Source organism: Schistocerca gregaria, unplaced genomic scaffold, assembly GCF_023897955.1.
Source record: "Schistocerca gregaria isolate iqSchGreg1 unplaced genomic scaffold, iqSchGreg1.2 ptg000632l, whole genome shotgun sequence".
In the NCBI taxonomy this organism is placed as follows: domain Eukaryota; kingdom Metazoa; phylum Arthropoda; class Insecta; order Orthoptera; family Acrididae; genus Schistocerca; species Schistocerca gregaria.
In genome coordinates, this window is record NW_026062018.1 from 1 (window position 1) to 242,317 (window position 242,317).

At 44.0% G+C, this 242,317-nt stretch overlaps 66 protein-coding genes, 3 long non-coding RNA genes and 1 pseudogene across 96 annotated transcripts; 35 read left to right on the forward strand and 35 right to left on the reverse strand.

Moving 5' to 3' along the window:
- Nucleotides 1–153: 153 nt before the first annotated feature.
- Nucleotides 154–2,024, reverse strand: LOC126317460 (ammonium transporter 1-like). The gene is given in 5 exon segments (XM_049993125.1): nucleotides 154–683; nucleotides 686–1,100; nucleotides 1,259–1,350; nucleotides 1,448–1,711; nucleotides 1,884–2,024. Coding segments are annotated over 5 exon segments (1,320 nt in total). The 5' UTR covers nucleotides 1,999–2,024; the 3' UTR covers nucleotides 154–249.
- Nucleotides 2,025–6,056: 4,032 nt separating this feature from the next.
- Nucleotides 6,057–8,067, reverse strand: LOC126317455 (antizyme inhibitor 2-like). Of its 2 annotated transcripts, none has more exons than XM_049993121.1 (4): nucleotides 7,961–8,067; nucleotides 7,823–7,854; nucleotides 7,530–7,682; nucleotides 6,057–7,454 (listed from the first exon to the last, which is right to left on the reverse strand). In XM_049993121.1, the coding sequence occupies exons 1-4, from the start codon at nucleotides 7,970–7,972 to the stop codon at nucleotides 6,116–6,118; spliced, it is 1,536 nt and encodes a 511-aa protein (XP_049849078.1). In that variant the 5' UTR covers nucleotides 7,973–8,067; the 3' UTR covers nucleotides 6,057–6,115. The 2 variants fall into 2 exon arrangements, with proteins under 2 accessions (XP_049849078.1, XP_049849077.1); XM_049993120.1 differs by having other exon boundaries at nucleotides 7,823–7,857.
- A 182-nt stretch (nucleotides 8,068–8,249) lies between these two features.
- On the forward strand, nucleotides 8,250–11,497 carry LOC126317496 (tRNA N6-adenosine threonylcarbamoyltransferase-like). Its single transcript, XM_049993165.1, has 3 exons — nucleotides 8,250–8,559; nucleotides 8,635–8,714; nucleotides 8,786–11,497. The coding sequence occupies exons 1-3, from the start codon at nucleotides 8,250–8,252 to the stop codon at nucleotides 9,980–9,982; spliced, it is 1,587 nt and encodes a 528-aa protein (XP_049849122.1). The 3' UTR covers nucleotides 9,983–11,497.
- Nucleotides 10,040–12,080, reverse strand: LOC126317495 (uncharacterized). Its single transcript, XM_049993164.1, has 5 exons — nucleotides 11,978–12,080; nucleotides 11,774–11,869; nucleotides 11,592–11,711; nucleotides 10,970–11,514; nucleotides 10,040–10,913 (listed from the first exon to the last, which is right to left on the reverse strand). Exons 1-5 carry the CDS (start codon nucleotides 12,047–12,049, stop codon nucleotides 10,130–10,132), a joined length of 1,617 nt encoding a protein of 538 aa, XP_049849121.1. The 5' UTR covers nucleotides 12,050–12,080; the 3' UTR covers nucleotides 10,040–10,129.
- Nucleotides 12,081–12,092: 12 nt separating this feature from the next.
- Nucleotides 12,093–13,717, reverse strand: LOC126317497 (proteasome subunit alpha type-6-like). The gene is made up of 4 exons (XM_049993166.1): nucleotides 13,097–13,717; nucleotides 12,859–12,953; nucleotides 12,696–12,777; nucleotides 12,093–12,634 (listed from the first exon to the last, which is right to left on the reverse strand). Exons 1-4 carry the CDS (start codon nucleotides 13,170–13,172, stop codon nucleotides 12,144–12,146), a joined length of 744 nt encoding a protein of 247 aa, XP_049849123.1. The 5' UTR covers nucleotides 13,173–13,717; the 3' UTR covers nucleotides 12,093–12,143.
- A 699-nt stretch (nucleotides 13,718–14,416) lies between these two features.
- Nucleotides 14,417–17,915, forward strand: LOC126317498 (retinol dehydrogenase 14-like). Of its 3 annotated transcripts, XR_007556688.1 has the most exons (7): nucleotides 14,419–14,626; nucleotides 14,688–14,763; nucleotides 14,825–15,133; nucleotides 15,193–15,297; nucleotides 15,359–15,654; nucleotides 15,737–16,182; nucleotides 16,341–17,909. XR_007556688.1 is itself a non-coding variant. In XM_049993168.1 (6 exons), exons 1-6 carry the CDS (start codon nucleotides 14,567–14,569, stop codon nucleotides 15,878–15,880), a joined length of 990 nt encoding a protein of 329 aa, XP_049849125.1. In that variant the 5' UTR covers nucleotides 14,417–14,566; the 3' UTR covers nucleotides 15,881–16,293. The 3 variants fall into 3 exon arrangements, 2 of the variants coding, with proteins under 2 accessions (XP_049849125.1, XP_049849124.1); XM_049993168.1 differs by lacking the exon at nucleotides 16,341–17,909 and having other exon boundaries at nucleotides 14,417–14,626; nucleotides 15,737–16,293; XM_049993167.1 differs by lacking the exons at nucleotides 14,419–14,626; nucleotides 14,688–14,763; nucleotides 14,825–15,133; nucleotides 15,193–15,297; nucleotides 15,359–15,654 and having other exon boundaries at nucleotides 15,886–16,182; nucleotides 16,341–17,915.
- A 64-nt stretch (nucleotides 17,916–17,979) lies between these two features.
- Nucleotides 17,980–19,324, forward strand: LOC126317506 (uncharacterized). The gene is made up of 3 exons (XM_049993179.1): nucleotides 17,980–18,038; nucleotides 18,176–18,423; nucleotides 18,495–19,324. Exons 1-3 carry the CDS (start codon nucleotides 17,980–17,982, stop codon nucleotides 19,322–19,324), a joined length of 1,137 nt encoding a protein of 378 aa, XP_049849136.1.
- Nucleotides 19,325–19,481: 157 nt separating this feature from the next.
- LOC126317507 (dTDP-4-dehydrorhamnose 3,5-epimerase-like) lies at nucleotides 19,482–20,042 on the reverse strand. Its single transcript, XM_049993180.1, has one exon. The coding sequence runs from the start codon at nucleotides 20,040–20,042 to the stop codon at nucleotides 19,482–19,484; it is 561 nt and encodes a 186-aa protein (XP_049849137.1).
- Nucleotides 20,043–20,130: 88 nt separating this feature from the next.
- On the reverse strand, nucleotides 20,131–21,367 carry LOC126317482 (uncharacterized). The gene is made up of 5 exons (XM_049993149.1): nucleotides 21,110–21,367; nucleotides 20,857–21,024; nucleotides 20,695–20,792; nucleotides 20,505–20,622; nucleotides 20,131–20,421 (listed from the first exon to the last, which is right to left on the reverse strand). Exons 1-5 carry the CDS (start codon nucleotides 21,323–21,325, stop codon nucleotides 20,131–20,133), a joined length of 891 nt encoding a protein of 296 aa, XP_049849106.1. The 5' UTR covers nucleotides 21,326–21,367.
- A 52-nt stretch (nucleotides 21,368–21,419) lies between these two features.
- On the forward strand, nucleotides 21,420–23,641 carry LOC126317483 (cytosolic purine 5'-nucleotidase-like). Its single transcript, XM_049993150.1, has 3 exons — nucleotides 21,420–21,653; nucleotides 21,751–21,803; nucleotides 21,914–23,641. Exons 1-3 carry the CDS (start codon nucleotides 21,515–21,517, stop codon nucleotides 23,414–23,416), a joined length of 1,695 nt encoding a protein of 564 aa, XP_049849107.1. The 5' UTR covers nucleotides 21,420–21,514; the 3' UTR covers nucleotides 23,417–23,641.
- Nucleotides 23,625–25,936, reverse strand: LOC126317486 (ribosome maturation protein SBDS-like). 2 transcript variants are annotated; one of them, XM_049993154.1, is made up of 4 exons: nucleotides 25,743–25,936; nucleotides 24,471–25,592; nucleotides 24,304–24,366; nucleotides 23,625–24,241 (listed from the first exon to the last, which is right to left on the reverse strand). In XM_049993154.1, the coding sequence occupies exons 2-4, from the start codon at nucleotides 24,498–24,500 to the stop codon at nucleotides 23,834–23,836; spliced, it is 501 nt and encodes a 166-aa protein (XP_049849111.1). In that variant the 5' UTR covers nucleotides 24,501–25,592; nucleotides 25,743–25,936; the 3' UTR covers nucleotides 23,625–23,833. The 2 variants fall into 2 exon arrangements, with proteins under 2 accessions (XP_049849111.1, XP_049849110.1); XM_049993153.1 differs by lacking the exons at nucleotides 23,625–24,241; nucleotides 24,304–24,366 and having other exon boundaries at nucleotides 24,896–25,592; nucleotides 25,743–25,934.
- A 153-nt stretch (nucleotides 25,937–26,089) lies between these two features.
- LOC126317484 (protein MEMO1 homolog) lies at nucleotides 26,090–27,276 on the forward strand. The gene is made up of 3 exons (XM_049993151.1): nucleotides 26,090–26,179; nucleotides 26,238–26,352; nucleotides 26,499–27,276. Exons 1-3 carry the CDS (start codon nucleotides 26,116–26,118, stop codon nucleotides 27,274–27,276), a joined length of 957 nt encoding a protein of 318 aa, XP_049849108.1. The 5' UTR covers nucleotides 26,090–26,115.
- On the reverse strand, nucleotides 26,464–28,704 carry LOC126317485 (YEATS domain-containing protein 4-like). Its single transcript, XM_049993152.1, has 2 exons — nucleotides 27,886–28,704; nucleotides 26,464–27,747 (listed from the first exon to the last, which is right to left on the reverse strand). Exons 1-2 carry the CDS (start codon nucleotides 28,667–28,669, stop codon nucleotides 27,506–27,508), a joined length of 1,026 nt encoding a protein of 341 aa, XP_049849109.1. The 5' UTR covers nucleotides 28,670–28,704; the 3' UTR covers nucleotides 26,464–27,505.
- Nucleotides 28,705–29,184: 480 nt separating this feature from the next.
- On the reverse strand, nucleotides 29,185–30,352 carry LOC126317479 (uncharacterized). Its single transcript, XR_007556687.1, has 3 exons — nucleotides 30,275–30,352; nucleotides 29,843–30,132; nucleotides 29,185–29,580 (listed from the first exon to the last, which is right to left on the reverse strand). It is a non-coding gene; the product is annotated as an uncharacterized LOC126317479 (long non-coding RNA).
- Nucleotides 30,353–32,435: 2,083 nt separating this feature from the next.
- On the forward strand, nucleotides 32,436–37,763 carry LOC126317508 (uncharacterized). Its single transcript, XM_049993181.1, has one exon. The coding sequence runs from the start codon at nucleotides 32,436–32,438 to the stop codon at nucleotides 37,761–37,763; it is 5,328 nt and encodes a 1,775-aa protein (XP_049849138.1).
- A 428-nt stretch (nucleotides 37,764–38,191) lies between these two features.
- On the forward strand, nucleotides 38,192–40,790 carry LOC126317471 (uncharacterized). The gene is made up of 4 exons (XM_049993135.1): nucleotides 38,192–38,374; nucleotides 38,755–39,520; nucleotides 39,586–39,705; nucleotides 39,775–40,790. The coding sequence occupies exons 1-4, from the start codon at nucleotides 38,277–38,279 to the stop codon at nucleotides 40,777–40,779; spliced, it is 1,989 nt and encodes a 662-aa protein (XP_049849092.1). The 5' UTR covers nucleotides 38,192–38,276; the 3' UTR covers nucleotides 40,780–40,790.
- A 233-nt stretch (nucleotides 40,791–41,023) lies between these two features.
- On the forward strand, nucleotides 41,024–45,949 carry LOC126317499 (uncharacterized). 3 transcript variants are annotated; one of them, XM_049993170.1, is made up of 6 exons: nucleotides 42,108–42,217; nucleotides 42,416–42,476; nucleotides 42,581–42,676; nucleotides 42,740–43,911; nucleotides 44,161–44,379; nucleotides 44,551–45,949. In XM_049993170.1, the coding sequence occupies exons 4-6, from the start codon at nucleotides 43,737–43,739 to the stop codon at nucleotides 45,792–45,794; spliced, it is 1,638 nt and encodes a 545-aa protein (XP_049849127.1). In that variant the 5' UTR covers nucleotides 42,108–42,217; nucleotides 42,416–42,476; nucleotides 42,581–42,676; nucleotides 42,740–43,736; the 3' UTR covers nucleotides 45,795–45,949. The 3 variants fall into 3 exon arrangements, with proteins under 3 accessions (XP_049849128.1, XP_049849127.1, XP_049849126.1); XM_049993171.1 differs by having other exon boundaries at nucleotides 41,024–42,217; nucleotides 42,416–42,676; XM_049993169.1 differs by having other exon boundaries at nucleotides 42,108–42,476; nucleotides 44,551–45,904.
- LOC126317509 (uncharacterized) lies at nucleotides 45,866–47,590 on the forward strand. Its single transcript, XM_049993182.1, has 6 exons — nucleotides 45,866–45,890; nucleotides 45,984–46,076; nucleotides 46,155–46,257; nucleotides 46,687–46,708; nucleotides 46,813–46,920; nucleotides 47,177–47,590. Exons 1-6 carry the CDS (start codon nucleotides 45,866–45,868, stop codon nucleotides 47,588–47,590), a joined length of 765 nt encoding a protein of 254 aa, XP_049849139.1.
- On the reverse strand, nucleotides 47,417–51,219 carry LOC126317457 (elongation factor-like GTPase 1). The gene is made up of 2 exons (XM_049993122.1): nucleotides 51,122–51,219; nucleotides 47,417–51,026 (listed from the first exon to the last, which is right to left on the reverse strand). The coding sequence occupies exons 1-2, from the start codon at nucleotides 51,210–51,212 to the stop codon at nucleotides 47,614–47,616; spliced, it is 3,504 nt and encodes a 1,167-aa protein (XP_049849079.1). The 5' UTR covers nucleotides 51,213–51,219; the 3' UTR covers nucleotides 47,417–47,613.
- A 285-nt stretch (nucleotides 51,220–51,504) lies between these two features.
- LOC126317477 (transmembrane protein 144 homolog) lies at nucleotides 51,505–53,291 on the reverse strand. Its single transcript, XM_049993147.1, has 6 exons — nucleotides 53,236–53,291; nucleotides 52,737–52,812; nucleotides 52,507–52,597; nucleotides 52,170–52,389; nucleotides 52,003–52,098; nucleotides 51,505–51,922 (listed from the first exon to the last, which is right to left on the reverse strand). Exons 2-6 carry the CDS (start codon nucleotides 52,768–52,770, stop codon nucleotides 51,527–51,529), a joined length of 837 nt encoding a protein of 278 aa, XP_049849104.1. The 5' UTR covers nucleotides 52,771–52,812; nucleotides 53,236–53,291; the 3' UTR covers nucleotides 51,505–51,526.
- A 101-nt stretch (nucleotides 53,292–53,392) lies between these two features.
- On the reverse strand, nucleotides 53,393–56,527 carry LOC126317472 (inositol polyphosphate 5-phosphatase OCRL-like). The gene is made up of 3 exons (XM_049993136.1): nucleotides 56,022–56,527; nucleotides 55,806–55,915; nucleotides 53,393–55,622 (listed from the first exon to the last, which is right to left on the reverse strand). The coding sequence occupies exons 1-3, from the start codon at nucleotides 56,111–56,113 to the stop codon at nucleotides 53,653–53,655; spliced, it is 2,172 nt and encodes a 723-aa protein (XP_049849093.1). The 5' UTR covers nucleotides 56,114–56,527; the 3' UTR covers nucleotides 53,393–53,652.
- Nucleotides 56,528–56,619: 92 nt separating this feature from the next.
- On the forward strand, nucleotides 56,620–60,186 carry LOC126317476 (uncharacterized). Of its 4 annotated transcripts, XR_007556686.1 has the most exons (4): nucleotides 56,750–56,841; nucleotides 57,275–57,369; nucleotides 57,585–59,342; nucleotides 59,846–60,186. XR_007556686.1 is itself a non-coding variant. In XM_049993145.1 (3 exons), exons 2-3 carry the CDS (start codon nucleotides 57,336–57,338, stop codon nucleotides 58,925–58,927), a joined length of 1,377 nt encoding a protein of 458 aa, XP_049849102.1. In that variant the 5' UTR covers nucleotides 56,750–56,841; nucleotides 57,275–57,335; the 3' UTR covers nucleotides 58,928–59,347. The 4 variants fall into 4 exon arrangements, 3 of the variants coding, with proteins under 3 accessions (XP_049849101.1, XP_049849102.1, XP_049849103.1); XM_049993145.1 differs by lacking the exon at nucleotides 59,846–60,186 and having other exon boundaries at nucleotides 57,585–59,347; XM_049993146.1 differs by lacking the exon at nucleotides 59,846–60,186 and having other exon boundaries at nucleotides 57,279–57,369; nucleotides 57,585–59,347.
- Nucleotides 60,187–60,196: 10 nt separating this feature from the next.
- On the reverse strand, nucleotides 60,197–63,146 carry LOC126317474 (tRNA (guanine(26)-N(2))-dimethyltransferase-like). 5 transcript variants are annotated; one of them, XM_049993139.1, is made up of 4 exons: nucleotides 62,986–63,146; nucleotides 62,518–62,789; nucleotides 62,375–62,419; nucleotides 60,197–62,308 (listed from the first exon to the last, which is right to left on the reverse strand). In XM_049993139.1, the coding sequence occupies exons 2-4, from the start codon at nucleotides 62,705–62,707 to the stop codon at nucleotides 60,945–60,947; spliced, it is 1,599 nt and encodes a 532-aa protein (XP_049849096.1). In that variant the 5' UTR covers nucleotides 62,708–62,789; nucleotides 62,986–63,146; the 3' UTR covers nucleotides 60,197–60,944. The 5 variants fall into 5 exon arrangements, with proteins under 5 accessions (XP_049849096.1, XP_049849098.1, XP_049849097.1 ...); XM_049993141.1 differs by having other exon boundaries at nucleotides 62,518–62,784; nucleotides 62,986–63,095; XM_049993140.1 differs by having other exon boundaries at nucleotides 62,982–63,095.
- Nucleotides 63,144–66,514, forward strand: LOC126317473 (DDB1- and CUL4-associated factor 5-like). 2 transcript variants are annotated; one of them, XM_049993137.1, is made up of 5 exons: nucleotides 63,199–63,418; nucleotides 63,509–63,583; nucleotides 63,946–65,890; nucleotides 65,966–66,129; nucleotides 66,203–66,514. In XM_049993137.1, exons 1-3 carry the CDS (start codon nucleotides 63,267–63,269, stop codon nucleotides 65,537–65,539), a joined length of 1,821 nt encoding a protein of 606 aa, XP_049849094.1. In that variant the 5' UTR covers nucleotides 63,199–63,266; the 3' UTR covers nucleotides 65,540–65,890; nucleotides 65,966–66,129; nucleotides 66,203–66,514. The 2 variants fall into 2 exon arrangements, with proteins under 2 accessions (XP_049849095.1, XP_049849094.1); XM_049993138.1 differs by having other exon boundaries at nucleotides 63,144–63,418; nucleotides 65,966–66,514.
- A 1,415-nt stretch (nucleotides 66,515–67,929) lies between these two features.
- On the forward strand, nucleotides 67,930–73,124 carry LOC126317478 (uncharacterized). Its single transcript, XM_049993148.1, has 4 exons — nucleotides 67,930–69,122; nucleotides 69,185–69,387; nucleotides 69,465–69,549; nucleotides 69,614–73,124. Exons 1-4 carry the CDS (start codon nucleotides 69,089–69,091, stop codon nucleotides 73,033–73,035), a joined length of 3,744 nt encoding a protein of 1,247 aa, XP_049849105.1. The 5' UTR covers nucleotides 67,930–69,088; the 3' UTR covers nucleotides 73,036–73,124.
- Nucleotides 73,125–75,711: 2,587 nt separating this feature from the next.
- On the reverse strand, nucleotides 75,712–76,528 carry LOC126317510 (pre-mRNA-splicing factor syf-2-like). Its single transcript, XM_049993183.1, has 2 exons — nucleotides 76,153–76,528; nucleotides 75,712–76,073 (listed from the first exon to the last, which is right to left on the reverse strand). The coding sequence occupies exons 1-2, from the start codon at nucleotides 76,526–76,528 to the stop codon at nucleotides 75,712–75,714; spliced, it is 738 nt and encodes a 245-aa protein (XP_049849140.1).
- A 60-nt stretch (nucleotides 76,529–76,588) lies between these two features.
- Nucleotides 76,589–79,836, reverse strand: LOC126317453 (exportin-2-like). Its single transcript, XM_049993118.1, has 3 exons — nucleotides 79,667–79,836; nucleotides 79,437–79,585; nucleotides 76,589–79,330 (listed from the first exon to the last, which is right to left on the reverse strand). The coding sequence occupies exons 1-3, from the start codon at nucleotides 79,749–79,751 to the stop codon at nucleotides 76,640–76,642; spliced, it is 2,925 nt and encodes a 974-aa protein (XP_049849075.1). The 5' UTR covers nucleotides 79,752–79,836; the 3' UTR covers nucleotides 76,589–76,639.
- A 23-nt stretch (nucleotides 79,837–79,859) lies between these two features.
- Nucleotides 79,860–80,395, reverse strand: LOC126317511 (ubiquitin-like domain-containing CTD phosphatase 1). The gene is made up of 3 exons (XM_049993184.1): nucleotides 80,314–80,395; nucleotides 80,075–80,241; nucleotides 79,860–80,015 (listed from the first exon to the last, which is right to left on the reverse strand). The coding sequence occupies exons 1-3, from the start codon at nucleotides 80,354–80,356 to the stop codon at nucleotides 79,860–79,862; spliced, it is 366 nt and encodes a 121-aa protein (XP_049849141.1). The 5' UTR covers nucleotides 80,357–80,395.
- A 22-nt stretch (nucleotides 80,396–80,417) lies between these two features.
- Nucleotides 80,418–81,005, reverse strand: LOC126317513 (ubiquitin-like domain-containing CTD phosphatase 1; the record flags this gene model as incomplete). The annotated part of the gene is made up of 1 exon (XM_049993187.1): nucleotides 80,418–81,005. A coding segment is annotated over exon 1 (588 nt), but the record flags the coding sequence as incomplete, so codon positions are not given.
- Nucleotides 81,006–83,826: 2,821 nt separating this feature from the next.
- On the forward strand, nucleotides 83,827–85,447 carry LOC126317442 (glutathione synthetase-like). The gene is made up of 3 exons (XM_049993105.1): nucleotides 83,827–83,936; nucleotides 84,074–84,210; nucleotides 84,283–85,447. The coding sequence occupies exons 1-3, from the start codon at nucleotides 83,832–83,834 to the stop codon at nucleotides 85,445–85,447; spliced, it is 1,407 nt and encodes a 468-aa protein (XP_049849062.1). The 5' UTR covers nucleotides 83,827–83,831.
- Nucleotides 85,448–85,519: 72 nt separating this feature from the next.
- Nucleotides 85,520–88,683, reverse strand: LOC126317441 (leucine--tRNA ligase-like). Its single transcript, XM_049993104.1, has 2 exons — nucleotides 88,599–88,683; nucleotides 85,520–88,412 (listed from the first exon to the last, which is right to left on the reverse strand). Exon 2 carries the CDS (start codon nucleotides 88,260–88,262, stop codon nucleotides 85,623–85,625), a length of 2,640 nt encoding a protein of 879 aa, XP_049849061.1. The 5' UTR covers nucleotides 88,263–88,412; nucleotides 88,599–88,683; the 3' UTR covers nucleotides 85,520–85,622.
- A 54-nt stretch (nucleotides 88,684–88,737) lies between these two features.
- On the reverse strand, nucleotides 88,738–89,972 carry LOC126317446 (survival of motor neuron-related-splicing factor 30-like). 2 transcript variants are annotated; one of them, XM_049993110.1, is made up of 2 exons: nucleotides 89,595–89,972; nucleotides 89,448–89,529 (listed from the first exon to the last, which is right to left on the reverse strand). In XM_049993110.1, exons 1-2 carry the CDS (start codon nucleotides 89,970–89,972, stop codon nucleotides 89,527–89,529), a joined length of 381 nt encoding a protein of 126 aa, XP_049849067.1. In that variant the 3' UTR covers nucleotides 89,448–89,526. The 2 variants fall into 2 exon arrangements, with proteins under 2 accessions (XP_049849066.1, XP_049849067.1); XM_049993109.1 differs by having other exon boundaries at nucleotides 88,738–89,972.
- On the forward strand, nucleotides 89,521–93,655 carry LOC126317445 (serine/threonine-protein phosphatase 6 catalytic subunit-like). Of its 2 annotated transcripts, XM_049993108.1 has the most exons (6): nucleotides 89,521–90,652; nucleotides 90,732–92,331; nucleotides 92,496–92,642; nucleotides 92,732–92,799; nucleotides 92,898–93,051; nucleotides 93,139–93,655. In XM_049993108.1, the coding sequence occupies exons 2-6, from the start codon at nucleotides 92,221–92,223 to the stop codon at nucleotides 93,592–93,594; spliced, it is 936 nt and encodes a 311-aa protein (XP_049849065.1). In that variant the 5' UTR covers nucleotides 89,521–90,652; nucleotides 90,732–92,220; the 3' UTR covers nucleotides 93,595–93,655. The 2 variants fall into 2 exon arrangements, with proteins under 2 accessions (XP_049849065.1, XP_049849064.1); XM_049993107.1 differs by lacking the exons at nucleotides 92,496–92,642; nucleotides 92,732–92,799; nucleotides 92,898–93,051; nucleotides 93,139–93,655 and having other exon boundaries at nucleotides 90,069–90,652; nucleotides 90,732–92,134.
- Nucleotides 93,656–93,742: 87 nt separating this feature from the next.
- On the reverse strand, nucleotides 93,743–97,622 carry LOC126317444 (RAB11-binding protein RELCH-like). Its single transcript, XM_049993106.1, has 3 exons — nucleotides 97,063–97,622; nucleotides 94,085–96,861; nucleotides 93,743–94,023 (listed from the first exon to the last, which is right to left on the reverse strand). Exons 1-2 carry the CDS (start codon nucleotides 97,582–97,584, stop codon nucleotides 94,330–94,332), a joined length of 3,054 nt encoding a protein of 1,017 aa, XP_049849063.1. The 5' UTR covers nucleotides 97,585–97,622; the 3' UTR covers nucleotides 93,743–94,023; nucleotides 94,085–94,329.
- Nucleotides 97,623–98,132: 510 nt separating this feature from the next.
- On the forward strand, nucleotides 98,133–103,488 carry LOC126317447 (nascent polypeptide-associated complex subunit alpha, muscle-specific form-like). Its single transcript, XM_049993111.1, has 2 exons — nucleotides 98,133–103,115; nucleotides 103,220–103,488. The coding sequence occupies exons 1-2, from the start codon at nucleotides 98,246–98,248 to the stop codon at nucleotides 103,264–103,266; spliced, it is 4,917 nt and encodes a 1,638-aa protein (XP_049849068.1). The 5' UTR covers nucleotides 98,133–98,245; the 3' UTR covers nucleotides 103,267–103,488.
- A 2,126-nt stretch (nucleotides 103,489–105,614) lies between these two features.
- Nucleotides 105,615–106,857, forward strand: LOC126317452 (proteasomal ubiquitin receptor ADRM1 homolog). Its single transcript, XM_049993117.1, has 2 exons — nucleotides 105,615–105,692; nucleotides 105,778–106,857. The coding sequence occupies exons 1-2, from the start codon at nucleotides 105,657–105,659 to the stop codon at nucleotides 106,699–106,701; spliced, it is 960 nt and encodes a 319-aa protein (XP_049849074.1). The 5' UTR covers nucleotides 105,615–105,656; the 3' UTR covers nucleotides 106,702–106,857.
- A 1,811-nt stretch (nucleotides 106,858–108,668) lies between these two features.
- On the forward strand, nucleotides 108,669–111,096 carry LOC126317450 (heat shock 70 kDa protein-like). The gene is made up of 4 exons (XM_049993115.1): nucleotides 108,669–108,838; nucleotides 108,927–108,963; nucleotides 109,052–109,148; nucleotides 109,237–111,096. The coding sequence occupies exons 1-4, from the start codon at nucleotides 108,802–108,804 to the stop codon at nucleotides 111,040–111,042; spliced, it is 1,977 nt and encodes a 658-aa protein (XP_049849072.1). The 5' UTR covers nucleotides 108,669–108,801; the 3' UTR covers nucleotides 111,043–111,096.
- A 21-nt stretch (nucleotides 111,097–111,117) lies between these two features.
- On the forward strand, nucleotides 111,118–114,791 carry LOC126317448 (ubiquitin carboxyl-terminal hydrolase 5-like). 3 transcript variants are annotated; one of them, XM_049993112.1, is made up of 4 exons: nucleotides 111,118–111,226; nucleotides 111,288–111,425; nucleotides 111,502–111,544; nucleotides 111,611–114,791. In XM_049993112.1, exons 1-4 carry the CDS (start codon nucleotides 111,134–111,136, stop codon nucleotides 113,704–113,706), a joined length of 2,370 nt encoding a protein of 789 aa, XP_049849069.1. In that variant the 5' UTR covers nucleotides 111,118–111,133; the 3' UTR covers nucleotides 113,707–114,791. The 3 variants fall into 3 exon arrangements, with proteins under 3 accessions (XP_049849069.1, XP_049849071.1, XP_049849070.1); XM_049993114.1 differs by having other exon boundaries at nucleotides 111,505–111,544; nucleotides 111,611–113,777; XM_049993113.1 differs by having other exon boundaries at nucleotides 111,118–111,425; nucleotides 111,611–113,787.
- A 464-nt stretch (nucleotides 114,792–115,255) lies between these two features.
- LOC126317451 (uncharacterized) lies at nucleotides 115,256–117,146 on the reverse strand. The gene is made up of 3 exons (XM_049993116.1): nucleotides 117,010–117,146; nucleotides 116,916–116,951; nucleotides 115,256–116,851 (listed from the first exon to the last, which is right to left on the reverse strand). Exons 1-3 carry the CDS (start codon nucleotides 117,118–117,120, stop codon nucleotides 115,256–115,258), a joined length of 1,743 nt encoding a protein of 580 aa, XP_049849073.1. The 5' UTR covers nucleotides 117,121–117,146.
- Nucleotides 117,147–121,766: 4,620 nt separating this feature from the next.
- On the reverse strand, nucleotides 121,767–124,942 carry LOC126317503 (40-kDa huntingtin-associated protein-like). Of its 3 annotated transcripts, XM_049993176.1 has the most exons (5): nucleotides 124,848–124,942; nucleotides 123,426–124,783; nucleotides 123,206–123,310; nucleotides 122,961–123,118; nucleotides 122,518–122,827 (listed from the first exon to the last, which is right to left on the reverse strand). In XM_049993176.1, exons 1-2 carry the CDS (start codon nucleotides 124,907–124,909, stop codon nucleotides 123,835–123,837), a joined length of 1,011 nt encoding a protein of 336 aa, XP_049849133.1. In that variant the 5' UTR covers nucleotides 124,910–124,942; the 3' UTR covers nucleotides 122,518–122,827; nucleotides 122,961–123,118; nucleotides 123,206–123,310; nucleotides 123,426–123,834. The 3 variants fall into 3 exon arrangements, with proteins under 3 accessions (XP_049849135.1, XP_049849133.1, XP_049849134.1); XM_049993178.1 differs by having other exon boundaries at nucleotides 121,767–123,118; nucleotides 123,206–123,319; XM_049993177.1 differs by having other exon boundaries at nucleotides 122,806–123,118.
- A 191-nt stretch (nucleotides 124,943–125,133) lies between these two features.
- On the reverse strand, nucleotides 125,134–126,565 carry LOC126317502 (5'-AMP-activated protein kinase subunit gamma-1-like). Of its 2 annotated transcripts, none has more exons than XM_049993175.1 (4): nucleotides 126,277–126,565; nucleotides 125,722–126,071; nucleotides 125,465–125,665; nucleotides 125,134–125,364 (listed from the first exon to the last, which is right to left on the reverse strand). In XM_049993175.1, the coding sequence occupies exons 1-4, from the start codon at nucleotides 126,563–126,565 to the stop codon at nucleotides 125,134–125,136; spliced, it is 1,071 nt and encodes a 356-aa protein (XP_049849132.1). The 2 variants fall into 2 exon arrangements, with proteins under 2 accessions (XP_049849132.1, XP_049849131.1); XM_049993174.1 differs by having other exon boundaries at nucleotides 126,151–126,565.
- Nucleotides 125,284–126,948, forward strand: LOC126317505 (uncharacterized). Its single transcript, XR_007556689.1, has 3 exons — nucleotides 125,284–125,357; nucleotides 125,552–126,796; nucleotides 126,865–126,948. It is a non-coding gene; the product is annotated as an uncharacterized LOC126317505 (long non-coding RNA).
- An 871-nt stretch (nucleotides 126,949–127,819) lies between these two features.
- LOC126317501 (uncharacterized) lies at nucleotides 127,820–131,510 on the forward strand. Of its 2 annotated transcripts, XM_049993173.1 has the most exons (5): nucleotides 127,820–127,986; nucleotides 128,206–128,315; nucleotides 128,447–129,223; nucleotides 129,315–129,458; nucleotides 129,536–131,510. In XM_049993173.1, the coding sequence occupies exons 3-5, from the start codon at nucleotides 128,451–128,453 to the stop codon at nucleotides 131,439–131,441; spliced, it is 2,823 nt and encodes a 940-aa protein (XP_049849130.1). In that variant the 5' UTR covers nucleotides 127,820–127,986; nucleotides 128,206–128,315; nucleotides 128,447–128,450; the 3' UTR covers nucleotides 131,442–131,510. The 2 variants fall into 2 exon arrangements, with proteins under 2 accessions (XP_049849130.1, XP_049849129.1); XM_049993172.1 differs by lacking the exon at nucleotides 127,820–127,986 and having other exon boundaries at nucleotides 128,046–128,315.
- Nucleotides 131,511–131,661: 151 nt separating this feature from the next.
- LOC126317462 (uncharacterized) lies at nucleotides 131,662–132,715 on the forward strand. The gene is made up of 2 exons (XM_049993127.1): nucleotides 131,662–131,829; nucleotides 131,966–132,715. Exons 1-2 carry the CDS (start codon nucleotides 131,708–131,710, stop codon nucleotides 132,711–132,713), a joined length of 870 nt encoding a protein of 289 aa, XP_049849084.1. The 5' UTR covers nucleotides 131,662–131,707; the 3' UTR covers nucleotides 132,714–132,715.
- A 240-nt stretch (nucleotides 132,716–132,955) lies between these two features.
- Nucleotides 132,956–133,597, reverse strand: LOC126317464 (uncharacterized). Its single transcript, XM_049993128.1, has 4 exons — nucleotides 133,515–133,597; nucleotides 133,415–133,450; nucleotides 133,190–133,346; nucleotides 132,956–133,128 (listed from the first exon to the last, which is right to left on the reverse strand). The coding sequence occupies exons 1-4, from the start codon at nucleotides 133,566–133,568 to the stop codon at nucleotides 132,956–132,958; spliced, it is 420 nt and encodes a 139-aa protein (XP_049849085.1). The 5' UTR covers nucleotides 133,569–133,597.
- A 70-nt stretch (nucleotides 133,598–133,667) lies between these two features.
- Nucleotides 133,668–135,259, forward strand: LOC126317458 (uncharacterized). Its single transcript, XM_049993123.1, has 3 exons — nucleotides 133,668–133,836; nucleotides 133,910–134,002; nucleotides 134,079–135,259. Exons 1-3 carry the CDS (start codon nucleotides 133,690–133,692, stop codon nucleotides 135,111–135,113), a joined length of 1,275 nt encoding a protein of 424 aa, XP_049849080.1. The 5' UTR covers nucleotides 133,668–133,689; the 3' UTR covers nucleotides 135,114–135,259.
- A 312-nt stretch (nucleotides 135,260–135,571) lies between these two features.
- LOC126317514 (uncharacterized) lies at nucleotides 135,572–136,930 on the forward strand. The gene is given in 3 exon segments (XM_049993188.1): nucleotides 135,572–136,360; nucleotides 136,362–136,538; nucleotides 136,658–136,930. Coding segments are annotated over 3 exon segments (1,239 nt in total).
- On the reverse strand, nucleotides 135,945–137,999 carry LOC126317489 (dual specificity protein phosphatase 5-like). The gene is made up of 2 exons (XM_049993156.1): nucleotides 137,358–137,999; nucleotides 135,945–137,265 (listed from the first exon to the last, which is right to left on the reverse strand). Exons 1-2 carry the CDS (start codon nucleotides 137,822–137,824, stop codon nucleotides 136,947–136,949), a joined length of 786 nt encoding a protein of 261 aa, XP_049849113.1. The 5' UTR covers nucleotides 137,825–137,999; the 3' UTR covers nucleotides 135,945–136,946.
- Nucleotides 138,000–138,227: 228 nt separating this feature from the next.
- Nucleotides 138,228–139,028, forward strand: LOC126317515 (probable transcriptional regulatory protein Ddes_0536; the record flags this gene model as incomplete). Its single annotated transcript, XM_049993189.1, has 1 exon — nucleotides 138,228–139,028. A coding segment is annotated over one exon (801 nt), but the record flags the coding sequence as incomplete, so codon positions are not given.
- Nucleotides 139,029–139,098: 70 nt separating this feature from the next.
- Nucleotides 139,099–142,608, reverse strand: LOC126317490 (uncharacterized). The gene is made up of 3 exons (XM_049993157.1): nucleotides 142,162–142,608; nucleotides 141,742–141,820; nucleotides 139,099–141,672 (listed from the first exon to the last, which is right to left on the reverse strand). The coding sequence occupies exons 1-3, from the start codon at nucleotides 142,522–142,524 to the stop codon at nucleotides 139,316–139,318; spliced, it is 2,799 nt and encodes a 932-aa protein (XP_049849114.1). The 5' UTR covers nucleotides 142,525–142,608; the 3' UTR covers nucleotides 139,099–139,315.
- Nucleotides 142,609–142,866: 258 nt separating this feature from the next.
- On the forward strand, nucleotides 142,867–144,402 carry LOC126317461 (actin-related protein 2/3 complex subunit 2-like). Its single transcript, XM_049993126.1, has 4 exons — nucleotides 142,867–142,969; nucleotides 143,254–143,492; nucleotides 143,560–143,783; nucleotides 143,846–144,402. Exons 1-4 carry the CDS (start codon nucleotides 142,896–142,898, stop codon nucleotides 144,185–144,187), a joined length of 879 nt encoding a protein of 292 aa, XP_049849083.1. The 5' UTR covers nucleotides 142,867–142,895; the 3' UTR covers nucleotides 144,188–144,402.
- A 684-nt stretch (nucleotides 144,403–145,086) lies between these two features.
- On the forward strand, nucleotides 145,087–149,233 carry LOC126317491 (T-complex protein 1 subunit gamma-like). Of its 3 annotated transcripts, XM_049993160.1 has the most exons (5): nucleotides 145,087–145,352; nucleotides 145,431–147,201; nucleotides 147,310–147,353; nucleotides 147,444–147,505; nucleotides 147,593–149,233. In XM_049993160.1, exons 2-5 carry the CDS (start codon nucleotides 147,182–147,184, stop codon nucleotides 149,150–149,152), a joined length of 1,686 nt encoding a protein of 561 aa, XP_049849117.1. In that variant the 5' UTR covers nucleotides 145,087–145,352; nucleotides 145,431–147,181; the 3' UTR covers nucleotides 149,153–149,233. The 3 variants fall into 3 exon arrangements, with proteins under 3 accessions (XP_049849117.1, XP_049849116.1, XP_049849115.1); XM_049993159.1 differs by lacking the exons at nucleotides 147,444–147,505; nucleotides 147,593–149,233 and having other exon boundaries at nucleotides 145,094–145,352; XM_049993158.1 differs by lacking the exons at nucleotides 147,444–147,505; nucleotides 147,593–149,233 and having other exon boundaries at nucleotides 145,094–145,352; nucleotides 147,284–147,324.
- Nucleotides 149,196–150,807, reverse strand: LOC126317492 (uncharacterized). 2 transcript variants are annotated; one of them, XM_049993161.1, is made up of 5 exons: nucleotides 150,694–150,801; nucleotides 150,515–150,636; nucleotides 150,181–150,461; nucleotides 150,004–150,050; nucleotides 149,196–149,906 (listed from the first exon to the last, which is right to left on the reverse strand). In XM_049993161.1, the coding sequence occupies exons 1-5, from the start codon at nucleotides 150,781–150,783 to the stop codon at nucleotides 149,214–149,216; spliced, it is 1,233 nt and encodes a 410-aa protein (XP_049849118.1). In that variant the 5' UTR covers nucleotides 150,784–150,801; the 3' UTR covers nucleotides 149,196–149,213. The 2 variants fall into 2 exon arrangements, with proteins under 2 accessions (XP_049849118.1, XP_049849119.1); XM_049993162.1 differs by having other exon boundaries at nucleotides 150,181–150,572; nucleotides 150,694–150,807.
- An 809-nt stretch (nucleotides 150,808–151,616) lies between these two features.
- LOC126317493 (uncharacterized) lies at nucleotides 151,617–152,891 on the forward strand. The gene has a single exon (XM_049993163.1). It carries the CDS (start codon nucleotides 151,709–151,711, stop codon nucleotides 152,591–152,593), a length of 885 nt encoding a protein of 294 aa, XP_049849120.1. The 5' UTR covers nucleotides 151,617–151,708; the 3' UTR covers nucleotides 152,594–152,891.
- Nucleotides 152,892–153,822: 931 nt separating this feature from the next.
- LOC126317454 (pre-mRNA-processing factor 17-like) lies at nucleotides 153,823–155,102 on the forward strand. The gene has a single exon (XM_049993119.1). The coding sequence runs from the start codon at nucleotides 153,906–153,908 to the stop codon at nucleotides 154,989–154,991; it is 1,086 nt and encodes a 361-aa protein (XP_049849076.1). The 5' UTR covers nucleotides 153,823–153,905; the 3' UTR covers nucleotides 154,992–155,102.
- On the reverse strand, nucleotides 155,101–157,799 carry LOC126317516 (uncharacterized protein DDB_G0271670-like). Its single transcript, XM_049993190.1, has 5 exons — nucleotides 157,785–157,799; nucleotides 157,626–157,684; nucleotides 157,320–157,524; nucleotides 155,942–156,557; nucleotides 155,101–155,813 (listed from the first exon to the last, which is right to left on the reverse strand). The coding sequence occupies exons 1-5, from the start codon at nucleotides 157,797–157,799 to the stop codon at nucleotides 155,176–155,178; spliced, it is 1,533 nt and encodes a 510-aa protein (XP_049849147.1). The 3' UTR covers nucleotides 155,101–155,175.
- A 387-nt stretch (nucleotides 157,800–158,186) lies between these two features.
- On the reverse strand, nucleotides 158,187–158,705 carry LOC126317517 (protein BUD31 homolog). The gene is made up of 2 exons (XM_049993191.1): nucleotides 158,612–158,705; nucleotides 158,187–158,533 (listed from the first exon to the last, which is right to left on the reverse strand). Exons 1-2 carry the CDS (start codon nucleotides 158,703–158,705, stop codon nucleotides 158,187–158,189), a joined length of 441 nt encoding a protein of 146 aa, XP_049849148.1.
- Nucleotides 158,706–158,999: 294 nt separating this feature from the next.
- Nucleotides 159,000–161,287, forward strand: LOC126317518 (non-structural maintenance of chromosomes element 1 homolog). The gene is made up of 3 exons (XM_049993192.1): nucleotides 159,000–159,188; nucleotides 159,284–160,708; nucleotides 160,769–161,287. The coding sequence occupies exons 1-2, from the start codon at nucleotides 159,000–159,002 to the stop codon at nucleotides 159,686–159,688; spliced, it is 594 nt and encodes a 197-aa protein (XP_049849149.1). The 3' UTR covers nucleotides 159,689–160,708; nucleotides 160,769–161,287.
- LOC126317519 (uncharacterized) lies at nucleotides 161,007–164,445 on the reverse strand. Its single transcript, XM_049993193.1, has 3 exons — nucleotides 164,113–164,445; nucleotides 162,683–164,040; nucleotides 161,007–161,168 (listed from the first exon to the last, which is right to left on the reverse strand). Exons 1-3 carry the CDS (start codon nucleotides 164,132–164,134, stop codon nucleotides 161,007–161,009), a joined length of 1,542 nt encoding a protein of 513 aa, XP_049849150.1. The 5' UTR covers nucleotides 164,135–164,445.
- Nucleotides 164,446–164,601: 156 nt separating this feature from the next.
- On the reverse strand, nucleotides 164,602–166,124 carry LOC126317521 (dihydroorotate dehydrogenase (quinone), mitochondrial-like). The gene is made up of 3 exons (XM_049993194.1): nucleotides 165,910–166,124; nucleotides 165,595–165,779; nucleotides 164,602–165,461 (listed from the first exon to the last, which is right to left on the reverse strand). Exons 1-3 carry the CDS (start codon nucleotides 166,053–166,055, stop codon nucleotides 164,602–164,604), a joined length of 1,191 nt encoding a protein of 396 aa, XP_049849151.1. The 5' UTR covers nucleotides 166,056–166,124.
- Nucleotides 166,125–166,314: 190 nt separating this feature from the next.
- Nucleotides 166,315–167,796, forward strand: LOC126317522 (uncharacterized). The gene has a single exon (XM_049993195.1). It carries the CDS (start codon nucleotides 166,315–166,317, stop codon nucleotides 167,794–167,796), a length of 1,482 nt encoding a protein of 493 aa, XP_049849152.1.
- A 1,890-nt stretch (nucleotides 167,797–169,686) lies between these two features.
- On the reverse strand, nucleotides 169,687–172,506 carry LOC126317465 (uncharacterized). Its single transcript, XM_049993129.1, has 4 exons — nucleotides 172,278–172,506; nucleotides 171,881–171,936; nucleotides 171,614–171,712; nucleotides 169,687–171,540 (listed from the first exon to the last, which is right to left on the reverse strand). The coding sequence occupies exons 1-4, from the start codon at nucleotides 172,387–172,389 to the stop codon at nucleotides 170,278–170,280; spliced, it is 1,530 nt and encodes a 509-aa protein (XP_049849086.1). The 5' UTR covers nucleotides 172,390–172,506; the 3' UTR covers nucleotides 169,687–170,277.
- Nucleotides 172,507–174,076: 1,570 nt separating this feature from the next.
- Nucleotides 174,077–175,686, forward strand: LOC126317468 (uncharacterized). The gene is made up of 2 exons (XR_007556685.1): nucleotides 174,077–174,284; nucleotides 174,686–175,686. It is a non-coding gene; the product is annotated as an uncharacterized LOC126317468 (long non-coding RNA).
- Nucleotides 175,687–176,597: 911 nt separating this feature from the next.
- Nucleotides 176,598–178,160, forward strand: LOC126317467 (small nuclear ribonucleoprotein-associated protein B-like). The gene is made up of 3 exons (XM_049993132.1): nucleotides 176,598–176,887; nucleotides 177,054–177,329; nucleotides 177,401–178,160. Exons 1-3 carry the CDS (start codon nucleotides 176,885–176,887, stop codon nucleotides 177,839–177,841), a joined length of 720 nt encoding a protein of 239 aa, XP_049849089.1. The 5' UTR covers nucleotides 176,598–176,884; the 3' UTR covers nucleotides 177,842–178,160.
- Nucleotides 178,161–178,244: 84 nt separating this feature from the next.
- Nucleotides 178,245–179,997, reverse strand: LOC126317466 (uncharacterized). 2 transcript variants are annotated; one of them, XM_049993130.1, is made up of 3 exons: nucleotides 179,920–179,997; nucleotides 179,644–179,816; nucleotides 178,245–179,491 (listed from the first exon to the last, which is right to left on the reverse strand). In XM_049993130.1, exons 1-3 carry the CDS (start codon nucleotides 179,978–179,980, stop codon nucleotides 178,409–178,411), a joined length of 1,317 nt encoding a protein of 438 aa, XP_049849087.1. In that variant the 5' UTR covers nucleotides 179,981–179,997; the 3' UTR covers nucleotides 178,245–178,408. The 2 variants fall into 2 exon arrangements, with proteins under 2 accessions (XP_049849087.1, XP_049849088.1); XM_049993131.1 differs by lacking the exon at nucleotides 179,920–179,997 and having other exon boundaries at nucleotides 178,309–179,491; nucleotides 179,644–179,872.
- A 1,109-nt stretch (nucleotides 179,998–181,106) lies between these two features.
- LOC126317469 (GTPase-activating Rap/Ran-GAP domain-like protein 3) lies at nucleotides 181,107–184,171 on the forward strand. 2 transcript variants are annotated; one of them, XM_049993134.1, is made up of 5 exons: nucleotides 181,109–181,254; nucleotides 181,457–181,518; nucleotides 181,615–182,048; nucleotides 182,455–182,867; nucleotides 182,946–184,171. In XM_049993134.1, the coding sequence occupies exons 1-5, from the start codon at nucleotides 181,218–181,220 to the stop codon at nucleotides 184,061–184,063; spliced, it is 2,064 nt and encodes a 687-aa protein (XP_049849091.1). In that variant the 5' UTR covers nucleotides 181,109–181,217; the 3' UTR covers nucleotides 184,064–184,171. The 2 variants fall into 2 exon arrangements, with proteins under 2 accessions (XP_049849090.1, XP_049849091.1); XM_049993133.1 differs by having other exon boundaries at nucleotides 181,107–181,254; nucleotides 182,455–184,171.
- A 1,617-nt stretch (nucleotides 184,172–185,788) lies between these two features.
- Nucleotides 185,789–189,261, forward strand: LOC126317459 (uncharacterized). The gene is made up of 3 exons (XM_049993124.1): nucleotides 185,789–186,454; nucleotides 186,548–186,785; nucleotides 186,852–189,261. Exons 1-3 carry the CDS (start codon nucleotides 186,397–186,399, stop codon nucleotides 189,139–189,141), a joined length of 2,586 nt encoding a protein of 861 aa, XP_049849081.1. The 5' UTR covers nucleotides 185,789–186,396; the 3' UTR covers nucleotides 189,142–189,261.
- Nucleotides 189,262–202,385: 13,124 nt separating this feature from the next.
- Nucleotides 202,386–205,913, forward strand: LOC126317523 (uncharacterized). Its single transcript, XM_049993196.1, has 23 exons — nucleotides 202,386–202,533; nucleotides 202,598–202,621; nucleotides 202,722–202,796; nucleotides 202,866–202,934; nucleotides 203,008–203,076; nucleotides 203,136–203,372; nucleotides 203,444–203,512; nucleotides 203,588–203,683; nucleotides 203,781–203,852; nucleotides 203,922–203,990; nucleotides 204,059–204,124; nucleotides 204,190–204,258; nucleotides 204,354–204,419; nucleotides 204,489–204,551; nucleotides 204,610–204,678; nucleotides 204,752–204,820; nucleotides 204,884–204,952; nucleotides 205,026–205,094; nucleotides 205,157–205,225; nucleotides 205,298–205,366; nucleotides 205,449–205,517; nucleotides 205,578–205,667; nucleotides 205,743–205,913. Exons 3-23 carry the CDS (start codon nucleotides 202,768–202,770, stop codon nucleotides 205,897–205,899), a joined length of 1,704 nt encoding a protein of 567 aa, XP_049849153.1. The 5' UTR covers nucleotides 202,386–202,533; nucleotides 202,598–202,621; nucleotides 202,722–202,767; the 3' UTR covers nucleotides 205,900–205,913.
- A 9,363-nt stretch (nucleotides 205,914–215,276) lies between these two features.
- Nucleotides 215,277–217,929, reverse strand: LOC126317487 (uncharacterized). Its single transcript, XM_049993155.1, has one exon. The coding sequence runs from the start codon at nucleotides 217,878–217,880 to the stop codon at nucleotides 215,346–215,348; it is 2,535 nt and encodes an 844-aa protein (XP_049849112.1). The 5' UTR covers nucleotides 217,881–217,929; the 3' UTR covers nucleotides 215,277–215,345.
- Nucleotides 217,930–225,061: 7,132 nt separating this feature from the next.
- On the reverse strand, nucleotides 225,062–225,180 carry LOC126317524 (5S ribosomal RNA; annotated as a pseudogene).
- Between the last annotated feature and the right edge of the window lie 17,137 nt (nucleotides 225,181–242,317).

Genomic DNA, 242,317 nt, shown 5'->3' on the forward strand with positions numbered 1-242,317 from the left:
ACACACGCGAGACAGATTCGATTCTCTCGCCTTCGCGACGCAGGAGAGAAAAAAAAAGAAAGCAAAAATAAAAAAAATACATGCACATCCCAACTTTGTACAACATAGAGAAGAGGAGACGGGATGCGTCGCCAACAGGCGACAAGGACCGCGCACGTTAAGACTTCGGTTTTCTTCTATTCACAAAAGGGCGTGTGCCGAACGAGTCGGAAACTGACAGAGACGAAATTGTTCGAGTATTAAAAAAAATTATGGGAGAAGTTGTGAATTCTCAGAGAGATCTTCTTGAGGCGTGCCGGATTTCATGTCGGAGCACAAAACATAGGCACATTCGCCATGCAAAGACATATCCAGTCCTAACTCTTCCTCCTCCGGAGATACTTTGAGCCCTATGGTTTTCCTCAGAAGTAAAGCGATCAACAGTGTGACGAAGGCGGCGTATGCAATGACGACCGCAACGCCAACCATCTGTTTCTCCAACAATCGAGTGCCACCACCGGCTATCAACCCGTCTGCTCCATTGGGATTGAGGTTCTTCCTCGAGCATATTCCTATGGCCAACGAGCCAAGTATACCCGGTATGCCGTGCACGCTGGCCACGTCTAGTGCATCGTCAATGTGGAGCTTTTCTTTAATAACCCACACCGAAAAATAAGAAACGGCACCTCCTACAATCGAAAAATAATAGAGGATAAGTTGCCAATATACCCGCTAGCCGGAGTAATGCCAGCGAGACCTGCTATGATTCCAGACATGACGGCAACCAGCGTAGGCTTGTTTCGAATGCAAGAAATAATCAGCCAGACAAAACCCGACCACATGGCCGCAAGCTGAGTAGAAGCAAGCGCACTCGTCGCAAGCGCTCCACCTGTCAACGCACTTCCAGAGTTGAAGCCGAACCAACCTCCCCAAAGCATACAAGTCCCAATCATTGACAGCGGGATGTTGGACGGAGGAAATTCCCCTCTGTATTTGAAAAACTTATCCCTACGACCCAAAAACACCGCCATGATCAAAGCGCTCACCCCCGCACTCGCATGAATCACCAATCCCCCGGCAAAATCCAATACGCCGTATTGGTGCAACCACCCTTTTCCCCACTTCAAAAAAAATGTCAGTCATCAAAGAAAAAGGTTTTTTTTTTCATTGAGAAAGCGAGGCTTTTTTTGACACGAATCATGTTCAGCATCATATACGCATTGCGAGGGGCTCTTTGTCTGTCTCCCCGTCCAAATCCAGCTATGTTTTTTTGACGTACAATCCAGTGAGCAATGGGGTAGTACACAAAAGCCTCCCACAATATGATAAACACCATGTATGACTTCCAAATCATTCTCTCAGCAATCGACCCTGTTTCGTGTGTAGACCCGTCAGCACGGAAGACAACGGCCGCCCTTCAAACGCTTTCAGGCGTACAAAAGTGGCGCCGGATTTTTTTTGTACGAACCTGTTATAAGGAGCGGTGCTATCACCGCGAACATCATCATGAACAGGGCGAACAGTGCAGACGGAATTTTAGGCGCATGTTGTGAACAATTATTATAATCCACTCCGAGGAGAAATATGTGAGAGAGATCTCCAATGACGCCACCCAGGCTTTTTCCAAATACCAGACTATAGCCAAATGCATCCCACATGACACCAATCACGATCGATCCAGATAATATCTGCATAAGCATTGATTGGGCATTCTTGGCTCTTAAGAGACCAGCTTTTCGACGTCAAAAAAATATGTGTAACAAACGCGTAAGTGTACTTCAGTAGAGCTTTTCGAACAAAGGAGAACCCTCTTGCTATCATAACGAGGGTGTAATTGAACTTCCGAGGAGGGGCGAGGACACTCGCGCCATGTCTCGGACGCTGCGCCATTTCTCTGACCATACCTTGAAAGAAACCCAGACCACCAAACATTGTCAACACGAATGCTGTGCTAATGAGGATCCATGTTGTGTCTCCTGTGTCGATGCACGGATTATCAAAGCGCGCGGGACCAGACATGGAAGGGACGTTGGTCACTCTTTTCAGTTCTCTATGTACGAATATTGACGGATTCAAAAAAAAATCGAACAGTAAAATGCATATTTTCGAAAATGGGGGATATATATTATTCCGCTTTTTTTGTTATTTCCCGTTCGTTTGTGCACATTTAAAATACCAGATGATGCACTCTTCCCAGTCTTAGAAAGTCCCGTATTTCCGATCGTAATGCGCCTCTTTTTCTTTTTGCCCGTCGATGAAAAATGGGTTTTTTTTTGCTCATTAGCTGAAACAATTTTTTTTGCCTGCTGCTCAAAAAAAAAGACGGAAAGCGTTTGTTCCTTTTCAAATGGGCATCTTGAGCTGAGAAAGACATGCTTTTTTCCAACGGCACGCTGCGGTGTTCTGAAATCAGCTTTGTATTGATCTCATCCATAGTGCCGAGCGACTGTATTTTTCTTCCCTTGATAAACCGCCCCTTTTGTCGTCTACTGCGTCTGTTTATTCCTTTTTCAGAGCTTTGATGTTTGATCAGGAATCCTTGCCCCCCTTCTCCAAAAAGGAATCTGACCATGAAAAACCCAACGTGGTATGGAATATACGCCCGTCGTGCATCCAATGGCGACAATATTCCAGGTTTGACAAGTCACGTAATATGCTATACAGCATAGATCAACAGCTGTTCCCTTCTCGATCTCTTCTGTGCGTAGAGACGTTTCTGTCACGTTCCCCAGACGCGCTCGTCGCTGGAGCCCACGCCGTCCACTTCAAAAAAAGTTGTACCCATCTCTATTCTAACCTCTCTCTCTACATATACATGTTCCGCTGATCTTTCCCTACATTTACGCATATGCGCCGCGCACATACTGCATGTCCGACGTCCCTCTACTTTTTTCTCTGCCCGCTCCAGCCTTGTCGACTGGTCCAACGCCAACATGGTGGTGTTCGCATCGCCCGAACCCATTTTTCGTGGACAAAGGTACTCTCTTGTTTTCCTCTTCTCCCCGTCCCCGATAGGCCCTCATGCGTCTTTCGCTCTTTGCTCGCGTTTTGCCCGCGTTTTGCTCACTTTTTGTCACGTGTCTTGACGCGTGTCTTGGCAATTTTGTAAAAAAAAAAGCGACACGAAAAATTGCGAGTGGAACATGTCATGGCCGGTTTACATGGTCTGCCCGGACCGACCCCAAGAAATTATTCTAAGTTCGTTTCTGTGTGCATCCGCTCCGCTTTGAGCCGTCAAGCCCTGCCTTTGTCCTGTGCGTTCGTAAGTGCTAACGTCCAATCGCCTTCTTTCTAGTTCTAGAGAGCGACTGTCCCGTCACCCGAGTTCAGTGGTCCCCCGCCAAAGCGCACCCGCAGTTGTTGATTTGTACCGTCAATGAAATTTTCCTGCTGGGGTCCACGCAAATTCCCACCGTCAACACCATGGACATGGCTTACACCGAGCGCTTCTATTGCTCCACCCCCCTCACCTGCCAGTGGGCGGACATACCCCTCAACTACCATTTGGACGACCCCACCTGCACCTTCACCTCTTTTGGCCAGAAGTTTCTTGCGCCGATCGACTCTCATGTGTGGTCGGCTTCGAGGCCGCCCTCTGTACAGAACCCCTTTGTCGTCGTCGATTCCTTGGGACAGGTTTCCTGGATCTATTCCTCTTCCGCTGACCGACACAGCGGCTGGCACAGATGCGTCTGCGGCTTGAAAGCTGGCCTCCATTTGGTTCGTGCTTGTTTGTGTTTCACCTCTTTTTCAAGTGTCAAAATTGCCACCATCGACGCCTCCTCCCCCAACATCGTCCTCATCTACCACCTCGCCATCATCTATTCCACCAACACCTTGTCTCACTGTGCTTCCGCTTCGCGCATAGAGCTGCCGCTCTACTCTCTGGGCTCGTTGCCGATTCGACTCTCATACTTCGCCCTCTTTCGCTCTTGGCGTTCGCAAGTCTACAGCTTTCCCCCCAACAAGCCCACCCTGCGCCAGGCCCCCGCTTCCGTCTCCTTCGTCTCCTTCGACCACTACTCCCCGGGCGTTGTCTTCACCTGCGTCAAGTTCAACCTGCCCAAGCGCGTCGACGCCACTTACCTCATACAAAGGTGGGTCTCCTCGCCCCAGTCGGAACAGCTCTCCATCGCCAGGCGACAGGCCGCCCCGGCCGCGCAGCTCGACGACATCAAGGACGACGTCTTTGACCAGCTCGACGACTCCGTCGAAAAGCTCATCGACATAGCTGACTCCAATCCTCTCGAGATATTCCAGTTTTCCGACCCCAAAACCACCGACGAGCCTCCTTCTTACTCCGACCCTCCTCACGAGCAGGCCCAGTTCGGATACGCCACTCAGGACAAGCCCATACGCCTCCACCAGTGGTATTGCTCTGCCAAAAAGTGGCTCTTTCACCACCCGGACATCATCAACCTCTCCGCCTCTCAATCCTATTTCATCGTCACCAGGTCCGACGGATTCATCCAGTTCTACCATTCCGAAACTCTTCAACTACAAGGCGAGCTCTTTCTGCACTCCGACAGCAGCCGCCCCTCTCCAGACCCCCCCAAATCCTTTCCCGTGTTTTCCGCCCTGTCGCCCAATCGATGCTGTCTCGCCACGCTCCGGGCCGACCTCACGCTCACCCTCCTTCACCTCGTGCCCCTCTTCGTCAACTCGCGCCCAAAGCACGCCCTGCCCTCCCTAGTCGCCGACCGCTACGAGCTCTCCATGCTCACCACCCGCACCTGGTGGGACGTCCTCACCCTCCTCCTCGCCCTCCACCACCTGGAGCCCTCCCCCTGCCATCTCTTCCGAGAAGTGCTCCTCCGGCTCATGCGAGACCTCCGCTCCCTCGACCATTCGCTCCAACCCTTCTATCGCGCCAGACTCGAACCCATCAAAAGCGCCATCTACCGCTGCGCCCCGGACATGAACAACAACTTCATCGCCTCCCAAGCGAGACTGTGGATCACCTATATCCGCGACTCGCTCAAATCCAGCTTCAAGTGCTCCCAAGCCCTCGACAACCTCAAGTCAGCCGACCGCACGCACCTCACCGAGTCGTCTCACCCCCTAGACGTCCTGTGGACTCTCCACTCCGCCTCCCCGCACCCCCTCCAAGCCTTCGAGTCCCTCGTCGAAGACGTCCAACCCCTCCTCCCCCTCGTCGCCTGGATCTGCCAATTCCTGCTTCACTGGTGTCGAAACGTCCATTCCGGCCTCCGATCCGTGCTTTCCGACTCCAGGGCGGCCTCGTCCGGCCAGACCCTCCTCCAGCTCGGCCCAAGGTCCCCCCTGCCCCTGCCCGCGTGGATGAGGGAACTGGCCGTCCCCCCGCTCACCATCGACGAGCACTACGCCGTCTGCCAAGACCAACTGGTCGACTACGGACTCATCATGCTCACGGACGGCACCTCCCTGTCTCAGCTCAAGGAGTGCCTGGAATACTCCGCTCTCGTCTATCAGCGCGCGGCCTCGACTCGCAACAACACGCAGGCTTCCGCCAGGGGATACCAAGTCTACCTCTCCCAACTCAGACACTATTGGCACACTCTGTACCAAATCGAATTCTGGTGCGCCAGATCGCAGATTTTCCAGCCCATTTCGTCCTCGGGACTCCCGCTCGTCCAGCAAAAGATACACGCCCTCTTCCAGCAGATCTACTCTCAGTGCCACCTCAACCCCGCGGACAGACCCGGGTCCTTCAGCAACCGCGAAACCGCGCTCGCCCTGTGCGACCTCATGCCCCCCAGACTCCGGCTCCTGGAAACCAACCAGTTCAACCTCGACGGGGCCCTGTCCAAGGACAACCGACACTTCGTGCACGTCGTCAGCTGGAAGAACACGCTCTTCTGTCCGGGACACGATACCAGGGACTGCGTCACCAGACACCCCCTCAGCCTCTCCTCGAACAAAGCGTACCGCATGTGCATGCAATGCAACCGCGTGAGCGGGTTCACCGGCCTGTCCGAACCCGGCGTCTACAGGGTCTCGTCGCTGGCGTGTCCGCTCTGCGGCGGCAACTGGTACTACGTGTCCACCAAGGACCTCATCTCCTCCGCGTCGAAATAACAAAAAAAAAAAAAAAATCGAGAACAAAAATAAAACTCTATTCAGAGGGCTTCCAAGGGTCGCCATCGCGAGGCAGTCACGACGGGAGCGGATTGGCAATGTAGACGGGAGTCGGCCTCTGGAACCCGTTGAAGGTGGATCCAGCAGAAGTTGTGTAGGCACCCATGTCTTTGAAATAGATCCACTCGCCGACATGGGCCTCTGGAAACAAAATCCCTTTGAGAAGAACGTCGATTGAGTCGCAGGTGGGTCCCCACAGCGTCGTGCGGCGAGGCGGCCTGTTGTAGATGTCGGCGGCAAGAAGCTGCGGAACAAGTTTCGCGTGGTCGAAGACGACGCAGTTCATCGACCCGTAAATGCCGTCTGTAAGGTAATACTGATGCTCGACTTCCGGCGTTTGGGACTCGTCGTCGCCCAGCACCAGTCTCTGTCGCTTCGATATGATGCGACAAACAAGGACCACCGCCTCCGTGCAGAAGAACCTCCCCGGCTCGGCTATGATGCGCACACACGGCTCGAACCACTGATTGATGGCAGCGTTCACCGCCGGCCCGATGGTGCTCAGCTTGAGCTCGCCTTCCTCGCTTCCGGGAAACCCGCCGCCTATGTCCAGCAGGCGGAAGCAGTACAGGTGGTTTTGGGCCTCGTCGAACACCCTCCTGGCCAGCCTCAGCGCCTCCACCCACGCCGCCGCCGAATAACAGCCGCTTCCAACGTGGAAGCTCACTCCTATGATGTTGGCGCGCAGTTGCCTCCCGCGCTCCAGCAACCTGCGACACTCCGCGAACGACGCGCCGAACTTCGCGCCGAACGGCATCAGAGAGTGAGAATCGTCCGGCAACAGCCTCAACACCAACTGCGCCCTAGGATAACACGACACGATTTTCTCTAGCTCGTATTCGTTGTCGAACGTCATCATCGCCACGCCGCACTCCTTCGCACACAAAATGTGTTCCAGCTGCTTGCACGGATTGGCGAAAATCACGTTCTCCGGCACGACCCCCGGCAGGCTCAGAGCCTGTTTCAGCTCCGCCTGACTCGCACAATCGAACCCCACATTCAAAAAGCTCAACGCTGAAGCTATCGCCATGTCCGGATTCGCCTTCAGCGCATAAAAAGGCTCCACCCTCGGCATCGTTCTTCTCCATAATAAGTATTTATCCACCACCTTACATATATTCACCACCGCAAACGACGCCACACACCTCTCGCTCAACGCCTCTAGCCCAACCATTCTGCACTCCTTCTCGCTCTTCACGTACTCCACGGAGCAACCCATCCACCTCTCCACCTTCTCAGCCACTCTAAGCCTCAAATAGTACTCCATCTCCTCGCATCTGTCGTCCACTCGGTCGGCCTCTCCTCCCCACGCGTCTAACCCGCAGGGCGAGCCCCTCTCTACACACCCCTTCTCACTTTGGAACGGTATCGCAAAACGCCCGGTCAGCCCTCTCTCTCCGCACCCACTCCGCGCTCCAGCCCACACGCACCATATGCCTCCCAGCGAACTCTCCTCCCACGCGTCCAGCGCGCTCGGCACGAACCTCCCCCTCCTCCTGGCAGTGCTCACGAACGGCTCAATCCTCAGCCACTTCTTCAGCTCAGCCAAACTCGCCCCCTCCAGCACCGACTCCGCCCCTATCCTAAACCCCCCCGGTCAGCCCCGTCAAGCTCGCGCTGCACACACATACCCCGTACATGCGGGCGCACACACACATTCGTACGCGAGGACCCGACGTGTGTGAGCGGGGCCCCCGCGGCCCGGCGTCTTCGCCGCACGTACCTACAGCAACCGCCACCACACGAATTCAAGGCCTGCTTCGTAACCCGAGAATTAGCACTCGGCCCCGCGCGGGCAAGGCGACGCTCCCCCGGTCCCGTGCCCTGTGTGTGGATGGGAAGCCCCGAACGAAACACGCACCACTGAACTCATCTATCCCGGTCCAATCGCTTGCTATTCTTCCCTCGGCAGCTCAAAAATAGCCGCGACAAACAAAGAGCGAACTGTTGAATTGTTTAGTGATCTATGAAAAAAGCCATGGTGGACAAACAAATTTAGAAAAAAAAACCTGTCGTGAGACACCTCTCTCCGTCGCGAACACTTTCAGTTCCGAACTCGTACAGCCAACCTCTCTCTGTAAAATACTGGACTCTAGCCCAGCGAGCGCAAAAAGAAGGGCGTCTGGCGCGTTCTTGAATTTGACGTCTGAATGGAAGGAAAATTTTTTAGCGCTCATGACAAAAAAACTTCTAGCCAACTTGCCCTCCGCCAAGCCGGACTGCCAATCTCTCACTCCCGCGCACCCCGCCAACAGCGCCTCGCCCCGATTCTGGCTTCGAGCTCGCATCGCCGAAGACCTCTCTCTCGCACCCTCTTCCGGAAGGCCCCGTCCAGCACCCCCCCCATGTTCCTCGTCCCTTCGGTGGGACGAAGGCGCGGCGCGCTGGCAGCGTGCAAGAGGCCGTACTGGTCGAGCAGACGCCTGATCCTGGGCATCGAGAGCAGCTGCGATGACACAGGTACGCGTCGCTCCGCAGCGAATGTCCTTGCTATCCCCACGACGGCGGTTCTCTGAAGAGTGCATCCCCCCAAAGCGGCTGCCGTGGTCTCGTCCGACCGAGAAGTACTAGCGAAGAGCGTGGCGAAGCAAGACGACATCCACCTTCCATGGCGTGTATGTGTGCGTGTATACGTTTTTTATTGTACAAAAAAGGCGCGTGTATTAAGAGAGTCTTCTGCGAAAAGGGGGTCGTGCCGAGACTGGCGGCGGAGGCTCACCGAAGCGCCATAGACAGGGTAGTCGACGAAGTGATGGCCGAGTCGGGCGTCTCCTATTCTGATTTAGAGGCGGTGGCGGTTACGAGGGGTCCCGGGCTGGCGTTTTGCCTGGAAGTAGGCGTGTCCAAGGCAAAGAGCCTGGCTACGGACAGAGGCCTGCCGCTGCTGGGGATCAACCACATGGAGGGTCATGCACTGGCCATCCGTCTGGTGAGCAATGTGGACTTCCCCTACTTGGCTTTGTTGATAAGCGGAGGGCATACACAAATTTTGGCAGTACGAGGAGCAGGCGACTATTCATTGCTGGGCGAGACGCTGGATGTGGCTATTGGCGACGCCTTTGACAAGGTAGCGAGGATGCTGGGTTTGAGGGCGATGAACGGCGGACAAGAACTAGAAGAAACGGCTGAACTTGGAAATCCAGACCGATTTTCTTTTACTTTACCTATGCAAAAGACCAAAAATTGTGATTTTTCGTTTTCTGGCCTTCAAACCGCCGTCCTTGAAAAGCTCAACGAACTAGGTGGTCTCTCCCATATCGACCGACCCTCGGTTACTGATCTCGCCGCGTCCTTCCAACAAGTCGCCATTGATCATCTGAAACAGCGTCTGAGACACGCGTTCCACTGGGCATCCAAAAATGAGCCTTCGATACGCCAGCTTGTTCTTTCCGGCGGCGTCGCTTGCAACAGACGCATATGTCGTGAACTGGGCCTCTTTGCTAGGGACTTCGGTATCGACCTGGCCTCTCCCCCGCCTGAGCTATGTCGGGACAACGGAGTTATGATCGCGTGGGCCGGACACGAAAACCTAGCGTCGGGAAAGCCATTCGACAACCCAATAGGACTCCGGTATTTGCCAAAATGGCCCCTCGACTCATCCGGCATCGACTACTTTCCCGGGACGCATTTCAGCCACCGTCTCGCCCGAGAAGAAAAAAAAAAACAAACCATCTCGACCCACGAAACTCGCATCGCCCAACACCCGCCGAACCCTCTCATCTTCTATAAAGCCAGCAAAGCCGCCTTCAAACTCCAACAATGGGATGCCGCCAAAAATTTTGCCCTCCGAGGTCTCGCTCACTTCCCCGACAACGCCTACCTTCATTCCATCCTCCGACGCATAGACCAGGCCGAACTCTCCCTCAGGAGCAGATACCCCTAGGTCGTTCAAGCCCTGTACGCCCCGACGAAAAAAGCACAAAACTTGACAGGCGAAATTGTGTGATAGGATAGCGGTTAAAAAACAAAACCCTTTGACAGGTTGGGGAGAGGTGCGGTCAGTTTGTCTCTTACTCCCGAGGGAGGGCATTCAGAGCGCGTCGTTGTCCCGTCTGAAATACTCTTCCTGCGGATACGAATCCAGCGATCCGCGCAGCAGCGCCTGCACCTCGCTGAACAGAGTCGATGCCCTTTCGCTCAAAGGGTTTTGAAGCAGAACGAGTGAAAACTGGTTGAGCGCGTCGTACAGCTTGTCGTGTCTGAGATAGAGCTCTCCCAGTTCCATGTATAACGCCTCGCACGGCGCGACGGCGATGCCATCTTGGAGTACCTTTACGGCTAGGTCTATTGATTTGACTGCGTTGTTGGACGACGTGGCAGGCGCCTTGTTAAGCTGCAGGTTGGCCATGCCAATGTAAGCCGAGGCGCATTTTGGGTCAAGTTGAAGGGCCTTATTCAGATATTGAAGCGCTAGGTCATGGGTCGTCGGGTCTGTGGCGTATGCCCTGCCCATGAGTGCCAACGACCGGGCCGACCTGGTGCCGCCTGTGCGGTTGTACACTTCTGACGCGTGCGCCAAGGCGTTTCTTGGGTCACTTTTCAATGATGCAAGGACATACTGTTCTCCTGCACAGATAGACTTGGACAGATGCCATGCCTGCCTTATAGACCTTATAGCGTTGGTATGGTCTTTAGTACGTAGATAGAGTTCTCCTCGGAAGAGGTGAGCCAGCCAATTTCGTGGGTCAATCGAAATGACTCGATGGATGTGTTGAAGGGCCAAAGTCGTTTTTTTTTTTACGTCATACCAAGTGGCCACAACAAGCCATGTCGAGGCCTTTCTCGGTGCGAGGTTTAACATAGAGTAGGTCAAGCTAGCATAGGTTAGTGCAGGTCGTGCGTGCAATGCACTTACGTTAGAACAACATACGTGTGGAGGGCGTTGACGTTGGACCCTGTCTTTGCCAATGCATAGGCGTAGTAATGCATGTCTTCGCTGGCATATCTGTCGATGCTGAGTATGGTGTCGAATATGGAAATTGCTAGCTGGTAATCCGCATCCCGGATCGCTGCCACCGCCTTGACGCGGAGGTGGAGCAGGTCTCGTTTGGTGTCGGTGGTCATGAAGAGAGCGTTTGACCCTGGCGTTGACTCAAAAAGTTTGATTTTTGGCGGGACCGACATATTTTTAGACAGGCAATGGAGGTTGCTGACGACGGAGCGATACCAATTCCAAAGGGACGATCGGACGTTTTTACAATTGGGACCGGTCAGCGAAGAGGTTGCGGCGAAAAAGTTGTTTGGGAATGCGTCCAATTCAATCAGTTCTAGCACGGCTTCCAAACAAAATGGATTGATTTCTAGTGCCTGTTGAAAGAGGGAGATAGCGGTGCTCTCCTTGTCGAGAGCGAGTGCTACTTTTGCCATTGACGTGACTGAACAGATAGTGTGTGATGCTGGAGGGATTTTTTTGTACTTTTTTTTCCATTGGAGGTTGGTGCGGATTAGGGGCGCGTCTCCGGCTGCGGTGTGTGGCGTACATGTATGCGTACCAACTGGAATGCCACTTTATAATTTCTGATGGCTGTGTGACAGTCTGCGGCCAGGAGTATGACTGAGGTGTATTCTGGCGCCGACTCTGGCAGGGTTTCTATAACTCGGGCGCAGATTTTCTTCGGGCGAACGTCAGCATGGTTTGGTTTTCGGCGGGGTAACATTTAAAAAAAAAAACTACCGTTGCTTTTCTATATTCTCCCAGGCCATGGAGTGCGCGAGCGTACTGGAACAAGATGGGTGCTTTCACGACTCCTCGGTCTATGAACAGGCTGGCCTATTGGTCCCAGCGAGAAAGGAGGTGAGCATCTTTGCGCATCTACGAGACGGATTTTGAAAGGGTGCGTATGTGATAATGGACATTTCAGCGCAATTTTTTACGAACTAGAGCTTCTGCCGAGCGCTGTTGTTTTAGGTTGTTAAATTCGGTTAGCGTTGACAACAGAAATTCTTCCATTGTATAGTGGAGGAAGGCGGGTGGTCCAAGAGAGAATGGTTCGTTTTTTTCCATCAAAAAAAAAAAAATCGTTTTTTTTATATATAAGATCTATTTAGTCGCGTTCGGCGATGGCCGTTAGGTGGTCATCTATTTCTTGGGCGCTCAACGTTCTGAACATTGGGTTTTCCACGGAGACGACGCCTACTTCTAGCTCGGTTGGTTTGAAGTCAAAGCCGATGACTGTTTGCAGGGTTTTTATGGCTAGTCTGATAGAGTCGTTCATGTCTAGTTGCAGAGAGTCTTTTTTGAATTTTTTTTCTAGGAAGATTTGCGACTCGATTTCTTTGGGTCCTGATGCGGTTGCTTTGTAGGCGGCATAGTGGCCGGCGGGATCTATTTTGTACAGTTGGGGGCCTTTTTCCTCGTCTATGCCGATGAGGGATATGCTTACGCCGTAGAGGCGCATGTAGGCGTGTTGTGTTGACACTTGGTTGATGTCGGCGATGCGCAGTGCTAGGTATTCTGGGCTGATGTCGTATCCGTATTTGAACTTGAACTCTGCTGCTTCTAGCCTGGTTCTTTGAACGAGGGCTCGAGCGTCGGCTGAAGGTAAAGTGTGAGAGGAGGGTTTTTTTTGGGGGGAAGGTGGGCGTTTTTGTCGTACCTATGAGTCCATTGACGACGCAGCCGATTTTTGGCGTTAATTTGAACAGGTAAGTGACGGTGGACGGGTCCATGAGTTTATCCTGGACAATGCGGTGTCAATGAGAGAAATTGGGGAATGGATGGGTGTGTACGTGGACGATGTGTGTATGAAGAGCGCGTACAGGAACTTTTTTTTGTGTGACGACGGCGCAACTGTCCTTTCCTCTGACAGCTACGGACGTCAGAGTGCTGGTTTTGATGGCTTTGAACGCATATTCTGCTCGTTGGGGGAGAGGGAGTGAGGTGGTAAGTGGAGGAGCTCGCATGTGGATGGAGGTTCAGAGGGAGACGCGGTTTCCACCCCGTAGAGATGCTGCGACGGCAGTTGCTATTGAGGGTGGGGAGACCGAGGGGACCTACCTACTTGGTACAGGTGTCCGTCAGGGCTGAAGACGGTGAGGGATTTGTCGTATCCCAGAGTGCTGGAACGCGACATGTGGCGGGGTCTCTAGAGAAAGTGAGAGAGATGTGAAAAAAAAAAAGTGGAAAGAAAAAAAAAAAGTGTCAAAATATGACTGATCGGCGTCGACGAGGAGTTTTGACGACGGAGTTTTCTACGCGATGAAGACTTTCGCTTCTGGTTTGTCGGTGAATTTCATGAATTGTTCTAGGTCCAGTTGAGACGCCATTGAAGGTTCAACGATGTATCGCCTCGTGTTAGGTCGGAGTTTTTGAAGGAGAGAAGAGCGTTGGTTATTCGTTTCTTCTGAAACGTCGAGGTATCTGATTTCCAGCGCGCCCGTTGCCTGAGCGACCGGCAGATAGTGTTTTTTGAGCATGGAAATTGGCGAGACTTGTTTGGCGGGCGCTCTGGAGACGCCCGTGGTCAGACGGGAGACGGGGACGCGTCGACTAGTAGAGTTGGCCCAGAAAGTCATCGAGGTCAGCTCGACTTGGGTGTGTCCCTGTAGTAGCTTCAGAGAAAGTAGCGTGGAGTTGGTGAGTTTCCAATGCCAGAAGAGCCATATGAGGTTGAGTCCGAAGAGGGGCGCGACGAGGGACGGAGAGGGAATTGAGAAGAATCCCCAGACGTGCAACGGAAACTTTTTTTTTTTTTTTTAAAAAAAGGTGAGATTTGAAGGCACGTCGGTTTAGAAAGCTTTTGTTTTTTTTTTCCAGCATTTTACTTTGAGATTTGGTGGAGCGTACCATTCCGAGACAGCAGACAGAGTTGACGCGCGTGGAGAATTTGTTTTGCTTTCTTTCATAGATTAGTTTTTCGTGTAGGGTTTTGTTTGTTTCTTGCAATTTTTTGGTTTGTTGTTGAGTGAGTTTTTTCTGGACTTCGTAGATGTACTTGGCGACGTCGCCAGGGGTTTCTGGGGGTTTGCTGGATCCCTTTATTTGTTTCCTGCTGACGAAGAACCGCTGGCTGGGCTCTTTGGGCGAGGAGGTGGCGTTGAGCGGCGCCGAAGCGGCGTTTTCCGCCGTCAGTTTGCGGTCCTGTGAGGTCGCTTGTTGGGTCGTAAGATTTCGAGAGAGGGCGCGGGGCGAGGGCGGCGGGCGTCGCGGAGGCGGCGCCGCGAAGGCTGCGCGGGATCCGAGGCGCTTGGAAAGGCGGTGCCGCAGAGGGGTGGCCTGGGCGGCGGGAGACATGTATTGCTGCAGGTGCCGAAAAAAATATATATATATTTTTGAAATTTCAGAACAGGACGCAAATTTTGATTTTTCTCGGTCTTCATAGATTCCGATTGAGGCGTGTGGCGAAGAGCCGAAGCGGTCCGCAAGTAGCAGGGGCGACTTTTAGGAAGTTCTTCGCGCATTGGAGCGTCGCGTGAGGAGTTTGAAGACCGGACTCGGCGGGTCGTTTTTTTTTGGACAGCGGTTCTGATGGGCACACTGGCCCTCACCGCTGCGGCGGTCCTGATTGGATTTTGCTTCGTCAGAGACGTACGGGGCGTTTTCTTTCCTTGTTCTGTTTCGAAATGTGAGACTGACGCCTTTCTGCCAGCGCACGTCGGGCCGCGTCTACTCGGAGCGGACGAGTCTGGCGGGACAAACGATCATCGTGACGGGAGCCAACAGCGGTAGGTATCGGGGTTCGTCGGAACGCGCAGGGCCGAAGACGTTAACATTTTCGACATACAGGAATTGGATTCGAGGCCTCGAAGGAGCTCGCGCTGAGAGGGGCCACGGTCGTCCTCGCGTGCAGAAACCGAGACGCCGGCGCATCTGCGAAGAGGAGAATCGACTCCGCGCTGAACGCGCGAAAAAGGGGGGCCGAGCGTGGCAGAGTGCTGTTGGAAATGCTCGATTTGACGGACAAAAAAAGCATTGAAAAGTTCGCTGAAAATTTTAGAAACCTCAATTTTCCGTTGAACGCGCTGGTTCTGAACGCCTCCATAGGCATGCATCCGACGAGGGCACTGGTAAACTCCAAACTAGAGCTCTGCTTCAGTACGCGCGCGGGGGAAAGGGAAAGGGTGCGCCGGGCGCCAATACTCACCGACTTCCAGCTTCAAACGTATTAGGACATTATTACCTGGTCGAACTGCTATGGGACAAAATCGTCGAGGACCACACTCGAATCATCACCGTGACTTCCTCTCTTCACAAGTATGGTACGCGCAGGCCCCAGTCGCTTCCGATCGCTTCCACCGGGTTTTAACTTTGAATCTCCAGTCTCTCTCGAAGTGGACCCGGCGACACTCAAAAAAAGGCTTCCAGACTTGCAGTGCGAACTGTCTTACAGGCCGAAGGAAGCGTACGCCAAGTCGAAGCTGGCCAACATCTTGTTGGCGCACCACTGGGCAAGGCAGCTGTCCGGCATCTCCAACACCAGAGCCATGTCCGTCTCTATGCACCCGGGACTCGTCATGACTCCGCTGCTCACGAGGTACCTCCCGTTTTGGAAGAAGCACCTGTTCAACCTCATCCTCATCCTGCTGGGAAAGACAGCCTGGAAGGGCTGCCAAACGGTGCGTTATCGGCGAAACGACGCGACTTTTTTTTTTTTTTTGCGCCGCTTGGCTCTGACCCCGCGTGCCGTCTCGCCTGAAGGTTATCTACTGCTGCTCTCACCCGATCGAGAACGGGAAGTACTACGGGAACTGCGAGGAAGAGGAGCCCAGTCCCGAGTCGCGCGACGAAGACGCCATGCAGGCGCTGTCGGAGTCCTGTCGGGAGCTTTTGAACGCTTTCTAGCGCGCGGCGGGGAGGAGGATGCGCCTCGGAATGAGGCTCTGCCGGCGCTTTTCGGACTCCGACGGAGGCGAGTTTCGCAAAAAAAAAATTCATTGTTTCGCAGAGCTTGCCGGAATCCCCGCGACGCTCGCTGCTCGCCCGAAGGACGACGCGCCATGCCGAAGAGCGCCACCACCAACACCCGACAGAGGCACATCGAGCTGAAGCTGAGGGACGGGACCGTGAACGAGCAAGAGGCGGAGCAGTACCTCGACATCCCGCTCTCGCCGCCGGCCTCGGGGGGAGACTCCGTGGTCGAGAAGGTAGGTACAAAGCGCGGCTGTCTCTCGGGCCGGAAGCGGCAACGGGCGCGGGTCGCCGAGAGGCCGTTGAGGAAAAATAGCAGGGAATGTAAGGCGCGTTTAAGACGAAAAGCTGATTTTTTTTTTTCTTGCGTGTCTTCTCGACGGAAAAAAAAAAGCTTGCAAGTTTGTCAGACGGAGATCGAGAGTGGGCGTGCTGCAGCCTGGCGCACTTGGTGCAGAGTGAGCCGGAGGAAACGCTGAACGCCCTAGAGGGGTGCGGCGGACTGGTTCATTTGGTGAGAGCGTTGTGCGATAAGAATCGGTTTGTGGCGTTTTCCGCGCTGAATTTTTTGATGTCGATCTTAGAGACGCCCGAGGCGGTGAGTCGCGCGTTGCCCGAGCTGGTGTCGTTAGACGTGTACACTCCGCTGATGAATTTGATGGTGGAATTTCGCTTGCAGGAGTCGATGGAGGTTGAGGGACGAGATCAGCGCGCCGACGCGGATTCGTTCGAAGCGTCTTTCTACGTGGTGTTGACCAATGTGTTGACTCAGACGTCAGAGAGGCGTTCTGATTTTTGCAATTTGGTCCTGACCTCTAAAATGGAGTCATTGCTGAACTATTGTCTGCATCCGTTTGACTTGCCGCAGTGGGCTTCGTCGACTCAGGTGCAGGTCGCGTCCCTCACGCTTCTGATTGCGTTGTGCGATCCGTTCGAGGTGGATTCGAAGTCCTTGGGGGATTTTCCGAGACTTTTGGACTGTCATTCGCTCCACCAAAAAGTTTGGGACCAAACGCTGCCGCTGTTGCCGCGCGTCCTCATTGCGCAGCTGTTCATTTACCTCTCCATCGCGCGGAGCTCGGAATGCGCCGCGCAAGCCGTGGAGCGGTTCTCGCCCCTCATCGCTGATTCGATTCGCCAGACCGAATGCGCGCGCTCCCAAACTTTGGTCCTGCAACTCGTGGCGCGGCTTCTCGAGTCCGATGACTCCGCCGCGGACGACCCCGCGCTCGCGTCTGACGTCCCGAGGCCGGTTTACCCGTCCGTCGTCGACGCCCTGTTGAAAAACAACATTCACAGGTCGCTTCTCGACGCCATCCGCCAACTCGCTCCCAATCAGCCAGATTCCCTCTCCGCCGCGCTGGCCGCGCTCCAGAACCTCGTCCTATCGTCAGTCTTTCACGCCTTCTGCCGACAGGCGTTCATGGACATCTGGCAGACGCTCGCGCCGTTCGGCTTCTACCCCTTTCCTTCGTCTGCCGACCACGCGCAGTTGGCCACGTCCATCCTTCACACGCTCATCGTCGCCGCCCAGCCGCCGGCTTCCGTCCTCGCCCTCGTCCCACCGGATCACTGGACGTCTCTCTTCCTCGCGCTCGATTCCGACCACCTCTCTTCGCGCGACGCTCTTCTGTGTTCTAATTTGTACGGAATTCTGTCAAAGTCCATCGGAACGCTCTCCCCTCTCCCACCGCCCCTCCCGGGACCGCGCGCGCTCCTCTCTTGCTCGGCGTCACTCCTGTGCAGGTGGGTCGCCGACCTGTGCGCGTCTCCCCTCCCCACCGCCTCCGACGCCGCCAACGCCATCATGGACTCGTTCGCCGAGCCCTCCCACGACCACCTCCTCCGCTCCGTCCGCCGCGCGCCCGCCCTCTTGCGGTCGTTCTCGCGCCGCATCCCCGCGCAGCTCGACGAACTCGCGACCAACTGGCAACGCTTCCTTCAATACAAACACATATAAGCGCCCCTCGCCCCGTTATTTTTTTTCTCTCTCTCGAGCCGCGCTCAGATCATTCCTCACTCCCCACAACCCCATGCACTCCGCCCACTACAAGCCGAAAAACATCCTCATCACCGGCGGCGCAGGATTCGTGTATGTCCCCTATACACACACACGCATATACACGCCTTAACCCGCAGCCCAACCTCCCCGCAATCGCGCCTTTCACGCTAATCGAGACCTCTATAGCGCCTCCCACGTCATCCTGCACCTCCTCAAGAACTACCCAGACTACACCGTCGTCAACCTCGACAAGCTCGACTACTGCTCCAGCCTCCGCTACTTCGAACACGTCAACTCGCTCCCGACTTACCACTTTGTACACGTACGTCTCTCTCTTCCCGCGCGCCTTCGCGCCGCGTGCTCACCGGCCCCCTTTCGCCGCAGGGAAACATCCTGTCCACCGAGCTGGTCTCCAGCATCCTCGACCGCTACAACATAGACACCATCATGCACTTCGCTGCGCAAAGCCACGTCGGTACGCGCCGCTCGCTTCGGACCCGTCTCGCGCGCACGCGCCCCCTAACGCGCCCCCCCTTCCTCTCACAGATAGCTCCTTCGGCAACTCCCTCGAGTTCACCAAAAACAACGTGCTGGGCACGCACGTCCTGCTCGAGTGCTGTCGACTCAGGCGGATATCCCGGTTCATCCACGCCTCCACCGACGAAGTGTACGGAGAAAGCGCCTCCAACAACCTGACCTGCGAGTGCTCGCTCCTCGCCCCCACCAACCCCTACGCCGCCTCCAAGGCCGCCGCCGAGCAGCTGGTCCACGCCTACTTCAAGAGCTTCAAGCTCCCGCTCCTCATGACCAGGTCCAACAACATCTACGGCCCTCACCAATACCCCGAAAAGCTAATCCCAAAATTCATCTGTCGCCTGGAACGCAACCTCCAGTGCTGCATTCACGGCAACGGCTCCGCCCGACGCTGCTTCCTCTACATATCCGACGCCGTCAACGCGTTCGACCTCGTCCTGCACAAAGGCGTCGCCGGACACGTCTACAACATCGAGTCCAAAGACGAGCTCACGGTCTCCGACGTCGCCACGCGGCTCCTGTCTCTCTACGGACTCCAAGCCCGCGCCGACCGGTACATCCTCCACACCCCCGACCGACTCTACAACGACATGCGCTACCATATAGACGGGAAAAAACTGCAAAAACTCGGATTTGTCCAAAAAATATCTATCGACGAAGGATTGCGACTAACGATCCAATGGTACAAAAACACCAACTTAAACCTCGTCTGGCAAAACGTCGACTCCGCTCTACACCCCCACCCTATCGCCAACGACTCCAAAGACCAAGGCAACCCCCGACACCGCGCCCTCCCCTCCCCCCCCGTTTCCGCACACACGACTTCGACCATCAACACCTGAGACGCCCGCTCTTCTTCACGCACCTGGCGCCGCTCGCTGCCGCTCCAAAGGCGACCCCCGCGTCGCTCTGCCGCACGAGACCCCCCACCACTCCGCTCCTCCGCGAGGCGCAGTCGGGCGACCCCCGCAACCGATCCGCCTTCCCAAGCACCTGCGCCTACCACTCCCTGCCAACCCTCCGTCGGTAAGCCTCTCTCGCCTCCCGCAGGCTCGGCGCGAGACTGTCCTTCTCCGACATGACGTATTCGGCCTCCCTGACGGGCTTCGGGAAGGCCAGCCCGATTTGCTCGTCCCTCGCGTGAACCTCCATCTCCAACTCTCGGTCGTAACTCCCGCTCTGCGCGTAGCACAACAGCGAATCGTCCTCCAGCGACAACACCAAATGTCCGCACCTCTCGGGCACGTACACCTGCTCCGGACTCCTAGCGTCGAGCTCCACGCGCTGCCACCTCAAATACGTCGGCGACTCCGGTCGCAAATCCACGCAGTAATCCAACACCCTCCCCTGCACGCAGCTAACCAACTTGCCGTACGGAGACGCGTGAATGCCCCTCAGCACGTCCAGACGACTCCGCGACACGCTCACCTGCAGGCACCTTCGCAACTCGGGATCCTCGAAGCAACTCGCGTTGAACGCCTCCAAAAACGAGCCCCTGTGATCCACGTGCAACGCCAACCGACGCACAAACGAACCCTCTATCAGCGCAACGGACCCCATCGTCAACTGAGCTCGCCGAACGCCCCTCATTCGTCACCCCAAAAAAAAAAAAAAAAAAAAACTCGGACCTACAATAAAAACACGAACGTCAGTCCGACTCTAGAAACGGCCGGCGGATGCTTTTCATCACCTTCTTGACCCCCTCTTTCACTTGACTAATTCCCTCCCCCCCGACCTCTGAGAGCAGCTTTGAGACGTCCAACTCCGCAAACGGCCTCCTCGCAACGCCCCCGTTCGGTCCAGAACTCGCGCACCGCCATTCGATGCGGGGGTCCACGTGCTCCTTGTACAGCTCCAAAATCTCCCGGTTCTCGATGACGCCCGGGTTCGCGAAGTTGAAATTCCCGACCAGGTTCCGCCTGCACATGTCCAGCAAGATCTGACCGGCGGTTCGCCGCGGCCCGTCGTGTCAGTTCGCCGCGCGCGACGGCTTCGAAAAAAAAAAAAAGTCTTCGCTCGTACCGGCCAAAGCTCGTCGATCACCGTCACGGACGTCGGAACCGAGACAATTTCCTTGAACCGCAAAAGCTTCGAAAGCAGGTTTTTGGCGTGCGGCGCCGACGAAATGGGGTAGCATATCCTCCAATCAAACGAATTCACACGGTCAGCGCCCAAACGCCCGTCAGGTCCGCCCTTTTGCGAGTGCGCTTACCTCACATGCAAAACATTCGTGTACATTTCGAGCAACTGCTCCAAAAGAATACGCAATTTGATGTATGTACCGTCTTGAACGTTCGGGGGCTCCGTCTCCTGCGGTCGAAACACGTTAGGCAGAGCAGGTCGCGCAGCGTTCTCTCGACCTCTTGTTCTGTACCTTGAATCCAGCGCCGCTGCCCAGCGGGTGCCTCTCGTCGTACTGGTAAACCAGGCCGCTTCCCAAAATCGTGACGTGGACGTTTCTCATGTGGCACAGGTCGACCACGTTGAGAGTGGCCAGCACGTTGATCCTGACGCCCTCTTGTCGGTGCGTCTCGAACCAGTCCTTTTCGAACGAGGGTCAGAACTCGGCGCCCTCGCTCCGGTCGCGGCTCGCGACGCGCTCGACACAAAAAGACGCAACCACGCACTATGTTCGGATTGCCGGAGAGGCCTGCCGCGCAGAAGACCCACCTCGGTCGGTAGGCATCCAGATCCCTGGACACGGCGCTCCTGTCCAAGATATCAGAAGAGGGGGCGGCGAAGGTGGAGCGGCCGTCGGCGCTCAAAGTTCGAACGAAGTGACTTCCTAGGAAGCCGTTGGCCCCGTAGACCAGGAAATCGACGGGGTGCGGCGCGTCAGGCATTCTCCTTCTCGAGGCAAAGACCAGCACCGAAGAGACAGAAAGAGCTTTCTGCACGCCGACGAAAAAAAGTCGCGCTTGACAGAATTTTATTCGTCAATCGAGGCTTGTCTGTCTGATCACAGAAGAGCAACGTTCAATTCTTCGAGGAGAGAAGCACAGTTCCGGCGAAACAAGGGTGAGTCTTCTTCGATGAAAGATAGCATTGACGTCGTAGAGAGCATCGCCGAGATGCTCACAAGTCAGACAGCCCCCAGCGCGGAGGAGCTCGACTCTATGCAGTTTCCAGACGCGTACACTCTGCACCGAGGCATGCAGCGTCTGAAAAAACGTACGTCGAGCCTGCGGGGAAGCCCCAACGGGGGCGAGGGAGAGGTCATGGCACCGCGGGGCGACTCAAAGGAGACTGACGCCTATTGCGAGCGCAGCCGATCTGGAGCGCATATTCGTCAACAGAGCTTTGAGACTGGACCGCATTGAGGTGCGTCGGCGGAGGGGTAGAGACACGCGTGACGTGACATGTGACAACTAATATGACGTGTACGTTTGGGGGGCGTGTGTGGATAACGTACGAGGAGAGGAAACGGCCAGTATGTCGGGTTTGACATGGACTACACGATAGCAAACTACACGGAGGAGTACGAGAGACTGTGCTATGGGATGATCATAGACCGACTGGTGGAAAAAATGGGGTATCCGTCGGAGATCAGGGAGCTGCAATACGATTCCATGTTTTCTATTCGCGGGCTGTTCATCGATGTGGAATTTGGGAACTTGTTGAAGGTAGACGCCTATGGCATCATCATGAGGTGCGTGCACGGCAGGAGGGTGATTCCCAAGGACGAGGTGATGAACCGCTATGGCTCGATGAAGATCATGAACGAGCAAATCGGACGTCGATTTTACCTCTTGAACACCCTGTTCAGCATCCCGGAAGCGTGCGTGTTCGCGAATTTGGTGGAGCACTTCGAGATGCAAGGAAACCCAAACTCCGAAAAGGAAGGGTTGCCGTGCCTGATTTCGATGAAATGCTCCGGAGACTGGAGCGAAGACGACGTGTCCCGAATGAGCGAAGAAGGGACCTGCGAGGCGAAACACAAGAACGTGATGTCCAGAAACGGGGACGACAAGGCAGTCGATTTGTATTATAAAAACCTATGGACCGACGTTCATCAGGCCATGGACTCCATTCACTACGACAACAGCTGCAAGGAACAGACATTGAAGGACTTGCCGAAATACGTAAAGCGCTCCGACCAACTGTCCCGTCTCTTGAAACGACTCCACTCGGCCAACAAGAAGGTGTTCTTGCTGACAAACTCTCCCTGGGACTATGCCAATCGCATGATGACCTACCTTCTAGAAGGGTTCGACCCAAACTATCGCGTTTGGAGAGACTATTGGGACATCGTGATTGTCTCAGCCAGCAAGCCGGAATTTTTCGGCGCGGGATCGACTCTGCGGAAAATCGACCCCATCACCGGCAAGCTCAGTCTGGGCCGCACCAGCAGCTATTTCGAATCCGGCAGCGTCTATCACGGCGGAAACCTGAGTATCATGGAAGACATGGCCGGAATCAAAGTCGGAGATACGGTCCTCTACATAGGTGACCACGTTTTTTCCGACGTCCGAATGTCCAGAAAGCGTCGCGGATGGAGAACAATGCTGATCATTCCGGAGCTGGAACGCGAGTTAAAAATTTCCGCTTCACCTTCTGCTCAGAACCTCTTCAACAGACTCTACTCCCTTCAGTCTGCCAAAGCTCTGACCTATCTCAAGTCTGACGCTGAAAGCACGGAACCTCCCAACGTCGAACTACTTCAGTCCATGATCTCGAAAACAGTCGCCCTCAAAGACGCACAGTACAACCCCTTCTTCGGCTCAATGTTCACTTCAGGACTCAAACAAAGCTTCTTCACCCAACAAATGCTACGATACGCCTGCATCTACTCCACCCACTTCTCTAACCTCCTCAACTACCCCATGTTCTATTCATTCACCGCCGACATATCCCCTCTTCCCCACGAAACCTTCGACCTATCAAACTCGGAAGCTCCAACCTCTCACGATGCGCCGCGTGCCTCACGAGCGTAGCGGCTCGGACCCCACGCCAGCTCGCGCTCAGACCGCCGCCAACACCTTCGCAAGCGCTCTCGCCTCGTGTTGTCGGTCGCAGACCCAGAAAAGTCTCGCCCCTTGGGCGAGACGAAAAGCGGCCCGAAGAGCACACATAGCAAACACCGTGAGAAATGTGTATTGGACAGCATCTACCGCGCCATAAAAAAAAGAAAAACACGGAAAATAGAGCACAAGCTCACTTTTGACTGACACATTTTATAACCTTTATTTGTGGGCGACTATAGAAAGAGAGCTGGGCGCCTCGTGAGGAGGCTGACGCTAATGCACGCATGTCCCTCTCCCAGAGGCAATGCAATCAGCATCTCTCTTATCTTTCTCTCTCAGCAAGGAGAGTTGCAGCCCAAATGAACAGTACCACGCCCGATGGGCAGCCTATCCCTCTTCCTCGGCCGTTCCCTCGCTGTTAACGACATCCGCAGGAGAGTTGTTCGCCTCTAAGCTAGCGTCACCCTTGTGGTGAGCCAGATTCTCGGCCCTCGAATAACTCGCGACCTTTTGAGATTTGAGCGCGTGTTCGGTTTGCTGGTCAAGGCCAGAGCTAAACGAGTCTCCAGTGCCCTTCTGATGCCCGAGTTGTTCAGACTTCGAGTAGGAATTAAGTTTCTGTGCATTGGTAGTGTGTCTCGTCATCAGGTCATCAGCAACAACAGTCGCTTTCTCTCCTGTGCCCTTTTGTTGTGTGAGCTGCTGACTCTTGGAATAGCTGTTGAGCTTCTGCGCCTCCGACGCATGCTTGCTCAGCACGTCATCCGCTACTTGCGTTGGCTTCTCTCCTGTTCCCTTTATTTTCGCACGTTATTTACATACACAATTACGAGAAAACGCGTGCAAAAAGTATGTACCTTCTGTGTTTTGCCAACTTGGACACGCTTAGCATCCTCGTTCACTTTTTGTGCCCTCATGGCCTAATACAAACAGTTGGGCCCAGTTAGTACCACACTTTTGATCCGCGAGAAAAAAGCTTCCCTTCAAACACCCAACCCTCTGTATCCCGCGAACTAGAACGTACATTTGCCATCTTAAAGTCCATCCACGACATCTTTGCGTTTTTGGTGCTGAGATGTTAATCGTAAGTACGATAAAAACTGAATGCTAAAAACAACAAAGGAACTATAAGAATTTCATATTCAAAAAAAAAATAACGTGCAGTCTTTACGATGTTAAGTAAATTATTGCGCAGATCTACCAACGGTCACTATGAAAATGACTTTACCACCATATAGTGCAGCTGAGGCAACACTCCTGGAATTTGAACCATACACTAAGGCTATACATCAGCTTCTATGCTAATAACCACGGTTATGGCCAGAGATATCGCATTCTTCGCGATTGAAGACAGAGAACACATATTTCTAATACATATTGTGTGCACCGAACACATGTCAGGGTTCGATCTCGCAAAATATAAAGAGACACGCAATCCAGACAGATATCTATTCTACACAAATCCCTTACGGTATTTAATGTGTATTTTTTGGCCTACATATATACCGCGCGCTTTGCGCCAAATGCATTTTTCTTGATCTCTTAGCCACTATCGAAATCGTCTTGCATCTCTAGAACACTCACTCTCCCCCCATCCTCCTTCGCCATTTCCAATAATGTTGAATAGTGTGCAGGGTCTATCCACGCCTGTAATACTCCGTTCCCTTCACTTTCCAGCGTCCATTCCTTGGCTATGGTCGATTCGTTCAATCTCTGTTTCATCTCTTCACTCCTTAACTCTAGCGCAACTCTAATCTTCGACCTCTCGATTGGCAAACTCGTCTCTTCTTGCAATGCCTTGATCGCCTGGCTGACCTGTTGCCGCGCGCTTTTACTCGGGTTTATCTTGAATTTGATGTCCAACAAAGCCGACTCAATCATGCCAACCGTCAAGCCCTTTTTCGTCTGCTTGTTGATGCATTTCTCGGAAATAATCGTCGCGATATCGCGATATGTCTTTCGGAGTTGGTCCTCGCGCTCTTTTTGAGACACTTGGAGCTCTCCCACTTTCAAAATTTCTAGACAAACCTTGGCGTGGTCGGTCGTTCCGAACGCACGCACGAGATCCTTGTCCTTAGCAATTACACCCTTGCTCACATTTGAAAATACCTTAAAAGACTGCAACACCTCGTCTAAATCGGATTCTCTGAATGTAAAATCATCCATCATATGTGAGAAATACAAAAAAAACCCAGCGCCTTTTCATGTGCGCCCATACATAGAGAGGCAAATCTCTTTTGTACGCTCTTGTTGTATAGAGGTCACCCCAAATTATCAGATGCTTCAGGTGACGTACATTTTTTTCTTCCACTCTTGCACCTTATTTGGATAGCAAGCGACTTCGAACCTGACGCCGCACTTCTTGAGACGCACAACAGCGATATTTGTCAATCTCTTTTGATTGACTGGCGTATTGATACGACTCATGCTTCCCCTCCTAAAAGCGTGACTTTCTACTGCGTAGCTTTCGGTATAGCAAACTGCTGCCCAGATTGGCTTCTATTCGCCAACTTTTTTGACCAAATACACATTTTTTCTATACGCTATTGGTACGCTAATAATATTTTCTTTGAACACTTCTCACACATTGAAAAACACATAACAAATCACTCTTTTTTCTATATTTATCGTTCAGAAAACGACCATATAACTCCACCTAGGGAGTGTTCATGTCTCCTCTCAGGGAAGACACTCGAATTGCCTACTATGCTGGAAGCTGGTACTCAGGCGATCGTACGTATTCCCTCATGTTTCGTGTGTCAAGTTCTCAAAGACTTACCAACGAAAACAGCCGAAATTCTGAGGCAACAATTGTCGAAATGGATAGAGGATGCAGAGGCGCAAGAAAATACTCGAACCGAAGGGGCCAAAGAGCAGCAGGGTCCTATTAGAGCAATCATAGGACCGTACGTATCTCCCAACCTGCGTGTGTAACGAAAATCTATTACATGAAGTCGTTACACACATATGTGCCAGTTGCACGTCGTACGTGCAATGTGCTTCTGAAATTTATCTAATTTGAGCGATGAAATCCCTTTTTTAATCTGCATAGCCATGCTGGATATATGTATAGTGGGTCTACGGCGGCATTTGGGTACTGCAAACTATTGCAGATGCATTCTCAGATCAAACGGATCTTTTTGTTCGGTCCTAGTCATCGAAAATCATTTCGAGGTTGTATGCTACCTTCGGTGATGGTGAACGCCTATGATACACCTTTTGGCCCAATACCACTGGATTCTGAGCTGATCTCGCATCTTGAATCCTCTTTTCCTGAATATTTTAAACGCCTAAGTAAATCGTCGGAACTACATGAACATTCTTTAGAAATGCACCTGCCGTTCATCTACTACTGCACAAATCGCAAGGCACATCCGGTGATGCTCATCCCAATCATGGTCGGGTCGCTTCCAAGTTCTCTGAGCTTGAAATATGGCCAAATATTTGCGCCCTATTTTGATAACGCAGATAACTTTTTCGTGATTTCGTCTGACTTTTGCCATTGGGGCAAATCGTTCGACTACACATTCTACCGGAGCGAAGACGGACAGGAAATATACAAGTTCATCGAGAATCTGGATCGACGTAGCTTCGAGGCAATCGAAAATCAAAACGACACCGAATTTCGCAATTATCTGGATCAAACCAAAAATACCATCTGTGGACGGTATCCTATTTCTATCTTGCTCAATACGCTTAAATACGCCAAGAATAAATACAATGTCAAATTCATTCAGTATAAGCAATCGAAAAAATGCATGAGTAATGAAGATACGTCTGTCAGCTATGCTGTCTCGCTGGTTTCTGATTGCCAAAGCCGTCAAGTTTGACACTACTGTCAATACAAATATATCTCATCTCAGAACTCTTTCTAGCTGTTAGTTGATCGTTGCTGACAATTGTCTTAACGCAGCTTCTACTACTTCGAACCTGAAGTAGAGAAGTGATTCTTTCATATTGTATTGCGATTGTAATACATAACACCTCTCTCTCTTTCAGGCCCTCTGTTTTGGTTTTTTATATTTTCGTTTCGCGACAATTTTTGTACCCGTTTTTTTTCTACTGTGGCATTTGACCTTCCACATCTTTAGAAGTACCTCTAGGAACGTCTATTGTGGTCTTAGTTTGAAAAATCTCCCCTGTATCAGTGGTTCTCTCCTTAGATAACAACCTCTGGATTTCCTTCCTGATTTCCACTGAGCGACGTGAAGCCTGTTCGTATTCTCGTGCTAGCAGGTCGATTTGACTTCTGACTTTGTCTGAAGCCCTCAAAATTGTTTCCAATACCCTCTCTTCATTCTCTGAAACATAATGTATCAATTGTATAAATTCACAACAAGTTTGTGTCAGTCACATATTGCGAACCCTGCAATTCGGTCTTCGAATGGCTATTTAAAATTGCCCTAGTTTGTCTGCGTTATAATATATATAACACGTACGATTTTGATAAGTTGCCTTCTCTCTTTGTTTTTTTTTTGTCAACAATACTCTATAAATTGGCTCACTTGGATTTGTGAACGTGATTTGACTCGAGCGCTCTGAAATAACCGCTCCCCCTTCTTTGGGATAAGATCCATCCGGATTGAACAACTTGAGCATATGAAAGAGTTTAACAGGTTTTTCATTTGGATCGACGAAGCTGATGATGATGACTACTTCAAATTCTTCCCATCCGTCTGCTTCTACTTGATATGGTGGACTTGACAATATGTAGTATGGCTTGACGAAGCCAGGGTGCATAATGAAGACAACCTGCTTGATAAAGTGTGAAATGTCTTCGCCGTCGCGAGCAGGTCGAACATAAATGCGCCATCTATGCGTATTTTTATGTGTAGTTGATCTTTGTGCGCCACTGCTTGAATGATGATATGCCGCCATAGCACTTCCCAAGGCTTCCGTATGCGGGCTATTTGAAGATCCGAACGTTTGAGCTCCTTCATAGGGGGTGCGCATAGTGCCAAGAGATGATGGGGTTGGATAAGAACGAGCTGGTGCCAAACCGGTTTGTATTTGAGAAAAAGAAGAAGCAGGTTGTTCATTATTTGACATTTGATAAGAGGTTATATTAGGGGTATAGATAGTCTTGCAGTAGCTAGGTAAGCACCGAGCTTCGCTTCCATATACAATTTCCTTTTCGATGGTGATACCTATCCTATGTTTGGCATTTTTCCAAACTGACCGAGGTATGTTATGTGGTGTTGAGCAAGTGGTAACTTGATGCATTCATACGTTAAAAAGGATAGGCTGAACGCGTAACTGATTCAAAGTCGTCAAGGAATTGTGTAAATCTGGCAACTTATTTTTTGATTTTTAAAATAGGCACAATTTTGATCAATCCCAATCTATTTGAGCACGAAATCATCTTGGTACCGAGGGGGACATTCCGTTTGCTCCTTGAAACGCGCTACTCTCTCTTTTGCTTAACTCTGAAAATAATAGAAATACTAATTTCTGCGCCCTTCGGCGTTCCTCTCGGCCTACCTCTTTTTTACGTTCTCTGGCGACAATTTGCACATAGCATCATAAGAAACGTTTGATTTCAAGGAGAAAAATTTTAATACTATTTTCGTTCATTAAAGCTACATTGCATATGAACGTAGCTGGTATGACTCGCCGAGCACTATTGGCGATTTGATTTCCTTCTAGCTGAGAATGGCATCTGTAGATAATAAAATAGTGGAGAAAATTTTGTGAAATAAACATATTGGTATATGAGGGTATAGAAAGATGCTGGACACGCATCGCATTTTTATTTTTTTCTGTTGATATTTGAAGTAAAAAGAGCGATCTATTGAATAGTAATATTGGGATAGTACACACGTAAATTGAAGAGCATAGACTCTTCGAGCGAAGTGCTAAGGAATATCTCATTTTACAGTTTATACAAACTAGATTGTATTTTTCAGTTGTGCGAGTTTTTTACGAATGAGCTTGAGGTCTGCATTGGCTGGTTCTGGAGTTTTTTCGACAACATATTTCAGAGCACCTGTTTTATCTTTTGACAGCATCCAATTAAGATGAGCCTTTTGACGAGTAGAACCGTATAGGTCTGGGAAGTTGATATCTCGATGAGTGGGATTAAGTTTATAAACGAAGTGATCTTTTCCCAGTTGCGAGCCACTAGATAAGAAGGCCTAGAAGATTGAGAGGAGTGAGAAGTGTTGGCAGAATTGTCGAAATTCCATTAGTATAAAGATATAGCAAACGAAAAAGTCTAGGAAAGCAGGGAAAGCTTGATGAAAATGTGCAATCAATCGCCTCACTGATAAATATGTGGCATAAATTTCGTGAAAGCTCTGTGTCGATGCTGAATTTCAAACGGCGCAAAAAAGCCACAACGAAAAACTGTTGAATGTTTTTAGAGAAAGAAGGCGTTTAGATATATGTCAAAAGTACCTTGATTCTTTTTTTTTTTGCCATGATATTCAGGATGGTCGTTAGTTTAGACTTGCTTGGTATGATCTCTCTAGGTATGAGTTCGTATAGTTCAGGGCGAGTTAGATGCCCTCTTTCGCGTAGCAGGTTCGCGACCACCCTCGTCTTGAGACCAATAGGACATCCACTTGGGATGGACTTCAGGTCCGAGGCGAATTTTGCAAGACTCATATGATAGAAAGTTGGTCGGAGGACAGACTTTACGGAAATGTTTAGCAGATATTTTTTCTCCCTGCAGATTTAGGGCTTGGCTGGTTCAGATGTGCGGTAAGTTTCTGCATTGCGTCGCTGAGTCGGTTTGAGAGGAGAGGGGAGAAAGGGCGAGGGCTTTTTTCGAAATATTGCCTCGCTTGAGTAGGTGCATAGTAAATGGATACTTTCACGGGAGCGTACATTTCCGCCGAATCCAAAATGCTAAAGGAGGGTGCGGGGAGGTGATATAGAGTGTATCGCGGTAGTACGAAGGAGATGTCTTTGTATTTTGTGGTACAACTCGAATTTAAAAAAAAAAAAAAGCAGAGGGAAAGAAAGCTATCCTCGGGTGCAGTGCTTGTACAAGAGAGGCGTTAAAACGTGATGGACTTTTTGATGCCAGAGGTAGGTTGCGTGCTTTTGGCATGAGATATCCCCTTGTTTTGTCAACGAATGAGGACACCGTCTAGATGGGTGTGTGCAGAGAAGGACTGTATCGGGTGTTTTTTTGATTCTTATGCAATAATGACGGACTTACGGGTTTGAATGAGTTGTGTCGCGAATTAGGAGCCGAAGTTGACTAGGGTGCTCCGAGTCCACTTGACTGGGATGGACAATATGTACACCGACGAGGAACTGGAGTTTCACCGAGAGACGGTGGAATTGCCTCGACGAAGGGGGCGGAAGGAGTTATCGTTTAGAGATCCGTTGTATAGGTGTCGGTATACAGGTTTGGGCGACGGGAAGTCGACATGGGACAGAGTTGTGAGGGAGTCGAGAGGTCGAGAGTTGGGCCGTGCAGAGTCGATTTATAGAGATTTGGTGCGCATATGCTGCAATCTGCTACCTCCAAGTGCAGGGGATCATCAGAGTTTGTATGTGGCGGAATCTTTTTTGCGTTTATCACGTGACACACAAGTTAGCGAGGAAAAAAAGAGAAAGGAGTTAGAGGAGTACCTGGGGGTAGAATGTGAGGAGGAGCGATACAGAGAGGCGATGAGAGCGGCGGAATTGTTCAGACATTGGATTGCAGAAGCGCCTAGAGGGGAAGGTAATGCTAGACCGAAGAAGAAGGGGCAAATATGGAAGAAGGTAGCAGCGACAGAAGAGAGGTCAGGTTTAAAAGAATTTAGAGAAAACCAATTAGGTGGCACTGAGATTTTATCACATCGGATTCCGCTGTTTTGGCGCGAGTCTGAATTTCCCATGGGGAAGCTATTCACAAAGACTGGAATAGGGGATTTGTTGGCGTTTGAAGAGAAAGAGCCATACAGCGAAGAGAAAGAGCCCTGGATTCTGCTGTTAGATGAGTTAGAGAGCAGAGTGCCGAAGCAGGTGGACGGAGATAGACAGACAGATAGTCGGTACGTGTGCTTTTAGAAGACGGGTTCACTGGTCTGGTACAATGCAGTTTTTTGGCAACTGACACTTTTGTCATTTTTGAAGCGTTTGCTCATCGGATAGACGGCCCAAGGCGGGTAGTTCGGAGAGGTCTTCTAGGGTTAAATTTGGCTTGGCCGATTTGGAGAAGCTGGTGAAGGATTATTGCCGACAAAACGATTCGATGGGAGCGAGCTCGAGAGAGGTGATAGACCAGATCATGTCTTTGGTTGCTTCGCACGATCAGACGTCGCAGACATTGAGGGAGTCTCTTTTTGATTTTTTGGGTCCGAAGGGAATAGATTTGGTGGATTCCACGGTGCGGAACCGGTCAAAGTTATTGTTGGAGGAGGCGACAAGGCTAGGCAGTCTGTTAGGATCCGCCGGACGGGTACATCAATACAAAGAGAGTGCAGTGGTGGTGCATAACAAAGGGGAAGAGAGTGCTATGAGAAGGTTGGAATCTAGAGTACAGAAGCTGAGATCACTAGCGGCCAAGTGCCAGGTATGGGAGGCTGAGCAGACATCAGAAAGTGGAGACGCGGTTGATTCAGCGGAGTTTTGCTATAAAAATATTGACGTCATTGATGAGAAAGTGGTATTAGATGGGTTATTTTCAAATTTCCCTTTATGTTTACAGAAGCAAAAGCTTGTTCAGATAATTTGGCCGCATGGCCATGTAATTTCTCGCCCTATCTCAAGCATTTCCGTCGAGTCTACTGGAGAGAAAAAGAACAAGTCCGTTCCTGCGTCGAATCTGCCAGGTCTTCCAAAGTATCTCCAATTCCGTTCAGAGAGGCGTTGTGACATCATCCACATGCCGCTTTCGTCGGTTCCGCCGAGGCCGGCGAAGGACGAGGCGTCTCGCCTCTTGGTCTCTGAGGTGCTTCCGCCGCTCTTTAGACCCGTTTTTGCATCTCACGAGCGCTTGAACATCGTTCAGTCCCGTGTATTCGATATCGCGTACCATTCGAATGCCAATATGCTTGTGTGTGCGCCGACGGGTACAGGCAAGACCAACGTCGCCTTGCTCGCCATGCTTAGGGAAATCAGACAGTTGGTCCCCGATCAAGACTGCTTGAATTCCGAATCGCCCTCTGTTTCATTCGACCCGTCTGAATTCAAGCTTGTTTATCTCGCGCCGATGAAGGCACTCGCCACGGAAATCGCCACGTCTTTCGCCGAGCGCCTTTCCTCTCTTCGCCTTATCGTCCGCGAATTCACCGGAGACTCGCAACTCTCTCAGCGAGAAATCAGCAAGGTCCATGTTCTTGTCATGACGCCCGAAAAGTACGACATCTTGACTCGCAAGGCGTCTGAGCACTCTCACGCACTCCTCGTCAGACTTCTCGTCATCGACGAAGTCCACCTGCTCCACGAAGAGAGAGGATGCGTCCTCGAATCGATTGTCGCGCGCACCCTCCGACAAGTTGAACTCACCCAAAAAATGGTCCGCATCGTCGCCCTAAGCGCCACGCTCGCCAACTACCCTGACGTTGCCACGTTCCTCCGCGTACCGAGGCGAGCCTGCTTCCACTTCGGGCCGGAGTACCGCCCTGTTCCCATGTCTCAGACTTTTATCGGTGTCAAAAGCAGATCGAGCGCCGAAGAAAAAGAAATCATGAACGAAATCTGCTACCAAAGAGCCGTAGAAAGCTTGAAATTCGGGCATCAAGTCATGATTTTTGTCCAGTCCAGAAACGACACAGTTCAAACGGCCTATGCTATCCTAGACATGTTCGCCTCTCACTCTGCCTCGAACGACAACAACCCCCTAGACCCGCAACAACAGCCGGCCTCATCTCACGCCACCAGCCACCTTCTTGATCTCCAAGATAGCCACCCTTCCTTCACGCGACTCAGAAGGGCCCTCGCTTCTTCGAAGTTCCCTTGTCTCTCCGCGCTCTTTTCCAGAGGAGTCCTCTTTCACCACGCCGGTATGCCCCCGGCGGATCGCCACCTCGTCGAACGCGCCTTCCTTTCCGGATGCGTCCGGCTCCTCGTCTGCACCACCACCCTCGCCTGGGGAGTCAACCTCCCAGTTCACACCGTCATCATCAAGGGCACTCAAGTCTACAAGCCAGAAAAGGGCGCTCCAGACGATCTCGATACCATCGACGTCCTTCAAATTTTCGGCCGAGCCGGACGGCCTCAATTCGATACAAGCGCAGAAGGCATCCTCATCACCTCGCATTCGAAACTCCATAACTACGTTCGACTTGTGTGTCGCCTCCAGCCCGTCGAGTCCCGGCTGATCAGTCGACTCGCCGATCACCTCAACGCCGAAGTCGTTCTAGGCACCATCTCCAACCTTCAAGACGCCATTCAATGGCTCACTTACACCTACTTGGCCGTCCGCGTCGCCAAAAACCCCCTCGCGTATGGCGTCCCTTGGGTCCAACTCATAGAGGACCCCAGCTTCCTCAAGGCAAGACAAGAATTCGTCCTGCACGCCGCAAAAACGCTCGACCGGTGTCAAATGGTCCGCTTCGATCCGATCACGCAACAAATCCATCCTACCGAATTCGGGCGCATAGCTTCTCACTACTATATCGAACACGAAACCATGGACTTGTTCCGACAAGCCCTGCAGGCATCTTCTTCTCCAGACCCGTCGATCTCTCTAGACCCATCCGTCGCTCCGGGGGATCTAAAGACGTCCGCTTTACCCTTAAAAGACAACTTCATCCAACACTACAAGGCCACTCCTTCTTCCCTCGAAAAACTGCTCAACCTCGTGTCCTTCTCATCCGAATTCAAGAATATCCGCGTTCGCGACCAAGAAATCGACGAGCTCGAAGAAATATACGCACACTGTCCCCTGTCGCCATTCGGCGGCGTCGCACACAGCTCCTCCAAGGTCAATTTGCTCATCCAGGTGCACATATGCAGGATTTTCGTTCGCTCGCCCTCTCTGCACTCGGATCTGGCATACATCTCTCAAAGCGCCAATCGCATTCTCCGCGGCCTATTCGAGGTTGCGCTCAAGTCCCACATAGCCCAAAAGTCCGTCGATATCCTCGTCGATGCTCTCAATCTCTGCAAATCCTTCGAACAACAAGTGTGGATCACAAGACACCCACTCGCCCAACTAGCCAACCTAATCCCTGCATCTTCTCTTTCTGTCCTAGAGGGTAAACGATATCCTATCTCCGCACTCAGAGAAGACTCTCTTTCGCTCATCTCCAACCTTCTCCTAGCGCAAAAGCCCGTCTCCCTTCGCGTCCAAAAAGCCGCGCGCACTTTCCCGCTCATGAACCTAGACGCCAAATTGCAGCCTCTCACCCGCACCGTCTTCAGACTCATCGTCAATTTCTCCGTCGATTTCCACTGGGACAAATCCGTCCACGGAGCGGTCTTTCATGCCTGGCTTCTCGTCCACGACATATGCGAAACCACGCTCTATCACCAACAGCTGTTGTCCGTTCATGAACAGCAACGACACCATCTCCCACCCATCACCTGCACCATCCTCTTGGAAGACGCCATCAAACTTGAGCAACTCGTCGTCCGCATTCTCTCGGACCGCTGGCTTCACTCTGAAGCTCATATGTGCATCAATCTTTCCAACCTGAAACTTCCAGACGAACACTGTCCTTATACCCCTCTGCTTCCCTGCGAGCCCCTCCCGCTCCGCGCACTCTGTCGCCCAAAGCCGTGGCCGGTCGCGCAACTCTATCCGTCCCTCAGCTACCTCAATCCACTCCAGACTCAGTGCTTCTTCGTCGCCTACCACACCAATCGCAACCTTCTCGTCGGTGCCCCCACGGGGTCCGGCAAAACGCTCGTCGCGGAGCTCGCCACCTTGAGACTCTTCCGAGAGGCGCCGCACCTCAAGGTCGTCTACATCGCACCTCTAAAGGCACTCGTCAGAGAAAGACTCGTCGATTGGACCAACAAATTTGCTCGCATCCTCCAGCCGGCCAAGCGAGTCGTCGAGCTCACGGGCGACTACACGCCAGATTCCCAAGCTCTCACCCTCGCAGACGTCGTGGTCACCACCCCTGAAAAATGGGACGGCATCAGCAGGCGCTGGCGGCAAAGACCTTACGTCCAAAAAGTGGGACTTCTAATCATAGACGAAATCCACCTCCTCGGAGAAGAACGTGGCGCCGTCCTGGAGGCCATCGTGTCCAGGACCAGATTCGTCTCCACGCTCACTAATACACCCATCCGCTTCTTGGCTCTATCTACTGCCATATCGAACGCCTACGACCTCACCAGCTGGCTCGACATCGATCCCCTTCTTGGACTGTACAACTTCAAACCCTCCATTCGGCCCGTCCCGTGTCAGGTGCACCTCGCGGGATTCCCAGGCAGGCATTACTGCCCTCGCATGGCCAGCATGAACAGACCCACCTTCAAGGCCATAGAGACCTATTCACCCACCAAACCAGCGCTCATTTTCGTCTCTTCCAGACGACAAACCAGACTCACCGCTCTCGACCTCATCAGTCTGTGCGCCCAATCCGACCAGCCCCAACGATTCCTCCACCTGGACGACCACGCTCTCCGGCAATCTGTTCAGGCTGTCCAAGACGAACACCTCAAACACACTCTTTCCTATGGCATCGGACTCCACCACGCCGGACTCACGGACGACGATAAATCGCTCGTCGAACAGCTCTTCCGATCCGGCGCCATTCAGGTTCTCGTGTCCACGGCCACGCTCGCCTGGGGCATCAATCTCCCCGCCCACCTCGTCGTTATCAAAGGCACGGAATATTTCGACGCGAAAACCCACAGCTACATCGACTACCCCGTCACCGACATTCTGCAAATGATAGGTCGCGCCGGTAGACCGCAGTTCGACACGCACGGCTGCGCCGTCGTCCTCGTTGAAGCCAGTAAAAAACCTTTCTACGCGAAATTCCTGTACGAAGCTTTTCCCGTCGAGTCTCAACTCAGATCCGCACTCCACGACCACCTTAACGCAGAAATAGTCGCCGGCACCGTCCGCACCAAGCAAGACGCTGTCGAATATCTCACCTGGACGTTCTGGTTCAGAAGACTTCTCAAAAACCCAAACTATTATGGACTCTCAGACACTTCTCCTGATTCACTCAATCGATATCTCTCAGACGTCGTCCACCAAGTCTGTGATGAACTCCAACGCTCTAGATGTATTTCCTGTAGTCACACGCCCACTTCAGATGACTCCCTCTCCGACGATCTCAACTCTTTCCCCCCTCTCCCCTCTTCCAACCTCGCCAAAGAAGATCTCTTATTCGACTCCCCTTCTTGTCAACATTCGCTATGGCCCCTCTTCCTTGGACAAATCGCCTCTCACTATTACCTCTCTCATTCCACCGTCCACTTGTTCTCCCTGCGCCTCACCTCTAACCTTTCCATCCGCTCCATCCTTTGTCTGGCATGCTGCGCCAAGGAGTATGACGAACTTCCCGTCAGACATAACGAAGACGTCGTCATCGCCTCTAATATGCTGCGTCGCTCCAGGTTCCGTCTGTCCCCCTCCGACTTCGATTCCAACCTCTCCTCCTTCCATTCCGACCCGCACCTCAAAGCGTGTCTGCTTGTCCAGTTCCATCTGTCCAGATTGCCGCTTCCTATCACCGATTTCATCACCGACACCAAACAAGTCTTTGATCAGTTCACCCGTATCTTACAAGCCATGATCGACGTCTCCGCGCATTCCGGATGGCTCCTCACCACACTCAAATGCATGTACATTTTGCAAATGTGTGTGCAGGCATGTTGGCTCGATCAACCTCCCTTGTCGCTTCTCCCCGGATTCCTTTCTCCACCCATCCAACAACTACTCCTCAAACACCACATACGCTCCCCCGCTCAACTCCTCCACGCAAAGCATATCGTTCAAACCATCAAGCAACACCTGTCTGCGTCCGATTCAAACTCGCTGGACGCCGCTCTCGGCTCTTGGCCTGTCATCCATCTCCGCTGGTCCTCCTCTTCTCTTTCTCCCTCGCCGCCGCTTCGCTACCAACTAATCGTCCAAATCCACCGCTCGCACCCGAAACACCCTTGCCACGTCTACGCCCCCCACTTCCCAAAAAAAAAAGAAGACGGCTGGTGGCTCGCCCTGTCCTCGTCCGACAAAACGCAACTTCTCGCACTCAAAAAAATCACCCATATTAACGCCTCTCCTACCTGCAGTCGGCGACGCGTGTACCTCGACTTCGAAACCCCGCAGCCCGTCAACCTCGTCCATCTCCTCCTCATCAGTGACACCTATGTTGGACTCGACCAAGAGTACGCCGTCCAACTCGACGCGCCCTCTAGCCAAGAAGCATCGCGTCACCACTCAACATGCCCAACTTCTACCGACTGAAAAGCCTTCTACGGCGAAAAACCTGTCAAGAGTTTCGAACTCGGCTTGTTCTTTCTTTGCCAGCCCACGAAAATCCAATCGACAAAGCGGATTCCACTGCGCAGACCAGCTTTTCCCCTCGACACGCGAAGGCCAGTAACCAAAGAGAAAAAGAGCCGAACCCCACTTCTGATTCCACTTTTGTATCAAAAAATTAGGGAAGGCACGCGAGGTTCGGGTTGTCTCTTGCCGTGTACAACCTATACATCGGTCCAAAACCGCACGCCTCACACACTCTTATTAAAGCTTATTTGAAAAAAACCCACTGTCCGTCGTCGAGCAACGTCCCAAGGTTCTGTTTGTATGACGTGACGCAACATCGGCTAGTGGACGAAATTATAAACATCACAACCGCAATTCAATTCAGCTGTTTTTTTGTGTCCTAAAGCTTATTATTTTTCGGCCACTATTGCACGTTGACCAAGTCGCGAAGCCAGACGAATCGCCTCTGTTTTGTTTGCGGCGTTCAAAAATATGGATCTCCTGATTCCAAGTATCAACAAGACCCATGATGTTCTGAGCAGTATTGGGGAGGAGATGGTAGAATTACCAAACATAGTGGTTATAGGAAGGTACGAATGCCATGGCAAGAGCTTCACCTGGCTTCTATTTTTGTCAAAATTTCTTTATTATAAGACGGGGTTTGTTCAGAGATGAAAGGTCGCGGGGGTCTCCCACACAAAATACGACCAAAAAATATTACGTCGCTAAAGGCACCCCACCTCTCTATACGTATGAATGTGCATAAAATAGATAAGACACATATGTATAAATCATCCATTTATATATGTTGCGCTGTTTGCGCGTGGTGAAATCGTGCTCACTTAGTATTTGTATTTAATCCGTGTGTGGGACGTATCCGTGTTACTGCTCTTACTGTGCTTCGAGATGTATTGCTGACTTAGCCTCGCCTTTCATTTTACGCACTTCTATTGTTTAATGACCTGTGTAGCCAGTCGAGCGGGAAGAGCAGTGTGTTAGAGAATTTAGTTGGACGGGATTTTCTCCCAAGAGGAACTGGTATTGTCACTCGCTGCCCATTGTCTATTCAGCTGCATAACATCCCGAACATTGCCCAGAAGCCCGGCAGCGACTCGCCAATCAACGAATGGGGAGAGTTTGCTCACATCCCACAGAAGACGTTCGATTTTGCCCAGATCAAACAGCAGATCTCTCAAGAAACGATGAGAATTGCCGGATCGAATAAAACTGTATCAAGTGAGGAGATTGTCCTTAAAATTTTTTCACCCAACGTGGTCAACTTACGATTGGTCGATCTTCCGGGAATCGCCAAAGTCCCCGTGGGCAATCAGCCTGCCAACATTGAAGAATGTATTCGAAACATGATCATGACATATATAAGTAGACCGAATTCCATTATTCTTGCAGTTTCCGCTGCCAACACCGATTTGGCTAATAGCGACGCTCTCAAACTCGCCTACACCGTCGATCCCCTAGGAGATCGAACCATCGGCGTTATCACAAAACTAGATCTAATGGATGCCGGGACCGATGCCCTAGAAATCCTCAAGGGTAATCTCTTCAGGCTCAAACTTGGATATTATGCAGTCCTTAATCGCAGCCAACGAGACAATATCAAAAATGTTTCTATTCAAGAATCCCTCAAGCACGAAGAAGAATACTTCAAAACTCATTCTGCGTACAAATCCGTTCAACATCAATGTGGCACTCGCAATCTTTCTATTGCACTCTCTAACGTATGGTCCTTTTTTTTTCTTCGAACCGTCCAATCAAACCCTTTCTCACCTTCCTTCATTCGCAGATTCTTAACAACTCTATCAAGACGCAACTCCCAAAAATACGCGCTACCATCCAACGGCAACTCATCGATACCAGGCAAGCACTCAGTTCATATTCATTCGAGACCAAATCTGTCAGCGATGTACGTCTCTCCTTTCGTGCACACGTTCATGTCGGTGCATAAACTCATTGACGCCTGTTTTCCTCCTAGAAACGCCAAATCGTCATCCTTCTTTCAAATGACTTCTACCGTCGTTACCAAAAAGTTATCTTCAAACCTAAAAATACCCAAGAAATCTACGGCGGTGGTCGTATCAACTATATCTTTCAAAACATCTTCGCCTCCAGCCTCGCGAACATGGCCGACTCCATCTGTGAAATCCCCAGAGAACAAGTCCTAGAAACCATCCGCAATGCCTCTGGCATATTTCCTATCCTATTTTTGCCAAAATCCGCCTTCGAAATCCTCATCAAAAGCCGTATTAACCTACTTCGTAAGCCCTGCATCGCCTGTGTCGACCTCGTCTACTCAGAGCTCATCTCCATTATCAATGGCCTCAAACCTAGCAAAATCGTCAAGTATGAACGCATTTATCAAGAAATGATCCGAATCTCTACCGATATTATCGAACAGTGCCGTACTCCCTGCTACGAACTCGTCAATAACTTAATCACTATAGAACATTCATACATTAATTTTGACCATCCAGACTTCATCGCCTCCAAACAAAACTTTGAACTGGCTCTGACCAACTCCTCAGATGACCTACTACCCACTAAACCTCAAGCTCCTCCAAGGACAAAAAAAGGCACTACTTACCTCGACAGCAATGACACCAGCTCCGCTGAAGAGGATGAAGACTACAAAAAAAATGCTAAGTCACCAGTTGTTGGTGACAGTAAACCTCTCTCAAATGCTGTAAAAAGAAAAGAACTTCTTAAATTTTACGCTGATAAACTAGTGAACCTGATATTTGCCTATTATAAAATAGTCATCAAAAGCATCACAGATATCATTCCAAAAACTATTAATCTATATCTAGTGGATAAATCTATAGAACTTATACAAGCATCTATGCCAATAAGGCTGTTAAGTAGTGAATATGAAGAAGTTCTGAATGAAAGTATATCAGGCGTAGAAGCTGAAAAAAATGTTCTTGAGGTAAAGATAAAGTCACTGACTAAAGCGATGCAAATCTTAAATGAAATAAAGTAGAGATGATAATACGTTGTGTACACTTTTTTTTTTTGATTCGAATACTACTGAATATTTTAATTTATGAGATTTGTAATCAATTACTGTGCTTATAGAAAATTTGAACGAACTAATAAGTTAATAAAAAACATTAATAAAAAGCATTATTATTATAAAAATATAATTAAAAAAATTAAATTTCAAAAATCATAATAGCGAAAATAATTGGTTTGAATATTTTAAAAATATTGTGAAAATTGTAGATAATGTTATTCGTTTGATACCTATGAACACCACTTACTACTTTGTGTATCATAATGCAAAATTATCTGGTTTATAGCTTTTAAAATAGGCTATTATAGTTTTTTTAAAAGGTGTTTACATCAAGGATAGACATAAGTAATAAGTGAATTGAAAGTTTCCATTTATTTATCGTAAAGTGGCCCTAACAAAGAAGGAATAACATAAATTACATCCTATGAGGAATCTTGTTGCATAGGACAACTTAGTTGTGGCATAAATTGCTTGTGAAAGATGAGCGAGTCATCTATAATTTTCCAATTTTTTTTTTGAAGGCCATGAATTTTTCGTTCTTCTCCGTAATGATATAATTTTCCCTTCCAAGTAAGTATGCCCCAAGCGACCGCGCGATTGTTAGCCAGTCCCTAAATATATGAAAATAGTAGTTGAAGTAGGTGTTGAAAAGGAGTACCAGAAAAAAGTAAGTAAGCGTGTCAGTGACAATTGGGAGTGAGTAAGGATTTTACCTGACTGAAAAGGAGGAATTGGGACTATAGCTTTTTGAGGGTGAGCGCTAGCGTGCAAGTGACGTACTCTTCTTTTTGGTTTGACACGTGTGATAAGCCAATAGCATTCTGGGCTAGAAGGATCGGAGCAGTGCTTCTGCCAGCTTTTTCGGGCGATGGATTTGCCGATTCCGTAATTTTTGTATTTGAATAGGAGGTCGACGCCTTTCAAGGGTCGTTTAATTTGTGTTTCGATCTTGAAGGGCGTTGCAAGTTTCTGAATGTGGTGTGGGACAGAATGCATGTCTAGAGAGAGAAGAAGAAGTAGATGGTGGTGGGCGGAGTAAGTGTAGAAGCGAGAATGTTGAACGGCATTGATGAGATGTTTTCGAGTTACAACGAAGAGAGGAAAAAAAGTGAATACAAGAAGTATGTGCGAGGGCTATGCGTATTTATGTGTACGAAAGGAGAAAGTACGGATGTATATCAAAATATGCATACTGCCTCATGCACGAGAGATAGGGGATAGTAGACATGCTAGAAGACATGATGTTTAGAAGTTTAGTCGAATAGTTGAAGAGGGGATAGAGTACTGGAGAAAGTGAAGATAGCGGATAAATTGTTTTTTTGCGAAAAATTGGAACATGGTTTATTTACATTTTTTGGCTTACAGATAAGAGTGTTAGATTAGTGTTTGAAACGACAAAATGATGGTATGTCAGATTTAGATGCGTAGAGACATATTCTGTGGATAAGTGATGTGTGTGGTGTGTTAGGTAGGATTATTAGTCAGGTTTGAGTTAAATTGTGTTTCTTGGGAGAAAATGCGTATGACTAGCGAAGCACTGACTAGCGGTTTTGGGTGGTACGCGGTGCTGCTATTTACCTTGGTTTATGTGTTAAACCGCAAGGATGCTGGACTAGAAGAGGCAAAAGAGTTTTATACAGGAGAATTCAACAGTTATGCTAAAGGTAACTCGAATAACCATTTTGGGGATGATGATAGAAGATAACCATGTGGTAGTGAAGAGAAGAATTGTTGCTGATAAGAGAGATATATATTGTTGTATTTTTAGGTGGCAAGATCACAAACACGAGCCAATTATCAAAATTGATGCGCGCTTTAGGACAGAATTACACAAGCGCAGAGTTAAATACAATTATGAAAAATGGTACGTTAAGAATTGAAAATGACGATAATGTGTGAAGGAAGAAGGATTGACACGAGATAAAAGGACCAATAACACTTCAAGGGTTCTTGGATATAATGACGAATAAGACGGTACACAAAGATACAACTGAAACAGTGATGGAGGCACTGAAGGTTTACGATCAGAATGGGAGTGGAAAGTTGGATACGTCGACACTGAGGTTCATATTTTTGTGTCAGGGCGACAGACTAGACAATGAACAGATGAACAGCGTTATGTCAATGCTGCCAATTCGAAATGGTATTTTCGACTATCAGGAATATCTTCGAACGCACCCTGCATAAATAGGTAAAAATGAGAGGGGAAGAGAGCCCGTTTGGAGAAGACGGAATGCACATGTATCTCATATGTCTATACCTATGCGTTGGTGGGTAAGGGCGTACTGGGTGTACGCGCGCGTTTTTTACATGTGAATGCATAGGGTGCCATAGAGGGTATTGTACAGAGTTAGGATGAAGAATGAGAATATGGGAAAATGCAAGAGAAAGGAAGTGTCTAGATCTAGATGAATGGGAGAAGGGTGTGCTTCTTGGCACAAAAATACATAAAATGAATTTCAATGAGGGTAGAGTTCGTCAACGGACATCTTAGAATACACAGCAGAAAAAAACTACCATTTGAGACAAGAGTTAGTACAGCTGTCTTGTTCTTGTATGTGCAAGGAGCCTTCATATCGACATTGTATCTTCAGATGGCATGAACGTGAGAATGGTTAACGGTCGCGAAGCAGGGGTATTGAGATTTTATATACACACATAAACTATGTATGCAGTGTTATATATGTCATCGGCCTACTATATATAGAATAGAGGATTTATCAAAACAATGTATTGGTTTCTCATATTTAAAGTCATCAACGCTTGGCGGAAGCATTTTTGTTGAGTGATACGAGGATTGGATGCTGGGGGAAAGTATCGAACATTTCCCTAACGGTTTGCGCATTTAGAACGAATTTTTTTTTAGAGAAAGATTGAAAAAAACGCCGATTTGAGATATTTTCTCTATAGTTTTTGCCCGGCCAATGGGAATCATGTCACAAAAAGGAATCAACTCCAAGAACGCAAAAAAGCTTCAGCTGCTGCAGAGTCAGAGAAAGCTACTTAGTCAAGGTGCCGAAGAGACGTCTAAGGGAGGAAATAAAATATCCGTGGGGCAAGAATCAGATATGCGTTCTGCACAAAAATGGCCACCTAAAGGTACGGGGGTAACGGCTTCTTGTGTCGGAGAAGAGGGACCTACAGATCATATAAAGCTTTTGACTCGGACCGAATAAAATGTGGAGCATTAGCAATCGGGCAAATTATTACGATTTAGATTGGTTTTGAAATAGGGTGATGATCGTAGTCGTATTTCTAGGAATCAATGAAACCGAGTTGGTAGTTCTTCGAGAGAAAACCAGATAAAAGCAGTATAACTGACCCAAATCTTTTTTTGATGGGATCAAGTGGGCCATGCTAGCTTGTTGAATGGAAAGTATTTCAATATGTTGATAAATGCATCAGGTGACCAGATATTCGCGCACACGTATGTTATAGAAGCTAGGTGCAAGGGCTTAATATCGAAAATTTTGACCAAGAAACACAAGAAGAATGGTGTTTATATTTACGAGTCAAAGCAATATGAAGCTAGCTTTTTGAAAGAGCTGGTAAAGTATTTGTATAGTGGTACGCATGCGAGGAGGTTGGTTTTTTGTCTTGACTGGAGACGTTCGATGTTTTAAGAGAGGGAGACATGTGATGTAGATTCTGGGAGTTAAAAAGGATTGGTATAGGCTCAACTCTGTGTGCTTAGTGTGTTATAGTGTTTTTGCATTCCTGACACAGATTTTTTTCTAGACGAGGCAAATTTCGCGAATCTGTCCTTGGTGGAAGTGGTTTTTATGATTCAAGTGTCAACAGATCATAATATTCCAAGATTGAAGCAGATGTCTAAGAAGCATCTAGGTCTATTGCTAACTTTAGATAATATTTATGACGCCTTATACTATTCGCACAGACTAAATGTGAAGGAGGCGGAGGACGTGTGCATGAATTTCGCAGTGAGAAATCACGAAGCATTTATTATGAACCCTATTCTAACAGAGAAGCTGAGGGATGTGGCTTTGCTACAAAAAGAGACCATCTTGTATTCTCAGATGTGCTCCAATGCGGCAGTGACGAAAGATACCGAAATACAGATTCCACCAAGCACAATTGTTTCAGATTTCAAAAACCTATTTGAATCTGGAATTGGAAGCGATATATCTATTGTCACGGTTGAGGGTGTGATCCCATGTCACCGTGCGATCATCGCAAATGCATCTCCTATTTTTGCGGACCTTGTCGATGTATGTCCCAAGGACCAGCCTTTGACCTTCCCCGACGTCATTCAGCCGGTACACTCTGATATCTGCTATATGCTTCTCCGATATATCTATTATGGGGGCGTCAACTTCGACTCTAAGGAAGCTACCCAGTTGATTGTCCTCGCCAAGAAATTACAAGTTCAGGGAATCGTCTCTCATTGTCAGACTTGCATCCTGGCGAACGTTAACAAAGACACTATCTCATATTCTCTTCAAGTGGCATTTGATCCCATATTCGATGACCAACCAGAGTTCCAAGCAGAACTCAAAGATATCTGTCAACGTGTCCTCTTCGACAACTTTGACTCCATCGACTTCAGCCTACTTCAAAACATGCATCCTGTCGTAAGTAGCTACCTACTTATTTCTCTTCAAAGGCACCTAGAATCTATCTCTTTCAAGCCTGGACTTCCTTCGCCCATCAAACTTCCTCCTTCTACCTATCCGTTCCCCAGTTTTTCCCCTCGTGTCTATAACAAAACCAGCCAACGACATATTACCCCGGTTAAACTCGCTGACAGTTCGGTATCCCAGGATGTCGCTATCGCCGGTGATGCCGCTCCACCTGAAAGTCCTTCTGCCAATAGCAAATCAAGCACTTCAGCATTTGAAAAGACCCCTCCCAGAGACAGAGGCGTCAGCCTTCAATTACCGCAGGAACAAGACGAACGAAAATCAGAACTCAACAACAGAAATAGCTCTGCCGGCGGCAAAAGGAAACCTAAGGCTACTTAAGTGTGTCGCATCTACCTCACCCTCCCTCCTACACTTGTATTCTCTCCGCAGATCATTCTATTTCCTTGTCAATGTACTTTTTTTCCCCTTCCGTGAGTGGCGGACATTGATCCCTCTCATTACATAATAAAATAAAAATAAATTTCTTTACCCGACCTTTTTTTACTTTTTACTCTCCATATGGCAAAGTTCCTCCCTTCCCTCGCTGGTCTCGTTTTATCCGTTCTCTGCGCATCCGCCATCATTGCCTACGTTCATCACCAGCAACGTGTTCAAAAGCTCGTATGAACTTCTCAAGAACGCCCGTGATCTAAATTCTCTGTCCCTAACCACTCTGTCTCCGACGCCTCCCGATCTCAGGAAATGAAAAAGGGACTGCGCGCAGATTATCTGCGACAACTCAAAAAAACACAACAGTGAATGCCGAACGCGGTACCCTCTCCTACATACGGGGTAGAAGAAGGTACAGCACGTCCCTAGTGAAAAGGCCAGATCTCCGCTTGTCAATGAGGCCCTAAACTTCTCAGTAAACGCTCTTTTGCGCAAACGAAAGCGTCGCGAAATAACCACCGCCTGCTGGGGGTTTCTTTATATAGAAATCGCCGCGCAAGGGAGAAAAACTACCGCTTTGGTCAAAGGGTCTCTTTGACTCCTCGTCGATGCTGAAGTTTGTTTGCGAAAGAGGGAGAGCCCTCTTTACCTCACCCTTGTATGACAGTTAAGCTTTCAAAAATTTTTTTCGTGTTGATGCCGTTTTTAGTAAGCCTTAATTATTTACCTGTTTCTACTAATCCTATGCACACCAAGATGCGGAAGCTCCTTCGCATCAGCCGTGAAGTCTGTGATATCCTCGCTATCTGATGACATTTCTTACGTCTCTGCTGTTGTGCAGTTTGGCCTTGGCCTGCGTATACGTACGAGCGCGGGTGGATTCCCGAACCTCGAATTTTTCGATTGCTGACGTTGCTTTTTCCGCTCGGGCCTTGCGAAACGCGCATGGGGTTTGTGACGCGCCAAGATTGTGTACGCCTTGATAAGTTGTATCAATTCCAGGCGGAAGACCAAGTTCTTGGACCAGCTGCCAAGGAAGTATCAGTCCGTCTTTGTCACCAAGTCTATTCCAAAAGTACGTATCGTGTGTGCGCGCCGCGAAGCGCGCGTGTTTAGGCCGCGAGCTCCGAGTGCACGACACGACGGCATTTTACGTGCACGCGGTGGACGTGGGGCGTGGAAGCCGCGGTCGGTGGCATCGCCTGTACCTGGGTGTCGTCGCGAGTGCACGGCGAGTTGGGTGGCGGCAGGGCGTTAGCGTTGTCGTGTGCATGCGTGTGTGATGAATTTACTGTCTCTGAACACGAGCTCACGAAAAACGCGCGCTTTAGGCGGTCAAGAAGTGGTTGAAGGCGAAGGTGGTAGAGAGCGCTGAATGTCACTTGTCGCTGGAAGCACCGCGGAGGTTCTGGGGTTGGTCTGACGTGCGCGAGAGCAAGTTTTGCATTAGCTACCGTTTGTCGATGATCAAGTCGATGGAGGTTATTGAGTGTTTGGCGAAGAGAGAATGCGAGGAGTGGGGGAGGCCGAGTTCTATGTCGGCTAGAGAGTATATTTGGAAGTTGGCGAAGGTGGTTCCGTTTGACGGTGTGGTGGCGGATCGGTACATTAAGTTATACAGTCAGGCGAGGTGGTGTCCGTTGCCGTGCAGCAAGAGGACGTATGAGCAGTTTTTGAGAGAGGAGGTGGGCGCGATCTTGATGGCGTTGAAGCGTCGAGGGTGCTCGAGTGAAGAGAGGAAATAAAGGGGTTTTTTTTTTGAAGTGTTTTACTTTTTGCGGCTTCTGGTGCGTTGCTTGTTGGCGTGGGCGACGAGTTTTTCTTTGACGAAGAGTCCTTTGCGCTTGCGCACGAGGTCGACGCAAATTTTGGCGAGGTTTTGGGAGAGGCCGCCGAGGTTTTCGCCGTGTTCTTCGAGTTCGTCGTCGGTGGTGGGGACGAAGTCGGGGTCCGAGTCGAGGATGCCCCAGTGAGAGAAGGTGAGTTGGGCGGTGGCGGCGCCGCCCGTTTTGGAGGTTAGTTCTTCGGCGAACCCGAAGGCCTCGGAGGCGGGGAGGTAGGCTTCGGCGATGGAGGTGGAGGTGCCTTCGCAGATGCGGTCGGAGGTGACGTGTCCGCGGCGCTTGCCGAGGACGGCGTGGAGTTTGTTGAGGCTGGAGACGGACACTTGGATGTGAGCGAGGTAGTAGGCCTCGCAGAGTCGGCGACACCGACAGGAGAAAGACGCCTTGAACAGGGTGCGGAGGAGGGAGAAGGTGGAGGAGAGGTGTTTAGAGTTTGGGAGAATGGATTGGGGAGGGAAGTGGGTGGGGTCGGACAGGAGGTGGGACGCGGGGGGTGCGGGTGGGCGGTCGTCGGAGGGGGCAGGAAAGGAGAAGTAGAATCGAAGGGGGTCGTCTGGGTGAGAGGGGGGTTGGGCGTTGGGGTCGTCTTCGGGTTGTGGTTCTTGGTCTAGGATTTCTAGGTTTAGGAGTTGGAAGGCGACGCCCATCATGGGTTCTTCGCAGAGAGTGCCCGATTTGGTGACGATTTGAAATACGGAGAGGACGGTTTCTTCTAGTTCGCTCAGGGTCAGGCAGAAGGTGTCGTTGGAGTTAGGTTTGGGAGTCGAGTCCTTGACGAAATGGGAGAGCAGGCCTTGCCAATGGGTGCTGGTGGAGTACCCGGGGATGTTGTTGAGCAGGATGTTGGAGCCGCGGTGGTGAGGGCCGAGGGCCCATATGTAGTTGGCTTGGTCTGCCCAGGACTGAGAGCAGGATTTGAGTTCGTTCAGGAGTTCGAGCGCCCACCGAGAGATGGTTTCCGACCCGTCTGAGACGGGCGCGTCGTGAGTGGTGTGGGTGCCGCGTCTTTGGCGGTGTCGAGCTCGGTTTTGTCCGTATATTTTTTGGGCGATTTTGGTTTCGTACTGGTGTTCTTCGAGCCAGCGCGTTAGGTTTTCTGGGATGGGGACGGCGCGAACCACGGCTCTGACGTGGCGGTCGCTGGACGCGCCGGGGAGGCAGAATCGGTGCTTGTCGGACTCCTTGGCGAGTTTTTCCTTTTCCAGGCCTTCCCAGAGCTTCACTGGCTCGAGGGCTTCCAGTCGCACGTCTTCCCTCGCGAGGTCCCAGACCACCGTTTCGCGGTAGGAGACGAGGGGGGGGGAGACCTTGATTTCGATGTTGGCGAATTCTTCGCGCAGCTGTTCGAGACAGCGTTCAAGGTGGAGTTCTCCCAGGGCGCCGACGATGTGTTCGCCGTTGGGCTGGACGTAGACTTCCGTGGAGGCGTCAGAGCGTTCGAGGAGGGCCAGGCCCTTCTCCAGCAGGGGGAGTTGGCTGGGGTACTTGGGTTCCACGGCTACGCGGACGATGGGGTTCGCGTGCCTCAGGAGGGGGCCGAAGGGGGCCAGAGACGGGTCGGAGCTGAGCGTGGCCGTCTTGACGATGTGCTCGACGAAAGTTGGAGAGCTGGAGTCGTCGACGTGAGCCTCGGTGGGGGTTTGGTCCGGGTGAGGGGAGGGGCGGACGACGCGGGGGTTTTCGTCGAGGGGGGAGTCGGTGGGGGGGTCGGCTCGCGCGGGTTGGTCGAGCTTGGGCCTGGCGGTTCTGGGCGCGGCCAGGAATTCCTTGCTTTTCCACGTGCCGGCGGCGACGTCCTTGGAGCCTATGCCGAAGATGCACCCGGCGTCGGCGAACTGTATGGGCTCGACGACGGGTCCCATGAGCATGTAGAGCTGGGGGACGACGGCCTCGACGCGGTGCGCGTCCGGGTTGGCCGGGTCGTACCTGGGGCCGAGGACGTGGACGCGGTCGCCGACGCGGAGTCGCCCGCTGAAGAGCCGAGCGACGGCGACGAGTTTCTGCCGGTTCGAGTCGGGTCGGCGGCGGTCGTCGGCGAGACTGAAGACCTTCGACACGTACGCGATGGTCGGCGCGTCCGGGAGGCGACTGCAGCCCAGGAGGGAGTCGCGAAAGCGCTTCTGCAGCGCGAGCCCCTCCGCCGTGAAGTCGTGGATGCTCGGGCGCCACAGGCACTCCAGCCTCCAGGACTGAGCTCTGGAGGGACTGGGGAGTCGGCGAACGGAGGCGGACAGCACCGTGCGAGACAGCGGCAGCCATTTGCTCATAACGGAAATCAACGTCTCTAAACGATCGTCGGGGCGAATTTCGTGAGGAGACAAACGAACGCCAAGGTGAGAACAGATAAATTCGACTCGGTCCTCGAAGGACGAATTGAGCGAGTTGTCGTCTTGGCGTTTATTTCTGTTCTGGTCGGCGTCGCCGCGCTGAGCCGGGGGAGCGCGGTCTTGCTTGCGAGGGCCGAGTTTGCCCGAGCTGGCGACGTGCGCGTCGTCCAGCGCGATTGAGTAGGCTTTGCGCAGGTTCGAAAGGACCAGCATCTCGAACATGGTCTGCGCATCGTCGCGGGGCCTTTTGGTGACGACCTTGCGCTTTTTCGGCACGAAGTAGTGCTCGCCCCAAAGCGTGCGGCGGAGCGCCTCTCGGTTGATCTGGAGCCTCTCGGCGTACAACTCCACGAAGTCATCGATCGAAAAGGCCCAGCGGTGCGCCGCGGACGCAAACAGAACGTTAGAACACAGGGGTGAAAAATAGGAGTTGACCTGACCTTTGAACGGGTCGGCGGAGTCCGGCCGCTCCTCCGACAAGGCCTCGTCCCTCGTCGAGCCGCCGGACCCGTCGCCTGACTCGCCGTGCACCTTGGCGTCTTCCTCTAGCAACTGCTCCATCCACAGCGCGCTCACGACCTCGTTGACTTGCTCGACCACCTTCACAATCCTCTGGTAAGCCTCCGCCACGGTCAAGTTCAAGCTCCACAACTTGTCCAGCTTGTTGATCACCAGGACGGGCTTCACCCTCTCCTTCCACGCCTGCCTCAGCACCACCCTCGTCTGAATACACACGCCCTCTATCACGTCCACCAGCAAAAAGCAGCCGTCCGTCACGCGAAGGGCGCTGGACACCTCTCCGCTAAAGTCCACGTGTCCAGGACTGTCCACCAAGTTGACCAGGTACCTCGCGCCCCCCTCCTCATGCAGCAAGGCGATGCTGCTGGACTTCATCGTGATCCCCCTCTGTTGCTCGCAAGGCATGTTGTCCATGTACCTCAGCTTGCCCGCGGACCGCTGAGATATGATCCCATTCGTGCTTATCAAGCAGTCCGTCAACGTCGTCTTCCCTGCAGTCCCCCGAGAACGACCGCGTCAGTACCTCCTCTTCCACGCCCCCTAACGTACACGCGCGCGCGCGGCCGCCCCTCGCCCGACGACCTACCGTGGTCCACGTGGGCCACAATGCAGACGTTCCGAATTCTCTCGACGTCCGACTGCACCTCCACCAGCTCTCGAACCGTGACGACCGGCATTCCGACGCTGGATGGCCCCTCTGCGCCGAGCAAACGGCTAAAAACCACGCGCGAAAAAAAAAAAAAAAACCAGAAAACCAAATCGCGACCACCCAACCCTCGTCTCGACGCGCCCCCCCCCCGCCCCCTGAACGCGGGGCAGCGCTCCCCCTCCCCCAACACGCCAGACCTCCGCCCCGACTCAAGACCGTCCCCCCCCCGGAGACCTCTCCCCCCTCGCGGACGCGCGCCAACCCGCGCCCCCGCCTCGCTCTAAAGCACCGGCAAAAAAAAAAAAAAAAAAAAAACCGTCTCGCGCGAATCCGCCCCCTATCCTATCCTGACATCGCCGTGCAAATAATTCCCACGGTCATCAGCGTAAACGCCGACCCCAAAATCACGTAGTTGCGCAACCCACTAATCTCCCTCAGCAAGAAAACCGACCAAGCCGTCGCCACCGCTCCAGGCAACGTCGAAATAATCGGATAGCTCACCGTCAACGTCAACTCCGCGTTCGCCACGAACCCCGCCAACTGCCCCACCGCCCACACCACTCCGCACCCCATCGGCACCAAAAACAACTGTCCGTTCACATACGGCCTGTTCCCCTTGGCCACCAAGTACAAAATCAAAATCAGCGCAGACGTAAACCACGCCCCGATGAAATGCGAGAAGGCAAACTCCAACAAGGAATCATCCGGGTATTCGGCCTGCATGCGCGTCACGGGCACCTTTTTTTTTTTTTTTTTAAAAAAAGGTCAGAACTTGCGTCGCGCTCCCAACGCCCCTCCCCCAAACCCATCCACCGTACCATGTTAAGTCCAAACAACACCCCCGAAATCGCCGCGAGCACGAACCCAATCCTCCTGTTCCATCTAGAACGGGCGTAGCCGCCAACCTGACTCGGCTTCCCGTGCAAACGCGTCACTCGTCAGATCACACAAACCACGGGGCAAATCACGTACGCGCGTCACCTACCTCCCTCTCCAGCATCGGGCTCCTCTCCGACAGCTGCTCGCCTCGGCGCGAATCCAAATCCGCCCCGTTCCCATTCTGCTCGACGAAACTCAGCAGCACTCCGGACAGCAGAATAACGGCAAGGCCAGAATAGTCCAACGCCGGCCGCGCGCTCGGCTCAGCCGGGACCAACAAACCGAAATGACCGCACGTCCACGCCGCAACCGTGTTGAACACGTTACTTTTCGATCCATCGCGTCGTTCAAAGTAAGCCTCATAAGTCCTCTCATCACTCACTTCGGAGACGCGCGCAAAAGCACTTTTTTTTTTTGCGCGTCCCCCCCCCCCCCAACGGTACCCTATCAACATCCCCATGCCTATGCCCACGGTTTTCACGACCCACACGAACGTAAGGTTCCCGAGGCACCAGAGCATTCCGCCGACTATCACTGGCGGGCGGAAGCCAACACAATTCGCGTTAGAGACGACGGATAACGGACCGCCGGCAGCGCCACCTCCTGTCTTTGTTCGTCCCTTCTCAAGAAGAGCGCGAAACTTCCCCGCAAGCCACCTCCGACCTGTTCATACCTTCCGGATATATCTTGTAAGTGCCGATCGCCATCTCCGTAATGAGGCCGACCACCAGAATAGCCGTGCACTCAGCCTGAATGACAGGGAAAGGGGGGGTTAGCGAAACGCGCGCAAGCTCCATCGCACCCGTCAACTCTCGCTCAACGTGGTGCCACTCGTCGGCGCGCGGAAATTTGAAACCCCCGAAATTCAATCCGAAGCTCTCTCCACTCTGTCCGTCTGCGCTCCCTCGAAATCCCCCCCTCATAGGCAGCTCGACGCGCGCGTTTGCTCCCCACCTCGCCGAAGTCTCCCGCTCCACGAGAGACGCCTCCCTAACCGCGCGTGCCCCTTTTTTTTTTTTTTTGACGTGTCACCCATTTTTTTCCGTCGCTCCCCCAACAGGGACGAGCGACGCGGGGCAGCACCTCCATAACCAAGCGAGACCGGCCACCAGGCAGGCCAAACTCGTTGCGGCTCGGAAGAAGTGCGAACGTCAATCGCGAGACGCACATACCCATTGGAAAATAAAACCGTCTCCATAGTCGAGGAACTTAATGGGTATGGCGTAGCTACCCCAGCAGGCGGACGCGCCCAGAGCGCTCAGATACCCCAAGATGGCATTCGGCATGCCGTGCTCGAAGAAAGGAAATAAAAATGATTTCGAAGGACTGCTCTGAAAAATTGTTGACAGGCCCTAAAAGCTGGGTACGCTTTTTTATCTTTGTCTCGTATGGCGCCGAAGAAGGAGGAAACGACCCTCGTTCGCGCTCCAATGGACCGGGGAAAGCCGCCAAACCAAGTGCGACGCGTGCCGCGTCGCCAAGGCGAAACTCGAAACTCTGTCGAAGAAGAAAGGGCGCAAAAAAACCACAAACCTGCCGAGCCAATACCCACAGAGTGCGGTCCGTAGGTCAGCAACCACCGCGAAACGTCACTTCCCGCGACTGGGCAACTGAAACACAAAAGTCCAAAACTTGGCCTGTTGACTCGCCGACTCCTTTTGACGGCTGAATAGCTCTGACAACAAGAAAGCCACCTCCCCGACGTCGAACGTCTCGTCGTTTTCTTTCAGATACCTGATCAAGCACACAATATAAAATAGTGTATTGCAATGTACGTAGGAGAGACTGTTGAACAGGCGCTGGACCTGTCCTAGAGTTGGCGCCTCCAGAAGGTATGGGTACACGTGCGGGTGAATCAGGGGTTCTCTCAGGCTGCCTAAGAAGCAAAGAAGGGTTTCGGCGGTGCTGTGTGGATCCATGTCCGATGGGATGGCCAGGTAGTTGTCGAGAAGCTCTCGAATCGTTTCCATTTCCTTTGTGATGCCGCCCTCTATGAACAGGTCCTTGACGCCCACGGCATGTTGGTACAGCCAATCGATCAGCATCCAGAGCTCTTTTGGCACCGGGAGGGGTGGATCGGACGAGAGCACATCCGAGGGAGAGCCGAGCATGCCGACTTCTGGCTGGGGAACGTCGGAGACAGAAAGTGGGATCGCCTCGGACATCAGCGCGTCTTGGTCGCCATCTTCCACCAAGAGAGACGTTCTGACCGACTCCTTCAGCCGGACCAACTGTTCCAGACTCCAGCCGAACGACGAAACCAAGTATTTGCCCTTCAAAGTGATGAAATGGTCTCTACTGTTGTCTAAATGCAGAATCAGGATGTCGTATATTTTCTCTTGTTTCATGTTGAACAGCGCAACTTGGCGTTCATTGATGTACACTGTACAGGTGATTTGAACTTTTTCCGACGGCATCAAGAGCCCACCCTTGGGATAGACCTTGCACCAAGGTCTACAAATGTCCTTTTCGTCCAGCTTCGGAACGAATTCCCAACTGCAAAGTATTTTCCCCGTGTTAGTCAGCTCCAATTTGTATTCAGACGCAACCATGAAGCGCACGTAGCCAAAATCGCATTCAGTTGTCGAAAGTGTCACCTCCGGGAGAAACTCATTCTCAGTTTGATCGATTTCCCTCAGCAGCTGATTGAGCACTTTTCTCTGCTTATTAGCATCTGCAATGCTTACCGGTACCATCAAAAGGCAAGACACCGGACGGTGGTCCGAAATCAACAACTCGTGGCGCGCGTAGTGCAGGCAGTCCACTCCCTTCCTAGAACGCCATAAAACTCTGTCGCACCAAGATGGTGTCCTCCTGCTCTCTTTAGAGTAAGAATCCGTATTGCAGATGTATTTGTAGGTCGGCGCAAAAGCAATCGGCGCCTCCTTCCAATCGCAAAACACCAGCCCAGACCTCATCTGCATCGTTAGCTGGTCAGTCGCCAACAGTTGGCCCCAGTCTTTTTCCTCAATCAACCGATATGCCTCGGCCGTGCTCGTTTCGACCCGGTAGTTCAGGTCCCCCTGCCATATCACAAAATCGTGGTCGTAAATCCCCGTCTCAACAGGCAAGCCCTCAAAACATATCGAACTCAGCTCACGATAATCTTGCGTCCGACGTGTCAAATTTGATTTGTGTGCATTGAAGTGTGAATTGATGAAACAAAACGTCGAATCGTAAAACCGAAACCTAATTGCCACACCGCCCTTATTCGCCAATATGTTCAAAACGCCAGTAGCCTTCTTCACTACCCGCAATTCAGATATGTAGGCTTTATGCTTCTTCAAAACCGCCACCAAATTCACCAAACCTGCCATTTGATTAAACTCGACCAATACGTACGCCTGATCCGTCCCAGAAAACACGCTAACCTTCTTGCGACTCATATACTCCACGTACTCATTCTGCAACTCAGACAGCCCTCTCTTCTGTTTCTGCTGTCTTAGCGGCTCAAAAATATATTCAGCCGCAAATTGCAGCTGACTCATCACCGTCTCCGCACACTGCTGCGCTCGAGGCGTCTCCATCTTCAACACGCTCTCCGCAGACATGTCTACCTCTAGAAGAAAGTCCCAGCCGTATCAGCTCACCTCGTCCTCCCGCGCCTCGCACATCGCGCACTACCCCGCGCTTCTACATACGCGTGTATGCGCGTATACTCTCTCCCTCAGCAAGCCTGCGTTCCGCAACCAGAACCGACCTCTGTTCCCCATGCCCCTCACACCTCCTCAACAGTACGTACCTTGAAATCCTATAAGTAGCACCTCCGGCACCACATTACACTCCAGAAAAATGGGCCATATTTCAATTTCTTCCTTCGTCGCATTGACGTTCCAGGTCACGCACAATAGCCTTCAAATCGCTCGGCCAATACCGTGCATTTGCCGCATTCGTGTCAGCAATCCCCAATCACCGGACATACAACACACATAAAATACATCCCGTGCACAAAACATACGGTACTTGAAATGTAGTGGTGTATTCTTCTTCCTGCAGTTTCATCTGTCTTTGCACCCACGATATCTGGTGGGCATGTCTCAGCTCTGTCATGTTACCGCTCGTACTCAAGCTGCTCCTTTTCCGCTCCTGGTCCGCCTTTCTCAGCTTTTTTTCTCTAAATCAGCATGTCTAATCCACTCAGAAACCTCGGTCGGATATAAACTGTTTCTTGCATGTCTGCAGAACTGTCTTTAAAAAAAATACTGCGACATTCTCCCGAGCATGATGCGACGAGAGGGCCAGTCAATTGCTCGTGCGCCATCCGCCGAGCCACCCGCCTGCAGGGGCACCTTGTCATCGCGAAGTACATGTGGGCGCAAAATGCGTACGCTCAGGCGTCTCCACAGTCCGTCGCCAAAAGGAACGTCTACGCACCCGGTACCACGGTGCTTGCGGACCGAGCGTACACTAAAAGTCCGCATGGTAGGGAACGGCGTGGGCCGAGGCCTCGGCGTCAAGAAAAGTGGTACAACATATCCGCGCTCATGGCACAAATTTTGTATCGGTCGTCTTCACACACGCACATCATCGCCCCCAAGCACGCTATTTCTCTCTGTCCGTAGCGCTGACTCACACCGTAAGTAAGCGAAGGAAGAGTCGGTCTTCTTGAGTGAGTAGAGACACATCACGCCGACACATCATCTCGCGGTATTTTATATGTCATGTTCTTGTTTTTACAGTTGTCGTTTCAATTAGCTGTATCTCCGAGAGTGCGTTACACGCTAGACTACCCAGTCAAATCGCACTCTCAAGGCGCCTACATGGGGCTTGTTGCAGAAGTGCGTACGAGAGGTGTTCGAGCTCTTCCCAGACGTCCTCGACGTTGGCCGCTTTCATCGATTCGCCAGCATTTGGAGGGGCAGCGCGCACCTGGAGACGAGCGCGAAACGTCTTGTGCGCGATGTCCGCACTCAGAGAGGATGTCTTCTCCTGTTTGGGGAGACAAGTGAGTCGAAAGCGCAGTTATGCTGCGCCGCCAGTCACCAGCAGAACCTGTCAAACTCGTCAACTGCGGCGGCGAGAAGAAGTTTGACAGGTTCTGTTGGAAACAGATCGTCTGTCTGTTTTAGTTGTGCAATGTCACCTCGTTTTCTCAGACACATCGAATTAGAGGGCGGAGTATGCGCGACCTAAGAGTCTGGGCTTCATTGAGGGGAGGACCAGTGCAGTATTGCTCGTGTTTCTTGTCACTCATAAGGTTTCGTTTCAAAGAAAGCAGATAACATCAATCGGCTACAGGTGAGCAAGTTGGCGAAGATATTGACAAGGCGAAATGGACATGCTAAATCGAAATGGCTGCGATACTTGTACGCAAGGAAAAGAGGCTTCGATACCATTTTCGATTTTCATTGACACTTTCTGCGCCTTCGTCTGTGTAAACGGAAATTAACTTCGTATTTACGCGAACCTGATGCGATGGGACGGGTGAATGCGTGCGCATGCGCTTGAAAATCTCGTTCCTTGCGGAAATGCGTCTCATACATACGATGCTGATGCGCTGGACAACGCGAACAAAAAAAAGCGCACACCAACCACCCACGTCTGACCTCGGGCATAGGTAAAAGGTGGCTGAAAGAGAATACAAATTTACTTTCGCCCAAGGTGCTGTTCCTGCTTGCATGTTCCTTCTTGTTGTTATGCTACATTGGAAGAATCAGCTTTGTCCCGGGAGACGTGATCCGCATCCCGCTTCTTGTTCTAGCGTCTCTGTGGACAAAAATGTTGCTGACGGGGAGGATTAATAGGTGCGCGCTATACGGAAGCGGCTTGATTCACGGGTACGTGCTAGGCATTTTGAGAGAGGACGTAGCGCACAGCGTATGCTTGGAGGGTCTGGTGATAGCGACGTGGAAGGTCAGCAGCATGGTAATAGGACGACCGTCGAAAGAAGAACCGCGACAAGTGGATCCTGAAGTCGTCGATGAGGACAAGTTGAAGAGAATGTGGCTGTCGCTAATTGCGCAGGCGGTAATGAACCATGTATCTCCTATCAGGATCTCTCTATTTGATGTGGGACGAGTATGGCCTGCGATTGAGATGAAGGGAGCCCCAAGATTGATTTCAGGGGGAAAAGGTGGCTTTGAAATGGACATGAAAGTAGATTATAAGACGGACGAGAGCACCAGCATCAAGGCTCAGATCCCAATGAGGGTTCCTGGATGCGGGAAAATAGAAGTGCCAATTTTGGTATCCAATCCACACATAGCGACCGATTTATTGATAGAATGCAAAATAGGGGAGAGGAAAGAAGAGGACAGCGAGGGGCAAAAATACTTGGCAGTTTCTGTTCAATTCGACCCAATACGAGAGTTTCGAGTAGGACAATTAGAAATTTCAATTGCATCAAATATTCATCTGCTTCAATATGTACCAGGTATCAAGAAAACATTGAAATCGTTGATTGATCGTGTGTCAGCCCCAAATATCAAAAGAGTCGTCATATTGAATCACTCTCTTCAATTGTTAGGCTATTTTGAATTAAAACGCAACCAAACTTGGGAAATAGATCAACTTTTAGAACAAAATAACTCATTTTTGAAACAAGACGATTTCCTGTATCTCGAACCCGAACACGCATTATCACTGGACCAAGTACCTCTAGATCCTACCACACCCGATCATATAGACTCTCAGCAGCTTGACCCTCTTGAAGAGGATCAAACCGTCCACCAGCTCGCTCCTCCAGATTCCAATGAAAGTGTCGCTGAACAGACCACGCCCTTGTCACCTCCTTTCACCTCTGACACGCCTTTTTCTCACTTAACGTCCGAGCGCACCACCGACCCGTGGGACTACAAGCCAACGTCTCCCGGTACCAAAAGAAACCAAGCTGGCGTTCCCTATCCATCCCTACACATACGTTGAGCGGCTCTGCGGACGACATTATACACAAATAACGGTTCAAAAAAAAAAAATACGCAAGAGCGTCCTTTCACACAGCACCACAGAGAGAATCTGTTCTCACAGCGCATTATCTTCATGCGACACTCCTCTTCCTTTGATGGCAGTCCTGCTCAACAAAGTTCGAATGACCGCGGCCCATCAGGCTTACCTGCTATATCGCGCAGCGCTGATCCAGACCAACAATCAGTCCCGACAAAAGATAATCCCTCGCGCACCGGCGACGGCTATATGGTCGACTGGTTGGCGCATTACCTGGATTTGACAGGCAGAGACGGGCCGCGGTCATGGAAGTCTGTCCCCGATTGGGGACAGCATTGTGATCAACACCTGCAAAACTATTTCACGTGTCTCAATGAGACTCAAAAACACGTTAGTCGTACGAAAGAATTGTCTGGTCACGTTTTTGTATTGTTGAAAAAATCCGTGTCCTATCCCAAAAACAGAGGGATAAAATCGCGATCATTCACACGCATGAAGGCGAGTAGTGTGTTTGGGGTCTGTCTAGGTAGCTCATGCAGCACAGAGAAGAGGAGGGGAGAGAATGTTTGCAACCTATGCATATGTGTGTATGTTCGTGCATTCGTCTATCTGCTTCTTTTTTTTTTCGTGAGGCGTCGATAGATGCATTTATAACTTTGCTGCTCTCAGATCTCTCTCCTGAGGTTCACTGTGCCTCATACGATGACATCACGACTGCCTGTATGTCCAAATATCTCTGCTCGAATGCACTGCAAGTCGTATCAGAGAGATGTCCAGACCACGAATTTGTCAATAAGGTACACTGGTATATCTCAAACAGTCTCGTTTTCTTTGAGGCTACGTGCGATCCTCTTGCGCCTTTCGACACCATATTCACGTATTCCCGTGTTACCACCTTAGTATCCCTACTCATGTTGGAAGTCTATTCGAAACGTACGAAACTGCTTCATGCTGTCGAAAAAGCTCCTAGAGAGACCGATATCCGTCGATCAGTCTATGGTCAGCAAGGCAGACCGATTCTTTATCTTAGCCGACGCACCACCACCGGGTATCGATCCGCACATTCGAAATCGATTCAAGAACCTTGTCTCTCAGAAAATAGCTCAACTTACCAAAGAACTCGAAAGACAACAAGAACTCGAAGCCGCCCGATTAGCCGCTGAATCCCTGCAAGAAAACTCGTGAGCGATCCATATATTATTATTATTCATATATTATTATGAAAAGTATAAAAAGGCGAGAGATCCTAACATTCGCTAATCTAACATTTCCTCCATCCTGAACTAATCCCCCATGATCGTTTTTTTTTCTGTGTCGCATATGTTTATTAAGCTCCTGTCCTGTCTCTAAAAAATTACGAGTCAGTCTGTTTGCACACACCTTTCGCCACTTAAGCCCGCTTGAACAGCTTCATCATATGGCCAGCTGTCCTCTTCACCCTAAACATCCAGGCGCTCTTCCCTCCATAAATCAGCCCTTCAGATCTCCTAGTCCTCATAAAGTTTCCATTTTTACGACTCAAAGAAGCCCGCTTGAGCTTCCAATTCCAAAAACACAACATATGTACAGGCCTTGACACTACATTTTTTGCGAGCTCGTCACCTACCGACACGCATGAGTTGGGCTCACTCGTCCCATGGGGCTCAGAATGCAGTTCGACGCCCTCTCCTCGACAGGAGTTTGGAGCAGTGCAGTGCAAGCTATGAGGGGTTAGTGATCTTTTCGAAACGCCAAGTGATGCACCAAGTGAAATACACTGCATCCTCGCCGGGCAACTGATCAAGGCAGAAGAGGAAAGGGAAGGAGGAACGCTTCAAATGCACAAAAGAGTGCAAATCAGGACAAACAGCAGGCGCTAAAATCCATTCCTACTTGATGCAAGGAGGACAGGCTGAAGAATGGAGAGGCTTTGCTTGCCAATAAGGAGGAAAAAGACATAATTCGACCTGTCATGCTCATCTGCTATTATTTTGACAGAATTTTGTGTGAACTTAAGTTGTCATTCTTCTAAAACCGTGTGAGACAAGGGTGACGTGTTTTGACTTTTGTCTTCTGTAGGGGAGTACCTTCTTTTCCGCGCCCTTGTAGCTGGTCCCCAGTAAGGTGGAGGGTGCATGTACCTGAGTATTTTTTCCTGCTTTGCGGTGTGCCTTGCCTTTTTGAGCTGTTCTACGATGTCGAAGTTTGCCACTTGCTTAGGTGGTACAGACAAAATTTTGTACGCGGGAGAATTAACAGACATATTCGCTAGTTTGGCAGGTGTCAAAAGATGCCATGATCGCATGACATCTAAAACGGCCGAATAGGGGGCGGTGGTTTTGAAGGCGCCCGGCTGACAATGCGTCCCGGATACCTCGTAGTTCTGTCGGATGAGGGCCGAGAGAACAGAGTCGAGTTTGGGTGTTTGAAGATGCAACATATTAGATAGCTGACTGAGAGAGTAGTAGAAAGGGATATTCAGCTCTTCTTGCATACAGGTGAACATTCCCCTCATTCTAGGGGCAGTATGATACATAGAGGAATTAGATTCCAGGTGTTCTAAAGCTCTGGCAATCCAATCTTTTTGGTGAATGGGATCGAGCCATATTTGGCCGCTCATCTTCCAACAACCGTCGCAGTGTTCGCATCGAGATGGCACAGTGGGTGCGTTGGCCTGATGAAAATGCAGATTGTTTGGAGGCTTGCGATCAGATGATACACAGTGACCTACAGGCTGGGTATTCCAAGCGTGGCAAGATGCACATTGATATACGTATCCGAGGCGACTTGGTACTCTTTGAAGTTCGCCACCACATCGGACGACTTGGACGAAGATACGAACATAAAAGTCAGCAAAGAACGATACCAACGGTACAATTGCACGGTGATGTCTGGCTGCGTGCATCGAAAGGCTACCCAAAACGATACGCAGGGCCAATTCGTGACAATACTGAGTGCGTTTCGGCGGCATAGAGCCATACTTGGCGAAGCAAGACTCTGCATAATTGCCGCACAAAACGGCCAGATCCGTGCAAGTAAGAGCAAGCAACCCATTATTTGCGATGCAACCCACCGCAGCATCCATAAACGGAGCCGAGCTTCCATACGGGTCGAGGTCTATAACGGCGATAGGGTTCAGATTCGTAGAGAAGCCCTGGAATTCTTCTAGCTCCTGCTTGGCAGTTGTTGAGTGGAGTCGTTCTTGGTGGCTAATCTTCTGCATTAAAAACGAAGCGTCCAATTGGCTTATGGGCAATTTACTGGGATCCAATTTATTATGAGCCCGATTCCTAGCAATCGCCTCTGTTGCCGTTACATCCAAATCGTTCGCCATGATCCAATCGTACTGGTCTAGTTCCTTGGCATAGCGAATCGCCCGAAGCCCTTTTTTCGAAAAAAATGTCAACGAGAAAAACACGAAACGCAACTATTTTTGTACAAATAGCATACCTGTAGCTGAAAATACTTCGAGCACTCGAAACGGTTTTTGAGGCGCTACGAAAGCCACACAAAACTCGGGTCAGCACACTGCAGAAGGAAAGTGAGACCGTAGTTCTCGTTCTCTCAGGGGCGCAGAGTAATCATACGCGTACCTTTTTCTCGCCAGTGCTCTTGGAACAAGCGAAGCATCATAACCGAGACATCACGATTGAATTCCTGGACTGGGTTATAAAAAACAGTGTTGCCTTTGGGATACAAAACTTCTGCCTGGCCTTCGGACAGGACGACGTATTCAGTGCCATCGACCACAACAGTCGAAGAGGGTGACGTGTCGAGTTCCATCACGTTGTATCGAGGTCGCTGATTCGTTCGTCAAGCTAAGCGCGCGGGCCAACAAAAAGTAGAAGCGACAACTTGAGCTTCACTGTGAGACGATGCAAGACAGAATCCCATAGACGGCAAATTAATTAAAAAATCTAACACAGAAAACACGAAGCGCCAAGAAAGGGTGCCTTCGACATATCCGCCACGCGGCCATATCGCATGCACTAGCAGTCTGTCTCAAAGAGATTGACCACGTGCCCCTTTCTTTTCGGCCGAGACCGTCAGGTAATACCTACACAACTTGACTACGAGGCAGCTCGGTGAAGTGAGGGCGCATACAAGCTCAGATGCCGGTGATGAGGCGTGAAAACGTGCTTGTGAGCCGCGTCGATTGTCGGGGTGTATTATTTTTTTTTGCAGACAGATTTCGTATAGAGCACGTACAGATTCAAATAATTTTTTGAGTTCTTGTCATACACACGTATTTGTGTGCAGTTGAATTTTGTAAGTTCACATTATCGGTTTCGGATCAATTATTCTCTATTATGTATGAGTCAGCCTTGATATTCCTTGGCAGATGAATCGCAGCGAATTTTTGAAAGCGAGAAAACAGAAGAATATATACCGCCTGGTCGGGGTGAACCAATATCAGAAAGAGAGCTGTATTGACCGTTGGCAGAGCGATTTGTTATATGACTACCATAAACAGCGCGGTTTTCCTTACCACAAGTACGTCGTAACACGCTGACCTGCTGCTGAGTTTGGACGGGGGGTCTACCTTGGCTCCAACATGAAACTGACAGCATCTGTTTGGTGCAGAATTCTGCGATATCACCTTTCATGCATTAATACGATAACGTTTTCCAGACACGATGGAGCGTTACTGGCGAGTGGGTATGAAAAAGTGGGTTGAAAAGTGTCAGTTTTTTTTTCGTCAAGTAGGGGAATGCGAGTACTCGGCGGGCGTGTACCAAGGGGGCAGTTCGAATGCGAGCGCTGGCTAAAAAAGCACCCTCTCCTTGCCTCTAAAACTGCGCACGGAGTGCACCTCGTTGGGGGGGGGTGATCTGCCGTGCATTCGCAGGACGGACGCCCACAACACGCAAGACGCCTGCTCAAGTCTGAGAGCGTGTGTGTGTACATGCGCGTGTATATGTGTGTTTGCAATCCGTTGTAGTAGGGAATCTAGAGAGATTATTTGTGTCCGTGGCAATTTTCTGGCGCGCGTGAGCTGACCTAAAAGTTGAACCACGCAGGTCGGATGATATGCGAATTCTGATTTGGGATCCGTTGGGGTCCCCGAAACAAGAAGACACTTGGCCGTTGCTGGAACTTCATGGACATACAAGCAATGTATTTTGCACGGCTTTCAGCCATGACAATCGCCAGGTTCTTAGTTCTGGAAATGATGACGCTGCTTTGCTTTTTGATTTGGAGCACACTTCGTCGCTGACAACGAGCGGCAATAAGTCGACGATCCCGATTTGTCGCCCCATTTCGTCATATCTCTCTCATTCTTCCTGTGTGTATAAAGTCGCGTGGTCCTGTGACAGTCCGTATCAATTCGCGAGTGCGAGCGAAGACGGACACGTGATGTTTTGGGATACCAGGACCAAGCCTGAGCCATTTGCCTATTTGTCCACCAGGAATCCGTTTCACACTGTCGAGTACCATCCAAATGGGACTCAAGTTTTAACGGCACAAACCGCCAACGGAATTACACTCCATGATCTTCGCATGCTTCGCGAACAAGACGCACGGCCCTCTTCTGAATCTTACCATTCCACTCGGTCCAACACCAATTATGTAGCGAGGTATTCGACTCTCCAATTCCGCATTGTGACTGGTATCAGCATCGCTCGCAGTGGTACTCATTTCATCGCCTCTGTGATTCATTTCTATCCTATGATGTACACTTTCGATGATCCCAACCCGCGCTGTATTTTCTACAGCAACACCTACAGACACTCCTGTACTATGAAAGGGATTTCCTTTGACGCTAACGAGACCCACGTTCTCAGCGGCTCGGATAACTTTGGTATCTATATCTGGCCTGTCCCCCGCGTGCAAGATCTCCCTTATTTGACCGAGTGCGCCAAATCAAACGCAAAAGAACAAGAGAAGCTGTTTCTCGGGCAAGACCAGTCTGATGGCAAAAAGCTCTCTTCAATCAAATTCTGTCTCAAAAACACTCCAGCTGATAACACCTCTCCTGCCTTCACTCCAGAAATCATCGCCAGCTCTGCCCTATGCAACTATACTAACAACGACGTGGACGACACTCTAAAACGTCTCTACACTCTGTCCCTTAACCAGGACCTCCTTGTCGTATCTGCACCAGAACGTGTTATTCAAGGCAGCCGATCCATCATCAATAACGTTGTCGCTCATCCAAAACTCCCTGTCTTCGCCTCCGCCGGCATCGAAAAAGTTGTTCGCCTCTGGTCCCCTCATCCCCTATCCGAACTAGACCCAGAATCTCCCCTTCCACTTAACCCGCGCAAACACTTCATCTTCAACCAGTCAGACAACGTCCAAGACGTCTCCAACATCTTCCTAGATCAGCTAGGTAACATGAACGACACCACCGTCCACACTTCAGAAGAGTCCCCGCAAACTCTAGGACTCTTTGACTTCTTTCTGTCCTGTGAGAGTCAAAACTACGCCTCCAGAGGAGAAATGGACGCTCGCACTCTCTCTATCAACCTTGACAGCGCTGTTAATCAAACTACCTATTGGTTCGAAAGCGAAGACTTACGACACCTTACCGAAACGGACCCTTCTTCTCCTTCTCAGCCACCCCATACCAACCACGACGCGACTGCCGAAAACACCACCCACCCTGATTAATTATATCTCGACTCTTATCATGCTCAATCACCCCCCCTCAGAGAAAACACACATTTCCAAAACCCCTGTCCCTGCCCCCATACACTAACGCATCAAACAAATCTTCACATGCAACTGTACTACTTTCGCGTTTTTTTTCCTAAGATTTCTTCTTGTCAATGAACACTTTCAACCTGTCAAACATTCTTGACACGCTAACTTTTCATTTCTGTCTCTACCCTCCCCATATATGCAATCGATTGAGGGTCGCATTGCCACCCAGCTCGGCAGGCTATTCGCCTCTGGCGATGTTCTTTCTTACTCGCAGCTCGTCGGCGCTTTACCCTCCCAATATCCCTCAGACGCTGTCAGGTATGTCCATGTCGTACCATTCTTTCTCTACAAACAAACCGCACACGCGCCGGCTCACACGGTCTCTCCGTCCAGAAACTGTCTGAACTCGCTATTGGAATGCAAGCTGGTCCGAAAAAAGGATTACCAAGGCCTAACTCTGTATTGGACTATCGCATCCGAGCCTTGGAATGCTGCCACCATCCAGGCGTTGGAAGATATCAGAGCCCTGCTTCTCCCACTCAAATCCCCATACGTTGGTATGTGAAACATTACTTTTTAGACGATGAGTGCGCAGAATCCTCTCCCTCTAATCTGTCTGTGCACTCCAAGCTTCGAGCGAAAATGACCAGAAGATGCTACAAAAGATCGAGGATGAGATACGAAATGTCAACTCACAGATCGAGCGACTTGAAGCAAGCGAATTGGCCAGCTCAGACCACCCTTCCACCTCAAGCGAGCAGTCTGTGGATGCTGTTAAGTACTCCACTGAAGAACTCCTAGTCATCAGGAAGCTTAGAGCAGAGATTGCCGTTATCGAAACTGAATGCTCAAAATGGGCGTGCTATGCAAAACAATACCTTGGAATTTTAGCTTCCAGTTATCAATGCACAATAGACGGATTAATCTCACGTATGAAAGTCACTCCCTCTGTTCGAGCTTTTCTGGGAAAGTGTTAAACATGTTTCTTTTTTTCTGAACCCCTGATATCCGAAACTTTCAACCTATTTTTAAACAGCTTTGTACCCTTTTCTGTACTGCTTATCAAATAAACGCAGCTGTTCTGTTGAGTCTGTCTATCAATTCTCTCTGTCGGTTTCTCCGTGCAGTCTTCACCCGTCTCCAAGAAACACCTCCTAGCCCCGCGCCTAAACGGGTCCCACTCTTCGATGCAATTTACCTCGAACGGCTCCTACTTGACCCAATTCGAAGTGTGCGCTCTCAAAAAAATGCCACTCCCATGTTTTCAAAAACGCTCTCCTTCTAATCATCGCGTCTCACAGAGCTGCGCTTCGCTCGTCTCGCATGGCTGAATTCCTATCAACCCTCAGTACTCTCTTCCAACACCTGCCAAAGCATCCCTACAACACATGTGTTCTTCAACACGCACCTCTAACACGCCTAAAACTCTCTCAACGGAAGACATTTCGTCTCTTTTACTGTATGCAGCACAAAAAGAAATACCGTGCACATGATGAGATAGATGTTTCCAGAAATACCCTGTGGCGTCTATTTTGGACAACAGACACCACTAGACATGAAATATAAAACTGGATGCGCTTCAACACCTCTTTATGCACCTCATTTTTGTATGTTGTACCAAAACTCATCATCATTTAAGGTCCTACTCGGAGCTCCCTCTCTCTCTCGGCCCGCCCTCAAAACACGTTATTTCGACTATGTCGCTACTTTTGCAAATGGGACTTCTTTATCCTCTCGCAGGCCTGTTGGGCTTGCCCTCTATGGATATGGCTGGTTCCTTCGCGCGTTGCCAGAACCTGGTACTGGAAAAAAAAAGGACCGATCGGTGCTACAACTTGATTCTGTTTTAATCTGTGCAAATGAGGCATATGTAATAGACAAACTTCCGGTAATTAACGCATTTTTTTCACCTGAAAATGTGCAATCAGTACGAGTCAAGAAACTATTAGTCCTCTGTTCAAGACAGGACGCCTCATGATACCGCCAAAACGGGCAGTGTTCGCCCTGAATGAAATTCATCTTGACGGGCTTCAGAGCCTAACATCCACTCAGTGCCTGCACGAGACGCGTGTTCATGCAACATCGAATCTTGACAACTCACGGCAACATCTCCAAACGCAAAATCGACGCGAGCAACTTGGCAACCCGCACGCCCGACAATTCTGCATATAGAATCATTATCATAGAGCGTGTACTCAATATTTTTGACTCATTGGTTCTCAAAAAAAAATCAAGGATTGCGTTTTTTCCATACAAAAACGGCCATTCCAAAAACAGAGCTGTGGAGATTATAGATTGATCCCTTCGCATAGAACTGTCAACATCATCTTTTATATTCATCGAATTTTATTTTGATTGGATGCTCTCACATTCCGATCAACTTGCTCGAACCCAATATGCTGGCCTTTAGAGGAAAACGTATCACAAAGCAAACTAAAACTTTTTTAAGGAACATTCAACTTCTTGATGATATATGCATCGAACAGCTATAATGCGTCATAGAACAAATACGTTTATTCCTGGTCAAATTAACTGAGATTTTAGAAATCCTCTTCAACTTTGACCAAATAATGACAACTTACCTAAGTAGTACATCCGTCGATCCTTTTGTTCTGCTTGTTTCTTTGAAACTTCTATTTCAGCGGGGCTAGGATCTCACCGGCTTTGGATCTAACAATCCTCTTGAAATGCGTATGCTTAAGAGCGTTCCTACCGGCTTTTGCTTCACTCGTTCGGCCCTTCCGAGAACCCCAGCATCTTTGACGAACCTCCCTAGCTACGAAATGCCTGAATATTTTTCTTGAACAGTTTACATTCCAACGCTTCTCAAAGCCCATTTTTTGCATTTCTTAGCCACCGGAGAACTGAACACGATAACTTCAGATATGTTGCGCGTCTTGATATTCGTTTCCACAGCCCCCGATTTCCACTGTGCCTCAAGACTGCTCCAAAAAATTCGGTACACTTTTTCTAGAAAAAGTTCCTACCCAAGGACATTGTGTGACGGATTTACCAACCTTTGGTCCTCGATAAGTTATAGCTCGTTTTCGCGCAAAAAAGAGTCAAGTCGCACTTGGTGGTGACTGCACCATGCCTGACCTACCGAGCCCGCAAAATGCCTGGTACGCAACGATTCCTATTTTTTTTACGCGTTACGATGATTTAAACGCTTTTACAACCTCTATGCAACGGAGTCGAATATTAGGAAGTGCATCTTTCAAATGAGAAGGAAGCCAAGACTTGGGCGAACCAATTCAGAATTGTGTTTCTGTAGTCAGAACTCCACTGGCATTCTTGTACTCACAGGGTACAAGGTCGAAATTTTGCCGCGTTCCAAAAGATAGTAAACAGCCAAAGCTATCACCCTCTATAGTAGGACTGACCTGTTGATTTCAAATACATCCCACCTATGACACGATGCATGAATTTCAATTTGGAATCAAACAATCATGTGCTTACACAGATGCGGTACAATTAAACTTTTTCTTGATTGACTTCTATCATTTTGTTGGTTAAATGCAGAGCATAGACCACTGCAGGTTTCAAATAGGTATGCCAAATTTCCACACGTAGTTGGTGTCTGAGCGTCCTGTATAATAATTCATTTTCCAGGTTATGTCCTAGATGCCATTCATTGGAGAGAGCGGCATTTTTTTATAGTGAATCCAAAACCGGTGAACTCTGTGACGGGCCTAGATGCGGCAGATTACCCTAAACAAAATGACGTGTTCTGTTTCGAGTGCGCGATCTATTCCTTGTCTAATTCAAATGAGCTGAACGTGAGCAAGAATAACTTGCTGCTTCAGGCGAACCAAGTACGTGTACCAAATTCTTGAATTCTTTGGTTTTTGTTCTGTACGCAGGCGCCTTTATGCTAATTTCGATCCCAAAGATATTGGCCCACAACTCCGAAGTACTGAAAATGTTTTTCATTGACACGGATGTGACCATATCTTTGCTACGCTACGCGATAGACGGTACGTGCTAAAGATTCGATTTCGGCAGTCCCTCCTGAGGCTCTTACTTATGTCTTTTTTTTAGGACTCTGCACTCTGACGGACCCAATTCAGATAGATCGCTTGTTCGAGTTGCTGCAGCACATAAAAGCTGTAATTTTAGATTCTTTCCTGATCAAGCCAGCACTGAATATTTTGACCTCGCAACTGCGAAGCAGACCTTGGCAAGCTTGTACCCACATTCTCGTACTTTTGGGAAAATGGCTCGAACCCTTAAACGCTGCTCAATGCAAAGTGATTCGCCAGGCGCCAGAATACATGCCTGGAGTTGAAATTATTTCATACCTGCAACAAGAACATCTTCCTTCTATCCTCTATTTGGTAAATGATGTGTATTATCTGTCAAATGAAGGTGTGCGGGCGTTGATCATGTATATTCTTTGTCAAATTAGATACGCGCCGCCAGAGCCGCAACTTATGACGTATTTTGCCTCTCTGGTCGAGCAGCTTTCGTCCAGTGAGCTGATAGACCTTCAGATCAACCTTCTGTCGCACATACTTAGTCTGGTGAAAACTTTTAGAATATGTACTCAGGATCTGATTCACGTGCTCAACATGAAGTTGCTCTCTGAGGACATCAACGTCAAGTTGTTGACATTGCAGATTGTGTTACAGGAAATCGACTTTGGGGAAGGTGAATGTCAGATGCTCATCGAAGATACCTGCGTCGAATTCCTGGTCGAATTGCTGGCGTCACTTAGATACGAGCCTATTTCGGACGTCACTCGCATGGTTACGCAGTGCATAATAGCCCTGAGCATGTTAGAATACAAATTCATCGAGCGCGCTTGCTTGATATCTGGCGACCTTTTTTCCTCCTTCTTGAATTTGCATATCCGCGAAGACATAGAAATGTGGAAGGTGGTGATTCCATTTTTGAAAAGCATTCTTCAAATTCCTGCATTTGCAGCGTCCCTGGACGTCGACGTGTTTTGTAACGCGGTAGATCAATTTTTCGGTCCAATTGTTCACGAAAACGAGATTAGAAATGTGGCAGCCGACTTAATCGCCTGCTACGTTTCAAACAACTCGGTGTTGAGAGACGACATTTCAAAGATCTTTGATCTATCTGCGTCTTTCAAATTGTTCGACAACATCGACTTGAACAGCAATGGCATTCTTGCTGTGATTATAGCGTTCCTTCCGTTTTCTATTGTTGAATACCAGTTCTTGATTACGTTCACGATTACACCTCTTTTCCTCGGCGGAGTTCCGAAACTAAGCTACGACGAAGTGGCTGCGGAGCAATTTGTTTTTTTGTTTATTAGCTATTTAAGAGAGCTTACCCGTTCCTCGAAGTTTGAGCTTCAGATAGAGTGGGTGGAGCAGAGTTTGAAAATGCACCTGTTGTCTAGTCTGCTGACGCTGCACAGTTGTTTTGGCGTTAGCAGCAAGGCGTCTGGGTTGATCCGAACATTGATAGTGGAAGTTTTATCGATATTGGACAGCAGTTACATGGTGGATCAGCATTGGGACGCTTGGGAGAGTGCGCTTTTGTCTAGAACCGACTCTGCCGCGTCGAGTTTTTCGATGGCGACGACCGCTACGCCCCTTGACTTCGACAAGTCGCTCAGCTTTTTGTGCGTTGGAGCAAAGAGCGCGCCGCCTGGGGTGCAGACGACGATCATTGACCTTTTGTATTGGGCGACCATGTACGAAGATTATCAAGTTTTGAGCATAACTAGCGGGGGGGACTCCAGAAAGGGGTTGAAGAGGGCGGTGCTTTCGTTGAACGTGCTTTCCTTGGACACGAAGTCGCTCCTGAGGTTGGCCTACATGTGGGCGGCGTCGTACGACCCGAGGTTAGAGAGTTTGGAGCAGGCCAATCAGTTTTTGGTGGATGCCATGTCTAGGGTGAGGGTTGGGGTGATTTTGACGCTTTCCCCGTCTTATCCTTGCGTGCAGAGATCTGTGATTCCTCAAGAGCTGCTGACATGGATATGGAATCATTCCAACGGCGGCCTTGAAGAGTTGAGTTTGATGGAGATGAGCATGTTCATTAATGGTATAAGGGCGGAGGACGTCAAGTATTTGAATTGGATTCACAACGTTGCGAGTTCTTCAGCGGCGATCCGGCTGTTGGTGACGGCGCTGAGGTCTACAGGCAGCCAGAAGGCGGCTTCAGTGGGGTTGACGACGACGCAGGTGTTGTACTGCATATCGAGGCTGATTGGCTATTCATCGTCGGTGGTGTTGCCCAGCTTGTTGACGCATCTTTTCCCCATCATTATGAGGTCATTGGACTTCGACGACATGCTTCTCCATGCGCAGATAGTCACCAAGTTGCTGTTGTACGAGTACCTCTATCAGAAGGAGTCGTCGAACAAGATATCGGCGCCCCGCATATACAAGAAGTATCTTCCTTGTTTGGAGTGTTGGTTGTACGCTCAGGAGGACGTGCAGAAGTCGGTGCGGGAGCCAGAGATGAGGTTGGCGCTAATCAATTTTCTCAACGCGTTGGTATACATTAACGGGAAGGAGGCGCGGCGCATACTGTCGAGGCCGGCGGTTTCGAAGTTGGTGTTGAATTGCTTGCATTCTTCAGTTGACAGGTCTGGTGGGTCTTGTTTGTCTGCTTCTCGAGGGGCGGCGATTTTGTTTATATACCAGCTTTTGCAGTACAGTTCGCCTTCTGAGGACAAGGCGGTGGACTCTGAGTCCAAGTTGCTGCAGGCGATATACATGATGCAGGAGCCGAATCCGATGGTTTCCTTGGTGGGCATACAGTTTGTGTCGGTGCTGCGGTTTCACCCTGGGGCGGCTTGGAAGTTGCATTTCAACTTGGTGTGCGGCGTGCTGCTTCAGTTTTTCAGAGAGGGGGACCGGATACTGAGTTACGAGAGCATGTGGCAGTTTTTGCAGCTGTGTTCGAGGGTGCAGCCGGAGTTGGCGCAGGAAATGCTTACCTTGCCGCACCACGTGTCGATTTTGGGTTCTTTGGGTTCGTCTCAGCGTTTTCCGGAAAACGAGCCATACACGCTTCCGCAGGTGTTGTACATGACGACGTTGTATGGAACATGTGCGAGGTTGAATCTCGGGCACATTCCCAAGCAGATGTTTGAGGTGCTGACGTCGGAGGCGCATTTGGAGAGGATGGCGTTGACGTTGGCGACGACGGACGACGCGAACATTTTCGCGTTGTTGACTATTTCGCTGCATCACGCGTCATCTTCTGGGATGTTGTCTCCGGCGCACAAGGGCGCGAACGCGAGTTCTTACCGGAGCGTGTTGGGGGCGTTGGAGAGGGTGTTGAAGAAGGCGCAGACGGAGCATCCGAAGGTGGCGCCAGCTCCGAACTACCGGGTGCCGATTGATGCGGGGGGGGTGTTGGTGTTTCCTGGGCACGTATATCCGAATTTTGATCGGATTCACGAGATTCCGATAGGAGAGAGGGTGCGCAGGTTGCTGCAGTGGTTGGAGGTTATAAACAGGCAGTTTGAGCAGTGAGTGGAGCGGGTTGGGGTGGGGGTGCGGAGAGTGTGGCGATGTGTGTATATAAAGGGGGTTGTGTTTTGGTGTGTAAAAAAAAAAAAAAAGGTTAATGTTGGCAGAAGGGGTGGGTGTGAGGGCAGATGTCTCGGTTCGAGCAGGGGGAGAAGTGGTCTTTCGAGTCGCCGTCGCCGATAACGGTTGGTTTTGGGGAGAGAGCGGAGGGGGGAGGGAGTGAGGGGTGGAAGAGGTGGTGCAGCGAGAGCGGGGTGGGGGAGAGCATTGAGGAGTGGAGCGTGAGAAGGTTGATGGAGTCGTTGGGCGTGCCGGAGGAAGTGGGGAGCGGGATGAAGGTAGGGGCGCGGGGTGTGTGTGTGTGTGTGTGTGTAAAGGGTTGAGTGGTGCTGACAGAGGGGTTTTTTGTACACGAAGTGGTGCAGGGAGAGTTTATTGGAGTTGGAGGGTGGAGGAGAGGTGGCGAGGGAGTTGGGGGGGGTGGTGAATGAGTTTATGAGAGGTGAGAGGTGTTGGGAGGTGATAAGAGTGGCGAGTTTTTTGTTTGGTGGGTGGTTGAGGGGAGTTGGGGGGGGGGAGGGGTGGGTGGTGGCAGGTGGGTTGAGAGAGTGGGGGGTGGGTGGGGAGAGGGTTGGAGAGTGCGTGTTGTTGGCGGCGTTATGCATGTTGTATCCGGAGGCGATGGTACGCGGGCTGATAGAGGTGGGGGGTGGGGGGGCGGCGTTGGTGCTGAGGTATGCGTGCGAGTATTTTGAGGAGTACATAGCGGAGTGTTATTGGAGTGCGATGAGGAGGAGGGTGGAGGGGGGGGAGTGGGAGGGGGTGGTGGGGATGTTGGGGTGGCTGGAGGAAGAGCGGTTGTGGAGGGCGTGCGTGGGGTACATGGTGAGGAGGAGAGTGGAGGGGGGCGAGGAGGAGGAGGAGGAGGAGGGGGAAGGGGGGGAGAGGGGGGGAGAGGGGGTGGAGTTGGTGAGTGCGATGTACGAGTTGTGTGTTTGCAAGGTGGAGAGGGGCGTTTTTGAGGAGTGCGGCAGGAGGTTTTGCAGGAGGTTGTGGTTGTTGAAGAAGGGGGTTGTGGACGCGTACTTGTTTGGGAAGGAGTTAGAGAAGAGGTTGGGGGAGGGGATGGCGCGGATAGTGAGGGAGGCGGAGATTTGCCTGGCGAGCGACGCGTTGGGGGAGGTGGTTGGAGGAGGGGGAGGGCCGCATTTGGAGATGTTGGGAGAGATGGTGAGTTCGAGGGAGGTGAGCAGGGCGATGTCGTCGGAGCGTTATGCTTGGTTGTTGACCTGCCACTGTGTGTGTATGCGTGTATGCAGATGGGTTGGGGGCGTGTGTGGTGGAGGAGAGAGTGAGTTGGAGGGTCGGTGTTGGTTGGCGTTTGAGGCGGGGGACGAGTTGGCGATGAGTCACGTGATGTGGGCGGGGTTTGAGGAGTTGTGGTTGAGGGAGGGGGAGGAGAGAGAGCCGGCGTGTGGGTTTTTTGGAGAGGTGAGTCGTCGTTTTTGCGAGGAGCGCGTGCGTTCGGAGTACGTGGCGAGGGTGTTGGGAGGGGTGCTGAGTTACTGGATGCACGGAGGAGGTGGGTTGTTGCGGTATTTGCCGCTGGGGTGGGTTGTGTCGGAGCTGGACAGGACGGGGAGTTACGAGGTGGTTTGGAGGTCGATGGAGGTGTTGAAGTGGGCGTTGGAACGAGTGGGGGCCGACAGACGCATGGAGCTTATGTTGGCGTTGGAGGAGCGTGTCGAGGCGCTGGCGGTTGACGCGTCGTCAGAGCGATGGGAGTGGACGGGGTTTGGAGAGAGCGCGGCGCCTTTTAGAGCGGAGAAGTTCTATTTGCTGCGGGAGGTGATATTAGAGATAGTGAGGAGCGATGAGTCGCTGCTGAGGCATTTTATCGCGGAGACGCTGCACCGAAGCGCAAGGTTGGAACGTTCGAATGCGCTACACCGGTGCGAGTCGAGCGGTTCGGGAGGCGAATCTCGCGACTGGTTCGCCAATTTGTTTTTGCTGCATTTAGCGTGCGAAGTGGCCGAGTGTCACGCCGAAGTCGGACGCGAGCAATTCACGAGTACGTTCTTGTCCGCGGTCCACTCGGCTTGGACGGTTCCTCGCTACGACCAGTACGCCGAGCATCTACCCAAAAAGACGACGTTCGAGTGCGATCGAGTTTTCGAACGAACGTTTTTGTCCAGTCCGGTCTGGATTAGGGCGCTGGAGTGGATATCCGGTTTTCCAGCCCAGCTGAATCGGTGTATGGACGTGGTGAGAAGTTTGCTGGCGGTCGTCATCGGGAACTGGAACATCGAGGCCAGCGGCATCCACGTCGTCGATGAGTCCGTGCGGGACCTGACCCACTCCGTGCTGGGGATTTTGCGAAGAGCGAAGTGGAGTCCCCCCATCATGGACTGCATATCCGACTGCCTCGTCTACCTCAGGGCGAAAGACGTGGTGTGTGTGTGTATGTGCATATGGGAATTCATTCATCGACGTGCTTCGTCCGGCTCTCCGGACTCGCTCGAGCAGGCGATGGCTGTGCGAACGCTGAGGTACGTGCTTAGGAAGAACGCGGCGAGGCTGCCGGCCTCTTCAAGGCACTGGGTCCTCGAGGCCATGAAGCCGCAGTAAACACGCGCGGACGATGTATGTTTTTTTTTTTTTTTTTTTTTTTTTTTTTTTTTACAAAGCGGTGCCTCTTTCCAGGCTGTCCTTGATTTCGCTGGTGAATTTGCCGTAGTGTTTTTCCAGTTGTTGGTTGAACCTTTTGTTTTCTTCGTTGATGTAGGTGATGTCCCTTTCTCCCTTGTAGGGTCTTCTCCGGTGGTACTTCTCCCTTCGTTTTTGCTGTTGTTGCAGTTCTTGGACCATTTCTTCGACGAGGGCGTCGTCTGGCTTGGTTTGGTGGACGTTCAGGGAGTCCGCGCCCGCGTAGAACTCCTCGTCTCCGAGAGCCAGGCGCTGCGCCTCGTACTGGGAGGGCGAGAACTGGACGGCCTCGCTCCGTTTTTTGAAGGAGGCGGCGAAGGTGGAGTCGTCGAGGACTTGGCGAGAGGGTGAGGGTTAGAGGGGGTGGGGGAGAGCGCGAGTTATTTGCGGGGTGGTGCCCGGGGGTGTACGAACAGAATCCGACGTCTTTTTTGCACTTTTTCTTTTTGACGGCTTGGTCTTTGTTCTCGCGAAGTCGGGCGTCTCGGTCGTTTTTTTTTTCTGCGTTTTGGTGTGTTGGTTTTTGCGGGGCGAGGGGCGAGAGCAGCTCCTCGGCTTCTTGAGCGGTTTTTTGCTTGACTCTGGCGCTCGCCTCGTTCTTCCTTCGCTGGAGCGAGAGGAGGAGCTGCCCCGCGCGGCTCGAGGAGGCGGTGGGGGGCGGTTCGGGGCCGGCCGAGGGGCGCTCGAGAGAGGCGAGGGCGGAGCGGTCGAAGTCTATGAAGTCCGTGGTGGGGGGGGCGTCCTTGGGCGAGTCGCGGCGCGCGCCGGCGTCCGAGAAGAGGTCTTCCATTGCGGAAGGCGTTGTACAGAGAAAATGGTTTTTCAAAAAAAAAAAAAAAAAAGCCGCGAGGCGAGGTGGTCCCGGGGGGGGGGGGCGTTTCCCGAGGTCGGGGGAGGAAGACTAGGCTCTATTCGTCATGATTTCCTGGAGTCCCGCGGACAGGTCTGTGGAGTAGATGCTTTGAATTTTCGAGGCGAGGAGTTGGTTCGAGGAGGCGAGTTGTTTCAGCTGGTTGGAGATGTAGACGCACTCGTCGAGTTCCGGGGGGATCGGACAGTGGATGGGGGAGTCGGAGGAGGAAAGTTTCGAGAATTCGCCGGTCCAGGCTTCTTGGAACCCGAGCTTCTCGTCTTCGAGTTTCGCGAGTTTGCAGGCCGTGAGCATGGATATGACCGAGCAGAGGAGCGGGAGCCACGACGGCTCGTAGTGGGACACAGAGATGGGGTCGGAGAGGAAGGCGACGGTGCCGATGGCCACGTCGTGGTAGTAGCGATAGGGCATGGTCGGGAGGGACTCGACGAAGAGGTTGATGACGAGTTGAGAGGAGTCCTTTCTGACGAGTTCGAGGGGCTCCAGCACGAAGGAGGCGCCCTTCGCGTAGAACAGACACGATACGAACGAGATGAACGGGTGCACGTACGAGATGCGGTGGTGGTTGTTGCCCAGGTTGTCGAGGAGCAGGTGGTATATTTTGAGTGCGTGATAGTTCCAGGACGCCTGGTCCATGTACACGAAGATGGCTTGGACGAGCTGGAAGCTGTACTGCTGGAAGCCGCGCCGTTTTTGCAGTCTGTTGAAGATGCCCAGCACGGCGCTGAGGCGGGTCGGTTCGGCGACGAAGGCGGGCACGAAGTGGATGTAGTCGACGAGGAGTCTGGTGAGGGCGGGAATGTTGCCGACGCGCTCCCAGAAGGTGGGCGAGGTGAATTGGGGGAAGTAGTTGCCGTACTGGGTGAGGAGGGCGTCCGGGGAGTTCCGCTTGGCCTCCATGAGTTGAGCGACGATTTGGAAGACGTAGGGCGTGAGGTCCATGATGTCCTCGCCCAGGATGACGAGGAAGGCTGGCAGGAGGTGCGTCTCGGCGGACTGGAAGACGGACGCGTTGCCCGTGACGACGAGGGTCTTGATGATGCTGGAGATGGCCTCGAAGAGGTAATGGATGTAGTCCGGGTAGATCGGGTTTCGGTAGATCCTGGAGAGCTTGTTGGTCAGGTGGGTGAGGCATTGGACGGCGTAGGGGACCACGTGCGACTTGGAGTAGGAGATGAGGTGGGCGATCGCGGAGCCGACGTAGGTGTTCTCGGTGAGAGCCGGCTTGGCGGATCCCTGGCCGACGGCGAAGAGGTTGCCGAAAATCGACTCAAGGTGCGGCAAGACGGCGTCGATGGGGACGCAGTGCATCCTGGATTGCGGGTCTCTAGAGGTGGCGATGGCGTCTAGAATTATGGACGCGTAGCTCACGACCGGCACGTGCTGGCTCTTGAGACAGTTCAGGATGAGCGGGATCATCGAGTCCCGCCAGTCTATAGATAAGTGTCTCCAAAAGACGACCACGAATCTCAGACAGTCGGCCTTGACGACGGGGGTCGCAAGACAGCGGTCCTGTTGGAGTTCGGGCAAAATGTACTGGTGAAAGAAAGGATTCAAGGGAACCAACGGATTGATGGTCAAAACACCTTTTATATAGTTTCTTGATATGGCGGAAATGGCCGTGATGAGGTATATCGCGCTGTCCTTGGAAATCCAGGACTTTTCTGGATTCTGCTCGTACTCCTTCAACATATCCTGTATCAGCGAAAGCGCGATTTCCGTCACTTGGGACTCATAGTGCTTCCTCAGCCCCAACACCAGGTCCATCGCGGCGTGCCTTCTCGTCAGCGTGTCGGCGCCCTTCATGTCCATCTCGATGTAGTGCAGCGGGTCGCCCTCGAAGTTTTCGTAAAGTTCGGCCGACATGGACACGTTCGGCACCACCACGCCGACGCACAGCCCCCTCAGCGTGGACATGTCCGCGAACATCGCGTGCTTGGACGACTGAGAAGCCCGCGTCAGGTACTCTATGGAGGCCATGACCAACGAATCCGCCCATTCCTTCTTCTTTCCCCCGCGCCCCTCCACCCACTCTAGCAGCTTCCACGCGTCCTGCGCGAACGCCTGTATGTACTCTTCGAAGTCGTCCTCGTACTTCCTCAGGTACATCGACATGTTCCTCACCGCCGCCCTCTTCACCCTAGTCAGCACGCCCGGGCTCTGGCCGTCGTCGCGCAGGACCAGCCTCTCGTACTGACAGTCCATGGATATGTAGCGGTGGTGTTCGCCCATCCAAAAGTCCATGTACTCGGAAAACTCCTTGGGCAAGTCGACGCCGTTCAAGGAGTAAAAGACCTCCAACAACAACTTCAGCTCGCCCAACTCTTCCTCCAGCGCCGCCTCGTCGTCGCCGACCCTCTCCAACCTCGATGCGCACGCGGCGAACATCTCCCTGACCCTGTCGGCAACGTTCTCCAACACCTTCAGCATCCTCATCACCACCTCGTTCCCGATGGACTGGCCGCGGTACAGCTTGCAGACCTGGTGCAGCACCCTCAGCGCCTTCCTCCTGACGACCTTGTCCTCCGCGCACAGCACGCCCCTCAACTTCGGCAACAACTCGGGCCACTTGTACACATAATCGTCGCGAGCGATCACCCCTATCGCGTCGCACAAGCACCGACTCATCCTGTCGTCCCCGCACGACAGGAACATCTCGAGTATGCTCGCCCTAACCGCTTCCTTGTCCTTCTCCACCAACTCGGGGTGCGGCGCTTCTTCCTGCGGGCAAAGCGGCGCGCGTCAGACCCACGCGGGTTCGCGTACATGCACACACACAAACAAATTATCCCGTCAAGGCGCGTCGCGACGCTTCGGTCCTTCGTACCTCCGGATTCCAGCTGTTCTTTATCAGGCTGTAGAACTGCACCACCGCCGCGCGCAGGGTGTGCTCGGGCAACTTTTCCGTGGCCAGCAGTCTCACGTAGAGCGCGGCTATCCCCGGCTGGTCCGCCGCGTTCGCCAGCCACTGCGACGCTTGAGAAAATCAAAAACGCGCGAACCGTCAGCAAAGACCAGTGGTGCCTCTGTCGCCGCCCCTCGCCGCCCGCTGCGTACCTTCCTTGCGCGAAGGCGCGTCGCCGTACGCCATTACCTCCAGCGCATTCGCCAATTGCTTCACGCTATTCTCATTGGGCTCCATTCTTAGAGGAAATACTACCCGCCGGAGCCAAAAGTGCGCGCGATTCACGGTCTAAACTGATCGCCGTTCGCGCAAAAAAATCTTTACGGGCAGGAACAAAAAAAAAATTTATTTGATATTCAAATATCTCTTCCAGTTTTTGTGCTTCAGGTGAGTGAAGTCGTCCAACTCCGCAATCGCCAGCACGTATCTCTCCAGCTCCGCCAGCTCCGCGTCCGCGTCGCGGCCCGCGGCCCCTCTTCTGAACGCCGATATCTTCAGCCCCTTTTTTTCGCACGTGTGTCAAGTTGCGTCCGCGCAAAAAAAAAAAAAATAAAACGTACATTTTGGGGAGACGTGACAAAATTCCTCTTCGCGTCATCGACCATGATCGTGTTGTGAGGGCCGTAGAAGTCGGCGTATCTGGACCATATCAGCTGCAGGGGCTTCGACCCGAAAACCCCGCCGTACTTCGGATCATACATCGTGATCATCGCCCTCTGGTCCATTACTTCAAAACAGACGCATCGTTATCAGACCGTCTCCCTTTCGTCGTGTGTGTATACGTGTGTATGTAACTTACGCGCACAAATTCTGTACTCCTCGTTGGAAAGCATATCCATCATCTCCACTTTGAGCCTGACCGTCTTCCTTCAAAAGCGTCAGTCCCTCGCCCCCCTCCGTCCCGCGCGCCCGGCCCCGCACGTACAGCGACGTCGCCGACCATATGAAGATGTCGTAGTGGCGGTAAACGGCGGCCAGAAACTCGTGCAAATGCGGCCTCGTGGACTCTGACGCATTCCCCACACACGACCTGCATTCGAACAGCGTGTAGTCGATGTCTAAGACCAGGAGTTTCTTTCCCTTTCTCGGCTCCGCCAGCTGCTCGAACCGGTAGGTTCTTATTCTCGACTCGATTTTTCGATAGTTCTCCTCGAGGGCGCCGGGCGCGTCTCTCTCCTTCGGCGACGCGCGTTCTTGAGTCGTCTGCCCGGCCGAAGCGCACTTTGGCATTTTGGCCGGCGGCTCGCTGGAGCCGATCATCATGATCGTGTCTCCGGACCCGATCCTCACCTCGGACAGCTTCGTCTCGTCGCCGATCGAAGACGGCGCAACGCCCAGCGGACCGAGCAGGCCGACGAGTCGCTGCCTGTGACATGGCACGCCCGTCTTGTCCGCGAGGAGCTTTTTGAGGTCCAGCACGGTCGAGCGCGTCGAGAGCGACAGCTCGTGTCGGTCCCCGCACCACCGCACGCAGACTCGGAACTCGCCCATCGCGTACACGCAAAGCGCCGGATTTGACGCGCGTCAAAAAAAAAATGCTAAAAAAACCGCAGCCGGGGGGACTTCTCTCCCCTCGCCGCGCGGGCGCGCCGAACAGGAGCGCGTCCTCCTGGCGCGCGCCCGTAGAGAGGCGCTCGGCGCGCACCCCTCCTTCGGCGCGACCCGCCCCGACGCTGCCGCCGCCCTCGCTCAGGCGCGACCCGCCTGTCAAACTTGAGCGAAAACGGGGCCGCCAACGCTTTTCTCGAAAACTCGAGAACTTCTGGCCCCCGTCGCCGCGAACGGAGAGGGACGCGGGCGCGATGCTGCCAAACGCGAGCAACGGCCTCCGTCGCGCTACCGGGGGCGGCCCGCCCCCGGAGCCGGAGTTCGTCGACCGCGCAGTGTGGCGCGTCGCGCCCGCGTCGCGCAAAGGGGGCGCGCGACGTGCGTCGTCGCCTATTAAATTGGTAAACGCACCCCACTTTTTTTTCTTCCCTATCTATGGTGAGGCGGACTGGAGCGTGGCGAGCGCAGAAATAGCGCTGCGCTACTCAAAAGAGACAGTTCAAGTTTCAGGTACAAGAATGCTGTCTCGTCTACACGCTCAGTTGCTCGCTGCGGCGAGCGAGAGGGCGCTCGCGAGGGCGCGCTATTCGACTGCTGGAGGTGGGTGGAAGTTTGGCGAGTCGCCGGCCGGCTCTAGGGGTGCGTTCATAGCGGCCTCCAGGTGCGAACGGGGCTGGGGATTGTCGGCCAGAAGGGGCGCCGTCGTGTGTTCTCCGCTTCTGGCGTCGCCGACGGCGGCGGAGCGCCGACTGCGCGAGCGGAGCTTCTCGTCGGTCAGGAGGAGGCGCCCGTACGATTGGTTGAGCTCTTGCGGGATCGTGTTCTCGTTCTTCGAGAGAGGAAAGCTCGGCCGATTTTTGGACTTGAAGGACCTCCAGACGCTGCTGTCGCACCCCAAGGAATGGGAGGAGCTGGACCTCGATCCCATCAAGAAGGCGAAGATTCGAGAGGCCATGTGCATTTACCCGGCGTCGGTGGACGCCCGACGGGCGGCGATGTTGGAAGTCGAGGATTGGAGGAGTTGGTTCGATTATTACCTTCAGATGATGTACATGGGGTATTTCTCTCCCATCGCGACCGACGGCGCGCCCGTGACGTCTTCCATGGACACCCTGTTCTATCCGTCGACGTTGTTGCAGCAGGAGCACTTTTCGAGGCTGAAGGGGGCGGTGGTATCCGGGAGCCGAGTGGTCACGCTCTACGGGCCGAACAAGTCTGGAAAGACGACGACGTTGCTGGAGTTGCGGGACCACCTGGTCGAAAACTGCGGCAACTTGGTTCCGCTGTACCTCGACTTTAGCTTGCTGATGGACGCCAAGAGGGAGTCGAGAGCCATATCCAACGACACCATCTTCGAGTCGCTGAGTAGAGAGAGGGAGTCCATCTACAACCTGCTGAGCAACTTCTTGGAGAGGAGTCTGGAGCGGTCCTTCGGACTCCGAGTGACGAACTACTTCGCGAAGGACCAGGCGGAGCAAAGCGGGCTGAACCCGTTCGAGAGGGCCCAGAGGATCATTTCGACCGTCTTGAACAGCTGCGAGTCCATCAACAAGTCGTTGGTGCTGTTGGTGGACCACGCCTACAAGCAGGAAACGGCCTCGTATCTGCCCTACTTCAAACAGCTGTTGGGAAGGTTCACGAACCTGGAGCGAGGGGGCATTCGCTCGGTGGTCTACACCGACTACGAGCCTCACTCCCAGCAGAGGAACGCGCTCGGCTCGGAGGACCGGAGCGACCCGAGCGGCGCACAAGAGGAGGCGGTGTCGGTGGAATGGAGGCCGATCCTCACCGAGGAGAAGATCAAGCAAGTGCTGCTGCTGCTGAAGGAATCCTACCCCGACAACAAGGCGCTGCGGCAGTGCGAGCAAAGCGCGAAAGAAGTCTACGAGATGACCGGCGGGATCGTGTGGATGGTGAACGGGATGCTGGCGAGAAGGCTAAATTCGGAGTCGGAACACTGCACTTGGAAGGATTTGGCACTTCAAATCTCAAAGTGCTGCTCTCGCCTGATCAGGGGGAACGCGTTCTTGCCCAACATGAACGAGGCGGAGTGTTGGAACGCGCTGAAGAAATGCTTTTTGTACCCCTCGAAATACCGATTCCTGGACCACGCCAACAGAGAGAAAATGGTACGATATCTCTGCAACGAACAAGGCCTCTTCCACACCGACCTCTCCGGATCGCTGGTTCCGAACTGCTATGTCGCCACGCAGGCCATGTTCCACCAAATAGCGCAACAGAACCCGACGCTGCTCGCGAAAACCCACTGCGAATACTACCAGGCCGCCGAGTGGTTCATCATCAAGGCGCGCGACTGCTCTCAGAGCGACATGGAGTACTACTGGGACGAAGACCGGATTTTGTGGGCTCGGTCGAACCGCTGCAACGAAGTGTACGCGCTGCTGCCGGCGCTGCGACTGTCGGAAAAGGACGCCGTGTTCAAGTACGTGACTCCCTGGATAGAGAGAAACGCGACTTCCAACCGGTTCCCGGAGCGCATCAAATTCTTCCTGGCCAACGGAAAGATGGACAGACAGACGATCCTCACAAGTCGCGGATACATCGAGCTGGACGCCCTATAGGGCGACCTCTTTTTTGTAATAGAGAGAGCAGAGTCGCTTGATTTTTTTTCCCGGCGGCGCGAGCCGGCCCGCGAGCGGCCGAATCGGGGAGGCGCGTCGCCGGGGTTTGAGTTTTTTTTGTTTTTTTGTCTTGACAGCAAAAAAAAAACCTCGGGCCACGGCCGTTCGTCGCGGCCATTCTTTTGACATGGTCGAGCTAGAGCAGGTGTACGGGGGCTTGTCTCAAAGGCATCTGTCGGAGGAAATAAGGAAATGGGCCCGGATCCACGGGTTCGTATTCGAAGACGGTACTGTACGCGACGCCTTTGTTTTTTCGCTACGACCGCGGCCCGCGCGGGCGCAAATTCGGCGGCCGCCGGGCCGGATCGGCCCCAAAAAGCAGTCTCCCCTAACCCGCTGCGTGCTCTCTCCGCGAGCGGACCACGCCAGGCGCTGCCGGTGAGCCTGGTGCCCCAAAGCATCAAGAAGGAACTGTTCGACCGGGCGGCGGAACTGGCGCCGCTGTTCAACAAGCTCATCCACCGAATGGCTCAGGACTCCGAATTCCTGTTCGGCGCTTTTGAAAAGTACGAGGAAGTGTGTGTGTGTGTGTGTGTGTGTGTGTGACGAGACGACGCGTTGCTGAGCGACGAGTGAAGTTTGGGCGATCCGTTGATAGAAAGGCTGCTGTGGGTGCTGAAGCACGTGATGGACGAGGGCGGGTACGCTCAGAAAGTGATGTTGGGAATTCACAGGTCGGACTACATGTTCGAGCGAGAGCGAATGCTGCAAGTCGAAATCAACACGATCAGCGCGGCGTTCGGGTACTTGTCAACGCTTGTGGGTCGCCTTCAGAGATACGTGTCCGAGAAGTGCGCGGGGCAGAAGATGCAGAAACCAGAGAGTCAGCAGAACGACACGTTGGGCGCGTACGCGGAGGCGTTTCAGAAGGCGATGGAACTATACAGGTGCAGCATGCGCGGGAAGTGCAAGGAGGATCTGGTGGTGCTGATGATAGTCGAAGAGACGGAGTTTAACACCATGGACCAATACGGACTCATATGCTCTTTATGGGACATGTGTCGCATTCGAATGATTCAGAGAGGATTCAGCTGGCTGTCCAAGAACGCCCGTTTGGACGCCAACACGCGCGCCCTGATATTGGAGGAGCGATACGAGGTAGGAGTGGTTTATTACAGGACGGGATACCGCTTAGAGGACTACGACGGAGGCTACCGGGATTGGGACACGAGGCTGTTGATCGAGCGCTCAATGGCTATCAAGTGTCCGAGCGTCGTCTATCAGCTTCTCGGGGCCAAGATAGTACAACAGATATGGTCGCAAGGACAAGTGCTGGAAAAGTACTTGGACAGCGCCGAAGAGTGCCAAAAACTTCGAGATTGCTTCGCGCAGTTCTTCCTGCTAGACGTTCCTCCAGACGAGTGGAACAGTCTGATGGACAAGATCAGAAGCAACCCGAACGGATACGTGCTGAAACCGCAGCGAGAGGGCGGCGGAAGTCTACTCTGGAGAGAGGAGATGGTCCGGTTTTTGGAAAATCTGCAACCCAAAGATAGAAGAGCGTACACTTTAATGCAACGCATTTTTCCCCAACTCCAGCGGTCGTTAGTCTACATGAAGGGCACCTGCATTCCGGGCGAAATCTCGTCGGAGCTAGGCATTTTTTGCTTCATGTTGGCCGACGACAAGCAAGTTTATATAAACCGATACGGCGGCTGGGTTCTCAGGTCGAAACAAGCCCACCAAGAAGACGGCGGCATCGTTTCCGGGCGCGCCTTTTTGAACGAAATTCTTCTGACTTAGAAGAAAAAAGAGGAAGCGCTTAGAAGAGAAAAAACCAACCAACAAAGGAAGAGAGAAAGGGAGAACCCCTTCTTCAAGAGACAGATCTCGACCTTCAGACGCCGCGGCACACGACGTGAAAGGCGTTTATTTTTACCGCGTGTGCTCCACGGCGGCTTGCACAGTTTTTTCTCCTCTATACGCACAAGTTAAGAGTGTGATTTTTGGAAATGTAAACAATCTTTTTGATAGTTTTTCCTCGAAGGATTTTTTGAAACTTGGGACTGTTTTTTACGTGTTGTACGGCAGTTTGCTCGGTGAGCGCCGTGTCGATCGGCAGCGCGAGCTTCCCCTTCAGCACGCCAGAAATGTGGACAGAAAGCGTGACGGGCCGTCCGTCGGACACGGACTGGTCGTGCTCCGGCTCCGCCTGGGGCCAGCTCTGCTCAAATATGTCTTCCGAGGGCCGAGGCGCGCGCAGGGTGCCGTCGGCGTCGAGCTCGCTGCGGAGAAGTTGCCAGGCTTCGGAGGCGAAGTGGGGGGCGATCGGGGCGAGCAAAACGAGCAACGGCTCTAAACAGGCCCTGGCGAACGCGGGATCAAGCAGCTCCGCCTCGTCTGAACGCGGCGCGGCGGCGAGAGAGACGTCAACGGGGAGCCTGGGAAGCGCGGCGGCGAGGAGACCAGTGAACCGCATGAGCCTAGAAATGGCAACGTTCAGAGAATAACTCTCAAAGTCCTTGGAGACGAGTCGAATTGTAGATTGCAGCTCCGAATGCAAGCGGCGCTTCTGGCTCCAATTGGACAGAGAGATACCACTTTTGACACGTTCAGTTGTGTCGTTACTATTTTTGGCATCAGATGTTGTACCGACGGAAACTCGATAACAGAGCCAATGGTACCGGAGAATGACATTCCATATTCGCTTGAGCCACCTCGAAGGGCCAGCGATTTGAGCCGCATCCCAGTTCAGAACGCGTTCTATAGGCGCTTTGAAAAGCAAGAAGACACGAACGGTATCCGCGCCGTACGCGGCGATGACAGTTTGTGGATCCACGCCGTTGTATTTGGACTTGCTCATTTTTTCCCAGCTCACCTTCAGAACTTCTCCGGTGCCTGCGAGCCGCGCCGTCCCATCAGGGGCTTCTTGGACTTGGTCCGGAGGAACCACGCGGCTTGAAGAGAGGAGGCGATAGGTTTTTCCGTGAACCATGCCCTGAGTGCGCAGAGTCGAAAAGGGCTCTGGTTCGGGAATCAGTCCTCTCTCATGGAGGAACCGAGTCACGAAGCGAGCGTACAGAAGGTGCAAGATTGCGTGTTCGATACCCCCAATATAAAGACTCACCGGAAACCACTTTCGAACGGAATCGGGAGAAAACGCTTTTGAGCTATTTTGAGAGTCCGGAAATCGAAGAAAGTACCAAGAGCTGTCTACAAATGTATCCATGGTATCGGTCTCGCGTTCAGAAGGGCACCCGCACGTCGGACAAGTGCACCGTACCCAACTTTGGTCTCGACTTAAGGGGGAGAAGCACCCAGCTCTTAGTTGCCCCTCAAACTTGGCCGGTAGAGTTACAGGAAGCTCATCTTCCGGTACCGTTACTGGACCGCATGAAGGACAATGGATAATGGGGATGGGCGTGCCCCAATACCTCTGACGAGATATGAGCCAGTCTCTTAGAGCATAGGCCAAATCCCGCTTTCCCCATCCCTCTAGAGTTGCTCTTTCTTCAATTGCCCTCCTTACCTCCGGAACCGTTCGTCCGCTGTATTCCTCGCTGTTCTTTAACAGCCATTTATCCATGTCCACGTTAGGTACCCCCAAGAACTCATATTCCTTCTCTCCGCCTGCGGGTGACTGCAATACCTGTATGGCCGGTAAGTGATGTTCGATAGAAAATGCCCGGTCTCGAGCATCGTGCGCTGGAACACCCATCACGGCGCCGGATGCATATTCGGCAAGAACGTATTCTGCCAGATATATAGGCAGCTTCTTACCACTTATCGGATGGATCACATAGGCGCCCGTAAAAAATCCACTCGGACGATCAGAAGAAAATTTCTCAACTTGACACACGAACGCCTTTCCTCTCTCTCTCCTCTCTTCCGCCATTAAACGCTCCGCCAATGGATGATGCGGAGACACCGCAATGTACGTGCATCCAAATAAGGTCTCTGGACTAGTCGTAAATACAGAAACAGAGTCTACAACGATTTCTGAACCGAACGACTCTCTATCAACCTTGAAATTTATAGTTAGACCCTCCGATCTACCTATCCACTCCCGCTGCATGTCGATTACTTCTGACGGCCACCTACCCCTTAAATTCTCCAATCCAGCGTGCAGAGACTCCGCATATTTTGTAATCTTCAAAAACCACTGCTTCATCCACTTTTTCTCGACTCTGGCCCCGGACCTCCAGCTGTTCCCCTGGGCATCGATCTGCTCGTTCGCCAGCACCGTTTGGTCAACGGGGTCCCAATTGACCAGCGCATTCTTCCGGTAAACCAATCCAGACTTGGCCATCTGCAAGAATATCCACTGCGTCCACCGATAATACTCTGGCGAACAGGTCGCTACCTCTCTGTCCCAATCGAACGAGTATCCCAGACGGTTCATCTGATCCTTCATTTGTGCAATGTTTTTTGTTGTCCAATCGCTCGGATGCAAGCGCCGATCAATCGCCGCGTTTTCCGCCGGGAGTCCGAACCCGTCCCATCCCATAGGATGTAATACCTCGTACCCCATCATCTGACGCGCCCTGGAAATTGCATCACTAATTGAATACACTCTAACGTGACCCATATGCAGGAGACCAGATGGGTAGGGAAACATGGACAAGCAATAGAACGGCCTCTTCAACTGGCCCCCTTGGCGGCCTTCTTTCGCCTTTTCTCTCCATATCTCTTGCCATTTACTCTCGACGCCTGTCGCATCGTATGAACCACCCAGCAAGTCAAGAAGACGACGGCGTCCTATGCAAAACTAGGCTCCAAAAAAAGAAGCGCGTCGACACAAAAACCTGTATATCAGTCTCCTCTGCTCCACGCACACACCCCCCCTCAGACGGCATCTCTCAGTCGATAAGGTAGACCAAAAAGAGAAGCGTGCACACCCCCTGACATACGCGTCAACGGCTCTCACGCATGTCCTTCCGTACTCCCTTCTTACCTGCCTTGTCGAAACCCTTTTCCCATAAAGATGGCCTCTAAACCCCTGACCAATAGCGGCGGTCTGTAGCCCGCGCGTCTGCAACAACATTGAATCACTTCTATTTTTTTTTTTGTTTTTTTAATGACATCTACACACGTTGATATAACTCTCCTTCTTGAGAACTACGAGCCAGCATCATCCGCAGGCGACAGAGAATCACAGACGCGTGAATGCACAAATGCTGCTCCAGTCCTGTGCTCCATTTTGATCGCCAATAGCATACACAATTCGTCTCGCTGACGACATCTCATGTACGCGCGCGTCTTGTGCTCTGTATACCCCTCTCCTCAGCGGATTCTTCTTATAGCCTCTGTGTAGGAGGGGTCATCGCTACTAGTGCAAAAACCGCGCATTTGACGCCAACCTCCGAACACACTATCACTTCGCTTGTGTATGGCGAACATGGTCATCTGACGCAATATTTTCTGTGTGACGGCTTTGTTTTTGTGTCAACGGCTCGCAAGCTGTCAAAGTATTTGTAGCAGCTACAGACGGTAAATATCCGGAGCTCTGTTTTTTAATGTGTTCGTACTGCGAGGCTTGTGTCATAACTTTTCCTGACCCAGTGACTCCGATTCTGCCACCTTCCGAACTCTTGAATATAGATTCCTTCTTCATACCCAGCTTCTTTTTACTGGTCATTTTCTTGTTGAAGAGCTGCCACGTCATTTTTGATTTGTGGTCTAGCAAATCTCGTTCTTCTTTTCTTCTTTCTTGCTTCCACAGTTTAATTTTCTTTCTTTTGACCTCGCGGGTGTGCTGGTCATCTGTTTCCAAAATATGTAAGTGACTCGGCAACGTCCGCTTGGTCATCGGTTGAATTCCTGAGACGTCTTGACCACCGGTCGAGCACGGGTTTCGCCTTTCGATGTACTCTACTATTTTTTCACTTGGACGAACATATTTAGGATCTACGGTAAGAACATCGCCATACCTAGCAAATTTAACACGTACACCCACATCTGAAATGCTTTCTATGATGGCAGGGTACCACTGCCCATCCCTTGGCCACACGGTGTCGCAAATGAGACCCACATACAGCCCGGAGTCGATGGCGACCTGCGCCAGCGAAACTGGCTGCTCAATAGTAGAACCCTCCGATTGCGAAGGATTCAAGCCGGCTGGAAGTGTCTGTGTTTCATGCACGTTCAAGAAAGTCGCGGGTTTAAGAACGTCGCGCAGTTCTAATACTAACTCCAAGGTTGATTGCTTGAGCGCGAGGTACTCCTCATTAGTGGGATCTCCTTCAATCAGTGCATCTATTTCTTGCAGTTGTTCTTCGTACTCTGCCAACTGAGATTTTAAGTCATCCTGGGAGATAGTCTCTGACATATTACGTTCGACGTATATAATTTTTTGTTAGTTTTTTCTAGAAAAGTTCTTTTACTTTGTTAAAAACTATTGCGCTTGAATAAAACTATTCTTACGTTTTGCACCACCCATTTACCCCATTTCCACCGTACTGGACTTTTTCAAATCGTCACGTACCATCCCACCTTCCTAGAGGTACAGAAAAACACAAGCACCACAAGCATCACATCCAGTCTAGACTTGCATGCGTACTCCATACGCATGTATCTCTCACCTCCGAACTCTCTCGCCATAATCTTAACGAAATGCCAGCATGATCAAAAATAAGTTGAACACAATCAAGACCTATGCACCTTTTCTCTTGTTTTGGAATGGATGCCTCTATGTGAAGGAATGTATATGGCCGGTTAGAAGACATCCAATATGGTTGCTCATTTTCCTCTTGCTCTTCATTTTTGCATGTTTTTTCCTTCCATTGGGAACTGTTACCCAAGCGATCATCGTCTGGATCAATTCGCTAGATCGAAGGACTAGCGTGTCAATTACTCTCACCCTGCAAATTCTTTTCAATCTTCTGTGTCTCCCTAGTGCTCCTTTAGTCATTTTCACCGGCTTCTCGTGGGGATTCGTTCTTGGTACTCTAATATCTTGGATCGGCTGCTCCACATCAATGTTATTATGCTACATCATCGGCAAGTTGTGTACGTCATGTGCCATAACGTTCGCTGTCATAACCGTTATCCATTAATCAATGCACACTTTTTTAATACCTCCTTCTAGGCATTAAAAAATACGTTCGCAATTGGGCGAACAACTCGACTTATCTTTACTTGCTATTGAATAAGATCGATAGCTCTGAAAAGGTTGGATGGATTATTTTTTTCTCTCGCCTCTCCCCGATGACTCCAATCTCTATCACGTCCTATGTCTTTTCTATAACTAATTGCCCGTTTCTGGTCTACCTGATTCCGTCCATTATAGGCATTTTGCCGCCTACCGCCCTCTGTGTCTATCTAGGCAAGACTGCCGATACATTGTACGAGCTATTTGGCAGTTCTGACACAGAAGATCAAATCTCGGTATCCAACAAGACGAATAGAATCATCACTGCGTGCATTGGACTTGCCCTCGTCATTTTCTCGACCGCCATCATCATCTATTACGTCTCAAATTTTCTGCGGCAGGCAACTTCATTGCACGGGTCAGAAGAAAACCTGCCATCCGATCAGTTCAGACCAACTGAATTGGCGCAAAAAAATGACTTGAATCTGCAGGACATCGTCTATGTAGAACTAGACATCCTCGTCGGCTCCCACGAAATTGAAGGCTGGTGCGATGCTCCAAACACTTCAATCCATCAACGTTAGGAACGTGTGTGTGCATATCTCTTGCAGACGCGGTGTATGCGCTTAACGGCAACAAAAAAAGATGTATTTTGATTGGAGCGTGACTGGTTTGAAAGTAAAGGCGCCGCAGTTAGAAATGAGCATGGGGCGTGGCGGGGTGTGTCTATCTCCCACGCCACATATTTCTGAGCACAATGGTGGTGTGGGTCGAATGCGGACCGTGACCGTCATTCCTATTCACATCTTTGCCTAGAACTGCGCACGAAATTTCAGACATAATGCTACCCTCTAAAAAGAAGCACAAGAGGAGACGCTGACAGGCACGCCATAGACAGCATGTGTTGCACGTGCAGTCAGTATTTTGGCTTAGAAGAAAGAGCATGTACTGGTTGGGAGAAACTTAACAGTCCTTGGTGGCGTCAAGTTGTGTTCCCTTCATGTGGATAATAGGACGCCTCATCGGGCTTGTTCCCCTCGACAGTGGCCTGAGGAAGAGTGGTATAATTTTGTTTCTCGTGCGTGCAGGGAGGGGCATAACTTTTTGTAGGGCGAGAAAGCGTCTTTCCGCGCGCGCAGCGTCGGAGGACAGTTTGAAGTGGGTACAAGGCACGTCCGCAGAAGGGACGAGCGCATGTGCTTAGAACAGAAAGGGGAGCTCGATAGTGCGCGAAAAAAGACTCGCGCTCTACACGGCAAGTGCGCAATTTATTGCTGCAGGCTTCGGAGCACGATTGCACGTATTCTGCTATATAAAGTTTAGATCGTGTTACCTTGTATACGCAGAAGAATGAAACTGTGCATGGAAAATAAAAATCAGCATATGGAAAACACAAATAAGATAGCATATTGAGAGAAGATGGCTCGTTTATTTTGTGTTTCATCCTATCACAGCGCACAAGCGCAACTTTCATCTAAACACGACCATGCCTGCGATATCGGACAGTATCACTTCAAAGGAATTGGATGAATGGATTGAAGCACTCAGCGAATGCAAAACCCTGCCAGAGAATCAAATCAAGTTGTTGTGTGAGCGAGTATGTGATATTGAGTGTGTGTGACGTATGTATGGTGGTGGGCAGATGTTTTTCTCGAGTACTGTGACGGCTTTTTTGCACGGATGTGTTACGAAATGTTACGAAGGGACTCGCGTCCCCCATCCGGGACGTCTAACTGACTGTGAACTGCGCTTTCGATTAAGGTGAAGGATTATTTGGTCGAGGAATCGAACATACAACCGGTCTCCTCGCCAGTTACGGTTTGCGGGGACATACATGGCCAATTTTACGATTTGTTGGCACTATTTAGGACTGGTGGAGCGCTGCCGGAAACACATTACATATTCATGGTAAGTCTGGAATGGAGGTGATTGCATGCGGTATACATGAAGGGGGATCTGTGGTGCCGATTTAGAGAAAATTAACTTTTTTTTTTTAGGGAGACTTCGTAGATAGAGGCTACTACAGTCTAGAAACATTCACCTATTTGATAGCACTGAAGGTCAGGTACGGTTACTGCTGCGCGTTGAAGGAGGGTATTATCTATATTTGCACTTGTGACCGACAGAATACATTTCTCTACCGCATTTATTGCGGGCGTGTAGGTATCCAGACAAGATTACGCTGTTGCGGGGGAACCACGAAACGAGGCAGATTACGCAGGTATATGGGTTCTATGACGAATGCCAACAGAAGTATGGAAACGCCAACACTTGGAGGTATTGTACTCAGGTGTTTGATTTGTTGACAATAGCTGCGGTACGTGTTCAGGGTTTCGAGGGTTGTAGCGAAAAAAATCTTGTTATGAGGTTTCTTTTTCAAGTCTTAATGACATTTTTATTCTAGTTGATCGATAACCGCATCTTGTGTGTGCATGGGGGCCTTTCGCCCGAGGTAAGTCTGTTAGATCAGATCAGCACAATCAATCGCAACATGGAGATTCCTCAAGAAGGAGCATTTTGCGATCTCGTCTGGAGCGACCCAGAGAATATAGAGAACTGGAAAGTCTCTCCGCGCGGTGCCGGATGGCTTTTCGGATTTAACGTCGCTCACGAGTTCATTCACCTCAATGATCTAACGCTGATCTGTCGCGCACATCAGCTCGTACAAGAGGGATACAAGTACCACTTCGATGACAAGCTAGTCACTGTGTGGTCGGCACCTAACTATTGCTACCGTTGCGGTAATATTGCAAGCATTTTGGCCTTTGACGAAAATCTGAACCGAGAATTCAAATTATTCAACGCTGTCTCGGACGAAGAGCGAGTTATTCCAGATACTAAACACTCCTATTTCTTTTGAGATATTCAGTCATCTTTCTACATAAATATCGGACATATGATCTTTCTACTTTGCGCAGTCATATCAGGCGTGTGTACATAATATTATTGTATCTGGTTTTTTTTGCTTTTTTTATGTCCAGTTAAGACGGGAGGCGTAGCATGTCCGGCGTGTTGCGAGGTACACCGTGTTCCACAAAGATACTCTGTAAGGGAAAGTCCTGACCTCCTGCCTCTACCGTGTAGATCTAGAGGATCTGATGACTCAGCTGGAAGCTGAACTAGACCACTACGAGAAAAACCAACTTCGAATCTCTTTGTGTCAGCGGAAACTGCTCGAGTTTGGCCGTAGGATGGTACGATCAAAATCTCAGAAGGAGCACAAACGATTCTTCTGGATATATAGGGCTAGACTGGCGTTTCGGCGATGATCTGTCATTTTTTTTTCTACCTGCCAAACACAGTTACGTTAGAAATGCCCTTTCTCACCAAGACCTTTTTGGCCTACGCACCTGCTCCAAGGACGAACTGATTTACCGTAGGGACGAGGAGAATCGAACGCCACCTAAATACGACAATGCGAAGGTTCAACTCTCTAACGAACCACGAAATTTTTTGTGAGAAAACTTCTTTGATGCGCTGTCTAATGATGTCAGCTCACACAATTACGATGAGTGTCCCACGTGAGCGACTTTTCTGTCTCTATATAAAAGAATAGAACGAAGTATTTTTTACTGTAAGTTAGAAAAGCTTTTTTTCACGACGCGATAGGACGCATCTTTGCTATCATGTCACTCATCGCTTTTCTCTTCTCGTTCGTCAGAACTTCGCTCGTTTTTTGTAGATATGTCAAACCAGGAAGGACGTGTTGCCTGATGACCTCCTTTGTTACCGAGAGGCGACTGAGGGTGTCGTATCCCTCGCAGAGCACGTCCGCTAGTTCCTTTTGTCTGTTCAGGTCGTCTTCTTCTGAGGCGCGCTTGGCCAATTTGATTATTTGTGGAAGAACAAATTTGTCTCTGAGCTCAGGCGTAACGAACGGAATTGTGTCCACTAAAGTTTTTGCACATTGTATCACAATTTTGAAATTAAGGTAACATTCATCTAGTAGAGAACTGAGATGGGTGGTGATTTTGTCCACCTTGATGATGTCTTCTGTCTTGAGCAAATCTCCAAATATGGATATCACGCCGCATCGAACCCTTATGTCTGAATCTGATGACATAGTCATCAACGCAGGGATAATCCGAGACGACAACTCCGACGGATTTGAATAAGGTATTGAATATCGCAAAACGCGCAATACTGAGTTTCGAACTCGTTCGTCTTCATAGATAATTAGTTCCCACAAACTGGACAAAAGCGTCTGGCGATGTTCCGGAAAATGTTTGATCAGAAAATCCAAACTCGACTCAAATGTGCCAAAATGGTCCATGTTCCACCCATTGCATCCAGTTGACATTTTGACTAATTTATCCCGTAAACAAGATTGCAATTGGGTGCCTTTCAACACGCTTAATACACCTCCAATATATATAGTCATCAGTTTTGCTCTTTTCTCTAGCCCATCCTCATTTCCTTGCTCTGCTTCCTCACTCAGACGGTTTATTTCGCTCTCGAAAAAAGGCTGGGTTACCTTCGATGTCAACGCCTCGCCAAACTCTTGTCCAAAGACTGCCAACAAACTGCAAATCGCGCCGATTACCGCTTGATCAGATTCTACTTCACACGCCACGCTCACCATCTTGGACACCAAATCGTGCACATACCATCTCAATATTCTCAAATCATCCTGGATCAGTGCTTCATCAGACCTCTCGTTAACCCAACAGTCGAACTTCTTCCTTAAACTTTTTTTTCTTTTTTCTGAGAATGCGGACACGAAAGACATGTACCGACGACTGCCTTCCGGTCTCCGTAGTCCCTCATTCTTATATTCTAGCGCATTTGGCTCGCCCACACCGGACTCCATTAAAGCAATCTCATATAGCAGCGGACAGAGACATATCAGTACGTCCGTTAACACTTGAACGCTCTCTGTCCGTCCGAAGTCCTCCGACTTATCTCTTCTTCTCTCTATCGCCTCCCTCAATTTTTCTACCGTATCCGGCAACAGCTTCTCGCGAAGCACTCCATATCTGTCTAAAAAGTCTCCCAAAATCGGAATCAACGTCACTCTCACCACTTGCAATGCTACAATGTCTTCAACATTGAGCAACTCTTTCACAAACTCGACAATCTGCTGATACTTAACATCATCTAAACACTCACATCTCTCTTCATCTAATTCACTTTCACCCACAATCAAAACCCGACCTAAATTGACCGCAACCGCCAATTGCACGCTCGGAGATCGATCTCCCAACAACTGCTGCAAAATCGATAACAATAAACTCAAACGCATCTTCGGCTCCACGCATACAGATAACCATCCACAAATTTCTGCACATAAAACACGCCTTTCTACGACATCCGACAAAACTGCCTCCGCTATCACTGGGAGTATCTCTAAACTTGTCCTTTCCTTTCCGATCTTTTGCGCTAAATGAATGAACCCATCCACAATTATCTTTCTCTGCCTCTCATCCGGCGTGCGGAACAGAGCAAACAATACGCTAGTCATTTCCATCCTCTTTCGCTCCTCCGGATGACAACATATCACCGATAAAATCACAGGCACCAACCTTTCGCGCTTCTCTAATACAAGTCCATACATAATTTCTGGAATAGTGTCCCCCAACATACTTACAATCACCGCCTCCTCGTTCTTCGAACTACGAAGCAAGTTTAATTGACTTTCCATCTTTCCATCTCTTCCTTTTTGTAGCTCGTTCTGGGCAAAAAAAAAACCGTAGTTCCTATTGCATCTCTTCACTATCTTCTCCACTTCCCCTCTAATAGGTATTCTAACCATTTCCCCAGTCACTGACTCTATTTTCCTTCGGCTCTCATCGACTTTGTCGCTCCATCCATCCTCCAAAGAAACATTTGCGACCTTTTTCTTTCCCTTCTTCTCCATCCCCATGCCATCCAAACTCTCCCTCCTCAGTCTAGATCTCTCCTCCCCATGCATTAGTATCCTTTCCACCTCCATAGTGCGTACTCTCAGCTTCTCTACTATATCACATAGCTCCTCTATAACCGAGTACAGATCCTCTCGATTATCCTCTCCTATTGCCCTTGATATGCCATAGTAACTCCGATACAACCAAACAATAGATACCGGCTCAGGCACCTTCACCCCCACACTATCACCTTCTCTTGCCCATTCTTCAAACTTCTGGCCCACCTACTCTCATCTCTTCGTCAACTTATCTAGATATGTAATATACACATATATTTCATTCTGCACATATATACTACATATATACTATACACACGTCCACATGCATACATGCGCATTCTAAACAACTTTTTTCCATCGTTCTATCAATTTTCGTCTTGATGATTCGCTTCTCAAAACTCAAAAAAAATTACACAGTTTACGTACTTCAGATGTAAACGCAATAGAAGACATTTTGTACCCCTGCGAGTTCATGTACTTTTCAATCAAATAATTTACAACTTCTACTTCTGTCTTTGATGTCGGACGCTCAATTCTCAAAGATTCGACTCCGTCTTCTTTGACGGTATGTAAAGTTAAGTAGTTGCTTACCAACAATTCAGAGAAGCTAATTCTCAAGTCCTGCAACGCCTTCCTCTCTTTTTTTAATTCCTGCTCTAAAATGAAATTCTTTCTGATTAAATCCGATGACGAAATAGGATCCGGCAACTTGTCTTTGGTTCCTTGAAAAGAAGCTATAGGAATCAAATCTGCCGCTGGTAAACCCGGATTTTTTTTGCATTGAATATTTTTTAACCCTGGCATTGTAAACAATTCCTTCATAGATGATACAATTTGACCTCTTTCTACACATTCCTGATACAATTCTAAACATGTAAGAAAGAATTCATTTCGAACCAAAAATTTGAATATCTGGCTAATTTCTTTTAACTCTTCATCCACATCCATAATAAGCTAATGCTTGCTTACGAAAGACCGTTTTTAGTAACAAAATTGTTCGTACCACCTAAAAAATATATTGTAATAAATTTTCACAGGTATACACAAATTGGGTCACTTCTGAATACTAACGGCTAAATGATTCATCCTGCTGGATTGTAACGTGCTTCATTTATCACGTCTAACTATATTTGGCCTAAATTTAGATATATGTGTTGGATTGTATTGAGGAATAGTAATTCATAGTTCTGTGCTAGAGCTATAGGCTTTCGATATCCTGTACCAACAATCTAAAAATAGCCGTTGTTTTCAAATCTGCCATTTTGTATCGTGCCAGTTGATCAACTCAAATAAAAGCATATACTAGTATTCGCGAAACATGATTTGTATAAGTTTCATCATATTATCTATGCGATTTACAAATTTTCAGGGCATTGAATTATCTCCAAGATATGTGCATGTCAAAACATCAATTATCATTCTAAAAATAGAATGAATTGACATTTTACAGCTGCCAAGCACACTGATATTTTACAGCTGCAGAATAAGCTGTAATTCATTTTGCAATACTCAGCTTAATAAGTCACTTTAAGCTAACTCTATAAGTTCTAAATTCAACGTACTGTCCTTCACGTGGTTCCAGCAGAATTCGTGATCTTCTGAATAAATCATGAAATCTGTGTTCGCGTGTGTATCTTTGATTCTACTGCTACTTTCTCTAAAGGCTGAGAGTACAACTATTGGTGGCTTGGACCTTGACACCTTCGTTAGTTCGATATCTACATCTCAATTAGTACACAGTATTTCTACTGCGTTAAATAATGTAGAAATTGACGACTTGGCGGATTCATTTAACGTGATGATAGAAGCAATTCCTCCGAGTTTTAATCGTGTAAAGATAGCTATAGAAGTATTAAATGGTCTATCTAAGGAACAAGTCGACGTTCTGATACCTGTTGTCGCTCCACTCCTGAGTCTGTCTGATATTCCAGCATTATCTCCATATGCTATGCAAGGCGTACTACCGTCTGTGGTCAGCAAATATAGTTTACCAGAGTTGAATCAAAACCTTCCAGACGTATTTGACGAACTCCCATCGACGACCGATGTAGGGAGTGTTGTAGCCCAAATATTAAACAGCATAGATCCTGTCTTAATTCCGGAGATATTACCGAGTACCATAGAAAAACTGAGTATACCGAGCATTTCGTTGATATCACCTGAACTCATTAATGAAGTAGTGCCTGCAATGGTTAATAACATGCAACCTGAGTCCATGGAATCTATTATCCCGGGTTTATTAGATAAAGCCTCGGACAACATAACCATATCTGATGTAGCAACTGTCTTGCTTGAATCTTTAAATGATGTTGAAAAGAATACTTTATCACCATTATTGGCCCCGTACATATCCGTGGACAAGATTTCAAATCTGCAATCTGCCACCATTAATTCGATAGTCCCAATTCTTGTCGAAGTGAGCCCCCCAATATCATCTAAAACATACATTCCAAATATAATAAAGTCACTGCCAGATGACTTTGATTCACTTGGCACATTATTACATACGCTCAACGTCGTCGATAAAAAATCACCAGCTGTTGGTCCAGCAATTGTTGAATCTTCAGTTGATGCAGCAAGTCCATCGTTTAGTCCATCTACTTTTACTGATCAAATACCGGCTAGTGTCCCGACCATGTCACCAAGTCTAATACAATCTATAGTTCCTGAGCTAATCAAATCAGCTCCTCCAGATCAAAACAAGGCGCATATAATATCAGGAGTCATTGATGGATCGAATCCCAATGCAACCCCAGAGATAGTATCTTTGCTTTCTCCAAATTTAGAAAACAAAGATATTCCAGAATTATCGCCTGATTCTATATTCAACGTATTGCCAACATACTTAAACAATGTTCAGCCTAATGACCTGGATTCTACAATTTCGAATATAGTCAATTCACTGCCAAACTCTGTTGATGTACAAAAACTGTTAACGAATCTGCTTAATACTTTAGACGCAAGTGATATTAGCCTTCTAATGCCAACTTTTGATAATATTCTAAATACAAACTCTTATGAAAACTTGACACCAGAAACTATTACTAAAATACTAAATAGCTACGTACCGAATGCAAATCCCAATGAGTTAAATACTAAAGTTCCAGTGTATATAAATGCTCTCGATGATTTAGTAGATGAGGGTGAAGTCGTAGCTAATTTACTGAACTCCTTAAACCATAGTCAAGCCGAATCTATAATAGATTCTGTTTCACGTAAACTAACGCCCAGCGGGATTTCTATGTTAAGTCCCGACATCATCCCCTTAGTTATGGGGTCCCATATAAGTGATGTAACTCCAGAAGAATTAGAATCAGAATCTCCATTAATACTTGATTCTCTCCCCCTTCAAACAGATAGACGACCCGGTGTTCAGTCGACAATATTAAAAAAGTTATCAAATACTGATCAACCTGAAGCAGAAGTTAGCATTCAAGCACAGAATACACCAGTGTCATTTAGTGTCTTTCAGGGAGCATATACTTCCATACCTACAGCAGGAGCAAGTAATGTTATATCTACGTTAGCATCGCCTGATACTGTACCTACAGTAGAACAAACTACTTTTCAAACTACAGCAATACCGACTAATCTTGTACCTACTCTTCTACCTACAGTAGTACCTACAGTAGCACCATCTAATCTTGTACCTACTCTTATACCTACTGTAGCACCATCTACTCCTGCACCTACTGTAGCACCATCTACTCCTGCACCTACTGTAGCACCATCTACTCCTGCACCTACAGCAGCACCATCTAATCTTGTACCCACTCTTATACCTACAGTAGCACCACCTACTCTTGTACCTACACTAGTACCTACAGTAGCACCACCTACTCTTGTGCCTACACTAGTACCTACAGTAGCACCACCTACTCTTGTGCCTACACTAGTACCTACAGTAGCACCACCTGATCTCGTACCTACTCTTGTGCCGACAATAGCACCACCTACTCTTGTGCCTACACTAGTACCTACAGTAGCACCACCTGATCTCGTACCTACTCTTGTGCCGACAGTAGCACCACCTACTCTTGTGCCTACACTAGTACCTACAGTAGCACCACCTGATCTCGTACCTACTCTTGTGCCGACAATAGCACCACCTACTCTTGTGCCTACACTAGTACCTGCAGTAGCACCACCTGATCTCGTACCTACTCTTGTGCCGACAATAGCACCACCTACTCTTGTGCCTACACTAGTACCTGCAGTAGCACCACCTGATCTCGTACCTACTCTTGTGCCGACAGTAGCACCACCTACTCTTGTGCCTACACTAGTACCTACAGTAGCACCACCTGATCTCGTACCTACACTAGTACCTACAGTAGCACCACCTGATCTCGTACCTACTCTTGTGCCTACACTAGTACCTACAGTAGCACCACCTGATCTCGTACCTACTCTTGTACCTACAGTAGCACCACCTACTCTTGTACCTACACTAGTACCTACTGTAGCACCACCTGATCTCGTACCTACTCTTGTACCAACAATAGCACCACCTGATCTCGTACCTACTCTTGTACCTACAGTAGCACCACCTGATCTCGTACCTACTCTTGTACCTACAGTAGCACCACCTACTCTTGTACCTACACTAGTACCTACTGTAGCACCACCTGATCTCGTACCTACTCTTGTACCAACAATAGCACCACCTGATCTCGTACCTACTCTTGTACCTACAGTAGCACCACCTGATCTCGTACCTACTCTTGTACCTACAGTAGCACCACCTGATCTCGTACCTACTCTTGTACCTACAGTAGCACCACCTGATCTCGTACCTACACTAGTACCTACAGTAGCACCACCTGATCTTGTACCTACTCTTGTACCTACAGTAGCACCACCTGATCTCGTACCTACTCTTGTACCTACAGTAGCACCACCTGATCTCGTACCTACACTAGTACCTACAGTAGCACCACCTGATCTTGTACCTAGTCTTTTACCTGCAATAGCACCACCTGATCTTGTACCTACTCTTGTACCTACAGTAGCACCACCTGATCTCGTACCTACACTAGTACCTGCAATAGCACCACCTACTCTTGTGCCTACACTAGTACCTACAGTAGCACCACCTGATCTTGTACCTAGTCTTTTACCTGCAATAGCACCACCTGATCTTGTACCTACTCTTGTACCTACAGTAGCACCACCTGATCTTGTACCTAGTCTTTTACCTGCAATAGCACCACCTGATCTCGTACCTGCTCTTGTACCGACAATAGCACCACCTACTCTTGTGCCTACACTAGTACCTGCAGTAGCACCACCTGATCTCGTACCTAGTCTTTTACCTGCAATAGCACCACCTACTCTTGTGCCTACACTAGTACCTACAGTAGCACCACCTGATCTTGTACCTAGTCTTTTACCTGCAATAGCACCACCTGATCTTGTACCTATGCTTGTACCTGCAGTAGCACCACCTATTCAAGTCCCAATTGACGTCTCTGTGCCGCAATCACCGAATTTCCCTCCAAGTCTCCCACCTGTTTGCCAGGTGATCCCCTCCCCGACTCCGAGCAGTGTTTATCCCCCCCCACGTGCTCCCGAGCCTCCCATTCTACCGGAGAACTGCCTTATATTACGAGAACCGAATCTGCCGGATGGTTGTACGATAATTGGACCGGTGTTCTTCCAAAGGACAAATAAGGATAGTAATATACACCAATCAAATTCCTTTTTTAACTTAAAGAAATATGGCTCCGGTTGGAAGTCGGTCGATAATCAGAGTAGAGTTCGAGAAGGGTATGATTTTACTGAGTTTGAAAAAGGTCTTGTTTATCAGGATGGTGCATGGGTATTCCCATATTTGTTAGATGTTGAGCCAGGATCTACAAAAAGAATTGACAAGAAGGTCAGGATTGAAAGGGGTTTGATTGTTAGGGAAGGCTCTGAGCTTATCGTAGCATCTCACGTTACAGTTAATAATAATATGAGTTTGCTAGCCAATTCTAGATTGATTTTTGAATGCGGCGGATTGAAAGATCTAGAAATGCACATGGATGAATGTTACCTAAAAGTGAATCGTATGGAACAGTTTGAGGGAGATGTCTATTTGGCGTTAGAGGAAAATCAAATAAAGCAGATCTATGCCAATGGTGGCAGACTCGACATTTCACTCATGCAATCAGCAGACGAAGCGAACTCAAAAAATATTAAATTGATGAGGGCAGAAAGCACTGATTCCTGTTTTAACCCTGTGTTATACACCAACACGTATAGGCGTTCGAACGGACATTACGAGACAACCGTCACCCTTATATCTTATAAATCAAGTGATTGTGAAGAGCACTTTGGAATAGTTTTGAAGGGTAAAACTTGGGCGGGCTTACTGGTAGTGGTATCCATCATAGTAGCTGTAGGGATTTCGGTGTTGGCTCTGATAGCCTTGCGTTCATCTTTGAGGAAACAGGCCGATCGATATGCTGCGAGCAACTATGATCACAGTTACAGTAGTGCGTTGCTTTAGTTGTAAGGGGATGGCGTCTTCATAAGCAGATTGACGCACAAAAAACAAGTTCTGCTTTTAGGTTTAAACTCATCGTTTTGATTCCTGTAGAATTTCTGTATCTTTCAGAGCATCTGAACAAAACAAGGAAAAGATAATGATATCTCTACTTAGCTTATTGTAAGGCATAGATTCAAGGTGAAATAGAAGTGTGTGTCAAGCAATTGGGGGATGTATCCGATGTGTTTTTTAGACTGTGTTGGAAAACGTGCATGTTGTCAGGAAGATAGGGGTTACATATAAATAAGGTGGATATGAGGCATTTTGGAGGCCTTCATGTCACTGTTTGCTCTGACAATAAACTATATAATCTTAGTCAATTTGTCGGCTCAGAAGGGCCTTAAGAAACTTTTAGTTTGGACACGATAGGAAAGTTTTTTAGTTTAGACACGATGATTGTATTTTGAATGCATAAGTTAGAATGAGGGGACATTTTCGGAGAAAATGGGAGATGAGATTGAAAATCGGCAGGCTGATGCCAGAAGGAAGTATCGAGAGGTACGATGGCCGGTTTAAAAAAATCATATTACTCGTTGAATTGGGGTGTCTGATAGAATTACTTGATTCTGAGAAGTGCAGACCGTTTTAAGCAGATGAGACGGTTTACACAATTCCAGCAGGTTTTGATATGTACATACTTAAGGTCTTTTTTTTCTTGGAACGACTTTTAATTTGTCTTCTTGAATCTCCGCCATCCGTCTGGTTGTCTTTACTTGAAGCCAGGGGTTGTTTTGTTTATTTGTCGTATCTCCTTCCAGAGACAATTTCACTTTTGACTTCCTAGGTTTTGGAATATTCAGAGATTTATCAAACCATTTATCCTCTCCCGTACAAGCGTTCCAATCATGTGTGTGCTCAAATTGCTTCAATTCCTCCTGATAGAAAGAGCCTGTTGAATAATGGCGCTGACCGGGCTTTTTCTTGGACTTGTTCTTGTTCAAATAAGATCCTGGATCATTCGCTTTTTCCTTTTCCATTTCACGAATGACTTCTTCGTCTGTCATCTTGCGACGACGCTCGAGCTCCTCTCTTTCCAAGCGGGACGCCTCCGATTCTTCGTAGTCGCGTTTGAGGCGTTTCAATTCTCGAATTTTCCATAACTTGTATTCTTCGTCTGGGTCGTCTTGTTCTTCCAGGTCGCTAACGGAGATGTTTTCTGGGTCTTCTTCGTCTTGGTCACGTTCTTCTATTTCCTGAAGGAGTTGTTCTCTTACCAGAGCGAGTGTACGTTCGCGACGAGCTGATTCGGCTTCGATTTCTAATTTTTCTTCTTTTTCAAATTCTGTCTCTTCTCGCTGCAAGGTTACTCGGTTTTCCTTGGAGATGAAACTTGGTCTAATTGCTTGGCCCTCCTCTTCTTCTTCTTCTTCCTCGCTTTCCTCCTCTTGATCTTCGTCGCTGGAGGAGTCCGCATCTTTGCCGTCGCTGCCGTTAAGCGCGACTTCGTCGCTCTCTTGATTCTGAAGCGTTTGACGTTCCTTGGCGAGGCTCAGAGCTTTGAGGCGTTCGTATCTGGCAGCCTGGTCTTCTTCGTCCAGTTCCATGTCCTCTTCTATGGGTTTTCTCGCGTCCGAGTGACTAAACGCATCGGTATCCTTCAACTCACTAATCAAAATTGTCGTCGTCGACCGAGATCTGGATGGTTCTTTGACCGTTTCTTCTTCTTCAACGATTACCTCGGCATGACGGTATCGACGTCTTCGCTCTCCGGGTTCGGGTGCAGCGCTATTTCTCAGGCGCGCAATCCGACTGTCTATCACTTGAGAAGGCTGACCTGAAGAGACATCCACCTCTTCCCTGATAGGCGCCGCTTCTCTGGCATAAGAGGGCACCTGACCAGGCCTGTACCTCTCCACATGCGCCTTCTTTCCGCTCAGTCCAGTTGCTATCGACGACATTTACGCTAAAGAGCACGGCGCTTGGTCACGCGCTCAAACCCAGATCGACCGAACGAAATAGAGAGAACACTAATGCAAGAAGGCTCCTTCCAAACATCAAGGCGAACGAGCCTTTCTGGAAACGAAAACAGAAATTGTCGTCTCATTGTTTGAATTTTTTCATGACTTTTCAAGAAACTCTTGCGCGCAGAACGGCTTAGCACGATAGAGCGCCGCCTTTTGTCCTGTACGAGTCTTGTCGCGTTTCAAACCCATGTGAGTTGACGTAGCATGTTTTCTGAAAGGGAGGGCGCGTGGCGATTGCCTCTCCGTGAGGGTGGGACCGCGGCCAAAGCGGACGCGTAGCTTTGTGTGCGGCCAAGCTGTCAAGCTTTTTTTGAAGACACTATGTCATCTATCGCGAGGCAGCGCGCGCTTTATTCGAGAGTGTCATTGGGCGTTTTTTCCCTTTCGCCGAAGTGTATTTCTAGAAACCCAGGTCCTCATCGGAGTGGTTTTAGACGCTTGTCTTGCTCAAAGGGGAAGAAAAAAAAAAAACTGTTATTTGCGTCTTTATTGTTCCTACGCACACAAGGCTTTTCAGTGTTGCCATGGATGCCGCTTCTTTTCAAAAAAATGACCTGGATGTACGTCGAGGTCGTCGAGTTCGGCCTGCCCGAGTGCTGCAGTCAAGCATGGAATGCGCTGACCTTTTTTCTTCTTCTTGTTTAGGACTGCTTAGTGTCATTTCGAGCAGGCATCATGGAAATGGACAAAAAATCGAAGTGGGTTCGAGCGGACAAGCGAAAGGGCCTCATCATGCTGAGGCGCTGTCCTGAAGACAGATTGATGCACTTTATGTGGCAAGATCGTGAACGTGGCGTCATCGAGACAGATTTGATTATTTTCCCTAACGAGGTCACCTTTCGCCGTGTCGAGAGTTGCAAAACTGCCCGCGTTTATTTATTAGAATTCAAAATGTCGAAGCAAAGACTTTTTTTTTGGCTTCAAGAGCCGAGCACCGAGCGCGACGACGAATATCAGCAAAAAATCAATAAATACCTCTCAGATCCAGACGATATGGAGATAGACATAGACATGGAACCGAGTCAAACTCCATCCGAGCCACATGTGAATCGCGAAATATCAAATACCCAAACGGCCGAAAAACCGTCTTACGGCGGACAAACCGACAATTCCCTCCTCTCCCAAGATGTCTCGGGCCAGTCTACCGTCACCGCTTCCGCGACCAGCTCCACTTCTTCTTCAGAGCACTTGAAGAAACAAATTGTGAACATCTTGCAGAACATCTCCGCAAATTCTCCTAGACAATCTCTTGCCGATCAGTTCGACCTCAGCGACATCGTCAACGCCGAATCAATAACTGCGTCGGGAATTCTTGATGACCCTGAATCGCTTTCTCAACTCCAACAATACCTCCCGAAAACGGAAACCGACAGTGTTATTTCTACCATCAAGTCCTATCACTTCACCTCAACTGTTGACAACCTAAACAGAGCGCTGAAACAAGGACAACTAACCGACCTGCTCAAATCGTTCGGACTGTCCATGCCGAAGCAGCCAGCTCCCACAAGCCAGTTGGAAACTTTTCTAATAGCCATTCAAGAACAATCCAACTTATCCCGTCAAAAATAGTTTTTTTTTCCTGGAAAAAAGCGCTTTTTTTTCCCTCTTTTTATTCTGTCGATGCATGCAGCTGCGCGTTTTTGCTCATCTGCTGAGCGGCGCGTCAAGCTGCCCGTCATCGAGAGATGGAAATAGCGCCGCATAAATCGCGAACACCTCGAAAAAGCAGACGATTTTCTGTGTGGTACTATTTTATGTCCGTGCCAAGTTGAGAAGAACCTAAAAAAATTTTTTTTTCTCTCTATCCCTGTCGCTGAAAAGTCCATACGTGGCGCGAGCGTTTTATGGACTCGCCTCCATTCGACCTTCAACCTTGTTGGCTGGCCCATCATTTCGATGACGACGACGTGCTTGCTAATATCGAACGCGGCCAAGACGTTTCGACTCAAGTCTGCGCGTTGATCACCAGGCCATTTGTCCCGGCCAACCGAAGGCACGCGCTACGTCTCCTGACTCGTCTGAGCGAAGACAGTCTGCTCATCGGTAGATCTATGTCCGTATCTTGAAATACCTTGCGTCACACAAAAAAAAAAACAGTACTTATATATTTTTATCTAGAGGGCCTCATTTTTTCGCGTTGCCCCTAAGACAACAATTGAGGCTTTTGCTCTGGATTCATACAAATTTGGGTCAGTTAAGAAGTCTTTCTGAAGCCCTCATTGCTTTTCTGAAGTCGATTTACCGTCATCCACAACTAAGTCCCGTTTATTCGCTTACAAAATGGATTCTCAACGATCTCGAACCTTTGACAGATTTCTTGGACGCGAGTTTCTCGTTTCCGGAAATCGGCTCTTTGATCGATTTGTTTCAGCGAGACGTACTCAGAACATCATCTTTTTCCGCTCTCCAAATTTCAAATCAAGACAGTATCGTTTTTACGGCCACGGATGAAATTCATCACTGCCGTTTGAATTGCAGTGACGGGTCTCCTCTACGTGCCGCGGACCAGGGTACCTCGAAAGATTCGGATGAGAGTCTGGAATGCTTTTCCGACGAAGGCTTCTTTCCTTCTATTGAAGAACGTATTGGCGAAGTCGAACATCCGCCATCTCCTGACGGATCGGCCCGTCAGACGACCCTGGACACAGATCGCACTGTCACAGCTCAAGAAGGCGCCGACGGCGAGATGGGGATCGCACCCCTCAAAAAGCCGTCGGACGACCTCTGCTCGTCATTTAATCGCGCATTAGACGAAGAAACAGCTTCGTTAGCCCGCGAAGCTGCAGAATATTTGCAGTCGCTCGAGCACCAAAATCCTCGGTCGTATTTCCCCGCGCTTGTCGATTTTGAATTCATCATCGATTCGCCTCACTCTGCCGAAATATGTCGCCTCATGAACCTGGAAGACCTCCAGGATGAGACGTTGACACACGTCCTGGACACCTTGCTCACGGACCGTACATCCTATACAAAAAGTTGTACGATTTTAGAGGCCGTATTGCTAAGCAAGCTGTGCAAACTGCAGTTTCAAGCGAGTCGGTCCTGTTTGAAAATGCTTCGCTTATGCGCGTCAAAGCAGCCGAAGGCACTCATTCAAGCGGTTCTCGTTCCCCTCGTTACACGAGATGATTTCAATTTGTACCAATCCGAACTAGTCGTATGTCTGGCAAAAGATGCCCTAGACAGCGAACACGTGTCGTCTTTGCTGTCGGAAATACTCAGCACCGACATCCGGTTTAAATGGAGTGAGGCCATGCCGAACCTGTTGACGAAGCTAATCCTCGGTAAGTTGCCGTGGAACGAAGGAACTCTCGGCCAGCTGATATTGCAAATACAATTTCACCTGGATGACATATTAGACAACAAAAGAGCACTTCAAAGAATGGGCGCGCTCATATGGAATCTTCTTTTTCAGTACGAAAAGGCTTTGTTGCCTCACGCAAACGTGCTGAAAAATACCGTAAAGAGGTTCAAAACGCCGCTTTCAGAGAAAACAATGCAAAAATTGGATGAATTGCGTTCACAAAATACGAGATATTTGGTAGATTACTGACAGGTAATTCATGGAAATTTTGTAGAAAACTCGTGTAGTATCATGGCTTGATCCATGCGTGTTAAGCGTGTTTCTTTACTGGTTCAATCATTAGAATCTGAATAATAGATAATATAATGTCATCATCTCAGAAAATAAGCGGACCTTGTGTCGGTATGTTGGCTTTTTTTTTGTTTTTTTTGCTTTGACACATTGGCTAGAGGGGGGAGAAGCTGACTGTGAACGTTGTGCGTTCATTTAGGTATCGACCTTGGAACAACGTATAGCTGCGTGGGCATGTACGTCCTATTTGGCGTTGGCACGGATGGGGAGCGTTGTCCCCAGTACGAGCGCTCTTTTTGAATGGACATTAACTTTTTTATATAGATATCAAAATGGCCGCGTAGAGATTATACCTAACGACCAGGGAAATCGTACGACGCCATCCTATGTAGCTTTTAATGAAACGGAGCGTTTTATTGGGGTACGGCATTAGGGATGATGATGCATGTATTCTCCGCGAGACAGAGAGAGGCCAGAATACTGACCGGGACTGGTGTGTGTGTTTATAGGATGCGGCTAAGAATCAATCGGCGATGAATCCCAACAACACCGTTTTTGACGCCAAGCGTTTAATCGGAAGGAAGTTCGACGATCCAGAAGTGCAACACGATATACCGCACTGGCCATTTAAGGTGGTGAAGGATTCGAGCGGGAAACCGTTGGTTGAAGTGATGTACAAAAATGAGGTAAAGCGTTTCACGCCTGAAGAGATCTCATCGATGGTCCTCACAAAGATGAAGGAGACGGCAGAGACGTTTTTGGGTACCACGGTCAACGACGCTGTGGTAACGGTGCCTGCCTATTTCAATGATTCACAGCGTCAGGCGACCAAGGACGCCGGGTTGATTGCTGGTTTGCATGTACACAGAATTATTAATGAACCGACGGCGGCGGCGTTGGCATATGGTCTACAGAACGAGAAGGACGCGGAAAGGAATGTATTGGTGTTTGATTTGGGAGGTGGAACTTTTGATGTGTCCCTGTTGACATTGGACGGTGGCGTGTTTGAAGTGAAGGCGACTAGCGGAAACACTCACTTGGGAGGCGAGGACTTTGACAACCGAATGGTACAACACTTTGTCAAAGAGTTCGAGAAGAAGTATCACCAGGACATTAGCAAAAATGCTCGATCTCTCCGTCGTCTAAGAACAGCATGTGAAAGGGCCAAGAGAACTTTGTCATCTAGCGCGCAGGCGACCATTGAAATTGACTCTTTGTATGAAGGGCGAGACTTCTACACGTCAATCACACGTGCCAAATTTGAGGATTTGTGCATTGACTTGTTCCGTGGATGCATACCTCCAGTTGAGAAGGTGCTCAGAGACGGGAAGGTTGACAAAGCCTCTGTACACGAGGTGGTGTTGGTAGGTGGATCGACGCGTATTCCAAAAGTTCAGCAACTGTTACAAGACTGCTTCAATGGAAAGGAGCTTTGCAAGTCGATCAACCCAGACGAGGCTGTCGCGTATGGTGCCGCCGTTCAAGCTGCCATTTTGTCCGGAAAGAAGGACAAGATGTTGGATTCTGTCATTCTACTTGATGTCACTTCGCTGTCACTTGGTATTGAGACTGAAGGTGGTGTGATGACTACCTTAATTCCTGCCAACACAACGATCCCTTGCAAGAAGCAGGAAACTTTCTCTACCGCCCAAGATAACCAGCCTGGTGTGTTGATTCAAGTGTATGAGGGTGAGCGTGCCATGACCTACCAGAACCACTTGTTGGGCAAGTTTGAGCTGTCCGGTATTCCTCCTGCGCCCCGCCGAGTACCACAGATTGTAGTCACTTTTGATGTGGACGTGAACGGTATTTTGAACGTAACGGCCACGGACCAAGCCACTGGAAACAAGAACAACATTGTTATCACCAACGACAAGGGTCGTCTGTCTAAGGCCGAAATTGAGCGCATGATTAAGGAGGCCGAGCAGTACAAGGAACAAGACGAAAAGATTCGCAAGACGGTTGAAGCTAAGAACAAGCTCCAGCACCTTGCTTACCAAGTCAAGTCAACCACCAATGAAAGCAAAGAAAACACGATCAGTGAGCAAGACAAGCAGAAGATTCTGTCGGCTGTCAATGACGTTGAGAAATGGATAGAGGACAACCCTACTGCAGATGCTGATCAATTTGAGGCCAAGCACAACGAGCTTCAATCCATTGCGCATCCCATATTTGGTAAGATGTACGGTGGTGCAGGTGGTGCGAACCCAGACCCTGGATCCTTCAATATGCCCAACTTCAAGAACGGCGCTCCTGGAGGAGATGCTGGTGCAGGTGGAAATTACTCCGGACCCACTGTTGAAGAAATTGACTAAGAGGAAATTTGATCATTTTATAAAAATTGCGTAAATCTCTCATATTGAAAAAAGTCTTTTTTTTGAAAAAGGATCACTCTAATCTTTTCCGATGAACCTTGAAGACTATCTTGATCACGTTCGCATTCCTGACTCATCCACATCTATATATGTAGATGAGTGTGCCTATACATTTCATACCCAGGTTTGTTTGAGTATTTTCTTTTTTCCTTTTAGCCTGTTCTCTGACGCATTTTGGAAAAAAGGAATATGCAAACGGCTTATTCGTCGACTTGCATTCTTATGTGGCGTTTTCCTTTGAATACGTGCAACTGAATTACCAGAGGACGAACCATGCGGTCTATCTCAATATATACAAGGAGCGCGTTGCGAAGATGAGAGAGGTAAGGTTCGATAAGTTGCACGCAGGTAAGAAAGTTGCGTTTAGTGAACTCAGAGGTGTAATATTTTCCTTTCTAGGAGGCCATTGAAGCGATAGTCAAGCCGGAGATGGTAGACAACGGTAAGTGTACGCATGTGCTGCTTTGTTGAATCGGTTGTTTTTGCTGACATTCGTGCGCGAGTCAAGAAGAAGGGGCCAAGCTTTTGAAGTCGTGGTTGAACGAGGGCGATTACGAGTATGAGGTATTGTATTCCTTGGTGGTGTTACCTGATTACGAGCGTTTCGAGGTGTCTGAGGACGCGTTACCGCCGAAGTTTTACCGGGCGGTTGAAGGCTTGCAATTAATGTTGGCAGCAGGTGGGGGCGCGCCGGAGGCGTCTTCTGGTTTGGTTGAGGTAGAGCCCCTGGAGTCGAAGTACGCTTATGGATTGTATCAGGAGGAGGTCGAGAAGAAGGTGCCGAGAACAGGATGGGCGTGTGCGATTTGTGGTTTGACACAAAATTTGTGGCTAAACTTGAGCGACGGTATAATTTTGTGTGGGAGGAAGTCGTACGATGGAACAGGTGGGAATGGTCATGCGTTGGATCACTACAACGAGACAGGGTATCCTTTGGTGGTTAAGTTGGGGACGATTTCTCCTTACGGTCGGATTGACGTGTATTCATATGCGCCCGACGAGAACGACACAGTGATAGATCCCCTGATAGAGAGGCATTTACTTCACTGGGGAATTGACATTCAAGAGATGAAAAAGACTGAACAGACGACGTCCGAGATGGAGAAGCGTCTTCAATATTCACACGAGTGGTCTCAGATTTCCGAGGAGGACAAAGGTCTAGAGCCAGTGTACGGGCCTGGATATACAGGAATGATTAACTTGGGGAACACGTGCTACATGGCGTCTATTATGCAGGTGTTCTTTTCGATTCCCGCGATTCAGTTGTGGTTTTATCATCAGGCAGGTTATATCTTTGATGTGTCTCGCACCGACGTGCCTCCAACGGATTTTTATGTACAGTTGGCGAAGCTTGCAAACGGGCTGATGTCTGGAGAGTATTCTACGAAGCCCGACGACGAGGAGAAGTCCGAGCTGGAGGCGTTGGCAGCCAAAAGCGCTTTCAAGGTACAACTTGCTCAAGTTTTGTCCGAGGAAAAAGGAACTCGTTCTGATTGGCCGTCCTGTCCGCCGGGTTGTCTGAGCGCTTTCCCGAAGTATCGAGAGCGCGGAATTCGTCCGACGATGTTTCGAAACCTCATCAAGAACATTCATGCCGACTATGCGTCGAGTCACCAGCAAGACGCGATGGAGTTTTTCCCTCGTTTACTGGAGTACTTGGCCAAGACAGAGAAGCAATATTTTTCCGAGGACGCGTTTGGCGAGTCGATTCCGAGCATGTCGTCGCTCTTTGATTTTTTGCTGGAAGAGCGCACGTTGTACCGCGATACTTCTCGAGTTCGGTACACGACTACGCGGAGCCAGGTATTGACTCTGTCAATTCCGTTCGATCGTCTCGAGAACAAAGAGCAGTATGAGCGATATTTGGAGCAGCGAATGGCGGCCGAGAATGACGAAGATGTGGCGTTGGTCGTGCCGGTCGTTAGTTTAACGGATTGCCTCGACTATCTGACCGAGGAGAAACCGCTGGATGACTCCGGAATGTCCGTCCAGTCCCTGCGACTGGCGAGCATGCCGGCTTACCTTGTACTCGAAATTCACCGGTTCTACACAGAGAACTGGGTATCCAAGAAGCTGGATGTCAACGTGGTGTTACCCGACGAGTTGGACATGGAAAAGTACAGGGGACGTGGCTTGCAGACCGGAGAAATGGCGGTGTCTCCTCCACCTGAGTCCAAAAGCGCGCGTACGAGTCCTCCTAGCGACAAAATAGAAAAGACGGGGGAATGGGGTGAAAGCGTGCTTTTATTGATGGAAATGGGGTTCAGCTACGAACGTGTCATCCGTGCGCTCGACTGCTGTCAGGGAGACACTCAACGTGCCATTGAATGGTTGGTATCTGGCCAATCGATGGACGAGGCTAATACGGCACCGCCCCCGTCCTCTTCGGAAGAGACCCCGGAGCTGCCGGTGGAAGACGGGCCAGGGAAGTACGAGCTTTTCGCGACCGTCTCGCACATAGGACAGTCAATGGTGTGTGGGCATTATGTGTGTCATATCAAAAAAGAAGGGAAGTGGATACTCTACAACGACGAAAAGGTCATGCAGTCTCATCAGCCTCCACTGGGCTTGGCATACGGTTGTTTTTACCGGCGCAAGTCATAACGCGATATATAGAATTCAGCAGCTTCTGAAGGTTCAAATGCATCTAATAGTTTTCTAAATACAATTCAAAAGAGCGGAACAGTTAGCGGGTTTTCTGGCCGTGCACGGACGCATTTTTCGTACCTTCTTGCGTGGACGAGTGAAGCACTTGAGCGAACTCTTCCATGTACGATATTGACTCGATCTGTTCGGAAAGCGAGTCTATGACCGAAAACCCCGGATTGAGGTGAATCGACAGCGCGTCGTCTACCGTCGTATGATCACCACTCACACAATAATAGTCGCCAAAATGGTTTAGATGGCCGAATTTTTCGGCGGGCATTCTTTGCTCGATGTGGTTAATGGTCCACAGAGGGTCGTTTTCGATATTTTTTGACTCAAGCATAGCCGAATTTAGATGATTGTTCGTCGTTTTTACGACGCATCCATTCATGTCGTAGGCGCTGGGTGAATCCGTGATCCACAGGCGGTCCAAGTAATAACTGACGAGTTTCGATCTCTCGTCCTCTACGGGCGGGGCCAATTGGTCTCGACGACACGGGATTATCAAGTCATCGTTCTGAATTAGCTGGTCGATGTTGTCTGGAAGGCTTTTTTTTCCGAAAACTGCGTTTTCTTCTGTCATTGACGAATAATAGGCGCTTTTGCACACGGATTCATCGCTGCATTTTCCAGAAGGCGACTCCACACCAAATTCATAGTTTTTCGGTCTATAGTTTTGCTGAGATCTAGACCAGTTTGACTGCTCTTCGCCATATCCTTGCTCGAACAAGTCCTCGGGAACCGCGTCATCCATCGACAGTTCGTCGACCTCCTGCGCCAGTGACTGCTTTTCTTTCTCTCCCTTCGCGAGCACGTTGCTCGAGAAGTCGCCTACCCCATCCTGGGGGTCTGGCGCAGGGTCGATACCCCTTCCGAGCGCACTCGAGCCTGCAATCCAGCCGACGAACGAACGTTTATCTTCCGCATTGGACAGCTCTTGCAATAGCACCAAAATGTGCCGGCACACCTGTCGAAATCGGCTAACGTTGTCGTCCTAGAAAAAACGCACGTCAATGAGCCAAATGCCTAAAAAAAACACAAAATCAACCGCTATTTTCGGTCGTTTGGCATTTTTTCCACAGCACGAGTTCTACGTGCCCATTTATTCAGTGCCGGCTCTCTGCCTTGCTTTGATCTCTGCGTCCTTCTCTTTGGTTCACCCTTCATGGACGAGCTCGCCCTTTTTTTGACCTGTGTGCCTTGTTCCGGGGTTTTCCTGGTCGTTCTCCTCATTTCTACGATCGAGGTTTGTTATGGCGCGGTCATTGGCGTTTAACGGGACAAGGTGTAGGGTGGACTTCTCCGAGTTCTCTGGAAAAAAAAAGAGGGTCGGTGGGTGCGCGTACCTACTTCGAGAGCCTAGTGATTGATCGTCGCACCTTTCAGTTCTTTACCTGTTGACTTGGAGCGTCGGGATGGCTGAGCGATTATAAAAATCTTCGCCTTGGCAGAAAAAATATACCTGCCAACTTTGTCACTTCAGTCGTCAGTTCACACCTTTCGAACGTCAATCATCTCTCTTGATGTGGGCGCCTATCATCGATCTTTTGAGGGTAGACAGGGTTCGGTCGATGCTGGGATCCAGCGCAAGTGGTCCCCAGGGCTTGTTGGGCGCGGGCTTGGTGGGGCTGAGCTGTTCGGACCAAGCGAGAATTTTTTCGATTTTTTCTCTTGTTTTTTGGTGGTCGATGGGAGAGTCGTGGTCGGGCGAAGAGCGAGGGTGGACAGGTCTTTGGTCGGCGCTCGCTTGATTGTTGTCTTTGAGCTGTATGTATTTTGCGAGCATTTCATTGTATTTGTTGGTGGAAAATTCTAGAATTTGACCGACAACGTTTCTCTTGCGAACAGATTCCAGGTTTCTGATCACATGTTGGAGTCTCGCGCGCAGAGCGGGTCCGTTTCCTTCCTCGCTGAACTTGGACCTGAGCACGTAGCCGCCTGAAAGCCGCGCCTGATGCCAATCCGATTGGTTGCAGTAGATGCGAGACGTCTGCAACGCAATGGATTCTGGATCGTCGGCGACGGCGCCTCCAAACTCGACTCGTTCTCCGTCTCTCAGATACATACCTTCTGCGCCTATAGATGTGGTTATGACTGGCGTGCCGGACTTCCAGGCGTCGACGATTTTGCCCTTGACGCCCGCGCCGAACCTCAGAGGAGCCAGCAACGCTCTGTACAGCTGCAGTCTTTGGAACAGCGCGGACGGCTTGACCGGTCCCGACACGCGGAAGCCGTTCTCCGGGTCTGACAAAAGGATGTCCTCTCTTTGCGGGTTGGCTCCAAACACGTCTATGAATGCGTCTTTGGGAAGACTCTGTCTCAACCTCGGCCATATATCTCTCTTCAGCCAGGAAATGGCATCTCTGTTCGGAGGGTGTCTGAAGTTTCCCAGGAAGCAGAGTCCTCGACGGTGCTGGAATGACTTGGTCTCGCCAGACGGAACTTCCACATAAAACGGCGCACAAAATAATTTGTCTGCAGATATTTGAAATTTTTTTATCAAATATTCTTTCTCAAAATTTGAAGAAACCAGCACCAAGTCAGACCGATGAAAGCTCGCCACCTCGCGCAAGAAGTGTTCCCGAACCAGGGCGTATCTCGCGCCCACTTGGATAATGTCCGCGTGTTTTGATTTTTCGACCAGGCGACTCGGTTCGAACGTGCCGGACTGGCGTTCTGCTTGATATCGGCCTTCTTTCTGTATGGCGTTCAAATAGTACTCCGTTCCTCTGGACGGGGCGTATCCTCTCGCGGCCTCGATCTCTTCGATTACGTGCTGTCTCGCTAGCCTAAGACAATGCAAGTCTTGACTATCTAACACAATTGCGCAGTCCGGACAGTTCGAGCGAACCCTCCAGCCTACCATTTCCTCGGTCAAAAACCTATCCAATATGACCAGTTTCGGGCACAGAGTCTTCAGCACCACATCCGTCTCATCGCTGTTGACGGAGGACAATCGATGCGCCTCCACGCCCAGTCTCTCAAACAGCTCGCTCGGTATCAGTCTCGACCGAGCTGGGCTGCAGTAGTGAACTTTGAACCCCATTTTCGTCACTTGACTCAGCAGGGACTCCGTCCTCACTCCGGCAGCGCTCGCGTTGGGCTTGGCGCATCGCTAGTCAGGCTTCTTCTCTCAGCGAAAAAAAAAAAAAGAAAGACCGTCGTACATCTGGCCATATTGTGCCGAAATAGAGAGCCGTTTTCTAAAAAAAAAAAGGTGAGTTTTTTTGTGCGACGCTCGGGATCAAAAAAAAAATCTACCTTGCCGTATGTACACGGAGCTGTACCGAATGCACGCCAACGGAACGAGTCGGGTCGAATCGACTTTCCTGCCGGTCGAATGCCTTTAAAAAAAACCAACGTATTCAGCATACGTATTCCGCGCTCCACCTAAAACTGATTTTACCTCTTTTTTTTTTTTAGGTCGACGTCGCTCTGTACACACACTCTGTACGTGGATTGAAAATGCGGGTTTATTTATTTGAGGCGAACGTATTACGAGCGCTCTTGCGCAAGCGGCTCCGCAACCTTTGCACCCATGATGTCTATAATTTTGAGCAAGGTGTATCCCTGTCGATGTCCCGTCTTTCTCTGGTAGTTTTTTCTCCTTTTTTTTTTGAATATGATAACTTTTTGGGTCTTTTCGTGCTCTTCGACCTCGGCTAGAACCTTGACGTTGGTCAGCATGGGCTGCCCGATGACGGTGTACTCTTTGCTCCCAAGCAGCAGAACCTTGTCGAGCAAGATGCGCGTTTGGACGGGTATATGAATTGTGTCGATCATGATTTGGTCGTCCTTGGTGATTTTGTACTGAGCGCCGGTCGAGAAGGGTCAGTCGACGTTTCCGACGTTTCGACGCGAAACACCGCGCGTCAAAAAAAAAAAAAAAAAAGAAGCGAACCTGATGTCCCCCGATGTGGACCACGGCAAAGGTGCCAGGAAGAGACACGAGTTCGTCTAACTTGAGCAGGAGTTTGCCTTGGGTGATTTGCTCTTGGGGAAGAGAGCGCGCGATGCTGTCCAAGATGGGAATAGGCGTGTTAGATGAGGCCTTTTCCGGAGTGAGGTGCGGCACGGCGGAGACTCCTTTTCCGCTGCAGAAGGTCCTGGTTTGTCGAAGGCCAGAGTAGATCGGCCGGCCGGCCAGGGCGCACTTAGCAGGACCTTCGATCGGAGACGGGTGCCGGCGAGACCATGGACTTCGAAGATACAGACATAGCTTTGAAGGGAGCATCCAATAATTGTGAAAGCGCAAGAGGCCTCGAGGCGACAAAAAGTGTTTTTTTTTTTTTTTCCCCCTCCCCGGTGCCTGATCAGTCGCAGACGATCAATCGATTCTAAAAATAGAATATTGTGTTTGGCTATTCACCGAATTTCACCGAATGTGCCAGCAGGCGATCCAAAGCGTCGGGACCTTTTTTATTTTTTTTTTTTTTCTATCGCCAAGTGCCACACGCCAAGAAGGTCTAAGGTATTGCCGAAGTCGACTCTGTCTGATGAACTCCCTCGACTCCACCGCGTTTCAGAGCAGACGTCATATGGAGGTGCCCGCGCCGTCTATCACTGCGAAATGCTGGCCGAAGTATTGCATTTCGTCCCTGCTGCCCTTGTACGAGACCCAGATCACCGGGACTATCGACAACTTCATAGCCCTGATATCGATAAACCACGTGTTTTGCGCGAATAATGACGATTTCCGCCTGGATCCGGCGAAGAACGAGGCGACCTTTCAGCTGCTCTACCCGTGTTCATTCAGACCCAACGACTTCGAAGTGCGCGTGGACGGCAAGCTGCTGTCGATGCAGCCGCTGTTCGATCCAGGGACGGAGCACGCGGCGTGCTTGCTGAAGAAGCCGGCGGTCACCGACCAGCTGATCGTCACTGTACCCCATGTCACCGCACACACAGTCGTCGAAATATGTACGAGCTTCTTCGTAGAGCTCACGATCCATGAAAACCAGTTTTGCCTCGTCACGCCCATCGCGCTCGTGCCTTACAGCTACGCGAATACCCTAGACAATGCCAGCCAGCCGGAAGGCTGTTTAGACAGCTTCACCACCAAGCTGAACCTGTCTATCAGCCAATGCACGCCGATCATGAAAATCGCCTCATTTCCATACGACATCGAGATCTTGCCGCAGGGCAATTCCGACAGGAAGCAAGGAATCATCGTGTTCAGGTCCACCAACATAACGTGTATGCCCGACTTTTCCAACCTCACCATTCTGTTCACCCTAGACCAGTGCATGGACAGCCTCTCATCGCTGCTCCTCTTGGAGAGATTCGAAAACCGCCGGCCAGACATGAACACGCAACAGCAAGTACTGAACGCGCCCTACGAGTATGCCGCTTCCATGCTGTTCAGACCAGTGGTACGTCCTCCCCACACACGCCCCCCACACACGCCCCCCACACACGCCTCCCACACGCGCCTCCCACACGCGCCTCGCTAGTCCTCACACGTCCCCCCGATCTCCTCGAAGGTCGCGCCCGTCATTCAATCGGTCGATCTGCTCTTCATCATCGACATCTTCGACTCCAACGCCAGCCGGATCTTCAAGGCGCTCAAAGACGCACTCTCTCATTATTTCATCTCCTATTTCAGCAAGACCACCTGCTACTTCAACTGCGTCCTCATCACCGAACAAAGGCCAAAGTGGATCATGCCTCATACCTGCCCCATCGATGCTAAAAACGTCAACACCGCCATACAAAAACTCTTCACCCTCTCACAAGAGGCTGGCGGCTACCCCCGCAACTTCGCCGCCTCCATTCACGGCATTCTCAACCGCCGCCCTCCAGACCAACCGTCCGCCGCACCTCCCATCCAAAAAATCATCTTCATCAGCAAACTCATGGTCTCTACCAAATACTTCACCAACAACATACTCCCAGAATTTCTCAAAAAAAACCTCGTCGTCTTCCCCCTCGGCAGCGAAATCAATGCTAACTACTTCGAACTCGCCAGACTCGCTAACGCCACCGGCGGCATCGCAGAAGTCGCCTGGCAGGCCACCCAGTGGTCTCTCAAAACCAAACTCGAACTCCAAATCACCCGCGCAACACAACCCGCCTCCATCTCCTTCCTCTGGAAACCCACCTCCTACCCCCTTGTCCAGGTCTCGCACCACTTCCCAGACGTCTCCTACCCAGAAACCCTCGTCTATGTCTATCTACTCATCCCCCATCCGCCTGACACACCCATCTCCCTGGATATCGAAGCCAAGTACGAGGCACACCAAGGCGACCCATCATACAAGAACCGCAATCTACAATTCAAATTCGATGCCCAACCACTCAGTCGCTTCGTCTCCAAACTCGCCGCCACCAAAAGACTAGAAGAACTCAACACACAAACCCCCCGAGACCAAAACACACCCCAAGAAATCTCCTTCCTCTCTCTCCACTCTATCGACGTCCAGCGCAATAACGCCCACCGCCCTCTATTCTACACTACCAAGTCCACCTCTCAACTCATCTTCCTCACCGCTCACGCCGCCGAAATCATCTCCTCTAACCTCTCCCACATACGACTTCTCCCCCCTCCCCCCAACTCATCACACTCCCCCGCGCACTATCGAAAACTTATCACCTACCCCAACAACAACAAGCAACAAACCCTCAAAACTCTCACCTCCGATAAATCCACTAAACACTCCAACCTCCCCCTCACCATGCCAGACCTCCCCCTCACCACGTCAGACCTCCCCCTCTCTCCCCCCGACTCCCCCGAACCGCACACAAACCACGTTTACCCCCCCCCTGCCTCCCCTCCCGACTCCCCTGAACCAGACACAAACCACGTTTACCCCCCCCCCCGCCTCCCCCCCCAACTCCCCCGAACCGCACACAAACCACGTTTACCCCCCCCCTGCCTCCCCCCCCGACGCCAACCAAACGCCCACCGCCGGCCACACCTCGCTCACCCACCGCCCCTCCTACAAACCGTTCCCCTCCAGTAAAAAAGAACTCAAAGCAGCCATCTACAGAAAAAAAAACACGCTCTCCCAACCCTCCTCCAAACCAGACCCCACCCCCACCAACAAACCCCACTCCGACCAACAACTCACCTCCGTAAACATCCAAATCGATGCCCTCGAAAAACTAACCCGACTCATGCGCCTCGTCCTCGACAACTACCTCTCTCCAACACCACCGACCCAAACTCTCTCACCTGTCGACCTCAAATCCCTCCTCGACCTACCCCAATCCCACGACTCCCCCACCCCAAAACACACCCCCATCTCCCCCAATCACCAAGACGCCACCACCTCTCAACTCAGATCCACCATCCAGTCTCACGTCGACAAATTACTCGCCTCCCGCATCCGCTCCATCGAACAGCAACTCGCCTCTCTCTCCTCAAACCACCGCACCCCCCAGCAAACCCCCGAACACGACTCCAACGCCCTCACCCACCGCATTCAATCTCTAGAAAACCGACTCAACGAACTCGAGGAAAAAACCAGCCACCTCCTAACCCAACAATCAGACATGCTCAAACGCGTCGAACAACTCTCCTCCTCCAACTACGACGACCAAATCCTCAAACTGTCAAGAAAACTCGAAAAAGCCGAAAAATGGATCCAATCTGTTGGACACAAAATCTCCCCCAAATCCTGGGAAGACAGGCTCAAAACCATAGAATGCTGGATGTTCACCATCTCACCAAAACTTCAACCAGAACTGTGGGAATTACGAATATCCACTATCGAAAGGTGGATAGAATCTGTCAACGCCAACGAGTCAGACTCGTACACCGAATAAACACACACATACACACACCTATACTGCCTGCGCACTTTTCTATGACCCTAAACACGAGCATACACACTACGTGCCGCAACTGCCACAATCGATCGGGAAAAAACCGCGTAAATATACGCCCATACACACCACATTTACACATACATGCATCCCACCACCACGCATTCTCAGCTCAACCCCACTCCGCCCCTCCCTCACGAGCAACCCCTTCCATGTCACTCAAGCCACCGCGCTCTAGGCATGGAGGAAAATTTTTTTTCAACTAACACTCCTCTACTGACCTCTCTCTTATGTACCGACACCTTCTCCCCTCTTCCCCCAAAACCCCAAACGCAAATGTTCGCCGCACCCCCTTCTTCCAATCACCACCGAACTCTAATTCAACTCGCCCTCCTCCTTCTTCCTCTTGAACGTGTCCGAAATCCCATAATACGGCCAAGAATACATCTCAATTAATCTCTCCGATATCTCCAAAACGCTCTCCAACGTCACGTCCAATGTCAAAAACCACTGATGCATCAGTACGCCAGACCGGTCCATTCGAAGCAACTCCGGAATCATGTGCTCCAACTCCTGCTCCTCTTCCATCGGGAGGAAATACCGCGACGACAACAACTTCGTGGCGAAATAAATGGCCCCACACGCCAACTCCGGAGGTGCATACTTGATCACCAATAGCGTCGAAAACATATCGTTCAAGATCCCAGTCGCCACCCCGGCCAGCCCCCTGCTCGCCTTCATCGAGTACAAATAATTGTACATGTAAAGATACGGCAACTCCACGTTCAAATCAAAACCCAAAAATCGCAAAATCAATTGCTCGTTCATAACGATCAAGTTTCGAATCGCCGAATACTCTTCGTTCAAATGCAACACATGTCCAGGATACAGAATCGCGTGCTCCACCGTTATGATGTCTCGCAAATACCTCTCGGTCTCTTCCGACTTGCAAGCAAGGTACAACAACGCCTGCGCTAAAATGCCGGGTTGATCAATGCGACCCATAGAATATCGAGCAAAAAATATGTGAAGATACATAATAGCAACAGATATGGTCATCCTAGGTGTACAACTAAGAGTCAAGGATTTCACGCGTGTGTGTTTAATCATTCAAAAAAAAAATGGCAAGGATATAATCGAAGGCGCAGCCCTGCATTTCTGATGAAGGCTTCATAGCTTTGTCGAATTTTGCGTTCTTCTTGAGTGTCCTCGCCAAGAGGTCCCAGCCTATGACGCGCAATGTACGAAGAACACATGAAAAATAACCACTAGATATCTCTAACTGGAGTCTAACCAAAAGGGGGATGTCTAACTAAACAACCCCAACAAAAAAATGAATGCATTTTCATTTATATTGAAAGACACGAACAATCATGACATACACAGAATCTCTTCAAAGATAGACCCCCGTGCACTCAGAAACATCAAATCCATATCAGACCTACCTTCCAGCCTCTTCTTCATGAGGCGATCCTTCACTATCCTGCTTTTTGTCATGCTCCCTCAAATACCGATATTTCAACTTATTCGCACATGACGCACACACCCTCAACTTAACCAATGCCATGTTCATCTCTCCTCGTTCTTTATACCTGAACGGCACCTATGCACACAAAACAAATTTCAACCGTCCATTTCGCTATAAGTTTTTGTGCGTCTTGTACCAGAAAAAAGTGTTGCGCCCCCGTACCTCATAGCTCTGCAAGTTGTCTCTAGAATCACATGCCTTGTTTCCACATATCGTCTCTCCTTTACCTGCGAGCACCTCTTTCTCAACTCTCCACCGAAGCCCTAGCTATCGCGGCTCCAGATCAATGCCGTCTCGTCAGTTCACACAATGTACGCGCTTTCTGTAGTCGCCATTTGAAAACGGCTCCTTTCAATAGATACGCGCCCGCCGCAAAACATACCTTTCCCTCTTTATATCGGCTCATGTCTGCGAGCGCGTATTCCTTGTACAGTTTGTCATAGTACTTTTTAGCCACTTCCCTTTCCCACGAATCCGCGTCCGTGTCGTCCTCTTCATTTCTCAAAAACCGATATGCTCTTTTCAAAAAATCATTGGAATTTTGCGAATTTGCCGACAACCAGAGAGACGATGTATCAGCACACCTCTTCAGGCCCTCATACTCCTTTCGCTTCCGCTTGCTTCGTCTCAACGTTTCCTCCAGCTCTTTTTTTTCTCTTTCAATCTCCGATTCCTCCCTTGATCCCGGGTCCGTCATGATTGTTATTGACTCTAACTGCCTAATTTTTTTAAACCTATCGTATAAAACAATTTTTTTTCTCGCCCGTTCGCCTCTCTATAATGAAAGACTTTCAATTGAATGTCATAAATACCTGCTGACTGATGCACCTCAAGAGCTCTTTCTGAATAGGTGTCAAAACTTCGCAAAGCTCATCCCGAACTTGAATCACCTCTTTTTCAATAGACCATTCGACCGCATAGATCAGATATTCTATAAGATCAAAAAACTGCTGGTTCATAAAATGCATGTCATTGTACAATGTCAATATACCAGCATTATGCGTTCGGCCATGACGTCTTCCGAGATAGCCTCGGCTAATCTCCTCTATCCCTTCAAAATTCTGTGTTCTGTAGTACTCTTTTTGCGCGTGCTCATTGAGCAAACGAGCCTGCGAATAATCTTTCTGTAATATCGCGATAAGAATCATGGAAATTAAACATTCTATTTTGATATCAGTACAGAGTACGTCTTCGTTGAGGGTAGATTGCTCCACAGCAAGCTTTATAATCCATTGAAGCAGCTGAGTAGCATGTTCAAAACTTTTCTCTCGAATGTCGCATTCTAGGCTTTTTTTCAAAGATAAAATAGAAAACATGGCAGCGTCTTTATTCTGCTGCAACGTTGCCGCACGTATGAAATGCTGCGATGCTTCTGCCACGCGATTGGTCTCTAGCTCAAAGTAGGCTAGTTCGTAATAGAGAGACGCGGCCATTGAAGGCTGATTCATTTCCAAATACATTTGAATGGCAACTGACAGACATTTTATACCCAGCTCGCCGCATTCGCTGTATGATGGAGACTTCACGTCGTCGAGTTGACGTTGATGCCGAAAAAAAAAACGAGCAGCGCGACAATAATAGCTGGCCTCCATTACAGAATTTTTTTCTTGAGCCTCACACTTGGCGAGAGCAACAGTTACCAAACCGGAATATTCATACTCACCATTATCAACCAGCGTGTTAAGAAGGTTATTGTAGGATTTGATACTCTCGGAAGGGCTTGCCTTTTTGAAAAAGTTCCTAAAGCGAACACGTATTAGCTCACTTGTCTTTTGAAAACACAGCATATACATTCTATACGAACCTGTTTTTCAATCTTGATGTAATCTGTTGGTAAACTTTCAAGTAATCATCAGAATTGCACATTGTTTTTTTACGCAGTTATAAAACTGATAGAAAATAAATAGTTGCGCATAATTTTATGTTCAACTTTTTATTTTGGAGACTGCATGCTGACTAGGCTGTACAATGAAATATTGTGTCAACATGATATGTTTCCCAAATACTTACAGTTAATGCTAGTATTTTTCCGTTTCTTCTATGCATTTACCCACAGCATGTCGAAGTAATAGTTGTTTCAATGTACGACTTTATAAAAATAGTGCGTATATATCGTTCAATGATACTATACCAGTTACCATATTGCGGTTGTCGATAATTATAAGACTTCTGATCCTATGGTCGACCATTCTGTTTAAAATAGTGCCAAGTGTTTCAACAGATTTACAACAGGCATATTTTTTTTTTATTTTACCTATTTTTTCTATGACTTTATCAGTTGGTTGAAACAGCGTTTTCAATATGTCTGCATGAGGTACGCTCTGCCAAATATGCGAGGGCGGTTAGTTTTTTTTGACAATTCTTTTGAAGGAAAAGATCGTTTCAGCTTTTTCGCCTTTTGTGACGCGACTGCGCACGTACAACAAGATCTCTTTTATGGAGAACGTTCAGTAAACGATTGTCATCGTCGACTATTGGAATAACGGAAAGTTGATGTTCGCTGAGCAGTTTTAGAGCTTCAAAGAACCGCGAATGGCCTTTGCAGGTCACCAAGTTTGTAGCAGTTGTACCGATGTTTAAGCACTCCAACAAGGCATCGAATATGGCCAGTTTTTTCTTGAACTATGCAAAAGCGTTAGAAGCTGTTGGCGCATGGCCACAGGTGATAAGGAACGTACAGATTTCATGAGGAAAGTGGCGATATAAGTTGTGTTTAGAATGTACAACATGATATTTTCGTCTTCCTGAGCAACAATTGGAATTCTGTGGAGTTTGTTTTGTGATAGAGCTTTGCAACTGTCGTAAATAGAAAATTCAGAATTTACGGTAATCAGATGGTGTCTAGGTTTGATGTCGTGGACAACAATAGACTGCAGTCGTCCTAACATAAATTCCATAAGCTGTTCATCATGCAAATGTTCGATCGATATGGGAAGTTGACCCAGTATCGCTGAAACTAGATCTCCAATGGTCACCAATCCTGCATAGTGGCGCTCGGTAGAATCCCATAAGATGGCAGAATCTGTGTCTAAAAAAGCAGTTTTGTTATTTTCTACTGTATTGCCGTAACATTTTTGCGATGTGTTACATATGTACAGGTCATGTACCGTTTTCTTCCAAGGCCAAAAAACTAGCCCGGAGAGATATTCGAGTATCAAGTATGATGATTTTTGAGCTTTGGGGTGTCACTGAATGGCACTTATGACGGCGTAGAAAATCTGAAATAGCCATACGATCTTCAGTGTATAGAGTGCTTACTCTTATTTTGTGCTCTCTGATAGAGGCCGCATTTGTGTCTTCCTGAAAAGAAAAGGTTGTTGGTTTGGGATGGCTGTTAAGTGTCTGATATTGAACGTCTATATTTTTTGTGCAATCCTCATGTGGCGGCTGAGACTGAGCACTGGTGTATTGTTCGTCTAGATTTGTTTTCTTGGCGCAACTGACGCTTTCTGGGTATATTGGGATGGTAGAGTCGAAATTTGAGCTAGCTATTTCGATCTGAAACAAATCAGAGTCTTCCATGTTTTGAGAATTTTAGAAGGATTTGGCAGGCTCTAAAAAATTTTTACGACTACGTGAAAATTTTGGAATTGGAGTCGGTGTCATTTGAAATTTCAAGGTGGCATTGAAAGCTTGTAGTGAATGCCGCGCGAAGTTATAGCAAAAACATATAAAAACAAAATTTAGTAAAAGTCGCAGCGCGTTGAAAAGAATGTTTTGGCATCATTTGTGGTCACACAGACAATGGGAGCCGTACTGTTTGAAGGGGGTGATGGTTTTATGAATGATAGATGCCTCGAACTGACGCGTTCTGTGAAAAGTTTGAAGGCAAAGGGAGGTCTGTGTGTCAAGGTTTTCGCACGCCAGCAAATCAGGACCAGGGTCCAGAGCGCCACGTCTGACGAGGGGTACTCAGAGGAAATGGTATGCGGAGAGCTGTGGGATATGGATTTTGCACTTGTTGCATGTTGTGCCGAACATTTACACAGTTTCAAATGGTGATATGCGTTTTTCTAGCGTTACAGGGGAGGGCGTTTGTTACCTGGGAACTGGGAGAGCATTTCGAAGAGGGTTGGTCCGGAGGAGGTCGAAGCGTTCTCTGAGCTCAGTGGGGACAAAAATCCTATTCACGTTGACGAAACGTTTGCAAAGACTACGATGTATGATGATTTATTATTATTATTATTTTTTCTTCACGAGGCTCACACACACGTCGAACTCGCGGTACCGGTTGGTGGGGTTATATAGCTTTAAAAGGAGAGTTGCGCATGGTATGCTTGGCGCGGCTTTAATTTCGGCAGTAGCTGGAATGAAAATGCCTGGAAAGGGGAGCATTTATGTGAATCAGACACTACGGTTCAGAGAGCCCGTTTACGTGGGAGACACGCTTACCGCTAGATGCACCGTGCTGAGGGTGAATTCGTCGAAGAGGCTCGTAGAGATGAAGACGGATGTGTATAACCAGGAGGATTCAGCGGTTATACAGGGGCAAGCCACAGTGTTGTACCCAGAAGATCTACACGCGAGCCTAGCGCCGAATTGAGAATAAGCGTGGTGTTTTTTGGTACATATGCGAAAAAGGAAACGCTAGGGTTTTATGTGGGGTTGGTCGCGAGATGCTGGTTGGCTTGTACGATTTTTAGCCTATATTTACCGATATTGATGCCCTTTGGGTCGAGGGCACAGGGCTTTTTTATCGAGAGGCTAAGATATTCCTAGAAGCGTTGAAATTTTGCAAAATTTCAGAATTTAAGAGTGGTTTTCTCCAACAACTTCGTAGATTTATTAGGTAAACCCGGTCAACTATTCATCATATATTTCTAATTCTCTGCGAAACTTCGAGACACCTCGTCACGAAGGGACAATCACGTCTTTTTGGCGCTTAATTTGGTCGTGTGCTCGACTTGTTGCATGCCTTGGCAAATTCCTTTTTTAAAGGGAAAGTACGTTGGGGTGGGCCATGCGAGTGCGGTCCGCGCGAGCGGGGGGTGGTGGGGGTTCATTGGTGGCGCGGGTCCCTTGTTATCTGATGATGGGTGTAGAGTTGCGTGAAGGGGGCGCGAGTAGAGCGTAGACGGTCTTCGGTCTTTTTTAGTTTTCTGGGCACACAGGGTTCTGGTTTCGCGATGGAGGGTTGTGAGGAGCATGAACTAATCTTGTAGATTTGTTGCCGAGAGTTGAAAGAGAATCAGAGTTGTTTGTAACGTTGGGTTCAAATGAAACAGAGATAACGGATTGTGAAGTTTATCCAGATAGAGAAAGCAGATTTGTTGTACGTATGAGGGGTGGAGGGGCCTTGAGCGAGAGGTGAGAGGGGGTTGTTTGTGGGGTAGGTGTTTTTTTCGTGCGGGGGGATATTGCGAAACGTGCGGTTAGGACTAACCCTCGAGGCGATTGTTTAAGAGGGATGATCAATTCCAGTGAGGTGAGTGATGGTCACGCTTCGCCAGGTGTGGGTGGTGGGTTGTATGAACAGACGGTTGGGGCGAGCGCGAAGCTGGAGAGTGATTACATAGTTCACCCGATGATGCACCGAGGAGGCGTACCGAATTTGAGGAATGGAGGTGCGGTTGGGATGATGAAGGATTTGAATGGTAGTTATATGTATTCAGGTAGGATGATGGCGACAAGCGAGTTTCCTCGAGGAAATCCGAGTTGTAAGGTATCTAATACAGTGAGTCTCTCATTGCCGGTAGGTGTGAGCAACTCGGGTCCCGTGTCGTCTTGTCCTGGAGTTGCTGGGTTTCGGAGGCCCGTTTTGAAGCAGGTGATGATGCATCAGGCGCCGGTGGTGCCTGGTTTGAATATGTTTGTGCCTGCGGACACCGAGAAAAAGGGGGGGGACTTTTTGTTGAAGAGCTATTTTACCGGAGACGCATCGCTTGGTGGGAACAAGGCGGACGCGGTCAACAAGGGGGGGGGCGATTGCAACAACGCGGAGAATTTTAACCCGAACTCGCAGATGGAGGCGGTGATGGAGGACCAGTCGATTGCCGAGAGTCAGAGCGTGAAGCCCGCTAAGCCCGAGGAAGCGACGGACCAGCTTCACGTGAGGCGGATGGGTGTGAAGTCGGCGAGCATGAATTTCCAGAGGAAGGGTTACCACCACGGCTTGACGGATCACTATTACACGCACGAGAAGCTTCACGTTTGCGGGGCGCTGTCCGAAAACAAGAAGAAGTACGCGGGGCGTGAGGAGAGTTTAGTTTGAGGCGTGTGTGCGGTTGTGCTGAGCTTGTGTGTTTACACGCGTACGTTTTTTTTTTTGTAGGAGGACCGAGGAGATGAGACAGCGACACAACAAGATTTCGCAGAAGGGCCGACAGAAGATCAACGAGGAGATTGTTCGGTTGAGGTGCTTGCTTCCGGAGTGCCGAGATTCGGAGGTGTCCGGGTCGAAGTCGACGGTGTTGACGTACGTTGGGTGCAGTTAGTGTGTGGGTACATGCGTGTACGGCGGTTTTGACACATAGAGAGGCGTGCGTTTTTTAGGTACAACAAGGCGGCGATTTTGCAGAGCGCGGTGAGGTACTTGGAGAAGTTGACGGAGTACACGATGGCCGTGTGGACGCATTTGGCGGACGTCGAGAAGGAGAATCGTCGTTTTTGGCAGGTGATGCAGCAGATGTCAGCGAAGATAGCGCAGGTTACGAATTGTTCTTTGGAAGAGGTGTTGAAGGCGTACGATTTGTCGGTGCAGCCGAAGGACAACTGTTCTTGCGTATTGGTGGGTTCCAGGCATCCGTCCCCGCCGCCGGTGGCGTTTTCCGACGCGGGCGCGCAGCACGAGGACAGCTGCGCGGCGACGGGGCCCGCGCCGGAGTTGATGTCGTCGTCGACGGACAAGGGAGGTTGTTACGCCGCGATGATGGGTGGGGCGCCCTCCAAGATGTCTCAGGCGCCGGTGGTAGGCGGTGGAGCGCAGGTGGCGATAGACAAGTCGCCGCGTCAGCCCATCATGTCATCCAACGTGGTGATTCCCGCTTCGTCTTCCAACATGGTTTTTTCGCTCGACGGGGGCGCTGCAAGCGAGATGTCCGAGCACGCGTCCGACGGTTCGATGAGTCGGAGCGGTTCGATAGTGGACATGGGGGCGTCCTGCGTTTTGTCGTCGTCGTCGTCGTCGTCCGCCGACTTCATAAAGAGCGGGGAGTATGGGATGTCTTGCGGGGGTGCCATGAACGGCTCGGCGGAAAATGGTGGTGCCGCGGCGGCTGGAAGCGGTCCCGCGAGCCTAGAAGACTCGAGTTTTCTGCCGGACGTGCCCGCATTTTGTTTGGATGGCTTTGCGACGAATTGCGGCGAAGGCGACATGATGAACAACTATTCGTACGTGAACCAGCAGCAGATGTCGCAGAAGTCTATGAGCGGTCTCCAGTCGGCGGAGGTGACGTCAGACGACCATTCATACGCTTCCATAAGAACGAAAGGTACTGGTGGAATGTGTCTTTCGAATGTGGCGTCGATGAGCCAATCGCATGGTTCTGGCTCGATTCAGTGCCAACAGCAGCCTTACGCGAGGGGAAGGGGAGGGTCTAGGACGTTTCAACCGCCACAAGGATTTTTCGGTCAACAGCAAATTGGCAGCAACGAACACCTGTCATCTGCGGAATCCGTATCTTCTATTGTTTCCTCTAACTGCATGTCGCTTGACATGGGCGCCTCGAACTCTTCGAGCGGCGTCGACCACCAGAGCGTTTCTTCTAACGGCAGCGGTTCGATCGCTCTTCTAAAAACGAACCACCTTGACATGCAACCAAACCACAATTCTAACCTGATTGATTCCAACTACAGCAATTCATCTTCCTCAAGCCATATTTACATCGCCTCCTCCGCCTCTGCTTCGTCCGCGAACGGCGCCGACATGAGCGAGCGCAACGGCCACCCCTCCAACCTCTCCCAAGCCGCCTTCCAGCAGCCCTCTATCTTTCAGACAAACCTGTCATGCGGCGGCGACGTCAACAACCACCACCACACCGTCGTGGCCCCTCAGGCCCAACAACTCTCCAACGACCCCTCGCTGTACCAAAAAACCCCGGCCGCCGCCGGCAACGGCTACGAGCCCAACAACCTCGGCTCGGGGCCGAACGGCTCCGTCGACGACCTCCACCCACCAACGCCGAGCGGGGAACTGCAAAATTCGATCCTGAACCACCCCCTCGGGACCCCCGCCGCAACTCACTCCCTGTGTCCGTCACTCCTGTTCTCTCTGCCCAACGCGCCCCCCGCACCCAAAAAGAACGCTCAGGGCGACCTCTGCGGCCTCGTTCACGACGGCTCTCTCAACGTCGACATGACCGGCATCGTCGACTCTCTCGTCTTCGAGTCCCCCTCCTCCTCCAGGTTCTGCCAATACGAGTCTGAGTGCCTCGCCCCAAACCCCTTCTACACCTCCTGAACGCCCCCCTCTCCCTCGCCCGCGCCGAGATATGTATATATGTACATTACACATATCAGACGTAAAAAACATTTCGGACCCTCCCGTACACGCCCGGCTCTGCGCCGTGTATGCGCGGGTTTGGCGTTTTTTTTTCTCTCTGTCTCTGTCTCTCTCGGTTTAAGGGAGTTCTCGCGCTGAGCTTCGGACTTTTTATTTCTCAACGTCACCACGCGCAAAAGACGCCCCTCTCGCTGCCGCCGGGACCAAACCGACAGCCTTCGAGAATGGACCCCTTCTTCAGCGCGCCCTGTCCGAGCGTCCGCGCGTCCGGCTCAGATGACGCGCGTCTCGGCTCTAAAATCGCCACGTCTGTGCAGCACATCGAGAAGGCTCTGGCAACTTGGCCGTACGTTTCCCGTCCTCTTTCCGGCCTCGGGAGCGCTTTGCGCGGTCCCTTCCTTCTCGACTGCAAAATACGTGGAGAACAATATTTGACAGTTGAGTTTTTTTGTGCTTCAACGCGCTGACACCTCTCTTCCAAGTCTGTCGGACTCCGGCATCGCGTTCAACGGCGGCAAGGACAGCATCGTTTTGCTGGCGCTAGTTCAGTACGTCCTATCCCACCGGCGAACCGAGACGTCGAGCGGGGGCCGCGCCGACGATCCTGACGCCCGTTGCGCTCCAGAAGGCAACTTCATCGTCGACTCCGAGTTCTCTTGGTCCAGTTTGGCGCTGTCTCCCGCGCGCCGCGGGTCGTCCGACTCCGTCCGAACCATTTTTTTTCTCGACCAAAACAACTTTCCGGAGGTGTTGGAGTTCATGTGGGACGTCGCTATGAAGAACAAGCTGGACGTGGTCATCATTCGGAAGCACATCAAGACCGGACTGCGATGTCTGAATTCTAGGCCTCGCGAGGAGTACGGCAGCTGTCTCGTGAGGCCGCTGAAGGTTGTGTTCATGGGTACAAGAAGGTCCGATCCCGGCGGAACGAACCTTTCCACGTTCTCTCGGACGGATGAGGGCTGGCCGGACATAATACGCGTCAACCCCCTCCTAGACTGGGATTACCACGACATCTGGAATTTCACAATGAGGGCCGAATTGCCGTACTGCAGCCTCTATTCGAAGGGGTACACTTCGATAGGGTCCGTCGAGACAACTCGACCCAACAAGCACCTGTGGCAAGAAAAAATGCAGCGCTACCTGCCGGCCTGGTGTCTGAGTTCGGGCGCATTGGAGCGCTCCGGGAGGACCGCAAAACCGGCGCAGGAGGCGGCCCCCTTTCTCTAGAAAAACAGTGCGCGCTTTCAACATGTCCGTTAGAAGTTTGGCAGGACTCGTTGTGTGCATTTTTTTTTTACCGCTGTAAGCTCTATTTCTCAAGAGAACAAGAATTTTGTGCATCAGAGCGTCACGGCTCGTGTGAAGAAGCGGCCGTCCCGGGCCGGAGACCATCGACGGCAAGTGTGACACTTTTTTTATTGAGCGCAGCGTGCGCGGCGGGATTTCACCGAACGTGCACGCCGGCGAAGTCAGGTGTATCTGAACAGGTCGCAAGATATGTAATAGAGGGGCGAATCTTGGTTTTCGAAGTCGGGTGCGAGCACGAACGTTTGATGGAAGTTCCTCTCCTCGGACGGTCCCCGCGACATGAGTCCGGAGACGGTAACGATGATGGGGAGGTTTTCCGACGGTGCGGCGGCGTCTAGGGGGTGTGTGAGTTGTGTGAGGTATGTACAGACTGACGTGTGTGGGATGAGATGTACCGATTCCTTTGAGCGGCTGCGCGTCCCAGGTGACCACGGTCGCCTCCGCTACGGAGAGCGCTCTGAAGAATGCCTGAAGGCCGTTTTGATTGATGGAGACGGGGTTTCCGCACCACACGACTACGGAGTAGGGTCTATACATTTTTGGCAAGTAGTCCTATGCGCGTGTGAGAGAGGAAGGGCTTTGGGGGGTAGTGTGGAGCGACGGCGGCGTGTTTTCCGCACCTCCTTTCTTGAGTCATTGAAGTATTTGAAGTATTGCTGCGGGCGCGGGGTGAGTGAGGGTCGAGCGTGCGTTTTTTTCGGTGATTTTGCCTGCGGATACCTTTACGAATTGGCACGCTCTGGCTCTTGCCAGGGGAATTTCTGGATTAATCATTACAAAAGAAAAAGCGTGCTTTTGTGGGATGTCGCACGGTGAACTTTTATGTTTCCACAAAAACGAAAAATATGGCACGGTGAAAATTGTAGGCCTTTCAGTTTTTTTTTAACATGAAGACATGAAATTTAACCTCGATGCATTCGCGCTCGTGTACATGACTGCCTCTACGGCGGCCCTGTGGATCGACTCGGACGTCGTGGACATCCGCTCCCTCAACACGGTGACCTTGTGGGAACACACGAAAAATGGCCGCCTGAGCCTTTTTGTGCGTACTTTTTTTCTTTCGCTTTTCCAGGAACAGATGCGCTGACGCTGGGATTGCGGTGGTTTTCGTGCAGCTGATGAGCAATTTCTACCTCGCGCTGCTCATCCTCGCGTTCAGATTCACGCAGTGGGCTGCGTTTGGAGAGCTCACCGAGCTCGAAGCGCAGGTACGAGCGCGCCTGTCGTGCACGCGCGCGAGAAAGACATGCGTACTAATATTCGTTGATTTATTTTTTCGCGAAGAAACTGTACCAGCGTTTTGTGTATCTCCTCTTTGACGTGTTGTTGGTGCCGATAATATTCGACCCGAGCTTAGATGTGCTGGTGAAGTGGTGCTTTTGGATATTGACGATCACGGCGATGAAGTTGCTCTGCTACCTGACGCAGCTGCGCCTCAAGAGCTTGGTCAACTATGCGCCCAACGTGGACTGGTGGATCTCGTTTCGCATGAGCGCGCTACTGGTGGTTCTATTCGTGTCCAACATCAGCTGGATGGCCTCCTGGTATGAGGTCTTGAGGTCCTCCATAGACCGCGAGTGCTGGATTTTTGCGTTTTTTGTCGTGTTCAACTTTTATGTTATCATATTGCAGACGTTCACCAAGTACGGCATTTACTTCACCGACGTTGCGTTCGAGGGCAACAACTGGGTCTACCGCAGCTCCTACTTTTACTACATGACGGACCTGTCAGCCAAGTGCATCACTTTGTTCGTGTCTTTCGTCAATTACTCTCGCCTCCTTTGGACGACGCACTCGGACATCTCTTATCTCTACGTGCTCCTCATCGTCACGCAGATATTGATGCTCGTCACCAGTCTCGTCTACAAGATCAGGGCTTACTTGAAGTACCGGAGACTCACGTCTGAGCTGGACTGCCGGTATCCCCGACTCGACTCCTCCCATCTTTCGGCCGACGAGAACTGCACTATCTGCCTCTCTTCTATGAAAGATGCGCGGCTCCTGCCGTGCCAGCACACCTTTCACGAGTCTTGCCTCAGGTCCTGGCTCCAATACAATCACACGTGTCCGTCTTGTCGATACGAGTTGATGGCTTCCTTCAACAGGAAGTCCGTTCCTGTCGCCGCGGCACCTCCTCCGCAACCCCCTTCACTCCCCCCTACTCCTCCGCCCCTTCCGCGGGGCAGGAGGCTGCCGTCATCTGGCTTCTGCACACTTCTCCGCATCACTTCGCCGAGCATGACGTTTCTGCCCCAGCTGTCTCTGGAGATTGTCAAGGAGGGTAGTGGCATCGCGCGCCTCTCGCACGCCTCCGGCTGATCGCAACCCTCGGGGAAGCGAGGCGTGCGTCTTGGTTCGCCTGTTCGACGGGGTCGGATTTTAGGGCGCGAAAATGTCCATATTTTTTTTTATTGTATGAATTGCCTGCATTTTTTTTTGTCGGGGCGTGGAGCGTTTTTTTTTTATGCGGGGTTTTTTTGTCGGGGCGCGGAGCGTTTTTTTTTTATGCGGGATTTTTTTGTCGGGGCGCTGAGCGTTTTTTTTTATGCGGGGTTTTTTTGTCGGGGCGTGGAGCGTTCGTTTTTTTTTTCCTGCGGGGCGCTAAATGTTCTTTCACAGAAGCCTCGCGCAGCGCTCGAAGGTCCGAACGATCTGCCAAAAACAACACCGTATGTCCTGCCGATTTTTGCACGATGCGTCCCTCCCGGACTAGTTGACACCGCGTTCCCTCAGAGCCGCGATATGACTTCAAGGGCTGGGCGAAGCACGAGGATCAGATGCGCTGGTCCGTCGCCGCTCGCGGGTCCGATGCGGACGTCGGCCTCGTTCTATCTCTTTACAGAGAGAGTTTGGCTCTGAAGAGCGAGCTGGATGGCCTGCTTCACGCGAGGAGCGAGCTGGCTCGATCAAGCCGATCGGTCGACGAAGAAGGAAGAAAAAAAAAAACTCAGTCCATTGAAACGAAATCTCGATTGAACGAGCTGCGAGAGAGGCTGTACTTCGAGGCCTCCAAGCTGCCCAACTGGGTGCATCCGGAGATCCCGAAGCGAGGAGAGCCCCCGAGAATCGTCCGAGAGTTCGGCGCGCGTCCCGTGTTTGAAGGCTTCGAACCCCTGACTCACTTGGAACTGGCGACAGAGAAAAACTGCATTTTTTTCTCTCATCTTTGCGGAGGCAGCAAATTTTATTATGGAAAGGGAGACGTGGCGTTGCTGGAACTCGCACTCATCAACTGGGCTACGACATTCGTCTCGTCTAAGTACGGTTTCGCACCCTTCACGACGCCGGATCTGATCTCCCACTCTTACGTGGAGGCGTGCGGGTTTCAGCCCAGGACCGAAGCGACTCAAGTCTATGCGGTTCAGGACTCCGAGCTGTGCCTCGTCGGAACTCAAGAGATCCCTCTTGCCTCCTTCTACAGCAACCAGATCCTGCCGAAGAGCTCTCTGCCGATCAAGATGGTCGGGTTCGGCCACTGCTTCAGAAAGGAAACGGGGTCCACCAGCGAGGCCCGCGGCCTGTATAGACTCCATCAGTTCTCCAAGGTGGAAATGTTCGTCCTCTGTGAGGCCGGAGAAAGCGAAAAAAACGCACCAGGAACTCCTGGACATCCAGTGCGAGCTCCTGCAAGAGCTGGGACTCCACTTCAGAGCCATCGACATGCCGTCGGATGACCTGGGCGCGCCGGCCTACAGAAAGTACGACATAGAGACGTGGATGCCCTACAGAGACGGATATGGAGAGGTACGTAGCAATTCGAACTCTTGAGGGACGCGCCCTTTCGATGCGCTCCTATTTTTAGGATCGGCCGAAGAGGCGCGCCGTTTTGAAAAGTGTTTTCTGACTGCGCATCGCGCCGGAAGGTGACCAGCTGTTCCAACTGTCTGGATTACCAGTCCCGCCGCTTGAACATTAGGTGCAGGCGAGAGGAGGGGACGTCTCCCGAGTTCGTCCACACACTGAACGCGACGGCGGTCGCAGTTCCGCGCGTAATTCTGTCGATTTTGGAGAATTTCCAGTTGGCCGATGGGACGGTCAGGGTTCCAGAGCCCCTCGTCCCGTTCATGGCCAACAAGACGCATTTGTTCAGCCAACGAAACAGTTCTGCACATACGCCTCTTTATTTTACACAGTAAATACATCCGCACGGCTCTACCAATGGAACACTTCTCGCACTGATTGCAAAAACCCCTTAGATCCGGATCCGGTGCTCGATCGTCGCTCCTTTTGCTTGCGCCACCTCTCAACTCGTTCCTCGAGACTCAATAGGCTTGGCTGCTCGGACTCGTTAAGAGTCACCTTCCCGAAGAGGCGTCGCTCGATCTCCAACAACTGCCTAATGTATGCCAGGCACGGAGTGATCTGAGGGCGCACCTTCTTGACAAGATCGAAGGACTCCTTCAGCGTCATCATCTCGGACCTCATTAAAAATGCGAGCACGACAGTAGGCGAGCGATTCACCCCGCCTCGACTTAAAAAAAAAAAAAAAAAAAAAAAAAACGTCAGACGCGTCTGTCTCTCCTCACACACACTATACATAGCGGAGACCAAAATCTCGCGTACCAATAAACTAGCAACCCCTTCTCCAACTCCCTGGATTTCTTAATAAAATCGAAACACTGCGATAGCACGCTATCCAACGACGTGCTGCCGTCGTCACTCATAGGGATAAACATCAAATCTATCCCCTCCGGATCCGGCGCATAATTCATCTCCTTCACGCATAACAGCTTCTCAATTTTTAAAGACCGAAGCAGCTTCTTGTCAGCCGCATTCGCCTGACTCCCTACGTACAAAAAAGGGAGAACCTGAGACGCCGGCTGCATAAATACATTGCCAATGCGTCGGCCTCTCGCAACGTGGGCCTCATTGGCTGCAAATCTTCCACTGCACGTGCCCTTTCTTCGCCCTCTCGAACTTTTCATCGCCCTCCTCGGCCCTCTCTGAGTGCATCGTCGCCTCTTCCTCTTCTCTCCTATGCATCGTACCAATGATAGCCCTATAATCATATGTACCATTTTTGTATACATATATATAGAGACGACACGGTAAAATTTCGCTGTATCAGATTCCGGAGAATTCACTTCGCTGCACCCTCGAGAATTCTGCTATCCGTACTCCATACAAGGACGGCACTCAGGGAACACGCGCTCCGACGAGCCCTATCTCTCGACCATGCGGCGAAAAGCCCTCGCCTCACCCTGATGCGCCTTCTCTCCAAAACCACACAAATAAGAAACGAAAAATATTTGTGTTTTTTTATTAACACAATTTTGCCCGCACGCCCCCCACACCACCTTCATGCGCCTCTCCTGCGTGCCCAGTAGAACCTGCAAACGCCCGCTACCCCTTCAAAAATGCAACCGCTCCCCTCACGCCGCCCTGTTAGGTACGCTCGAAAACCACAAAAAAAAAAAACATAACTGACCGCAAAAAGCACAAAACCGAACCCGTCTACGACTGCTGCACGCAACCTCCCCCCCCCCTCTCGCCGGACACTCTCACTGGGCCAACATCCAACATCACAAGGCCAGAAAAGACCAAGCCAAGTCGACGCTGTTCGCCAAAATTTCTAAAGAAATCATTGCCTGCGTCAAAGCACACAAAAGTGCCGACTTAAGTGAAAACCCCCACCTGTCGACCGTGTTACAAAAAGCGCGCTCCGTCAATTTCCCTAAAGACCGCATCGAACACTCTATCGCTCGAGGCCTCGGAAAATACGCAGGAAAACTCGAGTTCGCGACCTACGAACTCTACGGACCCAGTCGAGCCGCCTTCGTCGTCTCCACAGCCGCCGACAGCCGAAACCGTATCGTGGCCAACCTGCGCTCGTGGGCAGCAAAGCAAGGCGGATACATGGTCCAAACCGGATCATTCAACTTTCTGTTCGATAAGATTGGTAAAATAGAGATAGACACCCAAGGTGAAACCGAAGACGACATATTTGAAGCCGCCATAAACGCCGGCTGCCAAGACGTGTCCTTCGACCACGAGAACCACATCGCCACCATCTCTTGCTCGCCCAACGAAGAGACCGTCTCGGACGTCCAAGCCAAACTCGCGTCCGCCGGCATCCGCGTCAACTCAGGAGAAGTCTGCAACGTCCCCAAAGTGTCCGTCCATATCACAGACGCGGACGAATGTGCAGAATTTCAGAACGCGCTAGACGCCCTCATGCAAATAGACGGTGTCGAATCGGTGTTCCACAATGCCGTTCTCTCAAATGCCGAATGACAGCCGCGGCAGAACGTACACTACTAAAAACCACAAACAATACTTGTACAATAGGAATACAAACAAAAAATTTGGGTTTTCGTGAAATTGTTGATTCTTCTATTTTGAACGTGATATAGGTGAGTAGTGTAGATACAGCCCCCTTCTGTACCTCTGACAGGAGGCAGGGACCGATTAAAGGAAAGCATGGCAATTGGTGCAATCGTCGCCTTATCTGCGCGGACGGATGGTCTTCGCTGTTCTTTGTGTTGTAACCCCTTTACACACATTTTGTGCCCTTCAGTTTTTCAGCTCTCGTAATCCCAGAATCCCTCGACAGGTGACGTCTTGGTCTTCGCAGGCTGCTTTTTGAGCTTCCCGCCGGACGCCGCCACGCTACTCCAAGTCGTTGGCATTTGCTTGTGGGTGGGCGGCGTGGTAGATTGTTTGGACATAGCAGATTTCAAAGAAGGAAAATCGCTGCTTGAAAAGTAAATACCATTTTTTTCATCTTGCGCCGGAGTTGCAGAAGAGACCTTGTTCCACCCTTGGAACCCGCTGCTGTGAGTAGGCCCCTTGATTTTGGTAGCTTCCATTTGTTTTTCTAACTCGGCAATAGCTCTCTGCTCTTCTTCTTGGATTTCTCGAAGCGACTTGGATTTGACTTTGGTGGTCGATTCAGAGGCGCCTCCGGAGACGGTATCTGGCAAGTTCCAGGTTGCATGCGACTGTTTTGGCAGCTGCTGAGAGGGAGGCTTTTGTGATTTCTTGGCTTCTTGAAGCGCTGCTTCGACTTTTTTGCGCCTGAGTTCTTCCTGCTGTATCTCGTACAAGGAGGGCGGCTTGGCCTTGGGTAGAGGTTGCTCCATGGGAGCATGAACAGTTTCGGAGGAATGAGACGAGTCGGAGGACGCGACAGACCTAGTAAGATTCTTGACGGGTAGAGGTAGATAACGTCGGTCGGAGGAATGGTCGTTTGTCTTTCCAGTTGCGCTATTTGGAGAGGATGGAAGCAATTCGTCGCGTTGTGGCTCGTTAGTTCGGCCTCCGAGCGGCTTTTCTGCGTTGAGAGACGAGTTTGAATCGCCAGTGACTTGAGCCCTTGAAAACAGGGTACGACCCTCACAAGAGGTAACAATTGCCGAGTCGCTGCCGTCTAGCTGCTGGGATTCGCCGCGATTGGATACCACGACTCGGTCGAAAGCCGTAGATGGCCAAGGTTGAGGAGAAGCGGTCGACGATGAAACGGGGCGGCTCGCGGCGTGATTATTCAGGTCGACGCGGAGACAGTCTTGTCGATTTTGCGGGACGCTATATCCAGTTTGTTCAGACGATTCCGAAGGCGAGGCATTCGAAAAAGGCGTCAAAAGAGGCTGAGAAGCAATAGAGTAATGCGGGGATTGCTGCTCGTGCATAGAAAAGTCGGAGGTAATCGGTACGCCCGATGATATTGTGCGTTGTGGCATTGATTTCGGTGTTAGAGGGGGTTGTGTCGTCGGTTGAAAAGACGACGGCTGGCACTGCTGTAACTGCATTTGGAACTGGTGAAAATGCTGTTGTAACTGCATCGTATACATTTGCTGTTGTTGATACCTCTGTTGATTCAAATAATACATGTTCGATTGATCTACAACGGGCAACGACTGCTGTTTTGTTGTCCAACGAGCGTTATTCGAATCTTCTCCGAAAAGCTCCTCAACCTTTAGTGTCTCTCCCATCGCGCTGTCGGCTGGCACGTACTTTCTCTTTTCGTGCGCCTCTTCATCTGCTGACTTGATAGACGGCATTTGCATCACGCTTCTCGGAGACGATGAAATTACTGACTTTCCAGTTAAATTTTGATATTCTTGATGAACCTGAAATTTCAGCTCTGAGTCTTCTCCCTCTTTAAGATACGTCTCAATAGGGCAATCTGTAAACGGGTTCTTTCCCATCTCGATAAACAGCTGACCAATCGGTGTCCACGGGCCGTTTGGCGATCTAGACACCAGCAACGAATACTGGAAGTATGGAAGCCACTCGTTCATCTTGACATCGCACCACGGACCTTGTACCGTCTTTTTCATGTCCAAGTAGTACCACTGATTTCCACTCTTTGTCTGACTTGGCGTCCCCGGCTTAGATGAATCCAACACCTCGGCGCCCCTCTCCTCCGCATGTCTTGAAAAATTCGTCCCAGGATCCTGCGCGAGGGGCAAGTGATATTGCAGCGGAGGTAAATTCTTCCTGGCGCCTTGATTGTATTCTCGATGTACAGATTCGCCACCTCTCCCCGCCTTGGTTCGACGACTATTCTCCAACTCAAATATAGACGAACGATTGTTCGTAGGATGTTTGTGCGGACGTAGAGATTTCACGTCGCCTGATCTCGAATCCTCGTTTCCAGCCTCTAAATTTTCATGTTGCCCTTTCCACATGTCTCCAACTATCCATCTGTGTTCCCCCGTGCCACCTCTGGATGATAACGGTCCTCTCCCCCATTTTGCCCCCGTACTTTCAGCGTACAAATGACCGTCTGCTCCTACCTGCTGCTGCTTGCCGTGTTTTTTCCTAGCCGTCTGTTCATTGACTCCTCCATCCACCGCAACGGGCACTCTCGGCCCGCCTGCACTCCAGCCCTTCCCCTCCGCTGCGGCCTTGAAAGGCCGATTAAACCTTTTGAATTCTAAAACACAAAGTCAAAAATACTTCAATCGTGCCTCTCTCACCTCACAACAATGAATCGCTTTCATACCTCCTCTCCCACCCTCTCTAGCGGCAGTGTGGTGCGAATCCCTGTACGTCGAGCCGTGGTGGTACCGGTCATTAGGAACCTATTTTCAACGTAACGGTTGCTTAGCACTTTACGCAAAAAAAATTTTATGTCAAAAAAACAACCATGTCTAAGGCATGCGCAAAGCGTATGAACATTTATGTGCATGTATGAAAAGTGGAAAAATCACAAAAGTTCTTTCAAAAGCAGAGCACCCTCAAAAGATTTTTTCTTCCAATTTCTATCCACGCGCGCCCTCCTTCAGGCACTTTCCCACTTTTGTCTACGCGTTCGCAGCCAAACGTGCGTGCCACCCTCTCTTATAGACAAAAAAACTCTCCCCCACGAAATAGACCACCCTTCATAAACGAACACACATAATGACGGGTTTGCATAACGCACATCACTCGGAGTTACAAACGCCACTGGCAACAATGATTCTTCAGTAGTAATGGACTGCTGGTGTTCAAAATCATCTGTCAAAGTAAAATCTTTTCTATACATTAAAAGCATGCTTTCTCTTGAGTACTCATACGCAGCAGATGTCGGAGCTATTTTTTTATTTGTCGTTGACTCGACTCTGTCAATTGGTTGGAAATCGTTCTCCACGCCATTACGCTGAGTACCATCAGCGAGACCGTTATCGGCACTCAATGTATTCATGTCTGCTTCTTCAAAAGTGGCTTCTTTGGTTTGGGCAAATCCTTTCAAACAAAGGTCAGATGGATCTACGGGCAGGGACACATAAAAGTTCGATGCCGCCATAAGTCTACACTTGTGGTATTCCTGAAGTTGCAGTATATACCGAACCAGTATAGGCTGCTTGTGTATAAGCTTAGAGTGAAAAAAATGTATAAACTAACGTTAAATATATGTCATCCATACAATTGACAAATTTTTTTTCTTACTCGTTATCCTATTTCGCGTAGATACCAAGACATCTCTCTGCAATAAAAACTAAAACTCTTTTAACGTAAGAATATATGTGAAGTCATCTTAGACTTATTTTTGCATTCACGTCACTCACTATAAACTTGATTTTTTTGTGTACATGTGTACAATACACATTTGTCTCCGTGGTATTCGATATTGTTTTATTATTATTACATTTTCGTTTCTAGCATCCTTTACCAAACATGATTCTCTTGGAGCAGTCTAACCACATAGTCGAAACTACGCTAAACAACTGCATTAGCTCATTGAAAGATGGGTACGTAACATCCTGAACGCTGCAGTTTTTTTCTTCAGAATGCAGGGATGAGTTCTGCTCTCCGATTGCTTAACGTACCTTTAGTGCTTGTATCTACACCTCACCCATCTGCTTACTTGTGGTATAGAGCATTAATCGGTGCTCAGCATTTGCTGTCTCCTCATTCCTCTTTCGTCCTTCTCAATATATAAAAAATTCAAAGATTGCGCGCATTCGCTTCTGATGTACCGTTCTCATCTCTAACCCTTATTGTCTCTTTATCCATACGACTTGTCTACCAATAGAAAGCTCGCACCTTTTGAATTAACATGTGCCGATTTTGACGGTGTCATCTTTCATTTGAATTTACCCAAAGACAAAAACGTTCTTAGCCTTTCAATCGATGTTCCCTGCTACGACAAGCTGGTTGATTGTGGTGTTGAGAAGAACATAAAAGCTATTTACAAAGATCATGTGGTAAAGCCAGAGCCAAATGCATCGGTGACCCTAGCGTTGAATTTGGATACCCTGTCGTCGTCTCCACGTATGAATTTTTCCTTTCTAGAAAGCTATACTGATTTATATACATACGTTAATACGATTTTTTCTAGCATCTCTTATTAGCGAGCTTAGTCTGCTTAAACGCCATATACTCGCCTCCGCTTTTTACCATACTTTCGAGGCAGTGGAGGCTAAAAAATCAATTTTACTTGACATACCCTTTCATGGCGACGATCGAACATTTATCACAACCAAGGATGAAAGTGTCATTGTGGTTATTACTGTAAACTTCAAGGACTCTGAAGATATTGTTTTTGGCAAAGTCTTTCTCAATGTACGTCTCTTTTTTTTTTTTAAATTATTTGTCTTCAGTCTAACGTCTTTTTTGCATTGAAGGAATTTAAAAAATCCGTCAGCGGTGCACCAGCTGTTGATTTTTCTACAACGCCGCCAGGAGAGATCAGTTCTATTAAGAATTTACAGAAAGCAGATGGCTACATTACCTGTGTCTTGTTCGAAAGACACTATAAGGCAGACTTTCGAGATAAGACCATCAATTTAATACTGATGCTCCGCAACTATCTGATGTATCACATTAAGTGTAGCAAGTCACAACTGAATACTCGTATGAGATTGCGTGTCGAGGCTCTACTCAAAATTCTCAATCGTGCGAAGCAAGAATTACCGAAGGAAAAGAAAACAGCTAGCGGCCGCACATTCACACGCACAACTAAGTAATAAGTATGAACTACTGATGACGACATCTTCACAAGGAGAAATTATGTGTGTTTTAAAGCATTTTATGATCAATTTTTTACAAATATGCTTTGTAGACTCTATTAGTTTTTGTCTTACATGAAAAAAGTGTATAGCTTTTTTTAAGTAGACTAAGCTGCCAACCCATGTTGTACTGATTCTTGTTGAATCCGCATATATACTTGGCATATTTTTAACTATCAAATTTTATACACAGCTAAAAATTTTTTTAGAGTAACTTAATGATACTCTATTGCAAGCTTTTCCCGGATTTCAATGCGTTTGAGCGTCACGAGGAATTTTTGCGAGTTTATCAAAACATTCGATGCATCTGGTTGGTTCTCTGAGGGAGTCTCATATAATCTCATAATTGGATCGATGAATTCCAACAGTGCATTATATATCTGGGACAGGAACAGAGAAAACCGTTTTCACGAATGTTGGTGAGTTTTGTTTTTTGCGCACTTGAAGAGAAATCAGTGCCGTTCAGTGATTCTTCAAATTGAAGGATGAACACAATTTATTTTCTTTTGGCTCAGTCTTAGCTTGGTTTTGATTTGACCTTAACTTGGTCTCGGTTTGGTTTTGGCCTTATTTGGCCCTTAGCTTCGGTTTCTCATTGAGCACCACGTAGGAATATTTTTTTCGGTTGTACCTTGGAAAAGTATGTGCGCCAAGTCGACGATGAGTTTCGATATGATTGTTTTCTGCGAAATTATTATTTTCAGAGTACTGAGTTGAATATTGGTGAATATTGATACGATAGAGCGCCTTGGTCAGGTTGCATTCAGAAAGTATTTGCTAGACATGTATTTTTTTTTTATTAACAACAGAGAGCGAACTGATTGATATAAACAATTTTCTCGCGTTTAAAGAATTCCATTTACTCCAGAGTGCTGCTTGTGCTCGGAGTCTTTCTATAGCCTCATCGATGGAGGCAATACCTTGGCGGGCGTATATTCGGTCTATGGATGGCAGCTCATTTATTGTAGCGAAAATGAAAACTGTTTTTCATCCAGCGTTTCGCCGACATCGAATCAAGACAGTTTTTTTGGGTCTTGCGACGCTTGGAGCTGGTTTCTACATGCTATGTAAGAGACTTGGCGCTCAGAGTCAGTTGAGTTACGAATCACCCAAAGAATTGCAGGTACATTTTAATACACATTCTCGTACTTTTGTGTAAGGGTGTATTGGAGTCATTGACAAAAAAGTTGCTGGTGTTTAGGTTAGATTCCAACCGAAGCAGGAGTATTTAAAGGTGAATCGAGTTTTTCTCCACCAGATGGGATATTTGTTGAAGATTATTATTCCTGGCCCCATATCCTTGGAGGCAATATGTGTTGCCTTGTTGACCTTTTTTTTATTGGTTAGGACAAGGTTGTCTATTCGGATTGTTGAGATAATGGGTTTGAATGCGAGTGCACTGGTGCGGACCGAGTTTAGATCATTCGTGCGAGGAGTGCTTAGTTTGGGTCTTATTGCAGTTCCTGCTTCTATCGTGAATTCTCTTTTGAAATTTCTCACCAACTTTTTAGCGCTTCGTTTTCGAAAGCGTCTGACTACCTATGCGCATGAGAAGTATTTGAATAGCCTTACGTTTCGCCGAACGATATTGGATCGTTCCATTGATGGGATAGACCAGCGAATATCGCAAGACATTGATCAACTTTCGAAGGTTATCTCTGAATTTTACCCTTCAACTTTCAAGCCGTTGGTGGATGTTGCTTTGTTCACGCACAAGCTGACTACGTCTGTTGGATACGAAGGCGCAGCTATGATTTGTATTTATTATATGTTTTCTGGATTTATTTTGCGTCGTTGGCTGCCTGACTTTGCCTTCATGACATCTAAGCAACAAGAACTCGAGGGGAACTTTCGTTATTACCATACTCGGCTTTTGATGCACGCCGAAGAGATCGCATTCTACAGGGGTTGGAATCGAGAGAGGAAATTGATCAATGACACCTTCGACCGTTATTACCGACACTGTATGGGCTTTTTGGTAAGTCAGGCGGTTATCGATGTCTTCGATTCTTGGTTGGTAAAGTATGGTGCTACGCTGGTTGGGTATTTGGTTGTGGCTATTCCGGTGTTTGGAGGGGTGATCGCTAGTAGAGGAGGTGACCAAGTGTCTTTGTTGACGGAGTCTTACGTTCAAAACACGCAAATTCTTATTAATTTATCACAGTCGATAGGACAGGTCGTGCTTTTATACAAGCGCCTCACTCGGATGGCTGGATATACGTCTCGCGTGTTCGAACTTTTTTCGAGCGTCGACGCGGTAGATTTTTTGCAAGAGGATGAACAGCGTGTCAAAAAAGGTGATCTGATTGAATTTGACAGCGTAGACATTTCGACACCGAACAGAGAATTGATGCTTGTAGAGAGTTTGAGTTTTCAAGTTCGTTCGGGAGAGCATACGATTATCATGGGTCCTAATGGTTGTGGTAAATCTAGCATTTTCAGGGTGCTTGCCGGACTTTGGCCTGCACTCTCTGGTACGATTTATTGTCCTTCGGCGGACGAAATTTTTTTCATACCGCAACGTCCGTACTTCCCTGTGGCCAGTTTGCGAGAACAGGTGATTTATCCGGACAGGACATCGGACGCGTCTCGAAAGGGCGTCAGCGACGAGCAGCTTCTTTCGATCCTTGCAGACACCGATCTCGCCTATTTGGTCAAGCGAGAAGGTGGGTGGGATGCTCAAAAAAATTGGACAGAAACCTTTTCTGGCGGAGAGAAGCAAAAGATCAATCTTTGCAGAGCATTTTATCATCGGCCGAAATTTGTATGCCTTGACGAATGCACTTCCGCTGTATCGGTTGACATCGAGGGGAAGCTTTATAAGAGGCTCATTGAAATTGGGTGTACAATTGTGACCATATCCCATCGAAAGCACCTTCAACAATATCATAAAAGGTTGATTCAGATGACCGATTCGAATGGGTATTCAGCCAAGTTGGTTGGGTCCCAGTGATGGTTTTCTTCGCTCAAAGGTACGCGTTGACGAGGATTTTTTTTTGTCTGAACACGAGTAGAGTAGGGTGTCGAAAAAAAAAATAATTTTTGTATTGTTAGTTTTAGTGTTTGATCATTTTATTTAGGCGAAGGTTTTTCAGGATGTCGTCTGCTCCTGTGTTAGTACTTAGTACGTGTGTTTTGTACAAGGACCGGTGGTGAAGCTTTTTTGAGAGATACCATCGAACGTGTTTGATTTTAACAGCAATGGTCTTTTAAGATGCAAAGACGAAGCGAGAGAGTGGAAGGAAAACCCAGTTGGGGAACATACAGGCGGCGAAGGTACGCGATTTTTTTTTGTAACACGTGTGTGGCGTTATATTTGTACCGTGTACGGTATAATAACTGAGAGAGGGTGTTCAAAAAAAGATGGTAGCCGATGTGATTCGTACTAGTTTAGGTCCCAAAGCAATGCACAAGATGATTCTATCAATGTCAGGTGGGATAGTGATTACGAACGACGGGAACGTAATATTGCGTGAGTTAGATGTGAACCACCCGAGTGCGAAGGCAGTGATGGATTTGAGTCGTGCGCAGGATGAAGAAGTGGGCGATGGGACGACTAGTGTCGTGGTGTTGGCAGGTGAGCTTTTGAATTTAGTTGAACCTTGGCTGGTGAAGGGTTTGTCACCCAACGTGATTATTAGAGGTTTAAAATTGGCATTACAAGATGCATTGGCACACTTGAAGAGCATTGCGATACCAGTAAATCGGAAGAACCGTCAGGACTTACTTGACATTGTAAGGAGCTGCATGGGGACGAAGTTTGCAGTTTCATTTTACCCGTCATTTTTGAGCGAATTGGCTTTAGATGCGGTTTTGTTAGTGGCTCAGGATGGCGAGGAGAAAGACATCGACATCAAGCGATATGTGAGGATTGAGAAGATTCCTGGCGGAAAGGTGAGCGATTGCTGCACTGTGCTTGGCGTGGTGTTGAACAAGGACGTGACGCATGTGCAAATGTCTCGTCGAATCGAAAATCCTCGTGTGGTTATATTGGATTGTAATTTAGAATACAAAAAAGGTGAGAACCAAATTACGCTGGAAGTGACCAAAACCGATCAATGGACTCAAATTATGCAGCAAGAAGAAGATTATGTGAAGAAAATGGTTGAGGACATTGCCAGAATGAAGCCCGACTTGGTTTGTACCGAAAAAGGAATTTCTGATTTGGCACAGCATTATTTGGTACAACATAACATTAGCGCGTTACGTCGTCTCAAGAAGACAGATGCTCAACGTCTTGCACGTGCATGCGGAGCGACGATTGTTAGTCGTCCTGAGAATCTCAAGGAGAGTGATGTTGGCACTGGTGCTACGTTGTTTGAAGTTAAAAAAATCGGTGACGAATATTATTCGTTTATTAATTGTTCAAAATCGAAAGCTTGTACCATTTTACTTCGTGGTCCAGGGAAGGACATATTAAATGAGGTGGAGCGCAATGTTCAAGATGCGCTTGCAGTCGCGCGAAATATCATTCAAGAACCTTTGTTGGTTTATGGTGGCGGCGCATCTGAAATGTCTATCGCTGCCAAGTTGACAGAAAAGAGCAAGAGTATTCCTGGCGTTGTTCAATTCCCCTATGCGACAGTTTCTTTTGCTTTGGAGATCATTCCTCATACATTGATTCAAAACTGCGGTACGAATGTGGTTCGAAATCTCACGAATCTCCGTGCTAAGCATGCGGTTGGAGAGGGTCATTATTGGGGTATAGATGGACAAACTGGACTTGTTAGAGATGTTCGCGAATTTCATCTCTACGAACCGTATTCTGTCAAGGCACAAACTCTCAAAACTGCCATAGAGGCTGCGTGTATGCTTCTTAGGATTGACCAAATTCTTTCTGGTATCAGTAAAAAGAATGCTTCTGGCCAGTCATCCCAAACCCCTCAAGATGCTGCCGATGACTCAGCGGCTATGATGGAATAAAAAAGAAGCCCTTTCATCCCTTGCATGCAGAGTCTGTCATATGCAAGAAAAAATATGCGATTTACATTTTTTTTGACCGTTTGATCACTGATAGGATGGCGTCTAGAAGATACTGATACCCAAACTTGTTCGTTCTTTTTTTTCTTGTTGTCTTTTCAGTTTCTGTTGTGGAGGAGTCTTTCGAGTCGCGCGTTTTTTTTCTGACGATGTCGTCCGTAGTTGACACTCGTGGTTTTTTCGTTTCGATTTCTTTCGAATATTTTTTTTTCAACCTGTTCATTTTCTTCGAGCCGTTATTTTGCAGCCATTCATTTTTGTACCACTCCGACGATGTGCCTCCTTCTTCTGGGGATGACAAGAATCGGTCGGAGTATTCTCGTTCTTCGTATAAAGGGCCTACTACAACCTTCTCTGATAAAAAAGAAGATTCGGACTCGGCTTGCTTGCCCGCATCGCTTGAGGAAGTGTTCGAGTTATCCTCGAGTTTTTGAGGCGCGTATGCCCACTCCGAGTTTTTCGGTGATTCATTGTACAGGTGATTGAATTGTGCGGGTGGCGCTTGTGTGTTGCACGGTAGTTTTTGTGCCTGGCTGTCGTCTTTTGTGCATTTTCTTTCGTGATGGACGTCATTGTTTCTGTGCATTTCTTCGTCGCTGTTTGATTCCTCTTCCATATCGATTACCTCGTACTGAGAGCATTGGGATGGTTCTTTTGAATTGGTTGATTCTTGCACACCGTCGTCTACCTTGTCTTCCTACAGAGAGGTTGTTTGCTAGGGTGAGTGCTTTTTTTCGTGTGGCTATGTGTGGGAAAAAAGAGGTTTTCGAGCCCGAGCGTTGGTCACTCTGTACCTTGATAGTTTGTTCTGAACTTTGGGACGTTTCTGCTTCGTTCCAGCCTGTTTTTTTTTGGACAGATTAATGAGATTTTGTATATGGACCACCCGCGCATGGCCAACGCGGCGTTTGCGTGCGCAGTTATGGGAAGGGCTTGCGAATAACGCATCTCGGCAACACCGAGGGACATACCTGGAATTTTTTTCAAGATAGCCATCTCAGATGCCGGAGGATTTATGAAGTGCTCGAGATTTTGGGTGATCAAAAAGATTTTGAAGCACTTTTGATATGCGTCAGTATCTTCTATGCTTTTTCTTTCAGATATGAAGCAGTCTATTTCTTCCCCACCCAAGTAGTTAACCTCCTTGATATAGAGGATCAGCATGGTTTGTTCTTCCGTGAGACCGATGCTGTAGTCGATGAGGGACATGAATCCATATTTTAATTGTTCAACCGACAAATGCGATTGTGTACTGGAAAAAAAGGTGAGACGTCTGAAAAAAAAAAGGTGTGATTTCATGCGAACCTTTCTATTTTGCGTATGGCTTCATTGAGAAGTTTCGCCCTGATACTATGTTTATCGTCTGAAATGACTAGGTAAGCATGGTCTGGTGTTTCTAATGGGCTGGTCATTGGAGAGGGAACGATCTTGAGAAATAATTAATTTTTTTGGTTTTACTCGAGGTTTTGTTGATATGTTCTTACCTCTTCTATTTGTACATTTGCCGGTACAAATTTTTTTTGTGTGCTCAGAAAGTTCAAGATCCAGTTAGTGTTTTGTTTCAGGTACTGCATAGGCGCACTTGTCGAGATAAGATTAAAAAAGATTACAGATATTTTGTGTATTGGCATGTTTTTTTTTACAGATAAAAAATTAATTTGGTTTCTGGCAGTATTTGCGATATCATTCTAAGCATGTCAGGTGATATTTTGAAGTGGAAAGACGTCGAGGCGGCGAGGGAGGCGATTGCCGCCGTGCGTTCGGACAGGGACGAGACGGACTGGCACGTTTTGTTTTTTGGTGGTTTGAATTGGAACGCGGTGTGAGATCGCTGACGTGTTTAATTCGCAGGGTCGTGATCAGCTACGAGTCGGGAGAGGGGAGGGGGGCGCAGGTCTTGAAGTATTTGTGCAAGGGGGTTGGGGGCGTGGATTGTATGGTGGAGAACTTGAAGGATGACATGGTGGGATATTGTTTGACGAGGGTGATGGACAGAGTGGATGGCCTGGACACGATAAAGTTCGCGTTCGTATTTTGGCTCGGGGAGCGGGTGCCCAGGATGCAGAGGTCCCGGACGTCCATTCACATGGGTCCCGTGAAGAAATTCTTCGGGGTACGAGGGAGGATGGTGTGAGAGAGTGTGTGTAGTAGATATGTATGGGTGTTTAACGGATTTTTTTGAAGCAATTTCACGTGGAGTTACAGGCGACGAGGAGGAGTGAGCTCAGTGATGAGATTATTCGAGCTAGAGTGATGGGGGTGTCTGGAAGTGGGTCGAGCGTGTTGGACGAGGAGGGTCGAGCGTTGTTGCACAGTCAGGCGGCGGAGATGTCTAGGGGGAAGGGGGAGAAGTTGTCTCGTCTTGGCGCGTCGGGGACTGGGGAGGTGAGGGTGGTGGATGCGGAGAGAGCGAGCGAGAAGTTGAAGAAGTTTCGAGTGGGGGATGGGGACGATTGGGTGGCGTTTACGTACAGGGATCTTGGATCGAATGATGTGGTCATGATTGGTAGTGGGCAGAATGGAGTGGAGGGTGTATTGGGGTGCATGAAGGATGACAATGTGGTGTACGCGTTGGTGAGGAAGGTGCATCGGATAGACCAATCTGAGGTGGTGAAATTGTGTTATATTTTTTGGATTGGAGAAAATATAGACAGAATGCTTAGAGCGCGTCTTGGGACCCACAAAGGGTTTATTAACAGTTTTCTTTCGCCGTATCACGTTGATTTGTCGGTGTCTCGCCGAGAGGAGTTGTCTGATTCGGTTTTGGAGGACTTGATTGCGTCTGTTTCGGGAAACAAAAGTCACGTGTTGTCGGGGGACCGATCGGTTCAAGGTGGCGCTCAGCCCGTACAGGAGAGCGTTCAGTCGGCTCAGGGGAGCGTGCGGTCGGCGAGCCGTGAAGTGGGTGAGAATGCGAGGAGTCGCGCGAACCGAGAGACCGTTCAGCTTCAATTTGTTGACAAGAATGCGGTTATGGACGCGATTTCTTCGGTTCGTTGCGATACGAATGACACAAATTGGGTGCTTGTGTCGTACGAGGGTTCCAGGCGTTCGAGGACGCTGAGGCTGGTTGGGTTTGGGTCAGGTGGGTTCGGAGAGTTCAAGGAGAAGTTGAGAGACGACGCGGTTGGATATGGTCTTCTTCGTTTGAACGAGGTGATTGACGAATCTGTCACGGTGAAATTTGTGTTTGTGAATTGGATTGGGGAAGAGGTTGACCGAATGCAGCGCGCGTATTTGTCTACGCACAAAGGGTTTGTGACGGAGTTGTTTTCGCCGTTTCACGTGGACCACGAGTGCACCAACAAGAGCGAGATTACAGAGGAAATTTTGACAGGCAAGATAAAAAAGGCGGCAGGAACAGCGAACTACATTTTGAGTTAAGAGAGAGAGAGAGAGAGGGTTGTTGTTGGTTGGACGATGTTGGAGGTTAAGAGGCGCGTTAGCGAGTTGGTTGGCGTGGCGAATGCTCGGAGGGGGATGGAGTACTACAGAGAGCGGCGAGTGGAGTTGGTGTCACGTGAAAGCGTGAAGGAGGGGAAAGAGAGTGTATTGGTTGTGAGGGGGGGTTGTCAGGGGAGTGGAGAGGAGGTGTACAGGGTGTGGGTGGTTTTGGACAAGGCATGTAGAGCAGGGTGTTCATGTCCGGTAGGAAAGGCTGGTACGATTTTTTTTTTTTTTGGGAGCGAGTGTTTTTTTTTTTTAACGTTGGTTGGAGGGAGATGCAAGCACGTGGGTGCGCTGCTGTTCGAGGCGATGTTAGGGGCGCGCGTTGGGGGGGGGGTTGAGGGCGAGCAAGCGAATAGAAGAAAATTTTAAAAAAAAATTGGGGTTAAAAAAATTTTTTTTTGGGGGGGAGAGTGCATTATTGGGAGGTGTGGGCGAGACGTGAGAGGGGTCGTATTAGAGATAGAGGATGTTGATAGCGGACTATAAGAGGGAAGAGGATGAGGAGGATGAGCGCGCGGAGGAGGGAGCGGGAGAGGAGTTGGTGGACCCGGAGCCGATAGACAGTGTGGATTTGACGCCGAAGTTGAGTTTGTCGAGTTTGAGTGTACGTGGGCGAGGGTGTGTGTGTGTGTGTGGTATGGGGGGTATGGGAGAAGGGAGCTGACGGAGTTGAGTGGGGGGGCGTGTGCGGAGAGTGGATAGAGGTGCAAGAAGTGGAAGGTGGAGAAGTCGTTTTTTGAGGAGTTGTCGAGGGGGGAGTTGCTGAGCAATCCGAGGGTGGAGAAGTTGTACGCGCCGTTGGTTGGGCCGAGTCGGAGCGCGAGGGAGGGGGGGGTTGAGCGCGAAGAACACGTACACTGGGTACGTGGAGGACGAGTGGATGAATGAGAGGTTGTTCGAGAGGCAGATGACGGCGTTTGCGCAGGACGGGGTGGCGCTGGACCCGAGTGGGTTGAAGTGGGTGTACAACGCGTACAGGGAGGTGGGGGAGGGAGAGGAGGTGGTGAGGGAGAAGAAGAGGAGGAAGGAGAAGAGGTTGGACCCGACGAGGGACCCGTCGAACGTGCAGGGGTTTTTGGGGACGTGGAGGAAGGTGGAGGAGCGCGAGGAGAGGGGAGAGGAGGAGAGGGTGGCGATGCCGGAGGAGTCGGGGCAGAAAGAGGGAGAGGAAGAGGAAGAGAAGGTGGAGGAGGAAGTTGTGTGTGCGAGTGTATGGCATTTATCTGAGGCGGAGAGAGAGGGTTGGATGGAGGTTCCGAAGTCGTTGAGAGGGAAGGCGCAGCTGAGGAGTGAGGTGCAGGCGGAGAGTGTGTCGAGCCAGGTGTTGAAGTTGTTGAAGAGCGGGAGGGTGGAAGAGGAGGAGAGTGGGCCGACGAACAAGGAGTTGATTCAGAGGATTAAGCCGGTGGAGTTTGACAATTATTTGCCTAAGAAGCAGGTGCACGTTTGGAGTGAGGCGAAGGGTGGAGTGTCCAAGTCTCGGTTTTTTCCGGAATACGGTCATTTGTTGCTGTCTAGTTCGATGGATGGGAAGTTGAGGGTGTACGAGGCGCAGGGTCGTCGTCGCTGTTTGATGACGTACGCTGCGCACAAGCACGCGGTGAGAGATTTCGACTGGAGTCCGCAGGGGTCACACTTCATATCATGTTCTTACGACAAGACGGTGAAGCTGTGGGACGCGGAGACGGGTCAGGTGACGATGACGCTAGACAACGGTTCTTTACCGATAGTTGGTCGGTTTTACCCGCTGGACTCGAACGTGTTTTTGGTTGGGCAGTCGGACAAGAAGATCGTGCAGTGGGACTCTAGAGCGGGACAAACCGTTCAGGTTTACAATCGGCATTTGGGTGCCGTGAACACGATTACTTGGATTGACGACTGTCGGCGCTTCGTCACGTCCTCGGACGACAAGTCGATTCGCGTGTGGGAGTACAACATTCCGGTCGACATCAAGTACATAGCGGAGCCCTACATGCACTCGATGCCGAGCATTACGCTCCACTCGAACAAGAAGTGGTTTCTTTGCCAGTCGCTGGACAACCAGATTTTGGTTTACAGCACCAAGGACCGGTTTCGATTGAATCGGAAGAAAAGGTTTGCGGGGCACCTGGTGGCGGGATACGCCTGCAACATTTCCGTGTCTCCCGATGGGCGCTGCGTTACTTCTGGAGATTCGCACGGAAATCTCATTTTTTGGGATTGGAAGACGACGAAGATTCTCAAGAAGATCAAGGCGCACGATCACGTGTCGATTGACGTGCAGTGGCACCCGCTCGAGCCCAGCCGACTGGTCAGCTCCGGATGGGACAAAGTCGTCAAGCTTTGGGATTAGAGCTCGACGCGTCCGAGAAAAAAAAAAAAAAAAGAAGAAGAAGAAGCGCAAACGAGCGCGTGCGACGGGGGGGGGGGTGTGTGTGTGTGTATATATATATATTGGGTATGTGAGCGAGAGGTGGGTGCGTTTTTGCGCGGGGCTGAGTGGCCTTGGCGGTGTGTGGGGCGTTGTTACCAGTGTTTTAGGATGGGTTGTAGGAGGGTGCCTTCTTTGATAGAGTTGAGGATTTGAGAGGCTTTGATTTTTGTCTCGAAGAGGATGGCGCATTTTGGGGTGGCGGACTTGCTGTGATAGACGGCGCGGAGGATGATGGTGGGGTCTCGGTAGTTGACGAGTTTTCTGAGCGCGGAGGCGATGCTGGTTTGGGGGATTTTTGGCTCTTTTTTTTTGCCGGTGCCGAAGTGGAGCCAGAGCTTGATGCGGTCGGTTTTTTTGTTGATGGCTTTTTTGGAGAGTCGGTTGGGGAGGAGTTTGAGGGGGAGGAGGGAGTGGAGGTAGCGGTGGACGGGTTGGGGGCCGTAGATGCCGGAGAGAGCGTGCCAGAGGTTTTCGCCGTCGATGTGGAGGGTGGCGTCGTCGATTTGGAAGTCGGGGTCTTTGGAGGCGAGGAGGCCGAGGAGGATGCCGTGTTGGTCGGTGTCGCGGGGGAAGTGGATGGTGAGTTCTTTGATGGTGATTTTTGGGGGGGAGTCGGGGTTGAAGGGGGTTTCTCGGGTGAGGAGGGAGAGGAGGTTTGGGGAGAGGAGGAGGAGGGTGGAGAGGGTGAGGAGGGAGGGGATGAGGAGGGGGTCGAGGATGAGGGAGAGGAGGGAGGGGTGGAGGGTGAGGGTGGAGATGGGGGTGTGGGGGGAGGGGGAGAGGGGGTGGCTTGGGTTGAGAGAGGGGGGGGGTAGAGGAGGGGGAGGAGGAGGAGGGAGAGGAGGAGGGAGTTGAGGGCGAGGAGGGGTTTGTTTTGTTTGAGGAGGGAGTGAGAGAGTTGGAGGAGGGAGGCGTGTAGGAGGAGGGTGCCGGAGAGGAAGAGGGAGTTGAGGTGGGTGGAGGAGCCGAGGAGGAGGTAGGAGAAGGAGAGAGAGAGGAGGAGAGCGTGGTTGTGAGTGGACCAGGCGATTCTGGTGGAGTAGAAGAGCATGAGGAGGGAGGCGAGTTGGAGGGAGTGGATGCGAGAGAGGTGGGAGATGAGGTGGGAGGAGGAGATGATGGCGAAGTAGGCGAGGAGGAGGAAGGGTTTTTTTTTGAGGTCGAATTGTTGGTAGATGAGGGAGAGCCAGGAGAAGGAGAGGAGGGAGGAGGCGGAGGAGGCGGAGAGGCTGGTGGTGTGTGTGAGGAGTGAGATGAGCGCGATGAGGAGTGAGACGGAGGTTTGAAGGAGGTAGGAGGTGAGGTGAGAGTTGGATTCGAGGAGGTGGAAGAAGATGAAGATGTTGTTGAGGAGGATGGAGATGGAGGCGATGCCTGGGAAGAGTGCGTCGGAGTTGAGTCGGAAGAAGATGAGGTCGTAGTGGAGGTGTAGGAGTTGTGAGGCGAGGGCGAGGATTGTTTGTGAGGCGAGGTGGAGGATGGAGTTTAGTTGGTTGGGGTTTAGACAGAGTTTTCTGAGCCAGGAGACGTTGCATATGATGAGGAGGAGGCAGGAGCAGGAGAACTCGAGGAGTCCGCGGTAGGATCCGGGGGAGTGTCTGCCGAGTGCGATGAGGAAGAGGAGGAGGAGGAGGAAGGTCCTGTAGAGGGAGAGCGTGGAGGTGCTTGGGTGGGACTGTTTGGTCTTGAGGCAGTAGAGGGCGTATGCGGCGATGCCGAGGGTGCCGGAGACGAGGGGGATGGATTTTTTTGGGGAGGAGGCGAAATGTATGAGTATGACGTGGCAGGTGAGGTAGAGGAGTTCGTTGGCCCTTTTGTCGGTGGAGAGGAGTGAGAGGGTGCCATAAAGGAAGGCGGTGGACCCGATGAGGTAGGTCCAGAGGTAGTATTTGGTTTGGAGAGGTTCTTGGAAGTGCGCGGTGGCGAGGAGGGTGAGGCCGAAGAGGAGCGCGAGGAAGTGGACTTGGGTCGAGGCGAGGCGTGCCTTGCCCAGGAGGAGCGGGGCGGAGTGGATCTTGTGGGTGGCGGGGGTTAGCGAGGGGGCGGGTGGGGGCGGGGGAGGAGGTAGACGTACGAGAAGGAGCCAGGTGGCGAGGAGGACGGGGAGGATGAAGAAGGAGAAGGCTACGAGGTTCATGATGACGATTCCGAACAAGATGGTCGCGAATTCCATGGCGATTAGGGCGCCCTGGTTTATGAGGGTGTAAGGAGCGAAAATTGGAAAAAAAAAAAAAAAAAAGAGCGTACATTTTTGGACGGGTGGGAGATGTGCTCTAGGTTGGGCCATATGCCGAGTATTTTCTGGATTTCGTAGACGGTGAGGGGGATCATCAATATGGGCACGGAGTAGAGGAGGCCGCCCAGGATTTGCCACTGTGGGTCGTCATAGAGTTTTCCGCCGCTCCACATGAAGAACAGCATGTACGCCAGGGTGGCGAGGAAGAGCTTGCCGCTGTGCATGGAGTTCCAGCCCAGGAAGATGACCAGGAGCCTGTTTCGGGGCGCGTTAGTTTTTTTTTTTTTTTTTTTGTTGTTTCGCCTCGTTGCGCGTACATGGTGAAGAACACGACGCCGAGGAGCGCGCCGCAGATGAGCGTGGGCAAGGTGAGTCCCTGGTAGATGAGTTCGTATATCTTTCTGCGCGCTGTTTGACGGTAACGGATTAGTTCGCGTGTTCGGGGGTGTACTGGAAGCGCGTCAACTCACACTTACTTGCGGCGGCGCCATCTTCTCGTAGGATTAATTCTTCAGATCTGGTTTTGAATTCTTTGGAAACTATTTGGTGTTGTTGCGGCGTCAGGACGCCCCGTTCTTCGGCCCAATTTAGAACGCTTTGGAACAAGATTTCTTGCTCCCATATCATTGGGTGTTTCGCGTTTTCTCGTCTGTTATTTTCGGTGGAATTGGCCGAGGACGAGCTGACGGGGAGGAGGCACAGACAGGCGATGATGATCGCCGTCATGCGGCGGCAGCAATCTCGAACAGAGCGACCCATATCTTGCTAACTATGGCCGCGCCACGGTGTTCGAGATCAATGACGCGTGCATGTATGTGATACCATATATATGACGTTGACACAATGTTTTTTTTTAAAGCTGAATTTATTTTTTTTTTTTAATCGGTGCTGCTGCATCCGGTGCACCCGCAGTTGGAGCACTCTATCTCCTTCCCGTCCTTTCTCTGCATTTTCGGTATGCGGCATATGCATGTGACGCCGAAGTTCGTGTTCTTCGTCTGAATGCAAATGAGGCAGCACAGCTTCTCGTATCCGTTTTTTTTCCACTTGGAGATGAGCGCGGCGTCCGCTATTTTTTCTTCCAGACAGTAGTCGTAGACGGCTTTCGAAATCGCCTTGTATTTGTAAAACATCTCGTACACGTATCTCGTGCGTTGGTGGTGAATGCGAAGGATGGGCCACAGCGACTCCTTTCTTCTTTTCCCCTCGTGCGGCTCATTTTCGACTTTTAAAAAAAAAAAAAAAAAAGTTAGTTAGTGAGACGTCGCGCTTCTTCGCCGAGCTCAAAAGAGGGGGGCCCTACTTTCTCTCATTTTCTGGTCCAGCTCCTCCAGGGTGTCTTCCAACACGTCGAAGCCCTGCGGCGGTTTGTTTTTGCTGTATCTGAACCTAGGCATGGAATCGTTCTAAATAACGCTTGAGCTCTTTTTTTTTTTTTTTTCGTTTCTTTGTCCTTCCCTCCGGTTCAAAGGTCCATGTCAAGCCCGCTGCTCAAGTCTCTCCTGAGCTTCATCTGGTCGAAGCAGGTCGTCTCGGAGGCCCAGCTGCAAAGCGTCATCGCCGCACTGACGGACGCGCACTCTTGTACCTCTCTTTTTTTTTTTTTTTTGCTTTTTTTTTTTTCCGCCCTTCTCTCTCTCCCCGCACCGCCCGGCCCGTTGACCCCTCGCGATTCACAAACAGTGCCGGAGATGACCGTCGCGAGCGCGGTGGCCCAACTCAACAGTCAAGAGCTCGAGGCAATCGGGATTTCCCTGAAGCGCTCGGTCGCGGAACAGGACGGGCAAATCCACTACGCCGTGTGCAACACCCTCTTAGACGAAATCTCGAAACTGGCGAATCAGTTCCAAAAACACGAAATAGACCATTTCGAATCGCTCGTACGAAACCCCCCCTCCCTTTCTGAAACCCGCTCGCCGCGCACACACGGTGTTCATGAAATGTGTATGTACTGCCTCTACCCACTTTTTATTTTTTTGTTCTCGCGAAGATCGATCGAATCGTCAAGTCTAAAACCGGGAGAATTCCTCGATCGACGGCCGTCGAGCTCGAGGGCGACCTGCAGAAGCCGCTCGGTCGGCACTTCTACCCTCGCCTTTACGACCAGGGATGGCTGCAGGCGTCGGTGGACGGCGAGCTGTCTCTTGGAGTACGAACCCTGCTCGAGCTTCGACCTTATTTGGAATCAGAATACGAGCAAGACCTCAAAAAGTGCTCTCTGTGTTCAAACTGGGTCTTCAATGGCCGCCCGTGTCCCAACGAGCAATGCAACGTCAAACTCCATCACTATTGTCTTTCTCGGTGGACGCAAATCCGGCAATCGTACAGCTGCCCGTCTTGTTGCGCCACGTTCTGCTCGGACGCACAGAGTTCCAGCTAGCTCCGCGTGCGCTTCGCTGCAGCTCCCCCGTGGCCCACGGCCCGCGGCTTTTCTTTTGCGTCGAAATGTTATGAAATAGACCCAAAAATAGAGAAAAGGTTTTTGACTTTTGTGTTCCAACTTGCTATCAATTCGCCAATTTCCGCCTTCAGAATGTCAAGCATTCTTCTATACGGATCGCACAGCGTCCGCGCGCGATACTCTTTCAACGTACGAGCCCGTTTCAATCCATATGTGTGTGCTTTCCTTTGTGCCGATGGATTTTCGTACAGCTGAAAAACCTTTTCGACGAGACAGAGCGTCATCGTGGGGATAACCAACGAGAGCGTCACCATGCTATTCGAGGCGCTCTCCGGCATTTGCAGCCTAGTCGTCGACGTCTATCAAGCCTGCCTGGAAAAATCTAAATCGCGGAAACAGAAGCTCAAAGAGCTGGCCAGATTCGAAGAAATCGAGCCCTATTTAGAAGACGTGCTTAGCTTCTGCACGATTGAAGCCGGCGCACGCAACGTTCCAGACAGACAGGCAAAAATGGAAGAGCTAACCAAAGAAATTCGCGCGCACAAAAGTTGGATCTGTTCCAATTTAAAACGCGAAAAATCTAACGACCATAACGAATACGCCATCTTCGATCTCGTTCTGCAATTCTTGGAGCTCGTAATGACCTTTCTGGACCAAAGACATCAGGCAGAAAAAGAGTATCTGTGCGCTTTCATAGAGGAAATCGTCATACGCGCCAACAACGCCAGAACCATCGAAAACGAAAAGATTCTGGTAACAGAAAGTCAAAAACTGCTTCAGTCCTGTTTGGAACTACTCAGGTACAGACATAAAGAGACACCAATCGTTTCTGTACGACTCTCTCTCTCACCCTTTATTCAGAAACACGAAAAGACTGATCTTCGCACAGGTGACCGTCAGCGCGTCGCTGAAGCCGAGACTACACGTGGTCAACTGCCTGCTCCAAACCGCTCTTCCGAACTACTTGAAGATTTGCAGAGAAAAAATTAAACGTTGCGAGTACGAAAAATTTTGTCCGAAATCCGAAAATTCAACGAAATTCCTCACCCCTTTCTTTAGCAACGAAACCATCTTCAAGCAAAACACCTGTTTTATGCAACTATGCAGCATTTTAAGCGAATTCAAAAACGTGGTGTTGAGCATCCGATCCAATAATAAAAGTACCATCGAGGCGCTTGATCCTCTGCCTGCTTTGTCTCCTAATCAATGCCCTTCTTCGGCAAACGACCTCCTCGCCATGTTGAAAAATTTAGAATTCAAAGTCGGCCAAAACCAAAGGAAGAGCAATTTGAAAGCCTTAGTCAGCAACCTCGTGAACTCCTTCAACATGGACAGTGAACAAAGAGCCGACTTCAAGGCGGCCGTAAGGGACAGCATCTTGGAGACGCAAAACCATGATGCGCAGGCCAAAGTTGTGTCTGGCATCTATACGGCTGAGAAAAAGAACGATTTGATCGAGCTGACCAAAGACATGCTCAAGGCCCTCAGAAACACGTCAAAAGTTTTGGCATCTAAGTCTTGATGCCGTTTCGATACGCGCTCGATTTTAAAAAAAAAAATAAAAGCAAAAACAAAGAACCAGTTTTTCAATCGTTTTTGTCGAGCAATGTATGTCGCGTGTATCCCCTTGTTCGTGGCCTATTGTACCGGATCTTACTGGATCCCCTAACGTGCGTGCGCCGTCACCCCTCTTTAGATACCGCGTTCAGGACGAGTGAAAAAAAATGCCTGCCTATTATCACGCAACGAGAAAGTTCGGGAAGGGAAGTCGTCATTGGTACGGTCGAGAGCTCTGATATATCTCAGTTTGGATCGCAGCTGTTTCTGTTTTTCTCACCGATCTCCCTCCGTTAAGTCGAACATGCGGTTCTCATAGCGGCCTGATAAGAAAATACGGCATCAACATGTGCCGTCGATGCTTCCGAGAATACGCCAACAATATTGGTTTTTGCAAGTACAGGTAAAGCCGCGCTGTTCATGTCGCGCTTGATTTTTTTTTTCTGGCATCGTGGTCGAAAAGCATGTTATAAATAAATCGTTTTCGTGGACTTTGCAAAAAAATTGTGTTTTTTTTTTAATGTATCCAACGGTCGCTTTTTGAAAGGGGCGATTCACGGCGACGTTCAAGAGGGGAAGGAACGTGAGAGAAACTCAGTGATCGTCTTGGCGCGACAAAATATGCAGAAGCTGGGAGGAAATTCTGCGGAGAGTAATGGGGTCACTTGCGTCGTGGGTGAACACCTGTTGTTGTTGTGGTGGGCACGTTGAACGCGTTTTGAGGCGATGTGAGTTGATTTTTGCTCGGAGAACGGACAGGAATTCCAAGGAGGTGAGGTGGAGAGAGGCGAGATGCCAGGTTTTATCGATATAAGTTTGGTGGCTCATCGATGTAGGAGGATGTGTGACAGAGCTTGAGAGAAGGACAGACACGAGTTCTTGGTGTCTAGAGCGGACAGACGGTTTTTGTTGTTCGAAAGCGAGAAAATCGACAATCCAATTCCAGAAATTTTGGTGATGATTTTTACAGAGTTCGATGAGTATTTTGAGTACCTTATGGGGATTGTCCGTCCTAGATAGGAGTCCGAGGTGGACGAGTAGCTGTGGTCGACAGTCGCTGACAAATTCTGACAGCTTCGTCATGTAGAGATGAAATTGCAAGATGCTGAGGGCGCGCTGGTACCAGGGAAAAGATGATACCATAGGGTCGGTGGAATGAAGGCAGGACTGATGGAGGAGATCCAGAAGTGGGAGGAGTAGGCGCGGTTTGAGTCTGAACATAAGAATACACAGAAAAGGTAGGTTATTACAGACAAAGAGGTGATTGATTATAGGGAAAACTGAATGGATCAGATAAGTTTCGTAATGAGGTGATTCAACGGTGGACGGGGCGGTTTGATCGAGCGTATCGATTTCGATGTTAGAAAGACGAAGTAAGAGCGAGAGACAATGATTTGGACATCGGTGCATAAATACATCCCAAGTTTGAAGATTTGTTTTTATCAATTGATTGAATTTTTCTTCGGTCTGAAATTGTTGAATTCGATCTTCCCAACGAAGAGGCATATTGCTTATCATCTTTTCGTCAGTGGTGTCTAGATATTGAGTAATTAGTGACGAAATAGGGAAACTGGGCGGTGTGGTGAGCGACAGGTGTTTCAACATATGACTTCTGTGGCGAACGAGCCGTTCGACGAACGCTTTTGCGTGACTTTTGGCTCTCATTTTCTGCAGCACAGATATCAGAATGGCAGGAGATTCCAAATGGTCGAACGAGGCGTCGCACGCTTGAAGAAGCAAATGAAACTCTCGGTCATTCAATGATTTTTTTTGGTATAGAAGGTCGATTTGTTTGAGCCAACATACAGTTTCTTCCGTCTTTAGGTGCCAGTCCCTACACAGAAGAGCTGCCGATGTTTGTGGAGAGACAGTACTCTCGGAGTTGGGAGTTTCGGTCGAAGAGTTTAGCAAAAATTCGACATATTTTAACACGGATGGTTGTTTGACTTGCCAAAGTCCCTTCTCACACCACACGCCGCTCGGGCAGTCGCTGGAGGGAATCAGACTTTTGCAAAAATTAAACTCATCAGTAGAAGCAAGTTGAGGCAAGTTCAAAAGTTGTACCAAGATACCGCTCCTCAAATCGTACAACTTCAACTCCGAGCAACGCAACAAGCATAGGGTATGCTGATGAATGTGCATGCGCTCACCAGTGAGGTGCGAACTGGTTTGAAGGTTCGACAAGTGCGTCAGCTCGTTAGAATTGGTATGTGTGGCGGCGTATAATTTTCCTCTATTTGTGTCGAGAAGAAGCACCTCGCGAGTGATTGAATGAACCTCTTCGAGCGAATGCTCTGGCAAGTGATAATCGACCAGATTTTCGGTTTTCAGGTGGCTATAGAGGAACAGGCGTCGAACACGATTTTTGACATCTCGAGTGAATATCCAAATTTGGTTTTCCTGTGCCAGAGCCAATTCTTCGATGGATTCTTCCAGAAGCAGTAGCGGTTCAGAGACACGGGTAGTATCGAAAAGACGATTCGTATCGGGAGTGTTCGAAAAAGCTGAAGGATTTTCAAAATTTTTTTGACGATCAGTTTTACGACGTTCTAAACCAAAAAGAGCCCAAGTGTTCGGTGGGCGTTCGTCAACGTCTTTTTCCGCCCAATAGATGTGGCTGTCAGTGATGACGCAGCTTATGATTTTCTCGGATGAAATGGGAAGACGCGTTGCTTCTTCGACGACGAATCCTGCTTCGGTTTCTCGCCATACATCCAGACACCCGTTCTCCTGTACTACAAACAGCTTGATGTATCCAGACGCATGTTCGCCGTCTTAATGGGGTGAGGTGTCAATTGACGGCGTCCGTAAGTACGTGGCCGGGGTATCTAGAGAAAGCGCCATACAATCAATCATATGTGTGTACATCGATTGGTTGACGAATGGGAGCAGCGGAGTGTACGCACGTTACCTGCGAAGGGCTGTACGAACAATATGGGCGAGCCGACGTCGAAGCGGGCGATGCCGGGAGAATGGTTTGCCACGTTCGCGCGTTGGGACGAGTTAGTTGGTTGGAGAGTTGAAATGAAGTTCGCGAGTTGGTCGTGAGAAGAAACGGAGGTGTTGATCCATATCAAAGAGTGGCGATGATTCCACAAAATGGCGATTGTGTTTTTATCGTAGTAGACAAAAGGAGACGCGTCCTCCTTCTTGAGGAGAGGAGATAGAACAGAGGACGGATCGCTATTTTCGGTAGGATAAAGAAGACTCAGAGAGAAGCCGGCGTTGGCGGACGAGATGAGTTGCACTGGGCCAGACATGGACAGAACTGGTTCTGCCAGATTGTGAAAGCAAAAAATTTATCAGACGAAATTGCAAAAAAAAAAATTAAATGGTCATTTCCATTTGGATCCTACGGCTTCTTGGATGTTTTTGTATCCGTCTCGTCGGACGCATTGGGCGAGCTCTTGGTTAATTCGGTTGATCAGTCCGGCTCCGTTGAAGGTCATTGCCGTGTAAAGTTGGACGAGTGAGGCGCCGGATCTTATTTTTTGATAGGCGTCTTCTCCATTTTCGATGCCGCCGACGCCGATCAAGGGTATTTTTCCATCGGTGAGTTTGTACATTTCTTCTAGGACACGTAGGGAAAGTTGCTTGAGGGGTGCGCCGGACAGGCCGCCTGATTCGTGCTTGTCTGCGCTCGAGAGCGATTCCGGTCTGGATACAGTGGTATTGGCGACGATGAGTCCGTCGATGTTATGTTCGAGAGCAATTCTGGCAATGTCGGCTTGCTGCTGATGCGACAGATCCGGAGCGATTTTGATCAGCAGTGGCAAATCGCGAGTTTTAGGAGATTCATTTCTGGCATTCTTGATGGCTGTGAGCAACCTGTTCATATCTTCCGCGCTTTGAAGGTCTCGAAGTCCTGGCGTGTTGGGACTAGAGACATTGACGACCAAATAGTCGGCGAATTCCCCGAGTTCTCGAATTCCCTGTACATAGTCGCGCTCGGCATCTGACGTCTTGTTTTTTCCCAAGTTGATGCCTAGCATGACGTCATGCTGCCGCGCACCGCCCTGCTTTGGGAACTCGACGCGCCACGCGGAAAGCCTCCTCTTGACCGCGGCGTGGCCGTCTGAATTGAACCCGTATCGGTTGATAACGGCTCGGTCGTCTACGAGACGAAAGACGCGCTTTTTGGGATTGCCTTCCTGCGGCTCGGGCGTGACGCTCCCCACTTCGACGAATCCGAAGCCTTTTTCATCGAGCGCACGATCGGCGAAGCGACGCGATTTAGGGTCGGCGAAACGACACGATTTTTTGTGATCGGCGAAACGACGCATTTAGTGATGAAGCGGTACAAGACGTCGTTTCCTACGCCGACGTACCTAAGTTTAGGAGCGACGTCATGGCCCGCGCGTCCTTATCTAGGCCCGCTGCCAGTCCGACGGGGGAGTCGAGTTTCTTGCCCCATATGCAGGTTTCCAGCTCTGGACGTCGTTCCGCGCGGAAAATGCCGCTGCGATAGTTGGGCAGTAGATTGAGCTCTGCGGCTCTGATGAACCATTGGTGACTGGAGGGCGTTAGTCTTCTTCGGGAGGTGTTTTTTTTTGGAGTCAAAAAGGGGCCTTCATGAGGGTATGCGCGGGTTTGTGGACGGGTGCTGGGAGGTTGGCGTGTCGCGGATGGAGATGACGGCGTACGCGAGCTCTGGGTCGACTTGTTTGTTGGCGAGCGTGCTCGTGATAAAATCTACGATGGAGGGGTAGTGATACGCCGTTGCGATGGACCCGAGTGATCCGAGCCCTACGATGCCCGCGAGGGTTTTGGATTTGAGCCACCTCGACATAGAGCAGATTGCGTGAGGGGAGAGGGATGCCGGGACTGTTGAAATGCGGCCCGCGCAAGCGGCGTTGAAAGTGTGATGAGTCTGTTAGAAAGCGAGTGCAACGTAATGTCGCTCAAACATGAATACACACGTTTTTTTTTCAAAAAAAAAAAACGCAGCCGCGCACGGTGGTCTAGGGGCATTTGAAGCCGCATTGTTTTTCCGCGAAGGCGAGAGTGCGGAACGAAATTTTTGGTCGAGAGCCGACAGCGGAGAAGAGATGGCTGCAGAGGGACCAGCTGGTAAGAGGGAGAAGCTGATATTGGACCTGCACGATATAGGCGGAGTCAAGTTCGGCGAATACAAGTTGAAGACGGGAGTGACATCGCCGATCTACGTGGACGTGAGGTGCATTGTGGGCTATCCGGAGTTGATGGTGAGGCTGATTGATTGCATGTGGGAGGCGTTTCAAGAGAGAAATTCCGAGGCAATGAAGCGCCTGCCGCTGATAGCGGGAGTGCCATACACGGCGTTGCCGATCACGTCGGGGATGTCGATCAAGTACGGGTGGAGGATGGTGATGGTGAGGAAGGAGAAAAAGGCGTATGGAACGGGAAGAGAGGTGGAGGGCGTGTATCGTCAGGGAGAGGGTTGTTTGATTGTGGAGGACGTTGTGACGAGTGGGAGCAGCATATTGGAGACTCGTGAGAAGTTGGAGAGGGACGGCCTTCGATGCGAGCACGCGCTGGTGCTGATAGATCGAGAGCAGGGTGGATCGAGTAATTTAGCGAGCAGAGGCATCAAGCTTACAAGCGTTCTCAATATGTCCGAAATGTTGTCGACTTTAAAGAAATATGGTCGCATAAGTGAGGAGGTTGAGAGGGAGACGTTGGATTATCTGGGGCGTCACCCGTCTAATTTGAATGGGCGATTTTTGAACGGTTTGAAATCGAAAGTGGCCGATTCTCCTAGACTCAGGTTCGCAATGCGCGCAGACATGACCGATTGTGAATTTAACAAAAATTTGTTTCAACTGATGGAAAGAAAAAAATCCAATTTGTGTGTTGCGATGGATGTGACTTCTAAGTCGGAGTTTCTTCGTCTGACAGAGCTTTTGGCGCCCGAGATATGTTTGCTCAAGCTTCACGTCGACACGATTGACGACTTTGACTTTGATTTCGTTCATCGGCTTCAAGACCTGAGTCTGGAGCACCAGTTTTTCATCTTTGAAGATAGAAAGTTTGCCGACATTGCGCAAGTCGTGCGTCGCCAATACGCGCATGGCGTTCATAAGATATGTACATGGGCCCACCTCGTGGACAGTCATTTGATCAGCGGCGCGTCTAGCGTCAAGGCGCTTGCCGAGGCGGCTTCTGGTTGTCCAAAGCAACGCGCTGAAGACAGTCGAGCCATTGTGCTCATAACGCAAATGAGCACGGCGGACGCGCTTACCAGGTCCGAAGTGGACTTGTTTGGTGCTTCGATGCAGGCCGCGCGCGACATGCCCTCTTCGATTTCTGGTTTCGTCTGCCAGAAGAAGTTTTACCAAGACGCTCACGGGCTCATCTGTTACGTTCCCGGCGTACACCTGTCGTCCGAATCAGACGGAGGTGGGCAATGCTACCGCACGCCGGAGAGCGCCGTGGAAAGTGGCGCCGATGTGATCATAGTTGGGCGCGGCATTCTCGAGTCGCCAGATCCTGTTGCTGCTGCGAAGATGTACAGAAGTCGCTGCTGGGACGCCTATCTTCGCGCGATCTAAGCGCGATCCAAAGGTGTTGTTATGCGTACGATTTTTTTTTTTGAAAAAGTTTTCGAGACCGAGCGCGTCGCGTTGCTCTCCGCGGACCGCGGCGACCAGGGGGGAGGGGCCGCGAGGTTGGGGCGGAGAGTGGGGGGCGACGAGGGTCGGGGCGTCCGTGCCTTCGGTTGGATGCGGCCGCGCTCTTCGGACGTCCGGAAGAGAAGAAGAGACCGAATTGTGTTTTGTGTAGCAGAGAGAATTTCTCGCGTCTACGCTTTTGCGGGCGGGGCGTTGGACGAAACAGAGAGAGCTCTTTGGCGCGTGTAGTGAATTTTGTTCGTCGGCTGGTTCTTGCTGCGGTAGAATTCCTCCCACTCTTCGGGGGTTTTGATGACGACAGAGAGAGGCTTCGGGGGCGACGGGCGCTGAAGGTGTTGAAGCCGACGAATGTGGTTGAAGTTTTGAAAGGCCTTGACTACGGAAAGAGAGGAAGTGGAGGCGCGCGGTGGAGAAGGCGCGAGGGTGAGGTCGCGCAGTTGCGAGATGAGGCTGTGGACGTCGTCATTGGGAGCCTGTGCCTGAGGAGATGCGGACAAAGAAGGCAGATGAGCGCGCTGTACCATAGATCGAGTGACGACGCCATGGTTGGGTTTGGAGGCGGTGCGAGTAAGCGGCGGCGGCGAGTGGCAGCACGATGTGTTTCGCGAGTCAGAGGCGCGATTTGGTTGGGGGTAGATCGCAGAAGAGATGGGGAGGAGCATGGGATCGAAAAATTCGTGATCGAGGATTTTTCGAACGCGATTGGCAGAACGTTTCATGAAAATACGAAAATTGCGGAGAAGCATTTTGCGAGCGTGTTGAAGCGATTGAAGCTGTTCGATAACACGCCTTCGTTGATTGGTCGAAGAAATAACACTGTCCAAAGAGATTGAATCATCCAATGGATTGAACAAGCCCTCCAAGCCGTTCAGGTTGGCACCAACGCGAAGCAAGTCGGCGTGACACAGCCATCTAATGCGGATCTTAGAGAATTCTTCTCGGATTTTGAGGATGTCGACTTCTGGGAGAAAGGCGTCCCTATTGGGGTGCTTTGGATTGTATACATTTATGTCAACGGTCTCGATTCTAGAGAGTCCAAAATCCGAGATTTTGACGATCCAAGGGCCGGCAGAATACCAAATTTTGTCTGTATCGCGAAATATGCCCAGCAGTTCTTGTTTGGCGGGTCGACGCGCTTCTAAGCCCGAGCGCTTCAACAGGATATTTTTCATATGCAAGTCGTTGTGAACGAAGCAGTAATACCTCTGCGCCAAGTAAATGGCGAACAAGACTTGGAACAAGATGCTTCGATAGGTCTCAAATCCGAGGCAGTCCTTCAGATCGTTCAAGGAGCAGTCCGCACTTTCCAATATCAAATTACCTTGTTGCGGCGATTTGATTTTTTTCTGTACGCTGTTATTTTTCGTCTCCCCGATACTTGCCAAGGGTGACCTCGCGGCCTTGCCCTCGCTCTTGAACCAGCCCAGCAGCTCGGTGAACCCCACCCACCTGCCGTTGGGGTAATGGCTCTTCATCTGCTTCAACTCGCCCAGCTGCTTCAACACGCGGCACTCCCTGTAAGGGCGGCATAGAAAGTTCAGTGGCGACGCGATCGCTTCCGTTTTGACTGCCACCTTCTTGTAGGGGCTGGGCCGATGAGTCGCATACACTGTCACAACTGCATGCCTTCCCTTCTTGCACTCTGTCTTCGAAATGGACTGACTCCAATCGCAACTTCGCTCAGGGCTGTCCGATTCAGACGGACTCGCGACGTCGCGCCGCAACTGCTCGGCGCGCCCGCGCGCAGATGTCAACGATGACATCGCTTCGCGAATCGATTGCACGTAACCAACAATACAAATAAAAAACCATTCAAACTCGTTCTTTTATGTAACCGTTAAAATCTGGTTAGCGAAAAATAAAATTTCGTGCCTCGTTTTTCAGGCCGTTCTCCTTTTGCTCGTTCCTCTCCTTGCACACGGCCGCCGCGATTTTCACCCGGGCAAAAATTTTTCGAGAAAAGTGATCGTTCGCGCGCAGCGGAGCTTTGAGTGGCGCCCTCTGCTCCTCGGGCTTCGCGTCTTTCCGTTTTTTCGCGCGCCGCAAAAAGGGAAAGGAACGTCTTTCGAAAAATTTTTTGGTGGCACTCAAGCTCCTGTGGGGAGTGTTTCAGAAGCTGCGTTCGTATTCCATGCGCTTTTTCGCAAAAAGAAATCCCTTAATTTTGACGGAATGAGAGAATCGCACGCGCGCAATCGAACGACTTTTTTTTTCTCCATGGTGATGCACCTGTTTCACGCCAGTGCTGAGAAAAGCGCGCAATCTTGAGCAGTAGGAAGTGCTTTAGAGGCATTCGAAATGCAGCTTTTATAGGAAAACATCATTTTGCGAGGTGCGTCCACGCACGCGTGTGAGAAGCCACGAGGAAATAGAAATTTTCTAAACAGACGTCTCCTAAGGTCAATAACTTCTTTTATCGGAATCTCTTCTGATGTCGTAGTACTTGTCGATTGTCGGCTGACTTATCCGAGTGAGGAACTCTCTGGGGAAGATTCGAAGAAGAGACCAAGCCAGATCTAGCGATTGTAACACGCTCCTCTTTTCATAAAGTCCTTGGCACATAAATGTCTGTTCGAACTTTTCGGAAAACTCCAAGTAGAGAAGGTCTTCATCCGTCAAGGCCTCTTCGCCGACAACGGCCTTCATTGAAGCGACGTCTTTACCCGTAGCGTAATTGGCGTACAGTTGGTTGGAAACCTCCGGGTGGTCGTCCCTGGTCATTCCCTTACCGATGGCGCTCTTCATAAGACGCGACAAAGACGGGAGGACGTTGATGGGTGGGTAGATTCGCTTGTTGTGGAGTTGGCGGTCAATAAAGAGCTGTCCTTCGGTGATGTATCCGGTCAAATCAGGGATGGGATGGGTGATGTCGTCGTTGGGCATGGTCAAAACGGGAATTTGGGTGATGGATCCGTTCCTGCCAATAACGCGTCCTGCGCGCTCGTAAATGCTAGCCAAGTCTGTGTACATATACCCCGGAAACCCACGTCTACCCGGGACCTCTTGCCGAGCAGCGGAGACTTCTCTGAGCGCCTCTGCATACTGAGTCATGTCGGTCAAGATGACCAACACGTGCATATCGCACGAATATGCGAGATATTCCGCAGCCGTCAACGCCAGGCGAGGCGTGACAATGCGTTCAATAGTCGGGTCATCCGCGCGGTTGATGAACAGAGAAACTCTCTCGATCGATCCGTTCGCTTCGAAGTCTTGTTTGAAAAACCTTGCCGTGTCCATGTTGGCACCTATGGCCGCAAACACAATAGAAAGGTTGTCCTCATGGTCGTCCAATACGGACGTGTGACCATCTAACCTCACCATTCCAGACTGACGACAAATCTGTGCAGCAACGTCGTTATGCGGAAGTCCAGACGCCGAGAAAATCGGAATCTTCTGACCCCTCGCAATTGAATTCATCACGTCGATGGCAGAAATCCCCGTCTCAATCATCTCTTGCGGATACACGCGTGAAGACGGATTGATCGCCTGTCCTTGAATGTCCAAAAAATCCTCCGCCAAAATCGGACTTCCGCCGTCTATCGGCTTCCCACTTCCATTGAATACACGGCCAATCATATCCACGGACACAGGCAGCCGAAGCACGTCTCCTGTGCATTCCACGCGGGTGGCGTGCGTGTCAATAGAGGTCGTTCCCTCGAACACCTAAAAAAACAAACCCATTCTGTTGAGGTCCGAGAGCCTTTCAAAAATGCTGCACGCCTCCAAACACACGTACCTGGACAACCGCCTTGGACCCTTCTGCCTCCAATATTTGACCCCGTCTGTACGTCCCATCCTGCAGTCTCAAATTGACGATCTCTGAATATTTTGGGCGCTAAAAAAAAATGAGTTTTCTGAACGCTCCGCGTGTCCTAAAGACCCCCTTTACTTCTTTCAAACAGACAGCCTCCTCTCCCCCTCCCGGCCCTGCGTCTACCCCCCTCCACCCGCACGCTCGGCGCCACTTTTGCTCCACCCTTCTGAACGCCAAAACACACGGTACCTTCACGTTTTCCAAAATAACCAACGGCCCATTGACCCCTGTAACGGTCCGATAGTCTTTTCATCAAGGACAGACCATCGCGATCGCGCAAGCCGTAACGTTAGTCTCTACTGCACCCGACAAACAGAAAATTTTTTTTCTTTTTCGTCCCGCAACTCCAACCATGCATCGACGACACAGAAAAAACCTTTTTGCTTAAATAAAGTAACGCTTTCTGATCCAAGTCCCAAACAAGCGCGGCGCAAGCCTCCAAGACACTCCCCTTTTTTTTATCCCTCTTCAGGTTGGCCTTGTTTACCTTTTCAATTCCATCGTGTCCTGATGTGCCGTCGAATTCTATTCGCTCAATCTTCAAGAGCGACATCCATCTTCCGAAGCTTCGTCTGACCGAACGTACCCAAACGAGGTTGCACAATGTAGTCTCGCGTCACGGCTGCTGCATGGGTACAGGCGCCGAGCATCTCTTTCGCATCGGCCAACCCTAAGGATTTTCTATTGGCCGTCTCCATGCTTTTCTATCTGCTGTGTAGGCCAAATGAACGCAAACCTACGTCGAGCTAAAATAGCTTAATCTGCAAAAAAATTTTCTTGCTGCTAACACGCAGAGACAGAAGGTGTAAAATTGTGGGCACTTTTCAAGACACACGGCTTTAAAAAAATCTATCATTTTTTTTGATCAATCTCGCCTTTCTATTAATGTGAATTTTAACAATATATCGAGTGCACTTAAAACCAGGAGCCGCGATGTGCATACAGTTTAGACAGTTTCACACAACTTTGCATTTTTTCTTGACCATCTCCCCCTCAAATTCTAGTCGGCATCCTTGTTTTCTTCTCTCCTCCAGCCGCCCAAACAGCAAAGCCCCTTTTCTGTGCACTATACCGAATGTGATGGTACCCTTTGCTACAATTAGGTATCCAAGGCGCACCTCGCCTGTACGGCCATCGCTCTAGCTGGGCCCCGCATGTCTTCTCTCTCTTAGCAATAGCAGCAGCCTGTTCATTTCTATCGCTTTTTTTACGCGGCGTTCCATCTCGCAAACAGATAAGTTGGTTCCACCTATAGAGGATTTCTATGCAGACAATCCGTCCCACACATCGTCGCGAACGAACCAGGTTTCACGCGTTCGGCCGTCTCGTCAATCACAGTCTCAAACGAATCTACGTACCACTCGTCGTCCATCATGCCTCGCTTGAGTGGTACACGTTGCTGTTCGCGCGCTTTGCTTTTCCCTTTCCAACGCCGTTTACGTTCCCCGTACTTTGAGAGAGTGCTGGGTAGAGTACATATGGAACGGTATGGCCATGACATTCAGCATGCAGTTGAACTCCTCCTCCAGCCCATCTCCCTGATAGACGTCGACATCCACGAAAACATTTTTATCAAAGCGCTCAGGCAGACATAAAAAAACCGCACATAATCGACGTAGCAAAAACCAGAAGTTTCGTCCCTCTTTGAATGGCGTCTTCCCCCTACCTAGTGTATTGCAACGGGTGCAAAGAGGCGATCAGAACTCCTACATTCATCCGGAGAAAAGTGTTGTGTCAGGAATTCGGGCAGCAACAAGCCTCACCTAACGCCGCAAATTCAGAAAAACGGAACAAGCGCAAGCCAGCCCACATATCGCCCTCTCGGACTCTGCATCAGATTCGCCCTGTCCCTCTCAAAAGGCCGGCGATAATTCTCTGGTTCTCTTTCACCAAAAAAATTTACATTTTCTGGATGTACCAATTTTTCTGAAAAATTGATGCACGGCCTAGAATGAAGGTTCAACAAACCCTCTTTTGAAGCAGACGGTGCCCTGATTTCTTGAAAACGACATAACAAGTTAAAAGCGTTTACCATGGCCTAAACCCTGAATCACCTGTCTCGATGCTTCGGAACTGAGTCGACAATTCGAAACTGACGTTCGTGATATAGGACTCAGCCCTACACATCCGCTTCAAAATGTACGTTCATAGTTCTGCGGTTAAGATCAGCAGTCTCAGTTTTTCCCCTGATTTGGCTCGTCCTCCAGAAGTGCCTTCGCGCGGTTCAGCGTCAAGAAATTTACTGAGGTCGCCGCCGTTCATTTGTTCCCGCTTTCAGCGCAGGCAAAAAACAAGATCCACCAATACCCTTTCTGACCGAGATATCAGTCCTTGTCAGCGTAGTCAAGGACTAGCTCTTTTGACGTTTTTAAATTTTTTAGTGTAAGTTTGAGCGGTCTTTTTTAACGTGTACATCTTGCGTTTCCGATACGGCAAATGCAGATGGACAGGCGCTGAGGGAAAAAGACAACTGAGTTTTTCTCGTCCTTCTTTCAAAAATAGAGCGGTCAAAGAAAAAGTCTAAATCACGCAATTCTCAGTCGCCTAAAACACAGCTTGGCGTCTATAGCTCCCCCGTTATACGCGGCGCATCGTACGTCCCCTCTCCAAAGGTGACTGCAGTTGTGCAGAGCCGCAAATCAGTTTATTTGCGAGAGGACCAAACATGAGAAAGCGCGTACAGCGATGCAACCAACGCGCACATAGTGGCGCCACGCCCGTACGATGACTGCATTATGCATCCCGTATTTGCTATTATCTCATAGCATTACACCTTATTTAGCGCAAGTCAAAGTTTCCCTCGAGTGGTGGATGCATTTTCGACAGCCTTGCGCGTTGTGTATATCGTGCAGCTGTATTTAGTATCTTTGGTATAACTATACGCTTACTATCAATCCATCTATCAGTGATACCTGTCAGGACCATTTCACGCAGTCCTGCTTCGTAAACTGCGGAGGTTAAGAGACAACAATAGACTAACCAGCTTCGACACAGTTTATATTTGGCTTTTGTCTATTTTTTTCTCTCTTGCATATAGCGTAAATAAAGCTTTCCTATCTTATTTTTGTATTAAGCACCGGGCACATAAATTGTCCGATTAGAGGTAAGTATTTCTTTACGGTAAACCAGTATAGTCGGTATATGCTTACAAATTTCTTCCCATCGCTATGGTTTTTTTCACTGAGTTTAACATGGGCATGGGCATCCTCTTCCTACTTCTGGCTGCATTGGCCATAATTGTTCTATATTATGTTTATGTGAAGTACTATAAAAAAGACCACGGTAGCAGCTCGTCGTCGATGGCTACTCCTCCTGTTGTTGTTCAAGAAGTGCCGCAGCCTCAGCCTACATCACCTGCGCAACAGCACCCGCTCGACCAACAAACAACTTTCTTATATGATGCGAATCCGCCGCCTTACACTGTCTATCCACAACCGGGCCCTCAATACGTAGACCAAACACAGGTCACGCAATTTGGATGGCCGTACCCAGGTATGCAAACACCAGTTCCCTATGATGGCGCTCAACCCTACTCTGCACAAATGATGCCAGCTCAGTATCCTATGCAAATGCCTGTGCAACTCGAAGGACAACAACAAGTACCTGTGCAATTCGAAGGACAACAACAAGTACCTGTGCAATTCGAAGGACAACAACAAGTACCTGTGCAATTCGAAGGACAACAACAGGCGCCTGTTCAACTCGAAGGACAACAACAAGCGCCTGTTCAACTCGAAGGACAACAACAAGCGCCTGTTCAATTCGAAGGACAACGACGAGAGCAGACAACTGTGCAAGCTTCCCCTCCTCCCCCCCGTGTGTCTGGTTAGTGAGACCGAGATTCCTGGATGGCCATTGAGCATCCCTTTTATCTGAGTAAATAGGGATTGTGTATGACGCTTATCACGTCTATGCCCCTTTCGTGTATATTTACATATTTCACTTTATTAGATTTTTGTGGTGCCAGATAATGCGTCACAAGTCATGTTAGCTCACATCTTTGTATAAAGGGTGCTATTGCCAGAAGAGAATTTATGTATGCATGTGGATTTACAAACTTTTGATGAGTTTGCCTGTGCAGGTGCCATTGGTTTTGACTCTGCTTCGTCTCTTTTTGGACATGCGAACTCGAGTAGTTCGTCTGTCTTCAATGTGTTGGGTAGGTAAGAGGTACATGGGAATCCTTCGATGAGGGCTCTGAATTTCACGCACGTGGGGAAACAGGCTTAGGGGAGAAAGGGAAGGGGGATGGGGTCGGCCGACCAATGCACGCTCTTGAGCCGTTCCTGCCGTTCAAGTTGCGTGCTGTAACAATGGGAACCCCGTTGAGAAGAATCTGTTTTTTTGGCAGGCCAAATTTTGCACATTTTCCAAAGCAGCACAATAGGCGTAAAAAAGCAATATTCGCGAATACGGTTAAGGTAGAAAGTTCATTACACACACAGAGAGGAGGATGTGAAAAACGGCCTACTTCTTGCCTCAGCGTTGACGTGCGTGATGCGTGAAATGTGCGCCGTGCTCAGACTGAGTTTGACAATTGGCTGCCATCTTAGTTGGCACTGGTCAAACTTTGTTGTTGAGAACACACAAAATTTTGTACAGAGTTTGACTGCATATTCCAGCAAATATTTTTGTGTGGTATGCATTGATGGCGTTTTGCGTAGGCTTTAAAAGTTTGGTGGGTAAATGTTTTTCAATTGAGCCCGTTAGGTTTCTATCACGACTTTGATTGTAGTTTCTTTTCTGCGCTGAGAGTTTTTTATGAGTCGAGGTGAGGTGATTTGTGAGACGCCTCTTTGAAGGCTGGGGCATATGGGGTTTGTACCCCTTAATAATATGAACAAAATGGCAAGAGTGAAAGGACGTTCTAGTGATTAGACGGATAAGAGCGATGGTACCGAGAAAAAAATCCTGAATTAGGCCAAGAGTTGTAGGATATGTGTACATTATTTTGAGTGTGGTTCATGATTTTTAGTCGGGTATAGGGGTTGAAGAGTTGTATGCGGCTATTTAAGGAGGAATTTTTTTTTGGTTATTTTTTACGCTCTTAAGATTTATGTTGTCCCATTGCCGGTCCTGAGTTTGTTTTTGATCGGTCACACAGCTTCATTTGTATTCTGGCCTTGGACCGAGAGAGTTAGAAATATTGCATTTTCTAGAAATCGTCGACAATTGCCTGCTTTTTTCTAACAGATGGCATGTTTTTGGTCGTGTCATTATAGACTGGGCTGATTATGCTTTAGGCTTGTGCAGACGGAATTGAGCATGATTTTTTTTTGTGATTTTCGTGTGTACATATTTATGTGATATTTTTTGTCTATATGGCGCGGTGTTTTTGAGTTCTAACGTGTTGTCACCTCAGGCTTCGAGAACAGGTAAGATGCAACAATGGTTGTACTACAAGATCCGAGTGACAATTCAAGATCGACGCGATATAATTGGGACTTTTATGGCATTTGATCGTCATATGAATTTGATTATTGCGGACGCGGAAGAATTCAGACGCGTTGAGGGGAAAAGCAGTGGTTCTGGACAAAAGAAGTCAGAGGAGAAGATTTTGAAACGAACCTTAGGGCTTGTATTATTGCGTGGTGAGAACATAGTTAGTTTTTCGATTGAGGGTCCCCCTCCACCGGAAGTACGTTTCAAGGACCGGATACCAAGACTTTTTTGTATACGCTGTTGCTGACTTTTTTTTTTTTGAATTAGGAGAGAAGGAATAGGCAGGCGCCTGTCTTAAGCTCGGCATGTCCTGGAATTGGAAAGGCTGCAGGAAGAGGCATTTCCCCATTTCCAAACGTGAATATGGGCGCACAAGCACCTATTCCAGGTCTCAGTGGTCCTGTCAAGGGTCTTGGCGGTCCCTCCCCTGTCATGGTGCAACCAGGTATGAACCCGTCTCTTAAGTTTCCTTCAGGTGTGATGCATGGAGGTATCCCTCCAAAATTTGCTGTCCCTGGAATGCAGGGTAAATTTCCACCTTTCCCTCCTGGAGCCATGCCCCCCAAGTTCCCCATGTCCATGCCGCCTATGTTTCCGCCTGGTGGGATTCCGAACCTTCCACCTGGCATGATACCTAAGTATCCCACGACCATGTATGGGCATCCAGGTATGATACCCAAGTATCCGCCGGGATCGCCTCATACCTAGCCCTCTTTTTTTTTTTTTAGGGGGCGGTAATTCACAATCTATCATCGAGCAAAGCCGTTCTCGGCCTTAAATTAGCGCTTCTTCTGGAAAATTACTAGTTGGAAAGTTTGCGCATTGCATCGTCGTAGATTTTATATGATTCGTCCTTTCCGAGTTTAATTCAGGTCAAGGCTGAGCCTTTGAAAGCGGCGTGAGCTTTCAAAGGATTACAGTTTTTTGTATATTTTTGAGAATTATTTCTCGCCGTTCAATTACTAATAAAGCAGCCTGCAACCAGTCCTTCGTTTGCAGGCGTGATTTGCTTGATGCATCTATATCACTCAAACGACTGCGTGAGTTTTTTCTCCCTGCTGTTTTTGAGTCGAATTTCTCGGTTTTTTGGGAACGCAAACGTCGGGCCGTGCGTTGCCTGCTGCAGGGCGGCAAGGTAAATTGCGAACTGCGAGTTCCATAGATCGAATAAAGCATTAATGTTTTGATGGAATTTTGGACCGGCGCGCGAGGGGCGGACACTTATTGCATAGAAGGAGGAAGGCGTTTAAGCAGATGACGCATGAATTTTCGAAATTATTTATTATTGAGCGCTTGACTCGATTTCTTAAAGTAATTCCAGATTTCTTCATGAATTTGCGCACCCTCCTCCTTGAACGTTTGGTACGCATTATGAACGGTTTCTAATCTTTCTAGATGTCCGAGATGCGTTTGAACATACTCAAGCCTGTTGATATTTTTGAGCTGCTTGAGCGTATCTACGGCGGCGAGCGGATCTCCAAGAGAGAGCTGCGCAGCGATTTTTGCTCGCCAAGTTTTGGGAGTTCTTGTGTTTGGATTTACAGCATTGAGACACTCTTCCGCTCTGCCCGATGCGAGATAGGCGGTTGGAAGGAGATGATCTATAACAAGATGATCTTGTGTTTTTTTGAATATTATTGGTCTTTTTGGCTTTGGAGCTGTTTCGAGTTTTTTAATCAAATTTTCAACTTGGCTCGTATCTCCTTTATTTGCCCAGTATTCTGCCTGAAGTGCGACCACTTCCTGATCTAGGGTCAGCCCAAACCTGGGATCCGTTGCATATCGCAGAATCTTTGAGTAGCTCTGGTCCAAATTTATCGGTTTTTCAACCCACTTCTCTCCTTCCGACTCATCTTCGGCGTTTTCTTCCTCAATAGCTGCTTCATAGTCCCTGACGTTCATTTGCCTTTTCTTGATTGGTACAAAGTCATCTGGTAGCTCTGATTTGCCAACTGGTGGATATCGCATATGTCCTGTATTCGGATATTTGAAGCATTCCTTCTCGGACAGCTCTGCGCATAATAAGAACAAAGGCTTGATGGACTTCATCGATGGCCACAATCTTATCCACGGTGCATTCAATATTTGCATACCTAAATCAGGTGACCTGGTACGATAAATAGCTTTACTCAATGGTACCGCCACTTCGCTCGTTATGTCCTTATCCCACCTTGCCTGCAACCATGTCAGGCACTTAAGTATGACCCTTAAATGCTCCGGTTTATCTGCTTTTACCAAAAATTTATGAAAAATCCCATAACGAATTCCATCTCCATTATCCAACATATTTTCAATCAGCTTCCCAAACTTGTCTGTATTGGCTTCTCTCCACCAATACGTGTTTTTTGTCAACAAATCCTTCTAGCCGTTAGTAAATCACATACTGGTCACTTTTTCTCTTTTCACATTTCTTTAAAAATAGATCCAGAAAAAATTTAAATCATCCTCAATTGATTCATCTAAAAGCGTCGCCAATTCTCTCTTATAGAAACGTCCAACCTTCTTCGTACATTATATTTTTCACTTCCTCTCTCTAATTTCTTCTTTAACCAAGGCTCTGTACCTATGAGATCCGGCCTCATGAGCGATCTCCATGATTCAACTTGAGACTGTACGTGGTAGTTCCTTGCTCTCGGCCTTCTTCTCTCGTTCCTGTACCAGCAAATCCTCCACTTTGGCAGACCTCCCAACGCAAAAATCTGGGTTAGTTCAATTCCCTGACCTTTGGCACGACTTTCCTTCTCGGCAATCATTTTGCTTTGTCAAAAAAGAAATATTTGTAGTACCTAGTTTTGAATCAACTAACGCGCATCTGCGTCTAGTGATGAAACCAGCAAAACATACCATCGGTCGTATGCTTTGCTGTAAATGATTTTTTTGTCAGTTTTTTTTTTTCTTAGCTTAGTTCTTCATCTTTTTGTCTATCAGTGTAATACATCCATTGATCCAATGTTCAGACGATATCGGCCTCGTTACCATATCGGATTTACGAAATTTTTTTGTGTAGATCGAACAAATACGCATCAGCTGTTAAAGCCTGCTTTTTTGATTTTGATGTCTTTCTGCCCTTCCACATCTCAAAAACAATGGCTATTTTCGGTGTGCGCGTCGAATGTCCACCATATCTCCACCCTTCCTTTGTCTTATAGTGCCGAGGTATACTTTTCCTCGGCCAAACGCCTCAGCAATTTCAAAGGCGCCTGAAGTCTCAAAAAAATCTCATCAATAAATCAGTTCCAAAAAAACACCAATACGAAGACCAGTATATGAATGCTTTTTTGTTTTTTATGCTAGAGCTGTGGGAAACTGGAGACGAGTGTCATAACAGGAGTAGGAGGATATCCCAAAGTGAAGCGAGCCAATATTTAAGATGAATACACTTTGGTCTAGAAACGGCATAGAATGCCTTTAGGGATATCAGCGTATCAAAGGTATGACCGTATATGTATTTAAAGGAAAACAAAGATCTATAGAAAATATGGAAGGCTACTTGAAATTCTAATTTTTGAATTAAGACACAATTAGGATGAATTTGGCAGCTGATAGTTCGAATATTTATAAAGAACATAGGGTTTGAATTTTGACGGTTCATTGTGGCAATTGCTATGTTTTTTGATAAAGCACTTCAAGTATGCTCTTAGGAAGTGTTTAAATGACCTATGCATTCTGTAATACAATGAATGCTTGCATTATGGTCAGGGATATTGTCAAGATATGCTTCACACGGGCTCATCAAATACCTTTCTGTTTTGGGCGATTAAATTTGTTTTTCATTGTTGCAGCGTGATCTTCTTCTATTGGCCAAATAGGCAAGAACAAACTTGCAAAGGACCGAGCACTTTATTTTTCTTCTATTACGGACCATAACGAATTGTCATAATTGCAAAGACCGGTGAATTTATGTATCCTCGGTTTAGCTGGGGACAACTTTTTAGATCCACTTAGCAGTTTTTTTTACGAAAGTTTGCTTCTCAGTTTCGTCTGAACAGTGCACCAATAGACCCTTTTGCATGTGTTAGTATTGTATACATTCTGCTGACTATTGGTATTAAAATTTCTCATTTCAGACGGAGAAAAACCTGATATGGAATCGAATTGGAAGGTATATGACAGAACTTCGGGTACGTTGTCACAAGAATTTTGCAACGACTTTGTAGATTGTCATTTACTGGACTAAGTCCACTCGAATGAATTCGGTCATGTTACGACAAATCGTCTTGGTATCGACGATGCTACAGAAGTCGGATTCGGCAAGAAATGGAACCCTACAATAATAACCCTTCTTTCAATGCTCAAAATTAAATCATCCTTTGTACCAAGCAGGGTTTCGTGATCAGCAAGCATCTTGTGTAGACTCTATCAAATCGAATTTACCTTGTCAAAAAGTGAGTACTTGTATTCAAGATAAACATTATGTATCTGTTGTGCATTTTTTGTAGCAAACAAACAGACCATTCTTTCGATAGACTTACTATTTTCAGGCTTTTATATGTCAGAGACTAGATTGTAGCGATATTTCGGATTCACTTCAGTCTAAAGTACAAGACGACTCTTTTGCTTCCTTGAATAATTCTCAGAAAGATGCCAAATGCTTTATTTCGAACAAACCAGAGTCAGATAGTTCTCATCGACTCGTGCTCAGAAAACCTTCAGACAATCATCTGAAAAATCCCGTGTTGGAGAGCTCTTCCACGAGCCCTTGGAAAGCATCTATATGCACGCAGGAAGGCAACTCGGTCTCCGTGAAAACGTCTTTATCTACTGATAACGTACTTGGTAGCGAGTTCTTCACTCCTCACTCGCCTGCTTGTCCGCAGCTGTTGCAAGCACATCGACGTAATTCTTACACCGTTCAGATATGTACCAATCAAAAACAAAAGCAGCGTAGCGTTGAGAAAATTCAAGATGACCATATGTATGTATATAACTCGTCTTTTTCGATAGATAGAGCTTCATCTAGAGGATTGACAGGTTATCCCTTCTCGGTTATCATCGAAAAGCACATTATTCAAGTTAATTTTGTTATCATAGCGGCTTCTGTAACTCTTTCAAACGCATAATTGCTTAATCTTTGCATCCTGATCGCTTGTATTGTACAGCTGTTCGATCATCGTTGCTCGCAAATATCTATCTGTTTTTTGTACATGGTTGTTTGGTCATCTTTCACAAAAATGCTTGTTCATTCGTTATGCGTAAACGTTCGCTCGAATATTATATACTAACAGCCATTTGGTTGTTGTACGTGCATGTTTCGTTGAATATTCTGTTATTATGACAATTGTGTCAATAGCGCAGATGCTCACATTATCTTAAATGTGTAGGGTTTTTTTTCTTGAGGAGCAGGCCCCAGCAACTGTGCGTGACGCTTGTACCAACGATGGTTCTGAGAGTTCTGAAGACCCTCTTATGTGCGTTCTGTTCGATCGTGATTCCTTAAAGTTTTTATTAAAGACAAAGTTCTCGGAATCACTCAATGTTGACGAAAAGAGTCGTCAGTGGATTAATGGAACGCCTCGGGACTCCAATTGTTACTCATTGGATACCTGTGATACGAAAGAAAGGCATCCATCGTTGTCGTTTGCATATCATAGAGAATTTGCAGCTATTAGCAATGTTTTCACACGAGCAACCGGCAGTCGAAGCTCTGCGACTAAGAGTCAAATTTCGAGGACACACTTGAACATTGAAGGAAAAAAATATGACATATGCAATAATTGCTTAGATGATGAGAAAGGTTGGTGTTCTCAGGGGGATTTCCGGTTATCATGGCCGAGGCATTTTAATTACAAGTCTGTTCCTAAATGTGTGTTAGATTTGGTCGATTTGAGAGTTTTAGAACTTGGCTATCATGTCGAGATGGGCGTTATTGATGCCAAGATCCCCAAAGCACCGTTTCTATACCATAATTACGAGTACACTGCTTATTATGCAAAATATTTTAATGAGATAGATTGCATAAACTACATAGGGCGCAATGAAGAGTCTGATACTCATTGGGTTGTGTCAGTTGAAAAGTTTATCCGTAGAGAAAAACAAAGTTATCTGAAGGTGCTCGCATGGAATGGAGAATGTTATTATTTTCCTAGGCTTGATGTTAGCCTTTTACGTTTTGGATTAAGCAATTTTACAGAAATGATCAGAAATGTTAGTATGAGAACGCTGCGGTTTGTCTGCGAGCAGCAGATTCCAGGATTGGCAGGGGTCAGACTTTCTCGCGTACGAAGTCCAAAATTGAGGCATGAATTACTATCGATGGAACAAAAGGAAGTTTCTATGGGATTTACATATAAGTTTGGCGTTCTTTATGTGAAGCCTAATCAGACTGAGGATGAGATTTTTGCTAATTCCGATCCCAGTCCTGCTTTTTTAGAGTTTTTGGAATTTTTAGGAGATAAAATCCGCCTTTTCGGTTGGGATAAATTCCGCGGTGGGTTGGACGTTGAAAACCAGACAACCGGTGAATATTCTATTTATTGCTCTATTCGTGGACTTGAAATAATGTTTCATGTTTCTACTCTTCTTCCTTCCCAAGCAGTTGATGGTCAATGCGTAGATAGAAAATGTCATATCGGTAACGATATTGTCGTTTTCGTCTTTCTCGAAGAAGGGTGCGAACCTTATTTGGCTACTAAACTGACTTCGAAGTTCGTGCAAGTCCAATATATTATCCGGGTCTGTCCTGGCACAGGCACTGGTCAAGATAACCCTACTAAATACGCTCTTGCCGTCATTACCAAGTCGGGTGTTGATGCCCATCTTCCTCTACTTCTTTCACCATCGATCTATGAAAAAACTCCGCAATTCAGAGATTTCCTCCTTACAAAGGCTATTAATTCTGAGAGAACCGCTCTTCTATCACCTGAATTCCGTTCCAAGATCGTTCAGAGTAGACGCACTTTTCTAAAGTACATCTATAATAAATATGCTTGAAACCTCAAAGTCGAACCTACGTATCGTGTTATTCTTCTGATTACTTGAAAATACACGCACTCTGAAAATCCTCGAGTTTTATTGTTTTGTTTCTTTAGCTATCAGAATTTTTTTCAGTTGGCTGTTGCCTCTGTGACTTCTTCCTCCGTTATTCGCATTGAGGTTTTTATTAGTTTTCAAGGTTATTCCTGTGGTTTCATTATGGCATAGTACGAGAGTTGCTAGAGAATTTGATGTCCGAGACAAGCTAAACATAGGAGTGTGAATGCAAAAGATACTAAATCAAGGTGCTAAAAGTGCGTGCATATCTTGCGTTGAAGCCGCCTATCATAGTTTTTATGTTGCTGGGTTCCAAGAAACAAAAAAATAGGAATTTATAGGCAGTATGTTTAGAAAAGATGGAGCAACTTAATGCGGGTATTCTTAATGGATGGGCCGTTCAGAAAGAGCAAACGTAAGAAAGATCTACATACAGTTTTACTTAGGAGTAAATTTGGCAAGTATTTATTGATGCCAGGAATTTAATTATTGTTACGTGCAGTATCTGCTCTAAGAATGTGGATTGCATTGGTGAAATTATGCACCAGATATACGTTTCTATATGTGTCAGAAGCAGGTATTGAAGGGACTATTTAAGAGAGAAACTATCTATTTTATGTGCACAGCGCATTTTGAAAACATCATCAATCAACTTACAAATAATCAATCAGGTGATCATTTACGCTCAAACAGAAGAATTTTGCCTGTTTTATATGTTTCGTACAATTGTGATCTGATTATAACACACGATTCCGTTTGTAGAAGGAATTTTTGACAAGTACTCAAAAGCTAACTTACAGACTGTGGCACAAAAATAATATAGCCAGATATATGTTGTATTATTAATTGAGGACCTCATCTCAGTAATCAATATTTCGATAACTTATGCTTACATTAGAAGTTACAAATGTCTTGTTTTTTCAATGTTTTTGTTAATTGAAAGCATAAACATTAACCGTTGTTCTGTATTTCTCGTCATGCTGGCATAGATGCCATGATTATACTTGGTAACACAAGTTTGTGATGATTTACCAAAGCTATTATTTTAATAACAAACAACTAATAGATTAGATTTTCTTTATAGGGAGGAGTTGAGAAGACAGTAAAGACGATACTATATAGCACTGAGATGTTTATTTTTTAAAACATAGCTCTGTGATACTGATATGCATTTACGTCTATCAAGTAGGAAAGAAGAGTTGTTTAGAGGTGTCTAAATTACAAGTTCGAACAAAATTAAATGAAGTAATAAAAGCAAAATTGCTACAGATGAAGACATATTATCATGTAATCAAAATAATGTTATCTCATATTTAAAGACCAAATATATTCGACTGATACCCAAAAGCTGTTTTATATTATTAAGGTGATATTTATAAATAGTTGTTATATTGTGTTGTTGGTCGATACTGTAGTATATATAAATGTGCATATTATTGATGTATTTTGTCTGGTTATGTTGAACAGATATTATTTAACGGGTTGCACTGCATGTGCGAATGTAACAGAAAATTTCAAGGAATCGAAAATTAGAGGGGAATCTGCAAAGCTAGTCGGTGGTTTTTTATGAATTTTTACAATTTTTGTAGACTTTAAAATTATCGGATACACATAACCGAATTACAGCTACATCTTTTTTTGCAGTGGCCAAAATAGTGTAGTGGAATAACTTCTGGTTTGTTTTACCACAGATTTTTGGTTTGTCTAGTGAACAGGCGTTTCATAGTTATTAGAAGTAAGCACAAGACTGTATAAATCTGGATGGAGGTGTGGTTAAATCAGACAGGTTATTTTTTAAGTTTAATCAAGGAATCCATATATGTTACAAGTTATGTAAAATACAGGAATGCATTGAACGTATTTGGAGTTAATTTCTGGATTATGATGGCTATTTTGAAGACATATTTTCAATTCAAGAAAATACAGTTTTTTTAGAATTGCGGAATTCTTTCGATAGATTAAGCAAACGTTTAAATTACTATAGACATATGGTTAATTTGAACGGATATGTTACACGATGGCGTTCATTTTGCGTGTATTGTTTCTGGAAATTCGAACTTGGGCGTGAGTATCGAATTTATGAAAATATGATAAATATTTGGATTCTTAGTGATTTTGTTAAAAAATGGATAGTTTATTACGTTCTATGGATAAATTTGCACAACTCAGTAAGTAATCGTTAAATTTGGTGAATTTACTCCAATATCAAGTCTTCGTGTATTCATCTATTTTAATCTAGAGTTTTTTTTACATGTAATCTTATCCTCGTAGAAGATAGATTCACTTGTTTCACCATGCCCTCGAAAATTTTCCTGTTGATTTTACTACTTTTAAATATCTCATGTGGGAGTAGTACGTGCTTGGATTTTATGTCGCGGAATGTATAGAATTGAATTTTGTAGAGGTTTAGCGTTTTGCTAACTTTTGTTTTTTGCTTCGATTTAGTATTGTGCCACCGTGGACCATCGGAAAAACCAATTTCCACGGTTGAGCCACCATATGAGAAAACAGAGCACCCAATGCCTCCTTTACTGGATTTGTGGGGAAAGGCTAGAGAAAACTATCCAACCAATGCTCATTGGACAAATTTTGTTTTGGAAGGTGGAGAGAATTTGCCAGCGGCACCTTTGCCATATGTGACGAACGCGTATAATGATGGGCCTGTTTTGAGTTATCCAAAACTGTAAGTTGTTATGAAGAGGACGTATATTGTGTTAATATAAAAAAAAAACTAACTTTCATATCATAGAAATTGCGACTCTGCGGCGTGTTTTGGATTTCCCACGCTTGATATCAAAGCAGGTGCTTCAGAAATTACGGAGGCGTCTTCTCATTATGTGGCAGATTATGATGAACTTTCTCTGACAATGCAATGGTCACCATCTTCGTATAGCAGCACGAGAAGGAGTTCCAACTCGAATGATAAGATGAGGTCTGACTTGAATGATAGGATGAGGTCTAACTCGAATGATAGGATGAGGTCTAACTCGAATGATAGGATGAGGTCTAACTCGAATGACAGGATGAGGTCTAACTCGAATGACAGGATGGGGTATAACATGAATAGACGTAGTGGAGCTAATGCTTATAACAGCAACAGATTCAACAGCAATGGTCTTGAGTATCCATATGTGTTGGAGGATCCTAACAGATACGATTCGAGCTTACCGATAGACATTTGTTCATCGTCACCGAACCCCCCAGCACCAGCGCCGGCGCCAACGCCATCACCGACACCAGCACCAACGCCATCACCAACGCCAGCACCAACGCCATCACCAACGCCAGCACCAACCCCAGTACCAACCCCGGTACCAACGCCATCACCGACACCATCACCGACACCATCACCGACACCAGCACCAACTCCTGGTGGAGGAGATGATGCGAATGTTGTCCGTGGAATTCCAGATGGCCTTTTAACTGCACATATGGTTTATGGTTCTCCATATGTAACAGTGAAGTATGGAGGACTTACTCCAGTATTCAGTTCTCCTAATTCTATTGTCAAGCTTAATGATCAGGATTCGGAAAAGTCCTTCACTGGTACCAGGTTTACGGTAGAGGTCAATACGGGAAATCGTTACATCATCTATGCCTTGAACGGTCCTGTTACTTTGAACTGGGAAGGCAACAACTTGAACTCTCAGGGCAAATATAGCGGTGTTTTCCGTTTGGCAGTTGCCAATTCGGATGATGTAGAAAAACTGCTGGATGAGCATATTACTCCTTATCCAATTGCTGGTAGCGTTTCAACTAGTTTTTCGGGTGATGAAGGTAGAATCGTGTTTGACTGGATTACTGAAGGCGATGGAGATGCTAATAATTTACTCATGTTGACGCTGCCTCATCATCGTCAGTGCCTGGAGAACAAGAACTTTTTGCAGCCTAAATGGTCGTCTATCAAAGGTGACATGCTTGGCATATTAGGGTCACAATGGGTGCTGGTTGAAAAGTTGACAACCATTGAGTTCCGAGCGCCACGAGGGATTAGTGAGGACAAGTTGGCTGACGTTAAGGCAGCAGTAGTAGACGATTTGGCAGAAGTTCCTATTCCAACTGACACATATTCATTCGGCAAAGTATCAGCACGATATGCACGACTCGCTCTTATCGCAGATGAAGTTGGAGATACCAACTCTCTTAATGAATATTTGAGTCGACTAGAGACTATCTTGACTCCTTGGTTCAGCAGTAGCGGCACGAACAACCTGTTGTATGATACCAGTTGGGGTGGTATCATTTCTCAATTGGGAAAGAATGATTCAGGAGCAGAATACGGTCAGGGCTGGTATAACGATCAGCACTTTCACTGGGGTTATTATCTTTATTCATCAGCAGTTTTGGCGAAATTCAAACCGGAATGGGGCAATCAGTACAAGGAAGCAGTTAACACGTTGGCAAGAGCCATTGCCAATCCATCACCAGATGACAAATATTTCGTTACTACTCGTTATAAGGATTGGTATGTTGGGCATTCATGGGCATCAGGTTTGTTCCCGTTCGGCGATGCGAAAAATCAGGAATCCACATCTGAGTCGGTTAACGGATATTATGGTCTTTATCTGTGGGGTTTGGCAATCAATGATGAACATATTAAGAATTGGGGTCGTCTTTTGATGGCAACAGAAATACGCTCTAGCAAGTTATACTGGCAAATTTCTTCAGAGGAGGACAGTGTCTACCTACCTCCTTTCAATAAGCACACCTGTGTTGGAATTGTATGGTGTACCAAGGTTGACTACGCCACTTGGTTCGGTATTGAGGTCGAGTACATTCATGAGATTCAACAGCTTCCGTTCACCCCCATAAGTGAAGAGCTGTTGACTCAAGATTGGATCAGAGTTGAATACCCGGATGTGGCGACGGCGTTAACAAGGAGTGACCCCGTCATTCAAGAGGGCTGGAAGGGATTCATTTTTATGACCCAATCTATTATAGATAAGCAAGGTGCCTGGAATAACGCCAAAAGCTTAACTTCTTATGACAACGGGAACTCTAAATCGAATACTTTATACTTTATTGCCACACGACCATAGGCATAATATCTGTCATGTTTCAGATTCTACCGTGTTGCCATAGTATTAAAGTTTTTCATGTATGGCACATTGAGCAAATAAAATTTTATTTTTTCGGTAGTTAAAATACCAAAAACCTGATTTTCTTATTTTGCGATATTAAAGCTGTTTTACTCGTTTGTGAAATAAGCTCGTTAGAGGAATGTAATTAGGATTCGTTCTATTCCTTTGACTGCTTTTAACCGGGCATGCTTAAGCGTGTACCATAATACTGATTATAGTGCAGATGGAGGGCAGTGAAAATTGGAAACCATTGATGTAGATCGTGTATTTAATATTGGATTTTTTAATCTCAAACAGAGGTTTTCGACTTTTTGAATCACGCTATAATATTTAATGGTCACACAGGAATATGGAAGATAAATAGATTAATACTCAGCGGCGGTCTTGCAATCTAGAATTGTTGTACGTTACAATAGAAAAAGACAATACATAAGTATAGCATTACGAGTTTTTGCATGCGAATTCTTGACGCGTAATCTAGTTGAATTACATGTAGGGTTAGTACTGTTCGATAGAAGCAAGCGTGTCTTAGATTAGAAATTTTATTAATGAAGTAATACTAAAATTGTATTCCAATAGTTGAGATAGATTCTTACTATGACAAATTGCTTGACTGTTAATCTGCTCTTTGCTCATGCTGAAAAGGAATCTCATAATTTGAGATAAGTGTGTGGACATCGGCTGAGTAATTGATAACGTGGAACTAATTTCAAATAAATAACGCAATTCAGTTTGTGGTTTTTACATATTTTACAGATGGGTAATAAGAGAGTTTTAATAATGCGTTAACAGCAATAAAGTCAATAACTGTATCAACTAAATGAAAACTTTGAAAACTATTCGTTTGTAGATTTGCTATGTGAGACGCCTAGTTGTCCTTTTGGTTAAATTGATACTAAGTTCTATAAATAGGTAAATATTTAAAGTGGACAGAGAAAACGATAAATATGCAGAGAAGTATAGAGAATAGTTTGTGAAGGGTAAGAGATAGGTAGCAGGATAAGGATGTAATGGAGGATAAATATGTAGATAAGTAAGATAGGAATGCAGAACGAGGAAAGGTAGCGTATAGAGAAGAGTGGAGAGTAACAAATTAGCGAGGCTGGATAGTGAAATATATGAATAGAGTTGTTGGGCGGCTCTATTATTTTAACGAAAATTCTGTTATCTGTATGTTCGTCATAGCTATATTAAACAGTTAGTTTTGGCATATAAGAACAAGACATATATTAAAGAGGTATGTTATTCGGAAATTTACGCGATCCATTGAATATCTATGTAAGATTGCTATATATACACAACTGAAATATGTATAGCAGAATTGCCCAGTGAACACAACATAGTATCTACAAAGAAAGCAGTGATTTAAAGACAGACGAAATTTGAAAGCTAATGGGGTTGTAAAAATATTGGTTGGGTAATTTGGATAAATATAATAAATGCAGCAAATATACTCTGCATAGACTATTATCTGCTCTTTTTGGCGGCAATGTTTCTTTGTTTTTCATATTTGCTATACTACTACTGTCATTGTATAAGCACACATATAAGTATGTGTAAAAAGAGGAAGTATATAGAAAGTTGTAAAAGGATACATCAAGTATACAGGTATATAGAAATACGATAAAAGTGTATGTTAATAATACAGTTTAATTATAAAATATTGTATACAATAAAATTGAATCGAAGCAAGCATGTGGCATCGCAAAAGAGAGATAAGGCCAAGGGCAAATGCGCGATAATAGACTATAACACATATTATATGATGTGTATGAATAGTGTTGGATATAGATGCTAAGTGAAGGCATGTTAGTATTGGAATAATAGAAGGAATATAATATTACGTAAGTGGACTACAATTCACCTTGTGCTACTCCAAAATAATAATATCGGCACACGTAGATATACCAAATGTCGATGTATATCTTGAACGGGTGGGCACAACATCATTCGCAGGTCGAAAAATAGTTGATAGGGACTATATCCGAACATAATGAGTTTAAATCGGAATAAGCTTATAACATTGACACTATTATTGCGTGTCTGGATAAAATTTTAACAGTCCTTTGTTGTATGCGAAAAGCAGATATAGGGCTAGAAATAAATATATTTGAGCAATTATGCATAGGCAATCATTTTTGCATAATCAAAATACGAGCTAGATAAAGTCTGTCCATAGTCTTTGAAGACATTTTGTCTTGAGATGTATTAGAAGCTATTAGGCAGTTACTGCGTTAATTCCTTAGAGTGGTGCTTCTGCAGAAAAATCTTAGAATAAGAATTGCAACATTATGAAGATTGAGGTAACAAGAACAATCAGGATGAACTAAACGAATACAGGGAAGAAATAGATCTAATAATACATAATAATACTGCTAATATATATTTGATATAAAAAGTTGAAAGATTTTAAAATAATATATCTTCTAGTCACAACAGAATATAGTGATAGAATAAAGGGCTGCAATATGAATACAAAACATCTGAATGTTGTAATGAAACCAAGGGAATGGTTATGATAGCTGAATGATTGTTATCATGACAAGAATAAAGTTATATTTATACTGGGTATATATTCAAAAAAATTTTTAATCTATAAAACAAGGAATTTACTGAGTAGACCTAAGTTTAGGGGTTTATATGATGTTGCCAAACGCATATGTCTAGATAGTAGAGGATAATAATGTAGAAATAGATAGTATGTATAGGCTATGTATCAACTATTTGAGTTGAAATTATTGAAATATAAACAGGTTTTTGTCGGTAAATGAGCAATTTTATTTGAAATTACAACAGGGAAGACTTTTAGTTCAATACTACAGAAGATGATGACTAAAGATAATGGTGAGTGAGTTGATGACATAAGAAGCTTGATTAATCGAGAGTATAAAATGGGATAAAATTTGAAAGGTGGTAGTGTGTCGTAGAGAGAGGATTAGGTGGTGAAGACCAAGACAGAAAGATCAGAGTTGAGAAAGAATGTATTGAAGATAATGTGGTATAATATGCATTTGATGGATACAATAGATTTAAGTTGAAGAATAAACGATATGTGAAGATGTGAGGATGTTTTAATATGGCTAAGGAATGAGGTTGATGAATTAGACGAAGAAAGATTACATTATAGGAATGATAATTTAATGGTTTGATGATTTGGTTATTAAAAAACATAGATATGAATATAGATAAGGTTATGTACTATGTGGGCTTTAATTGGTTCAGTTTATATGGACAGAAACAGAGAAATTTTAAGTGTAAAGGGTTTGAAGTGCCTTAGCCAGAGAAGTAAAATAAGATAAGAAAAGTCTAAGGGTTGAGTTGATAAATGTCGTTGATTGATGACAGTCGTTTGAAGTAAGATAAAATCTAGTTGTGGTGTAATTAGTAGGCGATAGGAAATGAGGGAATGTATAGAGTGATAGCTTGATAAAGTTGATGAAGATAAGAGATATAATGATGTAGCAGAAGATGATGAATTGCAGTTCAGAGAACATGTGAGTTTAATAACGTTTAGAGAAAATTTTATTAGTTTATTTTAGCTGCAGAAGAATTCTCATAGTAATTAGATAGATTGGTTCGTAGATTGAAGAATAGAAGTGATCGTGAGAATGAATTTGATGGCTATTTGAGGATAAGTGTGTGTAATGGTGAAGCAGTTATGTTGTATTAAGATAGAGAAGTTGTGTTGAGTATGATAAGGATTACAAATAAATTGGAGGGTTTGGTGAGAATGGGCACATATAGATTTATTATGATATAAATGGGTAAATAAAAATCAGATATAAAAAGGTTAATAATCGATTGTTATGAATGAATATAGATGTTGTAGAAATGGATAGCTAGTTAAGAATTGATGAGTGGTAGAGTTTAGTTTATGGCATTGAAATGTCAATATACGTGATATATGGTTAAGATGAATAATGAATATCAAGGCTAGAAATGCAAAAAGGCATTTTGTTTATTTAATAAGTTTGGAATTTTTAAGGCTATTGAATATTTGGGATTAGGAAAGTTAGGATAGAAGTGAGGTGAAAAAGGTTTGAACACTTTTAAGATAGAGAATGTAATAATAATTTAGATGCATTTAAACAAAGATATTAATACTTATGATTTTTATAGATATTATTAATGCAAGCAAAAAACCATTATAATTTAAGATGTTATTGGTACATTCAAATGGTTAGAGAAGCGAATAACTATAAGATGAGTAGTTAAGATATTCAAGAAGTGATTGAATGAATCGATAATATAGTCTATGAGTATTTGGTTTTTTGTTGTTTTGGTCTAAATGCGAATATTGATCAAGTTAATTTTAATTTTTTTTTGTAAGATATTGGTTGTTGATTGAATAGAATTAACAGCATAGAATAAATATTTAACACAGATTTACAAAATTACACCCACTTTAGATATTAACAAAGTCTGTTGAAATAAATAAATTCTGGATTTGATTGATATTGTTTTATAATAGATAGAGATAGTATTTAGGGACATTATGTAAATTGACGCGTAAAAATAATTTGGTGGCTTATGAATTTATTAATTAATAACAAAATAATAGGGTGATTTATAAGGAATTGTCAAGATAGGTATTGATTTAGTATATAAAAATTGATAATAGTTTGTTATTCAGAATAAAGATTAGGTATTAGATTTTGTTTTTTTGACGTTATATAGTTATTTGATTGACTTTGTTAAAAATTATTAAAGAGTATTAGAGTCTAATAGAAAAATATTGTATAAGGGAGGTGGTGTTTGAAAATCTAAATATATTAAAAGCATAGGTTAATTAAAATACTTTGAAAAGGTATATATTGAAGTTTACGTTTGTTTCCACAAATATAAAAAGTCATAAAAATAAAAAAAAGGGGCAACGTTGAATATAAAGGGGGTAGAGAAATTATAATAATACTGTTGGTGATTATGATAGAAATAATTAAAATATAAATGTATAAAAAATGACTAACTGATTAAAATTATATATCGTACATATATATATATATATATTTATAACATTAAAGTATAATATTTAAATTAAAATTAAATATACTTAAAAAAGGTTATATCGAGTTAAAAGTATATTATTATAGCATAGATTAAAAACTATTTTTTATACTTTTATCAATCGATATTATATTATTAAAAATTATATTTAATAAATATGTTATAAAATATATAAGATATTGAAATATAAATTATATATATATATAGCTAGTTGTATAAGATGAATATATATAATAATGATAATTTTATATTGTGAATATAAAAGATAATAATAATTAATATTATTATTATAAATTAATAAAGAGAATAGTTATTATAGATGAGTTATAGATGAGTTATAATTATATATTATGTATAATATATAATATGAATAATATATAGTAAAAGATATATTAGATATATATATATAGTTACCTGGTTGATCCTGCCAGTAGTTATATGCTTGTCACGATGATTAAGCCATGCAAGTGTAAGTATAAGTTTTTTATTTATAGAAAACGAGACTGCGGACAGCTCAATAGTGCAGTTTAATTAATCTAAGTAATTATAAATTATATGGATAACCGTAGGAAATCTAGGGCTAATACATGATTTATATTAGTTTTGTTAGAAATAAGTGAGTAATAACAAAAAAGTATATAATCTGTGTAAAAACAGGTTATAGAAAGTATGAAAATTGTTTATAATTATTTAAACGAGTAATTACAAGAGAATCTGCCCTATCAACTATGGTAGGTTAGATAGAGGCTAACCTAGGTTATAACGGGTGACGGGGATTTAGAGTTTGATTCCGGAGAGGGAGCCTGAGAAATGGCTACCACTTCCACGGAAGGCAGCAGGCGCGTAAATTACCCAATTGTAAATATTTTCTATAATATATAAATATGCAAATATTATGTATATTATAGAAATGTACAGAGGTAGAGAAATGACGTAAAGGTGATTTTGGTTATACCAAGATATGCTTTAATGATAATGAGTTAAAATAACAATTAGAATATTAAATTGGAGGGCAAGTCTGGTGCCAGCAGCCGCGGTAATTCCAGCTCCAATAGTGTATATTAAAATTGTTGAAGTTAAAAAGTTCGTAGTTGAAGTTTATATTTTTATAGTTTATATTTGATTATTTATAATAGTTAGATATAAAATATAGAAAGATTTAATAAATATAATACCTTAATTAAATTATAGTGATTGAAGGAATAATAAGTTTTATACAAAATATGAGTAACAATTAAGGTATATGATAGATTTAAGTATATATAATGAATGAAAATGATTGGGATTAGATGTATTGGTTGGCTAGAGGTGAAATTCTATGATTCAACCAAGACAAACTAAAGCGAAAGCATTTAATAAGAGTAATTTTGTCAATAAAGAACGAAGGGATAAGGATCGAAGATGATTAGATACCGTCGTAGTTTATCCAGTAAATGATGATAATTAAAGGTTTGATATATATTAAAATATCTAATAATTCTATATGGATTAGAAGATAAATGTATATATTAAGAATTTTGATGAGAAATCGTTGAATATTTATATTTCTTGGGGGAGTATGTTAGCAAGAATGAAACTTAAAGGAATTGACGGAAGGGCACAACAAGGAGTGGAACTTGCGGCTTAATTTGACTCAACACGGGAAATTTTACCAAGGTAGGATATGAAAAGGATTGACAGATTAATATAATTAGCGAATAAAGGATCTTTCTTGATATCATAAGTGGTGGTGCATGGCCGTTCTTAGTTGGTGGAGTGATTTGTCAGGTTAATTCCGATAACGAACGAGATGATAAAAATATGTTGTATTTTCAGTTATTATATATATATTATATATGTATAATAATGAAAAAATAGATCATATTTGATTAATTACGATCAAATATTAAGTAATTTGAAAAGTATCGCAATAACAGGTCTGTGATGCCCTTTGATATCTTGGGCTGCACGCGTGTTACAATAATAACAAGAGAATGATTTAATAAGCAGATTTATATATTAATATTATATTAATATATAAATTAAATATAGCTATATGAAATATAGCTAAGAGCATATAAAATGTTATTTAATTAGTTGGGGATAGATTATTGTAATTATTAATCTTGAACAAGGAATTCCTAGTAATTACATGTCATCAACATGTGATGATTAAGTCCCTGCCCTTTGTACACACCGCCCGTCGCTCCTACCGATTGGATTATGAGATGAAAATTAAGGAGTAGTTTGTTATATATGTATATCTATACCTCTATATAACTATATTACAAATTAATTTGAATTTTATAATTTAGAGGAAGGAGAAGTCGTAACAAGGTCTCCGTAGGTGAACCTGCGGAGGGATCATTAGAGAATTATAAAATAAAAACAATAAATATATAATATAGTATTCTATAAATTATATAAACTATATTTATGATAAAAAGATATATATATAAATAAATAATATTTAATATAAAAATAAAAATATATTAATAATGGATATCTTGGTTCCTTTTAAACGATGATGAGCGTAGTTAGATACGATAATATTATTATGAATTACAAATATGTTATAAACAATTAGTTTATATGAATAATAAAGTTCTCTAATGCGAAATGCACTATATATCATATATAGATATATAGTATAAATATTTCAAATATTATATTATAATATATATATATATTATATATTATTATGTTATATAAAATATAATCTTTTATATAATTAAATCTATGATATATTCAATTATATATATATATACAAATATATATAGAGATAATACATATATATATATTTGTGTATATATATATAGATATAACGAGATATATTTGAAATATTTAAGATGACCCTCTGAATTTAAGCATATTACTAAGAGGAGGTTAAGTTATAAAAAAAGAAAACAAATGTGATTCTATTAGTAACGGCGAGTGAAAGTAGATAAAAGTTCAATTATTGAAATTGATTATATCTATTAGTAATAATAGTATAAATAAATAATCAATAATGTAATATTAGTTACAATAATATTTATTTAATAATGTATATATAATATTAATTGATTTTGAAATAAAATAATAATATAAGGTTAAAGTCCTGTAATTTTATATATATACATATTATATATATGATTATTGTAATAAGAGTCGATTTGTTTGAGATTGCAAATCTAATAAAATATATATATATTCTGAATATATATATAAAGAGATAGATTACTCTTAAAACTAAATATGATATATAAAAGGAGACCGATAGTGAATATTTAAAAAGTACCGTGAGGGAATGATGAAAAGAACTTTGAAAAAAGAGAGTTAAATAGACTTTGAAATTATTAATATAATTAACGTTATTGATATCATCTAATATAATATATTATTCTCTATATATATCTATATATATAGAATAGTATACTATAAAAATATGTTATATATTAAATAAAAATATATAATAATATATTATAAATGATATGATATTAATAATAACCGTCTTGAAACACGGACCAAGGAGTCTAAAATTAAAGCAAGTATTATTATTTAGTCAAAATAAATATACATATAGAAATAGAAATAATATTCAGTTTATAGGATTTAGTTTTTTTATATAAAAAATAAATCACTTATAGTTTTAATTTTAGGACCCGAAAGATGGTGAACTATTCCTGTATAGGTAGAAGTTTTAAGAAATTAAAATGGATGACCGTAGCAATGTTGACGTGCAAATCACTTGTATAATATGGGAATAGGTGCGAAAGACTAATCGAACCATTTAGTAGCTGGTTTCCTCCGAAATATCTCTAAGGATAGCGGGTATAATAAATATCTATATATATATATTATATTAAATCTAATATATATATAATTTAGTATTATGAGGTAAAGAAATGATAAGAGTTAATGTATAATATGACTTCGGTTATATTATACGATTAGGAATAAATATTATTTCTAAACTATTCTCAAACTTTAAATATGTAATATATATGTATTATACCTAGTTGGCCATGATTTGGTAAGCAGATATGGTTATATGGGATCAACCATAAGTAAAGATAAGATGTTAAAATGAATTTATCGAATATTGATAAAGGTAAAAGCTATGATTTAATAAAGACAGCAGGAAGGTGATTATGGAAGTAGATATCCTCTAAGAAGTGTGTAACAACATACCTGCCGAATTAAATTGTGCTTAAAATGGATAACGCATAAGTGATCGACAAATTAAATATAATATAGTTATATATTATATATTTGTTTAATATTATTAATATATTAATTATTGGTATATCACTAATAATTATATATATTAATATATAATTAATATCGATTCTTTACAAGATTTATTATAACAAATTATATAAATCTTAGTAGGAGGACATTAATATTTATATAAAGTAATAAAGTGATTTATTATGAATAAATATTAAGAGCAGATCTTGGTTATAGTAGCAAATACTCATAATAAAATTCAATAATCATATTGATTATATATATATGAGGACCGAAGTGGATAATGGTTTCTATATAAAGTTAATCTATATAGAGTTAGTCGTTCCTAATACAATATAGTAAATAATATATAAAAAATAAATATAAGTATTTATTAAGAAAGGGAATAATTTTAACATTAATTAACCATTAATTATATATAATATAAACTATAAACACTTATACTGTTTATAGTTATGTGGTGACATGTCTGAAAATATAAATCTAAAAAGTATAATATAGGTTAAAAAAGAGTTATCTTTTCTTTATAATATATATATATATTTATATTAATATAAATATAAATGTAGACAATAGAATATTAATCATTAATAGAAATTGTTTACTATATAGAAGATATTATATATGTAATATTATATATATTATATGTAACAATATAATATATACGATATTATAAAAAATAATATTTAACTGTGTATTGTACTCGTAAAAATTAGATTTATATATAATTTAAAAATATATAATAATGAACGTACAGATAACCGCATCAGGTATCCTATGATAAAATCGTTTGGTCGATAGAATTAATATTAATAAGGGAAGTCGGCAAATTAGATCTGTAACTTCGGGAGAAAGATTGGCTCTGATGGATCAATATAATAATCTATCTTCATTATTATATATATCTTATATTAGAACTGATTACTAAAACGAGGAATCCGACTGTTTAACTAAAACATAGTATAATGATAGATATAAGATAATATTTATGACATTATATGATTTCTGCCCAGTGCTCAGAATGTCAATATTAAAGAAATTTAATAAAGCTCGGGTAAACGGCGGGAGTAACTATGACTCTCTTAAGGTAGCCAAATGCCTCGTCATTTAATTGGTGACGCGCATGAATGGATTAACGAGATTCCTACTGTCCCTATTAATAATCTAGTGAAATAACAGCCAAGGGAACGGGCTTGGGTAAATGTTTATTATATATAAAAATAATTATTTATATAATATATAAAAATATTATAAAAATAACCTGCGGGGAAAGAAGACCCTGTTGAGCTTGACTCTAGTTAAAATACTTAAAAAAATAAAATTAGTATAGTATAGGTGGGAGTTGTGGCAATTTATTGTCATAACGTCAATGAAATACCACTATAATTATTATTTTTTTAATTAAATGATAAATATAGATAATACAATTTATAATTGTATGATTTTATAAATTATGCATCATAATCTAAATATCATTAAAATTATTTTAATGGGGAGTTTGGCTGGGGCGGCACATCTGTTAAAATATAACACAGGTGTCCAAAGATAAACTCAATAAGAAAAGAAATCTTATGTAGAATATAAGGGTAAATGTTTATTTGAATATTATTTTAAGTAAGAATAATATATAAATGAAAGTTGGGCCTAAAGATCCTTTGAAACCATATTTTTTAAATGGGATAAATATAATCTATATATCATATATGGATTATATAAATTTAAATCCTTCCCTTCAGAGGTGTCAGAAAAGTTACCACAGGGATAACTGGCTTGTGGCAGCCAAGAGTTCATATCGACGTTGCTTTTTGATCCTTCGATGTCGGCTCTTCCTATCATTGTGAAGCAGAATTCAAAAAGTGTAGGATTGTTCACCCAATAAAAGGGAACGTGAGCTGGGTTCAGACCGTCGTGAGACAGGTTAGTTTTAACCTACAGGTGTATACAATATAATCCTATTTTAATAGTAATATTATTTAGTACGAGAGGAACAATAATATAAGATAATTGGTAATATATTTAAATGAAAATTTAATGATATAAAGCTAAAATCTTTATATGGTTATATATATATATTTATATATATATATAATCTATTAATAGTTGGAAGCATATAAAACTAGAAATATAAAAAATAAGGCTAGATTAAATAGGATAATAATTATATATAATATAATATGATATATTAATCTATGTGATGAATATATATTATATTAGATATAATTATGAAAATAAATTGAAAAAGACAATGAAAAATATTATATTATAATTAAGGAATTGTAAATATTAGAGTTTATAAATATTATATTATGTAAATAATATAATATAAAACGATATATTGAGATGTCCTTTAATTATTATTAAATATATATATAAATAAGGATTAACAATAATTATATAATATTAATAATGACTTCCTAGAAAGTGATATATCTGGATAATTCAAACTATTATTAATATTTAATATATCTACCTAAATACACAGTTAGTGTAATAATATATATGTTAAAACAGTGTAAATAATAAAAAATATATAAATCGAATATTAAATAATGTTTAACCTGTTATAATTTTTATTAAAAAATTTTGATCTTATATTCTTTAGTTTTTGTATTTAATATTTCATAATCAGTATTTTGTTCATAACACATCTATTACCTGTAGTATAGTTCAAATTCAAATATGTATTTGACTAACATTTTAAATAATATTATTGTGTTTATATATAATATATATTGCACTTTATCATGTTATAAACATGTCTAGTTTCAGATAACAATTATTATTTATATACATTATATAACTTATTTAAATTTGGTTTATTATTTTCGCCATAACTTAAACAGATTTATTTGAACTTTTGGTGCACCGTCTCATGTATAATCTCTATAGAATATAGCAAGTAATAGACATGTGTTAAGTACTTATAATTTGAGTACATACTTGTATATATTGACAATGTAATATGTGAACAAATCTCTGATGACCTGTAGTTATTCATCATTAGCTTTGTTCCTGGTCAGTAATTCTCTTTAAACATGACCTTGAGCACGTGACCTAATTTAACGTTCCTCAAAAAAGATGTAACTAATATATTAGTAAATAGAAGCTGATTAAATATTTAGAAACAAGAGGGTTGGTTTAGGAAATTTTACGTCTTAAATAATAGATAGTTGTTAATATTGATTATAATATGTTGTTTTCTATTAAACCGTCAATCACAGGTACCTTTTTATTAATGAGTAAAATTATAGATTTGAGCTGTTTCATTAAGAATGGTGTTATTATAGTTTCAAGTTAGGAAGATGATATCAGTTGTTTTTTTGTTTATTTAGTGTGACATAATTGACGGTACTATATGTAGCACATACGTAAGACAAATAATATGATTGAGATCTAGTCGGGTAATAATTTCATATTTTTTTGGGTAGGTAACACTACGTACTAAATTATATATCAACAAATAGTATAAGATCATAGATTAAACAGACTATATGTATTATTATATTATTATTATATTATATTATTTGTATTACATTATTTATATTATTTATATTATATTATTTATATTATATTATTTATATTATATTATTTATATTATATTATTTATATTATATTATTTATATTATTTATTTATATTATTTATTTATTTATTTATATTATTTATTTATATTATTTATTTATATTATTTATTTATATTATTTATTTATATTATTTATTTATATTATTTATTTATATTATTATATTATATTATTTATTTATATTATTATATTATATTATATTATATTATATTATATTATATTATATTATCATATTATATCATATTATATTATTATATGTATTTGCGATACTAAAAAAAGAACATGACGCAATAATATATATATTTTTTTATATTGACTTAGTTTAATAAATTATTCATTTTATACTATACCTTTTAGCAACAAAAGCGTTTGTTATTCAAAAATTTTGACCATACTAAAAAATGAAAATCAGTTATACAACTGGAATATTAGTCATCCTACTAATACTGTCTTTTACAAAAGCAGATATTAATGCGAAATTTTTACTTGATTTAAGTAACTTTCTTAAAAACACATCCTATGAATCAATTGTTTCGAATGGAAAAAATGTCACAATGTATGTAAAAAATTACATTCATATTTGTAACATGGATAATTAGGTTGACTATAAATTTTTTTAGTAATAATGGAAAAATTACAAATATGTATGTTGAATAATTCTACAATATTATCATTCGGCCGTAGTTAAATTTATTATCTATGCCGTTTCTAGAGTAAAACTAAGAATTATTACTTTTATTCAAGACATTTTGAAGATATTATTCTCCCTGATAGAGCTATACCAGATTCAATGAATACTATAAGTGATTTAGAAACATTGTAAGTATTTGTTATAAAAAATATGCCTATTTAAATAATTATATAATGTTATTTATTTATTATGTTTAGGTCTATTATTAATTGTACATTTCAGATAAAATCACAACTTGTTGGCAACTCAAAAAAATTAAAAGAATTGTATGCTAATTAATATTAACGAAGTATTACTTTTATTAATAAATATAATGTATTATATTAACGGGAAAATTAGACGAATTATAGGGAACCCTATCTTAAATAGAGCACCAGATTTAAATGGTCTAGATAATCTAGAATATTTGTATGTACATTGATATAATTAAAAAGGAGGTATTTTACTGTCTAATATTTCTATTATAGGGATGTTTCTGGTAATTCGATAGATACTCTTATGTCAGATATTGCATTTAACAAAAATTTGAAGCACATGTATGCTAATTCTAATAATTTAAAAAATATACATATGATATATCTTAATCAAATATATGCAATTAATTTATCAATAATTAATAATAACACTATACACAGTAATTTATCACATAATAGAATTATTGGTGAGGTAAAATCACTTAGTAATAATGCCGAATTACTAATTTTGTACGTTTATTTATTTTAAAGATACATATAATATAAGTAACATACATACTGATTTATTTGTACATATAAAGAGACCTTTCACATAACTTTTTGCAGGGTCATGTCTCACCATTCTATGCAAATATTAAACTGAAAATTTTGTATGTTTTATAATTTTAATACATATAATAATAATAAATAAAGTATTTATTAATATATATATATTTTTAATATAGAGATCTTTCATTTAATAATCTAGAACACATAGTTGAACAACCGTCTGATAGAGAAAGTCTTCGACCGTTTGATAAAAATGTTGAATTGGAAATGATGTATGTTTATTTTAATAAATATTAGGTCTGGTATATAAATTTATATAATATATTCAATCTTATGTGTAAAGATTACACTAACTCTGCTCCTGTATAGCAATCTTTCAAATAATTGGTTAGATAATCAAATTGAAGGGTATTTTGATAAAAATATTAAATTGAAATATTTGTATGTCTTCCTTTAAATATAATATATATAAATAATAAATTCATACTGACCTTATTGTGGTTTCTGAAGGAATATTCAAAATAATAGATTTGTAGGTGGTATTCCTGATATTAATAATAATAAAAATTTAATTATATTGTATGTGTTATTGGTATAGATACAACAACTTTACTTAAATGGGACTAAATAATTTATTTTATGTATAGTAACGTATCAAATAATAGTTTATCATCATCTATTAAAGAAATTTCTATCAAGAGTTTGTCACATATGTAAGTTTAATTTAATATTAACAATTATTAAGATCAGCAATAAACTTATAATGTTTTGTAAATAGAGATATTTCACTTAATTCAGTAAAAGGCGAACTTCCAAAATTTACTGGCTGTATTAATTTATTAACTTTGTATGTTTATTTCAAATTATGAATATGTTGATATAAATAAATTATATTGAATAACAATCTAAGCAAGCATATACTAATTTAATTATATATTACAGAAATGCCTCTTGTAACGGTTATAGCGGTGTTATTCCTCGTTTTAATAACACTGAGTTATATTCATTGTATGTTTATATTGAATATACAAATAAGTATATATAAAATAATTGATACTAATATTTTTTAATAAACAGAGATCTTTCAGGTAACAAGTTCCAAGCTACTGTGGACTTTGATGTTCCTAAACTGAAATATTTGTATGACATTATTTGAGATACTAAGAATACATATATGTATATATTAATTCATTTATAGGGACCTATCAAATAATATTATAGGTAATATAACTTCTTCGTTTAAAAACAATCCTGAATTATTTACACTGTATGTTTAAATCAAATATTTATTGATTGAATTTACCATATGGGACTTATATTAATTTCTATTTTATATACAGAGATATTTCTCTTAATGAAATAAAAGGTAACCTTCCGGATATTGCTAGTAATAACAATCTAGAATATTTGTATGTAAAAATACATAATTTTAACATATACAGGTATTTTTTTAACCTTCTTTTAATATATAGTAATGCATCAAATAATAGATTCTCATCAAATATTACATCATATAAAATAAGTCCTAGTGTCAAAGTCGCGTATGTTTAAATTTATCTAATGTCTTTCAAAATATAAAAGTATAAATGATAATATTAATATATTTATATATAGAGATCTTTCTGTTAATTATTTAACAGGTATTATCCAAGACCTTGATAATAATATAGAATTAACTGAATTGTATGTTTTACAAATATGTATAAGGAGGTTATCATATGTGCTATATTAACTTATTTTCATAGAAATGTTTCGTCTAATCTTTTGAGAGGTGAACTTCCAGAATTTAACGCTAATGTTAATTTAGAGTTTTTGTATGTATAATCTATAAAATTTTGTAATTATATATAATATTAGAATGCAAATTTATCCTAATTTTTACATAGAAATCTTTCATCAAATCATATAACCGGGAATATTCCCGATTTTAGTAATAATTACAAACTAGCTAAATTGTACGTTATTTTGTAACAGATAGAACTGTTAAATCAAAAGATTATATTAATTAATAGGAAAATATTAATTTATAACATACAGGGATCTTTCATATAATTGGATATCAGGTGTTATTCCAAGTTTTGTAAATAATAGATTTATGACCACATTGTATGTATATTTTTATATTATTCGTATTTCAATAAATCAATAATTAATAATATGATTTAGACTTTTAATGGGAAATCGTAATCTCAAATATTACTGTAAAAATAATGGTGGTTTATTACCTGGCGTATTTGGAATAGGTGGTGATATTTGGTATATATAATTGGTTTATAATGATATAACGTACAAAAATAGTATTTATCTGATATTGCTAACATTATAATTTAGTGATTTGGGTAGTGTCACCATAGTGAGTAAAAGAGATTGTAGTGATAGTATAAAGAGTCAATGCAATGTTAATATTATGTCAAGCGCAAAATCTATTTACTATATTGGTACAATCCAAATATTGGCTGTATTTTCCTGCTTATTATTTATGTTTTAAACATAATAGATTTATCAATAAACACTAATATTATTATATGAATTTTGTATATTGCATTTTTTTATTATATAATCGAATTAATAATGACATTATATTATAAATATAATTATAATAAATCACATAATATTAAAATTTTATAAATCTAGAATATATAAATTTATGTGAGGTCATTACATGAAATCAATCATTTATATATTTTGATCAAATTTATTAATTTATTTGTCATAATATATATTTTTCGAAGTTATGAAAGTGAAATCAATAAGGAAAAATATAATCGTAGAATAGTTCACACTTTGAAGATTAAGTAAGTTTGTTATGATCAGTATAAAAAAATATATTGGATTTTTATTAAAAGATGTAAAGTAAAGGTTGTATTAAGGTTTAATATACAATAATAATAAATATAATTAAATATAATTCCTTAATTATAATATAATATTTTTTCAATTTATCTTCATTATATATATAGTTATGAAAGTTAATATTTTTATCAGTTTGATTAATATTTTAATAACTAAAAATGAGAAAAGGTCGATATTGATACAATTAAAAGAGTATTTAAAATAAATGCAAATAATAAATAGAGTAATAAATCTAAAATAGTACTAGATAAATTATAAAGAGATTAATAAGTGTTATATGAATATTTGTTTGTGTTAAACATAACATAATAATATAGTGGAAGAATATAGTATAGATAAAGAATAGAGGAGATCGTGGATAAGATAGTGGAGTATAGGGTTATGAAATATGAGTAAGATGACTCATAGGTTGAGAATTGTGGGTTGAGAAGGGTATGTTCATTTGTGAAGCACGAATATACAAAAGAACAAGATGATTATAGATAGATGATATATAGGAAAGAAGAATAAATAAATAAGATGTAGATATAAAGAACATGAAAAATTGTTTTCAAATTCGAAATAAAGCAGGAAATATATGATGGTAGAGTATAGTATAGGATAGTAAGATAATGGGAAATAATCCGATAACAGACAATCATAGAATATGATAGTGTAGTATGATGGCAGAATAGAATAGAATGATAGAAATGGTCAATAGGGCAGGATGTGATAATGGAACAGGATAATGGTTATATGTGTAAATATAAAATGGCATATAAATATAGAAAAGAGTATATATAGTATATGCATTGGTGTAAGAATACATATACAAAATAAATGCATCAAATTTAAATAATAAAATATTATGTATATCTGAGCTGAATTAATTATATTGTACTATCGTCCTGAATCAAAAATCATATAATATATTTATTAATCTAAGTTATCAATATAAAGTATGATAATATAAAAAGTGTCATATTGACAAAAAACAATTGATACGCAACAATCATAAACTATGCGAGCATAGCGGTATTGTATATAATATCTTTATAGAGAGATAGATAATTTTACGATGAGGTTATGATATGAAAACAAACATATAGGCATGTCTTTGCGATATACAATGGACCCAAGATTGCATTCGAAATATATAATTGTATTGATATCATACGTATATGAGTTTTTATAGAACAGATGATGAAAGATATTATGTGATGAGTATTGTAAACGAGATGATGAGAATAATCATAGATACAATATACACATAGTGCGTTAATACACATATATTCAATAAAACAATGTACTATGTCATTATTAACATCATTGTCAATAGCGATGTATATTAGAGCAATAACGATTTTGTGTGTAATTGTTGATAAAAAAATAACAAATGATGATGTAAAACTAAACAGAGAGAGGATATATGATAAATAAGATAGAATAGACGTATGGTAGCAGATTATATCGTGGGTTATGTAATATGAATAACAATAGTTATAGGTAGTAAATAGGCATATGCAATGGTATCGGAATGGTGAAAGAAAAGACCAATGCAGCATCAGGGTAAAACCAGAATAATAACTTAGATAAACATATAAATGATATGTGATATAAGTATATATATATTGTATGAATGTCTAGGTGATAAAAAACATGATATTAGATGAGTGCTATATCAAAATAGTAAAGATAGAGGTGGATATGTAAATGATATATTATATTATTATAAATAGATGATATGTATATATGTGTCTAGAGTAAATAAAAGATATGAGCAAAAATAAATATAAGATGATTGTAGACATATAATCATAAATGAACATGATAAGTTAAGTTATAGAGTTATATATAATGTAATAATAAAAGAAATAATTAATTTAGATTTTTATAGTTTATAAATGATTGATTGAAGATTAGTATATATGAATATATGAAATGTTTGATATTTATATTTTCAATCATATGCGGTGGTATATGGGTTGATTGAAGTGATGATAATAAAATTAAGAGTAATAATGAAACACCGCGTACTGGACATTTTACTTTGAACTTATTCGAATAAACCAATAATGACGTTGTTAACTATTTATCCAATAATAAACCAATGGAAGTAGAAAATGAAAATAGTGTATGTTAAATATATGTAAAATAAAAAACGTTATCAGATACATGTGTTATTAGGTTTAGAGGTAATAATAACACAAATTACCAATATCAACAACAGCATTATATTGGATAGGCTTGAGATAAATGGAAATCTTTTAATAAACAACAATTGCACAATGATTGTTAGAGGATAGACAATATTAGAAAAGATTGATTAAAATAATTAATAGTTTTGATTGGACATGGTAACAACATATAATGCTGTATTATGAATATAAAGTTTAATATGCTGATAAAGCAAAAAGTACGGATATATTCATTAGATGAACATGTTATAAAAAAACTAAAACCATCTTATTTTATAATTGTAATGAAGCAATTGTAACATATAAATTAAACAAGACATACGTTGAACAAATCTACTATCTAAGAATCTATATAATCTCCTATTGAATATACCTGTGTAAATGATATACACAGAAAAGGTGAAGAGATGTATGTAACAGAAGTATCTTAGTGATTTTAATACAAACAAATATAAATGTATAATAATGTGATGGGCTGAGGAAAGTATGAATAATATTGTAGAGATTGAATATGTGAGACAGTATGATAGAATATATGGATGTGTGGACATGGTATAATAAGTGATGTGTAGGGGCGTTATGGTATGATAAAAAGTGTATGTATAGCATGAATAGATAGAAGGGTAGATGTGGATAGTGTGATTAAGAGAAAAAATGGATTATAATAACAGACGTTAATAAAGCAAAACATGACAATAACTAAAAGTAGTGAGAGAGTATGTGTAATAATAAAATTTATTACAGTTTATTTTAAACTAGCTTTTTTTCTAGTGAATTTTTTCGGTTTTTGTCAATTATTAACATAAATTCAGCCCATGTCACTGCGCTTTCAATGTGTAGATGTTATACAGAAAGCGCATATTATGAGTTGTTATAGAAAAAATTTAAATCAAAATACTATTAATAGGTTAACACAAAGGAGAAGGTTATAGTCTAAACTTTTTTATGAAGACTATAAATTGTAGACGCAAAAGAGAAACATAGAATACAAATTATAGTGTGTTGTCAGACAATAATAAATATGGCTAAGACCAGTATACATGCCAATGTTAAATAAAATTTTCACAATCAGTAAGCTTAACTAAGATGAGTAAACAATTCCAAAATGCGTTACCCAGCGCAAAATTGTAAAGTGCTGGAGAATAACAGATTGCTTGTTACTAATTTAAAACCCATCAACAATTTGTAGATAATAATAGGTATTATACTGGTTCAGATTCAGCAACATATTCTGTCAATTAGGACAAGAGAATACTTCAAAAATATTCATGGCTGAGCTGAACAAGTTATCCAGCAGTAAAGATGGTGTAATTTCAGAAGACGATTATTGTGAAGATACAAAAATGCATTGTTACAACAGGGAAATAGTAGTCAGGTAATTGGTATTGAATTAGATTATGGAGCTGCATGCTTTTCCTGCAAATATTACAATAATTAACAATACGCTGCATAGTTTGACAGTGTAACATACGAATCTGAAAGGTGGCGTTCCAAGTTAAACCTCAAACTGACTAAATTGATATATCTGGCTCTATTAGAAAGCGATTTTACTGGTCGTTTAAGTGCAAAAACTGGGGATCTGAATAAATTATATCACCTTGCCTTAAGTATCTCAAGTTTATGCGGCTCAATACATGATATTCTGTATTTACAGACATAATTGACATATCTGAATCTTATTAACAACAATATCAGTCACAGTTTGTTGTCTAATATTGGTAATCTGACTAATATAGTCAATCTGAGTCCGTATTTGAATGAATTAAGCTGCATGGTACAGAACTAGGTTGTTAATTTAATTAATCTGAGATTTTTAGCAATGAAAGGGGATGATTTTGAAGGTGACGCTCATGATCTGAATCGTCTGATAAATTTGATGTATATGAACATTATTAGCTCAACAAACGTAGCCTGAATGAAAAGATTGTACAATAATATTACGCACTCTAAATACGGCAATAAGTCTATACCTAAATTATCGGTTAGTTCAATAATTTGCACATTAGGAAAGATGATTGTTGTGACGTTTATGTATGCAGCTGAATTAGAGGTGATATTAAACTAGAATTTGCAGTTATGATATGTATATATGCAAGATAATAGATAATAAAACATGTAGAGTTAAGAAAATAGTAGTGAGATAGTTTGAATTAAAAGATTGATGTTCAAGTAGATTTATTTTAGTCATTGTATAGTTTAACATAAGAGGGCAGATAAAGGTGAGAAATGGAATGAATGTGTATGTGAGAAGCTATAGAATAAAATTGAAATAATAAGAGATAGATAGTTTAAAATATTATGTGAGATGTTATGAAGTATATATGGTGAAAGGTCATTATTATAGATAGTGTTAGGAAAAGTAGAATCATTTAGAGCATTTTGAGATATGTTTGCTGTATAAGTGTTTAGTATAGATGGGCGATGTATTGATATGTTTCGTAGGTGCGTTGAGTTAGAATAGTTGTAGACTGGAGCACTGTGTGACAGGATCTTGGTTGGCGTTAATAATTGTGTAACCTGAATCGTTTATTATTAGATTAAAAGTGTTCGGTTGATTATATGAGATTTTTTAATATTGTAAGGGAATTTGTTGAGAGTTGTATAAGGAATAATTGTCATTTGTAGATTATAATATGAAATTTGTATTGATTGAAATAAGCAAGATATAATTTACAAGTAAAGATAGACATATATGTATAGATAGGTACATTTTGATGTTATGAATGTTGTCATTATTTGTTTATTATATAGATTTAACGTAATTATAGGAAAGGCACAAAAGGTTATCTATTGATATATAATGGGCATTTATATGATATTGTTGTGTGGTGTGATGTATTATAACATACATGATGGATAAATAATACTGCTATTTATCAGAACATATTAATAAGTAACATTTGAAATATATTATATTATAGCAACGATATAAATACTATATTCAGCAATTTGTATATATATTTGACTGTATTTTACTAAAGAACAAGTATATAAAGTGTATATAAAAGATTAGTAGATATATATGATTATAATTATATTATCTGTTTCCTTTATAAATAAAATACTATATCGTCAGATTTTATATTAATAATTTGGAAATGTATAGATTAGGGGATTGAGAAGTACATTATATTTATGAATGGGTTATGTGTAAGTGTATAGATATATAACAAGGTAATTTTATGTGAATATTATGATATAGGAGGGCTATATGGGATACAGATAACATAGAAGAATATATGTATATTGTATAGATAATATAGAAGAATATATGTATATTGTATAGATAATATAGAAGAATATATGTATATTGTATAGATAATATAGAAGAATATATGTATATTGTATAGATAATATAGAAGAATATATGTATATTGTATAGATAATATAGAAGAAATATATATTATATAAGACAAAAATTATAAGACTTATGTTATTAGGCTTAGCTATAATAATCCTTGATTAATAAAAATTTATATATATCATATATCTGAGATCAGTTATTATAATATGATACTAATTAACATCGTGAGTTATGTTTTATATGGATCAAATATCAATATAAAATCTGATAATACAAAATATTTATTAATAAAGAAGATGAATAATACACGATAATAAAACTATGTAAAAATAATATTGTTATAGATCGATAAAAGTCAGCCAGAATTATTACGTCATCTCTTTCTATATATTATGATATAGAATAAATAAATTTAAAAATCATTTAAACCGTATATTATGTTTAACATGTATATACGTAGCTGAATTTGTATAAAATAGCAAAATAATATTACATAATAGATAGTTGTAGAAATAGCATATTCATGTAATATTGACGTTATTTACAATATTAATCATAATATATTTACACCACTATCGTTCATTGGTTGCTATTCGCTAAATGATGCAGATACATATATACACCTGACTTGTTTATGAGTCCGCGTATGATAGAATTATACATCCACCCGAAGGTATCTTGTATAGTTGAATTCAACGTGTATTGATTCGAATTATTGCTACCTTATTCTTGATTCGGGTCACTGATATCAGGCTCAATCAAGGCGTCAACACGTTGATCTTCTCAATTAATTACTTGCTATCGTTATATTGAGTATAAAATGATTCTTTCTACTACTAGAGCTAAATTGATCCTGACCACACGATATTACCATCTAGACTATTATCAGACGGATACAATGCTATTTTATAGTCGACGTGTTTTGGAAGGCATTATTTGAGTTTATAGCACTGAGATGGGATTGAGCATCTTCAATGAAGTTTTTACGTATTTCATCTATATCAATACAACTGATCTATATTACATTTAGGCCATGAAAAATATAGGTTGATATTGAGACGTCTGAGCATCTTTGAATGTGGTAATCAATATTCATATGATCTCATATGATATATAGAAATAATAACACCGCTATAACATATTAGAATATATTGATAAATAATATTCTGGATAAATATATTACACTATAAATATGTATAGTAAATATTCACTACAATCGGAAAATGTTTATGTTTGTATATATATTTTTTAAAATATAAAGATGTACATCATTAAATATATTATTGTAAAACAATAGTACATATCTGTATATATAAATACGTTTTATAGGTATAAAGTAAGCAGGTATGATATATATATTATGTGTAGAAATAAAAGCAGATAATATGATCAATATATACTAAGTTTAATATGATTTGTATATATATAAATTCAACATCATAAATATCGTAGATAGTAAAAAATATATAAATAACTATAACACGACTAATATCATATTGTATGCATATATTATATATTGATAACATAAATATATTGATAACAATATGTGTAATAAAATCTAAGTTTATATAATAATAGAATTAGTTATATACTATAGAAATATATGACATAACCAGGTGAATGAAATATCATGTTAAATATCTAATTTTAACAGTCATTTGCAAATAATGTATTTAAGTTATATATATGAATCAATATAAGTATGTATAAATAATAACATATATAATGAATGATTGAAACTGTAAATTATATCAACAAACCACAATATCTAAACATATTATATACAATAGTAATAAGGGATAAATAGATGATAGAGACAACAATAAAATAATTAAAACAATATAGGGGGACATATATAATAATAATGTATGCAATACAAGCATATATGAGTTAATATATCTATTAAAACTTCTTCTATATTTACATGATATTAGTATAATTTTACGTATAAATAGATAAAATAGATATATAAGGCAATAGAATTAATCAAATATCAACAATTCTGAGGTTGTTACCCTATAAAAATATTTGCATGTATGCATGTATATATATAATATATAGATATATATATATACTGTAATATATAATATATAGATATATATATATATACTATAATATATAATATATAGATATATATATATATACTATAATATATAATATATAGATATATATATATATACTATAATATATAATATATAGATATATATATATATACTATAATATATAATATATAGATATATATATATATACAATAGGATATAATGATAATAAAATAGAATAATAGAAAAGGGAGGATATGTAGGTAATATAGTGGATGGCGTGTGATAATAAACTGAATAATGTAGATGGTACAGAATAAAATAAAATGAAGCGACATGACAGGTTCAAGGAATAGAATGGTTGATATATAACAGAAACAGAATATGAAGGTAATGTGGGTTAGGGTTAGAGGATGTAGAATGCAGAATAAAAGAAAGAAGTATAGAGGTTACGAAGACGAATGGAAAAATATTGTTGAATGATATAGAAGAGAGAGCAGAAGAAGATTTAGAGAGAGAACACGTGTGAACAATTGTGACGTAGATGTGTTTAGAGAAGATAGAGAGTATTAACATAAATTACAAGGTAAATTTAAGATAAAGAGGTAGATCAGGTATAATGAAATAAATTGTTGTATTTTTATAGATTGTGAAGTGAGGTAAGTAGGAGGTAGAGAGAATGTAGAGAAAAATGAAGAAAATAAAGCGTGACGGTAAGAGAAATGAAGAAAATGAGAGATTATGGATAGAGAATATGAGCATAAAAATATAGCTATATAATGTGTAAAGGTAGATAGATAATTAGAAGATATATATATATTTCTCTATATATATATATACACTATTCTAATTAATTTCACTTTTTTATCTATCTGTAATTTTACTACCTCACACGTACATTTATTTTTATTTTTTTTATATATACTTATCCCTTTTATCTGCTCTATTCATACTCTGTCTATCTCTTACATACATTTTCATTTTACCTCAAAACATTCATCTCTCTATATCATCTCATTCATATTCATCTTAGTTAACTTTATCATAATCACATTAAATCTATATAATAATAAATATAACATCAATATATATATTCTTATATGTCACTTTTTTTGTTCTATCCAATTAAATTATATCTTGCTTATCGCAATCAACATCTATATAATACTCACATTATACCATTTTGGAACTGCCAATACTAATCTAACACATAAAATATATCAATACATCAATCTATAATAAATATTTATATGATAAACATATTTCACACTTATTCTAAAATTAATTTATTTACTCTAGCATCATCTTCTATATCAATAGCATTTTACTATATATACTTCATGATATTTCATACAATATTTTAAATTATCTCTTATATTTCAATTGTATATCTTCTCACATATACATGTTCTATTTATCATTGTCTCTACGTATTTATCTTATCTTATATATAATAAATATAATGGCTCTTATATTAAACATCAAATTTTTAATTCAAATTATCTATATTTTTATAACTAATAGTGTCTAATAGCTTATATAAATATCAGAATTACAAATTCTAATTTAATATCATTCCTACTGCACCTCTGCACACTACCATCGTAATAATTATTTTCATTCCAGGTGTGTAGAACATTGAACCAATTAATGATTTATCTATAGGCTTATTACTGTATTCACAAAGTGTTACATTATCACATGGTTCACTCACAGGCCTAATTAAACAATTTTCCTTTTCAATAAGTGGAGGTAACACATCATCATCACACTTTACATTCAAATTATGTTTTGTTGAGCTAATGTTCATATAATCCAATTTTATCAGACGACTCAGATCAGGTATATCACCTTCAAATTCATTCTCTCTCATCTCTAAAGCTCTGAGATTGATTAAATTACCAATTTCATTTGGTATAGTACCATTTAATTGATTAAAACACAGATTTAGACTAGTTAACATGATCATATTACCAATATTAGGTGACAAACTACCACTAATATTGTTGCCCATAAGATCCAGATATTGCAATTGATTTAGTGAATATAAGCCATTAGGTATCGATCCAGATAATTTTAAGTTACTTAAATCAAGATGATATAACTTAGTCAGATTTCTAATATCATCATTTAAACTACCAACAAGTTTGTTTCCTTGCAAATCTAGATATTCCAATTGAGTCAATGTATATAGACCATCAGGTATCGATCCAGATAGATTTAAGTTACTTAAATCAAGATGATATAACTTAGTCAGATTTCTAATATCATCATTTAAACTACCAACAAGTTTGTTTCCTTGCAAATCTAGATATTCCAATTGAGTCAATGTATATAGACCATCAGGTATCGATCCAGATATATTTGAGTTACTTAAATCAAGGGTCCTCAATTTACTCAGAAGTTTAATATAATCATTTAAAATGCCATCAAGTTTGTTTCCTTGTAAATTTAGATATTCCAATTTAGCTACTGTATATAGACCATCGGGTATCGATCCAGATAGATTTAAGTTACTTAAATCAAGATGATATAACTTAGTCAGATTTCTAATATCATCATTTAAACTACCAACAAGTTTGTTTCCTTGCAAATCTAGATATTCCAATTGAGTCAATGTATATAGACCATCAGGTATCGATCCAGATATATTTGAGTTACTTAAATCAAGATGATATAACTTAGTCAGATTTCTAATATCATCATTTAAACTACCAACAAGTTTGTTTCCTTGCAAATCTAGATATTCCAATTGAGTCAATGTATATAGACCATCAGGTATCGATCCAGATATATTTGAGTTACTTAAATCAAGACTCTTTAATCCATTCAGAAGTCTAACACTATTACTTAAAATATCATCAAGTTTGTTTCCTTGTAAATTTAGATATTCCAATTTATTCAGTGTATATAGACCATCAGGTATCGATCCAGATATATTTGAGTTACTTAAATCAAGACTCTTTAATCCATTCAGAAGTCTAATGTTATTATTCAAGCTACCAGTAAATTTGTTTCCTTGTAAATCTAGATATTCCAATTTATTCAGTGTATATAGACCATCAGGTATAGATCCAGATATATTCGAGTTACTTAAATTAAGAACCCTTAAATTACTCAGGTTTCTAATATTATTACTTAAACTACCACTAAATTTGTTTCCTTGTAAATTTAGATATTCTAATCCGTTCAGTGAATATAGGCCATCAGGTATCGATCCAGATATATCTGAACCACTTAAATCAATGAATCGTAACATATTCATATTTTTAATGTTATCATCCAAACTACCACTAAACTTGTTTCCTTGTAAATTCAGATATTCTAATCTGTTCAGTGTATATAGACCATTAGGTATCGGTCCAGACATATCTGAATCACTTAAATCAAGATATACTAATTTATCCAGATTTTTAATACTATTATCCAAACTACCAATAAACTTGTTTCCTTGTAAATATAGATATTCCAATTGAGTTAATGTATACAGGCCATCTGGTATCGATCCAGATATATTTGAACCACTTAAACCAAGATACACTAAATTACTCAAATTTCTAATATTATCGCTTAAACTACCATCAAAATTGTTCCCTTGTAAATATAGATATTCCAATTGAGTTAATGTATACAGACCATCTGGTATCGATCCAGATAGACTTGAGCCAGTTAAATTAAGAGTCGTTAATTTACTCAGATGTTCAATATTATCGCTTAAACTACCATTAAAATTGTTTTCTGCCAGATCCAGGCACACCAGTTCCGTCAGCTCATAAATTTCATCTGGAATATTGCCTCTTAATTTCACATTTCTCATATATAAATCAGTTAATGTATCTTTAATTATTGTAATGCATGTAGGAAATCCAGACAGCTCAAGATCCTGTATTCTAACACCAGTGATCCGATACTCATCATCACAACTTATTTTCAAGTTATTACAATAATTATTTATTGCTATTTCATCTGAATGACTCAAATACTTGTTAAACTCAGCCACAAATTTCGAAGAATTACTATCATCTATCTGTGCCAAATGCGTTGAAATCTCAGCTAGTACAACCACCACTACTAGCAAATTATTCAAAAGCTTCATATTTAGAGCACTAAAAAACTTCTAATATGTCTTCGATTATTCTCTATCAACTAATAGCTGTTTTATATCACTTTTAATTTGATTTATTATTACCAAATATAGTATTTATCACATAACTATATTTATCAATCGGTCTTTTTAACCATATTTAGAGACAATGATTTTTCTCGTCTATCATCGTCTCTCAGTCTCTATCAACTAGTCTGTTTTATAATTGTTCAGTCTACAGCTTCTTGATTACCAAAAATACTTACCATACAACTATGTTTATTATGTATTGATCTTTTAACTATATTTATTATATATTGATCTTTTAACTATATTTATTATATATTGATCTTTTAACTATATTTATTATATATTGATCTTTTAACTATATTTATTATATATTGATCTTTTAACTATATTTATTATATATTGATCTTTTAACTATATTTATTATATATTGATCTTTTAACTATATTTATTATATATTGATCTTTTAACTATATTTATTATATATTGATCTTTTAACTATATTTATTATATATTGATCTTTTAACTATATTTATTATATATTAATCAATACATTCTCATATTACACAGAATCTACTCTTCATAACTTTTATAAAACTCTTTCGACTATATTAGCTTCTCATTTCATTCCTTCTTTACCATCTTGATCTATTGCCAATATTATATTTTTTCACTATCAACTCATGATCTATTATTCTTTGTGAAAAATTCTTACCTACCAAAACAGTGGTGTTATCAGCCAAACACCATAAGCTTTCAAATCAAATCTCCAAGAAAAAAAGTTAATTCATACAACAAGTTGTTTGGAATAAAACAGATACAACTCTATATACACAAATACCTATCTCACAATTTTTTTGTCTAGCTTATAATATCATGTTATGTTAGTATAATATGTTCTTTTTCTTCATCTCTTCTGATAATAATTATCATTTTTAATTTATTTGTCACATCTCTTCTATTATAAACTAAAATATCAAGATAGAAAAGTAAGATCTATCAAATTAGACTGTTTCTAATACGTTCATAATAAAATGATTAGAAACAATATATTAAATGATCTAATATATATTAATGTCTATATAAACTGTTTTGCTTTGTTATCAATAAATGCTAAACACTTATTTACTTCTTTATTTACTGCTATCCTTTGACACGTATCTTTCAAATTTATTTTTATAGAGTGTTTAAATAATTATTTGGCTCTGTTAAATATACGATTGTTGAAAAAATTCAAAATTTCTTATTGAACTCTCTCAGATTCATGACCATATGTCTTTGATTTTACTCTTAGGCAGCATATTAATTGGGTTGTTACATTCATCTCTTTTCTTTTAATTACACCACCCTTTTCTAATTTATAATCTAACTATTTTTCTAATTATTACTCTCGTTCTATTCACATCTTATTTTTCTGATTTATCTAACTATTTTTCTTATCATTATTTCTCTCGTTATATTCACATCTTATAAATATTCTTATTAAAATTTTTTTTGTTTTTATAACCAGTTTATAATCAATGATATTCAGATTTTTCTTATAACCTTATATTTGTTTATCTGAAATCTTTTTCTCTTTTTACTTATTTTTGACAACTATACTTTTCCTATATTGTTCATCCAATGAAATAGAACGTGAGATGGGTTCAGACCGTCGTGAGACAGGTTAGTTTTAACCTACAGGTGTATACAATATAATCCTATTTTAATAGTAATATTATTTAGTACGAGAGGAACAATAATATAAGATAATTGGTAATATATTTAAATGAAAATTTAATGATATAAAGCTAAAATCTTTATATGGTTATATATATATATTTATATATATATATATATAATCTATTAATAGTTGGAAGCATATAAAACTAGAAATATAAAAAATAAGGCTAGATTAAATAGGATAATAATTATATATAATATAATATGATATATTAGTCTATGTGATGAATATATATTATATTAGATATAATTATGAAAATAAATTGAAAAAGACAATGAAAAATATTATATTATAATTAAGGAATTGTAAATATTAGAGTTTATAAATATTATATTATGTAAATAATATAATATAAAACGATATATTGAGATGTCCTTTAATTATTATTAAATATATATATAAATAAGGATTAACAATGATTATATAATATTAATAATGACTTCCTAGAAAGTGATATATCTGGATAATTCAAACTATTATTAATATTTAATATATACAAAATCTATTTTATATACATAATTTATATTATTACTTCATTTTTAATAAATATAACCAATATTGTTGATATATATATATATAATTGATAATATAAATGATAAATTAAATAATATATACAATTAACTATTTTCCATTATTAAATTATCTCATACTATTATTATTATTATTACATCTAATATTTATTATATCTATTAATTTTTATTATATTTATTAATTTTTTACTCTTATATATTCTTATCTATTACATTATACTAATACACATTAACCAAATAAATATATATATTTATTTATTTTAATATTAATTGTAAATATAATTGTAAATATAATTGTAAATATAATTGTAAATATAATTACCTCATACCTTTTTATTTCAAACCTTTTTATTCTAATATATTATATAATATCACACTTCTGATAAATATATTTCAATATAAACTCACATCAATTATTAAAACATATATAACAATCAACAACGTTGATAAATCTATTACATAAAAATACCTGTTTCTTATAGTAAATACACTTAACATTATATTATTTATCTCTACAGCCATATTATTTATTATATTATTTACTTCTTTATTCTATTTAATCTACAATCTCCTACACCTTAAAACACATTTACTCTATATTCTAATATTATACCTTACTTCACTATCTCAATATTTTTATCTTATGATGTTGTCTCTTTATTATCACATCTCTTATCCCACATTATCATACTATTTCCACTCATTATATACCATATTTTTACTTTTATCCTCATTAATTTTTTTAGTCATCATACACAAAATCATTAAATAATTCTTTTATATAACAACATATCATTATAATTCACATTCTCAACCATACTATATTATCTATATGTTTTATATATACTGATATTTATCATTTCATCTCTATAACATTTAATTTATCATATATTATCATTTTATTATTTCTATCTATTCTATACAAACTAATCTGTATAAAAATATATACACCATTAATACAAATATTTATGTCATTTTCTGTTTATTATATAATGTTATATGATTATCTATATTCAGTTATTTTATATCATAATTTTATTCATCTCTATAACAATAATATCTATACAACATTATATTATTCTATATACATTTTATCATATTTATATACTGTTATTTTTTATTAACAATATATTATTATATTAATAATTCATATTGATTATATACGATTTTTCATTTAATACATTATCAAAATATGTTATTATAATAACTGTGTAATATATATATATATATCAATCATATTTTATTATATTTATATAATATCATTACTAATTGTTTTAATAACATAGATACCTCTACTTTTATATATCGATCAGAGTTTTATCCAACTTCTTAACAACTCAATAATATTAATTTTATCATCTCATCTCAATTAGAAAACCTCTATTTTTATCGTCAATCTATGTCATAACAAATCCTAAATAAAAAAAAGCCTAGTTTTATAAAATCTTAATTCTTATCTCAGATATTTTTATATTTTTCATAATTCCAGACTTTTATCTCATATTAATCAATCTTAACTATATAGTCTAGATATCTCTTTAATAGAGCTAAGATATATGTTTATTTTATAAATAGAGACTCTCAATATGTGCCGACCTGTCTATACCACATCAAAAAATATCTATTAATGTTTATTATTTTGTTGAGTATTTTGAATCTTTTAAATCATATTCTGAGATATATACCACATTATTCACTTTATAACAACATCAATAGCTTCTATCTTGAACAAAGATATATATGCTTACCAGAATTACATATTTTTTATATCTATTACTATTTTACATATTATATAAATACTAATTACTTCATTAAATAAATTTTATATAATTTTTTCAGATTAAATATCTCAATCTATTTCTAATTTAACCAAACTACATCATATCACCTTATTCTACCATTATATCACTCTATCTATCTTTATTCACACATACATATACATATAAAAACTCATCCTCAACAACACTCCACACATGTTCATCATTATTCACTATTATTACTCCTCTTCATATTATCCACCTATATTCTATAATTCGTTTTCATATTATCCATACACACTCTCTATAATAATTATCCATATATACTCAATTATCTCTATCATAATTATCCACATATACTCAATTATCTCTATCATTACTATCCATTTCTACTCAACCTCTATCATTACTATCCATTTCTACTCAACCTCTACTATCTAATACAATTACTATATACTACTATTTTCTCCTATCGTTATATCCACCTCTCTACTCTTCATTAACTTTATATTAAACTATCTATATCTTATAATTAATAATATCCTTATTAATCAATTATCTCTAACTCATTCACATATATATTGTTTCAACTCATAGCTTTAGATCACCTAAACAACAATCAAACTAGTAAAATTCATACTTCAACTATATTAATGTATTATATATATTTTGCATTTCATATAACAATAGCATTACATCTCTGTTAAATCATATTATCAGGACTACTGTTTTTGGAGAATTTGATTGCACCCAATTTACTAAATTATAATACTAATCAAATGTTAGTAATATTTAAATATAACCACTATATTTTGAACTATATCATTATTTCATAATTATATACCAAAATACTAGTTCTGCATTCTTCGCTGGACTAATTAGGTATTCATCATTAAGGCAATTATAACTAAAACCTGTATTGTTATGCAGATATCTATAATTATATTATAAATTGTTAATTAATATTCTAATATTATATAATTCAAATATATAACAAAATATACATACATCGTATTCAATTTTTCATTAAAACTTGAAAGATTATCTGATAGATTATTATATCAAACATCTCTATATATATAAACAGATCATTAGTTTTTTTGTATTAATTAATATAACACTATATCATATAATTTATATCTATATATATATTTTTTATAACGTACAGTGTCGTCAGTTCACGATTTTTACTAAAATCTGGAATAATACCAGATAGTTTATTTTCTGAAAGATCTCTATACATATTAAATAAATTTATTTATATTAGAATATTTTATTATATATTTATTTATTATATTTATGTATTAAACATACAAAACCTTCAATTCTGTATTATTGCTAAAGCTTGGAATATTGCCAGTCAATTTATTAAATGAATCTCTAAAAAAAATAAATTGTTATATTAGTCATTTACATTGACGTTATATTATATATATTTTCATTATATATATTATCACCTATCTACGTATCCTCGTCTTTATCTGTTTTTTATTATTTTTATTATTCATTTTAAATTTACATTATTATCTACATCATTTATTCATTCTATCCTTTATTATATATTTACCATCTCTACACGATATTCATCTTATATGATTCACATAACTATTTATATCCATGTGTACATTCTCCTCTATTTACAATTTCTCATTCTTCATTTCTCTTCACTCTCTATTTTCCTCATTTTTTATCTTTCTCTCTATTCTCTCTTATTTTAAAATATCTGCAAACATAATTTATATCATTGTACCTTAATACACCCTATAGTTTATACTTATTTAGTATTCCTATTCTTCTCTTACATCTATCTCACAATTATTCTTACACATCCTATCTATACATCTTCTTCTCTTCTCTCGTCTCCACATATCTACCTCTTCTCTGATTATTCGATACTATTTTTCTATTTATTTATCTTCATAATCTTTATCCTTATCTCATTATATAATATCCATCCTCTAATTCTAATATCTATGTTATTTTCATATTCTCTATTTCCATTATCTACCAATTTTTCTATCCTTCCTATTCCTTCAATCTATTTTATCTACTCTATAATATCTATCTTATCGCTCTCTATTATATTATCTTACACATTCTATCATATTACCTATACACTCTCTAATACATATACCATTCTGTTATATCATATTATTTTACACATCCACATCCTCTATCATACTACCCCATACATTTTTCCATCTCTTTATACCTTCTAAACCTTTCTTCACCAACCATATTATGCCGCATTCATATGTCATTTATCATTAAACACATTCGTTAATATATCATAATATCTCAGCTTACATATCATATCATATATATTTTTAACAATTATTCATAATTTTTTAAATTTATATACACTCTGTTTTCTGCACATCTTGTGATATTTATATACACCATACATATCCTTTTCTATATCTAATATCACTCTATATTTCATTCTATATCTATACACATTTTTTACCGTATCATACACAATTTACATCTACTTTTCTAAATGTCATATCATAATTGTTATCATCTTATCCATCTATACCTCTCTTCTATTGTGTTATACTATCAATTCTATATCTAGTTTTTTATTACATCATATATTCTCTATATGCCCTTATTATACTATAATACCATCCACATCTATTACATCTAATCAACAATTCCTACTCTTAATTATATGATACTATTTATATTTATTTCTTTATTGTATTATCCACAATACCCTATTACATCTACCTATCCATATTATCTACATACATATTTTATCTTTACATTATATCATACATAAATATACACTCTTCTCTATTATCCTATTCTACTTTATTATCATCACATATTCTATCATCACGCTATCTCACATTATCATACTATACTATTCTATATTTATTTATTTAACCTTTCTTTTTCATAAACCTTTATTTATTATTATTTTCTTGACTATAAACGTTTTATATTATCTCACATTTGTCTAAATCATCTTGCTAACATCATTTATATATATATATATATATAAATATTAATATAAAGATCTAAATTTAATATTATATTAATTTTTCTATATCTAAGATTAGTTATTATATAAGTTAATATAATAGTTTAATTAGAAAATATATTAATATAATAAAAAAAGTATGTATTAATTAATATATGTGTAAAAAAAGAATACAACACCTAGAGTTCACAGCTGGTTTCTCATTCCATTACTAACTAGGCCTAAGTACGTTTAACTTCGCTGATCAGACGGGAAGCGGTGCTTTTGTACTAGTATGGTCGTATTCATTATATAGCTACCAACTTTATTGTATCTAAATCATCTAATTCTACAACTCTTTTCTTATCATCTTTTATATTAATTTCCAATATTTTTATTTAGTTTTCATCTATTATATAATTTCATTTATTAATATAACACATGCTATACATTTCATTTTCTTAGTTTATGTAATCAATCATCTATATTCTAATATCGTATTAATTATATCATGTTATTAAATAATTCATACAAATTATCTATATAAACAAATTTCTTATTATCAGTATTTGCTTATTTATATTCTCTTTCTATTTAACTCTTATATCTTACAGCCTACTAGATTATAATAATTCAACTTTACACATATGATGTTATTCTATTTTATGTTATAACATTATCACATATAAACTGATCTTTATGCCTATATCTTTAAATTAATATATTTTTCTCAATACGAGTCAATACTAGATAAAATTCTTTTATACCAACAAAAAACTTATAATTATAATTGTATCACATTAAATTATACTTTCAAAAACATACTAACTATTAGATACATATTTCATATACATTAGACAAACATATTTATTTTTACAATCACCTATACTATTCGACCTATTGACTAGCTATATCTTGTCATATTAATAACTGTCTGTTAAATAAACTTTACACTCAAATATAAATCATCCTATAATAACACTCATTTAACCTATTTTTATTTTTCTGTTAAATCTAATATTAATTATATCACTTTCATCTATCTCTCTACATTTCCATCCTACATAACCTTGATTATTCAATTCATTATTTTTAATTAATATCGTCTTTATCTATATTTACTACCCTCTACTAATATATTATTATTTAATATAAATATATTCTTAATTATTATATATAAACACTCTAATCTACCATAATTACCTACGCACCCATTTACTCTATATCATACTATCCATGTACACCCTCTATGATATTATCTACATCTTACCTATAGACCCGTATCTTCTATCATATCATCTGCACCTCTCTATCTAACCAAATATACACTCCTGTTATATTCAACCTATAATTCATTATTACTCTAATTCACAATCCCTTATCCCATCATATCTATATCTATTCTTCTATATACTCATACTATCTATTCATAATATTTACTCTTTTAACTATATATCGCTCTTATACTCTTTTCGATTATTTATCTTATCATATTGTCGAATCTTATTCTACCATACTATCCTCCGTTATCATATTATCTTATTTCATTATCATATTATCTCCCACCTTACAATATATACTATACATACTATTCTTTCTATTACTCTAGAATTCATCCTATCCCTACCTCTACTCTTCATCCTCACTACTCTAACATTCTCTCATTTACTTTTAATTAATTTCTACTTATTAACTTCCCTTCTTCTATTTCACTCACCACTCTTCACTATATCATATTATCTATGTATTCAAACACTGTTATATTCTCTATATACACACACTTTTATTCTATCAATCTATCCACCTATAATATCTATATCATACAACTCACATAAATACTCACAATTACATCATATTATTCACACAATATCACCATCATATTATTCACATATCCGCGATCATATCATACTACCTATATACTATCTACACATCCATACTAACAATACTATCTATACATGCACAAAGTATCGTATCTTTCTATACACACCTTATACACACATCCTTAACAATATTACCAACACACTCCTCATTGTATCATATTATCCACTCCTATTCTATCCGATCCCACTATTCTCAATTTAATTTTATTCATATTACCCACATATTATCTCTATTTTAACCTATCAATACATACCCTCCACCATATTGTTTATTGTCATCACTTTACCATACCATCCTCTCCTATCTTATATTCTCTATCACCAGATTACTTTATTCTATATTCTCTGTCATCACGCCACTTTATCCTGTCTTATATTCTCTATCATCACATTATTTTATCCTATCTTATATTCTCTATCATCAGATTACTTTATCCTATCTTATATTCTCTATCATCACGTCATCTTATCCTTTATTATATTATCTATTTTATTCACTTCACATTCAATCCTTCATATTTTTTTATCTATATCTATACATATTCTTTTGTACATTATACCTCTCCACATATTCTATCCTACTATCATACAATCCTATCCCGCTGTCTCAATATTCACATCCTACCCTATTATCCCACAATATCACAAAACATCATGCTATCTACCACTATCCCGTCACATCATCCTCTATTCTCCTATCATACTATTTTATTTTATCATGACATTAATCTATTCTATCTCTATACTTTATCGTCATACTATCATATCCTCTATCCTATTCACTTTAAACTTAATACGTGTCCATTTATTTTTTTATACCCATGTTCACTTGTTCTTCTATCATCTCTGTTCATAGTATCTATACACAAACTCTCTATATTATATATATACATTGATCACTAACTCATACTGTCTAAATACTTCAATCTCTATTATAATTATTATTACACTTTTTAGCCTATATCAATTACCCACATACCCCTCATTATGCCATATTCATACTCTGTCTACATCTGTTGTATTTAATCAAATATCTATTCCTATTCACAATATCTAAGCTCTCTCTTCTTATTATACTATTCACACCTACTCTTCTATTATATCATATTATCCCTACACTCAATCATAATATCCACATCTTCACTACAATAACATGCTATCCTACGCCTATTCTTCTTCTAAATATCATCTATCTTACACACCATCTCTATCATATCTACCTATACTCTTTCTGTCATATTATCTGCGTACTCTATCTATACATCACCCGCACAACATCATACCATTTATTCATAGTACCCACATACAAACCCAAACACTTCACACACTCTCATCCACACCCATTCATCCATATAAAACCATATCATTCATTCATATTATCTACACACATACTCACAATCACATCATCTAAAATATCTACACGTCCCGCATGTGCTCATGCCAACCGTATTATCACACGCGTTCACACTTTATCATATTTCTCCATATATTCTCACACGCTCACAATATTACCTACACTCACCTCATTACATCATGTTATCCACTACTATTCATATTATCCATTAATTAATCTATATTTACATGTATTCTTTTTTTCTATTATTTATACTACTCATCAACTTTTTCTCAATACACTCTATTCAAATTATCTCTTCTGGTCCTCTATTCTCACAATCCCATCCTTCATATTCATTATTCACTATACCTCAATTACTACTCTCTTGTTTTACTTCTTATTTCTCTTATTGTTAATTATACTTTTTCTCTTCATATACATTCAATATTTACCATTATATTTCTATCTCACCAATATTCACAATGTTTATACGAACATTAACTCAATAAAGCACGCCCTGAATTTGAAGTGTAGTGATGAGATCTTATCTTGATCTATTATTAAGGGGGATCCTTTGATTAGACCTATAATTAGATTGTGCGATAGTATCGCATGCTATGAATACAGTACCGTGCCTACTGTACTTAACCTGGGAATCCTATTACATCTGACCTTGTGAATCCTACTGCATCTAAACCGCTTGCTAGTTGAATGTTGTATAATTCAGGATTGAGTATAATGGTTTTGATGGTTATGTGTAGAGGTGAAGTAAAGATGATGTTGAATTAGAATTTGAAATTACGATATGCATGTATGCAATATACTAGATAAAATATTTAGATTTGTAAAATATATTATAATAATTTGAATTAAAAGATTGGTACTTATTATAAGAGCTACTTTAGTTGTTATATAGTTTAATTTATATAAGAAGATAGGTGAAGGTAAGGAATAGAATGTATGTATGTGAGAAGGTATAGAACGGAATTGAAATAACAAGAGAGGGTTTGAAACATTATATGAGATATTACGAAATACGTCCACTAGAAGACTGTTAATGGTATTATAACAAAATGAATTAGTTTTAGAGTCAGCATACTGAGATTTGTTTATTATATAGCTATTTACTACAGGTTGATGTTTCGACGTTTTGTAGGTATGCTGAATTAATGTTAGCAATTGTAGACTGTAATAATGAATGGTGGGATTTTGTTCATATTAGTAATGTTACCAATATTGTGTCAGCTGGCTTGCTTATTATTTGGTTAGTGTTTTTTAGTTGGTTTCTGATGTTTTTTAATACTGTAGGAGATTTGTTGATAATTGTATGAGAAGGAATTGTTGTTTGTAGGTCAGAACGTCAAAGATGTGAGGATGACGCAGGAATTGGTTAAAATGAGCGAGATGTAATTTAGATGGAGTAAAAAGAATGAAACAAATACATAGACATGATAAATTGATGTTATGAATATTGTTGTTATTATGCAGATCTGATATAATTATAAAAAATGCGGTTAAGTTGATTAGGAGTAAGACGTAGAAATGAATACGATTAGGAAATCGAATAGTCTGAAGTATAAAATGAATGTGTGAGATGTGTGCATAAAATAAAAGAAATTTTTATATTATAGAAAAAAAAATAAGTATATGTATATTAGTAGTGGGGTTGTGGATAGATAAAAAAGTAAAATTAGAATATCTATAGAAAATATATAACTAATTAGACATTAGTGAAGTGGAGAAATAGAATAGGATCAATAATAAAGGTGTATGAAGGGATAAAATGTAGTTGGTAGTAAGAGTGCGATTATCAATTGAGATATAGTAAATAAATTTAAAGAATAAGATTGTGAAGGTGGAGGATGAAGAGAGATAGTTTGAATGGAGCATATTGAGAGAAGGTCGACGAGTAGTAGAAGAGGCGATAAAAAATAACATGTATATGTATATATGATATAAAGATTATATGTGTATAGTTATGATAGAGATTGATTAGATGTGAATAGTACGAATAGGAATGAATATCGAAATGATTAGATGGAATAAAAGTAGATAATGAGATTAGATAGATAGAATAGGAGTATATGGTGGGATTATATAGATAGAATAGGATTAGATGGTGGGATTAGATAGATAGAGCAAAAACAGATATTGGGATTAAATAGAATGAGAGTAGTTGGTGGAATTAGATAGAATAAGAGGCTTAAGGTTAACTGCTTATAAGAATTTATCCCCATTTATCTTATATCGTCATATATGTACTCCATCTAAATTGTGCTCGTATTTATAGTATATGATGTCGTGATTAATAACCTAAATATAGATGGATAAAAGTTTTAATTCTTTAATTTAACCGAAATGACGTTAACTGCCATTTTATCTAGATTTATTTATCAGTTAAAAGCCGGATATATATTAGATCACTTCGATGAATACTATCACTAAATCTTTATTTATACTTTATTTGATTATAACTCATCATTTACTATATGCAAATATACATATAGAAAAAGCTAATACGTACTTAGAATGGATGGGGATGGCATCTTACCCAAGTCAGAATTTAGCTATACCACTTGTATGGGCTATACCGCCGCCTGATTTGTTATCAATTAATATCACATGCAATGATGTCTTTGTGAAAATAGATCCAGATAAAGATATTCTGGATAAACAAATGAAAGATATTGATATTGGATTAGAAGTAGATGTAATCAATCAATTATGCGTCGTTAATGATAAATTTTGTATTAACAGAAGTCAAGAGCAAGAAACTAGACCGCGGATTGCGTTTATTGCGGCAATAGCATTGATTGCTACCGCAATTTCCTTAATTGTATCATCAGTGTCAGCTACATATACTTTAGTAAATAATGTAAAAAGTGAAAATATTAAAGAATTATACGAAAAAGATGAAGCAGGTCTTATGTCGAAGATAGATAACATAAACATTAAACTTGAAGCATTAGAAAAAAACGTAGAAAAACTCAAAGAAAATCTCTGTGATATTAATAACAACGTTACATCTATAAATCTTGCAAATCAATACTTGGCTATTTATTGGAATAAATATAAACGCGTTTTGGACAGTGCTGTTCGAGGTGAGGTAAATCATCAATTATTAAATTTAGATGAATTGAGTAAATTAATAATGGACAAAAATTTAGAATATACATATAACGAGTTAGATATGCTCTCGATGTTCCGTGCAAGTAGATTTCTTCTCACCAAACACAATGCATCTACACCATCGATTCATGGAATATTAATAGTTCCGATAATATTGAAAACTCAAACATTACCTGTTTATAGGCCATTAACTCTTACTACGGCCAATACACGATATTACAAATTTCCAAATGAGATTGCAATCTCTTATATAAAAAATCATTATCATGTTTATCAACTAGATGGTTGCAGTACATTAAATGATCGATACATTTGCCCAATTAATGCAGCTAAAACTTCTGATAAAACACGTGAAATAGAAGATTTTATGAACGATATTGACAGACTTATAAATTTGGATATTGCAGAATATGATCGAGGTTATATAGAAGGAATAAATGGAGTCTATATTAAAAAAGATCAAGAATATACTCTGATTAAACTTTCAGATAATGTGCACGAAGTTTTTAAAAGGGGTAAGAATTCATTTATTAATTACGATGAATTCGATGTACTTATAGTAGGAGAAAGGAAAATAACTGGATCAGATGGAATAGCTAAATCGTTAAGATTAGTAAATAGAGGTAGTGGGTCACTATTAAAAGCATATAATGAAATAACAGGCACAAAAGAACTTTTGCTAAAAAACAACTTATTGAATGATGAAAAAGTAGAATACACCCCTCCTATTAATACTATTTGGGCATATTTAATGAATAGTATCGATAACTATAAATATATAGCTATCTCAGGGTATATATCTGTTTTGATACTATTGTTCTGGATCGCTTCTATCGAATGCCGTATAAGAATTAAACACTTGACACATGGAAATGCATAACATATTAATCTAATAATAAGTATGCAATTTTAACGTACATACAATAGCACGAAAGTGAACTTAACAAGAGCTAACAATAAGGCCGATATATAAAATATAAACTTTAATTATAGATTGCATGCTTTATTCCTGATATCAGATGTAATGGATTTATAAGGTTATTGTAAGGAACTATGATATTAATTTATGGATCATCAATTATAAAAAGTCATTCAGACACTTGTCAAGGGTATATTTTTCAGGAATAGAGTTGAAGATAGTATGAATAATATTGAGTGGATATAATTCAAGATAATTTTATTTTTTTATTATTCATTATTTTACAATGACAATCAATATCTTTATAAATAAATCGAACCGGAAATGATTGATGTAGTGTAAATATAGAATCAATGATGATACATATTTCTAGAATCAAAAAATAAAATAACCTAGATCATATATATTACTCAGGCTGAATCATTATAAAATGTAAACATCTTGAGTAAAAATTCATATCTCCAAATTATAATATCAATATAAAATATGACAATATAATAAAAGGTTATTAACAAAACAATAAAAATATTATATAAAAACACTGTATCAACATAGTATGTTATATAAATGGTATTTTTATATATAGCTAAGGTGTCATCATAATGAAATTCTATAATGTCAGAATAGTTCAATATATCTCTATTTATACAGGTACATACTATTGCAATATCCAACAAACTCAAAGTCATACTCAGACCGTATATATAATAAAATAGTTATATATTTGTATATTTGTAGCTGAATTTTTATGTAAACAGTAAAATAATATTATGATAAATTATTGATGTAAATAAATAATCATAGATATAATAATATATTTATAAGTAGGTTATATCGTTAATATTATCGATCATAATACGTTTATATTATCAAATCTGTTTGATCGCAGATCAATGTGTTATACTATTGATGGCGTTTTGTTGTAAGGACGGATTCAGGTCGTGCATATCTAATACATCAAAATCATTTCTGGTATAAGAATTTATCGGCTCAGACTGGTGTTGATGTTTATGATAACCATAAGCTCTATATAACGATAATAAAACCATGTATGTTTGTATTTTATTATTCTTGTCGAATATAACTTCAAGTCTGATTAATTTTCAAATTTAAATTATACAGATGCAATAGTCTACAATATCAACATTTTGCAACGATTATTTGGACTGATATCATTGTTTTTGGCATTCGAAATATACTAGATCAAATTTGTATTCATTTAAGGCTCTAGCTTAACACTATCATGTATTTTATATCCATCATTTAAAAGGAATTGTATATCGATATGCTTAAAATCAGTTTCTTGTTTACCAGTTTAATATTGAGGGTGGAATAAAGGTCCAGCTAAGATTAAGCAACATGAACACAAATTTTATTTCGTTTACCATTTTCAATATTTTATTACCTGTTAGATATGTTTGTATTATATTAATGGTTTAATAGTTTTGTCCAAATCATTATTTAAATTTTATATACAATCCATTATTGGTTAAAAATATGAATCCATAAATCCATATTGTAATAAAGCCTAAAATAGGTACGAGATAGCAGACTATTATATATATAGCATAGTAAATAAACACATAAAGTCAGTATTATAGGAAGACTAGAAGGATGAATATAATAATATAAGGGCAAAAATGATATAGTGTATGATAGCGATGATATTATAGATAGGTAGATACATGTATATGAATTAGATAATAATAAATTATAATCCCTAGCAGAGGGTTAGAGATGGTACATATAAATAGTCGATATAGATATGAATAAACATAAGATATATAATTAGATTATGATATTTATACACAGGATAATATTGAAAAATTGAGTTTATATTTTATTAATTGTTAAAATGACCAATAGAGATGATAAAATAATTTGCATTTATATTTTTGAAAATATGTATAATTCATGTAACGGAATGAGGTAGAGTATAACAACAATGACGTAAGAAATATAGGATTTTTATTTATTCTGAACCTGTTTGAACAAAAAATAATAATAAACTATCGAGTTATTAAATGTTTTATTGAGTCGGCGGAAATATATGAAAGTAGTATGCGCTAAAACTAATATACTACCTCAGATGTATTGGATTTAGATGCAATAATAGCATAAATAAAATTTCAAAAAGAATAATGTGTTGAATGTGTGTAAAGTAAATAAAAGAGACGTCTTAACAAACAATATAATGATTGTTGAAGGGTGTAGAATATTAGAAATAGAATTATCAATTGAAATGATAACAGTCTAATAATTAGATATAGTGATAATATACAAGGTTACGTTATAAACATAGTAAACTAATATCATGATAGAAAAATTTAGACATTCTATATTTTAGAATTACATTCAATGGAAAGCTATAAGATATGATTATACAAGAGATATATTGATTATACCTATTATTTAATAATCTATATAATACTGTTGAACGTTTATGTTTAAATAATACAAGTAAAAGTGTTATAAAGAGATATGAATAGCAATTGTGTGATTGTAATAATAAAAGTAAATATAAGATGATATAATCGAAAAAAAGTTATAGTTGAAATATTAAACAAACCATAGGAAAAATAGCCAAATAGTCTAGAAACAGAAATAATAAAAAAATATATAATAATAGCGTAATGGCGAAGATCAATATAAACAGAATTATATATAATATATTATCACTATACAAACCAAAATAGATATATGGTCACAAAAGAGATGATAGCTAATATGTGTATATATATCAAACAGTTATAAAGAAGAATAAAAAAATTTTTTAATAATTATTGTAGTGTAAGTAATATTATAGATAATAATAGCAAAACAAAAACTAATAGACTAGAACAGCTATGAAAAATATGAATAATGTATGAATTATAGAAAACGCTAGTATACGTGGATGAAAAAAAATTATACAGTTTCTATAAACAATATCTAGAAAATGAAGAAAAAAAATACAAAAATATATTGAATAAGTATACGTAAATCAATATTTTACGAATATAATTGAATGAAAATTAAGCAGTCCTCATCAATTATTAATTAAGTGAATTAATTAATATAGATAAACTGTTGGTAACCGTATTTATAACACTCATAACAAAGATATTAATAATAATAATGTATATATCAAGATTAAAGAAGATGTCGATAACTCTTATAGCTATATAAAAAATAGTGTTATAAATAATCAATATAAGGTTGAATAATAAATTAAATCATATATATCTTTGGTTTATAATAAATATTTATAAGAGATGATGACGACAATATTATGATACAAGGAATAAATTTCTGGTGGCTCAAGTAACAACTATTGAGAATAAGATAAATTTAATGAGTCTTGAGTTAACTGATTCATGTCTGTCTGGCAAGACATCTGAAGGCCTGTCATCACTGATCTATTTTCAATATCTGAGTCTAGCAAGCAACAAATTTTTCGATGGTTTAAGTCCCAACATCAAGGATCTGAGTAGATTGTTTCATCTTAGCTTATCTGGCTCGAGTCTTTATGGTAAGATATCCAATGGTCTGTATTCACCGGACTGAATTGAAATGACTGAATCTTACGAATAATAGTGTAAATGGTGGTTTGTTTGTCTAAGGTTAGTGGTCTGATTAGGTTAATTATTTTAAGTGCATGTTTGAATTGAATGAGCTATAGGTATACCAAATGAAATCGATAATTTAACCTAATCTAGAATTTTTAGAAATACGAGAGAATGAGTTTGAGGCGATATTTTTGAACTGGAATTGTCTAACAAAGCTGATGGGTATAAACATTAGCTCGACAAAACGTAGTGTCTGAACGCAAAATGCAACGATAAAATGTTACCTCGATCTATTAGTGAGGAAAATTATTTAATTAGACTTTGAGTAGATTATGTAATACTACGTACTATGAATATGCCATTGAATCTATGTCTGAATCATCAATCGGTTCAATGTTCTAAACATACGGATCGAAGATAATTGCTGCGACGACAATGCATACAGCCGGAATAGACATGACGTTAGATTAGAATTTTGGATTATGACGTGTGTGTTCAAGATAATAGATAAATCATATAGAGTTATAAGGATAAAATGATAATAATTTGAATTAAAATATTAGTACTTCAGCATAAGAATTATTTTAGTTGTTATATAATTTAATATACATAAGAGAGTAGATAAAGGTGAGAAATAGAATATGTATATTTGAGGAAATATGGAATGAAGTTGGAATAATGAGAGATAGTTTAAAATATTGTGTGAAATATTTGAAATATGTGTGAATGGAAGGTTATTGGTATACATGATGTTAGAGTAATTTGGGTTAGTTTTAGGGTGATATTTGAGATACATTTATGTTTATTGTGTAAGTATTTAGTATAGGTTGATCTATTAATATAGTTTTGTAGATGTGTTGAATTAATATCAGCAATTGTAAAGTAGGACGGTATCTGTGTGGTAGGGTTTCAGTTAGGTATTAACAATATTATATAAATTGTGTTGTTTATTATTTGATTAAGAGAGTTTAAATAAATATGTGAGGTTGTTTAATATTGTAGAAGATTTATTCAGGATTGAATGGGGAAGAATTGTTATTTGTAGATTAGAATGTGAAATATGTGTGTATGAGGTATGTGTTGGTTGACAATGAGCAATATATGACTTAGATAAAACAAAAAAAGTGATGCATAAAAATATATAAACGTGATATATTGATATTATGAACATTGTTGTTATTTGATTATGTAGATTTATTGTGATAAGAAAAATGTTTAGGATGAATATGAAAGAGATATAGCAACGAATAAGGCTACGTAGTATAGTTTGAGGTATAATAAAAATAAGTGTAAGTGAGAGTAGGTAGAATGTGAAAAGAATAGATAAAAGAGATGATGGTAGGTGTGTTTATGTTTATAGAAAAAAAATAAGAAATAGAGAGTTATACATGAGTAACAGAGTTGTTGATACATAAAAAGGTGACATTAGAGTATGTATAGAGATTCATTCATATGTATATATATATCAGATTTGTCAAGCGACTCGGATCAGGAGTGTCACCCTCAAACTCATTTTATTTCATTATGAAACTCTGAGATTAATTAAAATCTCTAATCTCATTGGACATAGTGCTGTCTGGTTCATTCAAAAATAGGTTCAAATTAACTAGATGTTAGATTGCGAATCTTAGACGACAAATTCCCATTGCCACTGTCATTCATAAGATTTAGACATATTAATTGGGTCAGTGGATACAGAGTGTCAGGCATATCACCAGATAGACTCGAGCCATTTAAGTTAAGATAATATAATTAATTCATATCTAAATATCAACACTTAAATCATCAGTAATTTTTTTCTGTTGCAGATTCAGATATTCCAGTTCGGCCAGCGTATACAAAAAATCAAGTGTCTCACCTACTAGACTTGATTTAATTAATATGACATAATTAAATCAGCTTCGTAATCTCAGCATTAAACCACCAGTAGTTTATTCTCTCTCACATTCAGACGTGTCAATTTGGTTAGCTCGTAGATCTTACTTGGAACATCACTTTTCAGATGCAAATATTCCATTCTTAAACTATTTAGTATATTTTTGATAATATGATAGAGAGTGAGAGAGTATATGGATAGAATATAAATAATAAAACAATAGAAGATGAGATGAGTGAATAGAAGAATTTGAAGAATTATAAGTTAGTGATGAATAAGAGAAGATGAGATAGGATAGAGATGATAGGATAATAAGAGAGAAGAAAAAAAGAAGTAATGAGAATAGAGAGATATAAAAAGAGAAGATGATAGAAGAGAAAATCATAGATATGGATGATTAGAATATGATAGATATAGATACGGACGATTAGAATATAATAGTTATAGGTAGGGATGATTAGAATATGATATAGAAGTAGTGGGGTGAGGTGTATTGAATAGATATGGATAAAATGAATAGGAGTAAATAATAATGAATAATAAAAGATATTTATATAGTTGAGGATGAGCGTGTGAGTGTGTGTATGATATGATTAAGAGGTGGTGTGTGTGTGTATGATATAATTAAGAGTAGGTGTGTGTATGAAGGGTAAGTGTGTGTGATGAGAAAGATACTGTGTGTGAATAATGAGGTAGAGAGTATATATATATATAATAGAAGTTGAAGAGGTGGATAAGGTAGTAGAAATTGAGAGGAGTGAATAGGAAGTGAGAGAAGAGCAGGAGGGTAGAAGAAGTAGAATGAGAAAAGATGAGTATACAATAGAGAAATGTGATGATAGAGTGATAAAAGATGAGAGATATGATGAGTAGTGGAGAATAATAGATGATAGAATAAATAAGTGATAATAAAGAATAGAGATATTGAGAATGATATGATGAGAGAGAATAGAAAGATGATAGAGTAGATAGTATGATGTAGTAGGAAGGATATGAATAAGAAGAAGTAGAGATAGTATGTGAATAATATGATTAATAGATAGAATATGAATAATGTGAAAAGGGGTAAGGGTAGTAAAGAGTAGAGAGGAGAGAATAGAAGAGAAGTGAAAGTGTGAATATTGATAGTATGAAGGAGTAAGAATGATGGATAAAGGGATGATTAAGAAGTAAGAAGAGATGAAGAGTTAAGAAGGATAGATATAGATAGGATAATGATGATGGAGAGAGTTAGAGAGCATATATATGTGTGTATATATATATATATAAGATAGATAGAGGATATGAATAAAGGGATAGAATTTGAAGAGTTAGAAGTAATAGATGAATAAGAGAAGATGAGATAGGATAAAGAAATATAATAGAATAGGATAAGAAAAGAAGTAATAAGAATAGAGAAAGATATGAAAGGAGAATATAATAGAGGAGATAATGATAGATATAGAAGGCTTGAATATGATAGAAGTAGATGTGGATGTGTGTATAGAATAGATATAGATAATAATGAATAATAAGAGATATATGTATAGAGGATGGTTGAAGATGAGAGAGTGTGTGGTGAGTGTGTGAGGATGAGAGAGTGTATGGCGAGTATTTGAGGATTATTGTGAGGATATGAGTAGTGTTGTGAATATCTAGATAAGAGTAGATGAATAGTTTGATATGATAGTGTATATGGAAGGGTGTGTATGAAGAGGAGTGTATACGGAGGGTATAAATTATGATAGTGTGTAAATAATGAGGTAGAGAGTATATGGGTATATAGAGGATGAAGAAATAGATAAGGTGATAGAAAATGAGAAGAGAGTAGGAGGATAGAAGAAATAGAATATAATGAGAGAAGAGGGATATGAGAGAGAAGGATGATGATGAGTGGTAGAAGATGAGAAATAAGATGGATAGTGAAGGATAGTAGAAGGTATGAGGAAGAGAGAATAGAGGATAGGAGGATTGAGGGTGATAAGAATGGAGGGGATGGGAGGGAGAGGATGATATGATATAGTAGAGGAGATATAGATAAAGAGAAGTAGAGATAGAGAATTAAGAGTATAAGAAGATATGAATAAGAAGAAGAAGGATAAGAATAGTAGAGGTTGGAGAAGAGAGAAAGGAGAGGGAGTGAATGAGATGATAGAGGTAGTGTGAAGGAGTAGGAAGGAAGGAGTAGGGAGAGGTAATGAATAATAGAGAAGAGAAGTGAGATAATAATGAAGGATAAGAAGAGGATAGAATAATGAATTGAAAATAAGTAGTTAGTGGGAGGAGTAGTGGATAGAAGTAAAGGGAAAGGAGTAATGGGTAGGAGGAATAGAAAGGAGTAGAGGATAGGGGTGAGTGGGGGAGGATAATGAAAAAGAAGAAAGGGAGGGAGTAGTAGTGAATAAGGAGAGGGGAATGAATCTAGAGTAGACAGATATGAAGAGGAAGGGAGTTGTGCGAGGGAAGGGAAGTGTTTGGAATAGAAGATAGAAGTAGTGATGGAAGATATGAAGAGTTTTGGGTAGAGGATAGAAGTAAAGGAGAAAGAAGAAGAATCTGGAATAGAAGATAGATAGAAGTAGTGGTAAGGAGGAGAGGAATTGGAGTAGATGATAGAAGAGGTTGAAAGGAGCAATCGGAGAAGAAGTGAAGAGTTTGGAATAGAAGATAGAAGTAGTGATGGAAGACGAATTTGGAGTGGAAGATAGAATTAGAGGAGGAAGAAGAAGAAGAGATTGGGAGTAGAGAATAGGAGGAGGGGAGAAAGATTTAAAGATTTTGGAGTAGTGGGAAGGAGTAGAAGGAGAAGATATGAAGAGTTTGGAGTAGAGAATAGGTGCAGAGAGAAGGAGAGGTGGGAGAAGATATGAAGAGTTTGGAGTAGTAGAGGAAGAAGAAGAAAAGGTTAGACTAGAGGATAGAAGTAGTGGGAAGGAGGAGTGGGAGAAGGAGTGAAGTGTTTAGAGTAGAACATAGAAGTAGTGGAGGAAGAAGATGAAGTAGAAGGTAGAAGTAGTGATAGAAGAAGATGAAGAGGGAGAAGGTATGAAAAGTTGGAATAGAAGATAGAAGTAGAGGAGGAAGATATGAAGAGTTTAGAGTAGAGGATATGAAAAAAAAAAGAAGGAATTAAGAAGTAAGAATAAAAAAATAAGAAAATAAAAAATAGAAGAATTAAATAACCAAGAATTAAGAATTAAAGAAATAAGAGTAGGTACGGTTAGGGGAATATATATATATATAATTATGGTTTAGGTTAAAAAAATAGTTATGGTTTGGGTTGCATAGATTTGAATAATATAAATAATAATAAATAATAATAAATAATAATAAATAATAAATAGTGTATGTATTGTTAAGTATGATATGATATTGTGAATATATATAAATAAGATTGTTGATGATGGTGTGTGTGTGAAGCATATGAGTAATGTGATATGATTGTGAATAGGTAGATAATATGATAATAATAAGGTTACGAATAGATGAGTTATAGGATATAGAATTATATATAGATAATAATAATAGAATATTAGATGAAATAGAATAAATAAAGATAGAGATTAAATATGATAGAGTAGTAGAGTTTGAATAGAATGAATAGAGTTTGAATAGAATGAATAGAGTTTGAAAATAGAAGAATTAGAAGAAGTTGAATGATAAAAAAAAGGATATTGATAATATAAAGAATAGAGAAATAATATATATATATTAAGATATGAATTAAAAAGTAAGAAGAGATAAGAAGAAATAGATATAAATAAAGAAGAAGAAATAGATATAAATAAAGAAGAAGAAATAGATATAAATAACGAAGAAGAAATAGATATAAATAAAGAAGAAGAAATAGATATAAATAAAGAAGAAGAAATAGATATAAATAAGAAGAAGAAATAGATATAAATAAAGAAGAAGAAATAGATATAAATAAAGAAGAAGAAATAGATATAAATAAAGAAGAAGAAATAGATATAAATAAAGAAGAAGAAATAGATATAAATAAAGAAGAAGAAATAGATATAAATAAAGAAGAAGAAATAGATATAAATAAAGAAGAAGAAATAGATATAAATAAGAAGAAGAAATAGATATAAATAAAGAAGAAGAAATAGATATAAATAAAGAAGAAATAATAAGTAATAGATATAGAAGATAATATGATGATAATATAGTATATGAATAATATAATAAAAAATAAGAATATATATATATGTAGAATATAATATAAATTGAAGAAATGAATAAAGTAACAGAAGATGAGATGAATGAATAAAGTAATAGAAGATCAGATGAATGAATAAAGTGATAGAATTTGAAAAGTTATAAGTTGTAGATGAATAAGAGAAGATGAGATAGAATAAAGAGATATGATAATAGAATAAGATAAGAAAAGAAGTAATAAGAATAGAGAGAGAGAGAGAGATATGAAAGAAGAATATAATAGAGAAAATAAAGATATAGAAGAATTGAATATGATAGATATAGATGTAGGTGATATGTGTTGAATAGATATAGATAATATGAATAGAAGTAAATAATAGTATATAGTAAGAGAGATATATATATATATATGGATTATTGTTAAGGATGAGTGTGTGCAATGTGTATGAGTATGATATTGTGGGGTATGAGTAGTGTTGAGAATATATAGATAAGAGTAGATGAATAGTATGATATGATTGTAATGATATGTGTGTATGAGAAGTGATAGAATAGGTGAATGGTGGATATAATAGTGTGTGAATAGTGAGATAGATAGATCTGTCTCGCGTGTTCT

Coding starts and splice junctions, on each gene's coding strand:
- LOC126317503 (XM_049993178.1), bottom strand. CDS start 124,909: ATGTGCAATTCTGATGATTACTTGAAAGTTTACCAACAGATTACATCA. Junction 124,784..124,847: donor ACATCAAGATTGAAAAACAG/GTTCGTATAGAA, acceptor TGTTCGCTTTAG/GAACTTTTTCAAAAAGGCAA.
- LOC126317521 (XM_049993194.1), bottom strand. CDS start 166,055: ATGTCGAGGTGGCTCAAATCCAAAACCCTCGCGGGCATCGTAGGGCTC. Junction 165,780..165,909: donor CAAGTCGACCCAGAGCTCGC/GTACGCCGTCAT, acceptor AACGCCCTCCAG/TCACCAATGGTTCATCAGAG. Junction 165,462..165,594: donor GACGTCGCTCCTAAACTTAG/GTACGTCGGCGT, acceptor TCGATGAAAAAG/GCTTCGGATTCGTCGAAGTG.
- LOC126317453 (XM_049993118.1), bottom strand. CDS start 79,751: ATGGAGCCCAATGAGAATAGCGTGAAGCAATTGGCGAATGCGCTGGAG. Junction 79,586..79,666: donor CGCGCCTTCGCGCAAGGAAG/GTACGCAGCGGG, acceptor GATTTTCTCAAG/CGTCGCAGTGGCTGGCGAAC. Junction 79,331..79,436: donor AGAACAGCTGGAATCCGGAG/GTACGAAGGACC, acceptor CTTTGCCCGCAG/GAAGAAGCGCCGCACCCCGA.
- LOC126317487 (XM_049993155.1), bottom strand. CDS start 217,880: ATGAAGCTTTTGAATAATTTGCTAGTAGTGGTGGTTGTACTAGCTGAG.
- LOC126317492 (XM_049993161.1), bottom strand. CDS start 150,783: ATGCAGTACCTGAAACAAAACACTAACTGGATCTTGAACTTTCTGAGC. Junction 150,051..150,180: donor TATCTTGAAAAAAATTCCAG/GTATGTCCCTCG, acceptor AAAAAAAAACAG/GCTGGAACGAAGCAGAAACG. Junction 149,907..150,003: donor GTTCAGAACAAACTATCAAG/GTACAGAGTGAC, acceptor ACCTCTCTGTAG/GAAGACAAGGTAGACGACGG.
- LOC126317509 (XM_049993182.1), top strand. CDS start 45,866: ATGTACTTTTTTTCCCCTTCCGTGA. Junction 45,891..45,983: donor CTTTTTTTCCCCTTCCGTGA/GTGGCGGACATT, acceptor CATATGGCAAAG/TTCCTCCCTTCCCTCGCTGG. Junction 46,258..46,686: donor TACATACGGGGTAGAAGAAG/GTACAGCACGTC, acceptor GCTGTTGTGCAG/TTTGGCCTTGGCCTGCGTAT.
- LOC126317448 (XM_049993112.1), top strand. CDS start 111,134: ATGAACCTTGAAGACTATCTTGATCACGTTCGCATTCCTGACTCATCC. Junction 111,227..111,287: donor CCTATACATTTCATACCCAG/GTTTGTTTGAGT, acceptor TTTGGAAAAAAG/GAATATGCAAACGGCTTATT. Junction 111,545..111,610: donor GCCGGAGATGGTAGACAACG/GTAAGTGTACGC, acceptor GCGCGAGTCAAG/AAGAAGGGGCCAAGCTTTTG.
- LOC126317482 (XM_049993149.1), bottom strand. CDS start 21,325: ATGCCTGACGCGCCGCACCCCGTCGATTTCCTGGTCTACGGGGCCAAC. Junction 20,623..20,694: donor ACGAATGTTTTGCATGTGAG/GTAAGCGCACTC, acceptor GTTTGATTGGAG/GATATGCTACCCCATTTCGT. Junction 20,422..20,504: donor TGATCGACGAGCTTTGGCCG/GTACGAGCGAAG, acceptor ACCGCCGGTCAG/ATCTTGCTGGACATGTGCAG.
- LOC126317461 (XM_049993126.1), top strand. CDS start 142,896: ATGATTCTCTTGGAGCAGTCTAACCACATAGTCGAAACTACGCTAAAC. Junction 142,970..143,253: donor ATTAGCTCATTGAAAGATGG/GTACGTAACATC, acceptor GTCTACCAATAG/AAAGCTCGCACCTTTTGAAT. Junction 143,784..143,845: donor TTGGCAAAGTCTTTCTCAAT/GTACGTCTCTTT, acceptor TTTGCATTGAAG/GAATTTAAAAAATCCGTCAG.
- LOC126317473 (XM_049993138.1), top strand. CDS start 63,267: ATGAATCGCAGCGAATTTTTGAAAGCGAGAAAACAGAAGAATATATAC. Junction 63,419..63,508: donor CGCGGTTTTCCTTACCACAA/GTACGTCGTAAC, acceptor TGTTTGGTGCAG/AATTCTGCGATATCACCTTT. Junction 63,584..63,945: donor GGAGCGTTACTGGCGAGTGG/GTATGAAAAAGT, acceptor TGAACCACGCAG/GTCGGATGATATGCGAATTC.
- LOC126317457 (XM_049993122.1), bottom strand. CDS start 51,212: ATGCCGGTCGTCACGGTTCGAGAGCTGGTGGAGGTGCAGTCGGACGTC. Junction 51,027..51,121: donor TGTGGCCCACGTGGACCACG/GTAGGTCGTCGG, acceptor GGGGGACTGCAG/GGAAGACGACGTTGACGGAC.
- LOC126317464 (XM_049993128.1), bottom strand. CDS start 133,568: ATGATTAATCCAGAAATTCCCCTGGCAAGAGCCAGAGCGTGCCAATTC. Junction 133,451..133,514: donor GAGCGTGCCAATTCGTAAAG/GTATCCGCAGGC, acceptor CCGCGCCCGCAG/CAATACTTCAAATACTTCAA. Junction 133,129..133,189: donor GCAGCCGCTCAAAGGAATCG/GTACATCTCATC, acceptor CACACCCCCTAG/ACGCCGCCGCACCGTCGGAA.
- LOC126317511 (XM_049993184.1), bottom strand. CDS start 80,356: ATGATGGATATGCTTTCCAACGAGGAGTACAGAATTTGTGCGC. Junction 80,242..80,313: donor GGAGTACAGAATTTGTGCGC/GTAAGTTACATA, acceptor TCTGTTTTGAAG/TAATGGACCAGAGGGCGATG. Junction 80,016..80,074: donor TTGTCACGTCTCCCCAAAAT/GTACGTTTTATT, acceptor TGCGAAAAAAAG/GGGCTGAAGATATCGGCGTT.
- LOC126317501 (XM_049993173.1), top strand. CDS start 128,451: ATGATCAATTCCAGTGAGGTGAGTGATGGTCACGCTTCGCCAGGTGTG. Junction 129,224..129,314: donor CTGTCCGAAAACAAGAAGAA/GTACGCGGGGCG, acceptor TTTTTTTTGTAG/GAGGACCGAGGAGATGAGAC. Junction 129,459..129,535: donor TCGAAGTCGACGGTGTTGAC/GTACGTTGGGTG, acceptor TGCGTTTTTTAG/GTACAACAAGGCGGCGATTT.
- LOC126317508 (XM_049993181.1), top strand. CDS start 32,436: ATGCTTGTGTGTGCGCCGACGGGTACAGGCAAGACCAACGTCGCCTTG.
- LOC126317493 (XM_049993163.1), top strand. CDS start 151,709: ATGATTGGTAGTGGGCAGAATGGAGTGGAGGGTGTATTGGGGTGCATG.
- LOC126317499 (XM_049993171.1), top strand. CDS start 43,737: ATGGGAATCATGTCACAAAAAGGAATCAACTCCAAGAACGCAAAAAAG. Junction 43,912..44,160: donor ACAAAAATGGCCACCTAAAG/GTACGGGGGTAA, acceptor GATGGGATCAAG/TGGGCCATGCTAGCTTGTTG. Junction 44,380..44,550: donor GGTAAAGTATTTGTATAGTG/GTACGCATGCGA, acceptor ATTTTTTTCTAG/ACGAGGCAAATTTCGCGAAT.
- LOC126317466 (XM_049993130.1), bottom strand. CDS start 179,980: ATGGTATGTTTTGCTGGTTTCATCACTAGACGCAGATGCGCGTTAGTT. Junction 179,817..179,919: donor GTTAGTTGATTCAAAACTAG/GTACTACAAATA, acceptor TTGCGTTGGGAG/GTCTGCCAAAGTGGAGGATT. Junction 179,492..179,643: donor GAGGAAGTGAAAAATATAAT/GTACGAAGAAGG, acceptor AACGGCTAGAAG/GATTTGTTGACAAAAAACAC.
- LOC126317496 (XM_049993165.1), top strand. CDS start 8,250: ATGGAAGGAAAATTTTTTAGCGCTCATGACAAAAAAACTTCTAGCCAA. Junction 8,560..8,634: donor GAGCAGCTGCGATGACACAG/GTACGCGTCGCT, acceptor ATCCCCCCAAAG/CGGCTGCCGTGGTCTCGTCC. Junction 8,715..8,785: donor ACATCCACCTTCCATGGCGT/GTATGTGTGCGT, acceptor TTCTGCGAAAAG/GGGGTCGTGCCGAGACTGGC.
- LOC126317516 (XM_049993190.1), bottom strand. Junction 157,525..157,625: donor GGCGTCGTGTTCTTCACCAT/GTACGCGCAACG, acceptor CTCCATGCACAG/CGGCAAGCTCTTCCTCGCCA. Junction 156,558..157,319: donor TCTCCCACCCGTCCAAAAAT/GTACGCTCTTTT, acceptor CCAACCAACTAA/ACTCCATCCTCCACCTCGCC.
- LOC126317519 (XM_049993193.1), bottom strand. CDS start 164,134: ATGTACACACATATGATTGATT. Junction 164,041..164,112: donor GTACACACATATGATTGATT/GTATGGCGCTTT, acceptor CACCCCATTAAG/ACGGCGAACATGCGTCTGGA. Junction 161,169..162,682: donor CAAATCTTCAAACTTGGGAT/GTATTTATGCAC, acceptor GTCTTTGGTCAG/CTCGATCAAATCGTTCTTTT.
- LOC126317497 (XM_049993166.1), bottom strand. CDS start 13,172: ATGTCGCGTTCCAGCACTCTGGGATACGACAAATCCCTCACCGTCTTC. Junction 12,954..13,096: donor CGGACACCTGTACCAAGTAG/GTAGGTCCCCTC, acceptor CCCAACGAGCAG/AATATGCGTTCAAAGCCATC. Junction 12,635..12,695: donor CGTCGTCAATGGACTCATAG/GTACGACAAAAA, acceptor CTTTACCTTCAG/CCGACGCTCGAGCCCTCGTT.
- LOC126317446 (XM_049993109.1), bottom strand. CDS start 89,972: ATGTCAGAGACTATCTCCCAGGATGACTTAAAATCTCAGTTGGCAGAG.
- LOC126317483 (XM_049993150.1), top strand. CDS start 21,515: ATGAAAGATAGCATTGACGTCGTAGAGAGCATCGCCGAGATGCTCACA. Junction 21,654..21,750: donor CATGCAGCGTCTGAAAAAAC/GTACGTCGAGCC, acceptor TTGCGAGCGCAG/CCGATCTGGAGCGCATATTC. Junction 21,804..21,913: donor TGAGACTGGACCGCATTGAG/GTGCGTCGGCGG, acceptor GGAAACGGCCAG/TATGTCGGGTTTGACATGGA.
- LOC126317507 (XM_049993180.1), bottom strand. CDS start 20,042: ATGGGGTCCGTTGCGCTGATAGAGGGTTCGTTTGTGCGTCGGTTGGCG.
- LOC126317523 (XM_049993196.1), top strand. CDS start 202,768: ATGAATACTATAAGTGATTTAGAAACATT. Junction 202,935..203,007: donor TCAAAAAAATTAAAAGAATT/GTATGCTAATTA, acceptor CGGGAAAATTAG/ACGAATTATAGGGAACCCTA. Junction 203,513..203,587: donor AATATTAAACTGAAAATTTT/GTATGTTTTATA, acceptor TTTTTAATATAG/AGATCTTTCATTTAATAATC.
- LOC126317462 (XM_049993127.1), top strand. CDS start 131,708: ATGGACCCCTTCTTCAGCGCGCCCTGTCCGAGCGTCCGCGCGTCCGGC. Junction 131,830..131,965: donor AAGGCTCTGGCAACTTGGCC/GTACGTTTCCCG, acceptor CTCTCTTCCAAG/TCTGTCGGACTCCGGCATCG.
- LOC126317477 (XM_049993147.1), bottom strand. CDS start 52,770: ATGGCGATCGGCACTTACAAGATATATCCGGAAG. Junction 52,598..52,736: donor TTACAAGATATATCCGGAAG/GTATGAACAGGT, acceptor TCCGCCCGCCAG/TGATAGTCGGCGGAATGCTC. Junction 52,390..52,506: donor GGCATGGGGATGTTGATAGG/GTACCGTTGGGG, acceptor TGGATCGAAAAG/TAACGTGTTCAACACGGTTG.
- LOC126317498 (XM_049993167.1), top strand. CDS start 16,036: ATGCCGAAGAGCGCCACCACCAACACCCGACAGAGGCACATCGAGCTG. Junction 16,183..16,340: donor GAGACTCCGTGGTCGAGAAG/GTAGGTACAAAG, acceptor GAAAAAAAAAAG/CTTGCAAGTTTGTCAGACGG.
- LOC126317454 (XM_049993119.1), top strand. CDS start 153,906: ATGGAGGTTCCGAAGTCGTTGAGAGGGAAGGCGCAGCTGAGGAGTGAG.
- LOC126317485 (XM_049993152.1), bottom strand. CDS start 28,669: ATGCATCAAGTTACCACTTGCTCAACACCACATAACATACCTCGGTCA. Junction 27,748..27,885: donor GAAGGCAACTTATCAAAATC/GTACGTGTTATA, acceptor ATTATGTTTCAG/AGAATGAAGAGAGGGTATTG.
- LOC126317486 (XM_049993153.1), bottom strand. CDS start 25,873: ATGAGTCGTATCAATACGCCAGTCAATCAAAAGAGATTGACAAATATC. Junction 25,593..25,742: donor CAAGAGTGGAAGAAAAAAAT/GTACGTCACCTG, acceptor TTTTACATTCAG/AGAATCCGATTTAGACGAGG.
- LOC126317455 (XM_049993120.1), bottom strand. Junction 7,683..7,822: donor TGTGGTGGCGGTTGCTGTAG/GTACGTGCGGCG, acceptor GGGGGGGTTTAG/GATAGGGGCGGAGTCGGTGC. Junction 7,455..7,529: donor AGTTCGCTGGGAGGCATATG/GTGCGTGTGGGC, acceptor ACCGTTCCAAAG/TGAGAAGGGGTGTGTAGAGA.
- LOC126317459 (XM_049993124.1), top strand. CDS start 186,397: ATGCCCTCGAAAATTTTCCTGTTGATTTTACTACTTTTAAATATCTCA. Junction 186,455..186,547: donor AAATATCTCATGTGGGAGTA/GTACGTGCTTGG, acceptor GCTTCGATTTAG/TATTGTGCCACCGTGGACCA. Junction 186,786..186,851: donor GTTTTGAGTTATCCAAAACT/GTAAGTTGTTAT, acceptor TTCATATCATAG/AAATTGCGACTCTGCGGCGT.
- LOC126317447 (XM_049993111.1), top strand. CDS start 98,246: ATGAAATCTGTGTTCGCGTGTGTATCTTTGATTCTACTGCTACTTTCT. Junction 103,116..103,219: donor CTATGATCACAGTTACAGTA/GTGCGTTGCTTT, acceptor TGATTCCTGTAG/AATTTCTGTATCTTTCAGAG.
- LOC126317444 (XM_049993106.1), bottom strand. CDS start 97,584: ATGGATGTGGATGAAGAGTTAAAAGAAATTAGCCAGATATTCAAATTT. Junction 96,862..97,062: donor CTATTGCGTTTACATCTGAA/GTACGTAAACTG, acceptor AGATGAGAGTAG/GTGGGCCAGAAGTTTGAAGA.
- LOC126317458 (XM_049993123.1), top strand. CDS start 133,690: ATGAAATTTAACCTCGATGCATTCGCGCTCGTGTACATGACTGCCTCT. Junction 133,837..133,909: donor ATGGCCGCCTGAGCCTTTTT/GTGCGTACTTTT, acceptor GTTTTCGTGCAG/CTGATGAGCAATTTCTACCT. Junction 134,003..134,078: donor TCACCGAGCTCGAAGCGCAG/GTACGAGCGCGC, acceptor TTTTTCGCGAAG/AAACTGTACCAGCGTTTTGT.
- LOC126317510 (XM_049993183.1), bottom strand. CDS start 76,528: ATGGAAGACCTCTTCTCGGACGCCGGCGCGCGCCGCGACTCGCCCAAG. Junction 76,074..76,152: donor CAAAAAAGACGTCGGATTCT/GTTCGTACACCC, acceptor CCTCTCGCCAAG/TCCTCGACGACTCCACCTTC.
- LOC126317441 (XM_049993104.1), bottom strand. CDS start 88,262: ATGTTTCCCTACCCATCTGGTCTCCTGCATATGGGTCACGTTAGAGTG.
- LOC126317442 (XM_049993105.1), top strand. CDS start 83,832: ATGGTCGAGCTAGAGCAGGTGTACGGGGGCTTGTCTCAAAGGCATCTG. Junction 83,937..84,073: donor TCGTATTCGAAGACGGTACT/GTACGCGACGCC, acceptor GGACCACGCCAG/GCGCTGCCGGTGAGCCTGGT. Junction 84,211..84,282: donor CTGTTCGGCGCTTTTGAAAA/GTACGAGGAAGT, acceptor CGACGAGTGAAG/TTTGGGCGATCCGTTGATAG.
- LOC126317472 (XM_049993136.1), bottom strand. CDS start 56,113: ATGACAGAGCTGAGACATGCCCACCAGATATCGTGGGTGCAAAGACAG. Junction 55,916..56,021: donor ACCACTACATTTCAAGTACC/GTATGTTTTGTG, acceptor AGCGATTTGAAG/GCTATTGTGCGTGACCTGGA. Junction 55,623..55,805: donor GCTACTTATAGGATTTCAAG/GTACGTACTGTT, acceptor ACTTTCTTCTAG/AGGTAGACATGTCTGCGGAG.
- LOC126317471 (XM_049993135.1), top strand. CDS start 38,277: ATGGATCTCCTGATTCCAAGTATCAACAAGACCCATGATGTTCTGAGC. Junction 38,375..38,754: donor AACATAGTGGTTATAGGAAG/GTACGAATGCCA, acceptor TGACCTGTGTAG/CCAGTCGAGCGGGAAGAGCA. Junction 39,521..39,585: donor TTTCTATTGCACTCTCTAAC/GTATGGTCCTTT, acceptor CTTCATTCGCAG/ATTCTTAACAACTCTATCAA.
- LOC126317445 (XM_049993107.1), top strand. CDS start 90,265: ATGATCAAAAATAAGTTGAACACAATCAAGACCTATGCACCTTTTCTC. Junction 90,653..90,731: donor CTACATCATCGGCAAGTTGT/GTACGTCATGTG, acceptor ACCTCCTTCTAG/GCATTAAAAAATACGTTCGC.
- LOC126317495 (XM_049993164.1), bottom strand. CDS start 12,049: ATGGAAGAATTTCTGTTGTCAACGCTAACCGAATTTAACAACCTAAAA. Junction 11,870..11,977: donor AGCGCTCGGCAGAAGCTCTA/GTTCGTAAAAAA, acceptor TGGGACCAATAG/GCCAGCCTGTTCATAGACCG. Junction 10,914..10,969: donor AACGTCAACGCCCTCCACAC/GTATGTTGTTCT, acceptor AACCTATGCTAG/CTTGACCTACTCTATGTTAA.
- LOC126317452 (XM_049993117.1), top strand. CDS start 105,657: ATGGATGCCGCTTCTTTTCAAAAAAATGACCTGGAT. Junction 105,693..105,777: donor TTCAAAAAAATGACCTGGAT/GTACGTCGAGGT, acceptor CTTCTTGTTTAG/GACTGCTTAGTGTCATTTCG.
- LOC126317490 (XM_049993157.1), bottom strand. CDS start 142,524: ATGGCGGCATCGAACTTTTATGTGTCCCTGCCCGTAGATCCATCTGAC. Junction 141,821..142,161: donor CGTTTGTAACTCCGAGTGAT/GTGCGTTATGCA, acceptor CGTTGAAAATAG/GTTCCTAATGACCGGTACCA. Junction 141,673..141,741: donor TAGAGAGGGTGGGAGAGGAG/GTATGAAAGCGA, acceptor TTTGTGTTTTAG/AATTCAAAAGGTTTAATCGG.
- LOC126317491 (XM_049993159.1), top strand. CDS start 145,137: ATGGAGGCAATACCTTGGCGGGCGTATATTCGGTCTATGGATGGCAGC. Junction 145,353..145,430: donor AATCACCCAAAGAATTGCAG/GTACATTTTAAT, acceptor GCTGGTGTTTAG/GTTAGATTCCAACCGAAGCA.
- LOC126317450 (XM_049993115.1), top strand. CDS start 108,802: ATGTCATCATCTCAGAAAATAAGCGGACCTTGTGTCG. Junction 108,839..108,926: donor AATAAGCGGACCTTGTGTCG/GTATGTTGGCTT, acceptor GCGTTCATTTAG/GTATCGACCTTGGAACAACG. Junction 109,149..109,236: donor AAACGGAGCGTTTTATTGGG/GTACGGCATTAG, acceptor GTGTGTTTATAG/GATGCGGCTAAGAATCAATC.
- LOC126317522 (XM_049993195.1), top strand. CDS start 166,315: ATGGCTGCAGAGGGACCAGCTGGTAAGAGGGAGAAGCTGATATTGGAC.
- LOC126317506 (XM_049993179.1), top strand. CDS start 17,980: ATGCACTCCGCCCACTACAAGCCGAAAAACATCCTCATCACCGGCGGC. Junction 18,039..18,175: donor ACCGGCGGCGCAGGATTCGT/GTATGTCCCCTA, acceptor AGAACTACCCAG/ACTACACCGTCGTCAACCTC. Junction 18,424..18,494: donor CGCTGCGCAAAGCCACGTCG/GTACGCGCCGCT, acceptor TTCCTCTCACAG/ATAGCTCCTTCGGCAACTCC.
- LOC126317469 (XM_049993133.1), top strand. CDS start 181,218: ATGGAATCGAATTGGAAGGTATATGACAGAACTTCGG. Junction 181,519..181,614: donor CGAATTTACCTTGTCAAAAA/GTGAGTACTTGT, acceptor TACTATTTTCAG/GCTTTTATATGTCAGAGACT. Junction 182,049..182,454: donor AAAATTCAAGATGACCATAT/GTATGTATATAA, acceptor TTAAATGTGTAG/GGTTTTTTTTCTTGAGGAGC.
- LOC126317484 (XM_049993151.1), top strand. CDS start 26,116: ATGTCTCCTCTCAGGGAAGACACTCGAATTGCCTACTATGCTGGAAGC. Junction 26,180..26,237: donor AAGCTGGTACTCAGGCGATC/GTACGTATTCCC, acceptor CAACGAAAACAG/CCGAAATTCTGAGGCAACAA. Junction 26,353..26,498: donor ATTAGAGCAATCATAGGACC/GTACGTATCTCC, acceptor TAATCTGCATAG/CCATGCTGGATATATGTATA.
- LOC126317474 (XM_049993139.1), bottom strand. CDS start 62,707: ATGGAACTCGACACGTCACCCTCTTCGACTGTTGTGGTCGATGGCACT. Junction 62,420..62,517: donor AGAGCACTGGCGAGAAAAAG/GTACGCGTATGA, acceptor TGGCTTTCGTAG/CGCCTCAAAAACCGTTTCGA. Junction 62,309..62,374: donor CGAAGTATTTTCAGCTACAG/GTATGCTATTTG, acceptor TTTCGAAAAAAG/GGCTTCGGGCGATTCGCTAT.
- LOC126317467 (XM_049993132.1), top strand. Junction 177,330..177,400: donor AGGGTCCCCCTCCACCGGAA/GTACGTTTCAAG, acceptor TTTTTGAATTAG/GAGAGAAGGAATAGGCAGGC.
- LOC126317518 (XM_049993192.1), top strand. CDS start 159,000: ATGACCGTCGCGAGCGCGGTGGCCCAACTCAACAGTCAAGAGCTCGAG. Junction 159,189..159,283: donor TAGACCATTTCGAATCGCTC/GTACGAAACCCC, acceptor ACTTTTTATTTT/TTTGTTCTCGCGAAGATCGA.
- LOC126317478 (XM_049993148.1), top strand. CDS start 69,089: ATGCAGAGCATAGACCACTGCAGGTTTCAAATAG. Junction 69,123..69,184: donor CCACTGCAGGTTTCAAATAG/GTATGCCAAATT, acceptor TTCATTTTCCAG/GTTATGTCCTAGATGCCATT. Junction 69,388..69,464: donor TGCTGCTTCAGGCGAACCAA/GTACGTGTACCA, acceptor TCGATCCCAAAG/ATATTGGCCCACAACTCCGA.
- LOC126317517 (XM_049993191.1), bottom strand. CDS start 158,705: ATGCCTAGGTTCAGATACAGCAAAAACAAACCGCCGCAGGGCTTCGAC. Junction 158,534..158,611: donor GGACCAGAAAATGAGAGAAA/GTAGGGCCCCCC, acceptor TTTTTTTAAAAG/TCGAAAATGAGCCGCACGAG.
- LOC126317489 (XM_049993156.1), bottom strand. CDS start 137,824: ATGTATACAAAAATGGTACATATGATTATAGGGCTATCATTGGTACGA. Junction 137,266..137,357: donor AAGGGGTTGCTAGTTTATTG/GTACGCGAGATT, acceptor TTTTTTTTTAAG/TCGAGGCGGGGTGAATCGCT.
- LOC126317476 (XM_049993144.1), top strand. CDS start 57,336: ATGGACATGCTAAATCGAAATGGCTGCGATACTT. Junction 57,370..57,584: donor TCGAAATGGCTGCGATACTT/GTACGCAAGGAA, acceptor AACAAAAAAAAG/CGCACACCAACCACCCACGT.
- LOC126317502 (XM_049993174.1), bottom strand. CDS start 126,565: ATGGAAGACTCTGATTTGTTTCAGATCGAAATAGCTAGCTCAAATTTC. Junction 126,072..126,150: donor TTTGGCCTTGGAAGAAAACG/GTACATGACCTG, acceptor CTGCTTTTTTAG/ACACAGATTCTGCCATCTTA. Junction 125,365..125,464: donor TCCATAAAAGAGATCTTGTT/GTACGTGCGCAG, acceptor CATATTTGGCAG/AGCGTACCTCATGCAGACAT.
- LOC126317451 (XM_049993116.1), bottom strand. CDS start 117,120: ATGCTGAATACGTTGGTTTTTTTTAAAGGCATTCGACCGGCAGGAAAG. Junction 116,952..117,009: donor CTCCGTGTACATACGGCAAG/GTAGATTTTTTT, acceptor TTTTTTTTTTAG/AAAACGGCTCTCTATTTCGG. Junction 116,852..116,915: donor TCGGCACAATATGGCCAGAT/GTACGACGGTCT, acceptor CGATGCGCCAAG/CCCAACGCGAGCGCTGCCGG.
- LOC126317465 (XM_049993129.1), bottom strand. CDS start 172,389: ATGGAGACGGCCAATAGAAAATCCTTAGGGTTGGCCGATGCGAAAGAG. Junction 171,713..171,880: donor TTATTTTGGAAAACGTGAAG/GTACCGTGTGTT, acceptor ATTTTTTTTTAG/CGCCCAAAATATTCAGAGAT. Junction 171,541..171,613: donor GGTCCAAGGCGGTTGTCCAG/GTACGTGTGTTT, acceptor TTGTTTTTTTAG/GTGTTCGAGGGAACGACCTC.